At 49.7% G+C, this 243,789-nt stretch overlaps 1 protein-coding gene across 2 annotated transcripts; it reads right to left on the bottom strand.

Annotated features, from left to right (window-relative positions):
- Positions 1 to 16,824: 16,824 nt before the first annotated feature.
- Positions 16,825 to 153,349, bottom strand: TOX2 (TOX high mobility group box family member 2). 2 transcript variants are annotated; one of them, XM_020281841.2, is made up of 9 exons: positions 153,201 to 153,349; positions 100,263 to 100,328; positions 66,875 to 67,120; positions 28,281 to 28,520; positions 25,157 to 25,384; positions 21,240 to 21,320; positions 20,035 to 20,430; positions 19,228 to 19,355; positions 16,825 to 17,802 (listed from the first exon to the last, which is right to left on the bottom strand). In XM_020281841.2, the coding sequence occupies exons 1-9, from the start codon at positions 153,297 to 153,299 to the stop codon at positions 17,766 to 17,768; spliced, it is 1,521 nt and encodes a 506-aa protein (XP_020137430.2). In that variant the 5' UTR covers positions 153,300 to 153,349; the 3' UTR covers positions 16,825 to 17,765. The 2 variants fall into 2 exon arrangements, with proteins under 2 accessions (XP_020137430.2, XP_075867251.1); XM_076011136.1 differs by lacking the exon at positions 153,201 to 153,349 and adding an exon at positions 126,645 to 127,965.
- Between the last annotated feature and the right edge of the window lie 90,440 nt (positions 153,350 to 243,789).

The raw sequence follows: 243,789 nt of genomic DNA, 5'->3' as shown, positions 1-243,789 counted from the left end.
CATCAACTTAAGAAATACAGGAAAAGCAGTTTTCCAATTAATGATATATTTATTGTCATGTTTTAGCTATAGTGCTCAATTTTCTCTAGAAAAATTAACAAAACATTGATGTATAAATAATCATTCTGTAAGCAATATGAAGGTCTTTAGAAAAGCACAAATAGGACAAATAACCAAATAAAAATTATATTGAGTGTACACATGAGCAATGTCAGAGTTATGCAGGGACTATGTAAGTATTCTACATAACTGATTTTATATATCATATGTATATATGGCTTATGGGTTTCAAATACTTATGAGTAGGTAAGTATGTGCTAGAATTCTGAAAAAAGAACTACAAAGATTTCTCAACATGTATTAATAGTATATCTCTATATCTTAGTACAATATATTTCAAATAAAATATTTGACATATTTAACATATTATATTAATCACTTATCCATTCTTTTCTGGCATATAAATGTTTATGGTCCATTTGCTGAATTTTAATTTTTAAAAACTAATGTATTTTCTAGTATTAATAGTTCTGGGTCTATGAAAGTGTTTCTTTTTTTTTTTTGAGACAGAGTCTCACTCTGTTGCCCAGGCTAGAGTGCCATGGCATCAGCCTAGCTCACAGCAACCTCAGACTCCTGGACTCAAGCAATCCTCCTGCCTCAGCCTCCTGAGTTGCTGGGACTACAAGCATGTGCCACCATGCCCGGCTAATTTTTTCTATATATTTTTAGTTGTCTAACTAATTTCTTTGTATTTTTAGTAGACATAGGGTCTCGTTTCTGCTCAGGCTGGTCTCGAACTCCCGAGCTCAAACAATCCATCTGCCTCGGCCTCCCAGAGTGCTAGGATTTCAGGCATGAGCCACTGTTCACGGCCTCTATGAAAGTGTTTGAAAGCATTCTCACATATAATATGCAACAGTAAAATACAAATTGTTAACACAAATTAAATGTGAGAAAATTTAAGAAGCACTATAAGATAAAAATAGATGTATTAAAAACCTATATTTTCTGTCCTACTAGTTCCCAGAAGGTGCCTATAAAATACATTGGGACAAAGACCAAGTATTATGAAAGCCAGAAACCATATGTATGTTTATTGCAATTGATATAATGTTACAGGTTGAGTATCCTTTATCTGAAATGCTTTGGACCAGAAGTGTTTTGGATTTTGGATATTTTTGCATTTTGGAATATTTGCATTGATACTTGTTGAACATCCCTAATCAGAAAATCTGAAATCCAAAATAATCCAATGATCATTTTCTTTGAATCATGTCAGTGCTCAAAAAGTTTTGAGTTCTGTAGCAACTTGGATTTTGGATTTTTGGATTAGGGATACTCAACCTGTATTATATGGTATATTGTATAAATACCTGCCTTTTAAATTTTTATTTATAACCACTTATATAGCATGATTGATTTTCTAACCAATAGTCATTTCTCTAATATTCCACTTGTTGGCAGAGATTCTGTAATGGATCTTGATTATACTAAACATATCTTGCAAATTGTGCTGGCAGTGTTTGGTTTGGGATGGGTGTGTTGACCCAATTCTAGCAAATCCTCATGGAGATAGTGAAAACAACAATTACACAAAATCTAACAATCAGACACTAGGTATTTTAGTGGTAACATTGAATCCTAACAGCAGTATAATTAGATGGACACTACCATTACCCACAACATACACATCGGGACACTGATGGCCAGAAAAATGACATAATTTCCTCTGAGTGGTTCACCCTGACTCCAGGGCCCCCCATTCTGACCTCCACCCTCCCCCGTCTCTTGGTGGTAGAGTGAGTACTTGATCTCCCCTAGTAATTGTTTTTCTTTGCTTACTCTTGGCCATTGTTTCCCCTGAGTTCTCTTGGAGGTCAGGATATAAAAGTGTGGACCAGAGCACACCAGCAGGGAGTGGAATATCCTGTGAGCTCCTATTGAACAAGTGGGCCACTGCAAATATATCGTAGATTTAGGAAAACTTTGTAGCTGCATTTAAAAATATTCTCCCAGCTGCAGAATTTGAGTCATGCCTGCTTCAGGTCTATGGTATTCATCCAAATAAGGCCATGCCCAGCAGAGGGCGGCCCTTTGTGCATATTTCGGGGGTTGGCAAAATATGACTGGGGGGGGGGGTGGGGCACGGCTGGCCTGCTGTCTGTTTTTGTAAGCTGAGAATGATTTTTACATTTTTTAATGGTTATAGTGGCAAACGAAGAATATTTCATGATGTGAAAAGCAATGCGAAATTCACATTTCATAAAGTTCTACTGGAACACAAGCTTTGCTCATTTATTTATGTATTTTTAACCTTGATAATGGCAGAGTTGCCTGGCTGTGATAGATAACCATGTGGCCTGCAAAGCCTAAAATAGTTGCTTTCTGGCGCTTACACAAAAGGCTTGCCAGCCCCTGATCCGGGCAACTTAAAATCATCTACTGACTACACTCCTGCTGGGAGGCCTGGAAGTCCTGGGTCTCACTTAAGGCCTGGTGGAGACAAGAGCTTTTGCTGCCTCATGTTTTGTTTTATAGGAAATAAAGGATCATTTAGGCTCCAGGCCCCGGAGATTTGGGGGACAAGACAGGAGATGGATAGGGCTGATCTGACCAAAAAAAAAAAAAAATTAAAAAACATTAAACACTCCTTCTAAGCTTCACTATTCTGCTGGGTCTAGATTTTGGGTAACCCTGTGAAGACAGTGCCAAAAAGTATGGTAGGAAGAACAATGCCTCCCTTAAGAATGTCCATGTCCTAGAAGCTGTGGGTATGGCAGCTTACATGACAAAAAGGAATTAAGGTAGCAGGTGCAGTTAAGGTTGCTATCATCTGACCTTGAGTTGGGAAGGTTACCCTGGATTATCCAGGGGGGCCCACTCTAAGCACAGGATTCCTTAAAAGCAGACAGCCATTCCCAGCTGAGGCCAGAGGACATGTGATGAGGGAGGCAGAGTCACACAGGTGCTATGTCGCTGGCTTTGAGGATGGAGGAGGGGCCCTGTCTGAGGAATGTCGCCGGGCTCTGGACACTAGAAGGACAAAGATTTCCCCCTAAAGCCTCCAAAAGGGGACACAGCCCTGCTGACACCTTGATCTTATCCCAGTGAGCTCCTGCTGGCCCCTGACCCGCAGAACCACGAGATAATACGATAACAAATTTGTGTTGTTTAAATTCACCAAATTTCTGGTAAATTTTGAATGGCAGCCGTGGAAAACTAACACAGAGAGTGAGCTGGGGCTGCCTCTTAAATCACCATCGTCCCAGATTTTGTCACCTCTATAGGATAATTTTTGGCTGTCTAAATATGTTCAGAATCATGTTATGTTTTAGAGCTAGAACCTCAGAGCACGTCTTGTGAATGTCCTATTTTATCCCTGAAAATCAAATAGTATCTGAATCTTTTAAATTAACTTCCCTCTTCAGCAAGACTCTGGTCTTCACCTGCTTTATGTAGTTCCCTCCCCTGGGGTCTGCACGGGTCCTGTTACTTACTTTAACACGTTGGTTCTTAACCTGGGTGGTTTTGTCCTCTAGGGGACATTGGGCAGTCCCTGGGGACATTTTGGTTGCTACTCCTGGGGTCAGGGGGGTGCTACGGACATCTAGCAGGTGGAGATGAAGGACCTTGCTGAACGTCCTACAGCATAAACACCCCACTCCCCGCAATTCCTCCACCCCCACCAAGCGAAGAACGGGCCCATTCAAACGTCCCTGGTGCCTGGGTTGACAAAGTCTGCTCTGACCGGTGCGCCGTGGCCGAGTGACGCGGTGTCAGTTCTGGGCCCGGCCTTTAAGGTAACTGGTGGCTTCTGCTTCATCCTTGTTGCCCAGTCGCCCCGAGTGCTGGCTCGCTAGGGCTGCCATAACAAGCTAGCACAGACTGGGTGGCTCGGAACACGAGAAGCTTATCTTCTCACAGTTCCGAAGGCCAGAAGTTCAAAATCAAGGTGTCGGCAGGGTAGGTTCCTTCCGAGGGCTCCGAGGGAGAATCTGTTCCATGCCTCTCTCCTGGCTTCCGGTGGCTTCCGGCCACCCTGGCATTCCTTGGCTTGTGTCAGCGTAACTCCAGTCTCTGCCTCTGTCTTCACATGGCCTTCGTCCCTGTGTGCCCCCTACTCTTCTTACAAGGACACCTGGCACTGGATTTAGGGCCTACCCTAATCCAGCGTGACCGCATCTTGACTAGTTACATCTGCAGTGACCCTATTTTCAAGTGAGGCCATATTCTGAGGTTCTAGGTAGACGTGGATTTTGGGGGGCGGGACACTAATCAGCCCACTACTCCATGTAAGAAGTGCAGTGTGCCTAAGACCACCATGCTGTGAGGAAGCCCAAGCTAGCCTCGTGGACAGGCCCATGGATGGAGAAAGAGGGGTGCCCAGTCAACCCCAGATGTTCCAGCCAGCCCTGGGTACAGGAGGGAAGCCGTGTTGGATGCCCCAGCCCCAGCCAGCCCCGTGGGGCAGGAGAGCCATCTAGTCAACCCACAGAATCATGAGCTGGAAGTATCACTTAAAGCCGTAAGTTCTGGGGTACTTATTTATGCAGCCACTGATAACTGTCACCATGCCAGGGCGGGGCTGCTCCCAGCAGCGTTGTCCCCGTTCCTGGAGGCTGACAAACTCCCTCTCTCGGGACTGGAGGGGTCCCGCCTCCTCCCTCCCACCTCCCCTGGCCACCTGCAGCCTCAGGGCACCCTGGGTCACGTTGTTCCCACCTGGCGCTGATGTGAGGGACTGGAGGAGCATCTTGCCGAGCATGTCCTTAGCGGGGGCAGGGATGCCTGGCCCCCCACAAGTCCTTTGGCCCCAGAGCCTGTAGGAGGAGCCCGAGCGGCAGGCGGGTGGCTGGCCAGTCAGCCAGGCAACGTCCCCAGTTTATCCTGTGCTTCTGGTCGCCACCCAGCCTGTCTCTGGGAGCCATTCCAGTCCCCAGAAGCCCGGCTAATGAGTCACGTGGTGTTTGGAAAGGAGGTCAGCCGGGATGTAAATCTGGCTTATCACACGAGCCGTCAAAATTAGTCAGCCAGACCGTACGCCCACTTTGGAAGAGGGTTGGCAGGGTTTTTGTGAAGTTAAACATATACCTACCCTATGATCCAGCATTTCCACTCCCACGTATTTACCGAAAATAAACGAAAACATATGTCCACAAGATTTGCACAAGAATATTCATAGCAGCTTTAGACATAATTGCCAAAAACGAGAAACAACACACATGACTGTCAACAGGAGAACGGAAAACAAACTGCGCTCTGTCCCCCACGGTGAATTCTGTTCAGGAAACAGAAAGGAACAAACCACAGATATGCAGGCAATGACGTGGATGGGTTTAAACGCCAATATGTTAAGAGAAAGAAGCAGACACGTAAATAGTACGTACCGAATGCGTGTATTCATATGAAATTCTAGAAAATTCTCTCTATAGGGATAGGAATCAGGACGGTGATTGCCGAGGGCAGGGATTGGCTGGAAAGGGGAGAAGGGGATTTCTGGGGCGAGGAGAATGTTCTGTATCTTGGCGGGGCGATGGTGGTGACATTTTGCATCTGTCAAAACTCCTCAGTGTGGACACTTTAGAGGATGTAAATTATACCTCAATGTTTTTGAAAGTTTAAAATTTTAAAAATAAAAAAATTAAGGTCTTGCATCTTTATAATCTGGTCTAAAAAATAAGAAGATAACAATTAAATATTTATTATTAAATTTAATAATTAAAATGTAAAAAATTAAGATCTTTCATAAAGCAAAGATTAGTGTGTCGGGTCATAGCTTTTCCAAGCTAAATGTTTGTCCATCAGCTGGTGATGACCCGTCACACATTCGGTTACATTCACCAGGTGGTCGGAGTCAGCTCGATGATTTGCTTACGTCCGTTTACGGCCAGGCTGGCAACACATGATCTTGGTCAATGAGACGAACGGTCAGTTAGCAGCAGGCCCCTGGATCTGGGGGTGACGGCGTGGCTCACCCTGGGGCAAATGTCCCACCACGGTGAAGGGGCGGGTGTAAGACTGCCTGGTACCCACACAGGCTCCCCCACTTTCTAGCTCTGTGACCCTGGGCAAGCCACCCGCCCCTGTGAGCCTCAGTTTCCTCATCTGTGAAATGCAGATCATTATTTTGCCTCCCACGTGGGGCAGGCGAGGTGAGGGAGTGAGGTGATTGGTCTGCGACACCCAGCCCAGGCCCCGACACACAGCACTCTGGCCAGGTGGGAACTGGTGGGAACTCTGGCCAGGTGGGAACTGGTGGGAACTCTGGCCCAAGTGGGAACTCTGCTAAGAGTTCTCCATCTTAGCAGCAGGACAAGATAACAAGCTGTGGCCCTCTTCCTGGGTTTCCAGGCAGACAGTGCTGCAGTTTGCTGGGAAAAGAGCCGAGGACCTTGTAAAGAGGCGCTAGCAGGGTGTGGGGGGCCGTGCTGCTCCACGGGGCACAGGGGAGGGACCCCTGCGGTCTCTGCTTCCCCTCCTCCTGGGATGGCCCAGCTGGCTTGAAGGCAGAGTCCCCCCTCCTAGGCAGCCCTGGCCTCCGAGAAGCTAGGACGCCAGCTCAGCAGGACAGCAGTGGCACGTGGGCAGAGGGTGTGAGCGGGGGAGGCAGGGGGAATCCAAAAGGCAGCAATGACAACCCAAAGTGTCCTCTGTCTCCACATTCCCAGGCCCCTTCTATCAGGGAGGGAGGCAGCTGGTAAACACATCTTCACCTGGGTACTGGGGCTGACCCTCGTCCTTCCCGGGCAACTTGCAGTTTAAAAGAGAAGTCTGGGTAGAGCAATGCCCAGCGCCTAATCCAAGGGAGTACTTGGGTTCAGTATTCTGGTACCCACAGTGGATCTATTTTATTTTTATTTTTATTTTTTTGGTCAGGGGCTCCAGTCCAGAGTAACTCCTCCCCACTGCCTCCACCCAATGAAAGAAAAAGTAAATAATAACAACTAAGCACGTACCTTTTTCTCCTTCTCACGAGGCGGAAGGATGTTGGTGCAGTGGGGCCGGGATGCTCTGAGTTCTGTCGTCATGCTACAGTCACCCCAGGATCATTGCCAGCACTTATTATGGACTTACTGCATGCCAGGTGATCCTACCTAGTCTCATTAGACTGTCGGAGCCAGTCCACGGGTCATAATTGTCGGGAGGGGGGGTTGCATGTGGAGCCTAAGCGTGGAGGTGAATGACCCGTGTTACTTACTTGCATGTGGCAGAACTGGATTTAAACCCATTGTCTGTTTGACTCTAAAGAGCAACCTGGCTCCCAACCATTGTAAGGTCTGCTACACCACGCTGCAGTTCTCAATCACGACCACCAGGGGCCGCCATGACCCCACACAGGAGGGCTCTCACCATTAGTCTCGAGAAGGCTGCTTTTTTAAAAAAATCACCATTACTTCCTTCTGATTTACCTCAATAATAATAGCTACTATTCATTAAGCACTTACTATATGCCTCTGGCCCTGCGCTGAGCACTTTGCATGCTTTATTTCATGCATTCCTCACACAGCTCTGTGTTTCGTGGAGAAGCTAAGATTCAAAACCGGGTTTGTGCGTCTGTCTCCAAAGCCATGTTCTTAACCACATCCCAGGAAAGGTCACAGACGAGGTGCTCGGAGGCTGCATTTGGTTTGCAGACTCGGTCTTGCCTGTCTGTGTGTGCTCGCTGTTGGGGGCTAGCGCACATGCCATCTAAGTGCTTTCGGGCAGGCCTCACTCTCCACTTAACCGGAGTCCTCGGCCCTCCCCATTGCATGTCGCCCTGTCTCCTCCCTTGGCTCATATGACCTGCCCGGCCCTGATGTCAACTGAGCTGGCAGGCACACTGGTGCTAACAACAGGTTATTGACTCCGTTTACATCGATCGCACTTTGTGGACTGGACGCAAGACTAAAACCTGAGGGGAAGCTTGGGTGTAGGAAGGCACGCCGCAAGGTGACACATGGTGTGGCCCAGGGTCCTTCTGGAGATGTGGGGAGGCGGCCCTGTCCTGCGGCATGCACCCCAACATATCAGGAGGTGTCCTTTTCAACCTGCCAGCGTGCGGGCGCCTGGCAAGGCGTGGGGGTCTCCCGGCATGGACGAGGCTGAGCAGGAGGTGGAAGGCGGCACATGTTGACTCCATCCACCTAGAAGAGTGATCTGCCTGCTCTGCACTCAGCAGAATCCTTCCTGATCCGCCTCTGTTTTTAGTAGAGACGGGGGTCTCACTCTTGCTCAGGCTGGTCTCGAACTCCTGACCTTGAGCGATCCTCCTGCCTTGGCCTCTCAGAGTGCTAGGATTACAGGCGTGAGCCACCGTGCCCGGCCTGGAGATAGGGTCTTTAAGGAGGTGATTAAATTCAAACGAGGCCCTAATCCAACCCGCCTGGTGTCCGGGGCGCGTGTGTGCACAGAGGAGTGACCATGCAAGGACACGGCGAGAACGTGGCCGTCGGCAAGCCAAGGAGAGAGGCCCCAGAAGAAGCCAAGTCTGCTGGAACCTTGATCTTGGACTTCCTGTCTCCAGAACTGTGAGAAAATAAATTTTTCTTGTTTAAGCCATTTCTGATGTTATGGCAGCTGGATCTGACTCTCACTGTCTTCATCACAGGTGGGCTTGGCCGGGCCTTAGGCTGTGCTGAGGATGTGAGTGTGTGGCTAGAGCCCAAGAGGGGAGACGAAGGTGCTCGGAGACCGCCCTCCTCCTCCTCCCTCCTGCCCCGGGGGTAAGACGTGCAAGTGGGGGGATTAACGGGGCGCTGGGTTCCTCGCACCCTTGCTGTTAGCAAAGAGAACCACCATTTCTTCATGGACGAGAACACAAAGAAGCCCAATTCTTGGTTTCTAAGTTTAAAAATATAGTCTAGGAGTAAGATCAAAGAAGTCGGAAGGGGAGCTACAATCTAGCACTCTTCAGATTGGGAGGGTCCACCCGGCACCAGTATAAGGAGGAAACACCCACCTGAATGCATCCCGCGAGATGCAAAAAGTAAAGCAAAGTACAAAGAAATGGGAGGCAGAATGACATCCGACTCTTCGACAGCAAGGAGGCAATGCCTTTGACATTCAGAACGTTCCTTTTGGCCTAGAAGGCTCTGCCCAGTCAAACCATCAGTCCAGGGCGGGAAAGCAAACATGTGTGAACTGCGGATTTATTCCCCATATATCCTTTCTTAGAAAGCGCGTAGATGTGCTCTACCTCGGCAAAGAAGCAAAACAGTGAAGAGGAATGGATGGGACCCAGAAGGGAGAGGCCCCATCAGCAGAGAAAGGCGAGGAATTTGCTGTTAGTAACAGTGAAAGGAAGGCTCAGCTGACAGCTGGCATCTGCCCAGAGAAAGAGGGACCCGGCTGGAGCACACAGGGGTCTGACCGTGTTCAGAGGGAGTTCCCGGTTCCGTGAGATTTGGGGAAGAACTGGTGGCTGAGAGAGAAGAAAATCGAGCACATCAAAAACAGAAAATAAAAGCAAAAAAATTCTTCAAGGAAAAAATATGATGCAAGCACACAGCTTGGCCCACCAGCAAACATGAGTGACGGAAGAGGAATCATGTGAGCATGGAATTTCCAGGAACCACAGTTATGGTGTGGCTCCACTGGGAAGACTGGAGGGGGGGGTTGGGGGATGGGGGTGGAAAAAGTCCCCTTTTTCCGCAGAATACATAATATTTAAAGATATTAGAAATATGCTGACATAGCAATGTCTGCATATTTACTTGTTTAATAACAGAAAGAGTTGGGAATATTTAGCCCCAGGTGGTAGGAGTCGGGGGCTGGATGGGGCAAGAGCAGACGACAGGCTGGTTGCATTGTAAGCTTCCTGGGCAACTGGACTTTTTAAGCCACGGGTCTGCACGGTCAGTCCTCTGTATCTGCGGGGTCCGCACCCGCGGATTCAAGCAACCCCGGATGGAAAATATTCAGAAAAAATAAAAATAAGAAGTAACAATACAACCTGAAAAAGAATACAAATAAAAAACCAACACAGCATAACAATTATTTACATAGCGTGTACACTGGATTAAGTGTGAGTAATCTAGAGAGGGTGTGAGTAGGTTACACGCAAACACCACACCATTTTATATTAGGGGCTTGCACATTCCCGGATTTGGGTATCTGTGTGTGTAATGGGGTGGGGGTCCTGGAACCAATGCCCCGTAGGTAGGGATGGCTGCATTACTAAAGTTTTAAAGTGGAAGTCAAGGACCGCGACAATTAGCATTCTCACGCCCACGCAGATGCTACCTGCTGTCATAAAACGGCAGGAAAGGCCTGTGCAGAGCAGATTCCACCAGGTCCTCCCCGCCCCCACCCCAGCACCTCCGCCCCAGGTGGCTCCGGGACACTGTCCACATGGTCGTCCCACGCAAGGAAATGACTGCAGGTGGGGTGGGGGTGTGCCAGGGCACCCCCTCTCAACCTAAAACAGGACCCCTCTCATTCAGGCCCTTCTTAGCATCATGACAACCTCTAGTCTTCTCTGAATCTGTGTGTGTCCTTGCTTATTTCTCCTGCTAATCTTAAGTCCCAAAGGGTGGGGACCTGCCTGCGCCATCTCACTCATCACTTCCTCAGGGCACCAAGCGCAGCGCCTGGCTCTTCGCAGGAGTTCACCAGCACCTGCTGAATGCCCATGAACCTGGCTTTGTATTTAATAGGAACCTCTGGAGGGCAGCCTTCCTCCACTGGGAAGCGCAGCTGTAAGGCACAAGGTCAAACACAGGCAAAGCCAGGAGGGCAGAGAGAGAGGGGCAGGCGGGGTGGCAGGTGGCGGTGCCTTCCGGTAGCTGGGGCAGGAACAAAACAGGAGGGAAGGGGACAGGAGAGGTGCGGCTTGACCCCTGCATGCAGAGTGAGATGGAGGCCAGAGAGATTAAGGGTGACACTGGTCTTTTGACTCGCAGGTCCAGGTAAAAAAAAAATCCACATCATAATAAACGAGAATGTGACTTGTTAGGAGCCAGACATCTTCACACATGCCATTGCTTGTGATGCTAACAACCGTTTTGTGGGATGGGTAACAGTAGTCCCATTTCTCAGATGAGAAAAGTAAGGCCTAGAGAGACAAGCAAACAACATTTATTAAATTGTTTCAGGTGATCCACACAGATTATCTCATTTAATCATTAAGCAGAGCCATAGCTGCTACCATCATGGTTTTTCATATGAGGAAATCAAATCTCCCAAGTGTGAAGAGTTTCCCAAGTGTCACAGGCAGGAAGAGCAAGGTTGTCCTAGAGCCCCAAGGCTGTTGCCACCCACAGTTTCTGCTTCTTGCCAGATGCTGTGCAACCTCCATTGTGCCTGAAGCCTCTCTGGTCCTGCCCTGCTGGGGTTCACACTCTGAACCAGACCGTGCCCACACCCCTTCATCTGAAGGACAGTGACAGCTCATCCGGTCCACTTTGCCAGGATGGAAGCCATTTTGCAGAAATAAGTGGGTCCAATAATCCATACACGTCCCCCAGAAATGCTGAAACTTAAGAAAAAGTTATAAGCAGGCTAGATGGAATTCCTCCCCAAATGCTGTGGATCCAGCCATTATTTTAAAGCAGGGGTCCTCAAACTACGGCCTGTGGGCCACAGGCGGCCCGCCGAGGACATTTATCCGGCCCGCTGGGTGTTTTAGCCGCCGCTGCCTGTCCTGCTTAGCAGCCGACTCGTCCGGGCCCACAGTGCGCATGTGCGGAATGTGGGCCGCACTCTCCAACCGACAGTGAACGGGCCCCCTGTTTAAAACGTTTGAGGACCTCTGCTTTAAAGTACACCGGACCCGGGTGTTTGTGCCAACGCCCACAGGGCAGTGCGTGTGTGTAGGACAGCTTGATTCTGTGCTGAGTGTCCCCAGATTGCCACGTTTCTGGAGCTCTCATGTCTGCGTCATCATTTCCCTGTGTCGCCCCGCACTGCCCAGCGTCACTTCTCACCCGTGTGGTGTGCCAGCCTCTAGAAGACACGCTTTGCTGACCTCCTAAATATGCTAACAGCTGGAAGGTGGGGCTTGCTAGGGCTGTGTGCAAGGTGGCGCCTGGGGACTTCTGCGAGTCAAGGCCTGGCCCTCCTGCGGGGCTTGCTTCCTGCGTGCCAGGGTAAGACATTTGGAAAGAGGATAGATTTGGGGTCTGATGTCATTTTAATTCTCAGCTCCACATAAATTACGTGACCTCCAACAAGTACCTCGACCTCTCTGGGCAGCACGTCCTTCATCTGAAAACGTGTTACAGTATATGGCGAGAGCCACGAACTTGCGTTTTTCTCCAGGAAGATTCCACTTCCCGGCCCAGCTGGCCATCAGAAAATGGGAGGCAGTGACACGTGCCACCTCCAGGCCTTGTTCCCAGACCTTCTGCACAGTCCCCTGCTCACCTGTCACTGGCTGGCTGCAGCAGAGGATGCGGGGCAGGACTCCGAGGCCCAAGGGGGTGGCAGAGGCACCGCGGAGAGGAACCCTGGGCCCCGAGTGTGCCCGGAGGCTCGGAGGAGAGCCGTCCGAAAGCATCAGGACCAGAGCGAGCCAGAAATAAACTGTAGCGGGTTGAGCCGCTGAGATGTCGGGAGCTGCTACCCCCGCCTCGCCGAGCACACCCTGGCTGCTACGTAATGCGAGAACTTGACCTTCTGGTGTGGAGACTGAGTACTAGTACTAATGATGGTGACAATAGCATCCTAAGAAATGTGCGGATTCTAACTGACTGGTACAACTGCTCTCTGAAGAGGAGACCGCTAACCCCAAGTCGCAAATGAGGAAATGGAGACGATAAGACACTCGCCCACACGCATACGATTTGTGGGCAGTGGAGTCGGCGTTTTCCCAGGCAGGCTGTGTCCAAGGGCCTCACTCTCACCCATCGTAGCAGAGCGCCTCTCGCGCCCTCCGAATGCTTGCCCTCCGGCGTCTGGTGGATTCGGGGTTCTTAGTTTTGGGCAATCCGGGAAGCAGTGTTGAGTGGTAACTGATGTGTTGAGCAAGTTTTTAAAAACCTTGAATCTGTAATAGCACCCCAGATCTTTTTTACAAGCGAGTTCTTTCAAACTTTCAAGAACAGATAATTCCCACGCTAACTGATGCATGTATATGCACATGCTGTATACCAGTATGAACAGGTGTGTGGTTTGTGTGTGTGAATGCATGTGTGTGTGCACATGTGATGGGCAAGCGTGTGCAAGATGCACTTATGTGTCTAGTGGGTAGGGATGTGGGGGCATTTATGTGTATGTGGTGTGTGTATGTGTGTGTGGTGGCCTTGTATGTGTGAGTGCAGTATGCTTGTTTACATGTGTGTAGTGTGTCATTGCATGGTATGTGCACGTGGCATTTGTGTGCTATGTGGTAGTGTGTGTCCATATGCTATGCATATGTGGCTACGCATGTGCATGTGTATGTTTGTGTGGTGTGGGTGTGTGTATTATACCCATGTGTGAGTTTGATGTGTGTGGGTATGTTTGTGTGGTATATGCGTGCATGCATCTGTATGTGTTTTGGTGCTGTGCTTATGTGTGTGCTATCACAGGTGCACACCAGCTACACATATGCACACCACATACCATACATACAGACATATATCTTGGACTCACCAAACACACCATGCAGACATGCATAGAAATGCATATCACCACACACATATGTACAAGTATTAATACATGCATGCTACATACAAACGGGAAAGCGTGCCACACTGGAGCATGTGTCAGTCCTAACCCCACCCTAGTCATCGGTCTGGGCACAGCCCAGATGTCACCAGGGAAGCCTCCAAAACCCCGTCCTCTTCTGCATTCCTCCGGCTCTCCCTCCTTGCACTGGTCACATGGTAAGGTCAAGTTACTAATATTTAATTAATTATAAAATGACATTTTCCTTCCCTGCCTTCCCAACTGGACCTTAAGTGCCGGGGTTGGGGGCTGGATCTGTGTCTGATTCCACGTGCTCAGCCGAGGGCCTGGCAGAGAGTAACGGCTCAGTTGTTTGTATTCTTGCTGAATGAACAAATTGAATTTTAGCATCATGAATTTTAACATTCATCTGAAAATTAATTAAAAAAATTAACCCATGCCATGTTGCCCACATTGCAGTCTAGTAAGGAAATTCCTGTCTCTCTCCAGGGAGGCATCATCGCTGGGCGATCGGACCCGCCACGCCTTCCTCCTGGGGCCGAGTCTCAGCCTGGGCTCAGGGGTGGCCCTGCTAGGACGCCAGTGCGTGTGCAGGCAGCAGTGTGGGACGGAGGAGTCTGAAGCAGGCCAAGCGCTGGGAAGGGCGAGCGGTGCTGGTCCCTGGGGTGGCTCCCTGGAGGGTGAGGACAGGCTGCGGGCAGAGGAGGTAAAGGTTTTCGCAATGTCAGGGCCACTGAGCTAGGGGCCGGCAATAACATGTGGCCTCGAGCTGTGGCGGCCCAGACCACAGCCTGGCCCTGGCAGATGGCGGAGGCTGCCGCTGCGGGAGTGCCCGGCCTGCAACGAAGCGGTGGGATGCAGGGCTGGCAGCTTCGGGGACAAGGACACAGGGACCGCAGCGGAGGAGGGAGCATCCGGGGCAGGGACCTCAGGGCTGTTACAGTGGCTGTGGCATTGGGCTCTCAGTGGCTCCATGGCTTGTGGCCACCATCCCCGCAGGATGGACAGATAGAATGCAGCACACGCTGCTTCCCAGGAAAGAGGATGCCCCTGGGTGGGGCGTGGGTTGTGTTCAGACACTGAAGTCTTGCATTTGCACCTTTGCAGATAAAGCCAGAGCCGGTGAGATGTGGGGCCACTGTACTCAGCTGGTATCACGGGTCCCTTTCCACGGAAACATACAGGGCCTTAGGTGGCGATTCTGGCTCAAGTGGCTTGCTGAGTGGGTGCGCTCAGAAGGGGAGTAAGGTCCCCAGAGCAGGGCAGGGTGGCATTGCAGCCAGGGCTGTTCCGGCCTGATCCCACGGGCACTCTGAGTGCGGATGGTGCCGCCGAGCCGGCTTCTCCAGGATTTGGTCATTAGCTGCAGGCCGCTTGGGGCACGGCCTCGCGATCAGGCCGGGACAGGGCAGCTGTGAAGCACAGCAGCTGACACGCAGGAGCTGGGGTGGGCTCTGGCCAGCAGAGGGGACCTGGGTGGGACGCAAACAGCACCTGCTGCAGTCGGTGCTACGGACCGATGCCTGCGTCCTCCCAAAATTTGTATGTTGACCTCTTAACCCCTGCTATGATGGCACTGGGCGGGAGGGAGATGATCAGGTCCCGAGAGTAGACCCCTCCTGACAGGGACTCTGCTAAGGCTCCCTGCGCCCTCCTGCTCCGTGAGGACACAGCCAGCAGATGGATGTCCGTGAACCAGGAAGTGGCCGTCACCAGACGCCAGATCTACTGGAGCCTTGACCTTGGACTTTTGGACTCTAGCACTCCAAGAAATACATTTCTGTTGTCATACGCCACTCGGGCAACCTGCAGCCTCAAGGCCCTATATGGCCTTCTAGGTCCATAAGTGCAGCCTTCTCGCTGAATCCAAATTCTACAGAACAAATCTTTTATTAAAAGGGGTGCAGTAGAGAAAGATGAGGCTGTTCTGCTTCCTTTGGTGCTTAAAAAAGAACAGTCTTGATATCAGAAGGCTGCAGTTTCCCCGCCCGTGGCATTCTGTCATGGCAGCCCGCACGGACCGAGACCACCCACGCTCACTCCCTGGCCCCAAAAGCCACCTTTTGGCTGGGTCCATTGCACTACTGGCTCTGTGCCCACCCTCCGGGGCCCCAGGACACCCCCCACGACAGTCCCCGATGTGCTGAGCAGGGTGCTGAGACTGGGGTCTCCGAGTGGCCCGTGCAGCCGACATGCGCCCTGTGGTGTGGACGCTTCCCGAGGACGCCTGAGCCCCGGGCACCGGAGGCACGGATCGGACGGCCCCCACGCGTGTCGTCGAGGCTGTCTGCGGATCCCAGTGCTGCTGTTTTCTTACATACAAAAGCAAGAGTCAAATATTAAACCGTCTAAGCCATCATCGTGTCACTGACGAGCTGCACACGGAACGGAAGCCGTAACCACACGGAGTATTTACGCTCTGCGTCGTGCTGTACTGACGTGAGGCGGGTTGTTTTTGTTTGTTTGGGGTTTCTTTTTTCTTGTTCCAAAGTGGATGACAAAACGCCCTCCAGTGAAGAGACTGCTCGCGGAGAAAGGGCCCCGCCCTCCCGGAGGGGCTGCCCACGAGTGGGGACGAGAGGCCCCGAGAGCCGTCCTGAACGTGGGGCTCCGCCAGGGTCACGGGCCTGGCTGGGAGCAGGGGCACCTGCCCCCCACTTCAGAGCAGCTGTGTCACCAGCAGATGCCACCGCCTGCAGCCTCCCGCTGACGACTCCTTCACACCAGGCAATCGTTATTTTCCAGATGTAAAATAGTCCCATTACTATTATTACTTTTTATAAGTGCCACCACCTAACATCTGCTGGGAAACCTGGTTTAGAGGGTCCCCCGTCTAGAACACTGCCTACACGCAGTTGGGAGAAGCCCCCTGTCCCCCTCCCAGGGCTCCCTCATCTCCACCAGCCTGCGAGACCCCATCCTCCAGGGGCTTGGGGGGGGTCGCCACTGTCCCCTGCTGACGCCCGCTCTGGTGTGGTGGCTCTCTGCCCATCATCACCAGAACCCCATGGGTCTGCACCGTTTTTATCTCACTTCTTTACATGGCAAGACTGAGGTCAGGGTGGCCCTGTCACCCACATGCAGACCCGTGCGGGCTGGGGACTGGCAAGGGAGACTGCTCCCCAGGCCTGCCTGCCATGAGGGGCTCTGTCCCGGCCGAGCCACCACCAAATGCCACTTCAGGAGGCCCGGCCCCGGCTCACAAAAGCGCAAGAAGACGACACAGACTTGTTTTCAGCGTTTCAGAAGTTTTATTATAAAGAGAGTGGAGAGAAGCACTGGGCACCGAGACACACATTCGCCAGGGCCAGGAAACAGCTGCACACGACGTCAAGAACCAAAACCAAAACCAAACCCCAAAACCACACACACGTTATGATAAGCTGCAACTGTGTTGTTCTCAAGGTCTCTTCATAAATAGACAAAGGTCATGGTTGGCAATTTTAAATAGATGGACATATGGTTAAAGGAAAACAGCGACCCTGCAAGGGTGGCTGTCACTGTCCGGTGCTGGCTGTGCAGACAAGGAAACGGTTTGGCGGCCGCTTTTGTGCACGTCTCCCTTAACATAAAACTTAAAACAAAACAAAAAAAATGTGCTAAGGGTCATATAAAATGCTTTTTTACCTTAAAGGAAACTACTTTTTCCCCCACAAAATAATCTTACAGATGTCTTCAGCACAGTTCTAAAACACTTAGCCAACTACTTACACGGAGCCAACAGTTCATAGGTTTCATACTCTTTTGTTCACGCTGGAAAACCGTTATACGCGCACGTCCATGGCGGCCCGGCCCCGGCCGTGCATCTGGGGTGGGCGTCTGTTGCTAGGAGACCCCGCCGGGGGCCACCACGCGGGCTGGGCTGGGGCCAGGCATCCAGATGTAGGGTACCGTGTGCAGGGTGAGGAGCGGGGTCCACAGCTACCCTGGAGCAAGCAGGTCAGCGGGCAGAAGGTTCCTGCAGGTTCTTTGGGCTGGCGGCGGGCAGTGGGCCGCCTCTGCAGAGTCTGGTGGGAGGTCGAGGGAGAGACTCAGCCCCGGGGCACTGGTGTGCCACTGCTCTCTCTCGGATCAGTCACCCTGCCTCCTGCCAAGGCCTCTTTTCTGCTGTCAGCCCTTCAGGCCCGGAGCAGCGCCCTTCCAGTGAGCCTCAGGGAGGGGGGGAGGCGGGCTTAGGTGAGGTAGAGTGACTTGTCCCTGGGGAGCAGGCTGTGGGAGAGAGGAGGGGCTGTCAGAGCTGCTGAGCCCACCCCGGCCTGGGGGGCCCCGGGACCGCGGCAGTCTGGCCCGTCACTCTGCCTGATCCAGCAGCCCTCTGCAGAGGGACACACGGCCATGCCCCCCCGGACCACCCGCCACGCAGAGACAAGCCCCCCTGGAATCCCAGCAGGGACCACCGGGTCCTCAGCTCTGGGAGGAAGGGCGGCGGTGTGCCCGTCCTGCACGGAAGCCCACGCCAACGTCACCACGGCTCTCGGTGGGTTTTTAATTGCAGGACTTTCATTTGTAAATTTCAAACGGGCTTAAGGGAGGACAGGTGATCTTTATGTTTTTAAAATAGGGCACTGCTGTGGTCCGGCCTCCACGCCGGGCGTGAAGGGCCAGCCTCAGGAAGCTCTGACATTCTGGGATGTCCACTAAAGACACTGCCTCGGCTTCCCACGGTGAGGGGAGGGCTGGGGTGGGGTCTGCACCCGTAGGGAGTGGGGAGGGAATGCTTGCTTGCCCACGGAGAACGTCTCCCCAGGCGTGCTGGAAAGGGGCATGAGCCCCTTTGGCTTGTGCAGTGCCCAGAGCACTGGCGACCTTGGCAGGGGGCAGCCCTGGGCTGGAAGGCCCCCACCTCAGGCCAGGGCAGCCATGGTCACTAATAAACATGGTGCTGTGCCTTCCAGGCTGTGGCGCTGTCGCTGGGACAGCGTTTGAAAGACTAAGAGCGCAGGATGGGAGGGGAGGCCCGAGGCAGGAGGCCCACGAAGCACCGGGAAGGAGCCCCGTGAGGCCAGAGCCTGGGCAGTTGGTCCCCCGTCCTGCGTTCTCAGCTGCCCTCTTCCCCAGAGCACTGGCCATGGCTGAATGGGGACTGCCCTGCCCAGGGGCTACACTGTCCCGGGGAGCCCACGGCCGGGGCCACCTGACACAGGGTACACACAGCCCGGTCCCGACCCACGGGCGGGCCCCATTCTGCACACTCTGCGGTACCGTCACGCTCCCGGGCTCCCGTGGGGTCAGGCGGGAGCGGGGGTCCAGCTGAGGCCACATCCTGGCCAGCTCCTGTCCCCACCCTGTCCGCCTCCCTCACCCCCTTCTCCTGCAAACTCGAGGACCCTGAGCACCTATTCCCTGCGTCCTCAGGCTCTGCCTCTAGGGAACCCGGCCTGAGACACGGGACCCCTCTGTGAATGTCACGGGAAGGAAGAAAAAAGCAAGACTGAGACAGCCTCACTTCCCGAGCAGGCCTCCCCGTCGAGGGCCCACCCGGCCGGGCGTCCTCTCCTTTAGACTCCACCCGCCCCTGCAGGGCTGGCAGCGACCACAGGGCTGCGCCGAGGCCCCTTCCCCTGGGTGCCCCGTTCCCACTCTCCCATGCCAGCAGGACAGAGGCAGGGCCAGTGTCGCGCCAGGAGGACTGACCTGCAGGTGCTGATGCCGCACTCCCCGCTGGGGTAACTGCTGTCCCAGTCCCCGCTGCTCGTGGGGTTGGACGGGCCGGGAGAGCGGGGGCCTGAGCTGCCAGGGAACTCAGAGATGTGGGGGAAGTCCTGCAGAGGAAGGAGGACACGGTCAGCCGAGGAGAGATGGTGGGGGGGCGCTGTCTCAGGCAGCCCAGGGGGTGGGGAGGGGACCCCATGCGGAGGGCATCCTCGCTCTGCAGAGACACTTCCTCTGGGTCACACACAATGACCACTCTGCTTCTAATGCATCCTCCTTTCCCCCAGCACAGCATGTTTCCAAATATTCAACCCTTGTCTTAGCTGAATCGGGGTGACAGACTTTGCTTTCAGGGCATTGCTGCAGTTTCCCAATCTGTAAAATGGAGTCATTGGGCTGAACACCTTCCAGGGGCTGTGTGACCCTGCAACAGTCCCTGTGCACAGTCAGCAGGAGCCAGGCCTTGAAGGCTTTGGGGAGAGCCAGGGACTAGGGCTGATCCCGCAGAAGCCACGGTGGCCCAGGAGCTGGGATGGACAAGGCGTGTGGGAAGGAGGGCCTGGAGTAGCCTAAGAATCTGCCTGGCAACTCATCAACTGTTCCCGACAGCCAGGTACGTCTCGGGTACGGTGTACCAGACCCATGTCACAGCTGAGGCTTAGAGAGGTCAGGCGCCAAGGCTGAGGTCACATCGCTGGTGAGTGGCAGTGCCAGGATCTGAAATCCCAAGCCACTTCCCCTCCCCACCTGGGGTCGCAGAAGGGCTCGCCGCTGCCCCACCCTGCTTACCTGTGGCCCTGGAGGTGAGGGGCTCATCGCCAGCTGCACCTGGAGTGCCATGGGGGTGGGCAGGACAGGGGCCTGGGGGGCTGGGGACATGCTGACAGGGGGGCTGAGGAGGGCGCCCTGTGCGTGGGGGGGCAGTGGCAGCTGCTGGTGCAGCGGGGGGCTGAGCGGGAAGGAGGGTGGCGGCGGCGGGGACGCGCTGAGGCCAGGCAGCAGCGACTTGGAGCCCAGCGTCCGGGCGAGGCTGGCCGGAGAGGCCCCGCTGCGGAAGGCCTGCAGGTCCGACGGCGTCAGGAAGGAGGCCAGGCCCGGCATGGCATACATGGGCTGCTTGGGCGGCAGCATTTTGGCTGGCGGGTTCGCCTGAGTGCTCTTGGTCTCGCCTTGGTCCGGGGAGCTCTGGGAGGAGACAGAAACCAGTCACTGGGGAAGAGGGACAAGCCAGAACTTGGGCTGTGAGGCCAGGAGGCTCTGCCACCCTCTGCCCCGGCCCCCGCTGGCTCTGTAAGCAGAGCTAACACAGGGTCCCAGTACACTTGGCTCTGGCCATCCGACTAGCCCCTGCTTTTCTCCCTGGGGGGGGGGTCCTCTGCCCAGGGGAGTACCAGCTCCCCAGCCGGGCCGGTGGACCCAGCACCACCCAGGCGTGCCGTCCTCCCAGCCCTGCCTTCCCCCGTGTCATTCCCTCGGCCTCAAACACCCCCTTTCCTTGGCCTTTGCGGCCCCACACAGATGCCATCTCCCCTGTGACGGCTTCCAGGACAGCACCCGCCTCTACGTGGGCCACGCGTCCGCAGCCGCACCTCGCCCCTTGCGTGGCTGGTGTCGACAGAGGGGCAGAGAGCGTGGTGACGAGATGCTGTATTTTGGGGTCGCGAGTCCCGAACCCCACCAGTGGTCGGGAGTGAAGGCCAAAATTTGAAAACTGGCAAAATTGGGCTGAATCCTAGCACAGACACTTTGACAAACTGGATAGTTTCGGGCAAGCTGCTTAACGGGCGCGGGGTCTGGGGAGAGTTCGATGAGGTGGGATGCATGTGAAGTGCCTGAGTGAGCGTGCACCATGCACAAACTGCAGGCGTGACCACGTCGGTCTCACCCATCCTTTCCAAGACCTGCGGTGCTGACCACTCCCGTGGCCCCAGTCGTCACTCCCTCCCTCGGGTGCTCCCCCCATCAGGGCTGTGCCCGGGGACTCCAGGCGTTACCTTGGAGACGAGGCTAGCCCTGTAGGCGGCCAGAGCCTTCAGATACTCCTTTTTCGCTGCTTCGGTCTTCCTCTTGTAGGCCTGAAAGATCCAACACATGGGCAGCGCTGGGGAGAATGTTAGAGAGGAGACGCAGGGCAGGGGCCTGGGATGGGAAGGCGTGGATTCGAGGGCCATGCATGGATGGGGGTGCTGGGTTCAGAAACTGGGTCAGTCACCCACCAGCCCCCTTCTGGGAGAACTGCACAGGGATTTATGGAGGCCAGGGTATATCCCAGTTCCTCAGCCAAGTTACTCTGTGCTCTTGGGCAATATGCTTCACCTCTCTGGACCTCCAGGTCACACCAGCACACTGACTATAAAAAGACAGGGCCCCTTGAAGCCCCCTATTTTGATCCAGCACAGTGCAGATCTCTTCATGTTGCACCATCTTTGCATCCTAGAATGAACCCTACTCGTTCATAGTATGTGAATCTGGATTCAATTTGCTAATATGTTTATTAGGCATTTCAGACCTAGATTCATATGTTATTTTAGGAGAGGCCAGTGTGTTCACACCTCGTGTCCATACCTTTTGGTAGAACCCTCCCACAATGACATGGGGTTTGACCTTAAGATCTGCTTTGGCCAATAGGATGAGAGCAAATTTGATGCAAGCAGAGACTGGAAAAGTGCTTACACATTGGGGCTTGTCCTCTCACTGTTCTTGGAACTCTGAGTTGCTATGTGAACAAGCCTGAGCTAGACTGCTGGATGATGAGAGACACATGGCCCAGTTTGGCCCCACTGCTCTTTATTTTTTTATACAATTTTCATTTATACTCTTGTGGGATACGAACCCACAACCTTTGAGTTCCCACTGCTCTTAACTGATAGCCACCCAACTCCCCAAAGCAGAACTGCTTAATTTATTGGCAGTTGACTACAAACACATGAGTGAGCCCAGCTAAGGGTAGCAGAAGAACCACTCAGCTGAGCCCAGCACAGCTCATGGGCCCTCAGAATTGTGAGTTGAATAAATGGTTGTTGTTTGAAGCCATTAAGTTTTGGAAGTGTTTGTTACACATTCAAAACTGATACAGTTAGCTTCATTATTATGTCTGATTGTCAAGATTACATTGTGTATAAAGACTTGTGAAGGTTTTCATTTTTCTAAGCTCTAGAATTGTCTATTCTTTGATGCTTTGAAAGAGCTTTCTCATTAATCAGCCAGGCTTGGAACTTTTGGGGGAGAAGTGGGTTTTTTTTAAATTTTTTGTTTGTTTCCTATAATTTTCTCAATAACATTTCCCTTGGTTATTAGTATATTAATTATTAGTAAAATAGGACTATACATAAAATTTCTTAATGTGATTTTAAAAAATGGATACAAGCTCTCAGCCAGCCTTATTTAATAGTGAAACATGAGAAGTAATCCAAAGAAACTAAGAAGACCATTATCCCCATCATTATTGAACATATGTTTTTAGAATCCTAGTCAGAGTAGCTGGGAAAAGAAAACAAAATTAGAAATATAAATATGGGAAATGAGACAAAAATAAAGAAACAAAATTATCATCATCATCATTTGTAAGATAGATATATACACACATCTGTATATTTATAGACATATGCATATATATGTATATAGGGAGATGCGTGTGTGTGTGTGTGTGTGTGTGTGTGTGTGTGTGTGTATTAACCTGGAAGATCCAGGAATTAATTTAAAATGATCAGAAATAAAATAGTTTAGCCAGGCAGGTAGGTGCAAAATAAATTCTTAACTTCTTTATACATCAACAACAATCTGCCAGAAAAATGTGAAAAAAAAACTCAAAAACATGCCATTTATAATGTATTGAGTAAAAGGAGAGATCTAGCAATCATCGGATGGGAATAAATATGTAACAAGTTCTCAGATTGATAAAAAATACACCAGAAAGGTCAAGAAAAACGAATCAAAAGCTCAGAAACAGGACCAAGGCAGGAGGTAGGACCCTCAACCACCTTCGCCGGCCCCTGGGCTGCGTTGAACGGGGCCAGAGGCGGCCTCTGTGGGAAGGAGTGTCACCGTCCAGGGACAGAGCACCCGAGACCACTGTCCCCTCAGACCGTGTACAAAAGGGAGAGGAAATTCCCCCTGCCACCAAAGAAACCGAGGTCTTCTTAGGAAGGGGAATGGATGCCCACAAACCAGTGAAAATGACAAACGTCCCCATGGCAGAGGCTGGCAGTGCCTGTCCCTTATCCCCTAGGCCCTTACCACTGTGCTACACACAAGCTCAGCTTCCAGCCGACAGCAGCGGTGTCCCTTTGCCTGAGGGTGCATGCTGGCAGCAGCAGCCTGGTCTGCCACGTGCACAGCAGGCCAGGAGCGCTGGAGAATTAATGTCCCCCGGAGCAGCTCTCCGCCAGTGAGTGACAAAAGCCAGTGTCCCCCCCAGCACCCTTGCAGCACCTCAGATGGGGTCACTCTAAGGCATGGCGGGTTCTGCGCTGGCCCCTGAGTTCCCCAGCGGGGTCACCTTCCTGTCGCCCGCAGTGGTAGCTTCTTTGACAATCTGCCTTCCCTTCCCTGTCTCACTTCCCCACTCCCCTGCCAGCAGATTTTGGGGTGATCTCACAAATAAACCATTCACACTATAATGCATTCTAAAATAAGTGAAAATTTTAGAATGTGAAAAAGGAGATGTTTAAGATAATAATAATAATCTCTCTCCCTGGCTCTAAGCCTGCTGCTCTTCCTGTGTCTCCCGTCTCAGCAAAAGGCACCTCCATTGACCCAGAACACAACCCAGATCCAAGCAGGTGACTTCCACGGCACGCTCTGGGTCCCCTACGCCAAACACCCGGTCCAGGCCACTGTCCTCTCCCATGTGGGTGACTGTGGGACCGGCCACATCCACTCTCGCTCGCCTTATGCAGCCGCACGGGCCCCTCCTGTGCATAAAATTCTCGACTCCTTCCAAGGCCTGCAGGGCCCTGCCCTCCTCTCCAGCAATGCCTCTGCCACAGCGACACTGTCTCCTCTCCGGCCATCCTGGTCTCTGTTCATTCATGCATACCTGTCCTTCCCTGGCCAGGCCTCCCTACCTGGGGTGCTTCCCCTCTGGTGGCTCACCCTCAGGTCTCACCTGGAGACTGACCCCCAGGACTACGTCTGTTCCCTCTCTTTTCACTCTCATGTACCATGTCCCATCTTGGCACATGACACAATCACAACTGTAATTTTAAATTTACTTATCCGCTATTTCATTATCATCTCTTACGCTCATAGCTTCACTGAGCTTCCTGGTTCTACAGGTCTGAATGCAAATCCTGTCTGTCCCCTGATTCTCAATGGTGACCCTGGCCCAGTCACTTAGCCTCTTGGTGTCTCCATCTCCTCTTATCAAAATAGGAAAGCGGGAAGCAGTGGCTGCTCCACAGGGTGTTGTACAAATTCAGTGACATAGTGGAGGGGGAGCCCAGCATAGCACCAACACCCCTGTTTTACAGATAGGAAAACAGAGGCTCAGAGAGGTTACGTGGTCAGCCTGAAGTCACACAGCACACAACTGGTCATTGCATTTACCTATGCACTCTATTTCCCCTGGAGGCCTTCAGAGGAGGCCACAGGCACATGGTCAGTGGGGTAAGAGGCTCTGGCCGGGACTCCAGACTTTGAGGGCTGGAGGACAAGATGGATGAGGTGCCTATTCTCATTTCATAGATGGAGAAGCAGAGGGCCGGCATGGTTAAGGCACTAGTGAGCGCAGCCGGTCACAGTAGAACTGGAAGGAATCTAGCTTCCCAGTTTACAGATGAGCAAACTGAGCCCAGGAAGGACTCTGCGTGAGTCTCTCATCCCAGAGGCAGGGCTTGGTTTCAGCCCTCCAAAGTCTGTCCCTGGCTCTAGGACCACAAAGAGGATGGCCCAGAAAGGGACGGGGGCTCACCTGCTTCTGCTCCTCTCCCAAGCTGTCCCACATGGAGGCCACGATCTTGGACACGTCCCCGAAGGTGGCGCTGGGGTTCTGTCCCTTGATGGCGGCCTGAGTGTCTCTGAAGAAGAGCGCGTAGGCTGACACAGGCTTCTGTGGCTCGTTGGGGTCCTTCTTTTTCTTCTTCTTGGGGTTCTTGGCCTTTTTCCCTTGGTCAGACGAGGGTCTCTTTTCTCCCGAGATCTGCCCGAGGAGAGGAAATCAGAAAACCAAAGAAGCCTTTAAAGGCCTCCTGCGGAAGGTGATCCACGCAGCCCTGGGCCGGGCCGGACTTTCCTCGACAGCCCCGTGTGCCTGTCCGGTCCTGCTGACACAAGGCAGTGACAGGCGCTGCCCCCACAGGGCTCCAACACTGCCAGGAGGACCCCACGCTCGGTCGGGGAGGCAACAGACAGCCCCTCGCCCCCCACCCCGGATAAAATCCTTGGGTGCTTCTTTAACTCATGAAAGAGAATCAGATTGACTATAAAGTTGATTCAAAGACATGCAGGAGGAAGAGAAGTCTTTATAGTCACTGAAAGAATGCTGAAATCACATTAGTAAATTACATTGGTAAATTACATGTAAAATTGGTTAATGTCCTATAGAGCCATAAAACTATCACCTTTGGGACTTTTAATCTTTTCTGCTGGACAGAAATCACTTGCATCTCTACAGGGAAAAATTAATCTGCCTTGTAATCAGACAAAAATCATTTATATCCCTATCACTCCCCCCCTCCCGCCCCAAGGTAGCATCTACTTTTACAGAATTGCAAACTTCCCTAGTCAATAATGAATCTTGAGTCAAAGCAAAGGCCCATCCTCCTAGAGAACCAGATAATTCTTGAGTGAGCCTGCTAGACGACGCTTTGCTATGACCTGAAGCATGTGCAGTCATTGGGGGCCTGCACCGGAAGTCTGGGGTACATAACTCTTTCCTAACTGTTCTTCCTGTGGTGATCACAAATAATCCAAAGATTATCCTGGATTACAGAAAGTTGGTCTCCTCCACCACATTTCTGAGTTGCAACTTCGGACAGGTGGCTCCGTCCCCTGGATGCCTGTGATGGCTGGAAGCGATGAGGCCAATGTGACAGCCAGTGGGGTCAACCCTGGAGCCAGTTGGCCACACCCCGGAAAGACTCTAGGACCATAATCCTGTGGGCACCTGATTCCGGGCTTCCAGGATGGGGCGGGGGTTGGGGTGCCCACTACAGACCTCAGTGGGTCTCTGTTGGGACGCGGAGGCCACACAAAGACAGAGGACTTCGCTCAAAAGCTCTGGATCCTGCAGCGAAGACTGTGGCTCTGTGTGCCAGGAAGATGAAGGTGACACCTCCAACTGATAGGGGAACGGTGGCCAGTGGACACGACTCGGGCCTCCACGTCTGAGGGGCGGGGAGGGACAGGGTCTGCAGCACCCTGGCTCTGTTCCTGGCACTTTCTCTGCAGCCACCCCTCTGTCCAAGCCTCAGTTCTGTCGGCACCGTGGTGAGACGAGAGCAAGATGAAGGGACGAAGACGCATCTTGTACCGATGAAGCCTGAGCAGATGTGGCACTGCAGGGCCTTAAGGGAACACATGACAACTGCACCTGTAGCTGCCTGGGTTTGAGTTCTGGCTCTGCCACTTACTGGCTGTGTGACCCTGGGTAAGTTACTTAACCGGCCCGTGCCTCAGTTTCCCCACCTGCCCAGTGGAGATAATAATGGTACCTGCCACCCAGATTGTTACGAGGATTACATGGGCAAATACTTATGTGCTTAGAACAGTGTCTGGCCCACGGGGAGTGTTTTAGAAGTCTTTGTTGAATAAAAAGTAAAATAAAAGCCGTCCCTGCCTGCCCTACGATAAAAGCTGAGTCATCCTGAGGACCAAGCTGAACCAGGATTTGGAGCTAAGCGCCCTTCCCCCGGTCCAAGGGGGCAGGGTCTCGTGGCACGGGCACCATGGTTACTGCCCCGGCCTCTGCAGGGCCACCACGTGGAAAAGGGGGGGAGGCCCTTACGAAGAAGAAAGGGCTCCAGGATGACAGAGGCAGGAGTCCCAGGGTCAAGTCTTGATTCTGCAACCAGCTGGCTGGAGATTCCGGCAAATACTCCCATCCCCGGCCTCTCGGGGCCTCTGATTCCCTCCCCAGTAGAGCAAGATGCCCCCCATCAGGGAGGCAGGCTTGGAGTCAGTGCAAAGAAAGGCCCAGAGCCCGGACAGGTGGCGGCCCCCATCCCTGATGTGTTCTTGAAGAGGCTGGACCACTCTGGACTCCAGCGATGCTGGGGGAGGCAGGTCCCCAATGGGGGGCATTTTTAGCAGCCCCCCTAGGTCAGTATTGAATACCCTGGGCCCAGAGGGGCCCTCTGCTGGACCACACTTCTTTGTCACAATATTTTAAAAGGCCAAGATGGCCATGCAACATGACCCTGACAGCCTTGCTGAAGCCATGCGTACTGCAGATGACGCGCTGGCCACGCAGGAGAAAGACTTGGCCACGTTTTCAGGGCATGTTCTCACCCCACCCCCTCCACATTGGTTGGAGTTGCCTCTGCTTTATGCACAAGGCCATGGGGACACACAGGGGACCGAGGTGGTCAAGGACACTGGACAAATTCCGCAGGCAGAGCACGATCCCCCAGCCCCCATGGGTGCTGTCCCCAGGAGCCGGTGCTCCACCTGCTGACTTTCCTTTTCCTTGCTTTCCAGCAAGAGGCCCAGCGGCTGCAGCTCCCCTCGGGTCCCTGACAAGTGAATCTCCAGGTCAAGCTCCATGAGGCTTCGACCCCTGCGTGATTCAGAGCGCTTAGGGCAACCCCAGCTCCTACAGCTCCTTGACAGTTTGTCATTGTGTTGACATCACCCTGGACAGAAAGTTAGCGATTTATTAAAAGGATCTGTTCTGTAAAATGTGGATTCAGTCAAAGGGCCGCACTGGAGGATCCAGAAGGCCACGTGTGGCCCCAAGGCCGCAAGTCCCCACCCCTGGCCCGGCCACTTTTCTAGTCTCTTCTAGAGGGCGGCGATGCCCGTGTCCCAGGGGACCCGTCCCCGCCGACGGGAGGGCACCACATGGCTTGGCCCCTTCATCCCTCTGCCCCGCATACCTTGAAGTGGGCTTCCGAGTCCTCCTCCTGAGTCGAGCTGGAGGGAGAGGGCGTCGCCGACTTGCTCCCGGGGGGCGACGGCGAGCCGTGGGCCACGCAGCTCCTGACGCCCATCTGCGAGATGAGCTGCGACTGGCCCAGGGCGCTCATGCGGCTGGCCAGCATCGCCGGGCGGCCCAGCAGCGGCCCTGGCCGGCCCGAGTCGTAGGCGGCCACCTCCGAGTGGACCATCTCCTGGATCTAAGAGAGGAGGACAGGGCGCGGTGAGTCAGAAAGGATCCGCCCTGCCACGCCGTCGCATCTGTGTTGAGACTCAGCAGGCAGATGAGAAGTGTCGGGGGGACGGGTGGGCTGGCTCCATGCTGAGCCGCTGCCGGCTTTGGGTCCCTGGCAGGTGAACCTCAAGGTCGAGCTCCATGTGACTCTGACCTCTGCGTGATTCGGTGCAGCTAGGGGAGCTCCTAGAGCTCCGTGACACTTTGCCATTGTGTTGACAAGCCGGCCCTTGCCAGAGAGCTCAGTCTGGCTGTGAACGGAGCACTTCATGACAGCGAGTCTGCCCTCCCGGAACACCGTGCCCCTCTGCACTCATTCACCGCCCAGCACGATCAGAACCAGCACAGATGCCGGAAACTGACTCCGTTTTGAATCCTGGTCCTGCCACTTACCAGCTGCGTGGCTTTGGTCAAGCTACTTAACCTCTCTGGGCCTCAGTTTCTTCATCTGTAAAATGCGGATATAATCAAACCTACCTTCTAGGGTTGTTAAGGATCAAATGTACCCAGCAAACAGTAAGCCTTATATTGTCTAACGGCTTGTTAAATACATTGAATAAATACCTTGATAAAAGGTTAGTACTTTTCTTCCCATAGTTCAGTAACTTTCTTATTGACTCTATTCCCTGTGACATTTTCCAACTGGTTATTTTTGGAATATAAGAAAGCTGTTGATTTTTACATGCAAGCAGTTTTCATGCTAAACATATATTTAGAATAGCATATACTTTTTGACCTAAATATAATATATATACACCCCATTCAGCAAAGCATACCAATTTGCATGCTCTTATAATTATTTTTATTTCCTCTGCATCTGTGGTGACTTCCCCCTTCTAATTTCTAACGTCAGATATCTGCATTTTCCTCTCACTTTTTCTTCATTAGGCAAGCTAATGGGTTTCCAATTCTATGTGGGTTCTTTTCTCCTTAAAATAATCAAATCTCAAATTTATCACTTCTGTTTCTCAGTTTTCTAATTCTTTGCACTATTCTAATTCTCTGCACTATTCTTTAATAATGCATTTTATCTTTAGTAATCCCTTCCTCTGCATTTTAAAGATTTATAATTGTTGCTGTCCCCTCAATTTTGAGTTGTATTTTAATGTTTTAATGGGCAAATGACAAATTGTATATATTTATGGTATACAACGTGATGTTTTGGTGTATGTATACACTATAGAATGATTAGATCAAGCGAATTAATATATCCATCATTTCACATTTCACTTTTGGAAGGAGAATATTTAAAATCTACTCTTTTAGCAATTTTCACATGTACTATATATTATTATTAATTATAGTTACCAACGGATCTCCAGAATTTATTCCTCCTGTCTAAGAGAAACTTTGTATCCTTTGACCAACACTTCCCTACTCTCCACCCTCCCCAAACCCCCCAGTAACCACCCTAGTAACCCCCCAGCCCCTAGGAACCACCATCCTACTCTCTGCTTCTAGGAGTTTGAATTTATAAGATTCCACACATGTAAGTGAGATTGTGCAGTGTCTTTCGGTACCTGGCTTATTGAGTTGCATTTTTAATTTGTTGATTTCTTCATCATTTAAGAGATACCTGTGATTGTTCTTTTTTTTAAAGAGCCAAGGTCTTGCTGTGTTGCCCAGGCTGGAGTACAGTGGCTATTCACAGGTGACATCAGATGCCACTATAGCCTCAACCTCCTGGTTTCAAGTGATCCTCCCAGCTGAGCCTCAGTAGGGACTACAGGAACAGGCTGCTGCACCTGGCTGCTACTGTTCTTTCTTATGGACTTATTTTTTCATTTCACTCTTAATTTCTTCTTTGATCCAACAGTTGTCTGAGAAGAATTCTGAAATTTCTAAGTGGTTAATCTTCTTTCTTTCTTTTCCTTTGGTTACTATATATCTCTATATAATACAAATATATTTACAATTATCCATCTTATCCAGATAACTGGAATATCATATTTTTAATACATTCCATGCTTTTTATAGTTAAATTCCCATTTAACATTGTAATACTGTGAAATGCATGCTGCCTTTTAAAATGTTCCTTCTCAGGAGTTTATATATTTTAACTGTCTATCCAAAGGACGAGTTCTTATATTTAAAAAAAAATCAATTTGACAACTTTTATGAGCATTAATTAAATTCCACTTTCTTTTCTATTAATGTTGACCCTCAGGTATCGTATATTGCTTTTTATCTAGCTTTTACACTAAACTATTTATTTTCACATTTTCTTTTTTAGTAATAGAATCATCTAGGGCAGGTGTTCAAACAAGAGCCATTTTCCCACGCAGGGGTCATTTGTCTGAAGACATTCTGGGTTCTGACAACAGGGGGGAGGGTGCTACTGGCATCTAGTCAGTAGCAGCCAGGGATTCTCCCTCCCCACGACAAAGTATTATATATCCCAAAATGTCAACAGTGCTGAGGTTGAGAGAGCCTGCTCCCTATATAACTATGATTTTTCCCCTAAAGAGAATTTTAGCTGCATGATATAAATATGTTACAACTATTCTGCACTTAAGATTTGACTTTCTTTGTTACCCTAAAGTTATTTGGAAGAATGTGTTCATCTAATGTGTTCATTAATTGGCTATTGTGAGCAGAGAAGGTGACTCCTAGAATTTTATCCTTTTGGAATGTGTTGAGGTTTTCACTACAGCTTAGGATATGATCAGTTTTTGTAAAATTTTTATGTATACCCGAAATAATATTTACTCTGTACCATACAAATTTCTCTGTATGTCTGTTCAAGAAACAGTTTTGACAATTTTAGCTGTGAAATCTCAAGAAAAAATGGGTTCAAGCCTGCCATTCCTGTTGTGCTCCCCTACGTTTGGCTATAACATTTAAATGTAAGGTTTTCTTCCTTACATTCCTGACGTAAAGTTAAATGTCCCAGAATGTTATATCTTCATCATGGCTTTTCTTGTTCCTAAACACAAAAATAAGCATCTTTGCCTAAATTAATGTTTCTGTATTAAATCCTACTTAATCTTCTATCCTTATCACTCCAATTTTTCCACTGTTTTATTTTTGTCCTGCATCATTTTAAGTGTAAACAGCAGATAGGTAGATTTGGGTTTCTAACCCCATTCTTAATATGTGATGATATATATTTTTTATTTTTTTATTTTGTATTTATTTATTTATTTTGAGACAGAGTCTCGCTTTGTTGCCCAGGCTAGAGTGAGTGCTGTGGCGTCAGCCTAGCTCACAGCAACCTCAAACTCCTGGGCTCAAGCAATCCTCCTGCCTCAGCCTCCCGAGTAGCTGGGACTACAGGCATGCGCCACCATGCCTGGCTAATTTTTTTGTATATATATTTTTAGTTGATCAATTAATTTCTTTCTATTTTTAGTAGAGACAGCGTCTCGCTCAGGCTGGATTCGAACTCCTGACCTTGAGCAATCCGCCCGCCTCGGCCTCCCAGAGTGCTTGGACTACAGGCGTGAGCCACCACGCCCAGCGGCTATATATTTTTTATTTTTACATTAATCATAATGAGATCTAAGGAACAGACTTAAAGTGAACTCTTTTAAAGGATAGAAGATTTTAAAATCTATTTTCTAAACATCCCTCTCTTCCCTTCTTATTTTTATTTTTTATTTTTTTTATTTTTTTATTTTATTTTATTTTTTTTTTTTGCATGCAAATTTTTGTTAATCTTCCCTTCTTAATATGCACATATTCTTCCTTCCCTAAGTCTTAACAAAAATCTGACACCATTTCCTCAAGGGCAAATTGGCCTTACAGTTTTGTGATAGGGCTTGTTTTGTTTTATTTTTCTTCCTAGATGCCTGCTTTAGAATTCTGCCATCAGCTATTCCTGACTTAGTAATTTCATATCTTGCCAACACTTGATAATGATAGATTTTTGAATTTTTGCAAACGTGCTAAGTGTGAAATGCTCTCAAAGTTATTGTAATTCACACTGTTCTGATTCCTAGTGGGGTTAGACACCTTTTCACAAGTTGACTGGGCCGTTTGGGTTTCTGCTTAGACTGCTGTTGAGAATATAAACTAGTAAGTGGGGCCTGCACTCGAATGTTTATGGCAGCACAATTCATAATTGCAAGGCTGTGGAAACAGCCCAAGTGCTCATCAATCCAAGAATGGATTAATAAAATGTGGTATATGTATACCATGGAGTACTATTCAGCTCTAAGAAACAACGGTGATATAGCACATCTTATATTCTCCTGGTTAGAGCTGGAACCCATACTACTAAGTGAAGTATCCCAAGAATGGAAAAACTAGCACCACATATACTCACCAGCAAACTGGTATTAACTGAGCAGCACCTAAGTGGACACATAGGAACTACAGTAATAGGGTATTGGGCAGGTGGGAGGGGGGAGGGGGGCGGGTATATACATACATAATGAGTGAGATGTGCACCATCTGGGGGATGGTCATGATGGAAACTCAGACTTGTGGGGGGAGGGGGGGAAAGGGCATTTATTGAAACCTTAAAATCTGTACCCCCATAATATGCCGAAATAAGAAAAAAAACAAAAAACAAAACTAGTAAGTGGGACTCGCTAGGAAAAAAATCTGACAGTACCCAGTACATTGAAGATGCACACACCCTACCACCTAGCATGTCTACTCCACATGTTTACTGTAAAGAACTTGCCCATGTGCATGAGAAAGCACACATCCTGCAGGAAAAATTGTGAAAGACTTTGAAATGGACGAATGAGTGTCCTTTTAATGGACTGGTAGGCATTGTCTAGTGGGCCTCCGGGTTATCTGAGTTTATAGGAGTATGTGCCTTTGTCTTGGGGCTATTTTACAACTTTTTAAGCTGTAGAAACATGATATTAAGGCAACTGTATTTTTTTATCATTCAAAAATTTAAATTGGCTGGGCACAGTGGCTCATGCCAGCTATTCGGAAGGCTGAGGTGGGAGGATTGCTTGAGCCCAGGTGTTTGAGGTTGCAGTGAGCTATGATGACGCCACTGCACTCAGCTCAGACAACAGTGAGACCCTGTCTCAAAAAAATTTAAGTTGTGATAAAATATACATAACAAAATTTAGCATCTTAACCATTTTTAAGTGCATAGTTTGGTGGCATTAAGTACATTAACATTGTTGTGTTACTAACCATCAACAGAATTCCACAGAATTCTTTTTGTCTTATAAAACTGATGATCTGTACCTATTAAATGACTTCCCATGCCTCCCTTCCCTGAGTCCCTGGAAACCAGTATTCCACTTTCTGTCTCTATGGAAATTTGACTATTTAGATACCTCATGAAAGTGCAATCATATAGTATTTGTTCTTTTGTGATTGGTTTATTTCACTTAGCATAATGTCTTTTAGGTTCATCCACATTGTAGCATGGATCATAACTTCCTTCCCCTTTTAAAGCTGAACAATATGCCATCGCATGTAAAATGTCACATGTTGTTTCCCCATCTATCTGCTGATTGATAGACACTTAGGTTGCTTCCATCTTTGGGGTATAGTGAATAATGCTGCCATGAACATGGATGTACAAATAGCATCTCTTGGAGACCCTGCTTTTAGTTCTTTTGAGTATATACCCAAAATTGGAATTGCTGTGTCATATGGTCACTCTATTTTTAATTTTTGAGAAACCCCCATACTGTTTTCCATAGTGGCTGCGCCATTTTACATTTTCACCAACAGTGCATAAGGGTTCTATTAATAGATCCTGTTTTTCCGTATCCGTGCCACACTTCTCTCTCTCTCTCTCTGTCTCTCTCTCTCTCTCTGTCTCTCTCTCTCTCTCTCTTTCTGCCATCCCAATGAGCGTGAGGTGGTATGGAACTCACTCTTATCCATAAAAACGCAAAACACATTTTGTCTGGTAGGGATATAATTGTTCCCACCCTGTAGAAAAGATGATTCCAACCACCATATTCCCTTGCTCTACAGATATTAACCAGTTTTTCCTTTATTAGGAAATTCATTTCAGCATCCCGATTGCCTACGTATGTGTCTACTCTTCAGATTCTCCTTGGAACCTATTTACCATCTCCACGGCTTTCTTATTAATACTGAGTTAAGTCTTTGACACGTTTTCATTTTATATTTGCATGAGCGTTATGGTGTCACCTTCTGAAAATTACACATTACAAGAAAGATGGTGATCATTACAGCATTTGTTTTTAATTCCAGAAAAACTGGAAATAATCTAAGTATTCCTCAGTTCGGAAATGGCAAAAATCTGCGGTATGTTTACATAATGGAATTCCGCACAGTGCTAATGGGAACGACCTAGAGCCATGCCTACTATGAATGGATTCAAAAATAATGAGTGAAAAAAACCTCAGATGGACACACACAGTATAAAACCTTTACGGGCAGGTTTAAAACATAAAACATTACTATCAAGTGCTTAAGGACATTATAAAAATGTAATATTTATTTCTTCACAAGTGAATTCAAAGCAAACGGTAATAAGAACAACAACATGGGCTCTTCAAAGCATAGTGTCGGACTCCAATGTCATGGGCTCTAGGAGGTCTGGGATGAGGGGCAGTGGCTGGCACCCACGCCACTTGACTGGCCACATGAGGTACCATGAAGTGTCTGAAATAAGGTAACACAGAACTCCTCGTCTCCAACCCGGGCGCCAGATGCTTACGTTCAGTTGCCTGATTGACATCTTCACTTGGATGCCCTGCAAGCAAGTCAAACTTTCCGTGCTGCAAACGGAGCTCTTGGTGCTCCTTAACTTTGTTCCTTCCCCAGTTTTTAATTTAATTTATTTATTTATTTTTTTTACCAAAATAGTACACCGCACCATCTTTCTTGCAGTTGCCCAAACCACAAACCCGGGGCACCAGCCTTGACCTCTCCCTTTCCCTCACTACTCCAGGCCCTAGTGCAGACAACACCACTGTTGGCTCCACCTCCGAGAACATTCCTCTCCCTCCCACACCACTGACCTCGCTCTAAAACATGTAAATCAGGCCGTGCTACTCTGCTGCTTAAAATTCAGATCCTTTCAAAACAAAATCCAATCCAAATAATAACAATAATAATAATAATGGCTTTTTTAAACCTCTAAGTAAAAAATAATCACACTGTGCAATTTTTGCATGTGGGCAATAGATTTAACTTTGCTGATACGAGGTACATTCTTTTGAGCTGAACATTTGCCACTTTCTTCGGATAAGAGATAGTCTCTACAATTATTTATTTCATTATTGGCTTTTTTCTAAAATTCCTATTAAACACATATTGAATCATCAGGATCTTTTATATTTTCCAGGCATGATTTTGAGCTTTTAAACATTCTTGGAGTTTGGGGAGAAAACGTTGAGCTGATCGTTTTTGCTTATTTGGTTGTCGGCAGCAGCGTTGCTCGCTGCTTTCACTGAATTTTTAAATCCAGTGATCACGTATTTTATCTGAAAGCAATCTTTCCTGATTTCGAATTTTTCTCATCTCATGAATACACTATATAATTGAATTTTTTTTTAAGAATGAGCATTTCCTCCCCATTTTTAAGAGTAGGATGTACAGAATGCACCTTCTTCAGAACTACTGACTTTCTACAGTTTTCTGTACTTTCCTGATATCCAGATTAGGGCCTGCACACGGCAATAGCAAATGCTTGCTGGACCTATTGAAAAATTAAAGCCACAGCAGCAGAACTGGATGTGATCTGGGAAGGATGTCAAATTCTCCACGGAGGAGATTTTCTCCTGCTGTAGTTACGAATATATGCTCAGTGAACTAGGCTCAGGCCTTTCGTGAATGTCTACTTTGTGAGGGACGTGATGCTAAGCTCTGGGGACGAGAGAGCCCCCTCCCCAGCTGCCCATCAGTCCCACAGTCATTTAGGGAGACAGACCCCGCATAAAGACACTACATGACCGATGAGTAGCAGGTGCAAACCAACGAAACACGGTACAGCCACTAAGCACCCCGGATTTTCTAGGGCATCTAAAAAACTCTGTCCTGATGGCCCCAAAGTAAAAAACGTGCCCCCAGTTTGAGGCCTGCTATTGGAGGGTGCTCACCGTAGTGGACGCTGTCAGCGTCAGACCCGATGACAGCCACCCACGCCAATGCTCCGCCCCGCAGAAGGCCACCCCCCCCCGCCCCCCATCTCTGTGGGGCAGCTGTGCTCCTGCGAGTCTCCAGCTGCGGCCACATCCTTGCCCAGCCCCTGTGCGTCCCTTCTCCGGAGGGCCCTCCCTCCACAAACCACCTTCTCAAGAGCCCCCATCCCAGCCTCTGCTTCCAGGGGCCTCACCCTCTGTCCCTCTGTCGCTTCAGCTCTGGGCTCCTGCTCTGCCCGCTGCATCTCGTCAGCATCAAATCCTGCTCCCGGCTCTCCCGCCTTTAACTCAAAGCCTCTCTTAGCTCCAGGTCTCCTAGAAACTTCTGTCCCCACTCCTTCCTCCCCGTGCAGCCACCTGCGCACAGAACCGTCTCTCCTCGCTGTCACTAGGGACTCTCCTCCCATCAGGGACTCTCCTGGCATCTGTCCTTGTTACTGTCTATACTGCTAGAAGCCTCTTCTTCCTCGCCTTCACCACCGTCCTCATCACGGGGAGGAGAAAGTTTTATAAAGCACTTACTATGGGGCTACGCACGTCCACGTAGAGCTCATTTAATTCCCACGACGTGTCCAGGGACAGAATATAATCGCCCTGGGTGGAGGAAGCCAAGGCTCAGAGAGGTTCAGAGACTTGCCTGTGATCACACAGCTGCCGAAGGTGGAGCTGAGTTTCTCCAAAGGATCACGCTTTTCCTCTAAGTTTTGACGCCTTACCCAAGACACTCCTCGGTCCTGGACTCCTGGGACTGCGGCTTCTGCTCACGGCCCCTTCCCTCTGCCCAGGGCCCGGCGCTTGGCTGCCGGGCCACCTCTTGAGCCAGCCCCTCTTGGTCTTCAGCCCACTCCTTAAAGGCCGGCATTGCTCCGTCTGCCCGACCTTCACTCCTCGCTCACACTCCCCTGGGGGAGTCCGCGGCCCCTACACGGGTCCCTACAAACCGGGTGTCCCCTGGTGATGACTCCAAATTCCCACATCCCACCGGAGAAAGAGCTCTGCTTGAAGCCAACGTCAGCCTTTGGAAGAAAAAGGGTGAGCTCACAGGACAGGCACACAGAAGCGGTCAGACCATGTCCAACCCTCCGGGAATTCTAGAACACTCCATCAGCTCACAAGACGGCTACCGCAATCAGAATCCACACTCCTCTGCCCACCACGCTTGGCCACCATCACCTTTCGTCCTCCTCAGCTAAGCAGTGCTGCGGGGCCTCCCCTTCTGCCCTTGGCCTCCCTGGGGCTCCCTCCCTCCACAGGGTCACCGTGGGTGTGGACAGTTTCCTGGCTCGCTGCCCGAGGGCGTGCTCTGGCCCAAGGTGGCCTGGAAGTCCTGAGCCACTGAGGCCCTGGGAGTGAAGCTCGACCCCCAAGGCACAGGAGTTTGGCTTCCTGAGTCCAAGTGCCGTGCGGGCCACCGGAGGGACCCTTCTGGCCTATAGATGTCTCCTCCCTGCTGAGCACCTTTCAGCAGCTCCCCGGGCCACTGAGCAAAACCTTGCAAAACGCCCCCCAAAGTTCCACAATCTCTCTCCTCCTGACTTGTCCGGCCCCTACCCAGAGCTCTCTGGGATTCTCTCTAGATTGGGGACCTGCCCTCTGTGTCATCTTCCTCCGAGGCTTACCTGAAACGCCACCTCCTCAGAGAGGCCCTCCCTGCTCTCACTCTCCTGCTCCATCCTCCGGGCTCCCCCTCTCCCTGGCCTCTCCTGGGGCTCCCCGGGCGCGTGCAGCACCTGCTGGCGTGTGTGCGGAGACACCTGCCTCCCCGCGCCACCCGCAGAGGGCCTGGCCCGCAGCCAGCTCTCGGGAGGTGTCTGGGAGCACGTGGAGCGGGCCCCCTGCGCCCCTCCTGGAAACACATGGCCGCGCTCCAGAGCCCCGTCTGCCCCTCTCCAGGAAGGACGAGGCAGAGGAAGCAGTAAGGAGGCGGCCTTGCGAGCGTAATTAGGCTCGCAGGGCTTAATAGATTCTCAGGGCTGCGGGAACACAAAGGCGTTTTTCACAAATTCCCCATTTGCAGTCTCTGCGGAGAGCAGACTTGTGTGCCAGATCCCCAAGCGGCGGGGGGGGGGGGGGGGGGGGGGGGAGTCACACCTCCCCCTCCCACCTTCTGCCGCCGCGCAGAGCGGACACCCCGGCAGCCCGTCCTACTTCCTCGGGGACCAGCGCGAGGCGTCATTAAACACAGCCTCACGCCCTGCCCAGGGAATGGGGGCGGCTTTTTTTTTCTTTTTCTTTTTTTTGCACAGTGAAAAATTTTAATTGAATTTAGTTTTTTCTTGACAAATCACAGTTGCATACGTTGGTGGGGTCCAGGTGATGATTTGATATATGTATGCGATGGGGGACATTTTTCTTCTGGTGGCAACAGAGGCACTACCCAGTTCTGTCCTTTCATTTAAGCCCCTGCCTCAGTTCGAGAGGGTCCAGAAACTTCTCCTTAATTTCTGCACTCAGACCCCACAGGAAGATTAAGAAGCCACTGACCAGCATTTTACAATCTCTCCTACAGTCTCAGAGTAGCCCTTGCCAACAGCTACCAACATCTTGTTTTACAGAGGATGGTAACAAGAGTGATAATGTCAGTAATACTTAATATTAGATTTAGTGAGTGCTCACTATGTGCCAGGCACTGTGCTAGGACCCTCACAAACACATCTTTGATAAAAGCACTCTCATCACCCCCATTTTACGATGGACACTGAAACTCAGAGAGGTTAAGTGACTTTCCCAAAGTCACACAGCTGGGAGGGGGCGAAAGCCAGAATTCTGCCCGTCTGCTGAGTCTGAGATCTCTGCACTGCCCCATACAGATCTTCATGGCTCTAGCAGAGGAAGAGGGCTCTAACAATGGCTAATGACCCTGCCATCACCGGGCAGCTGTGAGGACCAAATGACAAGATGACTTTGTGCAGAGCCGGGCACGCAGTAGCTGTGCCACACGAGAACCTTTCCTTCCCCTCGTCCCCTCGCGAACTTGCTCAAGGTGTGGACTGGGCTAAGAACAGGTCAGAAACAACAGAAGGTTCTGAAATACGAGAGGAGAGGGACACCAGGAGGGAGGCACCCGTGACGCCAAAGATAACAGCACAGCTGGCACAGGGCGGCGCTTCACAAACACGTGTCACATCTGTCAGATCAGGACTTGGCAAACTTCGGTAAAGGGTCAGACCGTACATGTCTCAGGGTCTGCGGGCCAGACGGTCTCTGACGTGGCAGCGAGAAAGCAGCCACAGACGACAGTGCAAATGAATGGCTGTGGCAGTGTTCCAATAAAACTTTATTTACAAACCAAGGCGGAGGGCCTCGGCCCACGGCCACGGACTGCCACCCCTTGTGTTTGCCCAGCGGTGTTAAGTAGACAGGAATAATGGCAGAAGCCCTATCTATCCCTTATTTGGCAGTTGGCACTGCCAGGCACCGTCCTGACCGCATTTAATTCTTACCCCGTCTCGGGGAAAGGTGCGTTTGCCGTCGGCACTGGGGCTCAGAGTGGGAAGTCACGTCCCAAGCATCATGTGGCTCCAGGGGCAGAGCTGGGACTCCCATCAAGGTCTGTGTGTTTCCCTGGCCCGTGTCCTTAGCCCCACGCCATCGCCCCACCCTCCCGCCCGGCACGGTCTCGGCAGCTGAGCCCCGCCCCGGCCACCAGTGTGGCTGCACTGAGCTTCCGAGGTCGGCCGGGATGGACGGCGAGGGGCCTGACAGCCAGGCTGGGGAGCTTGGCCAGGCCAGGGGGAGCCACCAGAGGGATTTCAGCAGGGAGAGACGTGTCCAGGATGGCCCCGTGGAAAGACCATCGGGCTGCACGGTCCAGCCAGGACCGGAGGACACAGTAGCTGCCCAGGACAGGGGACTGTGGGGTGGGGGGGGGGGATTGGTAGCCCAGCCCAGCCCACTGGTTGGGTCTGAGAGGCACTGAGGAAGATCGACAGGTGACAGGGACGTGTGGGATGAGTAGTGGCCAAGGGTTAAGCAAGACTCTTGGGACGAAACGGTGACAAGGGGTGGGCATTGCAGTTCTCTGAGGTGGAGACATGGCAGGAGGAGCAGGACTGGGGAGAGGGAAGGTGATGAGCACAGGCGAGGTGTGCTAAGCTCGGGGGGACCCATGGAGTGTCTACGGAAGTCAACATATTCATAGGTTCTGGGGACTGGGGTGTGGACACCCTTGGGGGGGGGCATTTTTGAGCCTACCACACTTGGATCAGTGACGTGAGAAGTCAACACCAAAGTTCCCACGTGCCAGTCCTGAAGGAAGAAGAAAAGGTCACGGGTCTGGGGGCCAGCCTAGAAGTCTAGACTCCATGGAGAAGCCCGGACTAGTGACAGAGGCCTGAAAGTTGGCCACTGCTCTCTGACTGAGCTTCCATCGCTTCCGTGAGCCTCTTTCTCACGTCCTCTGTGGGCCTCTGCCTTGAGCTGCCCTCATCACCACTACTTCTGCAGCCATTTCACTTCTCTAGTCCTCCCGAGTCCCCAAGCCCACTCCTGGTACTCATTCAACAAACACTCCATGAGGGCTGCTACGTCCGAGACCCTGGGCTAGATGCAGGAGACAAAGAGCAAACCAGGCACACTCCCTTCTGGAGTGCCCGGTCTGGTGCAGGAGGCAGGGATGCACCCAAGACTTTAACCAGTGCAGCAGCCCAGGTGTGCTTGGGGGCCTGTGGGCTGCCAGAGAAGGAGCCCCTCCAATGCCCAGAGAGCCAGAAAGCCGTAGGAAACAACTCTGAGCTGACTCCTGAAGGGGACGTTTGCAGAAGACACGGAGGGTATGGAGGGTGTACCCAGGAGCAAGAACAGCATATGCAAAGGCACTGGGGCACCAAGTGTCGCCATGAGCTTGGCACGCTGCCCATAGCCTGGCAAAGCTGGAGTATTGGGAAGGGTGGGGATGAGGAGAAAGGGGTATCCAGAGGCTGGGACTTGGAGGAAGGGACCATGCCTGCAGATGCTAAGGGATGGCCACAGGCCACAACAGGTCTGTGCACTGACAGCCGACAGGAAGTCCGACAGTCTGCAGCAAATGCAGATTTCCCCAGGGACAGCTGGCACGCCTCCACGCTCCGAGAAGGTGGCCGAGACTCTGCGGATTAGTTTCCTGTTGCTGTCAGAACAAACTAGCATGAACTTAGTGCTTTCAAATAACACACATTCATTCTCTTACAATTTCAGAGGTCAGAAGTCCCAAATCAGTTTCACTGGGCTGTCGAGGCGTTGGCAGGGCTGCTTTGCCCTGGGGGCTCCAGGGGAGAATCTGTTCCCATGATTTCTTTTTTCAGGGTGCATGCTGTCCTCGCTCCTTGGCTCGTGGCCCCACATCCCTCTCTCTGCCTCCATGGTCTCATCAGCTGCTCTGTGTGCGGGGCCTTCCTACCTCCCTCTTCTAAAAACTATTCAAATTTCACCATTGGGCTCACCCAAATAATCCAGAATAATCTCTCCCTCTTCAGATCTTTAACTTAATCCCATCTGCAGAGTCTGCAAGGTAAGGCAACCACAGGTCCCGAGGATTAGGACGCGGACATCAGGGTGGGGGAGACATCATTCAGCTCCCTGCACCCAGAATCAATGATGTGGAAAGTCACCGCCAAAGTTCCCCTGTGCCACCCTTCCCAGGGGCACACTGCTCTCTGCGACGTCCTCCGGCTTGAAGAGTCGAATAAATAAAAATTATCTCCTTTTAGGAGAAAAATTCCAGCACAAAAGAGAAGAAAAGAAAGCCAATAGGAAGCCTTCCCCCGGGCCTGCCCCACCCGCCAAGGCCTCGCCAGCCAGTATTTCTAGTAAGCTTGCATGCTTGGCGGGAGATCCTTCGCACGCTGACAAATTCCTCCTGAAATGTAGATGTCTTGTTCAGAGTAATAGCTGTAGCACACAGGTGCCCAGCTGCTATTGTAAAATCAGTAAGCATTTAATTGAAACAAACGACTATAATAATAGGACATTATCCCCGCAGGCCGAGCGCCATCACAGTTTTAATTATTGAGTTAAGAGTCAGACTAATTTATCCTCTAAAGCAACGGCCCCGTTCCTGGTGATACTGATCATCCTGTTATGAATATGAAGGTGCCGGCAGGGAAGGGTATAAATGAAAGGCAATTTGTCCCCTTTGGGGTTGGTTTTGCCTCTGAAGAAAGGTTTGCAAACACAGGTCGCTGAGTCGCCGGGATTGCCCAGCTGGGGGTGCGGGAGTTCTGTTCAGGTTGGGGTGGGGGCCGTAGTCCCTGCGCTTCGTTCTGGGGTGCTCAGGGCCCGTGCTAGCTCCTTGCTTCATCCTTACTAAGCCACAAGTCCCAACACCAACCCGGACCACCGCCACCTGGGACCTCTCCAGCCCCTCCCCCACGGCTCCCCCCACGCACCCCTCTCCAGCACGCGCACCGCCCTGCTGCTCCTTCGACCCTCCCGCAGGCTCCCACTCTTCGAGTTCAGTGCGTGCTTGCCCCCGGACCACAGCTGACATTCTCTGGAGATGGACTTCGGTTGTTACGACTGGGAGGATGCTCTGGCAGGTCGTGGGCAGAGGCCAGGGAAGCTGCTAAACATCTTACGATGGCGGGACAGCCCCCATGATCAAGAACGATGCAGCCCAAACGTCAACAGGGCTGAGACTGGAAAACCCTAGCAGGCGAGCTACCGCCTCTGCAGAGAATGTTCTTCCCCCAACTGGGGGTGGGGACACTCGCCCGGCTTCCTCCCTCGCCTCCTGCAAGACTCTGCCCCAATCTCACCTTTCCCCAAAAGCCTTCCCTGAGCATGCTACCCAACGCTGCTCTCTCCCCCGCCCCGCACAGGCCAGCGCCCCCAGCCCCTCCCTGTCCCTGTTCTTCTTCTTTCTTCCAAAGCACTTAGCACCTGCTAACTTACTGTACGACCTACTTATTAGTTTGTTGTTTATTGTCTTGCTCTCCCTGCTAGACATAAGTTCCACACGGGCAAAGATCTTTGCTCTGTTCACGGATGTAATAATTCCAGCGCCTAGAACAGCACCTGGCACCTACTGGTGTTCAATGAATGTTTGTTGAATGAATTATCCGTTCGCCCTCCTCCTCCCTTCACCTCCGGGGTCCACTCGGCCTCCAAATCATGCGCACGCCACCCCCTCGTGATCGCCCCAGTCCACCCCTGCTTGCCAAGATACAGAGCCATTTCCTTTCCCTGGACAACGAAGTATCACCTGATGGGCTGCCCGGCCGTTTCCCCGGCAAGTGTTGTGGGTGACTCCCACGTGCCACATAGTCCATTTTCTGTTGGTTCCTTGCGGGCAAAAACCTATGGCCTGTGAATCGTCACAGCCCCAGGGCCCACAGGGTGACAGCCCATGAGCCACACGCCTTGGGGCACAAACAGGCAGGCACAGGCCTGGACCCTCAGGAAGGGCCAGTGGGACCCACAGACGAGTGAGCTGACCACGTCAGTACGGCACTCGCCCTCTCAGCAAATGCCACGTGTCCTTGTGATACAAAATACCTTGTCCCTTCCAGTGAAGAGGGGACGGTGGCATGGCATGGAAGCCCTGTTCAGGCATCTGTGTAGTATTAATACTATTTGTGCTACCAAGGAGCAGCCGCTGAGCACAGAGGTGGGACCACAGCGGGCTCAGCGGGCCCTGGAGGGGTCGCCCCACCTGGCCACTTGCTCTGGTCACAGGTCACAGGTCTGGGGGCCACAGACACAGGTCTGGGGTGAGGGCGCCGCTGACTGCAGGCCTTTCCCCAGTCTCGGTGCAATTTGCCCTTGTCCCCATCATTCAGCAGCAAAAAGGTGTCCTTACACCCCTTCTGTCAAGCAGCCTTCCCAGTTCTTACGCAGGGTTTTTTAGTAAGAATTCAACACAATTTTTTAACTGTGCAGATGTATGCACTGGGACCGCCACTGTTTTCTATTGCTGCCTTGGTTACAAAGTTTGCATAGACTTTGAGCGGTTTGCCCCAGCTCTGCTTTTTTCCCTGTAAACTCTTACTTTTAGGATTTTGCAAGAATGCATCTGTCCCATTATATCAGATGCATCTATGTTTATTAAGCACGTGCTACGTGCCAGCCCCTGTGCTGTGCATGGCCATTCATGGTGACTAACACAGGCGGTCCCTGCCACATGGAGCTATGTCTACACTGGAATCCAAACAGTCACAGTGGCAGTGAGAGCTGGAAGGAAGCCACAGGCCGGTGAGGCTGTGAGATGAGGGGTCCAGGGCGGACTGGGCATCTGGAAAGGCCCCTGTCTGGCTGGAGAGAAGGACAGTGGGAGGGGTGAGCAGGGCAGGGGAAGGAGGACAGGCAGGGGGCTTAGAATGCCAGGGAAGACATTGGGCTTTATCCCGAGGGTCACTGGGAACCCAGAAGGGTTTCAGGCAGAGCAGTGACTTGTATTTTAGAAAGGGCAGCTTGGCTGCTAAGAGCAGGTGGCAACTTCCAAGTGAAAAGTGATGCAGCCACCAAAACAAAGACTCAGACGGAAAGCAAGAGATGGAAGGAGAGAAGCAGGATTGGCGACTGGTCTTGGCAGGTGGTCAAGGGTGACACTGGATCATGGATCGGATCCACGGGCTGTTCACAAGGGAGAAGAGACATGTCCGGCCAGGTGGGGAGAAGTGGTCAGCTGTGGACAGGCTGAGCTCGGAGACAGCAACCTAGTGGCGGTCTCCAGGTGGGGACAGGGTGGTCAATTGCATGGTCTGGTGCTTAGGAGAGAGGATGGAGCACTGCAAGTGTCCTGGGTTCCCTGGTGGCACCCAGCCATGAAGATCGGGCACAGACAGAGAGACACAGGAGGGACCGTGAAGTGGTGGCCTGAGCTGGGGAGGACACCAGTTACATGTCCCATGGAGGGAGCAGAGCAGGGAGAGAGTTTCAGACACAAGGGAGTGGCCGGCTGGTCTCATACAATCAAAATTAAGTATGATAAAGACAGCACGTGCCCAGTGGGCTTGGCAATGTGGAGGCCACCAGTGCCCCTAACCAGAGACGTCTAGAGCCAGGGGGAGGCAGGGGCCAAGGCGAATGAATGGGGAGGGAGGAAACAGACAGCCAGAGTCAATGACCCTCTCCTGGAAGCTCTGCTGGGACCACGAGGGACAGACGGGACAGCAGGCAGGTGTCACAGGACGACTTCCTATTTAAAAGTGCAATTGTGGAGGGCAGATGTCCCCACCACAGCAATGCCCCTTGGGGACCCTACCAGCAGAACTGCTTGGCTCTGCCACCTTTGGCCGCAAGTGATCTGTTAGCCACCCTATGAGAAGATGCTGCCGGTTCCACTTTACAGACGAGCAAATGGAGTCTCAGCGGGGCGAGGTCAGTGGCTCCCCGTCTGCAGCTCGGACAAAGCAGGGCCAGGACCTGAACCCGGGTCTGTCTGACCCCAAAGTCTGGGCTCTTTCACTATTGAGGGCAGAGGGACACTGCACGGGCTGGGCTGGCCTCACCCCATCCTCTTGCCCCCAGGCGCAGGGTGCCCGAAAGGGGGCGGTCCCCGTTATCCCCACGCAGGGTCCGCCCAGCACCATCTGTCTGCTTTGACTGGTCTTCGCGGATAATCTTTTCGCATGTGTGAGGGCCCGGACGGGAAGTCCCGGGCAAAAGCAACAACAGAGCACCCCAGAACGGCTACGAGGAAAGCGGGCCTGGAGGGTGAGGCTGGGTATCCCCAGCCAGCTCGCTGGCCACCCGAGTGTTGGGGGCTGCCAGGACCTCGTGGGGACAAGGAAAGGGTGAAGCTGGGGGAGCCAGGAGGGGCGGGTCACAGGGATGAGGACTTGGTCCTGCAGGCACTGGGGAGCCAGGGTGGCCGGCAGCCTTCCCTGTGCTCGGGGTGGGAGGCGGAAGGTAGGTTCTGGAGGCGCCGGGGGCAGAATCGAGGGGCAGGGGAGAGCTCAGGAGGTGCAACCAGCCGCCCTCCGTCACGGGGCAGAGAACCAAAGACGATCCATCCACGCCGTCAATCCTGCGTCAATCCTCCGTCTTCCTGACTTTGATCTTCAGTTTCTACTTCGAAGGGGGCCTGATCCCCTGCCCACGGCACCGGCACCGGCACCGGCGCGGCGCGGGGCTGGAAGGGTGGGAGGATTCTGGCAGGAGGCGTCTGCGTATCCGGCAGGGAGCCGTTACTCCCCCATGTGAGTGACAGGGAGGGAGCATTTCACTCCTTTACCTCTTTGCCTGTCCGCCTAGCCCACTGGTACGTGAGCCCCATGAACTAGGGACCGTCATCAGCCTTGTTCACTGCTCAGGGCTTGGAAGAGTGCCTGGCACACAAGAGTAGCTGAAAGTTCGCAGGGTGAATGAGCGAGTGTGTGAGTGAATCCCGAGGAAAGGAAGCTGAGAACTCCCTTAAGTCTTGCTTGAGGTCTTGCAGCAGGAGCCAGGGTTTGGGACCAGAAAAAGAGGTTATTTCCTTTCCAGCAACAGGCTCCCCATGGACAGACACCCCTTTCCTGGCATCGGCCCAGCCCCCGCCCTTTTTACCAGCCCAGCCCCACCCTGGGCTGTTGTCGGGGGCTCTGCTAGACCCTCGGCACCTCCCTCTGGGAACGTCCCAGCTGACACCTGCTGGCCTACCTCCTTCCTCCTGCACCCCACTTTTCCCTGCCCCCAGTACACTTTTCAGGACTCTGTTCACAGGCCCCTGCCTCCAGGCAGCCCTCCTGGCTCTCCCACCTGAATCAGAGTCCCCGGTGATTCGCTCACATGACACCTGTTCTGTTTCTCCACTGAACTTGCCACAACTGTAATTATATCTTCAGCTGAGCGGGTACAGGATCCTGGTCGTGCGCTCCGATCATGAAGGCGGGGACCGCGGCTGGTGCTTTGCTCTGGGCCACTTCCCCAGTGCCCAGCCCCAGGCCTGGCACCCGACAGGCACTCAGAAAATGTTAAGCAACGAGTGAGCCAGGGAGGCCCGGGAGCTCCAGGCCTCCCTGGCAGCCTCCTCGAGCCCCTGTGTGGGACTTCCCTCCTGCATTCTCCCTCTCCAAGCCTTCGAGACACGCCATGGCCAGGCCCCTGCTTCCTCCACGCCTCTCTGCGTCCTGCCCTGCACTGGCAGCCCCCAAACTGGACATTCCTGCCTCCTTGCTGTTGCTCGTGCTGTTCCCTGCGCCAGCGACACCTTGCCCAGCCCCAGGCCCCTAAGGACTGGCTGAAGTCAGCTAGTCCTTGAGACCTACAGGAACTTGGCCAGCCACTTTAACTCTCTGGGGTCCCTTGGTTAGGGGTGTCTAAATGGAGCAGAGACGGAGGCAGATCCGCATTCAGAAAGCTGCCCCCGGCTGTCCCTGGGGCCATGACCTGGAGTGGGAGAGACAGCAGCACGGAGCCCACCCAGCTCTGAGGCTTCTGCACCTGCCCCGGCCGGGATGGAGGACGCCCGAGCTGGGGGGTCCGGGAAGGAGGGGGGTTAGGAGGCTCGCAGAGGGATTCCTGGCAGGTGGTGGGCCCCGCACGGCAGGGAAACATAAGGAGAGGGGAGGGTGATACACCCCTCCTCCTTCATGCTGAACATTCTACATTCTGAATTGGCACGTGTGCTAATTAAAACCATCTTTCCAAAGAATTTATTATAGGCTATTCCGAGCTAATTATAAATTCTCTGTAGCCGATCCCGAGCAGTTTGCTAATGCAGTGTTGAAATCTCTTTGGCCACCCTCGTTTAAATTATTCATCAGGCCCTGCAACAGTTGTGAACTGTAATTTAAACCGTCAGCTCATGAATATTCAATTAACACAACAAACACTGGCATGTTTTACTGCCTTGCCGCTCAATATTTTGTATCCTCACCCGTGTTTACATGTTTTTATGAACTCTCGAGAAAAGCACTGCCTACTGAAGGGCCTGGTTAAGCTGAGACTGAAATGCCAGGGAGGGGGAGAGGCAGTGGGCAAAGTCCCGATGTCCTTTCTGGGGAGTGTTGTGGGTGGTCGGGCAGGAGGGGCACAGGGCCAGCTTGGCGGCCTCACCCTGCAGAAGACGGAGGGAGCCCAGAGAGGCTCGGAACTGGCCCTGGGGTCACACAGCGGATCCAAAGCACAGACAGGACCTGGAGTTCTGGGGTGGTTCCCGCTGCCTAATTTGCCACGAAGTCGTGGGCAAAGGGGGTCTGGGGAGATGTGGCCTCTGAGACCGCGTGAGGAAGGCAGAGGAAGCCAGGCAGCTGCTGCTCCCCAGCTTCTTACAGGCAATGGCCAAGCACTGCAGGGCAGGTGCAGCTGTTCAAGGCAACAGATGTCTTAGAATGTGGGCTGGCTGAACAATCAGAGTTCCCACCCCTCCACCACCTGTGGGAATGCGAGTCCCCTCTCCCGCCGTGAGCTTTAGGGCCTCCCAGCCTGTAAACAGTGTCGCAGGCTCTGCAAATGGCTTCTCATTTATCCTCCCTCCTATGAGGCAGGCACTATAGTGATTCCCATTTTACAGATGAGAAAACTGAGGCTGAGAGGGCAAAGACGCTTGCCCAGGGTAGAGCTGGGGCTTGAGCTGGGGTCTTCTGTCCCCAGGGTCCCTTCCTGTCCTCACTGCACCATATGACTCCTCCTCTGAGGACGCGGGTTCCTTCTTGGGGTGGGGTGGGGTGGGGTTGTTACTCTTCCCTCCCAGGGAAGTTACAAATTATTTTTTAAATCTACAAAATTCAGTGCTGACACGGGTGGAAGAGCCCTGGAGTCTCTGGCACCGTGAGTGGGGGTGTCACTGATGTGCCCCTTTAGTGGCCAGGTTGCAGGATAAGCGCAGCGACGCCGGGCAGACACGCCTGGCCTGAGCGTGGCTGCAGCACTGACGGCTCGGCTCCTGCCCTTAGTTGCTTTATCCGTGCCATGGGGTCATATAGGCCTGACCCCAGGAGAGGGTTTAATGAGAATAATAATCAGAATTAAGTAACGCGAAAGGAGGCAGTATGCTTCAAAATGTGCATGTCTTCCAGTCCACTACTCATTCAAATTTTATTTAAAAAAAAACAAACACGCTAGAGTTCCTACTATATATCAGGCACTGATTTCGGTGCTGGGCATGCAGCAATGGCAGACCATGTCCCTGCTCTTGGGGCACCTGCTTTCCAATGAGGGAGACGGAAGCTACACCAGACATATAAATAATTGTGTCGTATTTTAGTTAGTGATAAGCGCTCTGGAGAAAAATAAAGCAGGGAAGATGAGTAGGAAGTGTTGGGTGGGGGGTGGGGTGCCATTTCAGAAAGGGTGGCCAGAAAAGGCTTCGTGGAGAAAGGGACACTTGAGTCACCTTCTAAGACACAACAGAGGAACATGCTCTGCAGGTATCTGGAGGAAGAGCATTCGAGGCAGAGGGAACAGAAGTGCAAAGAGACTGAGCATGAGGTCGGGCGTGCAACTGGCACGTTTAAGGACCAGCGTGGAGGCCGGCGGCGCTGGAGCCGGGGAAGCAGTGGGGAGGGGCGTGGAGGGCGGGTGCAGATTGTGCAGGGTCTGGTGGACAAGACGAGGACGCTGGCTTTTACTCTGAGGGAGACGTGAAGTCACTGGAAGGCTCTGAACCAGGTCGCCGCCTAGCGCTCTCTGGCCGAGAGAAGCAGGAGTGCGGGATGACCCCAGCTTTGCGCTCTGGGAAGTTGGGAGGAGGGAGCTGGCCGTGCTGCAGGGGAGGGGCTGGGGGAGCAGGAGGGCGGTGGGGGGGGGTCAGGACCTTGGATCTGGGGAGGGTAAGTTTCAGGCGCCTGTTAGACACCCACAGAGGTGTCTGGGGCTGAAGATAACAATTTGGACGTTCTCAGCACACCGAGGGTTTTTAAAACCGCAAAGCCGGATGGACCATGGAGTGCCTGGGTGTGGATAAGAAAGAGGAGAAGTCCAAGGTCAGAGCCTTGGGGCCCTTCAGTGCCTGGAGGTGAACCCAGGATACCGAGGCAGGAGGGAGCAGAGGGAACCAGGAGGGCATGCGTCCTGGAGGCCAAGCGCAGACAGTGCTGAGTAAGGATGAGAAAGTCACTGATAGTGTCAAAGGATGGTGACCAGGCAAGCGAGATGAACGCTGAGAACTGACCACAGGATTTAGCAACGTGGAGGTCGTTAGAAACCGCGACGAGGGCAGTTTCAGGAGGGTTTAGAAGGAAACCCGAGAGAGGCTGGGAGGACAGAATTTGGGGAAAGTGAAGACAGATGACTGTTTCAAAGAGTTCTGAAGTCCCAAAGGAGATAAATATACAGATATGAAATCCACCAGAATGTTTAAGATTGGTTTTGTAGCGCAGGGTTTCTTAGCCTTGGCATTAACAATATCTGGGGCCAGGTGATTTTGGCTGGGGAGGCTGTGCAGGGGATGGGAGGATGGCCACTAATAAACCAGCTGCAGTTTGGACAATCAAAAATGTCTTCAGACATTGCCAAATACCTCCTGGGGGTGGGGGTGCCGGGCGACGGCCCCAGTTAAAACCACTGATCAGGTAGAAGCTCTCGGGGCCCTGCCCAGGCCCCCTTCACTGGAGTGGCGCCCATCTCTCAGCTGCTGGGTGCTGGCTGGTAAAGGTGCCCAGCGGCCCCCTTCTCCAGAGAACACCCCTTGGCCAATAGGCACCACAGTCCCCAGGAGGTCACTCGATCCCCTAGTCTATGGCCAATGACCAATGGACATAGGGTACAAAAGGCCACCTCTTTGCTCTACAATGGGACCAACCGTGCGGTACAATCCATGCTCCAGAGCTCCCCACGGTGCAGGCTGAGGTTCCACTCCAGCTCGGGGAAACTTCCTCATCTCCCCCCACACTTCTCTCACTCCCCCTCCTGAGACCCCGCCCTCAAAAAATCATTTTCACAACTCCTAAGGAACCCACGCCAAGGGAGTCTATAATAGAGAAAAATCAGAAATAGCCTAAATGTCCTGTAAGTTCATGGTGAAACATCCACGCAATGGAATGCTATGCAGCCACTCGTAAGAAAAACACGACCTATAATTACGGACAGGGAAATAGACCCATCATACACTGCTGCAGAAAATCAGCAGGCCATAGAACAGCTCCAATAGAACACACTAGAAAGTGCAGGAAAAGGTACTACATTATGGCCCCGTATACGTAAATTGTATGCGTATGATGCACAAAAGATATGACTGAAAGGTTAATAACGATTATTTGTGGATGGTGCAGTTTTAATGATTTTCATTTCTTCTTTGTATTTGCATGTGTTTATTATTATTATTTTTATAGCAAATATGTGCCATTTTTATAAAATCCAGAACACTCATTTCAAAATTTATAGGACACAGCCAAAGCCATACTCAGAAAAAAAATGTATAGCCATGAACTTTTCATTATTAAATAATAAATAATAAATGTAAATTAACTAAAGAAATCAAAATAAAAAATTTAAACATCTACAGGAAGAGAGAGGAAGGGAATAATAAACATAAAAGAGGAAATGACTAAATTAAGGAGAAGAATTAAAGCAATTCTGACGGTTAGTTCTCTGAATAAAATGAATAAAGCAAAGCAGAGGAACCAGTAACATGGATGAACCTTTGGTCAAGATGAGCATGCAAAAAAGAGAGAGAAATCGCCAATACACAAATTTAGGAATATGAAAGGGGGTTAAAATATAGGTAACAAAGGTCATAAAAAGATAAGATAATACCATACGCAATTCAATGTTAATAACTGTATAGACCTCAGTGTAATGAACTGTTCCTCTTACGAAGATAGTAAAACTTCAATACAGAAGTATGAGAAGGCTATCTTATGAAAAGAAATCTATAGGACCACTTCACTACAAAAAAGTAATAGAAAAATCCTAAGAAAAACTAAATTAAATCCAGCCTTATATTAAAAAACAAATGTATGTGTGTACATATGTTCACATATGTACGTGTGCACACAGACCATAACTGAGTAAACTATACTAGTACTGGGGCATCTAGTAATAAAATTCATTGCCTCAACACACCAAGGAAGAAAAACTATATGATCACCTCAATACATACTCAACAGGCATTTGAAAAACTCAATAAAAACTATGAGTAAGCTGAAAAATTAAGGATTTTTTTAAAAATGTGCTAAATAAATTGATTTCATGCCAAGGGCGAATCCCATTCCCATTAAATCAGGGAGAAGATGAGGATCACTGTTTGTGAACTTGCCACGTGTAACCACGTGAACGTTCAACCCAATGCAATGAAACAAAAATAAATGGGTTGTAACCACTGGAAAGTATCTTCTTTGTAGATGTGAGTGCATTTCTAAGAACCCCCAAAATGGTAACTTCTAAAAAATTAGAATTTGAGATAGCCAGATAAAAATAAATACAGATGGACCACGTGAAGATTCGGGGCTCTGCAGTGGTCCAGGCTTCGGGGCAAGCAGACCGGCCACGCGGGTGTCAGTGACAGAGAAATGTCACTTGGAGCTTACAACAGAGCCACACGCAGGTCGCCGGGATTCCGGGTGGAGCCACGCCACACACAGCCGGTCAGAGCTGGGCTCTGCCGGATGAACCAAGTCCTCACCTCGGATGGGCCCGCAGCGGTCCATTGCAAGACGGCTATGGTACGTCCACGACTGAGCCCGGGCAGGGCCACAGGGCACGAGCACGTTGAGTGGGAAGGCAGCCCAGACCCTCAGGGCACAGGCGCCAATGCCCACCCCCGGCTCACACCCATGGCTGTACGGGGGAGGGGGGCTCGTGTATCCTTTTATCCTCAGCTGTCAGACCTGCACTGTGGCCCCAAATCTCCCCGCCTCCAGCCTTCTCCTTCCCCCCCTTCACAGACCCCCCCCCATGTCTTGTCCCACCTGCTGCCTGCTTCTTGGCAGGTTCGAGTTAATGTACAATGAGACTCTCTTTTTGCAAGAAAACTGTATTTCGTTTGCTAGAAATAGACTGATGACCCGCTGGGGGTGGAGGGGGGACCCCGGGGATGCCCCATGTGAACCAGAGGGTCACTGAGCCAACTTAAAGGAAGGCAGGTGCTGCCGATGGAGAGGCCTTTGTCCAGTGAGCACACAGTGAGTCTGGGGGCAGATGCCAGGGCTGGGGGACCCCAGGGCGGGGCAGGGCATAGAGGAGCCCCAGACACACGTGACACTGGGTAGGGGTAGGAGAGGGAATATCGCAGTGACAGCGTGGTCCCGAAGAGCCACCAGTGTCCCCAGCACTTGGGCAGGGGGACTTCTTGGGGGAGCCAGAAGGGACATAGAGTTCTCCACGTGGGTTGGCAGGACGGGCAAACAGAGACGGCTCACACCTAAAGGGCTTAGAGACGAATAATAGCATTGTGATGGCTACCATTGCTGAGTATTTTATAAGCACTATAGCATTTGATTTTTGAAACAACCCCAAAAGGTAAGGATTATGAACATAGCCAGTTTACATATAAGAAAACTAAAAGTTCAGAGCAGGGCTTGGGGGTAACTTGCTCAACACAGCATGTGGCTGGAGGGGCTCATTTAAATCCAGGCTCTCCGAGTCCAAAGCCAGCGATATAAATTCCAGCAATGGGGAGACCCCCTTTCAGCAGGACTGTGGGCGCAGAGACACGATCCGTGGGCCCAGGCTGGCCTCAAACTCCTGGCCTCAAGTGAGCCTCCCATCTCGGTCTCTCACAGTGTTCGGATTGCAGGCGTGGGCCACGGTACCTGGCCACATTTGCTTCTGACTCTTCTTAGGCCCTTGGGCAACTGTGCACCAAAGGCCTCCCCGAGATGAGGCACTCTACAACTGAAGAAAACCTGGAGTCTTTCTGATCACAGGCTGGGGACTGTCCTCATGCCACAGTGTCTATTTCAAGCCCCGAGCCGACGGGAGGCGTGAGGGGGTGGGAAGGACCAGGAACCACAGGCAGAGCTGTGGGTCCTCTGGTTTCTCTGGGGGGAAAACTCTGCAACCGTCACAGGTGTGATGAAGTCCTCAAGGCAAACAGAAACGCAAGCGACAGTCCGTGTGTCCTCAAACAACGGAAAACTCCGGACTCGGCTGAGCACGACGGGACCAGGGGTCCTGAGCAGGCATGAGGGTCCCCTGGAGGGCTGGCTACACACGGTGGCTGGGCCCCAGCTCAACGTCTCCGAGTCCCCGGGAGGGGCCCGAGAATCTGCATCTCTACCAAGTTCCCGGGGACTCCATCCTGCTGGCCTTGGGACCACATTTTAAGACCCGGCACAGTAGTCGAAGCTGTCGGAGCCTCGCCCAGATCCGCTGCTGGGAGTGTTGGCTGCCGAAGGCTCGAGGCTGAGAACCGCTCTTGGCCCAGGTGGGGGCGTCCTGCCTAGGAAGTTATGCACGAGCCCCACCCCCGCCCTCCCTGAGACCAGAGACACTCACACCTCACCTCACTTGGGGACAATGCCAGCAACTCTGTGGGCTAACTCATGCTCCAGAGCTCCCTGGGCTACCAGACAGACCTCCCTCTGGCACGGCTCTGGGTACTGTCTAGAATGTCTCATCTACTCCTCACAACAAAACTACGGCACAGAGAGGTTAAGCAGTCAGCTGAGGTCACACAGCCCTCCCTCCTAATCCACCAGCTCTGAATGCTTTAGACTCTCTCCCTTAATCCTTTCCACAACTCCCTGGGGTAGTCTGGGTTTCGCCCACGCAACATGGAGAAAGCAAGGCCGGGAGGAGAGTGACTGGCCTTCCACAATCCGCTAGTGGCGGCAGAGACCGGAAGTGACCCCAGGCTTCCTGACTCCTGGCCCTGTTATCAGATTCAGGGGTGACACGAAGAACCGACTATGCCTTGCTGCGAGACAGATTCCCAGGGCGCCGGCACTCCAGGCCCACAGCTCCGTCCAACACCCGAAAGCCAGTGCCAGCCGCTGACATGCGCCCCGAACATTCTTTTCCTTTCTCCCTGCTACCGGGAGTTTGGAGAAAGAGTCACTGGGCCAAGGTCTTTGCCCTTCCCAACCCGGTCCCAGCTGACAGCGTTGACCAACCCCACACTGGACGGGGAGGCGGGGCGCGAGTCCCACCCCAGCTCAGAGACCCGAGCCGAGGGCCGGGGCGATGAATGCACAAAACACTTGGGATCGAGGGAATAAGGGTCCCATCCTGCCCCCGCCACTGCCTAGCCGTGTGTCTGCGGACAAGCCACTTGTCCTTCTGAGTCTCAGGGACACATCCGTGACATGAGGATAATCCTGCCTCCCTCCAAAGTCTCCGGGACGGTGAGGTGAGGTGCGGCGGGCTGCGCTGTGAGGCAGAATCGGCCGGCCGGAGGGGCCCCACTGACTTACTCTCCAACGATGCTGGACGCAGCACTCTGGTCTGTGGGGCGCTTACCCAGGCATGCATTTTTCATCCATTCCTTCTACAGTCAGTTAGTCAGTCAACAAACCCCTTTCAGGCACTCGCTGCATCCCACGCGCAAAGCCACGCACCAGGAATATCCGTTAGCACGTTGGATTCTCGCAGCCACCCCAGTGGAGCAGACAGCATCGGCTCCACCTTCCCTGAGGCTCAGAGGGAGAGATGAACTTGCCCCAGGCCACCCACCGCGGCGGGACAGGGACTCCAGGACTCCGGACTCTGTTAGGCGCTAGCTATCGCCTGAGCTCCGGGCTGCCACCAGCGCAGCAGGGCCCCACCCGACCCTCCAGCCTTGGGCCTTGCCTGGCGCGCCGGCGACGCTCTCTCGCCGAGCTTCGGTGTGTAGGTGAGTGCTGCGCGTCTTGCTGCCCGTTGCAAAGGCTCCCAGCTCTGAATGGACAAAGCCACGGGACGAGGGAAAGAGAGCGCACGAGCCTGACTTCTTATCATCCAGCCAGAGCAGGAGGGAAATGACTCCAATAAATCTCAAGTTTTATGTGCTCCAGACATTCCGCGGAGCCAGAGATGGCTTCCCAGCGATGCCGGCGGTACATTAAAAGCTCATTTTCCCAAACATGGTACTGAATATGCACTCGGAGGAAAGAGCCATTGCACCGAGCGAGGTCGAGCTGCGGCTGACGGATGTCGCTGCGGTTCCTCCTGAATTCTCCCTCGTGGCGCGGGAGCCGGCCTCAGCGCTCAGCTCTGCTGCGTCTGGCAGCCTGCCCGGCATGGAGGCTGATCACCGGGCCTTTGCGCTCCTCCAGCTTGGGGGTCGCGACTCCGATCAGGGCCCTGGCAGGGGGTGGGGAAGGTGGGAGCAGAGGGCGGTGAGAGAGCATAAAACACCACAAACTGTTCTGTGAATTGCAGCAGAAGGCGTGGTGACCGGTCTGAACCGGGAGGTCCGTGCAGCTATGCCGTTTCCGCCTCGCAGGCTTTTGCCACTGTCCCCTGGCCCCCAAGGCTGCCACCTCCAGGAAGCCTTCCTGCCGCAGCCCACCTCCGAGCCCAGAATTTCTCCTGATCCACGCTCCGAGCTCTGAGCACCTCACACGTTGCTGTGTTGCGGTGCCGTAGGAGCGTGAATGGCCCATCTCAGAGCTGGACAGAGTGGGCCCCAGTCCCGGCTTGCTCCCTCCCCTCCTCAGTCATTTATTCATTCACTCACTCACACTGAAAAGCTCTGCGGGGCAGACACTGAGAGCCCAGGCTGGGGCGTCGCCTGCCTGGGTTCTAAGCCTGGCACCCCCATGTCGACAACTGCGTAGTCACGTCATTTATCTCTCTGGGCCTCTGTTTTCCTCATCTGTAAAATGGCAACAAGAATAGCACCTCCTCGGAGTCAAGGATTAAATGAGAGAGGGTTTAAGTGGGTGGCAGGCACATAGTAAGTGCTAAATAAATGTTAGCTCAGTTACAGCTCATTCGTTTAGGAAAAGTTCACTGAGAGGACGCAGGGTCAAACAAGGTATGGTCCTTGTCGTCCAAAGGCCAAGATGAGGCCTCTGACCACATGAGCATGAACAGTGCTACAGGGGCTGGCCATCGGGGCTCTACTCTGTGTGTCCCTGAGCTGCCTGTGCCAGCTCTTGCGTGGCACGGAGGTCGTGGGGCTGAAGTGAGACAGCCACGGGGAAAGCCAGTTGGCGCCAACCTGAAACGCTGGCTGCTGTTCTCTGCCCCTCCCCCAGATGGTGAGCGCCCCAGGGAGCCCTTAAATCTTCCCAGGCTTAGGTACCACTCTGTAGACCCATCCCATACTCGGCCTGAAGGGTACAGAGAGCACTGGGCTTAGAGTCAGAGGCCCGGGTTCAAGTTCTGACTTGACATGTTTTCCCAGCTACGTGACCTTGGACAAGTAATTCTCTTCTACCGTTTGTGCCATGATAAATGACATCGAGGGCCCCCTGCTAGCCAGGCCCTTTGCTAGACGCTGGGGCCATGGAAGGCACTAAACACAGGCCCAGCCTTCAAGCTGTCGCAGGCCGGCATCGAGAACAACCGTATAAAGGACAACCACGTATTTCCGTGAATTCACTGATCCCACCTTTATTCAAATTTTTGATATGCTGTTCATCACGGTTTTTTTGTGTGTTAATTTTCATTTTTCAAAATATCGAGTCAAAATATGACTTATCTTGAGTTCTTTGGCATGCTCTTAAATTTTAGGATCGAGGCAAGCAGTTCCCGTGCCGCACCCTACTCCCAGCCAGGAGGGCCCCGAGAGCCTCCGGGAGAAGCAGCCTTCTGAACCGGGTCCTGACACAGGGACAGGCGTCTGCCGGGTCGCCAAGGGGAAGACCCTGCTAAGCAGAGGAAGCAGCATTCAGTGGTTCTCGCCAGGGGCGATCTGTCCCCCACGGGTCATTTGGCGATGTCTAGGGACATTTTTTTTGTTTTGATTTTGACTAGGGGAGTGCTACTAGAAGCCAGGAGTAGTGAGTAGAGGCTGGGAATACTGCTAGATACCCTACAACGAACGGGACAGCCCCCAATAACAGAGAATTATCCAGCCCAACATGCCCGTGGTGGCGAGGCAGGGAAACCCCGTGCTAGAGGACAAAGGTGGGAAACAGCACGGCATATGACACCACCTCGGTCTGGGCTCCTGACCTCTCCAAGCCTCAGTTTCCACATCTGAAAAACAGGACTAATAATGGTACCTACCTGAAAGAGCTACCGGGAGGAAGCAATGGTGCTAAGTCTGTATACAGCAGGTGCTCAATAAACGTCTGTGCCCCTTTCGTTCCCACTTTGAACACATCCCGAACTTTAGAGCAAACAGTTCTCCAAGGAGACAGAGTCCCTGCGTTCCAAAGGAAACTGGGACGTGGCAAAGAACACGCTGTGTCCCTTCCCGACCTTTCTTGTAGAGAAAACCATAAATCTTATCTCCTCAACAAACGTGATCCTGTTCGCAGAGAACTGGCCTGTGTGTTGGCTTATCACTGCCCTGAGTTTTAACAGGGAGTGAATTTTTATGACCGAGTTGTAAACCTTCGCAAAAAACCATTTTGAAACTAAAGGACACTGACAGATTCTTAACTACGATAGCTGCTAAATTAAGCATGAGGGACGGGGTGGGCTGGGGAGTAAGAAAGAAAACAAAAGTGCCCTGAAAGAGTTAGTGGGGGTAAAATAATGTTCATTAAAAATAGAAAAACAAACACATACACACACAAAAAAAATCTTTTGTGTTCAACTTCACACTCGTACATCATAATGTTCCAGTAAAAGGCCATTTCCCCCTGAGATAATAAAAGAATTGAATTTTTCCTTATCGGTCATCTATTTTTCTAGCCGAAGCTATTACTCCCGCTCTGGGGTTGCTAGGCAACAAGAAATATTAATAGCAGCTTTTATTAGCTTAGCTTCTGCAGCCGAGTACCAGAATGAGAAAATGGGAAACATAAATGTGTTACATAAATCTTTCAACCTTTCAGAGCCGGTGTTAGTCTCTGTTTTCATAATGATTTATTGAAGTGATGGTTCATTTATGAGAAAAAGGAGTATAGGATAAGAAAATGGAGCAGTCCCCTGCAGGAGTGTTTGAAAATAAATAATTATAGCAGGGGAGCAAAACCTGTTTAAAGCCATTTTTCTGAGTTTTATAAAATGTAAAAAGACATATTTCTTTCGCTTACTGCCTCTGAAAAACAGGGGAGTCTCACCTGGCCCCCGAGGCACACAAAGAGAGCCCTGGGCCTCCTAGTTGCCCACGTTTAGGACGCTCAGAGGCCCATTTGGGAGATCAGCCCCCCACCGCCCAGAGGAAAATTAGACAAAACATGGCACGCGGGGAAGTCCACGTGGCAGGCACCCCTGCCGACCCCCTGCTTTGACTGAGATGGATCTTTCCCCTGGTCACGCAGCCAGGAAGAGCTGAGTCCTGGGCCTTCTTCACTTTCTTGGCAAGCAGTGGAGCTGTCACTTTGCTGTTGCTTTTAAGCTCTGAGCCCTGAGCGAGGTCCTTATGTAATTAACATGCCTGCCCGCACCCCAGCGGGGCCCGCAGCTGATGGCCTGGTTTCCCTGGTGCCTCTGTGAGCCAGGCTGGTCCCCTCCCGTAAAGCCCACATCCTGCAGGTCAGCCTGCACGAACTTAGAGAGGACACTGCAGCCACCCGAATCCTGTCAATAACGTGAATACGTTCATAGGCAGAGTAGCTTAATACCTGCTGAACACCTACTGTGTGTTGCTTTGCCTGCATCTGGTCTCTGAATCTTTGTAAGTTCCTCCGGGGCAAGTAACATGGCCTCCATTGTACAGATGAAGAAACTGAGGCTCAGGGAGGATTCACCCCTTGCTCTCGGTCACAGGGTTGGGAGTAACAAGTGAGGAAGTTGGGGTTTGAACTTAGGTTGGCCTGACCACAGAGCCTATGCTCCTAATTATTAGATCTACTCTATGCCAAGGAAACAAAAGCACACAGAAAACCTAAATATTATCACGGTGGACTACAAAAATGGCCACAATTCCTGCCTCCCTGCACCCTGCCCTTCTGCAGTGCAACCCTACCATCTCTCCCTTCAAGAGGTTGCATCTATTTCTCCACTCCTTGAGCTGGGCTTGGCCATGTGACCAGCTCCGGCCAATGGGACAGCAGCAAATGTGATGCCAGTAGAGGTTTGCAAACTGCTGCACGCTGGGGCCTCTCCGTTCCTGCTGCCCCTGTGACCATTGCCATGTGAACAAGCCCAGGCCACCAAACGATGAGAGACTCGTGGCCACGTCACCCCCATAAGTCCCAGCTGAGCGCTAACTGCTGAGATCTGAATAAGCCATCCTAGACCATGCAGCCCCAGGCATGCTGCAAGTGGACCCTAGAAATCACCCCAGCTAGTCCAGATCAAAAGAATCTCGCTGACACACAGAATCATGAGAAATAATAAAAATTCATGTGCAAGGCAATTCTTTGTCATTTTTTTAAAAAATACGTTTGATTTTTTTAAAAGTTTTGATTTTTTTTAGAACAGTTTTAGATTCACTGAAAAACTGAGTAAATAGCACAATTCCCATATACTCCCACACTGGGTCCCCCCTCTTATTATCTTACGGTGGTATGATGCATTTGTTACAATTAAAGAACTAACATTGATATGTTGTTATTAACTAAAAAAAAAAAGTCACTAGGTGTTAAGTCACTAAGTGTTGGGGAAGGGTTGTTACACAGCAAAAGCTAACTGATACAATCATAAAACAAAACAAAACCCAAACCATGCACTAAGAATAATAAAATGAATAGGTTGGACTAGGGGGGTCTCTACTGCCCCCCATGGCTCAGAATGCCCGAGGACCAAGGGTTGGAAGTCTTTAGTTCCTTCTCCTCAGGAAGAGATCTCCTGGGTCCCAACTTACAAGACTCAAACAGGGACAGACAAAGCCTCCCGGGGGAGGAGGGAGATGGCAGGGAAGGGAGGAGGAGAGGGAAGGGAGATGGGAGGGAAATAGCACAGAACGGGAAGGGAGGTGTTGGGAGGTAGATGAAGGACCTCCCAGAGGCAATACCCAGCCCTGCTAACCCTCAGCTCAAGGCCCTGTCCCCAGGATCCAGTCCCCACCCCAGGCTCTAAGCCCTGCCCTGGGCTCCAGGCACAGGACCGTCTCTATAGCAAGGTGTAACTTAGGTACAGCTCAGCCCCTTTCCCAATAGCCTGCCCCGAGATACCAGCCTAGAAAGGCCCTTCACGTGGGGTGGAGGTCCCTGGGCCATGGCCCCTAGCGCTCTGTGCAGCGGAAGGACCAGCCCTGGCAAGATGCTTTGGGACAGAGACCTAGAGCACAAAAGACTGAAAACTCAGCACTCAAGACTCTGGTCCAAGTTGATAGGATTCAAGCCTCCCCGGCCAGGGGTACACGTGGCAGTAGTAGGAGGTCAGCCACACCTCAAACCCACATACTTGTCCAGCTGACAAGTCACGGCTGACAAAGCAATTGTGCCCATTTTCCTATTTGTGAGGTCGCCAGAGCTGGAATCCTGATCCCCATTGCATAGATGGGAAAACTGAGGCCGGGCGAGAAGTAGCTTGTCCAAAGTCCCAGAGAAAGCAAATAAGAGTCACAGCTGGGAGGAGAATTTGTGAATGACATCTGTCTACCACCAGGTGCTGCATGAGTCCCCCAGCTGGACCACCCAGCTCCAAGGACTCTCAGGGCTCAGCTCAGGAGAGCCCCCTAACTCCCGAATCACTAGACTCCATGGCGGGTGGCGAGGGGCTTGGCCAGAACTCATTTCCCGCTGGGCCCGGCCTCCACCTGCCCGAGACGCCCCAGGAGTTTCTCTGGGCTCAGAAAGGGTGCTGGTTCCCCAGGAACTTGTCTACAAATGCCAGGCTCTGTCCCCTCCTGGGATAGATCATTCTTGTCCCGGGCAAGCCAGAAGCAGAAGTTCGAACATTTCCCAAGGACGACTCCAAAATAAATGATTTCAGACTTCACAGAAGCTGCTTAACAAATTCCACTCTTCGAGTTTCTTTGGGTATTTTAGAAACTGATTTATACATACAATATCTCTCTCAAAATGAGACAATCAACACAGGATAAAATTATTGAGTTATGAAAATAGGGGTCAGATGGAGGTGCAGCACTTTAAATTAAACCGGCACAATATATCTTTCATACTAAATTGACTCTTTTTGTCTTGGAAATGAATGTTTAATCAGTTAAGACGATGAAGTCGAGGGAGAAGCCTTAAGCATATTTAATTTGGTAAAAGGGGCCCTGATTCCAGGACTGTAGGCGATCCTGCGCCTTTACAGCAGGGGCTGACTCCCACGCCCGTCCCCAAGGCTGAGCAGGGGACCAGAAGGAACTGGCGGCCTCTGGGATCACAGCCAAGGGGGGGGCTTGGCATTTATGGGATGGCTGTCGAACACCCTGGCCTCACCCACCTGCCCAGGGTCGACATCCGCGTGCCTCTCTGTCTCTGCAGACAGCACTGAGGCACCCGGACCCTCAGGGCATCCTCTGTGCCACGTCCACGGCCCCTCGGCCCGGCTGCACCTGTCTCTCAGCCACCTGGCAAAGCTCAGAGGTGGGTGGTAGGGGACAGAGTTGGGTTTGACTTCTGGTTTTGCTGCTGAAGTGCTGTATGACATTAACGCATTCACGAAGTACTTAATGACTCTACCCTGGGTCAGGCCATCACCTCCTGTAGGAAGTGAGAAGCCCACGTCTGCGTCGGGGCCTCTTCCAGGCACACGCACTCACTGCGTGTCTAGAAACGGGCTCTCCACCTTCTTGCCACCTGCGCCAGGAGTCCGCAAGGGCGTCGTGTAGACTCCAAGCCCAGAGCAATGCCAGGCACCTCATAGGTGCTCAATAAAGGCTATTACTGCACAGCTGCAGATCACTGCGGCCGTGGAAAAATGCCCCCCCCCCCCAAGACATCAGGTCTTGATTCACGGAGCTTGCAGAGGGTACCGTATTTGGAAAAAGAGTCTCGCAGATGTGGTTAAGTTAAGAATCTTGAGATGGGGAGATTGCCCTGGAACATTCCCAAATGCCCTAAATGCTGTCACTAGTGTCCTTATAAGAGGGGCAAAGGGAGCTTTCATGACAGTAGAGAAGGCAACGTGAAGACGGAGGCATAAGTCAGAGTCAGGGAGGGCCAGAAACCCCCAGAAGCTAGAAGAAATGGGGTCCTCTTGGCACCCTGATTTTGGCCCGAGGATACAGATTTTGGACTTCCAGAGCTGTGCGAGAATAAATAGCTGGGTTTTTTTTTTTTAATTATTATTTCAAAGTATTACAGGGGTATAAATGTTTTTGGTTGCATGGATCACTCTTGTCATACTTGCGTCTGGGTTACAAGTGTGCCCGTCATCCAGTCAGTAGTCACTGCACCTGTTAGGTAGGTTTTCACCCCTCCCCCTGCTTGATTTCCATGGCGACTTACTTCCCTCTGTGCACATGTGTGCTCAGCAGTTAGTTCCAAAAATGCCTGCTGTTTTGAGCCACCAAGTTTGCGGTCTTTGTTACAGCAGCCACGGAGACTGATACGCTCACCTCCCTCCCCGGAGTCTCCGCCCCTCACTGCAGGAATACCTCCCTCCCTCGGTCAGGTTTGTGGGATCGATACGTGAGAAAACGTTTGCGAGGCCCTCTGCACAGTGCGGGACACCCGGCAGATACTGACACGCACTGCCGCGTCGTCACATCTGCGAGTGCAGGGCACGCACACGCACACGCACACGCAGACCCACGCCCTTCACCCTGCACTTCAGCCGCATTTAGAAACTTTGTCGTTAAGGACCCCGTGTCTCTCTGCACCAGAGGGTCCCAGTGTATGTACACAGCCTTATCTGGTTTTCCCAGTCGGTCTGGGCGCTCTCCCCCGGGTAATAGGGTTTGGCTTATCTGTCATGACATAAAGAGGGAATATAAAATTCAGCGAACCCTTGCAGAGTCTGACTAATGGAAGAATTAAGGCTATCTGAATTTGTGAAGCATCTTAAACACGAGCTAGTTTTAAAGAAACCTGGAAAACGCCTGCAAAGTGCCTATTTGGACGGAGCCCAACCAAAGCATTTCCTAGGCAGGGTGACGGGGGGGGGGGGGGTCACCTTTGATAAACAGGTAACACACTTCGTAATTATTAATATCAGAGCTGTTGCAACCAGGTGGGCCTGCAAGCATGCCTGCGGGTATCTGCAGTCTGCCCCTTTAGGTAAATGAGACTCAAGGGAAAACGCTGCCACTTCGTGACAGTGGGGATTCATTTTTATTACTAATAACAACAGCAAACATTCCCTGATTGTTTTCTCCCTGCCAGACATTTGCTAAGACTTTACATACATTATCTCAGATACACGTCACCGCCGTCCCGAGATGCGTCCTATTATCATTGCAAGACAAGGAAACCAAAGCCCCAAATGTGGAGCCACGATCCAACTCTGTTGGGTGGCGCTCCAGAGTCGCACGCTAACCACTACCCTACACTGCCTCCATCAACCCCGGCACCAAAGGCCAGCGACACTGTGGCCCAGAACTGTGGCCAGTCTCACCCCTGCACCATGGCTCTCGTAGCACATGTCCCGCCCAAACTGGGACAGCCCGGAGGTTTTTGTTAGGAAGTTATCTGGGCAGCTGAGCTATCGGCGTTCTAACAAAGTGACGTCACAGCCACAAGGCTGTGGAGCCCGAGTCACTGGTTCCCTTGGAGGGATGAGGAAGCTGAGAACCTGCACGGCTGATGGGCCCGAAAGGAAAAGATCCAGGAGCAATGGAGCGTCGGTTTCCACTGAGTGAGAGCCGAACACTGCAAAACGTGGATCCTGAGTTTGTTCTTCCTCTCCTTTTATTTCTCACCCGGCTTCAAAAACAAACAGAAAATGGGATGCGCCTTACAAAAAAAAAAAAATGCACAGAGTACAACAGATTTTTTAAGCAAGGAAATTTGGTGGCAATAAAGGAAGGTCGAACAATAAATAAAATACGGTGGAGATTATCTGAATATAAAATGCATGCCCTAAGGTCCCAGGCATCTGTTGGAATTGGGCCACAAATGTGACTGTGGCTTCTGACCGGTCATTGCAGAGGTGAACACAATCCACCCAGCACCATGTGATTCTGATAGGAATCCTCCTTCCCTGCTACAGGGGTGTTTGTGACTCAAGCTGACAAAATACAAGATATAAGACTGTTTCTAGAACCTGACTTTTCTGCAGAAAAAAAAAAAAAAAAAAAAAAAACTGTTTCGTCCTGGACACCGGGACTGGTTCTGTGATGTCCAGTCATGGAAGACCCAAACAGCTTCCTGCCAGAGATGTCAGGGAAGATGTTGGCTGCCAGCAGCCATCAGACCTGCTGTGGAAATGGGGATGGGATGGGGTCGTAACGCTGCTGGAGTTCCTGGATCAAACCATGCCTGAAACCCCATGTCCACTCCCTAGACATTTTAGTCTTTTTTTGCTTGAGTTAGTTTGGTTCCTGTCACTTACAAATGAATGTAAGAGATGTAACTAGTGTATAATACTGATATTAACTGTGAAGGAAGCAAAAAAGCAAAAATAAATACAAATCACACTTGTTCAGGAGAAGCACTAGAATTCTTTTAAGGAGATTTTTTTTTATTGTGTAATATAAAAATTGGTCTACTGATTTTCTATGGGTCTTGTGGTTCAAATCAACCATTCCTGCTTTAAAAAATACATCTCCTTAGCATGGCATTCCCAACCCTTATGCCCCCCCCCCCCCCAGGCTCTGCTGAGCTCGTTCACCTCCCCTCTGTCCCCTTGGCTCCAGGTTCTTCCTCTCCAGCCCAACAAAAAGAAAAACACCGATGCCAATCCCAAGCTTGGCATGAGCACCCTGCCCCCTCCTTTGTACATTCTATTCCCCCAGCTGGTCTGTCCCTTCTTGCCTTTGTCTGCCTGCTAAATTTTTACCTACCCCATGAACTTTTACTCAGTAATTACCCCTTCTCTGGAAGCTTAAGCAACATACAATTTTTTTTTTAAAAAAAATGATATGACCCCATTTCTATGAAACATCCACAAGAGGCAAATACATAAAGACAGAAAGTAGATTAGTGGTTGTCTAGGGCAGGGGACTTCAGGAGGCAGGTTGGGAGTGATGATGGCAAGGGTACGGTGTTTCTTATTGGGGTGATAATATATCCTGAAATTGATTGTGTTGATGATCACATAACTCTGTGAGTATGCTAAAAGCCATTCAACTGTATACTTTAAATGGGTGAATTATATGGCATGGTGAATTCTATCTCACTGAAGCTATTAAAAAATTAAAAGTAAAAATGAGAGTATACTATTAACAAAAACCAATACCAAGATATTAAGAACAGAGCTCCCTGCGTGAGCAGCGTGCTGTCATCAGGTGTCCCTCCGTGCCCGCCCCCGTCTTCTGCAGGCCCCACGCAGGCGACCCGGTGCAGCCAGACCCTGCACGTGAGCACAGGGTCTTCACCAAGGCACCCCATTCTGCTTCCCTCGCAACCCCCTTCCCTGCCATGACCGGCGGGAACCATGGCAGGTGACGGGGACTCACCGTGGGCAGCTGGCCCGACAGCAGGTGGCTGTCCTGTGCCAGCATGTTGGACACCATGATGGCAGGGAGGTCCATGGCCTGGTAGGAGTAGGCAGGGAGCAGCCCGTTGGGGGTGAGGCCGTGGCACAGCGAGTGGTAGCTGGCTTCGTGGTCCCCCAGGTGCAGGAGGGACGGCTCGGGGAGGTTGGGAGGTGTTATCGGGGGAATCTCATAGTCCTCGTTGCTCTCGCTCTGGCCGTTATAGGTCTAAAACATCAAAAGGGCACGTTGTTGGGGGTCAGAGTCTCACAACTGCAGAACACACTCATCAGCACCAATAAACAGCAACGACAGTAACGACAACAACCCCTTGGCGAAGGAGAACAGGGTGAGCCCTCTGAGTGACAGAGCGTCAAGACTCCAGCCCTGGCCCCCAACGGTCCCACTGGAGGCTCTCGGTCCCCAGCCTGCCTGTCTGCCTGCAGAGTGGGGGCCGCCTCCCGTCCACCCGTCCCTCTCTGTCGACCCGCCAGATCTGGCCCCCACAGCCCAGCTTGGATGCATCTTTCCACTTCCGCCCGTTTTACAGATGGGGACTTGGGCGGAAGGAGGAAAGCATCCCTCCAAGGTCAGTAGACGGGTTGGGAATGGAGCCGGATTACCCCGACTCCCCGCCTGGTGGTCTTTCCAGGGCGGCTGGATGATTTTCTCTGGTGTTCCCAACACTCAGCCCGACTGGGGCTTCTCGTAGTCTTCCCCATCTGGTCAATGGTACAGACATTCCCAAAGAGCACCAGCTAGAAACCAGGAGTCGCCCCGGACACCTGCCTTTCCAGTCTGCGCTTGTTTACGTTTCCCCACCTCCCTGAACGGTTCAGGAACCTCCAGGACAATGCTGAACAGAAATGGTGAAAGTGGACACCCTTGTCTTTTTCCTTGTCTTTATTTTATTTATTTATTTTTTTTCCAGCATATTGTGGGGGTACAAATGTTGAGGTTACGTATATTGCCCTTGCCCCCCTCTCCCCTTCCTTATCTTTAAATCAAATATTTTACCATAATGTATGATGCTTGTGGCAGGTGCTTTCAGTTGTCCTTTAGCAGGTTGAGGGAATTCTTCTCTTGTCAAGGTGGGTGTTTTTTTGAAATTGTGCATGGCTTTTTAATTTTGTCAAATTCTCTTTCCCTGCATCTACTGAAAAAGGCTCAAATGACTTTCCTCCTTTAATTCAGTTAATATAGTAAGTAACTCGTGGGGTTTTCTAATGTTAGAATAAACTTGCACTCCTGGAATAAACCCTGCTTGCTCACGATGGTCGCAATGTATTATTCTTTTTAAGGACTGTTGGGGGTTGCGTGCTGATCCTTTCTTTAGGGTTTTTACATCAGGTTCCCAAGTGGGACTGGCCTGTAATTTTCCTGTCTCTCACTGCCCTTGTTGGGTTTTAGTATCAACGCTACAGTGGCGGGAGGAGTCTTTCTTCCTTGCCTATACTCTAGAACACAGCAGAGCAGCAGAAGAGAGAGGTGCGAACTGGAAGACGGATCTGAAGAAATTATCCAGAATTCAGCAGACAGAGTCAAAGGGAAAACGTGGAAGAGAGGGTACCACTAAGGGTGCCTAATGGACGTCTGTCCAATCAGCATTCTGGAGGGAGAAGGGTGGGAGAATGGATCAGAGGGATAACTGGAGAGACCATCGTTGAGAATATTCCAGAACTGATGAAGGATACCAAAGGTATTGATGAATATGAGGGTAAATTTTAAATCAATCAAAATATGTATGTAGATAGGGAGGGAAAACCTAAACCACAATAGCATATAAGAAAATAGTAACTTCTAACATCTTTGCGTTGTTTGGTAAGTCTCGTATGTTGAAACAGCCAGGGTCGCTGAGCCCAGCACAGCGCCTGGTTCCTGGAGGGCCAGCGCTGACCGGCCGCTTGCTGGACGGCCACTGGGCAGTGGGGACGGGCCCTGTGCCTACAGCCCGGCGACAGCAGGGGGCACAGGGTCCCTAAACGCCTGCTCGGTGCCAAGGCCTTTCTCCCTGGGCGCTGTGTGCGAACCTCACAAGGGTTCCATGGGGAAGAGCCCCAGACTGCCCCTCATAGCCAAGAAACTGCCCCCTGCCCCCAGGGCCCGCCCCTTGGACCCCGAGCCACAGCGCCTCTGGCTCACTGGCTCCCTCTGCAGGGCTGTTGTGGGATCAACTCGCAGATGAGCCAGCAGCGACCAGGGAGGAGGTGACCACCGTGCCCACCTTCCTGCTCCACCTTCTCTCTCTCCGTTCTCCCGTGGGAGTTTCTCAGCCTCGCTCCTGAGCTCCCCGCTCGTCCTGCCCTACGCCCTCTCCCCGGGGGGGGGACCTCGCCGGTCTGGGTTTCAGCTCCCACCAAGGTGCCACATTTGCGCCTGCAGCCCTGGTCCCTCCTCTCCCGCTGAAGGTCACGACGCCCTTCCCCTACCATGTCCCCTGTCCTGTGTCCCCATCCACCGAATAAAACCACAAACCTGGGACTCATCTTCCATCACCCCCCAAATCCAATGAAACTCCCCCCAAATGTCTTTGAAATCTGCCTGTTTGTCTCCACGCCCACTGGCACTGTCCCAGTCCAGGCCACTGCCATCTCTTACCTGGACAACGACACAGGCCTTCACTGGCCTCCCCGGCCCTCTCCTCGGAGCTCTATCCCCTTCCTGTAGCCAGAATGGTCTTTGCAAAGATGCTCAGCGCACCGCGTCACTCCCGCATAAGTCACTCCGAGCTCCCCACTGCCTTCAGGAAAAAGTCCACGGTCCCAAGCCTGGCCCTGGGAGCCCTTGCATGACGTCTCCAGGCACAGTGACCTCTCTGCCTCCGGGCCTTCGCCTGTGCTGTTCCCTCTGCTGGGATGCTCTGCCCACCCAACGCTCCCCCTGCATCCAGCTCGTTCGCACCAATCCTTCGGCAGCAGGTTTGGTTTAAACGTCCTCCCAGGGGCCCTCTAGAGGAGGTCAGAGCCCCTCTTCGCCCGACAGAGCCCAGCCTGTCTCCTTGGAGGTGCTCAAGGAACTTGCAGTGAGCCCACTTCTCACGTGATCCTTTGTTCCGTGTTCAATGTGAATTTCGCTCATTGCTTCCCCAACAGTTAGATCAGAACCGGCACAGAATCGGGGTGCCAAGGAAGAGCTCAAAAACCATGAGCTGAACAGACACTGCAAATGTGCATCTCACCTCGTGACCGCCCCGGGGGTGGAAGGGATTGTCCCCGTGATGCAGGAGAAAGTGCGATGCAGTGAGCAAGAGTCAGACGGCTGGGGTTCGAATCCTAGCTCTGCCACTTCCTACCTGTGTGCACACTACCCTCTCTGTGCCTCGGTTTCCTCATCTGTGAGAAAGGGTGATGACGGGATGTATCAACAGGGCTGGCGTAAAGTTGCTCAGGACAGTGGCAGGCACACAGTCAGCACTCTCAGTGTGACCTGTAATTGCTGCTCTCGTCCTGCTGGGAGTGTCAGATGCTCAGGGAGTCCCCTGGGGACAGAGAGTGCATGCACAGCAGCTCACTGGCTCAGCACCCTCACTCGAGAATGTTCCTAACTCGCACATCGCAGTCTGTGCGCCGTGGGGTGATGTCCGACTTCGGCCTGACTGCCGAGGTGGGCTGCGGGCCCGCTGCCTTTAGGTGGGAATCAGCTGCAAATACATCCCCCTGCCAGAGTCACCTCCTCCAGGAAGCCTGCCCAACCCTCTGCCCGTTCTATGGCAAGACTCCGCCCTGCAACACCCCCTTCCCAGCCCCGTGTGTGCCCCACGCTGGTCAGCACCACCTGACGTTATTTCTGACTCCTTACTTGCCTTTCCCTCGTGTCCCCCTTCACCCAGAGCCCAGGCTCCGTGAGGGCAGGGGACAAGTCTGTCTTGTCACCAGTGCCTAGCACAGTGCCTGGCACACAGCAAGTGCTCAATCACTTAGAGTGTAACAAATGAGCGCCCGAGACTGGGAAATGCCCCAGGCTTTAGGTTCAAGCCTCACCTAGGTGCTTCCACATCTGTCCCTCCCGCCATACTGTAAGTCTCTCAGCCACCCATCGGTCATGTGTGCCCACTGCCACCTCCCTTCCTGTCCCCCAGCAGCCAGAACAGGTGCGGGAGCCTAGCAGGTGCCCAGTGAATGCTCAGGGACTGCACGAGTCCATTCCTTTCACTCAAAAACCAAAACCTCAATCCCTTGGAACCAGCCCAATCGACCAGAAGCCTTTTGAAAAAATAAGCATATGTTGTATCAAAATATTGGGATAACACAATCATGACAATGAAGAGGCAATTAGCACACTTAAAAATAACTATGCATGCAAACACGTACGTGCCTCTTCCGAATGTAATCAAATCCTAAATTCATGACATCTGAACACACACCAACCCATCCTGAGCACCTACTGTGTGCCAGCCCCTGGACCCGGCATTTTCACACACCTTCTTCAGTTAAGGCGTATACATTCTGCAAAGAAGTGACTGATCTTCATTTTGCAAATGAGGAGGCTAGAGCTTGGGGCATGGAAGTGTCACATACCGTGTTTCCCCGAAAATAAGACCTACCAATAAATTAAGCCCTAGCGGGATTTCTTAGCATTTGTGCAACAGAAGCCCTACCAAGAAAACAAGCCCTAGTGATGGAGGTGGCTACGCAGCGCATCTGCACAACCCATGCATTTCATCTCGGAGCGGAAAAGAAGACGAGCAGCCCTTCTCATCTGCCCCATCGTGACAGCTACTATCCCAGAGGTGACCGGAAAGGTGCGGGCAGCCCCACCAAGAAGGTCGGCTCCCCCTGTCAGGTCCCGGCCATCCTGTGCGTGCTGCAAGCTGAGGCTTTGAGGGGAAAACAACACATCCCTGAAAATAAGCCCCAAGGTGTCTTCTTGAGGAAAAACAAATATAAGACCCTGTCTTATTTTCGGGGAAATACGGTAGCTAGTAGGTCTAGGGTGAGATTCAGACCCAGGTCTTCCAAGCCCAGCTTTTGCCCACGGCAGGTCACATTCATACTGCAGACGTCCCCTGAGTGAGAGGCCGGCCACTCAGCGGGGCCTACTTTGCTCTCTGCCACTGGTAACCTCTTGAAAATAGGGAAGGAGATGCCAAGTTGTAAGAGTTCGGGAAGTTAAAAATAGTAGTAAAATCTTACAGGAAATCTGCAAAATGTTTCCTCTTCCTTTCCACCCATTCTTTCTCAGATCCACGCCAACCACGTTTTCATCCCACCTTCCAGCAAAACTGTTTGGGAAAGTCACCAATGACCTCCATGTTCCTAAATCCAGTGGTCATTCTCAGGCCTCCTCTGGCCATCTAACTCGATCCTGTCAGTGGAATTTGACATAACTGGCATGTCCCCCTCCCTGGGAACAAATTTCTTCACTTGGCCTCCGGGACACCAGAGGTGTCGGTCCTCCGACATCTCTGTGTCCTTCACTGGTCCCCGTTCTTCTCAGCCTAGTAGCACTGGCATGTCCCAGGGCCCGGATCTTACACTCTCCCCAAAGGACATTCACCCCCTGCTTCTCTCGCCCAGACTCGTGGCTTTAAACACCAGCTCTCTGCTGCTCACTCCCCGGTGCTCCTGGGCCGGACCCTCCCCTGAACTGCTGACTCACACGGCCCACTGTCATCTGTCACCTCCATTTGGATTTGGGGCAATATCTCAAACAGCTTAACACATTGAAAAGAGAGCCTGTCCCTGCCATGGTCTTCCCCCTTCAGCCGGTGGCAACTCCATCCTCCTCGTCATCTGGCCCAAACCCAAGGCATTAGCCTTGATTCCTCTCTTTTGCTCATATCTGATGCCAAATAGGTCAGGAAATGCCACCAGCTCCACCTTGAGAATAAATCCAACGTGTGACCACAGTGGTCCAAGGTATCATTCTCTTTCCCTTGGAAGACTCAGCCAGCGGTCTCCTACCTGGTTTCCCTGACTCTGCGCTTGCTGTGGGCTACTCTCACTTGGGACAGAATTATCCTGGGAAAACGCAAGCTCCACTGACAGCCCTCCAGTGGTCCCCTTCTCACTCAGAGTAGGAACAGGGTTCTCACCATGGCCCCCCACACCGTGCCACATGGTCTAGCTCCCCCCAATGCCACCTGCCTTTTTTACCTCTCTGACATCACTGTTTCCAATGCTCCCTGTTCAGACCACTTTACACATGCTTCTGCCCCAGGGCCTTTGCACTGGCTGTTCCCTCTCTTTAGAACACTCTTCTCTGAAATATCCACACACCCTGTTCCTTCACCCCTTTGGGGCTTTGCCCAAACACCTGATTCTCAAGGTTAGCCTCATTGCTCAACATCACAAACCAAAGGCCATGCTCTCTCTTTTTTAAATCACTTACCACTGTCTAACATCCCGTGTATTTTCTTAATGTATTATGCTTATGATTTAGCACCTGTCACCGCCGCACTGGGACATCAGCTCCAAGCTCTGTCCACACAGGAGATTTTCATCTGTTTTGCTCACTGTGGGATCCTCAGATCCTAGAACAGTGCCTGCTATGTAGCGTATTCTCAACAAGTATTTGCTAAATGAATGAATGAATAAAGGCATAAATGAACAGAATGCACTACTCACTAAATGCCATAAGAAATAGCAGTAAGAAAATAAATGGATTGGCAGATCGGGAAGAGCCTCCCGTGCCAGGAATTCCAGGCGAAGGCTCGCCCTTGGCTCCGCCCCGAGGGAAAGACACAGGTGGCTGGGATCAGTCCAGCAGTCAGTCCTCCCCAAAGCCCCAAACTGACTGTCCTTTGGGGGTGTGAGCTGGGGTCGGGGAAGAGACATTGAGGCAAACACCAGGGCCAGGAGGTGGGGATTTACCAACAAGCACAGAGATGTGTCAGGAGACTCCTGGTTCCTCAGCCCCTGCACTTGCACTTCTCCTCCCAAATCAACTAAGGAACGGCACTTGGGGACAAGGGATGCGGCGGGGGTGGAAAGAGCATCCCGCAGGTCGGACTGTCTGTTCCGTCTGCCATACCCCGATTCCAGGAAGGGAAGGATGCCAGACAGATTCAAAGGATGTGAGGCTTGCCCTTCCCTGGAATTCGGGGAGGAGGGCTCTTAAAGCGTTGAAGGCAGAGACTTCTTGAGACGGGGGAGGAAGCAGGCACCGGGCAGGCCTCTGGTCCCCGAGGACGCGGTGGGGAGGAAGGACTGTGACACGCATCCAGATATGAGCGTCACAGCCTATGACAGTGACAAGCTTGTGCCGCATCAAATCATCACAATGAACCCATTCACTCACCACAATAAAACGACAAATTCATCAAAAATTCAACCATAGAAAGGAAAAATAAAAATTCTTTTAACTAATCCTTTTTCTGGAAAAATACCTAAAGCTAAATACCTAGAGAATGAAAAGTAAACACGAGAGGGATTCTAGAAAGAGCGGTGAGCTGACACTTTATATGAATTCAAAATAGTTGCTGATAAAGTGAAATTTAAAATGTGGCTGCTGACTAAGGATTTCTAAAATAGAAGAGGTGTAGGATTATAAAATTATAAATACTGATCCCAAACTGAAAATCTAGAAGATTTCAGCTGCAAGCCGTTGTCTTTCCTTTTGCGGAGGAGATTGCACACACTGATTTGTTATTTACCTTGTAAGAAAACTGTAAGTTTAAATGTATTTGTTATAATGTTTAAAAATGTATTAAGGGGAAGTCACATAACAGAAAATTAGCCATTTTAAAGTGAACAATTCAGTGGCATTTAGTACATTCACAATGCTGCACAGGCACCACCTGTATCTAGTTCTAGAACATTTTCATCACCCCAAAAGGAAACACCGTACCCATTAAGCAATGTATCCCTGTCCCCTTGTCCCCTCAACCCCTGGTAATGACCAATCTTTGCTCTGCCTCTGTGAATGTACTTATTCTGAATATTTTCATATAAATGGAATCATACAATGTATGACCTTTTGTGCCTGGCTTCTTTCACTTAGCATAATGTTTTCAGGGTTCATAGCACATATCAGTGCTATGAACATATTCCTTTTTATGGTTAAATAATATTCCATTGTATGCATATTCAACAACTTGCTTATTCACCTGTAGATGGACGTTTGGGCTATTTCCACCTTTTGACTGTAATAGGGGATAGTGATGCTATGAACGAGCGTGCACAGATGTTTGTGTTCCTCTTTTCAATTCTTTTGGGTATATACCTAGGGGTGGAGTGCTGGGTCATCTGGTATTTGTATGTTTAACATTTTGGGGAATTGCCAAGTTGCACATCATATTATACATTTCCAACAGCTGTGTATGAGGATTCCAATTCCTCCACATCCTTCCCGCCAACATTTATTTTCCATTTTTCAAATTATAGCCATCCTAGTGGGTGTGAAGTGGTATTTTATTGTGTAGTTTTGATTTGTATTTTCCTAAAGATTAATGATGTTGAACACCTTTTCATGTGCTTCTTGGCCATTTGCATATCTTCTCTGGAGAAATGTCTATTGAAGTCTTTTTCCCACTTGAAAAACTGGGTTGTCTTTTTGTTGTTGTGTTGTAAGAGTTCTTTATATTATGGATTCTAGATACTAGGTCCTTCCGATATATGATTTCATAATATTTTCTCCCATTCTGTAGGCTGTCTTTTCACTTTCTTTATGATGTTCTTTGGTGCATAAAAATTTTTAATTTTAATGAAGTCCAATTTATCCATCTTTTTCTTTTGTTGCTCATGCTTTCCCTGTCATATTTAAGAATTCATTGCCAAATCCAAGGTCATGAAGAGTTACCCCCATGTTTTCTTGTTAGAGTTTTATGGGTTTTTCTCTGATATATAGATCATGAATCAATATTTTTGGTAATGCTATTAATTTGTTTTGCTTTTATTATTTTTAATTGATACATAACTGTACATTTTTATGGAGTACAGTGTGATATTACATGTATAAATGTACAATGATCAAATCAGGGTAACTGGCATATCCATCATCTCAATCATTTATCAGATGGGTCCACTTTGAATTAACTTTTGTATATGGCACGAGGTAGAGTCCAACTTCACTATTTTGCACGTGGCTATTCATTTATCCCAGTACCATCTGGGGAAAAGACTGTTCTGTCCCCATTGAATGGTCTTGGCACCCTTGTCAAAAATCAACTAGCCATAGATGTACGGGTTTATTTCTGGGCTCTCCATTCTATTCCATTGGTCTATATGTCTATCCTTATGCCAGTACCACATTGTTTCGATTATTGTGGCTTTGTAGAAATAGGGAAATGTGAGTCTTCCAACTTGTTATTCTCAAGATTATTCACGCTATTCAGGGCCCCTTGCAATCCCACATGAATCTGAAGATAAGCTTTTCCATTTCTGCAAAATAGACCAGTGGAAATTTGACAGGGATTGCATTGAATCTGTAGATCACTTGGGCAGTGTTGACGTCTTAACAACACGAAGTCTTCTAATCCACAGCACGGATGTCTTCCCACTTATTTAGATCTTCTTTAATTTCTTCTGGCCATGTTTTATAGTTTTCAGTTTATAAGTCTTGGCTAAATTTATTCCTACATATTTTATTCTCTTAGGTGTTATTGTATAGTTTCCTTTTTAGAGTGTTCATTGTTGGTCGATGGAAACACAACTGATTGGGCCATGTTGATCTTACACCCTGAAACTTTACTGAATTCATTTATTAACTATTTGTTATCATTTTTAAGTAAAAGCAGAAATTCTACACCATCAGAGGAAGAAAAAAAAGTGAAATAAAATAGAACCTGACCGACCTAAAAAAAATCTGATAGAAATGAACTATGAAACATGAAAATAAAGAGTGTCATAAAATGGCAGTATTAAGACTCAATATTAGCTATCAAAATAAATTATGAATGATTTCAATTGATTTATTAAAAGAAAAAATTAATATTTTCATTAAGATATATGAATCCAGCATATGACATTTATAATAGACATGCCTAAAATAAAATGATGTGGAAGATTAAAAATAAACAGATATATCAAGCACATAAAAAGCAGAGTGGAAAAATTAATGACAAATTAAGTACAATTCAGGGCAAAAAAACACCAAGAGGAATATTTAGGTCCATAAATGATACAATTCACTACGAAGAAATGACAGACATAAACTTTTATGTAGATTGATAAACCATAGACATATAAAATGTAAAAAAACTGTTAGAAGTACAAAACCATAAACAATGTGAGCCACTTTAACACATCTTTTCAAAAATGGACAAATCAATCAGATAGAAATGAGTAAGAACAGAAGACTTGAATAACCTAATTTACCCTCCTGATTTGTCATGATATTTAAAAAATATATTCCTTGCAAATATCTACTAGACACAAAGATAATCTCAAACTTTCTCCAAAAGGTAGAAATTATATAGACCACATTATAAGATCTAAATGCATAAACCTAGTTATTAACAAAACAAACCAGGGAAAGAAAGAAGGAGCAGAAAAATTGGAGGGAAGGAGATATTCCTAAATACTTAGACACTTCAAGAGCAATCTTCTAAATAACTTTGGAGTCAAAGAGGAAATCACAACTGAAATTACAAGAACACCATCTGAAAAAAAACCTATGAGAGATGAACAATGAAAAATTTATACTCTTTTGCCTAAATGAATTAATTGGAAGACAAGAAAGACAAAATAAATTAACTCAGCACTCAACTCAAGAAGGCAAAAATAGAGTAACAAAATAACCGAAAAGTCAGTAAGAGGAAAAATAATAAAACAGAAAACAAATTTTAGATAAGAAATACAAGGAAAAACTGAGTTTTTGAAAAGGCTAACAAAATAGGTAACCACTGGTAAGAAAAAAGAAGAGGATACTCAAAAATGAATGAAAAAATATATTGATTGTTTAAAATCCACTGAGAGTTCCTTTGTAACACAGTATCAGGCTAATTTTGGTCAAAGTTTATCATTTCTAGCTTGCTAATTCTGTTGTTTACATCTTCTATTTTTTTTTTTTTTTTTTTTTTTTGAGACAGAGTCTCACTAGAGTGAGTGCCGTGGTGTCAGCCTGGCTCACAGCAACCTCAAACTCCTGGGCTCAAGCGATCCTCCTGCCTCAGCCTCCTGAGTAGCTGGGACTACAGGCATGCGCCACCATGCCCGGCTAATTTTTTCTATATATATTAGTTGGCCAATTAATTTCTTTTTATTTATAATAGAGACAGGGTCTCACTCTTGCTCAGGCTGGTTTCGAACTCCTGACCTTGAGCAATCCACCCGCCTGGGCCTCCCAGAGTGCTAGAATTACGGGTGTGAGCCACCGCCGCCTGGCCTGCATCTTCTAAATAACTATTATTTTTCTTTTTCTGCTTGATCCTTCAGTTTCTGAGAGTAGTATGTTAAAAATTATCCACCATAATTGTGATTTTATCAAATCCTTGTATTTCTGTCCATTTTTGCTTCACATATTTCAGAGCTATGTTGTTAAATCTTTACCTATTAAGTATTACGGTATTTTCTTGGTGAAATGTTCCTTTCATTATCTGATGGCTTTCTACTTTATCCCAGTTAAAGCTTCCTACAAGGTTCCTGCACTGACACCCTGACCCCCCATCCCCACTGTGCACCCAGTGCTGTACGAGAGAGGTGTGGATTTGCTGAGGGCCACAAAAGGGGACATGGCACCTCACTCCCTGGTGAAGCCTGGTGAGAAAAGGCTGCTTAGGAGAACCCAACTTGTGTCTCCAGAGAAGCTCAGGACACCAATTTGTATTTGGTTGTCACAGGAAGATTCTGGAAGATGAGAGTATAGCTGGAGCTGCCTGAAATGGCAGGGCAAGGTGAGAGAGAGAGAGATTGTGAGCAATCTGCGCCTACCCAGTTTAGTAAGTTAAGGACATGTGACTTCTTGGGACAAGTGAATGCCAAGGAAGGCGGATGGCTGAAGGCATCTAAAGGGGCCCCACCCAAGACAGTAGCCCGACAGAGCAAGGAGACCTCAGCAGCAGGAGATATGTCAACAGGTGTACTACCTGCGGGGCAGGTCACAAGAGGTGAGCTGCATGTGAATCCCAAGCTCCATGTACCTCACGGGAAAGAGCCACGACAGCAGACACCCACAGTAAGACACCAACAGCACTTGTCAGCAAGATGTAATGACCCTACTCCTTCGGTCCCATCTCGCCCTGTCCTGTCCTGGAGTCTCCAGCGGCAGCAGCAGAGGAGCTGGCACTGAGGGGCGAGTGCTGGATCACCCCTGTCCCCACCGCAGGTTCCCAAAGCCATGAGCCGGGAAGAAAGACCACGGGCCATGAAACTGCAGTTTTGATTCTCACAGCTCAAAATGCCCCAAAGCTGCGGGATCTGCCAGAGGCGTCTTCTAAGCAGGCAAGGGAGATCCCACAGAGCAAGTCCGGGCCCAGTGCAGGGAGGAAAAGGAACCCACGTGTTCTTGTACCCAGGGGAGTGCAGCCTGCCGCATAAACCAGAGTCACAGTCACAGCAACGACACCTTATGTTGACACAGCGCTCTGGGGTTCCAAATGTTTTCACATATGTCAAATATTCCTCCCAACAAAGCTTGGAGATGCTTGGAATATATAATCGGTGAGCACTATTGTTTGATCTGCAGAAGGAACTCTGGCTTTGGGGTTAAAATGACCTGCAGAGTCCAGGGCTGCCACTTACTTGCTGAGGGACTTTTGACAACTTATCCAAACTGCCTACTCCTCGGCTTCCTTGTCTTCAAAAGCCCACCTAGCAGCTCAGAGAATTACACAAGGAAACACGTGAAAACATTAACAGAATGTCAACCCCCCTACAGATTCAAGGAAAAAAAAAAGAAAAGACCTTAGATGGCAAAAAAAGAGACAAGTTTAAATAGCATTTCCATTTTACAGACAAGGAAACTGAGGCTCAGAGGGGCAAAATGACTTCTCCAAAGACACACGGGCAGCAGTTATGGAATCGAGGAGTTTCCTGAAGCCAAAGCTTGCTCTATTAATGTCCACACCTCTCCCAACACACACATTAACCCGGGTTAGCCCAGGAAAGTTCTGCTTCATGCGTCTTGTCCTTGGGTAGTGGCCAAAAGCACTCTCTTGCTACAAGATATCCCAGTTTGGACGCTACATTAGACAGCCATCCTACCATTTAAACAAGTACAACCTACACCTATAAGAATGTCTCAGCCAAAAGACTGCGGAGCAATCCGGTGTTTCCCAACTGCGTTCTCGACAGCAAAGTGGTGTCTTCTCCAAGCCCCCAACCCCATCCACGGAGCGGGGATCCCAACACTGGAACTTCTTATCACGTGTAGAGCGGTTTTATGAATTCTGTGGGGAACGAAATGCAATTCTGTCGGGCTTGTCTGTGTCCATAATGACTGAGTCAAATTAATCATCTCGGATAATACCCCCGTGTCACCCGTCCCGGAGAGGTTTAATAGAATCTTTCCCGTCCGCGCCTTGCCGTACATCAGATCTGGAGTGTTGCAGCACTTCTGCAAACCGGTACAATGATGCCTTCCGCTCGGCCTGTCATTTTCCTGGACTAAAAAATGCTTTTTAAAAATAAATAAATAAATAAATAAAAGCCCCATACCGTGACAAGCCAAACAGGATTGGAAAGGCCACGCTGTTAAAATTAAACGTGGGTTCTGGAGGAGGTGGGGGAGGGGGGATGTAATATCCCATTAAGCCTTTATTTACGGGGAGAAGCTCCCAGCCGAGCCGTGGCTGCCACGGAGCAGTGTGGCCAACGCCGTCCCGCTGGTGGCCGGCCATGCCGTCAGCCACAGTGGCTTCATGGCTGTTCCCGACCCCAAAGTGCTTGGATCGGAGCAGACGGAGGCATCATGATGGGGCGGTGATGGGTGGGCACCTTAGACATATGTTTGTTTACTAAAACCGTGTTTTTATGATCATGATCATGCCTACGCGCTCTCGCCCGGGGAACTACCTGACTCGCCCAAGGCCGCCGCAGCTTTCTGGGTGAGTCACCTGCAGGGGGAGGAGGAGGTTCTGGAAGGATGGAGTGCTGGTGGCTGGGATTGGGGGTCTCCTTCTTTAGGAAGAGCCAGTCCCAGCAGAAGGTAAGCAGCGAAGCCGGGGTAACCTGGGGGCCACGGCATTTGAGTGGCAAGAGGCTGCACCAGGCATCGCCCCACTTTTCAAAATACACAGCAGCATTGTTTGTTTTTTTGATGACATTTCTAGAACCACACATCCAACTGTCTTTTTGACACTTTCCCTTGGATGTCCCAGAGGAGGGCTTGGCAAACTTTCTCTGCAAAGGTCCAGATAGACAGTATTTTTGGCTTTGTGGGACACACGGTCTCTGTGACAACTATTCAACTCTGCCGCTGTAGCACGGGAGGAGCCGCTGGCAGTGTCTGAAGCTCTGTAACCTTCATTTACAAAACGCGAGTGGAGGGCCACACTTGCCCTGCGGGCCATGGTTTGCTGACCCCTGTCCTGGCAAGTTAGGCCAGTTAACACGGCCAACACTGAGCTCGCGGTTCTGCTCACAGCCACCAAGCCTGTTCCCCCTCAGTGTCCCTGTGACACTGTGGCTCAAGCTGGAAACCTGGGTGGCATGTTCGATTCCTCCCCCTCTCTCACCCCCACCTCTAACCATCCCTGCCGGCCCTGTCTCCCAACGCGCCTCAAATCTGCAGGCAGACACCTTTGTCCAAACGATCACATCTGCCCCGGGGACAGCTTCAGTGGCCTTCTCAAAGGTCTCCCAGCTCGCACTCTCTCTCCCTGCAGTCCATTCTCTCCGTAGCAGCCGGGGCGACTGTTTCACACACATCTGACCCATCAGCCAACGTCCCCTTTGCACTCGGGATACAGAGCAAAACCCCCTCCGTAGCTGCGAGGCCCTGCGTGATCTGTCCCTGCGTGATCTGTCCCTGCCGCCCTCCAGCCCCGCCTGCTGTGACACCCCCCCACCGCTACAGGCCAGCCCCAGGTGCCTTCCCGTTGCAGGACTCAAATCTTACTGAGGTTTTAGAATTTAGCCCAACTGAGAAAAGAATATCTTGCTTGAATTTTCATTTCTTGAATTGTTCATTAAGTTGCACACCTTCTCGTCTTTTTATGGACAATTTGAATTTTGTGTTCTGGAACCAGCATTGCCTTTGCCATGTTTCTATCGTCCTGGTCTATGTATTTGAGAGAGCGCTTTGCATATTATATGCTACTTGTCATCGATCTTCATTTTTTTTTTTTTGCCATACCAAAGGTTTTATATTTAAGTTAATAAAATTGAATGTATTCATGTCGTATGATGCCTGGCTTTCATATCATGCTTAGAAAACAGCTTCCCTGAGGCTAGCATTGCTAAGATATTCAACCATGACTTTTTCCAGACATTGGTTTTGAACTGAGGACTGGTTGGGCATAAAGCCCACGGATCCTTTCCTGCATCACTCCGCTGTCCTACAGCGGCCTGAACATGGGCTCTCTTTTGGCTCCAAGACGTTCTGAGACGCTGAGTCCTTCCCTTTAAGTCCCTGCACGGGATGTCAGGCCATCCAGGCCAGGAGTCCCCACCTGCCCACATGTCAATGCTGGGGGCCTCACAAAGGAAATGGGTGTGTCCTGGCCCTTGCGTGATCAGTCCTGACCCAGCTCTGGGTCACTCACTGCTCTTGGCCATCCCAGCCATTGTTCAGACATTCCTCCACCCCAGCCACCTTCTTCACACGTGCCAGGCACGCTCCCGCCACAGGGCTTTTGCACGGGCTGTCCCCTCCATTGGAATACCTTTTCCCAGACCTCACTCACTCACCCTTTCAAGTCTCTGCTCAAATGTCCCCTCCTCAGTAGGGCCTTCCCTGACCACCTTGTTTGCAAGTGCAGCCCCTGCTGGGACACCCTCACCTGCTCTGTTGGTTCCCCACGGAACCCTGACCTGCCAACACGCGGTACACTTGACTTTTTAAAAATAATTATTTCCTGTCCCTTCACTATCCCAAAGGCCAAGGGCAGTATCTTGCACACAGCAGGCCCTCAATAAACATTTGCTGAATAAAAGAATACATGAATGAATAAGGACAGGAGTTTCTGACTGCTTTGTTCATGGTTCTATCTCGGCAGGGGGTGCTTGGTAAGTATGTTTTTGAATGAATGAATGGATGAACAAATGCACTGATGGCCTGCAGTGGTGGTGGGCACCGCTCTGTAGCACCTTCTCTGCAAGCTCTAAGAAGTCAGCAAAGGTCTGAAGTCGCCTTCCCTTCAGAGACGCTGCTCAGTGTGAAATAACCCAAACGTGGCCCGTGGCCCTATCTTGGAAAGCGTCTTCCCATGGAGGCTTGAGTCGCAGCCTTGCCCAACAGGCTGTGTGACCTTGCCAAGTCACTGCCCCTTCCTGGGCCTCAGTGACACCACCTGTAGAAAGGAGGTGGACCAAGGGACTTTTAAATCCCAACTTAATTCCTGCCTGGGTCACTGGTTTGCAGGTACACAGGCATTGCATGAGGCATTGCTGACCTTAAAAGCGTTTCAAGGCCGGGCGCTGTGGCTCACGCCTGTAATCCTAGCTCTTGGGAGGCCGAGGCGGGCGGATTGCTCAAGGTCAGGAGTTCGAAACCAGCCTGAGCAAGAGCGAGACCCCGTCTCTACTATAAAAATAGAAAGAAATTAATTGGCCAAGTGATATATATATAAAAAATTAGCCGGGCATGGTGGCACATGCCTGTAGTCCCAGCTACCCGGGAGGCTGAGGCAGAAGGATCACTTGAGCCCAGGAGTTTGAGGTTGCTGTGAGCTAGGCTGACGCCACGGCACTCACTCTAGCCTGGGCAACAAAGCGAGACTCTGTCTCAAAAAAAAAAAAAAAAAAGCGTTTCAAAATGATGAGCAGGCTCTCTGGTTGTTTCTGTGTTAAAATAGTTTCTGGAAAAGTATGTCTATCTACAGCTATTTTTTTCTTTTCCATTTCTACCTTTTGAAAATGACAGAAGTAGCATTGCCTAAAAATGCCCCTGTGGGTGTGATACGGAAAATGTCAGCCGCCGGGACGGGCCTCTTGCCGCCTCCCAGTCGCTCCGCATCTCCGCGGGCCGGCACTGCTGAGCATGGCCGGTTGGAGGATGCACTGCTGGGGCCGGGCCCCAGGGTAGAGCCGCGAGGGCCCCGCATGCTGGAATGCCCCCGGGCCCACGTGCTTCTGGGCTGCTGCGTCCTGATGTCCACTGTCCAGCCACTGCTTCGTGTTCCGTAGCCTCCTGTCATGCGGGCTGCTCGCATGATCCTGATTGGATAATTTTTGAATCCCACTGTTGCTGATTGGATATTAAAGCTTATTGCTGATTGGATGTTAATGCTTGATGCTGATTGGATGTTAAAGCTTGTAGTTGATTGGACACTTTTGGAGTCCTACCAAGGGTATAAAAGCAGGAAGAGAACAAGGAAGGGGTGGTCAGAAGATCAGAAGACAGGAAGAGAGCTGTAACACTTGCTGGGTTGAGCCTGCCGGAAGAATAAAGACTGTCGACTATTCGTGTGCCGCTTGGTTCTTTCCCTGGTCAAGAGCTGTAACACTAGCTGTACACCTTGCTGCAACACATGAAGACGCTCAAGATCTCTGAGAGTGGGCCCTGTGAGTGCCCAGAGATTCCGTGACACCAGGCTGCACAGGGAAGTCCCCCAGCACGTGCTGCTCCTTGGACAGTACCCTGTTTAGACCCTTCAAAGGCTGGCTAGCTTCAGAGAGGGCTCAAAGCCTCTGTCTGGCATCTGAGGCCTCCTGGAGCAGATCTTGCAACCTCACCTGATGCCAGCCAGAGTAGGCGCACTGCTGCTCCCAGACACCACATGCTCTGGTATCGCCATGGCCCTGGATGTGCTAGCTCCTCTGCTCAGGCCACTGTCCTCCCAGGTGATACTGGCAGGACCTCCGCAACGCCCCACTGCTTTCTCAGGTGGTAGCACCAAGGATGAGGCACAGCGCTATAGGCCTGTTCTGAGCAGAATGGAGCAAGGCCTGCTCCTCCTGCAGCCTGGACCGCATACTCCTATTAATTATGCCCCAAACATGCCATCAGGGCCCTGCCACCCAAAGCTCATCCACTCTCTTAAGGTCTATTGAGCACCCACTCCAAGCCAGGCTTGTGCTGCAACCTAAAGAGTTACTAGTGAAAAAGCAGGTCAGCCCCCATCCTCACATTGGTCTGACCTGCTTTTCTACAGCTTTGTTCAAAAAATAATAACAACAGAAACCATTTATAGAGCATGTACCATGTGTATGTATATCCCTGCTTTATGTACTTTTCATACATGAATTTATTAGTTTTCACAACTCTCTGAGGCAGGTGCTGTTATTAAATCCACTTCACAGAGGAAGAAACAGAGGCACTGAGACGTGAAGCTTGCACAAAGTCAAACAGCTAGGAAGGAAGAGACGCAGCCAGGATTCCAACTCAACAGTGTAGCCCAGGGGGGCTGAATCCTGCCAACGACCACCAGAGGGAGCGTGGACATGAGCCTGCGTTTAGTGGCGCCATCGGATGAGACCACAGCCCTGACCATCACCTTGAGTGCAGCCCTCAAGAGCTCTTAAGCCCAAGGCACCCAGCTGAACCACACCTGATTTCTGGCCTGCAGGGAACCATGAGATGATTAACATGTGTTGTTTTCAAAATTGAAAAGTCCAGCTCACGAATTGGTACTCTTGGCCGAGTGCCTCTGCTTCCTCATCCACAGGAGGGGCTGGGCTTCCTCGTGGAAGCAGCTCAGCTTCCACGTTGATTCCGTCGTCACAGGTAGCTCCCGGCTGCCTTCCCTCCCATTCTCTGGTTGCTCCTCGGGGTGGGCATGTGCCCGTGCCCACCGGCTTAGGAACCCTTTAGCATGGACTCTCCAATTCCTCCTCATGCTTGGAGAAGGCAGTGCACATTACGCCAGCGCTTCTCCATCTGTGCACACACGTCAACCAGGGACTCTATCAAAATGCGGACTTTGACTCCGGAGGTCCGGGTGGGGACTGAGATGCCGCAGGCCTGCCGAGCTCCAGGGCTGCCGCTGGTCCACCAGCGCACTTGCACAGCAAGGCCGTGGGCATGAAAAACATAGACTCTGACCCAGACTGACCACGGTTCAAATTCCAGTTCTGTTACATCCCAGCTGGGAGTCTTTGACCTCTGAGAAGAGGAGGGACTTACCCAAGGTCACATAATAAATTAGAGTTACCTGGAGCCACAAAACTCCAAGTCCAGAGGCCCCACACTGCAGCTACACCCACACTTCTGAGTTCTCTCTCTGGACGCGGCTTTTTGGGTGTGTGCGTGTATATATCCCTGTATGTGCGGATGTGTCTGTGGACGTGTACAAATGCCCGTGCAGATGCACTTGGGAATGTGTCCAAACACCAGCACAGATGCCAGTGGGTCTGTGAGAACCACTGATTCATTCACTCCCTCCCTCTCCAGATATTAACTCAGCTGCTACTATATGCCAGGTCCCTGCTCCCACGAAGCCCACCGTCTAGGAGAAAGGCAGCCACTAAACAAATAAACAGAGAAAAATCTCATCCGTGTGGTGCATGTGCACACATGTGAGTGTTGTTGCTCACAACAGCCCCGAGAGCCAAGTGTTTTATCATCTCCATTTCACTGAAGAAACTGAGGCACTGAGAGGTTAAGTAACTTGCCTAGAGCCACACAGCAATTCTCAATGTGTCTATAAATGCATATGCCTGCATATTGTATTTGTATTTGCTTGTATTTGTGCAGACATGTGTCTGCACACAAGCATGTGTGTGCTCGTGCATGTGCCCAGAGAAACTTTTCCATAGACACCTTCTACTATTCTGTTAACAAGATTTCCTGGCACCACAGCACAGCGCCACAAAACCACACACACACACACACACGTGCACGTGCTCCGAGATGTTGATATTTCACACGTTTCCTAAAACTCCGTCCAGAGAGAAGCATGAGTGAAGGCCGGAGCCCGCAGAGCTGAGCAGGTGTGGGGAAGCCCGCGCCACCTGCTTCCCCGGGGCAAGCCACCGCTGGAGCAATTTCACAGCTCATCGTCTATTATGAGGCTAAAATAATTCTTCCCCTCCCAGGAAGTTAAATAAATTGCTCAGACTGTAAAAGGCTAGTGCATCCGCACTCCCAATGGGAACGTGCCACCCTAGGGACCCTATTAACACAAGATACAAATGACCAAACCTGGCTCGGTTCCCTTCCCCCACTGCCGTCTTTAAAACTGGAGGCATCTAACCAAATACAACGTGCTGATCATTTTTTCTCTTTACCGAAGCATAGAATACTAACAGAAAGGCGCACAACTCACAAATGTACAGCCAACGAATTTTCACAAGGAGAACAGACTATGTCAACAGCGCCCAAAGAGAGAAAACCTTACCGGCACCTCGGAAGTCCCTTGCAGCCCCTACGGTCACTACCCAGCCTTTCTATTTAATGACAATTTCTATTGTCATTGATAAGTTTTGCCTGTTCACGTGCTCTGTGCGAACGGCATGCGATGGAATGTTCTGTTTCGTTGCCTGGCTTCTTTCACGGAACATAAATGACTGTTGAGATTCATCCACTGATCACACGTGGCTACAAATCGTTCGTCCTCGTGGTTGTATAGTATTCCACTGTGTCGGAACGTTCTGCGATCACTTATCCAGACTACCTTGGATAGACGTTTGGATTGTTTCCGGTTTTGTGCTTGGATGAACAGTGCTGCTACGAACGTTCTCATAGGTATCTTTTCGTAAACACACTGCGGCATTTATGGAGTTGAACTGCTGGGTCGCAGAGACATACGTGCAGCTTTGGATACTGCAAAGTGGGTTTTTTAAGTGGTTGTACCAATCGACACGGCAATGTATGAGGGCACCGGTTCCTCCAGAGCCTTGTCAGCTTGGTATTTTCTGTCTTATTGATCTTCTTCTGGGGGGGGGGTATTTCATAAATTTTAAAATGCTTCCTCATTCCTTCCCCTGCTGTGCTTTCCGCATTGCTGTCTCCCGAAGTGGTTTATGAAGGCCAGCGGCAAGGATAAAGCTACAACCGCTCCATGCTTCTACATCACCCAAGTGTAACCACCAGTCACAACCCACCCACCCCGAGGGCCACCCCAGCACAGAAGATGGCCAAAAGCCACACCGAGCCAACTTTAAAGTCCTTGGAGCTGTTACAAAGAACTTCACTTAAGGTTTTCTTGAGGGACTTTTAAGATCCCACCTCCCATGGTCGGGCGTGGTGGCTCACGCCTGTAATCCTAGCACTCTGGGAGGCCGAGGTGGGCGGATTGCTCAAGGTCACGAGTTCGAAACCAGCCTGAGCAAAAGCGAGACCCCGTCTCTACTATAAATAGAAAGAAATTAATTGGCCAACTAATATATATAGAAAAAATTAGCCGGGCATGGTGGCGCATGCCTGTAGTCCCAGCTACTCGGGAGGCTGAGGCAGGAGGATTGCTTGAGCCCAGGAGTCTGAGGTTGCTGTGAGCTAGACTGACGCCACGGCACTCACTGTAGCCTGGGCAACAAAGTGAGACTCTGTCTCAAAAAAAAAAAAAAAAATGATCCCACCTCCCAGTACACAACAAAACTTCCTGGAAGCCCCCCTTCCCTCCCCTTCTCCCTCTCCGAAGCCAGCAGCCCCCCGCACGGCCCCCCTGCTCGTCCTCTCCCAGCCTGGCCCACGCCCCCCCAAGGCCACGCACCCCAGCCCCCCACCTCCTAGGAGCCGTCCTCCCAACACCGAGCTCGCTGCCCCTGCGAGCCTGTCGGGACAGACTCCAACACCCCGCATCAGATGCGTCCTCTGGGGCCCGAGTCGCTGGTCTCCCCTGAGGGTTCCTGGGCCTGGACTCGGGGCTGGATTTCTGTCTGCCCTCACTGATTCCACCCCCGTCCTGGTGAAAAAACATTCACAGGAAACCGGAGCAAACATCGTCCTAGGGCCCTCACCATTTGGCTTCTCTTACTTAAGTTGCAAATTTTAACACTATGGGTCTCCTATCCCAACCAGCGCAGGCCAAGCTGGTTACCTCACACCCGCCCTGCCACTAGCCCTCCAGGTAGGTACGAACACTCCTGCTTTACAGAGGTGGAAACCGAGGCCAGGAGGGGTCGGGTGATTTGATCAAGGCCCTGCAGCGAGAACAAGGCAGAACTAGGGGCACCCAGACTCCCACCGAGTTGCTCGGGCTGCGCACTGTGCCAGGAGCTTGGCCGGAGGACGATGCCAGGCGGGCAGGGCACCACCCCAGGCCATCAGAGCCTCGGGCTTTGGGTTTGGGGGAAAGGGAGAAACTGGCTATCTGGACCACGTAAAGTCCTTTCAGTCTTAATGAGACGTGAGTCAGGGAGGCTTAGCGACCCCAGCTGTCCCCTGGAGCACTAAGCCAGATGGCCGGGGTGGGGCGTGGTGGAGCATCTTCAGTAGGCTAGAAATTGCCAGGAGGCATCTTCTACTAATTCTTTTTTTTATTTTAGGGGGGCATTTCTTGCCACATTTTTAAAGCAAGATAGTTCCAATAGCATCTTTTCAATTTCAACCCTTAAGATAACCTGGCGTTCATTAGATAAAATAGCTGACTGGCCTCCCGTTGCTCACATTTCTGATTCCGCATCTAACTCCTGAGCCTGCCATGTCCTGGGTGACCTTGGGCAAGTCATTTTGCCTTCCTGGTCTCGTGTTTTTTGTTTTGTTTTGTTTTGTTTTTTGAGAGAGAGAGTCTCACTGTGTTGCCCAGGCTACAGTACTAGCTCACAGCAACCTCAAACTTCTGGGCTCAAGTAATCCTCCTGCCTCAGCCTCCCGAGTAGCTGGGACTACAGGCATGTGCCACCATGCCCAGCCAATTTTTTCTATAAATTTTTAGTTGTTTGGCTAATTTCTTTCTATTTATAGTAGAGACAGGGTCTCGCTCTTGCTCAGGCTCATTTTGCCTTCCTGAAAGTCGGCTTTTTCACTTATAAAGTGGGTACTTTCGTGGCACCTCTTGCTAACTACCGCTGCTAGGAGCAATCATTAGAGCGAGCACTTCCAGTATAAATGCATCTCATTCACTTCTCTCCGTACCACTTCGGGAACTTCTAAAGACATAATTGAAGCTCGGAAAAGTCAGTTAACTTGTCCAAGCTCCCCCAGCCATGAAGTGCCAAGATGGTCATTTGAGCACAGGTCTGCCTGCCTTCTCATTCCCTCTGTAACCCAACCGGCCAAGAGCATGTCCTTACTGTCCTGCCCTATGGGCTGACCCTGGCCCAGAGAGCCACCGGCCTCATCTCAGGGCCCCGTCAGCATTGGCGTGACCCAGCCAGGTGGGAAGGTCAGCCTGGGGCCTTTCGGACAGACTGCTGTCCCTCCTAGGCACTCAGGCAGAGGGTGGAGGAGGCGGGTCCCTCGGCCATAAGATACAACCTGGAAGGTTCCTCAGACAACATACACGTCCAGTCCCCATCCATCCCCAGATGCAAAAACCAGGGCCCACAGAGGACAGGTGGCCCATCGAGGGCACACAGTGACAGAGACTGAAGAGGGGCCAGACCCGGGCTCCTAGCCCTCCCGAAGCTAAGACCTAGTGCCATCCTGGACAAGTCCCCACGTCTGGCCCATTTCTTCTTGGTCACGGGTGAGCTCACACGTTATCGATGAACAAACACGTAAGACCTTTGTTCTCCGACCCTCCCGGCAAAGACCTGGGCCCTACAGGGGATGCCCTGTTCAAGGCAGCTGGGAGTGGGGGAAGAAAACCCTTGAAATTGCGTTTCCACTCCACTGCTCTCCCCTCCCCCAAGCCCTTCCTACATCATCATCATTGTTTCCATCCCATTTAGAGAGAGTGAACGTTTCCTGGGATTCAATTTCTCTCATAATAGTTGGAAGGAAACAAAACTATAGGCTGTAAACATTCCCTGCATTGTATGACAAATATCTTCATTAACGAGGCAGGCGCAAATAAATGCAGACCAAGGCCTTCCCCCAAACCCGTCCCCTAATGCCTCCATGTCTGTGCCTGCAAATGCTTAAACATCTCACAGGCAGGAATCCAGAGCTTTAAAATAAGATTTGTAGCCACTGGGATGCAAAATGAAGATTGGTGAGGTCTAAGTACCGACTCCTCCGTGGCAGTTTTCTCTCAATGAAAACGAGGGAGGCTAGTCCATTTTTTCTGAGCGTGTGTTTAGGGCTCTAACGGAGAGCTCATTAGCACAGCCTGACATACACTCAATTCTCTCCATATATATAGGATGGGTTTTTTTTTTTCCTTCCTTGCATTTTATTCTCCAGCTGTGAAATGATATTAAATTTCATCAGATTTGAACAAAATCTATGGTCTTGAAACAGTTTCCTTGAAGGGCCCCGCTATATATATTCAGAATTCATGAATCATGTTCTGATAACACAGCCATAATTATTTTTAAAGTGTGATGTTTGTGGCTTTAATAGGAAATGCTCGCAAAAGGCCTTTTCTCTTTGATTGTTTGTAATCTTAGCAGTAATCATGCTGTTACCTTCTCTGCACCGCAGCGGGCGAAACACAATTTCATTTTAATATGAATCGCGAGCTCTTCACCCAGGTTTTAATTAAAGCAATAAAAGCCTTGTCATCTTTGCCCTTTACAAGGTACACAAACTCAGAGGCCTGAGTTACTAAGCTTAGAATCTTAGATCCCGACAATGGCAGGAGGGTCTCGCTTGCCTCCCAAATGCATTTACTGGGGAGCGTTTTTGTTGGTTGGTTTCAGAAAGCCTCAACCACTTCTGTCTCTCTGCGATGCAGTTTCCGCATCTGTAAAATGGGGACAACAACAGCACGTACCTGGTAGAATTAACGTGGGGATGAGATGAGACCAGCCACGGAAAACATTCAGCCCCAGCGCCTGAGCCGGAGCAAGTGCACAGTAACGTTAATTATCATCCGTATCATCATTATTGAGGGTTGGGAAAAACTTAACTTTATTCACATGAGGCAACTGAGGCTCAGAGAGACACCAATATAGGTGAAGGGGTGGGAGCAGGGCAGAACCTCGAACTCAGAGCTTGGGGCTCTTTTTCCCACTCTGGGCATTCTGCACTGCCCCCTGCTGGAAGGAGGCTGGGACTTCAAGGCCACAGGCCACCTGTGCTCAGAACTGCAGGTGCCAGCTGCGCTCCCCGGGCTGCCCAGGTGCCTGTCTTCCAGCCTCCTGGTTGTGCCCCCTCCCCACCCCAGGTCTACCCCTGAGCCACGTGGCAGGAAACAGACGAGGCACCCTTGGGGCTACGAAGGAAGGCTGCTCCGCAACCACGGCAGTGTCTGCTGAACCGAGAGGGAGAGCCACTGACTTCAAAGTTCTCGTGTGTCAGCTGCGTGCCAGGTGTGGACAGAGGCACTGCAGCATGGGGACGGAGGCTTTTTTAATGTGACAGCTGCACTCCAGCCACACGTTCTGCTAGAACATCGGGGCAGATGCTAAGGGGTGTGGGGGCAGGGGCCACAGCGGCTGCTCACGCTCCAGGAGGAGCATGTTTGGGGGTACGCACTACACTCCAGGGGCCCCAGGGCTCCCCAGTGAGCCCCCCGAGTGTAAGCCCCCCGAACCTTCACGCCCTACTGTGCAGAGTCTCTCCCTTTGCAAACAGCTCCTGGGCCGCTGGGGCTGGGGCTCTGGGAACAACAAAGTCCCCTATTTCCCAGCCTCATCTTAGAACACGCTGAACACTCACCCTCGGCCTCAGCCAGAATCTGCCTTCCCTGCCAATTCTGCCCATGAGCTGCCCATGGCCTCACGCCCCCTCCTCCCCAGCTCAGGTGGGAAGGTGGGCTTGGCACCTCCTCCCTCCCCATGCCCCATCCATCCAGTGCCTCATGCTGCGCCCACGCTCCCAGCCTGCAGCTCGGGCTCTGCTTCTCCCACCCCCCGCCCCGGCATCCCCCTGGGCCCCTCCGCTCCCAGCCCCTCACCTCCTGGGAGCGTCTCCCGCGGCATCCTTGGCTCCCCACCCCCCACGCACGCCAGGACCTGCAGATGCCAGCCACTTACCTTTGAAATCCCCGGCCCCCTGCCCACTCCGACCCAGGGGTCCTCTCTGCCCAGTGCTCCCCAGTGGCACTCCTCTTCCCTGGGCTCTAACCCCCGGCCCCGTCTTCTCTCCACACCCAGCTTAGAGTCCCCGGTCCTTCACGTCAGTCTTTCTGTTGAGAAGGAAGCTTTGAGTGTCCTTCTTGTCTAGCTGCCAGTAAACCTCTTGTCCTGACTACCCACCACCCGTCTGCCCCCGGCCCCTGCGCCGGAGCTCACTCTCCCGCGCTCCACGGCCAATGTCCCAAAGCTTCCCCCACTCCCGAGAAGCCCCATGCCCTGAGTCAGCCGCCAACGCCAACTCTCCGAGAAGACAGAGGCCAGCAGGGGCAGCCACGCTCTGCTCCCAGCCACGCCATCCCCAGCCAGGCTCTGCTCCCAGCCACACTCCCTTTCTCCCCTGTCCCCACTCGCTCCCAGCTAAGGCCAGAGCCGCCACCTCTGGGCAGAGCCCAACCCTTCCCACCTGCCCTGAAAACCCAAACCATCAACCAACCTGTCCCTTTCCTGAGCCCTGAACGTCACCCTGTCTCCTGGACGCCTCTGTCGTCGACACTTAATCATTCGAAAGGCTCTCGTCGTTTTCAGAAAGTCCCTTCTGTGCAGTCCTCCCCGCACTGAGCTGTGGCCCTGCCCCTGTCCTGCACGGCTAGACTGGGCTTCTCACAGTGTCGCCTGTAAGCACCGTTGGCGTGTCCTCCCCCCGCACTCCTCCTCGGTCCTCCCACGGGACCCGCACGCGCCCTACACGTGGGATACACCGGTGCCTTCCTGAGGTCCGGGGGAACCCACTTTCACCGGTTCAGCTCCCATCTCACCTAATTGACCCTCTGCTGCTTGTTTACATTTTATTCAACTTTTGGAAGCTATAATAAATCCCCAAAGGTTGAAAACTCCCGAAGTATAAAAAGATACGGTGAAAAGTCTCTTTTCTACTCCTGGCCACCACCTGCCCAGGTGTGATAGCACGCGTGGCAGCCGCACACCCATCGCACAAACGCCGCTGTTAGCGGTTTCCATACACCCTCCAGAGTTATTCCATTCAAATACAAGCACCTAGAAACACACATTCTTATTACCTTTTGTGTGTAAATGGTACCATACTATATACTATTTACTGTTTTACATTTTGCTTGCTTTCTTTAGTAAGTGATGTATCTAAAGAACTTCTATATCATTTCAGTTTCTTCTTTTTTTTTTTTTGGAATAGACTTTTGCTCTGCTGCCTGGACTGGAGTGTACCCTGCAGCCTCAAACTCCTGGGCTCAGTAGATCCTCCCACCTCAAATAGAGGCAAATGCCACCATGCCTGGTTAATTTTTTAAAATTTTTTGTAAAGATAGGGTGTCACTATGTTGCCCAGGCTGGTCTCGACTCATTCTTTCTTTAGAGCCACATGGTATTCCATTTGATAGATGCACATATTTTATTTAACTTGCCCCATATTGTTGGACATTTGGGTTGTTCCAGTCTTTTGCCGTTATAAACAATATCAAAATGAATAATCTTGAATATGTCATTTCTCATATGTGCCAATATATCTGTAAGAGATACTTCCAAAAGGAGAGTTGTTGGGTTAAAGGTAAATGCATTATAATTTTGATGGATGTTGACAATCTGCCCTCCAAAGGGGTTACACCAATTTACTCTCCCTACAGCAATGCATAACAGTGCCTGTTTCCCCACAAGAACTCCCACAGAGTGTGTCATCAGCCCTTCAGATTTTGGCCGGGAGCGGTGGCTCACGCCTGTAATCCTAGCACTCTGGGAGGCCGAGGCGGGAGGATCGCTCAAGGTCAGGAGTTCAAAACCAGCCTGAGTAAGAGCAAGACTCCGTCTCTACTAAAAATAGAAAGAAATTAATTGGCCAACTAAAAATATATAGAAAAAATTAGCTGGGCATGGTGGCGCATGCCTGTAGTCCCAGCTACTCGGGAGGCTGAGGCAGGAGGATTGCTTGAGCCGAGGAGTTTGAGGTTTCTGTGAGTTAGGTTGACGTCACGGGCAACAGAGTGAGACTCTGTCTCAAAACAAAACAAAACAAAACAAAACAAAACCAAAAAAAACCCCTTCAGATTCTTATCAATCTGAAAGGTGAAATACAGTAGTTTTAATTTGTTCCTCTTATGAACTATTCTTAGCATCTTTTCATGTATTTAAGATCCATTTACATTTCCTTTTCTATAAACTCTTGGTTCATATCTCCTTCCCCATTTTTCTACCAGGATTTTGAATTGATTTCTAGTAACTCTTTATATATTAAGGTAACTAGTCCTTCAACTATGGCATGAGTTGAAAATATTCTTGTCCAATTTCTCATTTGTCTTTGGACTTGACTCATGCTGGTTTGGCCATACAAAAATTGTATGTTCGTTTTATGTCAATTTTTATATTCGTGTTAATTTAGTTTTATGTCAATTTATGGCCCAATTTTTAGGTCTTTTCTCTTAATGCTTCGAATCCTAGAAATGCTTTCCCTGCTCCAAAGTTGTAAAGTATACCTTAAGGACTACTTCGCTGATGTCTTTATGGTTTTCTTGAGTACATTTAAATCTTTGATTTACTTAAAATTTATTCTCTGATACATTTTAAGGAGCTGTGGATCCAACATCATTTTCACCCAGACCCCCTCCCTCCTTCTTGAAACCCTCCACCCTTGGCTTCTAAGACTCCAGGTTCTCCTCCATCTCCCACCACTGCGGCTCTACTTCCCCTGCAAATGCTAGAGCGCAATATTTCAGAGTCACTTGTCCTCTGCTCTCCTCACTCTCCCCTCTCTCTGCTCCAACCTCCTTCACTCCCAGGGCTTTACTATCACATGGGAGAGGATTTCCAAATTTATTTCTTCCCATGAGCTCCAGACTTGTGCAACCACCTACCCACTTGGACATCTCCCCTCGGATGAGCATCTCAAATGCAACACACCCAGGTCAGACCTCATCATGCCTGCACCTCCCCGGGCCTTCCTCAACTCAGAAAAATGGTACCACTCCGTTGGAAAATGGGCTCATGCTAGAAGCCTGGGAGTCACCCCTCACTGATCTGTTTTTCTCTCTCTCTCTGTGCCCGTCATTGTCAAAACCCACTGACTTTATTTCCAGAACACATCTCAGACCCATCTACTTCTTTCCACATCTTCTGCCTCTACAGGACGACATGGTCCTGCACCTGGCCCATTGCCACACCCTCCGCCTTGGTCTCCCTGTACCCACCCTTGCCTTTGGAGGCTTTTAAAGCTGCAAATCTGATCACGTCATTTGATCTCAATCTCCCCCCACTCTGTCTGTCTCTCTCTTTCTCTCTCTCTCTCTCACTCACACACACACACACAAAGTTCTTTCAACAACTCCCAGGAAAAATTCTGAGATCTTTGGCAGAAACAGTATTTAGCACGATGCGAGTGGAAAGCACTGCCCGCAGCCAGGCGGTCTGTAACGAGGAGGTGACATTTGCAAGGCCCCAGGAAGAACAAACGTGCATTTGTTGGTGACAATGACTGGGGGGTTCCCACCAGGGAACAGTGCCTACCAAGGCGCAGCGCAGCTTGGAAATGGGCACCAGGGGTGACGGGAGACTCGTCTTGTGTGACCAAAGCATTATTCACGGTAATAAAAACAATGAAAAATAAGCCACAGCCGGTTTTCCCGGACACTGGTGCTTTACATACTCTTAGTTTAGATTTTCCCCGAAGCGGAGCCTGACATGGCGATGCCTGAGAGAGTGACGGGGAGAGGCCCCGGGGTGGGTGGGGGACAGGGCAGGGGCAGGGTGCGGCCGCAGCTGGAGCCTGGCTGGAGCCAGCTGGGACCCACGGGGGGCTGCAGAGTTGGCCACCCCTTGAGAGGAGGGGACAGGCTTCCAGACCGCCCCCACACCCCTGCCCGAGTTCACAGTTCCCATTTGTCAGAGGCTAATTTTGCAGAGAAGGGGCGGCTGTGAGGAGTTAGCAGCCAACAATGCCAGCAGCTAGACAGTGGGTGACACCCAGGCGAGACATCAGCAGAGTCCACAACACACGTCGCGTTTACTTCTCCCCACACCCCACGTGATGGGAAGCTGGCCCCTGCTGAGGCTTGGGAGAGCTGGAATTTGAACCCAGGTCTGCGAAGTCCCAAGCCCACTTCCTTTCCTCCTCACCTCATCCCAGGAAGAAGGAGACTTTTGCTGGGTCACATAACCAGGAAACATCAATTCCTGTAACTCCTGGACAGGGTCTGCTCGCAACAGGGGGAAGAGCCGGTCTGCTCCAGGCCCTCTACCCCTTGAAGCTGCCAATGGGGCTGCAGTCCTGCCGGAGACCCTGTCTCATTCTCAGGCCACCCATGCATGTCTGGCACAAAAGAAACACAGGTCAGGGAGGGAGAGGGAGTGATAATGTGTAGAAGCGAAGGCAGCTATGCAGGAATTCTGCGGAGACTTGCAAAAAAACAACGCAGCCTGCATTTGCAAAAGAAACTTCAAGCCTCAGATGAGCTGGTCTGAAAGTTTTTAAGAAGGGACTCAGTCAGCTGATCCACACCTGGTTGGAGCCTGTCTCAGCTGAGATTTGTAAGTAAAGAAGATGGTGTTTCAGGGGAAGTGTTACATTAAAGAATAGGTCTATATAATATGGTAAAACTGGACGTTCTAGAAGCGAATGCTCCCAGGAATGGCTTCCCATGCATATCCAGAGCCTTGCACGTAAGAGGTGCATGAACATTTGCTAAAGGAGCGAACTTTGTATTTGACCGTGTTTATAAAATACATTTTATGCCACTTGAAGTGTTTATCCTCTGATTCCTCCGTTGGCTATGAGACCTTTGTTTTGCTTACATGTATGTCAGCCCTTAATCCAGTAATTAGGACAATAGATCAGGCCACACACCACGAGAGGGTGTTCGTGTGTGTGTGTGTGTGTGTGTGTGTGTGTGTGTGAGTTCAAACAAGCAGTCCATGGAAAAGACTGGAAGGAAATACACAGAACTTTCGCCATGAAAGACTAGAGGCCAGTAGAGTCCCAACAAGCCACAGAGTCCCAGAAGATTCCAAGTTATTATTCAGCAAAATCAGCATGAACTACATCCCGTATGTTTCCTATGTGTGGTACTTTATAAAAAGACCACAATGCTTTGCAGCATCTCCCATCAAGAGATGGTATTTATTTCCCCATTCCTTGAATCTACAGTGGCCCTGTGACTGGCTTTGGCCAAGAGAACATGCTGGAAGTAGTCATGTTCCTGTTTCAAACCCAGCCCTCAAGAGGTCCTGCAACTACTGCTCTTGCTGCTCTGGGAAACTTTCTCCCACCATGTGACAACCTCAGGCTAGCATGAACTATATGCTAGCATGAACTAGCTACATGCTAGCATGAACTAGCTGGAAGACAAGAGACCATGTAGAACAGAAGCAAGTCCCCCACCCACGTCCACCAGCCCACAGCTGATCTGGCAACTTATCGCTGCCACTAACATGATCTTCACAAGACCAGAAGAGCCAACAGCTGAACCCAGCCAAAGTGCCAACCCATGGAATCAAGAAATAGATAAATATTTGTTGCTGTAAGCCACTGAGTTTTAAGGGGTTTGCTATGCAGCAAAAACTAACTGATACATTACAGTAAGTCTAGATTGCAACTGCAAAATTTGCTCATGTTAAGATTGGCTCATGCCACCAAGTAGACTTAGCTAATTAATCTCCAGAAATACTGCTGTCTTCATAAACTCCTGAGCTAGGAAGCCCCTCTGGGTGATACCACGAAAGATTCAGAAGGATCCTTGGGAAGTCCAACCACCTTGTTCCACTGTCAGGGAAACTAGAGTTCAAAGAAGAGAAGAGGCCACATTCACTCATTACACAAATATTTACTGAATATTTGTGCTTTCTGTGTGCCACACACTGTGCTCCATGGGGACACAGAGCAGTGAACAAGAGAGACCAGATCCTCCCTGCTTGGAGGTCACAGGCTAGGGTGGAAATAAGATGTTAACTAAGTCATCAGGCAGACAAGTAGATGACCACAAAGAGTGATAAGCACCATGAATTAAAATGAGCTGGTGCCATGACAGAGAATTGTGGGGAGGGGACCCCATTTGGATTTGTAGGTCAGACAGTGCCCACACTTTCCATCAAGTTTTGAGCCAGAAGTGACATCACCACAGTATGGCTCTGAAACCAGGGTTCAATACGTTAACAAATTGCAATTTAAACACTGTGAAAGGCTCAGACGAGACGGGCAGGGTTAAGCTCTGGTCTGCTGCAACGACCACATTTCAAGTGGATTATGTACAATTAATTCACATCAGTGGAGTCTTCCAAAATGACCACTTCCAGGACCTGGAGTCTAGCCCGCCAGTCCTTCGGGCTGGCACATGCCAAGCCATACAAAGGCAGCTGTGCAGCAGCAGCTGCATGGTGCTCACACGGGGCCGGGCCAGAGCAGGGGCGTGGCCTGGTGGCCCAGCACGAGCAGTCCTGCAGTGGCAGGGGAGGGGCTGCAGCACCCCCCAGTGAGCTTCCACGTCCCCCTGGAACTGCAGTATCTTCCTCACTGGTAGTGTCCCCTAGAGCCACAGGCCCCTGTCTTACTCATCTATGGCCCCCACGAGACCTGCCACAGAACGGGGCATGGACAGGTGTGTGAGTTAATAGGCTTCTGTTGCCCCAGCCCGACGGCCGAGGTCCCAGTCTGCAGTGAGGACCCCCCGCAGAGTCCCAGCCCACTGTGAGCACCCTCCCCGGCGTCACGTTCTGCAGGGAAGCCCCTTGCTGGCCGCTCAGCCTGCAGCGAGGGCCCTCCGTGGCATCACAGGCCATAGCGAGGATGCTCCCAGCCCAGAGAAACGTGAATTCGCAGAGACCAGACTCTCAGTGGAAAATCTGCTTCCTGCTGGCTTCCGTGCCCTCCCGAGGGCAGAACTGGGGTTGGGACAGCCTTGCCCAGGGTGACTCAGTCCCCTTCACCACCACCAAGGCCCCTGCAGGGAGCCTCTGCTCCTCTCTCTTTGTGCCCAGTCCACGACCCCTGCAGGGGCCTTAGCCAGCGCCGGGTGGGCGAGAGAACTCACCCACACCAAACACGCCCCTCCGCGCCGTGTGGCAGCAGGAGGCAGGCAGCGCCGGGGGCACGGGGCACCCGGCTCACTGCCACGGGAACTCCCTCCAAGCCTGGGAAAGGTTCCATCCAGTTCTCAGTGACATCCACGTCAGGCCAACAGTAGCCTGGGAGTTGACGGACAGAAAGCACTGTGGTCCCACATCGATTCTTCCTTTTAGGGGACTCAACTGATACCCTTGATCGTTCTGACAGAGGACAGTGGCGGGCCGGGCTCCCCCACTCTGCGCCCTCCCAGCTCCACCCAGGAGCAGCCCCAGGCTGAGGCCCCGCCGGCAGGGCAGGACAGCGCACCCACCTGGCTGGCTGGCAGGAGCTCTGGGTTTCCGTCACTCATCCCCACGTAGGCACTGTCGCCGTCAAACTGGAACAGAGAGAGAGGGAGAAGCAGCTCTGATTAAAACGTTCTCAGGAGGGCTCCAGGAGGGGCAGCCAGAGGAGGCCGTGGGACCGACTGTGTGGGCCTGTGGGGCTGCAGAAGCCAAGCCCAGGGCGCCAGAGGCCCCATTGCAGCAGGGCTCCCTCTCGGGTGGAAGGAGCAGCCCCTAATCTGTGGCCCTGAGGACACGTAGAATGAAGGCAGGAAAACCTGTCTGCTCTCTAGACTTTTCAAAGACACTGCAGACTGCCTGGTCAGGTACTGAGCTTCCCATCCCTGGAAGTATGCAAGCAAACACTTCCTTTGGCCAAACTGACATCAAGTGATCAGCTCACGCTAGAATCCCATGTGCCAGGAGAGGCCCAGATCTCCAGAGCCTTGGGGTCATGACAGCCTGCCCCAGACATACCCTCTGGGCTTTGTGGCTTTGCCCCTTCACGCACTGCGTCCTAGCCCCAAGGCCACCCCTGGCCACAGGCAGTGAAGGCTGCGGGAGAAACCGCGTGTGTGCAGAACTACAGTCCTGTGCTCGGAGGAGCTGCCAAGTCTGGGTGGGGACGATCTCCCTGCAACAGAGCAGGTGCAGAGGGTGAGATGTCGGCCCTGGGCCCCTGGCTCCCTCTTTGCCCTGTGTGTGATCTTCAGCTGGTGTCCGCACTCCTGAGGCCCCTCCTCTGTCAAACGGGGGTGATGCCTGTGCCCCCCATTCACAGGATGCCGCATGGTTGAGCGCTCCACTCCATTCCAGCTGGTTCCCTTCCCCTGAGCGAGGCGGCTTAGATTGGGTTCCCTGGAAGCAGAGCCTGAGGCAAGGGTTCAGACGCGCGTGATTTTTGAGGGACGGCTCCTTAAGCATAACCGGTACGTGTGGGAGGGACGGGGGACAGGGCAACGGATGCGGCTGGGATGTCGTGTCAGCTACAGACTCCATCAGCCTGATCCCGTGGGGAGCTCTGGGGCATGAACTGCGCTGCACAGTTAGTTCCGGAATGAAGCAAGGGGTGGCCCCTGTAGCCCATGTAACTCAGTCACTGGCTGCGAGCTGCCCTTAGGGGACATGGGAGGCATAACCTCTGAGCAAGATGGTCCCCATTTGGCCAAGGATAACTCTCCTGGGAACTGTACCAGCTGCCAGCCATGTGCCGCCAGTGCTCAGAGCAGATGGGAGACGTCTGCGCTGGTGGGAAGGGGGTCGGGTGGGGCACCAACAGCCACTCGCCATTTTATTGTCATCGAACCATTAATGCATGAAGATATATTCCCATGGTTCAAAATTCCAAAAGTACAAAAAGCAACACCACCCGCCTCCCAGCCACCCATTGTCCCTCCCCAGAGGCAACTGTTCTAGCACCTTCTTTATACCCTTTCACAGACTATCTACGTATACACATTTTATAGCCATTTCTTCCACACAAATGACAACATATGAGACACACTATTTTGCACCCTATTTTTCTCTTAGCAACACATCTTGGAAAATGTTCTACATCAGAATATAATTCTTTCTTCTGTACCCCACTTTGCAAGATATGGATGGAATTATGGACAGTTGCGTTGTTTCTGGCCTTTTGCTCTTCCAACGCTGGCCCCATAAATATTTGTGTTCATCTGTAATTTACCATGGGTGCGAGTTTATCTGTAGCATTAATTTGTGTCATTTGCTGAGCCCAGCTGTGTGCGCATTTGTGATTTGGACAGACATCACCGAGTGGCCCCTGTGGAGGCTGTAAAAAGTCCCACTTGCTCCTACGACCACGTGCAAGGTGTCAGTCCCCAGCCACCCCTGTGCTCAGCAACTGGCTCAGACGCCAGCCCCCTACCCCTGGGGGCCGAGACCCCACCACCACCCCGACCGCCCTTCCCTGTTTACCCTGTTCTTTGCTCCGAAGCCCCTCTGCTCCTTCGACCTTCTAGCATTCTCTATAATTTACTTATTTACCATGTTCATTGCTGATGGTAAAATGGAGGCTCCCAGGGTTTGGGGATCTTAGTCTATCTGCACACCGATGCCTCTGAAGCTCCTAGAGTCGTGCCTGGCACAGAGTAGATACTCAATACATGTTTGTTCAATGAATGAATGAATGAATGAATAAAACAGCACTGCAACATTCAGATTGTCTCCCAGCAGGCCAGTCTTCCCATGTAGGCAGTGGGGTTGGTGGTTACACCCTAGAGGCTCCCAGCACAGGGATGGGCAAGTTCCTTGGCAACTGTGGGGTTATCGAAAGAAAAGGCCGTGCCGTGCCTTGAGCTCGGGCACTGCCCCCAGTACAGAGCCCTGTGCACCGCACTGCACCCAGAGCTCATGCTTCAAGGCCTTGTCCAGAGGCCACCTCCTCCCGGCGGTCTGCCATGCTCTCATCTCCTCTGGCTGTCCCTCTTACAACACAGACTGTCTTCTGCACATTTGTCATCTGTCCCAGAGTGGGACCAACATAGAGGCTGGAACTGTGTCCCCATTGCCTCTGGATCCCCCCAGCACCTGGCACAGGCTGGCAGCGAACTGGGCAGGGTAGGGGAGCTTCCAGCAAAAGCTCCTGGATGCCACATGATGTGTCCCCATGGTCACTGATTACTTTGATGAGAACAAAACTTTTTAAAAATCATATATAATATATAAGTATATTCTATTAATAATAGAAAGAACAACTGGAAATAGAGGGGCCCATTAAGTTGAATGACGTGTTTGAAACACTTTATAAAGCAATATTAATCAAACAGTATGGTATAAGTTAAAAATGTAGAAATATACATGAAAGAGACAGAGGAAAAGATGTCCAACAAAACCTTTGTAACAGCCGCCCTGTATTAAATGCGGGCTGGAACAGAGCTGCCACAGAGGCAGGGCCACCATCTGCTTCGTGCCTAGCAGGCAATCTATAACTATTTGGCGAATGAATATATTGGCTCCGAGCACAATGCTTTCCATAAAAGATCTCATTTAATCCTCACAATGAACCAACGAAGAAAGTATTCTTTTCCCTGTTTAAAATCAAGGAAACAGAGAGACGGTAAGTAGTTGCCCGTGATCACACGGTTGGGGAGAAACTAGACTTTAAGAGTCATTTGTTTGATTTTCCCTGGTTTGGCCCTCCCACTGGGCTACAAATTCCTTGACAGCAGGGACCAAGGCTTTTCTAGATCCCACTCCATCAGCAATTAGCCCCGGGCCTGGCACGGAGCAGGTGCGTGGTGAGTGAGCGTGCAGGTTCAGGAGAGGGAGGCGTCAGCCGTGAGCAGAGGGGACGGCACTGGGGAAGGCGGGCAGAGACGCTGGATCTAGTGTGTGTGTCGGGGTAGGCAGGGCAGGGGCGGGGCAGTGGACTCCCAGGAGGTCACCGGAGCCTGTCTTATTCATCCACTCGTTTATTCAACCAGCATCTAAGAAAGAGCTGCCACATCCCACAGCAAAACTTGCTTCCGGCTTTCAAAGAGGGCTCGAGAAGGTTCCCAGGGCAGAGCCTGAGTCACCTCAGTTACCCCTGGACGCCTTGCAGGGTGCCCGGGAGAGTGCCGGCGTCGGGACCAGGGGCTAAGACAGCAGAGGCAGACGGGGGCCTGTTCTCTGCCCCCCGCCCCCGGCAGGGCTCCCCCAGGTCAGGGCCCTTGGAAGGGGAGAAAGAAGAGGGAAGGGGACCTTGAAGGCTCCCCACCTTCCCCTGGCTTGGCCTCCAGGGCAGCAAGGCCTGGGCTCACCCCCCAGCCCCTCCTCGTTTGGGACCCTTTCTGGGGGAACAAACCTGAGAGCCATGGGGAAAGGTCGTCACCTCTGCCCTCAGACACAGCAGGGCGACCTCCTCCCCCACGTGTGCACAGACGAGATCAAACACGCCACATCCTCCCCCACCGCGCTGTGGGCGCTGACGGTGAACACACAGGTATGTGACTCAAGCCGGGGACACGAGTGTGGGGACACACACGTACCACACACCCACATTTGTGTGCACTCATGTCACACACGACACGGCACTCAAGACGGCACTTAGTCGTACATGGACCACACCCATGGGTAACGCAAACCAACGTGCACACGGCACAAGCTCGAGTGTGCACACAGTGTAGACCTTTTACACGACCCACAGCACGATACCCACAGCATGCATGCGTGGGGAGGGAGGGTAGGCCTGGGTGTGCATAGCCATCCCCCGAATCTGCAACTGTGCAAATGCAACTCACATAAACATGAGCGCAAACACATACTGCATGTGCTTGTAGAGACACACACAGCAAAGACGCACGTGAACTTAAATTCTGTGCATCTTTCGCAATTTATCTGTCCCTAGATCAAAAATCTTTTTTTGTACCACACAACCTTCTGCATGCTTTAAAATGGGGGGGGGGAATGGAGGGAGAAACAACAGCCTAAGAATTTCCATGAAACGCCAGGAGAACATCCTCTTACCAGTGACTGGAATAGATTAATTTTCCCCATTTCATATTCTAATTATAATTCCTTTTCCCATTGCCATCTTCAGTCCTCACTACAGCTGGAAGATTGTTCTGCAAAAGCCAGGCCTTCATCTTCTCTTCCCAAGAGTTTTGTCATGGAAATGAGTTTTGGAATCTGAAAGAACCCACATTTTTGCAAATATCGGATGTGCAGGGATAACCCTTTCATGGCGGCCGCTGGGGACAAGGCTCACAGAAGCTTCTAAAGGGTCTGTGTGGGCGCCTCTGGGAGAGGGGCTCCCGGGTTCCTCTTCCAACAGCCACTCCCAACCTCAGCACACCATGTTCCCCAAAGGCTTTGTTTTTTTAATTTCAAGGAAACATAGCAAACAGGCAGCCAAAGGGAAAGGTAAAAGTCCTGATCTTAGGAGAGTCAGATCCCAGCTCCATGGGGCCACTAAATTAACTATTTGGGGGACAGACAGATGTGCAGAGCGGGTGGATGAACAGATAGAAGGGAGGGAGGGAGGAAAGGATGGGGTGGGTGAATGGACGGGTGACAGACGGATGGGTGAGGGATGAGTGGATGAGGGATTGTATAAATCAGCACTGCCCCACGGAAATACAATGCCAGTTACAAATGTGAGCCACATAGGTAGCTTTAAATGTTGTTATAGTAGCCACAGCTCAAAAAGTGAATATAAACAGATGAAATTAATGTTTGTGATATATTTTATTTAACCAACTATACATGTAATCAATATAAAATGATTCATTATTAGTGAGATTGCTTGCTAATGGGATGAAGGAATGTACGGATAGATGAGGAGATGGGAGGCTGGGGTATGGACTGGGTGGGTGGAATGAGAGGGAGGAATGGGTGAGCGAATGGATGAGGCAGGTGGCTAGGGGAGGGGGAGGTGTATGGGACGAGGCTGGGGGTGGCGGATGAGATAAACAGATAGACGGATAGATGCCTGGATGGGTGGGTGCCTGGGTGGGTGGGTCCTGGATGGGTGGGTGCCTGGGTGGGTGGGTGCCTGGATGGGTGGGTGGGTGCCTGGGTGGGTGGGTGCCTGGATGGGTGGGTGGGTCCTGGATGGGTGGGTCCCTGGGTGGGTGGCTGCCTGGGTGGGTGGGTGCCTGGGTGGGTGGGTGCCTGGATGGGTGGGTGGCTGCCTGGGTGGGTGGGTGCCTGGATGGGTGGGTGGCTGCCTGGGTGGGTGGGTGCCTGGGTGGGTGGGTGCCTGGATGGGTGGGTGGGTCCCTGGGTGGGTGGCTGCCTGGGTGGGTGGGTGCCTGGGTGGGTGGGTGCCTGGATGGGTGGGTGGGTGCCTGGATGGGTGGGTGCCCAGGTGGGCGGGACAGGTTGCATGGGTGGGTAGACAAGTGGGTCTGTTGTTTCCTCCTCACTCTCTTTACACCTTCCCTGGACAATGTCATGACTTCTTAGGGTAGCAATATGTCACTTAGTCTTAAATCCTTATCTATATAGCCCAGTTACCTCCAGATTCCAGTGCACGATTTCTCCCAGACATCTCCCCCATTTGGCCCACGAGCACCTCTAACTCAACACGACCAACACCGAACTCATGACATGTGCGCGGACTTGCTCTTTCTCCAGCACTTCCTCATCGTCGTGGAAGCTGTCACCTCCCACACCTCCACAGCCAGCGCCCCTGGGAGGACTTGGGACTCCTTCCCTCCCACGTCGTAGAGCTTCCACAGAGCTGATCCAGTCGCCTGCACCAGCTCCTGCTCGGCTTCCCACCAACCCATCTTCCACGCCGCCTACCGCTGGTGACCTCTGGCCAGCCACTTGCCTCCTCAGATCAAATCTGCAGCGACTCCAGATCACTTAGCCTGTATCCAGGGCGCGCCATGGCAATGGGCCCCACGCCTCAGCTCCCATGGGGTCCCCAGGGTGACGGGAAACTCCAGCACCCTTGCCTGTGCACACTGTCCCCTCCCCCACCAGCCTGGAACACTCCCCTCTCTCCACCCACCGAAATCCAACCCTTCCTAGGTTGTCCTGTTTTCTTGCTATAAACTCCAAACTTAGCAGTCTTGCTTGCTTTTATAAACCCAGATTCTTTGGACTTAATTCAACTTCTATGTGTGGTAAAATACACTGGGTAACAGCACTGATTCCTGAACCCAAGTACCGGTTCCACCACTTACTAGCGGAGTGACCTTGGATTTAACTTCACTCTGCCTTAGTTTCCTCACCTATAAGACAATAATCAGGGCAGCTACGCTCCTACCTCATGAGGTTCTTGGTATCTGTGACAAGCTATCAGACATGAGTTAATATCTGTAACATAACGCTTAACAATGTTAACTATTTTTGGCAAGTGCTTAATAAATGTTATCTATTATTATTGTTATTATATGCTAAACTCATATGCCCTTATCAGCCCCAATCTCCCTCAGTCTGGCAGATGACCTTGTTTCTTGGGTCACTGAAACATTGAGGCCATCAGATATACTCCCCCCCACTCTCCCAACCATCCCCACATTACGTAGGTCACACCCATCCCAACTTCCTTTCCTTTAGCCTGAAGAGGTGAAGTGTCCCCCTCCTGTTCAGGGTCAGCCCCTTCACCTCGACCCCGTCCCTCCCGTGCCTTCCTCCCATTCGCTCCCACTCTTGGTCCTGGGTGTAAGGTCTGATCTAAACGGGCTGAAGCCAAATGAGACCAGGCAGCGCCTTTGTCATACGTATCAGGGACGGAGCGCCTACAATGAGCCAAGGAACATGCTGCTCCCACCCCTGCAGACCGGTAATAACTGAATGTTGTCGCTGCCCCTTGGGAAATCACAGACATGCAAATAGATCAGCACAAGTGCTGACAAGAGGAAAATCAAAGCAGTTTGGAGGTTACAGAGGGGGCAACTGTTCACTGAACAGTATCTACCGTGTTTCCCCGAAAATAAGACAGGGTCTTATATTTATTTTTCCTCAAGAAGACACCCTAGGGCTTATTTTCAGGGGATGTGTTGTTTTCCCCTCAAAGCCTCAGCTTGCAGCACGCACAGGATGGCCGGGACCTGATGGGGGAGCCGACCTTGTTGGTGGGGCTGCCCGCGCCTTTCCGGTCACCTCTGGGATAGTAGCTGTCACGATGGGGCAGATGAGAAGGGCTGCTCATCTTCTTATCCGCTCTGGGATGAGATGCATGGGTTGTGCAGATGTCCTGCATGGCCACGCCCATCGCTAGGGCTTATTTTCGGGGTAGGGCTTCTATTGCGCAAATGCTTAGAAGTCCTGCTAGGGCTTATTTTATGGGTAGGTCTTATTTTCAGGGAAACACGATAGTGCCTACTGAGTGCCTACTGTGTGCCAGACATTGTGCTAGATGCCAGGCGTGCCCTGATGGTTATGACACAGCCCCTGCCTTCAGGGAGCCCCCGTCCTTTGGAGAAGCTAGCAGCCGTAGCGGGACAGTAAAACCTTCTCATTCACAAATCTCTAAAGGAAAAGACAGGTCATTGGCTGGCCGTAGTCCCAAGCCCCAGGTATTCGCAAAACCGGTTTTAAGGCCATCAGGATGGGTCAGTGCCAGCTTTGCAGTCCCCCCTTCTGAGAGCCAAGCAATCAATAGTCTGACTCGAACAGCCCCACATCCACGGCCGCAGCCCGAGGCAGAGCCTCCCGTGCCAAGAGTCCTCCTCCCACAGGGCTCCGTGCTCCCCAACACCCTGCAAAGCTAACTCCGGCTAGATTTGGGGAGACTAGTTCTGCAAAGTACAGCAACAGATTCAGCTTGTTGTTTCAGGTACTGAATGATGCCCTCTTCTGTGACACAAGTGACAAAGGCCCCGATGAGATTAGCGTGGGAGAGTAGAAGCAAGGCAGAGGGTCTTCCCTGAGTGGCATCCCAAAAAAACAGTGACTTGGGAGCTCTATGATGTAGGACACACAGGAGGTGACTGGGCAAAGAGGAGGGAACATGACATCCAAGACTGCTGTGAGCATAGGCCAGTGAGCACCTACTGTATACCAGCTCTTGTCCCAGAGCCGTGCCGAGTCATCTCACTGGAACCCCCTGGACCCCCCTCCCCCAGGCTGCTGGGACCAGCCCCGCTGTGGCCAGGGGCAAGGAGAAGCTCACAGCGGTGGAGGGCTTGTCCAAAGCCAACCAGCCATTCTAAATTTGGCCTTGACCCAAGGTACCAAAGCAACAGTCGTTCTGTAGAAGCCGCTGCTAACTCCCCTCCGCACAGAGACACAGATCAAAGACCAAGGATGCACAGCGAGTCACAGACATCGAGAGACGCGGCTGACAGAGATCTAAAGAGGAGACAATCAAAGCAGCATACCCTGCTCCCGCCTGCCCCCGCATCGGGCCTTGAGAACCCTCGTCTGCACCGATGAGACACAGCTCAGAAGACAGAGGCAGGGAACGTGGCAGCTGCAACCGAGGCCCTGCCGAGAGTGCGGTTTTACGGGGCCGTCTCCCGGGGCGACAGACATCAGGACCAGGGACGTGCCGGGGCAGGGGCGGGGGCCGAGAGGCCTGCACCGATGGAAGCCTCTGCTCAAACCGACCCAGGCCCTCGATGGCCACCTCCGTCCCATCAGCACTTGGAGAAACATCATGGCACAGAGGTTACAAGCATGGGCTCTGGGTTCAAATCCTGGGCTTGCTGCTTTCCAGCTGTGTGACTTTTTACACTAAGTTACTGTATCTCAGTTTCCTCATCTAAAAATGAGTATGACGACTCATTTTGGGTTAAATAATTTAATATACGGAAAGGGCTTACAGCGCCTAACAGAGAAAGCACTCCATAATTATTAGCTACGTCTCATTTTATTATTCAATCCTCACCCAACCCCGTCACGTGGCTCTTGCTGCCTCTCTGGTGCAGGTGACGAGGCCGAGTGGGGCTTTGCGGAAACCTCTGGAGTCTCACGCATGGGAGAGACCCTGCTGCCTCTGCCGCAGTGTGCGATTTAAAATACAATTTGTAAGCCAAAGGCTTTGCAGGAAAGTCCCACGGAGGGTGGATTTTGCCCCCATGATTGTGACTTTCGTGCTTTGTTCCTAAAATATCAAACATCAGTTTCTCTCCAAAAAATGTTTTTCTTCTGATTGGTGCTCCTGCTTCACCAGGCATAATGCGCTTTCTTACTCTGCCCACTGAGAAATAATCCAGCGCCACGAGTGAGGCCCAGAGAGGTTAGGGGATCTGCCTAAGGCCACACAGCCAGGATGTGCCCAAGCTAAGTCTGATGGCCAGGAGGCTGCCACCCCCCTAAAGCTTCCCACCCAAGCTGTGTCCAAGCTGTGTGGACCAGAGAAGGTGACCTCAAGAATCTGGGTCTGGGGACTTCTCCACTTGTAAGAAGGAACAAAGCCTTTTGGTATAGCCTCTGAGAGGAGCTGGGAACATGCTTCGTGAGCAAGCCCAGTGCTGCGGGCCACTGCAGGACCCTTGCCCCCACTAGAAACGAGAGTTGGCTCAGATGGTGCTACATGATTTAGTCAATAAAAACATACAGCTTGAGGCCAGGAGCTCGAGACCAGCCTGGGCAACACAGGGAGACCCCGTCTCTAAAAAAAAGTTTGCTGGCCGGGCGCGGTGGCTCACGCCTGTAATCCTAGCACTCTGGGAGGCCGAGGCGGGCGGATTGCTCAAGGTCAGGAGTTCAAAACCAGCCTGAGCAAGACCCCATCTCTACCAAAATATAGAAAGAAATTAATTGACTAACTAAAAATATATATACAAAAAAAATTAGCCGGGCATGATGGCGCATGCCTGTAGTCCCAGCTACTAGGGAGGCTGAGGCAGTAGGATCGCTGAGCCCAGGAGATTGAGGTTGCTGTGAGCCAGGCTGACGCCACGGCACTCACTCTAGCCTGGGCAAGAAAGTGAGACTCTGTCTCAAAAAAAAAAAAAAAGTTTGCTAACATTAGCTGGGTACAGTGGTGTGCACCTGTAGTCCCAGCTACCCGGGAGGCTGAGGTGGGAGGATCACTGGAGCCCAGGAGTTTGAGGCTGCAGTGAGCTATGATCACACTCTAGCCTGGGTGACAGAGTGAGACCCCGTCTCAAATGAAAATTAAAAACAAAACATCAAGAGGTGGCGTGCAAATAGCACAGGCCACTAACAGCTATCACGTGAGTGCTACCGGGCACCTGGCTCCTCGGGAAAGTGGGAATCACTGTCCCCATTTCACAGATGAGAAAGCAGAGCCCGCCCACCCGTCCCTGACTGTGCTCCTTTTGGATCTGTGCTGCCCAGAATGGCGGCCACTGGCCACATGTGTCTATCAAGCACTTGAAACATGGCTCGTCCAAACTGAGATGTGTTTAAGTCTAAAATACACACTGGATCTCAAAGACTTAGAGCAACAACAAAAAAAGAATGTAAAATATCTCAGCAGTGTTTTTATACTGATTACATGCTAAAATGATACTATTTGGGATATACTGGGTTAACTAAAAATATATTTTTTTAAAATTAATTTCCCCTGTTTCTTTTCACTTTTTTTTTAATGTGGCCATGAGAAAATTTAAAATCACGTGTGTGGTTTGGCATCGTATTTCTCCAGGACGGTGCTGGTGTAGACGCGGCCCGAGCCGTGTCCGCTCCTGGCCCAGAGCGCTGGACAGAGAAGAGTTGACATCAGCAATAGCTGAACTCGATTCTCCATGACAGATATGGGGAAACTGAGGCCCACAGAGTCTGGTAATGAGGCATTCACTTACTCAACAAAGGTTAATTACAGCCCTACTATGTGCTCTGGGTGCTGGGATCCAGCAGGGGGCAAAATATAGGGCCACATCCCAGTCCAGGGCTCTGCCCTGATGCCAGCTTGCAGGCTGGGGTGGGTGGGGGATGAGGCAGGACTCCTTGCCCAGCCGGGTCACCCTGGGGACCAGCAGCTGACTCCGCACCAGCCCTGGTCTCCCCGCAGCTGGCTGGACCACAGGCCTCTCAGACCGCAGGCGGGAACTCCAGCTCCAACCCAGCGTCCCTCTGCCTCCAAGGCCACTGGTGAGTCCCGTCACAGCACACCAACCGGCCGCAACTGCCAAGAGGGCCCGATGGGCAGGGCAGCGCAGTGGGCACAGCACAGGGGCCCGCAGGCCTGTGTTTCTACCCGGTGCAGCCACCGGTAGCTCCTACACTGTCTGCATTACTGCAGATTTATGGCAAAAATTATCCTCTCTCTCAGCTCCATTTAAAGCCATTTGGAGCTAGCTCCCATCCCCGATTATAAATCTAATTGCACATTCCAAACAGACAAGCGCTCATTAAGCTTTAATTATGCACATGTTGTTTTCAACAAACATTTTCATTTGGCCGCTATGAGGGGGAACGTTCCAAGGGGGCTGCAGACGCCGCCTGGGGCTGGAGGGAGCTGGGGCCGGGAAGTGGGTCAGGGCGTGGTCGGATGAGGCCGTTCAAGGGGCAGGGCGGGCCGGGGCCCCATGGGATCGGGCTCGTGACTCTGTGGCCCCCACCAGGCCTCTGCTGCAGGAGATGCGACGTGCGTGTCTCAGTGGTCTCACCTGCTCTCCCAGAGTCCCCGCTGCCACGTCTAAGCTGGCGCCGGCGCCCAAGGATGGGGGGGGGGAACATAGGGACCCGCTGCCCCAGCTCTGAAGGACGAGCCCCCCAACCCGGAGCCGGTTTGTCAGAGCTCCAGGTGTACCCCAGTCCCGCCGCCCCGCAGTGCCGTGCAGGCATGTGCTCCGTGCCCTCTTCCTGCCCTCGTTCGTTCACTCGTTTATTCCACAATTATCTCCCGAGCATCGACTGGGCCAGGCAGTGTGGGGCCAGTGGGGACCACGACGGAGAAGGCCCCTGTGTGTGTGGCTCTGCCCAGGTCACTCTCCATCCAGTGCCATCCCCCACGCACTGGGGAAAAGTCCAAATTCTTTTATTTATTTATTTTTTTGGCTGGTTTTTTTTTTTTTGAGACAGAGTCTCACTCTTTGCCCAGGCTAGAGTGCCATGGCATCAGCCTAGCTCACAGCAACCTCAAACTCCTGGGCTCAAGCGATCCTCCTGCCTCAGCCTCCCAAGTAGCTGGGACTATAGATAGGCATGTGCCACCACACCCAGCTAATTTTTTTTCTATGTGTTTTTAGTTGGCCAATTAATTTCTTTCTACTTTTAGGAGAGTCGGCGTCTCACTCATGCTCAGGCTGGTTTCGAACTCCTGACCTTGAGCAATCCTCTGGCCCCGGCCTCCCAGAGTGCTAGGATTACAGGCATGAGCCACCGTGCCCGGCCAAGTCCAAATTCTTGACCACAGCCCTCACCTGAGCATCTGCCCCTGCCAGCCCCCCCGGCAGCCCGGCCCACGACCCTTGAGGACGCGCATCCCCCATCCTGCCTTTCCAAGAGGTCTCGAGCTCCCTACGCGGACCACGCCCCCACCCACCCGCCCAGGCTGCTGCAGTGCGTGTACCCCCACCCGAAACGCCCTTCCTTTTCCTTTCCATGCAAGTAATGCCCACTCAGCTCCCGCGAGGCCCGCTCCAGGCGGCCACGGCTGATACCCACTCCCGGCTAGACCGCTGCCCCTCTGCCTCGGGCCCCTGTTAAAGCGGCTACTGCACCACAGCGCCATGACCTACCTGCCGCCACACGTGTGACCCCCAAGACCAGCCCGCCCCCCACATCCCAAGGTGCCACACCCCTGCTCACCCTCCAAGGGTTGGAAAGAGGGGCACCTGCCTCCTGCGCGGCCTCGAGCGAGGAGGCCTTCCCCTCTCTGGGCCTCAGTTTCCTCACTTGTACCTGGAGGGGTTGAGTGCATGAGGCTTTCTGGGCCCCTCCAGCTGTTCCGTCCGTTGTAAGTTTGTGGTTTGCCCGGGAGCCAGGCCTTCTTTCACCTGAAGGGTGGGAGGACCCTGCCGGGGCCGACCACGCTGGCCGAGGCGTGTCGATGGCGCACACACGGCGACACGCGGAGACTGGGGGAGGGGGGTGGCGGGAGACGCCGATGCCCCGCCTGGAAGAGCTGGGAGTACAAGCAAGTGAAACAGCACGTGCTTTAAAATGGAAATCGGGATCCATCCGGCATCGGGACGGCTACCGTCATTTCAGGCAGGTTGCCTGTGAGGTCCCCAGGTGGGAAGCCTGGTGGGGAGCGCTCTAGGGGAGTGAGGGTGCGGGAGAGCCCAGAGGGACAAGCTCGCCTGTCACAGCAGAGGCCTCCACCTGCCCCAGGGAGCTCTGGGGCTGGGGCGGCGCTGCAGAGATGCTCCAAATGGAGGCAGGGAGCCAAGCACCATGTTCCCAAGTGGGCCAGCCCTGGGCTCCACGACCTTGGCCGAGGCTTCCTCCTTCCACCAAAGGCAATGCCCAGAGAGAGGCCCCGAGGAGCAGCGGCAGCAGCCGACACGCCGAGCAGGTGGCAGACGAGTGCCTCAGTCCTGGGCAGGGGCCTGGGGGGGGGGGGCACACGACCGCATCCACCACAGCTACGATCGCTTATTCATTCTAAATAATTTGTGCAACGCTTTACACACTGCTGACTACACGCCAGGCACTCTTTAAATTGATTGACAAATATTAACTCATGCAATCCTCACAACCACCTCGTGAAGTAAGTTACTACGACTAAGGCTCCCATTTTACAGATGAGGAAACTGAGGTGCAGCAAGGTTAAGTAGCTTGCCTGAGGCCACACTGCCAGCACGGGGTTGGGAGAGGATTCACACCCAGGAAGTCCAACTCCGGAGCCCGCGCTCTAATGAGGAGGCTGTGCCACCTCTGGGCCTTGTGCTGCCACCTCCCAAAGCTGGAGCCGTCCCACTCCCGGCCTCTTCCCTAGAGGCTGGGCTGCGGTCAGCGGTCTGGGGCCTCGGGCTGCCCAGCGCTGCCAATATTTGTGCTTGACAATCATCTATCATCTGAGCGGTTGGGAACAAGTCCCAAAACTGATTCCTGCCAAAGACAATTAGCTAAAAGCCGCGTGTGTCGGGTGGCACTGTGGCATGGAAGGGGGCTCCTGAGACAATGAGCAGCAGATGATTGGGAAGATATTTTCTCCCCAGCGCTACAAAACAAGCCCTCAATCATGCCACAAAGGGCTCGTATTGTTGGAAGGGAAATATGTCAACGACAGCGTTCGATCGCGAGGCGGTTTTAAAAAAAAAAGAAGAAGAAAAGGAAAAAAAAAAATGTTTTGAAATTGTAATTTGACCTAGAAAGGTTTTTCTAGGTCACCTGAACTTGGCACTTAAGCATCTAACCCCGAAACCTAACACGGACCAAGTGCCAGGCTCACTTCCTTCTGTTGGTACCAGATAACACAGGAAATGGTATTTGTAAACACAGCCCATAGACCTTAAAGTGCCGCATTCTAATCAGCCTTGGGACTGGGAGCTGGGAAAACGCTGGTGCGGTACGGCTCTGGAAGCAGGCAGCCCCAGGTTCAAGTCCAGGCTCTGCACTTAGCTGCTGGGATCCCGGCTCTCTCGTCCTCCCAGTCCTGCCCTGTAAAATGCGAGTGACACTGGCAGCACCAAGCACGCGGCCCGGCAGGGTCACACCGCAGGGCCCTAGAAAGGCTGGCTCCCCCCTCCCAGCCCAGCCACCTTCTCGGGCTGAGGGCCAGCCCTCTGATCTTGACTAGTGAGCCCCCAGGCCCCAGATCCTGAGCACGGGAGACCCAGGAAGGCAGCAGGGGGCTCTGTCCTCGTAGGCCCGTTCTCCGGCAAACAGTGCAAACTACACGGCACGAGCCAATGGGTTAATCTAATTCATCTTCACCATAGAGCCACCAGTTTAAGATAAATCCCTGGGCCTCAGGGCTGGTAGGGCTTCAAACACCTTCTCAGTAACCCACTGGGGAAACTGAGGCCAGGGCTGGGAGGTGGCCCACAGTCAACGGCAACCACCACACTGGTGGGTGCCCTGAGCCTGCACCTCCGGGAGAAGCCAGATTTGGCCCAGTTACTGTCAAAGGCCAAAGGCGTGGTGAGCACCTCCCCCCACCGTCCCCAAGCCCGGACCTGGGCCCCTAACATGTGCCCAGCCTCGTGCAGGCTCAGGAGGCACCTGGGACCCAGAACTGACCCCCAGGGGAAGCTCCGGTGCAGAGCGGGTACAGGCGACAGCGTGATGCCACCCGGGGGGTGATAAGGAGGTAGGCCAGGTGACAGCAGTTGACAGACACCTGTCAGGCAGAGGGGCCAGAGTGAGCCAAGGCTGGGCACCTGGGAGGGTGCCAAAACCAGTGTGTGCTGGGGGCGGAGGGTGTCCCCAAGTCATGGAGGTGGGTTACAGTGCGGAACGGGACGGGGGAAATGACATTACTGAAGAAAACAGGTGAGAGTTTCATTAAAGCAAGATTCCTAAAATTAAGGGAAGGAAGGGTGCCCAGTTCCATCAGAGAGTAAAACATCCTGTGAGGCCACAGTTAAAGCCGTGCTGCAGTGACAGAAAATGACAGCTCCAAATCAATGCAACAGAAAAGGACAGAATTAGACTCAACCAGGTATGGATGTGTAGCATGATTAAGCCAGGTACCATGTGACGCACTTTACACATAATATTCCTCTCAATCTCTGCAGCAATCCTCGGAGGGAGGTATTATCACCCTGATTCCCAGAAGAGAAAACAGGCTCAATTTAAGCAACATGGTTCTGGGCCACGCAGCTAGAAAGTGGCAAAGCCCAAATCTTAACTCTGCCAAAGCTCATTCCCATAACGACTCTGTTTTGTCTCTTCCTCTGGACACAAAGAGACAAAGACAATTATTTCATAAACAGAATGGGGACAAGAGGCTCATCTTGTTCCTATTTAGGGACATCGAACTAGATTCCTGCTGCAAGACACCCACCATAATGCTCTCCAAACGGATTAAAGAGTTAAGCACAGAAAGTCGTGTTACAGGGAAACAATCAGAAAACAGAACAGAATGTTTATCAGATCGGCGGAGGCAGGATATCTTCCTCAGCCCTTGAAGCAATCGCGGAGGACGAGATTGACAGATTCAAATATATGTGCATTAATATCTCCTGTGGAAGGAAACATAATAAAACCAAAATGAAAAGGACATCAGACTAAGAAAATATCAGCACCAACTAGGAGACGGCTAATATATACGATGTGGAAACGGCTCAGTCAAATTAAACAGAAAGCAAGATGCCGACAGACAAAAAGACACAGGACTCAGACGGAAAAGTCACGCGAGAGGCAGTGTACCCAGAGACGAGCACGGAGGGGCACACAGACACTTGATTCAATGGCAGGCGGGAGATGCACATAAAACAAGCCCACTGTGATGGGAAGGGCATGTCCCGCCACGGCTGACACGGGAAACCGTTTTTAGATTACTGGGAAACGATGCAGTGGCCACCCCTGTGCAGACAGACGGCCAGAGGCAGGGGACGGGGACCAGGCGCCCCACCTGCTGTCTCAGCGGGCTCCCCTGCCCACACCACCCGTTCGTCCCAAGACCACCCAGTCTCGCTCCAAACACCCTTTTGCTCCGAGTGTCGGGGACGGTTCTAGTGACATACAGGACACACGGCGTTTGTTCTCCTGAGGCTTACGGCTTAGGGAGGGGGACAGGACCAGGACTTAGCACCTGGCTGAGTGGTAGGTACACTGGCAGCCACGTTCATGGGCACAGCCAAGGGCCACGTACGAAGCCTCACAGACCCACCTGCTGGATGAGCAGGACTAGCCAGGTGAGGGGACAGGAGAGGGGACAGACGGGAGAGCCCCGGGGAACAGCATTCGCCAGGCCTGAGGGCTGGGGAGAAGGGCCCATTCAGGAGACGAAATATCAAGAGGGGACTTCCAGGGCCACGCTGGGGAGTTGAGACGAAGCCCAGAACCAGAGCTGCATGTTAGAACCTGGCCTCTGGCTTCTGGGTGGAGAACGGGTTGGAGAAGCTAAGACTGGGGACAGGACCCGGGCAGGGCTTGGACAGGGAAGAAACACTGGGCAAAGCAACAATAAGTAAAACCGTAGAGCAGGGATTCAAATAGAAATTTATACTGATGGCTAGAATGGGAAGTAGCTTCGGAGCCAGAACAGAGCCATGGCAGCCCCAGAGTGTTTTGCAGAATACAGCTTCGAGAATCTCAGAGATGAATGAAAGTTGCCAAGAGCAAGGGATCACCCAGGAGTCAGAAAAGGGGTGACTCACGTAGTTCTCGAACCCTAATTTCCTCTCCTTGGTCACATACTTCCTTCTGATTCCTTTTTCTGATGATTCATTAAAAAAAAAAAAATTTCCCCTTTTAAATTTCATACCAGAAATGTTTGAGTACCTGGGCTCACCCTGCTGTAACCCGAGCTGTAACCTCTGCCCCTGAACCAGCAAAACCCAACTTAACCCCAGGTGACTAAGAAGATGCCACAGAGAGGAAGCCAGAGGTTTCGGGCTCTGTTACGGCTGTCAGAGACCCCCTGGGCCTGCCCGTGCCCCGGGAGGGGGCCCGGCAGTGGCTCACACACACACACAGATCCTCAGCCCCCAGCCAGAACCCGTGCGGTTTCAGAATTCAGAATTGGTTTGGATTTCAGAAAAGTAATGAAGTGCAAATTCTGCACATTCTGCAAATCCTGCCATAGCTTCAGTGGGGCCCGGGGCAACACCTGCATATTTCTGCAGTGGAACATATGAATATTCACACAAGTGGGGGTAAGTGAAGATTACAAAGAGCCTTGTGTCACTTCAGGTCATGTTTGGGGGCCAAATGAGTTTGCAGCATATTTACGAAACCACTTACGGTTGCAGAGCTTGTTGGATTTCTGATGAAGCAGTTTCGAGCTGAATCAAGCACTGGAACCCATGTGCTAGGCTCCTGTTGGGAGGCTGTCCCTCTGAATGCCCATTTTACAGATGAGGAAACTGAGGCTTGGAAAGGAAAAGGAAACTAACTGCTCAAGGTCTCACAGCTACTAAGTGGCTGAGCTGGGGTCCAAATTCAGGTCCGACGTCTTTCCACCCACCCTCATGGGTTCTCCAGGGGGTGAAATGGCAGACAGAGCAGTTAATGTCACAGGGAACGTGCGCAGCACAGGGGGTGGGCAAGGCCAGGTGCAGCAGGAATGAGGCTGCCCAGGCGCCTAGAGAAACCCCCCGTGCAGGGCGTCTGTCTTCCGAGGCAGGTCCAGTGGCATCCAGCCATCCTCCCCCAGATGTTTGCTGAGCGCCCACTTCACGCCAGGCCCAGTCCTGGGGGCTGGGACACAGTGCAGAGCAAGGCAGACGCCGCCCCGGCCCCGGCAGGCTCAGAGTCCACTGGGGAAGACAGGTGCCAAGCAAGCACACAAAAGTGGCTACAAATTGTGAACAAAAAGGCTGTGAAACAAACACAGAAAATGCAGAGATGGAGGGTAGAGGGGACTGTACTTCAGAAGGTCTCTTTCTAGAGGTGACATTTCAACTGAGGGAACCCTGAAGGAAGAGAAGGAGCCCATTAGGCAACAAGCAGGCTGGGAGCACTTCAGGCACAGGGGCAGCACATGCAAAGGCCCTGTGGTCAGCAAGTAGAGAGCCAGCGCATGGGGAAGGAATACAGACACGGGACATGGGAGACAGAGGAGTGGGAGGGGTCGCCACATGGGGGCCAGGGGCCACGGTAAGGCACTTGGATTTCATCCCAAATGGGAAGCCCTTGGACAGTTTTTGCAGGAGAGTTATGTGCTCTGATTTATATTTTAAAAGATGACTCAGGCAGCCATGTGGAGGATGGGTTCCGTGAGGCTGTTCTGTGAGTCTCAGTTTTCTCATCTGTAAAATGGGTTCATGAGAACACCTTGTGGAAAAGCACAGCCATGGGGTGTCTGGCCCAGAGCTGACTCCCAGAAGGTGGGAGAACAAAGACTGGGTTGTCTCACCTTGTTATACATCAAGGAGAACCTACTCATAGGTCACCCTTCGTCACTCCCCTGCTCAGAACTCTTCCCCAGCTCCCCACTGTCCTCAGGACATGCCCTCCTCTATCCCAAGGTCCCGAGGTCCTGCTTGGCCCAGTCCCCGCTGATCTCTCCAGCCCATCCCTCACCGCCTCACGGGCTCCCCCTGGGTCTCTACTCTCCTCCCAACTGAGCCACTCGTGGGCCGTGCAGGGCCCTCGGCCCAGAGCACAAGGTCTCCTTTACCCTGGTCTCCCTATCGGCCTCCCCTCCTTCCCACGGACCCTGATGAGCACCCACGCTGGGCCAGCCCTGTCCCGGGCACCCAGGTGAGGGGACGGTGTTAAGAGACGATGCCTCTACCTGTGCACGAACACAAGGTCAGAGGGCTGCAAGGGGCACAGCAAGAGCACAGGAGGAAGGGTCAGTGCTATCCGAGCCGAGAGGGGAGGCGTCTACGCAGTGGGCTGCAAATCCTTTCTGATTTAAGGTGATATATTAGTTTCCTATTGCTGCTGTTCTGGAGGCCAGAGGTCCCAAATCAGTCTCACTGGGCTAAAACTCAAGGTGTTCTCAGGGCCGGCTGCTCTGGAGGATCTAGGAGAAAATCTCCTCACTTTTCCCCTCTCTGGTGGCTGCCCGCGTCCCTTGGCTTGTGGCCCCTTCCTCCATCTTCAAAGCACATCACTCCAGTCCCCGCTTCCATCCTCACGTCGCTGCCTCCTCTGACTCTGACTCCCCCTGCCTCCCTCTCGTGCGGACCCCGTGATCACATCGGCCCACCCTGGTCACCCCAGATCATCTCAAGATCCTTAATCGCAGCTGCAAAGCCACTTTTGCCACCTAAGGCAACATTCACAGGTCTCAGAGGTTAGGACCTGGATCTATGCAGGGGCTGCTATTCAGCCTACCACAAGTCCCATGAACCATGGAACCATGAACCATGCCTCAGTTTCCCCATGTATCTGGAGTTCCATGAACCATGCCTCAGTTTCCCCATGTGTCTGGAGAGGGCAGGGAAGGAAGTGCCTGCTGTGTTAACTTTACTACTGTTCCCCTATACCTGGGTATCCTCCCCTACCTGGCAATGAGATGCTACACCTCTGGGACCCCTTGCCTTTTACGGGGGCCACGTGTCTAGCTTAGGCCGATGGGCTACGAGTGGGAATGACAGGGTTCTCTTCTGGGCAGACACACAGAAAAGCAAACGTGAGCCCTCCAGGCTCTCTCTGTAGGACCAGCAAGGTTCCACGTGGTCACGGCCCCACTGACCCACAGCCTTGTGTGTTGATCAGAGCCCAACCCCCTACTTCTCTGCTGATGGTCGTGGGACACATAGGAAGAGCAAAAATAAACCTTCCTTGTGATGCGCAACTGAGATTTGCGGGATTGTTAGCGCAGCACAGCCCAGCCTAACTTGACCACCATACTCAATGGCTGCCTAATAGAAACCACCATTTGCTGACCCCCTACTATGAGCCAGGCGCTTCACCCACGTGACCCGTAATCTTCATAATCCCCATCGCAGCAAGCTCAGAACTGCCTACCCCACTCACAGTCGAGGGGACTGAAACACAGAGAGGTGGAGGTGAAGGCCAGGCAGCCAGAAACTGGCGGAGCTGGGATTCAAACCCTGAAGAGCGTGGTTCCAAAGCCAAATTCTTAACTGCTGCAGGAGAGCCTCCTGCAAGGCACCAGGGGCTTCCAGAGCCTTCCCTGGCCCTAGATAGCTGCCAGCTCAAAGGTCAGCAGGGGCTTCTGGCCACGGCAGGTGGATCCTGGCCCTAGAATCCCCAGTGACAATGTGAGTCTGACCTTGGGTCCTGCAGCCCTGAAACAAAAATCCCCCCTACCCCAAATCCAGCCTGAGCCTCTGCAGATGGCTGGTTCTCGCTCACGCACTCATGCGTCCGGGTACTGAAAGAGTATTTACTGAGCGCCTGCTTGGCGGCAGGCACTGTTCTGGGCACGTGGGAGACGGCAGTGCACAGAGATCCCTGGAGCTTGCACTCTTGCATTGGAGACAGGAGACAAACAGTACGCAGAGTCAATAAGTTCCTTACACAGTACACTGGGAGGGTGCAAGTACTACGGAAAGAAGCAGCAGGTGAGGGAACTGGGAGGGTGGAGACGGAGGGCATGCAAGTTCAAACAGGGTGGCCAAGGTGGGCCTCGCTGGGGAAGCAGTAGTGGAGCAAAGACTGGAAGGAGGTGGGGGTGAGCGAGCGGGCACGCGGGGAGAGCATTTCAGGTGGCCGGACAGCCTGTGCAAAGACCCTGGGGTGGGAGTGCACTGCAAGGCGGGCAGAGCAAGCGCCGGGGAGATGGGGGAGAGGCGACAGAGGCAGCTGGGGCCTGAGTGCGCCCTGCAGATGGCACCGAGATTACCCCTCCCTGGAGAGAGGAAGCCAGCACTTTTTCCACCAGCCTTATCTGATGCTGCGGTCGAAGGAGCCGGTGAGGGCAGGCGCGAGGGGCTGCATCGCTCCGCACGACCGAGGAACCTCAGCGGGGCCCTCAGAGCAGCTGACATCCGCTCAGCCTGTGGCTTCTACCTGTGGCTTCTGCATCTCAGGTTGCCCCGACGGCTGCTATTTTTGCTCCTGTTTGGGGTTCCATGGAGGGCTCCTCTGTGCACAGTTGGGTTTGCTCTGCTCAGGGCAAATGGTGGTGGTGGTGGGGGGGGGTTGTTTAAACATCCCAAGTGTCCATCCCAAGTGGGAAAGAAGAGGAAACCTGTCATATGTATCTTTCTGTCAATCCTCATGACCCTCCGAGCCCAGAGAGGGTAAGTGGGTTGTCCAAGGTCACACAGCCAAATCGAACCACACACTGAGGATTCTACTGCAGTCTGTCTAGGTCTGAAGGCCCTTAATTTGCATGGAGGTCTTTGCGTTTACTGCCTACATTCATGTTTCCCAAGCAGACACTCTGCTTTCCGGCCTTCCAGCAGGTGTGAGAATAAAGGTCCACCCCCGTGGGTGATGTCCTCCCAGAGCATCACAGCACGTGGGGGGGGGGGAGGACCATGCTGGGTGGACATACAGAAGGGACCTCTGGCCCAGACTGCTGGGCGTGGGCCGAGGGGGCAATCACAGAAGACCTCTGGAAAGTCTCGATGTCACAACCACACCTGCAACACACACATTCTGGACAAAGGGGTGTGAATGTGCAAGATGGAGAGGCATGACAGCTTGGCCATAGGGGAGACGCTTTGGAAAGGAACAGGCCAGTGATTCTGCAGGAGGTGGAAGCTGTCATAGCCTGCGGGACGCAAACAGTGAGATGGGGCAGGTGCCCCAGCCCCCAGGTGGGCATACTGAGGGAATGGGATAGATGCAACAGGTTACAAGGGACATGCAGCAGAAGACTGCAAGCAGGGGTCGATGTGGCCATCGGGTGGCTCACAGAGATCCCACTGGCTGCTGCAAGGACAGACTCTGAGGGGAGGGTGGAGGCAGCGGCCTGGCAGGAGGCTCCTGAAGCCACCCAGGTGACGGAGCCGTGACTGCACCCAAGGCACAGCCGGCAGCACGTGGCGGGCGGTGAAGTTGGCGAGGAAGGCAGCCAGGTGGGTCAAGGAGGACTCCAGATCTGTGGCCTGAGCCAAGCGGGCAGGGGCGTTTACTGGAGTGGGCACAAAGGGGGAGGGGAGGGCTGGGAGGGAGGGGGTGCAAAGCAAGAGAAGGGCCACGTGGAGTCTCACCTCCTGCCAGACGAGCCCTCTGGGGGTGAGGACCTGCAAATCAGAGCTGCCCTCCTACACCGACTCCCCCATCCAAAGCCTCAACTGTCCCTCCCAGCAAGCGAGCCCCAGAGCGGCAAGTGCTCTGCCTCTAGTCTCCAGGCTGGACATCCAGGCCCACCTGACTCCCACTCCAGTGCTCATCGCCACAGACACCCAACAGCAGAAGGCCCCCGAGCCCTCCCTGGAAAATGGCTCCGAGGGCCTGGGAGAGGCGAGAGAACCCACTCCCCTCTGTGCCAGTCTGGGCCTGCTTCTCGACTGTGCACACGTGTTGCAAAGGCTGGGTGGAGACGGCGCCTCCTGGACCCCCCGGGGGGGGCACAGGGGCTGCCCCAGCTGGGCTCGCGCTGCCTCCCTGCCTCTGCTCCCAATTTCATTAATTACTGGTTTGTTAGCGCGCAAGGCGGAGGGGCAGAGTCATCTGGGATGCCGCCAGCCGCGGGAAGGAAATTAATTTCCAGCGTGAAGCTCTCGCGGCTCCCCACTCGCTCTGGTCTCCAGCACAGCAGCAGGGCTGGCGCGACCGGCCCGAGTCACTCTTAGGAGAGAATCAGAGGCCCAAAGTGGATGCCGAACTTGCCCAAGATCACCCGGCAATTATACAATGGCAGAAGAGCCCTGTGTGTGACCCGGGCTTCCCAACTCCCTGCACCTTGATCCATTCCTCCCACAAATATCCAGTGGTGCTGCTGCGTCTCAGCCCCCGTGTGCCAGCAGACACCCTGGTCCCAATCAAAGGCTCGCCAGGGTCGCTCCCTCCCCAGGAAGAGAGAGCATTTTTAGTCCCTGACCACCAACAGCATGCTTTATATATCTTATCCCATTTAATCCTCCTAACGGTCCGTCATTTTGTAAGTGAGGAAACTCTGGTTCAGAGGGGTGAGGTCACTCCCCGAGGTCACACAGCCGTCCAGGGACAGAGCAATGGTCTAGGTCTTAAAACCCGGGTTGAGCTTCTGTTCTCCGGGCAGGGAGTGGGGGCTGGGGGAGGCCACTCTCCAGCCACGCTCTCCTTCCAGGGCCCTCCTCCCCAGCCCGGCGCGCTCAGCAAACGGGGTATCGAGCAGCAGGCAGAACGCTGGTTTAATTGGCTGTTCTCCCGAGCCCCCACCAGCATAACGCTGGGGACTGGCCTTCAGCACGCTGTTCGGGAAGTGTTAAAACTAAAAGGATCAATTCTGTCTCAAGGTGGCCAGTCAGTCCCTGCGATGAACTCCTCCCCCAGTCAAGAACCCATGGAAGTGACCAGAGACACAAAGAAATGACTATCTGCCGGGGCTGGGGAACAGATGTGGCCCTGCATTCTAGCTCCCTAAACAGAACCCAGAGCACAAGCAGAGAGCTCCCCGGGTCACACACACACACACACACACACACACATATACACATGCACACGCATGCACACACACACACACACACACCCCTGTGTAAGCCACGTCCCCCTCCCAAGCCGAGCTGATGTTCCGGGCTACTTGTTCATTCAGTAATGCAATATTGGTGGAGGCCCCTCCACACGCTAGGCAAAGTGTTAGGCAGCGTGTGTGTGTGTGTGTGTGTGTGTGTGTGTGTGTGTGTGTGCACGTGCACAATCATCACAACACAGGGCAGTAGGTATCAGTGTCCCTATTTTATGAGTGAAGAGACGGAGACCTGGAAGGCTCGGGGAGCTTGCCCTACATCATGGATTGCACACAGAGCTGAGACTGGAAGGCGGTACCCACCCCAGGCCCTGGTACACAGCAGGCACTCAATAGCTATCTCCCCGGCAGCCGGCCGGCTCCAAAGCCTTCCCCAGCAGCCCGGGGCCCGCTGCCTCTCGCTGGCTTTCGGGCCCAGCGTGGACAAGGGGGGATCATCGCAGGGGGCTGGGGCGCTGCTGTTGCTCAGCCTCTCCGTTCGCCCGGATGCTCCAAACGAGGGACAACAGAGCAGAGCGGGAGACCTCTGTCTGGGGGACACACGTGCATGAAGCCAGACTGTCAACAACTGTGATAAATCAGAGCACCAGAAGAGGTCGGGCGTCCTGGTCTGCTGGGTACCACGGCGCTGTCAACAGCAGCGAGCCCCGCCCCCAGCCCAGCTAACTCCCTGCCGAGACAGCCTGGGGGGCACAGCTGGGACGGCCATTCATGTAAGGGCTGCTGCACTCACGATCTCTTCCACCTCTTCCACCCCTTACGTGCGTGTGTTTGCCCTGACAGCTGTACCGAGGTCCTTCCTTATTTGTGGCTGTCTTTTCTCCTACAAACGTACAGCAAGTGGAGATACCAACTGGTTATTTCTCGGGGTCCTTACTCGACAAAAGGGAAAGGTGCCATTCACTAAATCTGGGGAGAAATCTGTATTGACTCCCCAACCTTCAAATGCAATGGAAGGGGCAGCTCAGACTGTGTCCCTGCTGACGCCCCTGGCTTCTCCTCACCCTCCTGCCTTCGAGGAAGGCCACTCCCACTCCTCAGCCTGGGTATCTTCTGGGATCCCAGGCCACAGGCTGTCTCCATCACTGCTGTCATTGTTTCTAGTCTGAGTCAGCCACCCCGCCTCACCTGGCCAGGCCCACTGCAGAGTGTGCTGAATGAATGAATAAATGAATGACCTGGCCAGGCCCACTGCAGGGTGTGCTGAATGAATGAATGAATGACCTGGCCAGGCCCACTGTAGGGTGTGCTGAATGAATGAATGAATGACCTGGCCACACCCACTGCAAGGTGTGCTGAATGAATGAATGAATGAATGACCTGGCCAGGCCCACTACAGGGTGTGCTGAATGAATGAATGAATGACCTGGCCAGGCCCACTGCAGGGTGTGCTGAATGAATGAATGAATGAATGACCTGGCCAGGCCCACTGCAGAGTGTGCTGAATGAATGAATGAATGAATGACCTGGCCAGGCCCACTGTAGGGTGTGCTGAATGAATGAATGAATGAATGACCTGGCCAGGCCCACTGCAGAGTGTGCTGAATGAATGAATGAATGAATGACCTGGCCAGGCCCACTGCAGGGTGCGCTGAATGAACGAATGAGTGAATGAATGAATGGCCACTTCCTGAGCACCCTGGGCAGCTACAATGCTCTGGGCACCGAGACCACAACCCTGTTCTCCAGAGGCCGGTCCCAGCCACCTCCAGAATGCCTTTCCAAGAAGGAGCTGCCAAGTGCAAGCTCCTTGGACCTTCCAAAGCATCTTCGCTCCAGAGCACGACAGGCAGCAGCCCACGCCCCTGCCTGCCCCCACCCAGGCATCGCCTGTCCTCAGCCCACGGCGACGGCCTGACCCCCTCCACCCGGGGGGCGGCGGGCACCCACTGCTTACCTTCTGCGGAGACACGCCTGCAATGCACCAGCGTCTCGCAAGTAGAAGGAGCCCGAGTCTCATTCCACAGAAGCCCAGGCAGCGAGAGAACGCGCCCGCGACAGCCTCTGTACGATTCTGCTGCATAATCAGCAGAGAAAGAGAGAAAATGCCAGAAATAGCAAGCTTTATAAGCCCTCCTGACAACTCTTGGTCCTCTATTGGCTGGAGGCCCGGCGCCCCCACCCCCCATCCCGTTCCTATAAGGTGAAATGGAAAAACCTGTTATTTAACCTCTTTTTATCAAAATCCGTCTTCCATCCCAATTTGGGCCCGCCTGCTCTGAGCTCCTGGTGGCGGTCTCCACGCCAGGTCTCAGGGAGTGGAAGGGGAGGCAGCCCCCGTCTCGGCCCAGCTCCACGTCATTTGAGGCTTAAGAGCCTTCCCCGCTCACGCTCGCTGCCTTGGGAGCCGCCTCTCGCTGGAAGGGCCTTCGGAAGGCAATCTGGCCGCACCTGTCACCCTGTGACACCCGCACGCCTCTCACTCGGCAATCAGACTTCTGCGCATCCATCCCGAAGAAATACTGCCCGCGATGCAAGGATGCATGCCCAAGGATGTTGCTTGTTCCAGAGAGAACTGGAGACAGATAGATAAATGTCTGAAGCCGGGGCCTGCCTGCGTAAACCGACATACATCCATCCATTCTGGAATGTGATGGAATGAGCAAGGCCTGTAGGTGCCAACTTGGAGCTGATTGGGAGAAAAAGTCAAGGACATGGTCCCATTTTTATAAAAACAACAACTCTGTGTGTGTGTGGATATGCACTATAAAAGATGCCAAGCTGGTAACAGTGGTTACACCAGGGAAAATGAGGCATTTTCAGTTGCTTTTTTTCGTTCTTATTTTTTTTTTTTCTTTACCACAAGCATGTATTACATTTGTAATTTAAAACAAAAACACAGGTGCCTCCCCTGGTTCCTTCCCACTGCTCTGAAGCCAGCAGGCCGAGGGCCAAGGTCACCCGCTACAAGCCTTGATTGGGCTTGGGACAGTGCTGGCCTGTCCCCAGCTGTCTTATCAGCTCTCACCCAGGCAGCTAAATCTCTGCGAAGAACACGGACTCTGGAATAAGACAGAGCTGTGTTCAGATCTTAGCTCTGCCTGCTGAACTTCCCCGAGCCTCAGTTTCTCCACCTGTAAAATGGGGATACTAGTACCTATTAACCGTCATGTACTGCGTTGGGTGCTATATTAAGCCAATTTTAATTTTTTGGACATTTCAGAAGCAACAAAGGCTTCTGAACAAAAGAAGCAACAAAAGCAACAAATGTCTCCTAGCGTCACAAAGCTAAGAGAGTAAGTATTCCAGGGCTGAGTGAGAAGAGTTCTGGGGAATTGTCTCATTACTGAACACTGGAACAATAAACTAAGAGACAGAGAAAGGGCCTAGGAAATAGCAAAGTCCACGTGATAAAGGGGGCTGATGCCCAGCGTGTCCAGAGGAGGAGGGAGCCCGGTGGAAGGGGTGAAGGATTGGAAAAGGATGCAGGAGCAGGAAGCCTTGCTTCCTGGCCTCTGCACCTAGCTCATGCTGTTCCCTCTGTCTGCAACGCTCTTCCCCAGACCTTCTCACAACTGATTTCTCATCCTCCCAGCTCTGCTTAGAGATCTCCTTCCTCCCCAGAGAGGGCTCCCCTGATCTCACCTGCACCCAAAGTATTACTATTTCCTCCATAGCACACTCATCCAGCCGGTGGCTTCTGCTTGCTTGTTTTGATGGTTTCTGTTCCTGCGTTTATTGCTCACCTTCTCCACCAGGCTCTGAGCTCCCTGATGGCTGGGACCATTGGCCTTGCTCATCTCCGGGTCCCCCACTCCTAGCACAGAGCCTGATGCACAGTCAGCGCTCAATGAACAGGAGGTACACAAACCCTGCAGATCTAGGGCCAAGATCCAGGCTCACAGAGCTCATCTGAAGGAAAAAGAGATGCAGATTTTGCACCATGATACAAAGATGGATCTTCAGACATACTGAAGATTTAGAGACACACACACACAGAGCTGTAAAGGTGCTAGAAGAAACTACATATGAATATTTATATACACTTAGGATGGAAAACAACTCTCTAGGCCCAAATATGTGCGGACAAGGATGTTTACTGCATCATTATTTATAAGAAAATGGAAATGACAATTAAGTCCTTCGACAGGGGATTGGTGAAATGAATCATGCTCTCTGTACAAAGGAATACTATGCAGCCATGAAAAACGATGGGCATTTGTTGATGTGGAAAGAAGCCCATATGGCTTGTTGAATGGTAAACTTGCTCACCAGGAACCAGAGATTCTAATAAGTTAAAAGGATAACTGATTGTCACAGAAGGTAAAAATCTTTCAGTTATCATTTACTCATTCATTCATTCATTCATTCACTCAGCAAGTATTTTCTGTTCCCTGTGCCTACTCCCTGCCTCACGCAGGTCACAGTTCCAGATGCTGTGGCAACATGTGAATAGGACACTGTCCCCGCCCTCAGAGGCGTCCTGGCTTACGCCTGTAGGTGAGCAATTACGACCCATGGGAGACAGCGCTCACAGCTAAGGGCCTCAGGTGGTCGGCTAAGTAAGAACTTCATGAAAAAGCTGCCATTTAAGCTGGGATTTGAAGGAGGGGAAGAACTGGGATATAAGAGAGGGAAGGAGGCATTTCAAGAGGAAGAGGTATGACACTACGGGACAAGGACAAAAAGCCTCTGCATTCTTCCCCACGCGCTGAACTCCACCCTGTGTCTGCAGGAAAGGGAGTCCGCAGGAGCTAAGCCTGGGGCAGAAGATTCTGGACTCGATCCTGCCACACGTGCTGGGAGGGCGCATTCTGGGGTCGGGACCATGCTGTCCACAGGGGTGCAGGCGAGCAAGCAGCCCCGAGACCCTGACGCCACACACCCTGGGAGCGCCAGCCCCACGGGGCGGGCAGGGCTGGGGCAGGTGCAGCCGTCCGGCAGGTCGGATGACTGAGGCTCAGCGAGGTGACGCGGGGCTCCTGGCTCTGCAGCAAATACTCAGGCCAAGGTGGCCAGAGTGGCGGGAGGGGGTCCCACCTGTGTGGACCCTCTGCTCAGCTCCTGCTGGGGGGGAGCCAGGGAGGGGCCCCTGCACCCCAAAGGAACTCAGCACTTTTTTAGTTTTATTTTTATTTTTCAGATTCTGAGGCAACTAACTCGATGGTTATGGTTCAAAACAAAGAGAGATGACTCAGCTTCCTGTGGAGGAGCTGCAGCCTTTTTGGAAAAGATATTTCTGTTTTCATGTTCCTCTCTTCTCAGCCCCAGAGGCAGCTCGTCCAGGGTGCTTGTTGTCCTGTTGTTCAACTGTTCCCAGGGTGGGAGGCGGGGACGAGGGCCTGGCTCTGGGGCCAGGCTGCCTGGGTTTGAATCCCGGCCCCACCCCTTACTTGTCCAGAGAACCTGCACAAAGCTATGCATCCTCTATGAGCCTCTGCGTACCAATCTTAAGATGGGAATAATAGTTCCTTCCTGGAGTGCATATTTGACAAAACAGCTGTCACCTATGGAAAGAGTCTGGCCTTCCCGTAAATATCATTGTTAATATTAACAGCCACCGCCACGCTGAGCTTCTGTGGTGCCGAGATGATCTTATTTGGTCCTGCACAGCACGCGTCCCCATTTTACAGATGAGGAAGCTGAGGCTCAAAGCAATGAGTTGACTTGCGTTTCCACCTTCCCACTCACGAGGGTCGGTGCACACGGCCCAGGGCAACCCGCAACCGAATCTGCACAGGCTTTTGCCTTGCGCCGTCTGCACTAGCTGCAAGTGCACGCCGGGCCCTCACTGTCTGTCTGCAAAATGGGCGCAAAATATTCTGCGATTGTCAAGATATTGCAGCCCAGGCCTAATAAAAACAATTCCACGGAGGGCTCAGGAGCCTTCGGTCACTGAGGAACCAACAAAGGGCTGAGCCCATAACGATGACCCATCATCCCAATGGCCCCTGCACCATGACATCAACACTGGGGCTCTCAAACCTCTATCCTAGAACTCATTTAAAAAAAAAAAAAAAAAAACACGGTGCAGGTGGACACGAGGTGACCCAAGACAGCCAAGACCCAAGTCCCCACCCCCCTCCCTTCTCCCTGCAGCGCTCGCTGACAGAGCAACCTTAATAGTAACTGCCTAATTTTAAACCCTGTGATTACCAGGGTTGATTTCCATGGAACCTTCCTTTCACAGCACCGAGAACCTCTCACGAGCGGTAATTGCCAAGTTCAATTTTAGCTCTGTCATGCCCAACCGTCAGCCTCAGCTAAGGCGGCTGCCTCCTCGCCAGGTAAGCTGGTGATGAAGGCGGCTTCACGGCTTCCTTTCACAATATTGTGATGCCCCGTCAGCACCTGGAAGCGCGGAGAAGCTTCCAGCTCCTGTTACACAAGCCCCACCCAAGGCAGGCGACCAAAGCCGCCTTGCGCTTCTGAGCTGCCCTGTCCAGATGCTCACGCCCACCCACGGGCTGCGGGGGGTGCTGGTCCCACGCGCCTCCTCCACGCAAAGCACGGTCACCTGAGGGTGCCTCGCCGCACACCTGAGGGTGCCCTGAACCCCGCTTCCCTCCTCTCTGCGGTCACCTCTCGTTCCCCCTCCATCCCTGCGACCTTGGCCCTCACCCCTCTTGGCCTGGGTTGCCCTGGTCAACAAGCCTCTCCAACTTCATCTTCCCTAAAGAAAAATGTTCAGGCTTGACGCCCTGCCCCTTAAATGCAGAAGGAAACCTCCGCGGAGGCAGAACGTGTGGGCATCACCCCTGCAGTCTCTCAGTGGCAGCCCTGGCTGAATCTTTGAACCACATAAATGCCCCTTAAGCCACTCTTTGTCGGCACTTAGTAAGCACCTGCTGTGTCCCGGGCACTGGCCCTCTCTCTGATTCCCCTTCAATCCTCAAACAACCTAGCAAAATGAATTAGGTGCTTCACCTTTCGGGTGTGCCCACAGGCTCAGAGAGGTGAAGTAAGCTCCTGAGGCCACACAGCTTCCAAGCTGCAGGGGCAGAACTCCAGCTCACATCTGATGGTACAGGTGGCCTCACCAAATCAGCCTGCACCTGTCCTCCAGCCCCACTGCGTGGACTCATTTGTGGGGCTTATGCACAAGGCCACGTTCCAGCCTCGTTTTGTTAAAATGCCCCCTTGCCCTTGGCTTGGTCCTATTACTAATCAGCCCCACCCTCCACACACACACCCTCCCCCTGGCTGGGATCCGACAGCAGAGTTGTACTCTGGGCACGGCTGAGTAAGTTTGGGCTGACTCTGTGCTGACTTCAGCTTTTGCCCAGAAATTGACGGAAGCTAGAACTGGGTCTCGACCTTTCTTCTCACCCAGCTCCTCCAGTCCTACAGCGATGAAACCCCTGTGCGAACCTTACCGCAAATTAAGTAGGCGTGATTATTAGCCCCATTTTACAGAGGAGGAAACTGAGGCCCAGGGAGGTTAAGCAACTTACTAGACGTGCACAGCTGATGACCGCCAGAGACAGGATTGGAGTCAAGGTGCTGGGCCCTTCCACGGACACCCACTACCACGACGCCGCACCATCCACCAGGCCACTGAGTCCCTCATTTTACAGATAAGGACACCGAGGTTCCTAGAGACAAGGGGTCCGCCCGAGCCGGGGCTTCGGCGTCCAGTCTGGAGGGCTGCAGGCGCAGCAGGAGAAGCCAGGGGCTACAGGAAGCCCCGCCTTCACCCTCCAGCTCAGGCAAGACCACACTTCCAGAAGCAAGAGCACGAGTCCATTCCCGCCAGAGGTGCACGAGGAGGCCGTGAGGCAGAAACACGAGGGCTGCAAAGCCTCCCTGGTCTTCGGAGCCACCTCACCTGCCCCTGCACCCCACCCGGCCCCGCCATGCTGGGGGCAGGCCTCACAGGCCAGCCGCCCCCACGCAGGGAGCTGACAAACGCTCTTTTCCCTGCCATGCTGGCGGCTGAGCCCCCAGGTCAGCTAAAGACGGTGTGGAAATAAGCTCTGGAGCGTGGAGTCACGGGTTCGAATCCCAGCTCTGCCAGTTACTAGGTGAACCCTGGGTAAGGGGCTGAGGCTCTCTGCAAAGTAGGGTGTTATCGCCAGCGCCTCGCCGGATGTCTGAAGACCGAAAGAGCCCGAGGGCCCGGTGCCCCCTCCCAGAGCAGATCGCCACTGTCTCAGCGCCACCTCCGGCAGCGCCCTGCCAACTCCTTCTACCGCGCCCACCGGGAGACGGCAGGAGGGTTTGCTTCAACTTCCAGGACAAGACTTGGAATCGAGTAATAATAAAACGTGAGGCTGCACAGAAACCCAAAGTCGGGAATGGCTTTTCTAGAACTTCTCAGTCCCATCTCAGGCAGGAAGGGAGGGCTACGGGGGCCCTGTGGGTCGCCCCACAGCAGGTGGAGTCACGAGTGGGGCCTGCGTCTGTGACAGGCCCTGCTCCAGGCCATCACTGGGCTGGGCTGCGGCCCACGTGACGCTTCCTGGTTGCCATGGTTTCTGTTTATTCCGGGGAAGACGGCTGCATTGACGTGGGAGCCTGGCCAGAGGAGCGCTCACTTCACTCCCCGTGTGGCGCGGTCCCCAGTGTCCCTGCACTGTCCTCAGCCGCACACGGGCAAGCGCCTGGGCACACACGAGCGAAGGCGCCGCCGTGAGCCAGCGCCCCACGCATCCCTCCTTTACTTGACCCAGGGAGGATGGAGCTGGCCCATTTTCCATTTTCGGATGAGAAAACCGAGGCCCAGGGCTGGGCAGCAACTTGCACGGAGTTTCGAGGCGGCGTAAGCGAGGAGCAGCGATTCACACCCGGATCTGTCTGACTTGTCCCGCTTTCCAATCTGTGCTGCTGGCTCGTTCATGGTTGTTTCTCTGGCTCCCAGCACCGCCGGGCCTTTTCCAAGCCCACAGCCCCCGATGTGCCCTGGGAGACCTGTTGAAGGCTCTGGAGACAAGCAAGGCAGCTCCCAGGGGAACTGGACACAAAGGTCTCCACCCAGGACAGCCCCAGCCCCCAGGCCTGGCACATGAATTGCAGAGGCTGGTTTAAGGTTCTAGGCCCGGAAGGTGGCTGGGGTGGGTCCCCAGGCATCCTTTGTGCACCTTTCCCAGATCCAAGCACCTCACCTAGCACACCAGTGCTCACGAAGCCCCGCACCGCACCCCGCCCTTGCCACCCCCTCCCCGTTCCTCGAGCCAGACCCTGTGCCTGTGACACTGTTTGCAGCACTCAAGTCTCTCTTCTTCCACATGGATTTCCTGGGTCCCCACGTGGGTACTAACCTTCCCTCCCTCCACTGTGCACAAAGCCCACCACCCCAGGTACAGCTGCCCATGGGAAAGGATTGCCCCCCTTCCCTCCCAAGGCTGCACCATGCAGGGGTGGGCAGGGGACATCTGTGAACCAAAAGTTCATTTCTCAGCCCTAAGTTGCCAACACTTAAACGGAACCGGCTCTTCATTGGGTGCTTAAGGGTGCCGGGTCCCTCCTTCCACAGGGCCTTTGCACATGCTGTTCTCTCCATCTGGGCTGCTTCCCTTGTCCCCACCACATAGCAACTCATAGTCTTCCTACTGCACCCCCGACAGTCCCTGTGACCTGGGCTCCCTGCCCCGTGTGGCCTCCTTCAACACTTGTCATGCTTTCATTGCGTTCCATCACATGATTATTCTCTGGACGGACTTCAGGCCACGTAAGTACAGCACTAGGCCTGTCTTGTTCACCCTGGTGTCCCTGCCAGTGCTTGGAACGCCGCAGGGACTCAGTCACTGTTTGCAGCAACCTACTGCCACAGCGGCTACAGGAGGTTACAAAGACACGAATCTTCTCGTCCCTGTGGGCACACCCTCTGCACTGGGTGCTGCCGCCCCTCTCATCAAGAGATGTGATTTTAGTTGGCCAAGGCACAGCAGCAGATGTGACACAAGCAGAGGCTAGAAAGGCACCGGGCGTCAGTCTTGTACCCCCTCGCTGTGCTGGGAGGCCTGGCAGCCCCGGTGGCCGGCCGAGCCCGAGCCCGAGCCAGCCTGCTGCAGGGGAGGCCGGGGGAGAGCTGGACCCGCAGCCTGCCAACTGCCAGATGTGTGCGGGAGGCCATCCCAGACCGCCCAGCACCCAGGCCACCGGCCAGCTGAGCACAGACGCTGCAGAGAGCCTGCAGAGACCAGCAGGCACAGCCGGAAGCCCCCAGCCACCCCACGGAATCACCAGCTAAATGAGATGGTGGCTGGTTTAAGCCACCAATGTTGGTGGCTCGTTCCCCTGGCAGAGGAGCTGATGGAAGAGCATTTGCCGTGATACGCTCACAGCCAAAGAACGTGTGTCTGGTCTATTCAACATCAGGTTGAAAACAACAAAAGCCTCTTGGGAGCTGGAAAGCAGCTGGGGGCAGGGATGGTCGTGCCCCTGGCTTTGAGCCCTGCTGGCCTACGACACTGGCTTCAACCCGGACAAGGTGGGCACTCACCTCTGTGCCCAGGTCTGCCTGTCTCTGAGGTGGGAACACTGCATCCCGCGCCAAGCCTCAGGGGGGACGGTCTGAGTGTAAGTGGGGGTCGCACGGGAAAGAGTCTCCCAAAGGAAGCTAACGCCCCCAGCACACGCAAGGACACTGGTGCGGAATAAAGATCAGACAGAGTCAGGTTCATGATCTACTCTGCTGTGTGACCTTGAGCAAGTTTCTCAGCCTCTCTGAGTTCAGGTATCCCGTCTGAACTGGTAGTAATGGCGATGTGGTAATAATAATATGTAACTTGCAGGGCTGTCTGGGGGTTCAATAGGATAGTATACAAAAGACACCGAGCACAGTGCCTGGCACATAGTAGGTATCCAATAAATAGCAGTTCCTCCTCCCGCACACCCCCGCTCCGCCGGTACCTTTCACGCCACCATCTCAGCCCCGCGGCCCACTTGGCGCCGGGAGTTTCCGTGTTTGGTATCAGCGTCTCGCGCCAGGTGCCAAGCTGCGACTGCAGCTTACACAACGTCCTGCGCGGGAGAGGTCTGCGCGGGGGATGGAGGGGAAGAGCTGGCTGGTGGCAGCTCTGCCTGCGGGAGAAGACCCAGGCCACACAGCCGGGGACAGAGTGGAGAAGAGCTGAATCCTCCCCTCAAGGCCCTGACGCACCCCAAGCCCGCATGAGTCTTCCCCTGGGACAATCATCTGTGGTCCTTGCTCCATTCACCTCCAAGGCACCAGCGCAAGGCAGAGGGCGACCACCCGGGAAGGAGGGAGGCGGGACGGTGGGCTCTGCACAGGGGCAGGGCACCCTGCTGTCACCCAGCCCCAGCAGTATGTCACAGCGGTATGATCACAGGGCCACTGTCGACAGCTTAGCGACAGAGCGCCTAGAGCAGAAACAGACGGCCTCCACCCCGGAGAGCCCAACGGCCAGAAAACAGTTTGCAGGAAGGGTCCAGGATGGAGTCCACCCACCCCCAACACACACACACACACACACACACACACGCACACGCACACACGCGCGCACACGCACACACACGCACACGAAAAAGCCTGAGTCCAGGGAAGGCTGAGACAATGTGGAGAAGATGGCTCAGAGCGGGGGTGGCAAGAGGCCCCCACAGCACAGGGCATGACACTGCAGACATCGCACCTGCCCCAGAGCCCTCCGTGGCTCCCCAGTACAGATCCAAACTCCGGAGCCCAGCGCTCCATCTTCCTCCCAGACCTGTGAACACCCACACAGGTCTGCAGTGGTCCCCCGAGCTGCCAGTGCCCTCCCCACACCCCTCCCTAAACAGTGTGGTCCTACAGGAAGAAAAAGCACGTTCCTGGCAAACGGACTTGGGTGCCAATCCCACTGTGACCACGGCCTGGTCCGCTCACCTCTCCAGCCCCGCCCCTCGTCTGCACAGTGGGATGGCCTGCTATGGCAAGGGCTGTTGTGAAATTAAATAAATGCCATAAATGAAATTCCCATCCTGTGATGGACACTAACTAAATGCCTGTTCCCTTTCCCCCTCCTCTGTATGTCTCCATCCCACCCTTCTTGGAGGTCCTGCCCAAATGGCTCCCTCTGCCAGGTCGCCCTCCCTGAACACTGTAGGTGTCAGGGATAAACTCTCTCTCTCTCTCTCTCTCTCTCTCTCTCTCTCTCTCTCTCCCCTCCCTCCCTTGGGCTCTGACATAAGAGCTGCCTCATCCTGTGCAGACCCCACCCATCCCCGCCTGGGGACAAGGACCAAGGACCAAGCACAAGCAAAACCTCCTGATGTTGCAGCACAAGCAGCCCCCAGGGAGGGGAGTGGCTCACCCCAGGGGATGGCAGAGCCCCAGTGAGAGCTCAAGAGTCCCACTTCCCTGTCCACATTCCTTCCTCAAGGCCATTCTCAGACAAAGCTCCTGTGTGTGGATGATAATGGGGTCCCAGCCAGACTCCCTTTTCTGGGTTCTGCACGGCTCCCCAGTGGCTCCATGCTGCTGCCCACAGCTGCCCCTCCTCTGGAGAAATGCCCTTGGCCGGTAGGAAAAGCACAGGAGGTACGACCTCCCACACTTCCCCAGCAGCCCATGGCCAATGACATGGCCAACATCAGGGTGCAAAAGACCCCAGCTCCAGCCTCCAGGTGGGACGCCCTCTCTGGCAGCACCCACCCTCTCTGGCAGCACCCGTGCCCTAGGGCTCCACTCCCCTTCTCTGAGAGTGCTCCCCACTGCTCCTGCAAGAGCCCCCATCTCAGGCTCGGCCCCTAGGGACCTCAGCCTCACCCAGACGCCTTGATTCTCAAAGTGTGGGCTCCTAACCAGCATCGCCTAGACCTTGTCAGAAATGCAAGATCTCTGGCCCCACTCGAGCCCTGCTGAACCAGAATCTGCACTTTCACAAGGCCCCGTGTGACCGGCAGGCACATTCGGGTTTGAGATGCGCTGGCACAGTGCAGACGGTTACCAGCCCACTGCGGAGCTCAGCCGATAACACGGGCACCCACCCCTGAGTCGCGGCAATCACGTCGCTAACACGGATATTATCTGCTACGGTCTGGAGGTTGTCACATGTTGAAATCCTGATGGTTTTAGGACGTGGGGCCTTTGGGAGGTGCTTGGGTCATCAGGCAGAGCTCTCATGATTGGAATTAATGCCCTTATCAAAGAGACCCCAGAGAGCTAGCTGGCCCCTTCCACCATATGAGGTTACAGTAAGAAGACTATCTGGGAAGCAGTCACCAGACACCAAATCTGGCAGCACCTTGATCTTGGACTTCCCAACCTCTAGGACTATGAGAAATAAATATTAATAAATGCCACCCAGTCCTTGGTGTTTTGTTATATCAGCCTGAATAAACTAAGACGTTATCCAAGCCTGACCACCAGCTGTGGAGGGGAGCCAGCAAACAGGGACATGGACCACCAGCTGTGGGATCTACAGGGTCCCTTTTGCCCCAGGTGAGTGGGAATCCACCATCACCCAGGTAGAAGTTTTGCATTCTTCTGATTTGAGCTCTAACCCCACACACCTCACTCTGTCACCAGAATTCTGTTTCTCTCCGTTCCCCGTGGGGGAACGAGTCCCAGTGTTTGCATGAGTCAATTAAAGTCTCTGGCTCTACTTCCTTCTTGAAGGGAGCTCACTCCCACCACCAGACAGCTAGGAAAGGTTCCCCAAAAGCATCATCCTGGGGAAGGTGCCAGAAAGAGGAGTGGGTGAGATTCTCCAGGGCCCCGGGGGGTGTGCAGAGGCGGACCACAGCCCTCTGATGTCTCTTTTTCAGAGGAAGATGCCCCTGGCCCACCCTGAGCCAGAAATGGGGTTGGGGGGCAGCAACCCCTCTACAGAGGCACCCCCCAGCCCACTCCAGGGTGTGAGCCCCCATCCTGGTGCGAGCCCCTCAACGCCCCTCCGAGGGGATGTCCGTGACCTTTGCAAAACTAAATGCAATAACCAAGTCCTGTGCACCAAGCGGACCCCTGGGCCAGCCCAGGAGGCTGCAGTAATCCCGACGTGTGTTTGGACAGGAGGCACCCGGCAAAGCTCGGTCAACTCCGCCTGTCGCCCGAGGAGGGAAGCGGCTCACCTTTTGCTAATCGTCCTAATTCATTTTTTATTACTAACTTTCCTGTTTTCTATTTGCTGTCTGATTGAAGATATTACCAAAGGCATTTAAACAGCATCAGGCCGTACCCCAATGGCAAACATAACTCTTTTTATTGAAATCTGCATTAATATACATATAATTCCCTGATCACAAAGACCTCACGGTCCACGTGTCAGATCCTAAATGAAGGCAAATTTGGCAAGAGGTTTGTACACAACGCAAGGGTTTTCAAAAGACAACGAGCCGTGCCAGGAGAGTGCGATAAAATGGGCACCTTCTCGTGCTGTTGGGGAGCATGAGGAAGCTTCTGGAAAACGACATGTCAACATGAATCAGAACCCATAAAAATGCTCACTCCCTCTGATCTGGGAATTCTAATTCCTGGCTCGTATTTGCGACACCCCCTCCCTGCCACACGTCACCATCCAACCCATCCCCAAATCTCACGCACTCTACCTGCTGAGACCTCCCCTCCCTCCACTTCCTGCATTCTCTCCCCGGCACCCCAGTCCAAGCCAGAGTGGACACAACAGAGGCTGCTGCAATGACAGAAATGTTCTTCGTCTGCCCTTCTCAGGACAGGCATCCCCGTATGTGGCTGTCGAGCACTCGAAACTCGGCTGGTGTGATTAAAGAGCTCCATTTTGTTTTCTTTCACTTTAAGTGTAAACAGCCACACACGTGGGTGGCTGCCTTACTGGACAGCATGGCCACAAGCCACCATCCACGCCCTCCCAAGCCAGAAGCATCACCTCCCAGCTTTTCTCCTGCAAGCACCCTTGCCGGGCCGTGTCTTTCCCCACAAGCCAGCTACAGAGATTCTCCTACAATGCAGCTCTCCTCCACGACTGCCCTTGAGTCAGAGTCCAAGCTCAGAGCCACGGCCTTTGAGGTCCCCGTCCCCTAAGGACACTGGGCAGGCAGCTCCAGGAGCCCACAGTGTTACAGACACCAGATGGGGAAGGACAGCCAGGAAGGCCTCCCGGAGGGGGTGGCACTTGAGCCAAAACTTAGGAAAGACATGTATGTATGTAGGAGGGTGCCGGGTGGGTGAGGAATGCCCAAACAGAGCCCTGGCAGTCAGTGTGGCTCTGACGGATACATCCATGAGCGAACAGGTAAATTATGCATCATTAGAAGGAAAAAGAAAAGGATGAGCGAAGGGTTTTCTGGTGGACCAGGGAAGGGACGTGCAGTTTGCAGGCATGAAAAGGAAAGTGTCAAGATAAACACTCTTCTTGAATCTGCACAGTGGGATCAGAGCAGGCAGGTGATTCCCCCATTTCCTAAACTTTTTGGCAGGTAGCATAGTATTCATAATTTACAGTTTCATAAAAAAAAGAGAGAGAGAGAGAGAGGTGATAACTTCAGGAGAGAGGCTACCAAGAAGTCCTGCTTGCTAAACAGAAACATTCCCATGGGCTGGAGGGAGATTTGTTATCTCCGAAGGCCAGGCTGACTGTGCCCCAGACACCCCGGCCAAGCAACCTGGAGGACACCTCCCTCCCAACAAAGGCAAGGTCACATCACCCACAGGGAGACGCAAAGTGGCCCAAACAGGGGCTGGGCCTGCCAGCCCTTGCCCCAGAGAGTCGAGCGCTGATTAGAACCATGAGGGCAATGGTTTCAAGCATCCACCCCCTTGACTCCCATGTCAACTTTCTTCCTCGGCCTCCACTGGAGACGAGCCCGGTATGTTGCTACAGTGAGAATTTGAGAATTCTCCCGTATTAACATTCGCAGGCCCCAGACATTGTGTCCCTCACATTTATGTGTTTAATCCTCCTGGTAACAATGTTCCAAGCAGATAAGTGAGGCCCAGAGAGGGTGAGTGGATTATTCTTGGAAGCACAGCCTGGGATATGGTACGGTGGCCATCTCTAGGAAATAACATCCACCGCGTTCCCTGGTTCATTCTTTTCAACAACTTTGTATTGAGCAGACACCACGCTGGGTGCTAGGGACCCAGTGGTGAACAGGACAAACACAATCCCAGTGGATTTGAAAGTTTGCTGTCCTGAAGTGGGAACAGTCAAGTAATTGCACAACGACATCCTGCCATGAGGAAGAACCAGCCAGAGGCTACACCAGGGGAAAATGGGGGTAACGTTAGATCAGCAGGTCAGCGTGTGAGAAGGTGGGAGGCAGCTGAGGCCTGCGGGCTAAGCAAGAGCCGGCACAGGAGGAACGAGGGCAAGAACATTCCAGGCCTGTGCAAAGCCCCTCAGGCAAGACAGCACACAGCCGGGGTGGGAAAAACAGCAAGAAGGCAAGGGTGGCAGGATGGAGTCACCGCAGGCCAGGTGATGGGGCTGACTTTGCTCCCCACCACGTCCCAGCACAAAGCCTGGTGTCTGGTTCAGAGATGCTGGGAGTGGGGCTGGAAAAGCAGGCAGGGGCTAGATCGCACGAGGACTCAGGGGCCAAGGAGGAGTCTGATGTTATCCACCTGCCAGGGGAAGACACTGGAAGGTTGTAAGCTGCGATCAGGGAAGACACGGTTTAGGCGTGTTAGGATTCTCCAGGCTCGCATGGAGAGCCCCTGAGCAGCTCTGCACAGAGAAGAGACAGGATCCAGTTTATGCATCACAAAGATCTTGGTCATGGCCACCAAGGCTCCTCCGCTCATCCTGAGAGGTGACATTCGTTCACTGGCTGGTCCATGTCTCCGAACTCCACTGCGAGCTAAGCTTCCCCGGCTGGGATGCGGGAGCCGGCCACCTTCCAGGGACGCAAGATGGAGCCGCATAAGCAAGGCAGGACGCGCTGCCAGAGCATCGGATGGAAGCAAGGCTGTCGGCAGACAGAAAATCGTCCCAGCGAACACCTCGACGGGGTCAGGGCTTATTGCTAATGTCGGGCCACTAAGGAAACACAATTATGTGCTTCATTGATACTGTGGGACATAATCCGGGATTGTGTGAAGCTATTTAGCACTCCATCCCAGAGAGAGTAAAGTGACCGACAGAAGAGCAGCTGGAGGAACCTTCATCGCGCGAGTGGGTGGCCGGGCCCCTCGGTATTTTCTAATCCTTGTAACATTTGGAATCAAAGCCTGGCTCTTAGGCATCCGTAGACAGATTTGGAACGGGAATTATGGCGAGCTATACCAAGTGCTTAAACATGCATTATTACCTCATTAATTTCAGAGCCAAGTAAGCACTTCTAAACCCATTTTGTAGATGAGGAAACTGAGGCCAAAGAGAATAAATAGCTTTCCAAATGCCCCTGGCTCCCTTCTCCAGCCTCATGTCTTGACACCCCCATCCCTTTCTATGCCGCTGCACATGCTGTTCCTTCTACCTGGAATGCTTTTCCCTACATTCTTCACCTGGCCAAGTCGCACCCACCTTCAAGCACAGGCAGGTGTCCCGTCCTCTGAGAATCCTTCCCCATCCCCAGCCTGGCCTGCTGGTCCCACAGTCTCCTGCGCGACTTCTACGTACAGCTCACCACACACATTTGACATAGTTTATTTTTGTCTGTCTCTCTAATAAGACTGTGGCCCCTCCAAGGACAAGGACCACGTCTTAATCACCTGTCCATGCCTGGCACCTACCACAGAGACTTGCACACAATAAGCAAGAACAGCCTTTGGGTGGCTGCATGAATGAAGGAAGGAAGGATGGAAGGAATTAGTAAGTGCATTAACTCTTAATAAACAGCAAGGCCAGGATTTGATCGCAGACCAGGGTGACTCCAAAGCATGTCTCCTGGTCACAGCGTGCGCGTGTGTGTGTGTCTGTGTGTCTTATACAGATCTATCAGAAAATGTACCCAGCATGGAACACATGACAAAACACACTGAGGACTTCACTCATCTTTCTAGAGATGCCAAAAAGCACCAGCCCTCAACAGGGGGAAAAAGGGTTGGTAAAGGGTTAATCAAACCTTTTCCCTTGTTGCAAGAGAATTTCACCTTTGTTAATTGTCTAGCCTGAGTCCCCTGGAAACCTGAGGAAGGCAGGATGTTAACTATGTTACTAGGCAACTCTACCTATGGTAAAAATGACCCCTGATTGGTAAGTCACATCTGGACTAGGAGGAACTACCTATAAATTATGAATATCTGATAAAGCAGCCAGTGTGCAGTGACATTTGTAACTGACATGTCCCTTGCAAGGGCCCGGGAAGCTGAGCCTAAGGAATTGTTACGAGGAAAGCAGCTGTTGTGGGGACTGAGACTCCTAAGCCAAGGTGGCTTCCAAATTCACCCACGGAGGGTCCATTCACTCCTCTGCACTTGAACTAAAACCGGGGAGGGAGGGGGGCAGCCAAGAGAATAGCTCCGGCCACCTCCGCAGACCGCTGCAGAGACGGCTGCAAGAACCACTCCTGCAGAAGAGGAACAATTCACGTGCCTTGCTGGCAGGCTGTGGCGGGCTGTGTCCCAAATCCTTTGAGGAGACTGGTGCCAAGTGTCGCCTGCGTCAGGCTTGTGAGTGTGAATGTTTAATTGATCATTAAAGACTCCCTGCAGAAGCTGCAATGAGAAAGAACGGGACTGAAAGGAGAGAAAAGAGACCATCCCAAGGGAAGCAAGCTCTGCACCGATCCTAAACTGAAAAGCTCCTTAGACTCTCGAATTTATCAAAGCCATTAAAACCTCGAGCAGAGCCTACAGTTGCTATCCTGCAAGGGGCCCAGATGACCTGAACGGTGGCTGGCAGCAGGACTGAGGGAAAGGATGACTTCTCCCAGAGGCCTGACCGCCAGCCTGAGATGCAAATGTAGTTACGTGAGGAAACTGGGACTCAGAGAGGCTAAGTGACAGGTCCAAAGTCACACAGCTTGTAAGTGCCAGGATATGAACCCAGGCACTTCCATTTAACCCAAAGTCACATTTAAATCCACCATCTGGTTTTGCATAAAAATTAATTTATATCTCAGGTGGAAGCAGAGAACACAGAAAGCGTGGGGATGGGATGGGAAACCTCTTTAAATAATTTAAGTAGCACCCAGTAGGCACTCAGTAAATATTTGCAGAATAAATGAGCGAAACCAAAGGCCCAGGGTCCTTCTTCCACATTATAAAGTTCAGTTCAAGTCAAAACACAGCACAATGAAACAATAAAATTTATGCATGAGATTGACCCTCGGTTATACTACTGAGTCGGATTCGTTTCCAACAAGTTTCTAAATCATTCCTGCAAATTAGGCCCAACTTCGAGATAAGCACGTTTTAATTAGCTGTAATGTGAAGACATTCTAATGGCAAATGATGCCTGAAGTTGAAAACTAAAGCAGGAAGCTCAGCTGGGAGCCCACCCTTTTCCACCAAAAAAAAAAAAAAACCAAACCCACAAGAGGCAAGCCCACGGCTCTGACAGTCTTCCACCCCTGCAGCAGAAGGGAGGGGCTCCACCGGCGCTGGAGGGGGCTGCAGAGAGAGAGAGCACGGGCCAAATCCCAGCTCCACCTACCAAGCTCTTTTGCCACCTTTTGTCGCTTGATGGATCTGGATCTCAGTTTTCTCACCTAAAAAATGGGGACACACGTACCTAGCATGGTTCTTATGAAGACTTAAGGAGAGGATGCGAGTGAATGAGCCTAAGACATGACAAATACTTAGTGAATAATTCGTGCTTATTTCTACCCTGGAACGTGTAAGAGCATCTCTTTGGGGCCATGAAAACTCCATTATCGTTTTTCTTCCCTCGGACCTAAGAAGCCACTACCCTGCATTCCCCACCCAGGGCAGGGGGCACATCTCGTTCACACTGCGAGACAAAGAGGCATCTTCAGCGAGCGACTCAAAGGCACTAAAAATCGTCAACATGCTGAAATGAACCTTGATTTCGTGGGAACCAAGAGGAAGATGAGTTCTCTCCCCAGGATGCATCTTCCCGAAATGGACACAGTGATGTGTCCATACACTCTCTTCCATATGCTCCCCCCCCCCCCCAGCCACAGGAATGTCAGCTGCTGGCCTCCCAGCTCTGCCCAAACCGGGACCTCCCTCGCCCAAGGCCACTGCCTGCAGCCGACGGCTGGATGACACAGGCATCAAAAGTTGGGGGCCATCCCCTTGCTTCAGTCTGCGACAACTCTGGAGAGCCACCCCAGCCCCAGCGCTCCCTGCAGGATGGCCTCCGTCAGAACCATGTGACGGGCCAGCTTCTCCCTCTGCCCGAGCTTCCTTTCCCTCCTGCCCCACTGAGAACCTCCCCACAAATAAACCTTCCATCTCAGGATTGTTCCCAGGGAACCCAGTGTGAGGCTCTCCCGACAGTGAAGGAGACTCACCCCATGGCTCATCAGAAGCTGATGAAGAAACCCTAACAGTGTCCCAGCCAGTGCTAATGTCCCCGGCCAGCAATCTATCCCTGGTGTCCCAAGTCAAGGCAGGAAAATCCTCCCATGTTCTAGTCTAGACCAGCGGCTCTCTAAGTGCAGTCCCCAGACTGGCAACACCTGCACCATCAACTTGTTCGCAGTGCCAGTCTTCAGCCCCCACCCCCACCCCAGACCTACCGCGTCAGAACTTTCGGGAGTGGAGCCCAGGACTCTGTGTTTTGACTGCCTTCCAGGTGATTCTGTTGGGCTCAAGTTTGGGAAGTAGGGTCCCCCTGGCTACTGGGGGAAATGAAATACAAGTCATTAGACTTTCCCATGGTGTGGATGGTCTGAATCCAGTGACATGAGGCATTCCATACTTGTACACGACACCTCCGGTTCCAGGCATTCCTCCACTTAAAACCCAACTGGCTGGGATGCCAGGCTCTGCTGGGATCAAGGCTCATGGCCGTCTCCGCTGGTGTCTCAATGCCCACGCAGGCAGGTCCCCCCTCCTTAGGCTGACAGTACCCGCAAACCACCTTTGCAATGGCTTCCGCTCTGCCTGGAACGTCCCCACCACTCTACACGCCCCCAGGTAGCCCACCTGCCATTCCTGTGCGACTGCCTTGTGAAACCTTCCCATACCCCTGGCACTGCCCCCGATAATTTTATATTTCATTATTATTCTGCATCTTGAGCCAACAGGTTACAGATGCACATAGCCATACATATGATAAATAAAACTTTCCCCTTGGGTCACTGAGCCTTCAAGACAGGGCTGAGTCCCCAGGACCTAGCACGCAGCAGGTACTCAATAAAAACCTGCCGAGCATCTCAGAAACCCAGCCGTAAACAGGCCATTACACACTGAAAAACCACAATCTTCTTGCTCATTTTAGCGGACACCAGAAATAGCAATTGTACAGTAGCAAGTTTTAAACATCAGGGTAATTGATAGAGATTTATTATCCTGTGTCATACAACGTCTTTTCACCATGATATAAAATCACAATTTACCACGACTCATTAGGTTAATAATTACTTACCATATGTTTTTACTGTTGCTCCCAAACCACGCTGAAAAATCACCCTGTGGGTTTGGGTCCATGTAAATAAGATGACTGTCGGTGGGCGGATTGCTCGAGGTCAGGAGTTCGAAACCAGCCTGAGCAAGAGCGAGACCCTGTCTCTATTATAAATAGAAAGAAATTAATTGGCCAACTAAGATATATAGAAAAAATTAGCCAGGCATGGTGGCGCATGCCTGTAGTCCCAGCTACTTGGGAGGCTGAGGCAGAAGGATTGCTTGAGCCCAGGAGTTTGAGGTTGCTGTGAGCTAGGCTGATGCCATGGCACTCACTCTAGCCTGGGCAACAAAGTGAGACTCTGTCTCAAAAAAAAAATAAATAAATAAGATGACTGTCAACGCTGTGGACACAGGGTTTACTGAAGGGAGACGCAGGGCTGAAATACCGGCCAGGAAGCACGAGCCCTGCAGCTCAGCCACGTTTGTCACCAGCATCTTCTAGTCTCCCTGCAACACGCTGCCCACATCAGCGGTTCTTGACCACAGGCAAAGTCTGAGGCATGTGTGGTTGTCACAGTGGGGCTGGGGGAATGCTCCTGGCATCCAGTGGAGAGGGGCCAGGGATTCCACTAAACATTCTACACAACACACAATTATTCAGCCCGAAATGTCAGTAGCCAAGGCTGGGAAACAGTGTTCTGGATTAGAGAGAACTTCCGTATCTGTTACTGTAATCTGCAACACTATGAGGAAGGCACTTCTGTCCCCTAGTGCAGACAAGAAGACTGAGACCTGGAGCAGTGAAGATGTGCACGAGGTCACCAGCCCAAGCCAGCAATGGGAGCAGCTGCAATGTGAACTGATTTTCTCTACCTGCAAAATCCACTTTCTCTCCTGCCCAGATTCAAGAGGGTAACAGAAAGACGGGGAAGGAATGAGCAGCTCTCTCCCAATTCTCAGTCCTGAACGGTCTAACAACAGACTTCTCAAAGCAGAGGCCCAGGAAAATCAGATCCAGAGACCAAGACAAAGACATGCCTGATGTTAGGAAGGCCAGGCCCCTCCTCTCACAAGAACCTGCTGTGGTATATGGTCAGGCCCCCAGCAGCCGGTGTGAAAAAATAGCTTCCTCTCACATTTTAACTTTCAGTTGGGCTGCTCTTTGTGAATGGAAATAAAAGCATTTCCTGCTGAGGCCAAGTGCTACCTATGCATAATCTCCAACCAGCAAGCCAACTCCACCAGGGAGGTGTCAATGTACCCACTTTGCAGATGAGGAGACTGAGCACAGGAAGGTTAAATAACTTGCCTGCACTGATGACGGTGAAGGCAGCGTTCAAACCCAGCTCTGCCAGGTTCCAGAATCCACACTCCCTCCCTATCCTGAGACCAGCTCTGGGAAATCAGAGAAGTAAAACAGATTGCCCTACAGACTCAGGTGGGGCAGGTGGCCACACAGCAGGGGGATTCGTGCACCAAGAGGCTCCGTCCTGCAGGCCTATACAGGTAAGGTCCACTGGGAACGGCAGGTCAGCCACAGGACACTGCCCTGCCCTGGACTCCGTGTGTCACCACAAAGTCTTCAGATTCTAAGAGCCAAATGGATGCTCAGATCCTCAAGCCACAGGTTACAACTGGCCAGCGCCAAATTCATTCTTTCATGAATTCAGCAAATATTTATTGAGCACCTACGTGCCAGGCCAGCTCTGGGAATACGAAAGTAAAGACAGACACAGTGGTTCCGACCCTCTGAAGCACAGGCCAGCCCGTCTCCTCAAAAAGCATCCTCCTCGCCCCTCCCAGGGTTCGCACTCCACAGTTACAGAGGCTGTTCTCGGCCTGTATTTCATCGCATTTCCACACACACCACCCCCCTCGGCGGAGGGTCCCGGATTCGCTTTCCCTTTGCACAGAGGGAATCAGAGGCCCAGAGAAGGGCACTGACATGCTCAAGGTCACCCAGAAGACTGGGGGCAGCAGGGTCAGGCCTGGCTGCTGCTCCACACATGCCCAAGCCCCGCGGTCCTGGAGGAGCCTCCGGCACAGGTTGGGGAAAGAGCCACAGGGAACCGCTTTAGCTGGAAAGTAAAGAAGAGCTCCCTAACGGAGATGCGTGCATCCTTCTAGCACTCCCCGGGCCCAGCCATGTCGGCCCTCGGTTCACCTGGCCCAGGGCTCCTTCCACAGGCCCCACCTGCAGCCACCTGTGCCCCTGCTGTGCGGATCTCACCCGCCAGGGATGCTGAGCAGACCCCGAATAAGTCAAGTCCAGTCAAGTCCATATTTCAATCCCACTTCGTGGTTTTTTGCCAAAAAGAGACGCCAAACACTCATTATCCAAGCTTGTCGAGGTCCCAGTCCCTACACAACGCTATGCCCAGAGCTGTGTGGGTGCAGAGTTGAATCACTCACTTACGGAGCAATTATGGGTCAGGCGCTGTGCCAGGAGCTGGGCATGGTTCCTGCCTGCCAGGAGCCCACAAAAACCCGTACACAAACAACCAAACCACTGCTACACAGAGTGCGGTTCTTGAGCCAGCAGTAGCATCCCCTGGGGGCTCACCAGACATGCAAATTCTCAGGGCCCACCCCAGACCAACTGAATCAGAATCTCTGGGGGTGGAGCCCAGGTATCTGCTTTAAAAATCTTACCAGATGGTTCTTACTGTGTACACAGATTTGAGAAACACTGGTCTAGACCACAAGGTTTTCCCCAACCTCCCTGTTTAACATTGAAAACCGGCCCCAGGCCTTGGTACCCTCCAACCCTCTTCCCTGCTTCATTTTTCTCCAAAGTTGTATTGCCATCAATCATAATACCATATATTTCACCCATATATTTACGATTTCCCATGCTGATATATAAGCTCCAGAGGGCAGCAATCTGAGTCACCTTTGTTCACTATTGGTTGTCTAGCACAGTGCCTGGCACAAAGAAGTGATCAATAAATGTTTGTCAATTGAATGATGGATAGCAGAACATGCTACATCCCACGCAGTTTCATTTCTTTGGGGAAACTGATAGAAAAGAGAGTTTGCTGGCCATGGAGCACTACATGGGGAAAGTGGTACCCAAGTTAGCCTCGAAGGATGTTTACAACAGAGATGAAGGATGCTTGGAAAAGAGATGCTAAGCCTCTCGCTGGAATAGGTCCCAGATGGTTGATACCATCGTTACCTAATTAATAGCTGATAAGAGCCAAGAACTGTCCCAGCCTACATCACCTCACTTAATCCTCCTGAAACTCAGAGGTAGGCAATGTTCTCCTCAAGGGGACATCAAAGCTCAGAGATATTAAATAATTTGCCCACCCACAAAAAGACTTGTAATAAGAATGTTCACAACAGCTTTATTTGTAACAGCCTCGACCTGGAAACACACCCAAATGTCCCTCAGCAGATGCTTGGATAAACCAATTGTGCTATATTCATACACCGTGATATCACTTGGCAAAAAAATGAAACAGTCTACAGATGCACATGACAACATGGACGAATCCTGAAGCCATTACGTGGAGCAAAAAGAAGCCAGACACACAAATGTTTATGCTGCATGTGAAGTTCTGGAACTTAAATATAGTTAATATACTTAAATCGAATTTAAAGCATTGGTAATAGAAATCCGATAACTAGTTGCCTCTGGAGGTGGGGACAGGGGGTGCTGACCAGAAAGGGGCAGGAACTTTCTGGGGTGATGGAAATGTTCTTCATCTGAATTGGGATGGTGGTTACATGGGTGTTTATATTCGTCAAAACTCATGGAACTGTACATTTACAATCTGCATGCTATTGTGTATAAATCATATCTCAGTAAAAAATGAGCTAAAAATCATTTGCCCTAGGTCACAAAGCCACACATGGAGATGGGAACCCAGGTCTGCCCAGTTCCAGTGGCCAGTTTACACTGGTCTGCCACAGCTGAGCAGGGAGCTGCCAGCAATCGCCTGCCTGGTAAAGTGCCTCGCCAAACCCTGAGTAAAGGGAGTTCAAAGCCACCCCAGGAAGGACATCACAGGCTCCCAACCCTGACCATGACAGAGACTTGTTGGGAGGCCAAATGAGTGTCCAGCTGGGAGTCAAGAAACCTGGGCTCAGGCCTCAGCCTTGCTTTTAATTGCTACATAACCCGTGAGTTCGCTCCTCCCTGACTCAGTTTCCCCTTCTGTGACGCAAAGAAGAAGGAACCATGGTTTCCAGCATGGCCACTGATCCTGGGATCCACAGGGCCACAAGCCCATATGCTCAAAAAGCACCTTTATTACATTGAATAAATAATGCAACTGCTTTGAATCTGGTAAGCTATTTTTCTAATGCATGAGAAAATTTTGTGACTAATAAAATGCATGTCTATTTCAGAGCAAAAATGAAACCATAGCAGCTTTTTGTCATCGTGTATTTTCTCAAACAAAAGATACCAAAAGAACAACCACTGCTCGTGACTTTGGTTTAAAGAGGCTGGGAATCTCTGTGTAGAGGATCGCTAAGGGGACAGTCGCCAAGGGGATGGTCGCCAAGGGGACGGTCGCCAAGGGCCCTTCCAGGTCAACTGCCCTATAGTTGCATGGCATCACTTGAGCAAATTCTTGCCCTTGTGTTTCCAAGGCCTGGTCCCTGTGGGACAAGTCTCTTGCCTGGGCTCCAGAGACAGAGCCCCCAATGTGTGGGCTGTGTCCTGACTCTGCAGCCCAGTCTACAAGCCCCAAGTGTGGTGACTGTTGCACCGTGGGCCTCAGTTTCCCCTCCACCTTTGTTAGTGAACAGTTGTAAGGGTGGAGCGTGGGCATTTCCTTCCCCAACCCTTCACCATTAGCTTCAGGGGCCCCAAAAGGGGAGTTCCTGGTCACAGCAAGGCCCCACCCCACCACCGAAGACCACGCCCACTTGGGAATCAGCTCTCAAAAGACCTCTGGCCTCTAGGTGAGCCTAGTCCACCTCTCTCCAGCCTCATCCTGCTCTAGCCTGAAAGGATGACTAGCAGGTTTCACATCCAAGTGCAAGGTCAGACTTTGCTTTCACCTATCCGGGTGCCCCAGCTGGACCCCAGACTCTGGAGGCATCCTCAGCTACAGGCCAGAGGGCCTGGATCGCAGAGAGAAGCCAGAATCCCCCGCTTCTCTTCCCTCCCTGCCTGGGCCCTCCCCGCCGACGTTCACACGGGTTCTGGTGCTGAGTCAGAGGTTTGTGGAGCATCAGAAAAAAGCAGGGGCCTGGGCTGCGTCCTGCCTCCCAAAGGGCCCGATTTGGGACGGCCTCGCTTACAGAAACACCACCCCCAAAGGGAACACTACCGGCTAAGCGCCCCCATGCCCCAGACTCTGAAGCACAAATCCCCAACCTCCACCTGTGCCCCCAAACTACAGACTGAAACCAACCTTGCCAACTTCGTATTTTAAAAAATATTAATAACAAAGCCAAGGGCAGGAGACACGCCAGCTGCCCCCACACTCACCCTCCTCCTCCCTAAAAACTTCACTTGCTACTTTTAATCTATTTTCCCTCCATCAGGCTGGAAGCGGCTGGAGAACCGGCCTTCTCCTGAGGCTACCATCCCCCTCTTCGGCTTCTAACTTTGCCGGTCACTGGACAAAAGATAATCACCCCCACCCTCCGCGAGACCTCACTCGCCGCCCGCCCCCGCCCCACGTCGCCCCAGACCCTGGTGGCCCCACTGTCCCCGCCCCGAGCAAACCGCGGAGGGCTTTGCCCGGGCCGCTCCCCAGGGCCTGAGGGCGCGCTCCGCGAGGCCCAGCCCGGGAGGCCCGCGCCCCGCGCCGGGACGGCCCCTCCTGCCGCGTCCCCAGGACAAGAGGCCCGGCAAAAATCCCGCAGGGGGTGGGGAGAGCCGGGCAGGGCCCAGATCCAGCCACCGGACGCGCACTCACCGCGCATTGCCACGGAGCCCGCGCGACTGCGCCGGGGCCGCGGGGAAACCCACGCGCGCGGTTCAATCCGGGCTCCGAGTGACGAAAAGCCGCGCCCGGCTCCAGCCCGCCCGGACCGGCGCACCGGCCGGCGGACGCGCGGGCCGTCTGGCCTCCGAACTAAGTTTGAAAGTTCCCTCCCCCGGCGAGGGCAGGGGACGCGGACGGCGCGGCCGCACCTCACCGTCCCGCCCGGGCCCAGCCGGGCAGCGGGGCTCGGACGCCCCCAGCCCCGGGTCCCAGGCGCGCGAGCCCCCTTCGCGGGGGACGCGCCGGGCGCAGCGCAGCCGGGACCTGCCTGGTTGGGTGGGGGCGCTGATCGCGGAAAAAATGGGGGACACCGGGGGTCCCGCACGGCAGCGCCGGCCTGGCGGGACGCCAGCTCACCGTGCCCGGGAGGAGACAGGCCTCGATTGGCCGCAGCCAGCTGGGAATCCGAGGCCCCCGCCGGGCCGGGCAGTGACGGCCAATTAGCAAACAGCCCAATTAGCGCGCGGCAGCGCCCGCAAGTTAAACCCCGACGCGAGCGCGGATGGCCGAGGTATGGCTGTCCCTGCGTGTGATCGCCTGTGACCGTGCGGCCGTCAGAGCCATCCGGGCCTGGGGTTCACCGTCCAGGGGTGGATGTGTGTTGTGTGACAGTGTGCGCCTGTGTGAGTCACTGTGAGTGCGGGCGTATGACTGTCGGAGCGACTTCTTTGTGTGCCTAGCCCCAGTTGTGACTGCGTGTGACAGCGGATGGGGACATGTAACGGTGTGTGTGGCATCGTAGTGTGTACATGGCTGACTTGTATGTGGCGGTGTCACAGTGTACGTGGTGAGTGGCTGCGTGTCGTTGTGTATAGATGACTGTCAGGGTGGCGTGTGGGACAGCAAGACTGTAAGTAGTGCACGGCTGCCTGTGTGTGGCCGCGGGACGCTGTGTGTCAGCTTGTGAATAACGTGAGGCTGTCCGGAGGACGTGGGTGAGTGTGTCACTGTGTCGTCGTGCGGGTGGCGGTCGGGATGACTTCTGCCTGTGATCCGGACAACTCAGGGCGGGAGTGGAACCGCCAGGGTATCGGCGTCAGTGGCATGTGCCCGTCGGCGGGACTGCGGTGTGCGTGTCGCCCGTGCGCCCCCGAGAGTGCCGCTTCCCGAGCCGCCAGGTGACTCCGGCCCCGCGCTCCAGCCCGGGACGCTGGGGCCCTGGCCGGAGACCCGAGGGCGCGGGCAGGCCCCGCCCGCCTCGCCCCCGCCCGCCCCCGCCTACCTTGCCGCAGTGGTAATAGTCCAGGTGCGCCAGGCCGGCCGGCTCGGCCCCGGGCCGCGCGCCCACCGCGGGCGCCGAGGGGTACAGGCGGACGTCCATGGCGGGCGGGCGCGGCGGCGGCGGCGGCTCCCGCGGGCAGCGCCTGGGCGGGTGGCGGGTGGGAGCCAGTGTGCGAGCCGGTGTGCGAGCGCGGGGGGCGGGCCGGGGGCGGTGCCCGGGGAAGCGCCCCGCCCCGCCCCCGCCCCGCCCGCGCGCGCTATTGTTCCGGCCTCCGGCGCCGCCGAGGGCCGGGGGCCCGGGCCGGGGCGGGAGGTCCCTCCCCCGGGCAGAGCCGCAGCCCGGTCCCCCGCCCCGCCCTCCGCCCCTGACGGTCTGAGAGTGTTGTGCGCCTGTCCAGACGGCCCTTCGCGTCCCGCCTTTCGCCACCAAGGGTGAGAGGAGCGAGAAGCCCTTAAGACACCCATCCCCGAAAGTGGGATACCCCCCGCCCTAAATACCTGGGGCGGCGCTGAGCCCCCAGGCGGCGTGGGGAGGCGAGGAGGAAGGTGGTGACAGGAACTCTTTCGCAGATGGGTGCTGCCTTACCTGGGGACACGGCCCAGCGCCGAGGCTGCTCTCAGGATGCCCTTCCTCCGCGTCTCGCTGATCTCACTCACCGTGAGAGGGGCCCAGGGGGAATCGCTGCGCTTAAGCTCTCACTTTACACATGGGGAAACTGAGGCAAGGACTTTCAGCATCAGTAATGGAGCTCCAGGCGCGTGGGCTCCACTGCTCCCCCAAGGATCCGGCGCTGAAACTACTTGGAGAAGGCAGAAGGACCCCGCCCCCTTTGAATGACAGTGGTGGGGGAGGACAGCGCATAGGAAAGGCCCAGAGCCTGAAACTCCGAAGAAGGGTCTAGAATCTGCCCGCGCTCAGGGTCTCCTGAAGTGAGAAAGAGAAGGAAATGGGATGGCTCCGATGGTGAGTCAGAAAGGTGACTATGAAATGGGCTTTCCTCACACCCAACACCCCCCCCCAAAAAAAAATGAAAGGCCTCTAATTCCTCGCATCACTTGCTGGTTGCTAGACTGTTGCTCCTCCCCTTTTCCTGCAAGAATTATCTACACTAGCTTTCTCCACTGCCTCACCTCCCCCTGACTGCTCCACCCACTTCCCTCTGGTTAGGCCCTGGCACACGGGGGATGCCTGCCTGGGAAAGGCCAGGAGGCAGAAGTCAGCCAGAAGTCGTGTGTGGCAGCAGGGCATAGGATGCTATTAGGGGAGAAGGGCTTGAGCCCCTTGCTCACTCAGGAGCCAGCTTGCAACTTAGCTCCCAACTGCTGCGTGGGCTCTGCGGTTCTGGCCTAGAGCGAGGACCACTGTACAGACCCACGAACACAATGCAACTTAGCTCCCAACTGCTGCGTGGGCTCTGCGGTTCTGGCCTAGAGCGAGGACCACTGTACAGACCCACGAACACAAGATGGTGTGGGAAACAGACTTCCACTGAAGGCCTGTGAACAACAGAGGGAAATTACGGCTCAGAAAGGAAAGAACTTTTAAATAAATGTTAGCGGTCATTGTTTCTAGAAATACAGTGCCACACCCCATCAGAAGGAATTTTCCACTGTCCTCTCTCCTTTTTCTCCCTGTGGTTATCCAGCTGACCCAGCACTACTTATTGAAAAGATCACCCCCGCCTCTACACACACACACATCCCTCCACTTCTCTGCGGTGCTAACTTTGTCATAAATCAAGTAGTCCATACGTATATGCGACTATTCCTAAATTCTCTGTTCTCTTTTTCTAGCCTCTTTTTCTCTCCTTGTGTCATTATCACACTGTCTGAATTACTGTAGCTTTATAAGTCTTAACATCTCATAAAATAAGTCTACTTGCCTTGTTCTTTAAGACTGCCTTGGCTATTCTTGACCTTTGCACTTCCATAGAACTCTTAGAATCAGCACACACACACACACACACACACAGTCTTGCTGGGATTTCAATTGATATAGCTTTGAATCTTTAGATTGATTTGAATACAATTGACATTTTCAATATTAAGTCTTCTTATCCATGAACATGGTATGTTCTTCCATTTATTTGGGTTTTTTAAAAAGTTTTCTCAGTGATTTTATGATTTTCTATGTAGAGATCTTTCACATCTTTCATTAGATTTAGCCCAGGGTATTTTATGTTTTTGATGCTATTATAAATGGCTTCTTTATTTTATTTTCTGTTTGTTGTCAATACAATGTGGTGGTTTCACAAGTCCACAAATTCTTTGACACTCCTTCTAAGAAGTGGAGTCTAATAATGTTCCTTTTAAAAATAACCAATCTTAGCGAATGTTTTTTTAACAAACAGAATGTAGCAGAAGTGAATCTTCATGACTTTTGAGGTCATCTAGGCTATAAAAGTTAATACAGCTTGTGCTTGGCTCCCTGTCTTGGAGCCTTGTCTTTGCAGTCCTAAGCCACCTTAAAAGAAGTCTTAGGATACCATGCTTTGAAGAAGGAACCCATATGCAAAGACTCTGAGACTAAGTAAAGAGATGAAGAAGACACCTAGCCAGTCCCCAGCTGGGCCAGCCTTTGCTGTTCTAGTTCCATCTGCTGTCTGATCATGCTCATATGAAAAAGCCTGAAACATCTAGCTGAGCCCTTCCTGAATACAAAATGCACAGAAACTATGAGAGATAATAAATAATTATTGTTCTTTGAAATCACAAAGTTTTGGGATGATTTGTTACTTAGCAATACAGATCTGAAACATAACAGAAATAGATTTTTATATAATGCCCTTGTATCCAGCAACATTGCCAAACTCACCTGTTAATTCTAACAATTTATCTGTAAATTCTTTGCTTTTAAAAACACAGATGCCATTTTTTATCTCAGCTGTAAAAATGAGAGTTTGTTTTTCCTTTTCAATCCTTATACATTTTATTTATTTTTCTTGCCTTGTTGGATTGGCTAGTATTACTAGTTTGATGTTGGAAAGAAGTAATAATAGCAGGCACCTTATCTCATTCCTGATCTCAGAAGGAAAGTTACCAATATTTCTTCATTAATCATGATGCTTGTTGTAGTTTTATTTTTGTTTGTTTCATTTTATTTTGTTTTGGTTTTTTGTAGCTATCTCTGTTGCCAGTTGGGGAAATCAATCTTCACAGCAACACTCTGGGTCAGGAAATAAGACTATCATGGCCATTTTACAGATGAAGAGTGAGGCCCAGAGAGCAATGCTCAACATCAGTTAATAGCAGACCTAGGTGTATACACAAGCCTGGAAATCCCACCTGGACCACTTCCCATTGCCTGTATTTCCACAGTGTCGATCTCATACTAATTCTGTCCAGAGCTGTAGGACAGTGCCCACCAGAGTTTGGAGACCTATGTGCAATATGTCAGCTGCAGGCAGCCATTTGTCTTCTCTGGAGCCTGCCAGCAGCGACCATCGACCCTGCAGTCACCTACATCCACTTCCTTCCCTAAGGAGGGAGCCCACACCAAGGAGATATCTGGGAATCCCAGTAACAAAGTCCAGCAAGGACACCCCAAAGCCCCAAAGCCCAGTCTTGCCTTTTCATATTGGCAGTTGAACAGATAATGAAGTTGATGACTCAGTTCCCACAAAAAAACACCACAGCCACATTTGTTGCCTTCAGGATAGAGAGAGACTGGAGCCCTCCCCTCTTCCCTTTTACCCCAGGGGGAATCTGTGAGGGGGAGTCTCAGGTCTCAGCCAGGGGACCATCTGGCCCAGTTTGGGGACCCAGAGTATCTGCCAGTGCATCTTGCAGCTCTCTGCTTCTGATATCATAAACAGCTGAAATATCAGAACATAGATGGGTTTTAATATGTTTTATTATTGTTGAGGTACGGTAAGGCTAACAGATCAGGAGATGACTGCCATTGAGAGGTAGTTTCGTGCTCACAGTTCCCAACAGGAGGGGGTATGCTGCCCCATGGGAAGCTCCAGGTCAGTTGGGGGGCAGAGGGAGAGGGGAGAACTGTGGGCAAGAGCCTTACTGTGATTTGCAAGGAAGGCACAGGTGAGGCAGGGTAAGCAGGTTTAGGATTGGCTAGTTTGAATAGTTTCAGTGGCTCTGGGCTTGGGCACTGTCTCTAGTTGTCCGGTACCTGGCCCCAGAGTGATTAGGGCAGGTGGATAGTGACCTGGACTGTAGTTGGAGGGTTCGGGATGGCTTTACATTTGAAAAGCATTTTCACAGGCTCACAGGTGAGTTGCTTACTATTTCTGGGAATTGGCTAACCCGAGCAGGGACAGTCCCTCCAGACTCTGCAAGACTCAAGATGTCAAAGCAGCAGAATACAGAAATAAAAGACACGGTTAATACAAGATGTGGCCACTTACCCATGGGATCCCAGAGGGAAATGAGTCCTACTCAATCTATGGCTCCTCCACCTAGGGAATGTCTTGACTTTAAACCAAAATGACCAACCCCAAAAAACCACTGTGGCAGAGGAGCTAAATACCCACCTGTGGGAGACCTTAGGTCTGATCATGAATCTTCTATGTTCTCCTTATAGGCATGGGTAGAATTGTACTTCCCCTCCCACTTGAACTTAGGTGTGACCTTGTGACTTGCTTTAGCTAATGGGACATGAATGGAAGTGGTGTGTGTCACTTCCAGGTGGGGGCTTCAAGGACCTGGGCATATTTAATCATATTCCTTACCATTCAACCATGAAAATCCTAACACATCCCAGCATAATTTTTAAGACTCAAATCAATTAACACTTGTTTGTTGAAGCCTTCTCCAAGACTCCAAGTCAGTGCTCCAATTTGCTGCTCCGACAACTGCCTGCACACAGGACTATTAGTGTTGACTTCAGGGAATGGCCCTATGGGTTTCTCCAGGACAGGGACAATGGCCTGCTCATCTTGGTGCCCCCAGTGAGCTAGTACAGCATGGATGCTTTGTGCCCACCTCTAGGGTGGGCAGACCCTAGGGTAAGAGACCTTTCTATCTCTCTGTCTCTCTCTAGAAGAAGAAGGAGAAGAAGAAGAAGGAGGAGGAGGAGGAGAGGGAGGAGGAGAAGAAGGAGAAGAAAGAAGAAGGAGGAGGAGGAGAAGAAGGAGAAGGATGAGAAGAAGGAGAAGGAGAAGAAAGAGAAGGAGAAGAAGAAGAAGCCACCTCTGTGTTGTTCAGCTTCTAGGGCACATACAGGCCACATTTGCCAGTAATAGAAGTCACAATTCAGCACTATGGGTGAGGCTCCAGCCACATCTGTCTCTCTGTCTCTTCCTCCCCAGTAGCCAGTGTGGGCTTACGTGGGGTGGGAGGTAAGCTTACGTGTTAAGCTGGATTGAAGTGAGAAAACGGAGACACACAGGGAAAATCTCACCTCTCTTCACTGAGGTCTTCCAAAAGCCAGTCCTAAGCCATGGATTCTAGTGCAAGTGGATTATTGGAGAGTGATCCCAAGACACACAGCCAGGGGAGTGAAGACATGAGATAAGGAAAGGAAGACAGTCAAGAAAGGACATGTTATTCAACAAATTACCACTGTGGGCAACTGGCCCCTAACTCCACTGGGAAAGTCTGGGAACAGTGTAGAAAACGTGCCTCTGAGTTACCCTATTTGAAAGGCAAGGAATTGGGGTCTTTACCCACCAACTCCTAACAGTTAAGCCTATTCCTATGGACATTGATTCCCAGCACTTCATCCTGGCAGGCAGAACGGGGCTGCGGTTACCGGAAAGCCCTTAAACAGAGACACAGGCGCCAGGTGCACTCCACACACGCGTCTCCTTCAGGGACTTGGTCAAGGTGGGTAGCTATTGTCTAGGGCAGCAGTCGGCATTCCTGAGGCCCTGGCCATTGTACTTTTGGAAAGTATCGCTCCAACCTGTCCATTATTTTTGAAAACTGGCCAAGGCAGCCCAAAACTTCCACTCAAAATGTCTGCCAGGCAAAATACCCAATAGACCAATGCATGTGTGGCAGAGACGTTGACACAAGGTGACGCACTCAGGCCGCTGCGCAGAAGAAGAGCACCAGATGGGATGTTAAAGGCTCTGCATTCATGTCCTAAGCTCTTCTTATTCCCTGTTTGACCTTAGCCACGTCGCTGCACCTCTTTGAGCCTCAGTGCCACCTCTGCAAAATCAGGTGGCAATGCCTACTCCATGGACTTATGAGAAGCAGCAGGAAAATGGATGGCAAAATGCTTCTAAAACTCCAAAGTACCATTAAATTGTGAGTCATTGGTATTAAAAAATGCTTTCCTACTCGATGGTTCTAAAGTCCCCTCACAAAAGGAATGGGCTTCTCCCTTATGTTTCACCCCGGAACCATGACCCCTCTCCAACTTTCTAGAGGGATAGTGCCAAGGTCCATCTGTGAGACTTCACACTCCTGGGAGTGTCATGGCAAGGGGAGGTGGTTTGGGGCCGGGAAGGAAGAAGGGTGGAGAGTCCCTGGGAGAGGACTGAGGTGCATGGACAACCTGCTGCCAACCCACACCTTGTGCAGGTTTGAAAGGCACGGGTCCTCTCGCCAGCTTCCAAGGTGAGTGTTATTATCAAAGCACTTTTTACAAATGAGAAAACTAGGGTTTAGAAAGGTGATGTCTCTAAACCTCAGTCTTATAACCAGGGATTCATACCTGAAATCTATGCCCCTTCTACCACAACACACTATAGTCAGGTTAAATTACATAGTGCAGATTGTCCTACAAACAGCTTGTAGTGGGTGAGCTGTCTGAAACACATTCCCCGAGAACTCCCAAAGTCTTCTTACATTTGTCTGCCATGAGCATATCTGTATATTAATAGTGTGCTACATAGGGGGAGAAATCAGAAAAGTTAAATGTAAGTGAACACAACTCAAAAAAAGAAATAATAAAAGAAAAAAATCACCATGTGTGGCTATCTAGAGAGAAATAAAAGCACTAATAACAGCTAAGCATCGCTGAGCGCCAGATGCATGCCAGGCACTGTAAAAGTACTGTACATCTATTACCTCTATTAACCTTGACAACAACCCCATGATGTAGGTACTACTATTATCTCTATTTTACAAATGAGGAAACTGACGCACAGAGAGACTAAGTAACTTACCTGCCAGGTGCCTGTCATAGCCAGGATTTGCAACTAAACTCACACTCATAACCACCAGACCTCACTGCATCTCTGTGTAAAATCTGTTAGTGTTTTGATTGAAATTACATTTAATTATCGAATTAACTTTGGGAGAATTGAATTTTTTGATAAAAAGTTCTTTCAGTTCATATATATATTTACACACACACATATATATATTATTTATATATATATGTATATCAATGTATAGGAATACTATTAAAGTTCTGAATGTTGACTTTATATACAGGAAATTTTTTAACTCTCTTATTTTTTTCTAATAGTTTTTCTACAGATTCTCTTCAAGTTTGTGTGTAGATGATCATGCTATCTGAAAGGGGGGATTGATTCTACTCTTCCTTTCCAATCATCTTACTACTTCTATCTTTGTCTTTTCTTATTGCATCGTCCAGCATCCCTAGAATCAATGTTAAATAGAAGTGGAGATATCAGACATCTTATTGTGCTCCTTACCTCCAATATAACATATTCTATATTTCACAATGAAGCCATTAAGTAAGATACTTATTATAAGCTTTTGGTAATACTCTTTATCAGTTAACAAAGTTTCTTCTTATTTTTAGTCTTCTAAGAGATTCTTTTTCTGACATGAATTATAATTTACAATGCCTTTTTGGCATCTATTGAAATAGTCATCTGTGTTTTACCTTCTAACCTATTAATATTGTGTATTATATTTATAGATATTATTCATGTTGAACCATCCTTGAATTCCTAGGATAGTTGGTGGGACTTCTACCTGGTCATATTTTTTTTAATATACTGCTAAAGTCTATGTTCAGTTATTTCACTTAGGATTTTTTTGCATCTATCTTAATAAGTGAAATTGGTCTGAAATTCTTTTATGCTGTTGTTGCCAAGTTTTATGTATCCAGGGTACACTGCTTTTGCCTAAATGAGTAGGGAAGAAGACTTTTTATAACTTATTCAACTTCATAAATTAAAATTGGATCATTATATCATATTTTTCTTCAGTAAATGGTAAGTTATACTTTTCTAGAAAGTTGTTTATTTCTCCTAACTTTTCAAATATATTGGTGTAAATGTATTTTTAGTATTATCTTACAATGTTTAAAACCCTACTGCATCTATATTATCTATGCTTTTTCTCTTATTTTCCTAATCAATCATACTTAAAGTTTATCTGTGTCATTAGACTATTTTTATTCTATATTTCCATTCTCTATATCCTCTTCTCTCCAAATTTTATATAGCAAAAGGATTAACATTTTTATAAACATAGATAATATGTGTTAAGTATCTGGCACTTAGAAAGTGTTTTGCAAAATGTTGGTTAAATTAATATATGAAAAATATTTTTGAGCACATGCCAGGGACTGAAAATTCAACTATGATTGAGATAAAATTCGTGCTTACAGCTTAACTGGGGAGACAGCTAGATAAATAGTCAATTAAATACAGTATGATAAACATAATAGAGGTGAGTGGAAAGTGGAATGGGAATATGAAGGAGTATTTCTCAATAAGGAAGGTGATGCTGAGCTGGGCACCGTAGGGTGAGTAGGAGTTAGGCAGGTGAATGAAATGAGTGTCTCTTGGCCCTGCCCTTGGTCCCATCTTCAGTTGGCTCAGCTCTGAGCAGGAGTGGGCTTCCTAGACTCAGGAATCTGTGATCTTAAGTCTCCTTCATTTCCACAAGAGAATGTCTATAAATGTTTCCCCCTTCTAAGGATAACGATACTCTACTTTGGTCCCAGACTCCCCTTGGCTCCATGTTCTCTATCACCTGCAGTGGCTTCAATGATGTACAGGCTTGGGAAAAGGAGACTAAAGATAGGAGATGGCTGCTACTTCTATCTTGCAGAAGACATTTGTCAAAGCCCCAATGGTAACAACCACTCTCCAATTGCTGGTGGTTTTGTAAACAGGCCCACTTTAGGGGTCATATCAGGACAAGAACCTAAAAATAAAGAATGTACAACTCTCTGGTCACTCCCTTCCAAGGTGACCTCTGGCCTTTGGGCAATCATTCTATAGAAGCCTAAGTTTCCTAGTCCAAAAACCGTCAGAGAAGTGGGGCTATCAATGGCCCAAATTGCTCAGAGACAGTAGTTTAGTTCATGGCCATGAGAAAGAAAAAGGGTTACAAAGTCCTGGAGTGTTGACAGCAACCATTCGGCTGTGGCCTCCCTCAAGACAATATATTTATTGAGCACTTACTATGTACTAAGTGTTTGGAATATATCGTCTCATGTGATCCCCACCAACAAACCTGTGAGGCTGTTGCTAATGTCACCATCCCAGCTTACAGGTCAGGAAAGTGAGGCTCAGAGAGGTTAGGTAACTTGCCCTAGAAAACACTGGGCCTACAATGTTGAGAGGGGGAATTCACTGGCAAGAGCATGAGAAAACTTTCTGGGGTGACACTCATGTTCTATATGTTGATGAATGTTTGGGTTGCACAGGCAGACACATTTGTCAAAACTCAGCAAATGTACATTTAAGATTTGTACATCTCGTTGTGTATAAATTTCACATTTAAAAAAATGCAAACAAATATTAGACTCTAACTGATGATATGCATGCTGATGTGTTTGAGGGGAAATGAAAGGATATTTGCAATTTGAAATGTGCCCCAAAAAGAAGATGGCTTGATGGAAGAGAACTTGCTAGATGGATAAATACGTGATAAAGCCAGGAGAGTAAAATGCTAATGGCAGAATCCAGGTGGTGGGTATCCAGGTGTTGACTGTAATATGCTTTCGACATTGTTCATGAAACTGTCATAACAAAGTGTGGAGGAGAAATATCGTGTATGTCACGGTGGCAATTGTGTAAACATATTTGTGCCTGCACCTGCTATTTACCATGCTTTCCCTCTGAAAGAATGCAGAAATAGTCCTTCCTCCCTGTCTTCCTTCCATTCCTCCCTTTCTCCCTCCTTTCCTCCAGCAAATAGCAACAAAGTGCCAAAGCTGGCTTGGCAACAAGTCCAGGTTCCACTATCCTCTGCTCACTTCCTTTGCCCAGGAGGCATTTGTTGCTCCCGCTGATGGGCGTCCGCCTGGAGCTCAGCTAAAGGCTATGCAGAGAGTCGCACGCAAGCAACATTCACCCGGGACCCCACTCTGCCATGCACCTTGGACAGCGAGAACCAGCTCTCGACTCAGCACGCAGTGGATCATCCAGTAGTGTTGGTGAACGCAGAGACAGGGACGAGGAAAAAGTGTCCTGTGTCCAGTGACTGGAATTCTAGATGACTTTTCCCCCCAACTTTCTTTAATGATGTCTGATTGCCTTTCAGATAAGAACCCCACACCCAGCCCACCCAGGAGCCCCGGGGATGCCCTCAACACGGCTTTGCACCCAACTTTTCCATCAAGAGAGGAGTAACCAGCATGCGGAATGGCAGTGAGCTCTTTGTTGGCTTGCCTGTGTTTTTATTGTTGGCTTATTTATTTTTTCTTTTGTTTTGCTGTATAGTTCCTTTAAAATACCCAGAGAAGGAAACCACTCTACATAAAGAAATTTGAGTTTTTGAATGCTTGCTTACCATCTGAAATGTCACTTGCACGTTAAGTCTGTGTCCCCGAGTTGCTGTGGCAACCTCGGCAGCACTCTTTGCCCAGGGTGACAAAGGGGCCCTTTGTTAGCCGGGAGGCCAGGTCTGGGTGCAGGGACATCCCATTCAGCCCATCCTAACAAAGGAGCACACGTCCCCCTCTCTGAGCAGGCCAGCCGCCGGCCTGATTATGCCTGTGCTGTTGACAACCTTCCGTGGGGAGACCAGGAAAGAAATCTCCTATTATTGGCATCTTTGCACCAAAGTGTTTTTTTCTTTTCTTTTTCTCTCTGTGCTGCTTGCTGTACAAAAACCCCTGCAAAGGGCCCCACTCATGCTCTTGCAAAGAAAAACACCAATTGTGAGTCCTCCCTGGAAGAGGGATGAGGCTACCAATCTTAATTGAATCTCCTAAACTTGGTATTAAAATGGCAACTCTACCAGCGGTAGGTGAACAGAGGGGTTTTCAAATTTTAGCAAGCACCCTGGCCTGGGAAGAGGTCTTGGAGGCCCCTGGTTCTGCAGTGGCCTCTGCACCCAAGAGCAAGGGTCTTGTGCTAAGGACATGCTCCCCCCCCACCCATGTACTGAGATCAGATCTGGGGGCTCAAGTTTCATTCAGCCTTGGACGTGTCTCTTCCCTCAAAGTTGAAGCCCAGAGAGGGCCAGTGCCTTGCCCAGGCTCTCTGAGCTCGACCCTTGAGAGCAAGGCCAAGAAGTCCAGGCCTGGGCTCTTTAAGGTCACAGGCGGGTGAGGAACAGCCCCAGGCCTTAGCTGCAGCGAGGGTGGGGGACCAAGTTCAAAGGCAAGCCAGGCAAAAGAATAAGGATACATGAGCAGGGCTTAGAGAACCATTAGGAGCCCCTTAGGCTGAACACACACCCTGCAGTCCACCAGTTCTCCAGCTCTGTACTGGGGGGTGAAGGCATTCGCATAGGAGCAGTGGAAACCCTCAGCCTCAGTCAATTCTAGACTAAGAGAGAAAGGAAAGGAGGAGGGAGACAGATTGTGAAACAGGGAGGAGATTCCAGTTTGGGAGGTCTCCATGGGATGACAGCTGGAGGGGAGGTGGGAGGGCTCAGGATGGTATGGCCAGGTCTGCAAGTTGGATTTGTTAATTAAAGATGGGGGAGTGGCAATCTCTACAGTATGTCCTTTGCAGTGAGGGTGGGCTGGTGTCTGGAGAAAGGACAGTCCAGGGCAGGAGACTAGAGGGGGGGCTAGGTCCCCAGGAGAATGAGGATCTCATGCCTCAGGCCAGCAGCTGGACCTGAGGGCACAACCTGACCATGATGTCCTCCAGGAAGGGTAGGGGTGGGGTCTGCACTGTGTCTGGACTGCCTAGCCTTGTTCCTTGCACATAGTGAGCTAGAAATATTTGTGCAATCAATGACTGAATTGATAACGTCAGTGATCCAGTTCCCCTGGATCTGTGTGGATGCCATCTGTGAACATCTGAGAGGTTTGAAAGGGAAGAAAGCAGGGGAGCTTGTATGGGGGTGGGGGCAGTGAGCATGTGGACAGCATGAATCTGTTAGGGTGACATGAGCTGCTGTAACAAATAAACCCTGAATTTTAGTGGCTTAACATCAAAATAGAAGTCTATTTCCTGCCCACTGAAGAGTACAATCTAGTAGTTCCTCCAGATTGTTGTCGGCCATTGGCTGACAGCTTTCCTCCATGTGGTGACTCATGGATCCAGGAGTCCTCTATCATGGGCTCCACCATTCCCCATGACAGGGAAAAACCTTCCAGCACTGGGACTCAGCCGCTCACCCCCTCCCCACTGCTCAGCATCCCTGAGGGCCGGCACTGCCCTGGCTGGGAAGCCCCAGCAGGTGCCCACTGCTGGGGCAGGGCCTCATGTGTGGACAACTGCTGTCTGAGCCCCTGGTGCTCTGCCACCTGCTCCCATCCTCTGTTGGAGCTGGCTGCACCATCTTGATTGGATACTTTTTGAATCCCACTGTTGCTGATTGGATGTTAGAGCTTGTTGCTGATTGGATGTTAAAGCTTGTTGCTGATTAGATGTTAAAGCTTGTTGCTGATTGGACGCTTTTTGAGTCCTGCCAAGGGTATAAAAACAGGAGGAGAACAAGGGTGGCGAGGGTCAGAAGTCGGCTGAGCCTGCTGGAAGAATAAAGACTTTTCTACTCTTCGTGTGCCACTCAGTTCTTTCCCTCTTTCCCTGCTGCAACTAGAACTGTAACACTAGCTGTACACCTTGCCACAACACCCAGAGCTCAGCTGCTTCATATAAGCCCCAGCCCAGAAATGACACATCATTTCTGCTCACCTTCCCTTGATGAGAATTAGTCACGTGGCTAACCCTAGATGCAAGGCAGGCTGGGAAAGGTAGTCCTAGACTGGAAAGATGCCTCCTCAAAACAATTTGACACCATAGAAGGGGTAGCATGGATTTGTGGTGCACTGACATAGGAAGTGACAGAAATATAAGGAGGGTGGGGCCTCAGTGGCCCAGGACGTGAGCTGCTACAACTTGACCCCGAATTCAGTTCTTAGTCTTGAGATTCTAACTGGAACATGAAGGCGAGCCATGTGCCAGGAGAGAGAGGTGCAAGGCATGAGTGACCGTCTCATCCCAATTGCTCCATTTGATCCTCGCTCAGTTTTGGAGAAGTGCTCCCTTAGCTCATTATTTCTCTTTTGCAGCCAAGCAAGCAGGTTCAGAGAGAGCACCCTGGGCAAGGCCACTCCGGTGAAGTCAGGACTGGAACTCAGTGCATCGGTTTCCTACTCTTGTGCCGGTTCATCTAATCCCTTGAATCTAAATTGATTTCTCAGAACAGCCCCGAGATTTTTGTGTTATTCCAGTAGAACAGTGTATAGCATGTCACATCACAATTTTGTTCCCAAGCACTGAGAGAGTGGTCTGTGGCCATCAGTCTGGGCAATTTTTTTCAATGATGACTTGGAGGGGGGACCTTTTATTCTCCAGCCCCCAGGTGGCCAGGCTTGGCCAGGCTCACCCTGCTGTGTCAGAATTCTTGCATTATAGCTCAGCAGCTCTGTTACAAAGTGTAAGATCTTTTAACATATTTTTAAACACTGTCACTCTGCTCTGTGTTTGTTACATTTCCCTTTGTCCTGAAGCTGGGCTCAGGCAAAAACATTTTTCCCATCAAACATTCAATAGGGCTCTTACAAAGTACCATGGATTAAATAGCAGCATTTATGACCTCACTGCCACACCACGCCCCCTCCCCCCCCCTTTTTTGTCCCAGCACCAAAAATCAAATGCCAAAAAGGCAACAGATTTCCAGCTGCTTTGAAACAGGCTGTGTGGGTCCAAAGGTTGTTTCATCTTGGACACTGTGTGACCCTGCGTTTGGGCCTTGTTTTAAATTAATAAATGCAGGGGACAGCCGGCACTGTATCCACACGCACCTTGCGCGGCGGGTGCCTGGCCCACAGCAGGCTCAGTAAATTTAGGAGGAAATCCACACCCTGGGTGTCTCTGACCTTCCTGAAAGGCAGTGGAGTGAAGTTGTCAGAGAAACCTGTCATCTGTGGTTTTCCACTTTAAATCCAAGCGTTCTCACTTTGCCTTAAAACCCAAATGCCTGGCCGGGCGTGGTGGCTCACGTCTGTAATCCTAGCACTCTGGGAGGCAGAGGCAGGAGGATTGCTTGAGCTCAGGAGTTCGTGATCAGCCTGAGCAAGAGTGAGACCCCATCTCTATTAAAAATAGAAAGAAATTAGCTGGCCAACTAAAAAATATAGAAATATTAGCTGGGCACAGTGGTGCATGCCTGTAGTCCCAGCTACTTGGGAGGCTGAGGCAGGAGGATCGCTTGAGCCCAGGAGTTTGAAGTTGCTGTGAGCTAGGCTGATGCCACAGCACTGTAGCCTGGGCAACAGAGCAAGACTCTGTCTCCAAAAAAAAAAAAAAAGAAAGAAAGAAAGAGAACACAAACGCCTAGGGATGGCGACTGTTTCCAGTATATCTGTGCCTAGCACAGTGCAGCTCACAGCAAATAATCAATACATCATTGATTGGTTGAATTAATGAACCAAATAAGTAATAATGTCGAGATGGGCTTTCAAGGCATCAGGTTATTTCCGGCAAGCAAGGACATGAGGGTACCTTCCCTGTAGCAAAGGGAGCTCATCACAAACTGGAGGACTGGGAGGGGTAAAGTGACAGCTCTGGGGCTAGAGGGACACGCCCACCTCTGCTCTGCCCATCTTTGCTCTGCCCCCCACCCCATTCTAGCGGCTCCCACCTGGGGGTCTTTGGCTCTTCCCCTCCCCTCCCTGCTCCAACTCACAACTCTCAGATTTACCCCCGACCACCCTCTGACCTGGCTCCCACCTCATTCCCTTAGCACCTGCCTAGCCCCACCTCCAGCTCAGATGCCAGCCTGGCCCTGCCCTCCGAGGGAAGGGGTCTCACGTGACTGCTCCTGGCCCCAGCAGCATGCCTCGCCCAGAGGAGGAGCACAAGGCCCAGTGGGCAGCTCTCAGCTTCTCGTACTTAGGAACCTTCTAAGGAGCCTGCCTGCCCCCCTGGAAGCCAGCCTGGCCTGGGGCTCCGGAAGGCTGAGCCTGCAAGAAGGCAGGGGTTCAGCTGACAGAGTCTCAGGCTCTTCCTCTCCCCGCCAATGGATTTATTTAGTCCCCAGTTTTACACCAAGCCCAAAATTAATATTAATGGTATTAACCCCTTCTTTCATATATATTAAAAACTTTTTTTTCTGCCACACTGGTGTTTATCTTTTAACTTTATGGTTTCTTTTGCTCTATAGAAGTTTTTTATTTTTGTGCAATTAAATCTGTCAATCTTTTCCTTTCATTTTTCTAAAGATTACTAAAATGTTCTCTCTCTCTTTTTTTTTTTTTTTTTTAGACAAAGTCTTACTCTGTTGCCGGGGCTAGAGTGCTGTGGCATCAGCCTAGCTCACAGCAACCTCAAACTCCTAGGCTCAAGCAATCCTCCTGCCTCCCGAGTAGCTGGGACTACAGGCATGCGCCACCATGCCTGGCTAATTTTTTCTATATATTTTTAGTTGGCCAGTTAATTTCTTTCTACTTTTAGTAGAGATGGAGTCTTGCTCTTGCTCAGGCTGGTTTCAAACTCCTGACCTTGAATGATCCACCTGCCTTGGCCTCCCAGAGTGCTAGGATTACAGAAGTGAGCCACCTTGCCCAGCCTAAAATGTTCTCTTGTGTCTTGTGTGCTTTTGTATACTATGTGGATTGCTTTTTTTTTTTTTTTTCATTATATGCCAAACAGCCACAGATTCTTCAGCCAGTGTCTATACTCTGTGGCCCCTTATTTTGTCACCCCTACACCCCTGTGGCCTGGTTGTCATTACTCTACCTTGACATTATGTTTTGGTAAATGGGTAGGGCAAGTCCTATTCATTACACTTCTTTTCCAGGAAATTCAATTCTATTCTTTTCTACCAGATTTTATATCTCATATTATATATATAAATTATTATATATCATAATTATAATTATATAAAATTTTCTTGTGTTGTGTTCCTGGGGAAAACATCTTCTAAACCTCCATTCTCTTGTCTGTAAAATAAAGAAAATAATACCTAGATGTTGTGAGGATTCGTTCACTGTGTGTGTGTGTGTGTGTGTGTGTGTGTGTGTGTGTGTGTGTATAGTGAGTGCCTGTTGTATTCTTGACACTGTTTTAAACACTGGGGACCCAGTACTGATAAAATAGACAAAACTCTGTGCCCGCATGAACTTACATTCTAGGAAAAGACAGATGACCACAAAACAAGTGAAACTATAAGAACTAGTAGCACCAAAACAAAACATGGAATTGGAACCAGCTAGGAGGGCTGCATTTGAGGGAGAGCATTCAGGGAAGGACTCTTGCCACGGTGGTGTTTGACTGTAGCAGCCCCAGGGTGAAAGCAGAGACAAGACCTCTATGCTATGGCAATTATTCAAGACAGGGTAGATGGTGGTTTAGGATAGAGGCGTAGCCATGAGTAGGGTAAGAACTTGCTGGATTTGGATATTTCACAATATTAGAGTCAATGGAATTTGCTCATGAATAGGAGTAGGGTGTGAGAGAAAGGGAAAAGTTGAGAATATCTTCAAAATACCTAAGAGACTATAAGAATTGAATTGCCATTAAGTACATTGCCATGAAGATTGAGGATGGAGCAGTTTTAGGTAGACAGAAGTTCAACTGGGACAGCCAACATTGCAGATGTCCGTTCCCATCCACGTGGAGAGGTCAGACGGGCAGCTGGATATATGGGTCTGGAGGTCAGGGGAGTGGCCCAAATCAGCAATTCAAATTTAAGATTAAATAAGATAATGCATGTAAAGTGTTTAGCCCTTTGGGAACCTTAGAAAGGAAACAGACACATCTGTGCTGGGTACTTGTCTAAGCTCACTCGCTGCTAACAAATTTGTTCCAGGGTATCAGTGTGCGCAATTTAAACCAATGCCTCTGGCCGGGTACGAAGGCTCACACCTGTAATCCCAGCACTTTTGGGAGGCTGAGGCGGGAGCATTATCTGAGGCCAGGAGTTTGAGGCCAGCCTGGGCAACATAGTGAGACTCTGTCTCTACAAAAATTAAAAAAATAAAACAAGTCAATACCTCTGCAAAATCACTCATTTTTTTAGAACAAGTCAAAGTCCTTCCAGGCCTCTCTCAGACGGGTTTGAACTGATAGTGCACATCAGGAAGACCTGAGGAACTTTCTCCACATATCCGATTCCCGAGCCATGCGCTCCTGGATTCCAGCTCAACGGACTCGGGCCATTATTTTGTGAAAGCTCCTCACAGGTGTTTTCATGGACACTCTGGGACCACCCATTGGTCAGAACCTTGAATGCTAAACTCATAATGCCAAGAATATTGTAAAAGAAGAAAAAAAATGGAAACAATCTAAATATCCACATCATAGAGATGGGTGTTCTTATCCTCGTTTTGCAGATGAGGAATCTGCAGCTCGGAGATGAATCAACTTTCCTGAAATCTCATAGCTCGTGACGGGCAGCCAGGATCCGACTCGGGTTTTAGGGCCAAGTGCGTGTTCTTGGCACCACACCTCGCTGCCTCTTGCTGCTGGGTCACCAATGATCCCAGCGAGAAGGCAGAAGGCTATTGTGATTGTTCCAGTGACAGATACATACGTGTCAGGAGTAAGTGACCCTGCCCTTTCAGCCCACTCTTAAAAAGACGTAAGGATATGGTCAGTGCATCCCAAATCCTCGTACAATCAGAACCCCCCAGGAGGACCCCTGCGCCTCAGCCCCATAAGTTATGCTTCATTAGGTCTGAGAGAGAAATGCAGGCTTAGATGCAAAGTGTTAGCTGCCCCAAATACTCAGTCAGCCCACGATTCTTGGATTCTTGCTCGGCTTCCCCCTGCTTGCCCAGCATCAGCTCCTGAACCGCCCCCACCTCAGCGCCAGTCCTTGGGGTCCTGGCAGGAGAGGGTTAAAGTCCTGAGAACCCGGGTGCTCTTCTCTCATGAGATTGGAATGTGGTGGGGAGTGAGCTGAGCTCTGCCATTGTTGCAGAACAATTGACCCCCAGGAACAGAACAGCAGACGCTAATTATGGGACACTTGTGTCCTCCGTGTAATTATGAGACCTTAGTGACCATTAGCATAAGGAACTGAGCTCACTGGCTTGTCTGGGTCATAACTGTCCCCAGAATGCTCTGCTCAGGAGTCTGAAGAAGTAAAACTATAAACTCAGAGCATCATAGGAGACTCAGGCTGGTGAGTCTCTAGCTTGGGTCACGTTCAAATCACCCAGATACTTCAAAAACATGCAGAGTCTCAGGCCCCAAATCCAGAAACTCAGATTTGGTGGGTCTGAGAGGAAGCCGGATTAGCCACTGAGAGTCACAGAGCTCCAAGCTGAGCTCTCCTTTGGAAGCAGGGGAGAGTCCCAGCAACCATCGTGAAGTTCGCTAGGTACCTTTGCTCCCCGAGCAAGGGCTCTGAATGCCCCGTGGGTGTTGCCGGAGCCTTGTGAGTCAATCAACGCATCCTCAGACATTGGCTGAACCCCAGGCTAGCTCGCCAGGAAGACCAAGTCCAGCGATTATTTCTCTGCCTACATACTTGCCATGGAATCCTGGCTGGGAACTGGGAATATATAAAGTTCCCAAAGAGGACAAGAGGTGGCAGGTGGGGTCTAGGGTTGTCTCCCTGTGCCTGCATATCTGCATATGTCTATATCAATACGGATATTGATGCTGACAGCAATAGCAATAGCAATATCCTAATGGCTCTGTTTCTCTGCAGAACCCTGACGAATACTGGGACCGAGGGGGGTCCAGGTGACGACAGGAGGCCAGGTGACAGATGTGGGACATGGGAGGAGGTACCTTAGCATTCTAATCAGGCCTCCATCCCATTTTTAAAAATTGAAATATAATTCATACACCATAATATTCATCCTTTTAAATTGTGCAATTCAGTGGTTTTTTTGTACATTTACAGAGTGATTCAACCATTATTACCATTATCAAATTCCAGAACATTTTCATAATGCTAAGAAGAAACGCTGTAACCATTAACAACCACTCTGCCTCTCCCCCTTCCCCAATCCCTGGCAACCACTAATCTTTTTTCCGTCTCTATAGATAAATGCCTATTCTAGGCGTTTCATATAAATGGAAACATACGATACGTGGCTTTTTGTGTCTGGCTTCTTTCATTTAGCATAATGTTTTCAATGTTCACCCATGTTTTAATATGCATCAGTAGTTCATTCCTTTTTAAGGCTGAATAATATTTCATTTTATGGATATACCACATTTTGCTTATTCATTCATCAGTCAATGGACATTAGGTGCTTTCTACTTTTTGGCTACTATGAATAAAGCTGCTATAAACATTCGCATACAAATTTTTGTGTGAACATAGGTTTTCAAGTTTTAAGGATATATCCCTATAAGGGGTATATACTTACGGTAATTCTGCGTTTAACCTTATGAGGAACTGCCAGACTTTCAAAGTAGCTTCACCATTTTACATTTTACCAACAGGGTATGAGGGTTCCAATTTCTCTACATCCTCACCAATCCTTATTATCGTCCACCATTTTTGTTATAACCATACTAGTGGGTTTGAAGTATTATCTCGTTGTTGTTTTAATTCGTCTTTCCTTGATGGCTAATGATGTTGAACATCTTTTTATGTGCTTACTGCCATTTAAATATCTACTTTTGAGAAATGTATATTCAGGCTGGGTGCGGTGGCTCACACCTGTAATCCTAGCACTCTGGGAGGCCAAGGTGGGCGCATTGCTCAAGGTCAGGAGTTTGAAACCAGCCTGAGCAAGACCCTGTCTCTACTAAAAATAGAAAGAAATTAATTGGCCAACTAATATATATATAAAAAAAATTAGCCGGGCATGGTGGCACATGCCTGTAGTCCCAGCTACTCAGGAGGCTAAGGCAGCAGGATTGCTTGACCCCAAGAGTTTGAGGTTGCTGTGAGCTAGGCTGATGCCACGGCACTCACTCTAGCCTGGGCAACAAAGTGAGACCCTGTCTCAGAAAAAAAAAAAAAGAAGAAGAAATGTATATTCAGATTCTTTGCACAGCTTTTAAATTGGGTTATGTGTTTTGTTATTGTTGAATTGTCAGGGCTCTTTATATATTCTAGACACAAGTCCCTCATGAGATATATGATTTGCAAAACTTTATTCCATTCTGTATTCTGTGTTTGGACATTTTAAGTGTAAGATGCCTATTAAGCATCAATTTAGGTTTAGGTAGAGAGTGTTGAGTTGCCAGATGAATATATAAATTGAAGATGAAGGAAGAAGGTGTCAGGACTGAAGGTACAAAGCTGAGAGTCATCAGTGTGTGCATGATGTTTAAAACCAAGGTATTGCCGGACGCGGTGGCGCGCGCCTGTAGTCCCAGCTACTCGGGAGGCTGAGATGGGAGGATCGCTTGAGCCCAGGAGTTCTGGGCTGTAGTGCGCTATGCCGATCGGGTGTCCGCACTAAGTTCGGCATCAATATGGTGACCTCCCGGGAGCGGGGGACCACCAGGTTGCCTAAGGAGGGGTGAACCGGCCCAGGTCGGAAACGGAGCAGGTCAAAACTCCCGTGCTGATCAGTAGTGGGATCGCGCCTGTGAATAGCCACTGCACTCCAGCCTGGGCAACATAGCGAGACCCCGTCTCTTAAAAAAAAAAAAAAAAAAAAAAAAAAAAAAAAAAACCAAGGTACTTAAAGCCCACTGGATGTTGGATCAAAGTGTTGGACCCAGAAAATGAGAAAATCATGATGGGATCAGCAATGAGCAGTAAAACAAATTCCGTGTAAAATTTACTCCAAATATATATCTCTAAAAATTAATTCTCAGAAAAGAATTACCCGGAATTTGAATCCTTTAAAAAATACCTTATACTATGGAAATGCACTCTCAATTTCTTTATTTTGAACAAAATTCTTGCCTGGGGAAGAAATAGCAGCCTGAATTGACCTCAATCAGTGCTGGTTTGTGATGATTAGAGATGTCACCTGACAGTATCGGTAAATAAGGAAGCCAAAGAAATTTGACACAGATTTAGTAATTATTGCTAAAGGTATCGCCTCACAATTGCAAGTGTCAGATGTCTTTGTAAACAAGCCTTTTAGAGCTCACTTGAAAATCAATCCTGGAAATGCTTGTCTGTGGAAATCATGCACATTCACCACCAGGACGAATATAAACAACCCAAACCCTGTCCTGACATACCGGGCTATTGTGGCTCAGGATAAAAATTTCCGTGAAGACAAAAATATAGACCCAAACATTGATGTATCTCGGTGCCTCAAATGGAAATGAAGATAACTATGAAGAGAACTGTGCTGGACTATTGGGGAAAAAATGGTTCTACCGGTGACAAAGACTCCGATGGCCAAGATGCCGATGAATAGTTTGAATAAAATTGTTTCTTCCAAAAGGAGTGGAAAAGCGTAGTGAGTTACATTAATTTGGTAATATGTAATTTAAAATTATGTGTAGATGTATATTATATGTAATTATATGTATATGTAAACTATTCTAATAAAATTTATAAGTAAATATCTATTTCACTTAGGCCCTAAAGGTTAGTTACTTATGTTTAAATTGACCCACATTCTGGAGGGTGTTCTCAACTGGCAAAGGAACAGGTTGCTTTATGTTGAGTTGCCCTGTATTTAAGCATATATGGTGTAGGATATTCCTGTGGCTATAAAACTAAATACAAGGTCGTGGCACTATCTCCAATTTGGATACATGAGGAGAAAGACACGGATGGGCCATGAAAATATCAGGGACCCATTTCCCTGCGTGGTGGAGGGGCTGAATAAGAAGACCAAAGCCCTCCCCATTGTGTCTCTCTGACTCCGATTCCTAATACGGGTGAGGGTGCACTCCAGAGAAACAGGAAGGTGCGTGTGTGTGCATACGGGTACGCACGCAGGTGTCATGAAGGCAAAGACACAATCAGGGAGGCTGGGGGAAATCATTTTGGAGCTATTTTCACAGGTGTGGACCAACATCATCAACAAATGCCTGTTGGGGTTGGGGTGGGAATGCTAACTGGCCTTCAACACAGAAAGCCTGGCTCTGAGCTTTTCCTTTAGCTTGACATTGCTTTGATACGGTCGGTCTCCCCAGAAAGGGAGAAAAATACGAACAAGATGAGGCGCCCACAGTGGGACAGGGCACTTCCCCAGCTCCATAGTGCACAGTGGGTTCCGCAAATATAAAAACATGTTCCAACTTCCCGCTACCGTGTTTCCCCGAAAATAAGACCTACCCATAAAATAAGCCCTAGCAGGATTTCTAAGCATTTGCACAATAGAAGCCCTACCCCGAAAATAAGACCTAGCGATGGGCGTGGCCACGCAGCACATCTGCACAACCCATGCATTTCGTCCCAGAGCAGTAAAGAAGAAAAGCAGCCCTTCTCATCTGCCCCCTCGTGACAGCTACTGTCCCAGAGGTGACCGGAAAGGTGCGGGCAGCCCCACCAACAAGGTCGGCTCCCCCTGTCAGGTCCCGGCCATCCTGTGCGTGCTGCAAGCTGAGGCTTTGAGGGGAAAAGAACACATCCCCTGAAAATAATCCCTAGGGTGTCTTCTTAAGGAAAAATAAATATAAGACCCTGTCATATTTGTGGGGAAACACGGTACAAATGATGACTTGTACCCAAGCTTTGAGCTCTACTGCCTCTAGAAACTCCATTAAAGCAACAATAAAGGGATTTAACAACAACCAATAGACATCTGTTAACAGGGATCAATGGGAAAAAAATAGCAACAAAATTTTGGAAGCTGGAAAGCAGACAGACAAGTGAAACTTAGCGGAAGACTGAGGAAGTTGAGTTCTAAGCCAACGGAGGGTGAATCCAAGAACCAACCCAGTTTACACTAAAGAACCCGAAATGACTAAAGAACCCGAAATGACTCAGCAATTGTTTCTGGTGTCTCTGGAAGCAGAGGTGAGGATTTGACTAAAAACTTAAGGATTGGTGGAAAGTCTGTTGAAGAGACAGCTGGATGGACACACCTGCCCATTTCCCCCGAATGTCCAGTCTCTTCAAAAGGGACACCAGGCACGGTTGACGGATGCGACAGAATCAAGTATAAACATGCACATCCTGGACGTTGAAATCCCAAACCTCTTCCCCCACTCCTCTTGCACAGCTCTGGTGTCTTGAGGGGAGACTGTTACATTCTTCCCTGGGGCATTGACCAGCTCGACAAGAAAGGCCCTAAGATACTGATATGGGGGTCGCTCAAAGAAATGGCCAGTCAAATCCCCCACCGTACACACTCAATAAGCTCCACTTACGTTTTCAGAGCTTCCAATGAATGTTTTAGTTCCCCATTCCTACATATGTGCAGATAGCTAAAGATTTCCAGATAATCTGAGGAAAAGCTCTAAAGTGATAATCAGAGAACAAACCCAAACCCCCCCCCCCAAAAAAAAGACCGAGTATGGTGGAGTAGGATAACGGCCCCCAAAATGTACGTATTTGAATCCCCAGAACCGCAGAATTTGTTATTTTGCTTGGCACTTTTGCAGGTTGAAGGCTGCAAATGCAATTAAAGTTGCTAATGAGCTGATCGTGAGATGAGGAGATTATCCTGCCTTATCTGGGTGAGCCTAATCTAATCACACAAGTCCCTAAAAGCTGAGAGATTTGCTTTGCCATGGTCACAGGGAGATGGGACAACTGGAGAAGAGTCAGGAAGATGGGATGCTCCCTTGGCTTGGAAGAGGAGGAGAGGAAGGAGCTCTGCGACAAGGAGGGTGGGTGGCCTCTAAAAGCTGGGGAGGGCAGGGAGACAGATGATCCCTAGAGCTTCCAGAAAGAAACACGCTCCTTCCAACACTGTGATTTCAGTTCAATGAAACCCATATTGAACTTCCAACCTACAGAACCGTAAGATAATACATTCGTATCGTGTCCATCTATGACAGCAGCAATAAAAACAAATACAGGGGTATTTAGAGAAACAGATATGATTCAGGAAGAAGCAAATCTCTTTTTAAAAAGTATTAGTTTGCTCAAAGGGATAAAGTATTACAGACATGAAATAGGAACAGAATTCTATTTTAAGAAAAGCAGCATTCTGAGACCGAAAAAAAGAAAGTGCTCTTAAAGTTAAAAATACGATAGGAGAAAAATTTAAAAGTCAGCAGCAGGCTTGGAAGATATAGATGAGGAAATCTCCCGGAAAGTAGATCAAAAAGACAAAGTTATAGAAAACAGGCAAGAAAAGATAAGGAAACTAGAGAAACCACGCTGAAGATGCCATCCAAACAGAAGCGGTTCCAGAGAGAACAGAGAAACACAGGGGAGTATGGCAGCAACAAAACAATAATAAAAAATGTCCCTAAAGGAAGAACATGATTTGCCAGATTGAACAGGGCTATGAGTACCAAGTAAGGTGGACAAAAATAGACCCACGCTAAAGCAAATTATCATGAAATTTCAGAACACTGGGAGCAAAGAGAAGATTTAAAAACATGTATTTCTGATTATTTTTAGGCTACCTAATCTGTCCATTCCTGAGAGAAATATGATAAAAGGTCCAACTTCAAATAATGAATGATCAACATCTCCCTGTGGTTCTGCCTATTGTTGCTTGATATGTTTTAGTGTATATTTTTAGGTGCCTATGTTTGTGTGGGTTATAGTTTTCTGTTATATATTTCCTTTTATTAGTATACAATCTCTTGCTTTGTTCATTATCATATTTTTACATTAAATGTTATTTTGTCACATGTTGAAATTGCCAGCCTACCAACATTTAGATATTTACCAGGAAGCCAGTCTTTGATTTTCCAATGTTCTTTGCCTTTGATGTATTGCTTATTTCTTATTTTAAAAAAACATGGCCAGGCACAGTTCACGCCTGAGATCCTAGCACTTTGGGAGGCTTAGGAGGAAGGATCACTTGAGGCCAGGAGTTTGAGACCAGCCTGAGCAACATAACGAGACCCTGTCTCTACAATAAAAATAATAATTAAAAAAAATAGCCAGGCTCGGTGGTGAATGCTTATAGTCCCAGCTACTTGAGAGGCTAAGGAGGGAGAATCACTTGAGCACAGGAGTTAGTGGCTGCAATGAGCTATGATCAGGCCACTGCACTCTAGCCTGGGTGACAGAGCAAGACCCCACCTCTAAAAATAAATAAATAAATAGATAGATAAAATAAAAACACATAATACTGTCTTTTTAAAAATTCTGATCTGAAAAATGTGGTATATGTATACCATGGAGTACTACTCAGCTTTAAGAAGCAATGGTGATAAAGCACCTCTTTTATATTCCTGGATAGAGCTGAAACCCATTCTACTAAGTGAAGTATCTCAAGAATGGAAAAACAAGCACCACATGTACTCACCAGAAAATTGGCATTAACGGATCAACACCTAAGTGGACATATAGGAATAACATTTATCAGGTGTCGGGAGGAGGGGGAGGAGGGGATGGGTATATACAACCACAACGAGTAAGATGCGCAACATTTGGGGGATGGACACGCTTGAAGCTCTTACTCGAGGGGGGGGGCATGGGCAATATATGTAACCTTAACACTTGTACCCCCATAATATGCTAAAATAAAAAAATTAAAATTAAATTAAAAAGAACTGGAATTATCTGAGCATGTATCAAAAGAAAAGGAAAAAAGCTGAAATTAAATTAAATACAAGTGAAGTAGAAGAAAGAAAACAACAACAAAAAATAAAATAAAATTCTAATCTGAGATGTCTTTTAATTAGTGAGTTTATAATTAGTGAGTTTAATTCATTTTAATTTATTGTTATATTAGAACATATTTCACAATTTATATTTATAAGAATTTCTTTTTGTTTCTTTTTTTCTTTTCTTCTTCCCTACTTTATTTTGGATCAGGAGAATTTCCTTTTGCTGGTTCAAAAATTATATATTTTACTTTGAGTATTGTGCTGGTTGCCCTAAAGACCTATACTTGTTTATTTATCCTTATTTATTTATTGAACTTGACAATAATTGATCTAGTCCCCCTTGTTTTCCATATTCCTTGTAGTATTCACTTGATGTTGGTGTGATTCTTGTTTTTTGACAACCTGCTTCTCCTCCAAAAACATTGAGAGCTTGTCTTTGATGTTCTTATGTTTCACTGTAATGTAGCTATAGGTTCTTCCTTATCTCTTTTCTTTCATGTTCTAAAATCCTTTTCAAGCCAGGGATTCTTGTCTTCAATTTTAGAAAGTTGAATCTTCACTGTTTAAATACTTCTCCATTTTTTTTTCTCCTGGAGGTTTGTTTTTTTTTATTAGCGCTTGTACTTCTCCATATTTCAAAGCATTTAATATATATATATACATATATTTTTTTTCTCTCTCTCTCTTCATCACTTACTACTCCCTCTTAGGAGAGTTCCTCAACCTGATCCTCCATTTCATTAATTTGTTCTCCAGCTGTTTCCATCACGCTATTAATCCCATCTCTTGTATTCTTACTCCAACTATTACACTTTTCATGTAATAGTTGGAGTAAAGAACTATTTTCCACTTGATATTTCCACTTGGTTCTTTTTCAATGATTTCTTACTTTTTTCATAGGCTTAAAATCATCTCTTATTTCCTTAATTATTTTTATAATGTTTATTTTAAATTCTGAACCTGTCTCAATAATTCAGCTTCAGGTGGGATGCATTAAGTTTACGCTTTTCTTTTGTAAGAGAGGTACTTCTCGGGTATCTAAGTACCCTGGCCTGAGTTCATGTTCCCACAATAAAACCAGACCTGATAGAATACAGCAAAATGTGTGGGTGAAACGCCAAGGGCCAGGTGCTCATCTGTGTCCCTCCGGATGAATGTCAGTTAAGTAGAGGGACCGGCCTCTGGGTAGAGAATTTCAACCACCAGGGCGCAACAGTTGGTCCCTGCTCTCTGCCGCCTTTGTTACTGACAACTGCCCTGGTTGGGATTTGATTTTGCATTAATTCCTCACTCAGCAGAGCACCCAGCTGTCCTGTGTTTACTCCACTGACCCTGGAGGTTTGGACTGTTGTTTCCAATTCCCATGAAGTGGAAGTCAAAGAAAGTATCAAGGCATTTCAGGAGGACTGGCAAGAGCAGAACTTACAAAAAAAAAAGTGGTCTGGCAAACCACTGGTTGGTAATACTGGTTCTGCACTAGAATCACATGCAGAGCATTTTTAAAATGCCACCCCATGGCAGACCAATAAAATCAGCATACCTGTGATGAAACCTGGAGGTATTTTCTCAACATTGTCTCTTTAAAACAAAAAAATCAAACCTATAAAATAGTTGAAAAAATATAGTACAATGAACACCACCATAGTCTTCATCAGGATTCACCAAAAGTTGCCCCATTTTTGCATGCGCCCACTCTCTCTGTCTCTCTGTCTCGTGTGTGTGTGTGTGTGTGTGTGTGTGTGTGTGTGTGTGTGTATTGGGGGCTGTTTTGTTTTGCTAACACATTTGAAAGTACGTTGCAGATGTCTAGTACTTCCATATGAATCACCTAAGAACAAGGACATTTGCCTGCATTTCATTGTTACTTAGTATGAATATTTTTAAAAGCTTTCTCAAATGATACTTAATGTCCACCAGGATTGAGAATCACTGCTCTAACCTGCCTTCCCACCATTGCCTTAGGTTGCCCGGTCCCTCGCCCCTTATATCCACACGAGTGTGCACGTCCCAGCTCGGATGGGTGTGCACGCTCCAGCTCAAGGCAGCTGTCAGACTCGCAGGGGTTTGCAACACTTCTTTGTTAGTTTCTCAAATCCCCGTCTCCTCCCATTGCTGTGGTTTCTCCAGGGTAGAGTTCAAGGGCAAGATCTATCCATGTGGGCTATAAGGTCACCTTGACAGGAACTTGAAGCCCTCAAGCTCTGCATATTTATTTTGTTAATATAATATTGATGTATTTGGTCAGGTCCAACTCTTGATAAAGCAGTGGAGAAAACAGCACTTTAGGCAAAACATAATAATACAGAAAAACTGAAGGTGATCCTAAAGTCAGCTAAAGTCGGCTCTTGAATTTGTTCATAAGGTTTCTTAAAAGCATGTGAAATATTTCATTAGTGAAAACAAAATACACAAAGACTAAATTAACTCACTTTGTTCATAGGCCCATTTCAATCTGAGTTTTAAATGCCTAAAATGGTATTCTAAATTATATAATATAGTTTTCAAGTTCCCTTTTAAAATTTTTTCTTGAAATAGTGCATTTCCCCCTACATCTTTACCATATTGGATATCATATAATAAAATTGTAATTTTTTTTTTCCAATCTGATGTGCAAGAGCTATCTCAGAGTTGTTCTGATTTGCATTCTACTGGATATCAGCAAGGTAAAGCATTTTTTACATGGTAATTTAGTCACTTGTACATTTTATATTTAAACATTCATAATGTTTGCCCATTTTTTAAAAAAGAGGTTTTTAAATAAAAAGTTCATAATCTTTCTCTCCCTCCAACCCTACCTTGACGTAACTAATATTTTCTGTTCATTTTGTGTCCTTCTAAATCTTTCTCTACGTGCATCCAAATATATACACGCTTGCAGCATTCTGAAGCTACCCAGATACATAAAGGTAGAATTTGAAACGTGGGGAGTCATTGAGGAAAATCTACCCATGCTAGCCTGGGGCAAATCCCAACCCTAAAAAGAATCCTATTCAAAGGTGAAAAGGAGACATCAGCAAAACCTTTGAACCAAATGAGAAGGAAATGAACACAGCGACACAGACAGATGAAGAATATGTTTCTGAAATTTGAACCCACAAAACAGTTGAAAATTTTGGGCAAATGTACTTTCTACTCTCAGTGGAATGGGCAAAAGGACAAGGATTCCAAAGAAAAAAGGATAGAAAATGAGTTCTGTTGTCCTGCAACAACAGATTGTGTTAACAAAAGAATGGGCAGTACTAAGAAAAAAACACTAAGGAAACAAACAATGCTACTGCAACGTTTGCAAAACGGGGTAAGGAACATTGAAGAGCTGATTCGTCATTGAAGAAACCCAAATCAGCCAGGTAGATGGTCCTTGAGGAAGAATAATGGAGAATTTGGAGGCAAAGGACACAGGAAGGAGGAAAACCATCAGAAAAGATAACAGAGAGTTCGTGTAGGATAATGAGTGTTCCTACAGAAGAGACCAGAACAAAGTAGACAGAAACAACATTCAAAATATGAAAGGAGAGATCTTTCCCAATATAAAGGAGCCCACCAAGAAGAGGAAAAAAATAAAAGAAGACAAAACCATGGCAAATTCTGATAAAATGATTTCATTTTAGGTATAAATGAAAATGTCTGTAAATACACATGTTGAAAAAGAAGGGCTCTGACTTTTCTGCCACACGATTCACGAGACAGGGCAGGTTTTAAAGGAATAAGAAGCAAATGGTCCCAAATGTCAAGCCCCCAAGTTCCAAGCCCTGTTAAGGTGGCCATCACCTGTTAAAGAAACAGACAAGGTGTGATTAAACATCAGACAACTTGAGGAGGAGATCACTTAAACGCTCTTTCTCCAGAACTAGGTGAAAAAGTAAATATTTCTGAACATGAAAAAGTTGTGTTGACGAAGACTGAAGGGAGAGCCGAATCCACCCAAATTCTAAATATGGAACGAAGACTAAATAACCATGAGAAATGCAGCTACAACACAGAATGAAAATATTAAATTCCTTGACAAAGAAAGGCACCTAATACCAATGTTAATAATGTCATTATAATACACCAGGATGAAAACTCAGGATGCACAAGTCTGGTGCAGTGGATTTGGAATTGAGACTGACAGAGCAGAGAATGGGAGAAGTAGAGATGTGCAATTTTCCTTCTCATACATAGAGACAAAGGACAAGGCCTTACTTCTAATATTGATGATTTGGGCAACCCAGGATTAATCAGGTTATTCAATTTCTAATAGATCTAACAGCAGAATCTATATAGTCATTAAATTACTTTAAAAATTATAAACTGTACAGCAAAGGATAAGAAGCAAATAATAATGCCATGAATCACAACAAAACCCAAAATAGCCTAACAAAATCTTTAAGCAACAGAAATTGTTATGACAATAAATGAAAATGAGATAAACACATATATTTTTAAAAATTTAACTTGAATTAAAACATAAACTATAGCTCCACAATGCCTACAAAACACTTAAGTAAAATATAATAAAATAATTTGGAAGTATTATGAGTAAGAAGACCAGCAAAGATGTTCTAGGGCATACGATCAAGAAGACAGCAGAGCCACAATCTAACATGAGACAAAGCACATAGAATTCAAACAACATCATAGAAGTCTCTTGCCATTTAAATAGCTCCAATGCATCATGAAAGAAAATTTTGAATTCTTTTTACAAAATCATGCAGAATTCAATAGAAAAAAAACAGACAAAGCACAAAATGGAAGACTACGAGCCAATTAGGAATACATATCCAAAATACCAAATAAAATATTAGCAAATAAACTAAATAGTACATTAAAAGAAAAAAAATTGTGAGATGAAGCAAGGATTATTCAAAATTTGATAGGCTGTTAATATAAAAAAGAAAAGTCCCAATAAATGCCTAAGAAGTAATTTTTAAAAGCAACATCTATTCCTGACAGCAACGTTTCCTAAAACAAGAATAGAAGGATATTTCCACAGCCTAACAAAGACTTCCACGTGCCCCTCAAGTGACTATTGGTATCATGCTCAATCCCGTTAAATCAGAGAAAAGTCCAAGGGGATTGATTTTACCACGGCTTTTGCACTCTCTTCTGGAAGTGCAACCAAAGTCACTAAGCAAGAGAATGAAACAAGACATATAAATATAAGGAAAAGAAGAAAAATGATCAATATTTTAACATTTTGTAATTTTCTACCTAGAAAAGAAAGACCCAGGAAAACGAATTAAAGGTCTGCTAGAAATAATAATAGACTCAGTAAGGCTTAAAAATAAATATGCTAAAATCAATGGTTTTCTTAGATTTCCTACAATGACCAACTAGAACACAGAACAGATTTTTTAAATGTCATTCATACCAGTAATAAAAAAGTAAAAGATACCTAAGAATAAACTTTAAAAATGTGTATGACCTATACAGAAAAAGAACAACTATTTAACTCTCCTGAAGTATTTAACAGGAAAAAAAAAAAGAGAGAAAAATAGTATGTTTTTAGATAAGAGCATTCAATTGAGGTGAATATTTTTAGAAGATAATTTGGCAGTGTCTACCAAAGTGGCAAAGGAGCACACTCTTCCATTCAGCAAATCCATTTCCAAGGATGGAAATCCTACTGCAAAGTACAAAATCACTATAGGTAAAATGACCCAAGAATTTTGGCCTCAGCCACTGGATAAATAGTCATGCAGTTTCCAAAGTTGGCAAAGTTTATCAAATTGGCAGATTGTCAAATAAATGCCTTAAAAAGTGCTTACCCTTTGAGTTGGCAATTTCATTCCCAGGAATTTATTCTTAGGAAATAACTGTGGCCATGTTGAGAGTGAGTTTCTGGGAAATTAATTGCAGTGGTGTTCATGATAATTGAAAAATGCAAACAAAACAATGTAAACGTTTAACAATAAAATGTCACGGAGCACTTGACATTTATACAGAAGAATATTCGATGATATGTATGGAAAGATATAATTATACTGTAGCATGAAAAAATCATGTTATAGGACAATATGTTCTGTTATGTATAATGTAACTGAAATTTCGTTGAAAAACACTGTGCGGATACCCATAAACTTAGGAAATAGCCTAGAAAGATACATATCAGTTATAGACAGTGGTTGTCTCTGAGTTGCAAGCTTCTGGGTGATTTTAAATTTTCTTTCTGTCTATATTTTCTGGATTTTCTCCAATAATCATGTTTTACTTTTGTATAATAACTGCTTTAAAATGTTTTTTTTTTTTTCCTTCTGTGCAAGGCTCCAAAGGAATGCAACCTGCCATCCTGAGTGTGCTTAGGGTGCTTTGTGATTTTGGAAAAGACCATTTTCCTCTGGGGCCTCACATTTCTGTGGTCTGTAAGTCGGGGGGCACTTGCCACGCTCTCTGGCTCACTTAAACAGACGACCATGAGATCTGAGGGGCCTTTCGCTCTACCCTCCACCAAAGCAGGTGCTGGTAGGGTCCCACCCAGGACCTGGCCCCTGGAGAAGGGCCTAAGGCACAGACACTGGATGATGGCAATTAGAAATTGAGCACCACTGAAGCGGTGAGGGCCCTCAGCTGCCAGGCCACCCCTTCCCACTCCCCAGCCCATCTAAGAGCTTGGGGACCTAATGACTCCCCAGCCAGGAGCAAGCTTCCAGAAAAACCAGCCCCAGCTGGTGTCCAGACCAGCTCCCTCCCCTCTGGGGTACTCCTGGAACCCCCCCCCAGGGAGACGGACCATAGGACCATGAGGATGAACCACAGAGAGGGGACAAGCTCTTCCCAGCCCCCGCCCACAGCAGGGCAAGAGGACCCCAGACTCTGCCTGTCTGAATCCCACATCCGGCTCTCAAAGTCTGGGCTCCAAGTAAAGGAAAGAGCACTGGATTTAGAGTCAGCACACAGCAGGCCAGTCCTGGATCTGCCACCTAACACCTGTGGACTTTGGGCAAATAACTTTAAGTCTCTGATCCTCAGTTTCTTTATCCATAAAATAGGAAGAATCACCATTATCTCTTTTAGAAGAAAATAGAGAAAATACTGCTGGAGTAGAGAAGAATTTCTTAAACAACATATGCAAAGCATAAACCACAGAGGAAAATCTGATTGCATTAAAACTTAAAATGTCTGAGACCGAAAAGTGCCAACACCAAAATTAAGAGACAGGCTATAGGCGGGGAGAAAATATTTGCGATGCATATGACTGACAATGGATTAATATCTATAATATATAAAGAATTCCTATAATCCAGTTTTAAAAAAAGAGAAAACAAGACTAAAACATCAACAGGCATTCACAGAAGAAATTCTAAAGCCCAATATTTTAAAAATACGCTCAGTTTCACTGGTGACCAGGGAAATGCAAGTTAAAGCACCTAAGAGACTATTTCATAAATGTCAGATTGGGGAAAAAATCTAACAGTACCAAGTGCTACGGAGGAGGTGGGGAAACCGGATACTCTTACCTTGGAGAGCAATTTGGCAGTATCTAAAGAAGCAGGAGATGGCCACACCCTGTGGCTTTATGACCGGCAACTCCACTTTCAGGTAAATACCCCAGAGTCATTGCCATACATGGGTTTAGGATATTCACTGCAGCACTGATATTATTAGAAGAAAAAGGGGAAACAGCCTAAATGTCTATTGCTAGGGGATTGGATAAGCAAGTTTTAAAATGTTCTTACACTAGATTATTATATTAAGGCAAACAAACTAGATCTGCCTGTGAAAAGGGTAAAAACAAAAATCTTAGAAGTGTATGTGAAATAAAAGTAAGTTTTCAAAGGACACATACACTATGTGTCATTGCAAAATTCTACCTAAGAGCACTGAATACTATCTGTGCTCGCACACAATGCAGGAAAAGTTTTAAAACATGAGTAGTGCGATAGTGGTTAGCTTTGAGGATTGGGATGAGGAAGGCTCCAACTGTACCTGGAATGCTTCGTTTCTTTAAAAGAATTTTATTTTATTTTATTTCGCTGTCAGAGAGGGTGTATGCAGGGGGAGAGAATAAGAAACGAGGACAAACCAAAACAAATAAGGCAAAACAGTAACACTTGCTAAACCTCAGTGGGAGACTTGTAAGCGTTGTTGTGTGATATTCATATTAATCTCTGTTCTTTTCCGGATGGTTGTTGTGTTTCTGAATTTTAAAAAATTAGTGGGATGATGGGAATGTTCTATGTCTTGACTGTAGTGGTAGTTGCCATTGTATGAATGTGGACACCTGTCAAAGCTTACTGAATCGGACACTTTAAGTGGGTGCATTTTATCATAGGTAAATTACAGCCCAATGAAGCCGATTCTAAATGAGAGAATAATTAAGTGAGATGTTGACTGGTGGACAGGCGTGGAAGGTGGGAGAGATGCCACAGACTCTGGGTCGGTCTTGAGGGACTGTCCCCAAACCAGGGCCTTCAGGCTGCCCCGGACGTCTTGGCAAAGGGGACACCCTTCGCTTTGGGGGTCAGAGTGGGCTGGACTCAGGGTTTGCTGAGCCTAATTTTAGAGCTTTGGAGGGTGAGGGAAGAGCTGACTCTGCTTCTGCAATGAGTTCGTTGTGTTCTTGGCACCTCAATGTTCTCTCCATTTAATTTTTCAGAAGCACCAACAAATCGGAAAAGAAGTCTGCCCTGAAATTGCTGTTTGAATGAACGTGACATTTGTAGGCCAACGACGGAAACTGGAGGGGCCGACGTGTTTGCAGCTCACAACCACATCTCACAGCCTAGACTCCCAAACCATGCTCTGGCTTGCGGGGGGAGGCCAGCAGCCTGGATGGAAAAATACAGTTGAGCAGAGGCTAGGAAGGCAGGAAGAAGGAAGGGGGGCCAGGCAGGCTGGCTAAAAGCTACCCAACACTTACTGCATGCTAGGCCCACGGTCTCATTCCATCCTCAAAACACAGATTATCACCCGCATTCTAGAGACGAGGAACAAGCTCAGAAGCGGGCGTGTTATTTTGCCAAGAACACACGCTGAGCGTGGCGAGGCTGGGTTTGTCCTGTCTGTGGACCTCGGGTTCCTCACCCGACGCCTGCAGCGCAGAGAGGGAGCCCAGGGAAACTGAGGCCCAGAGAGATGAGGAGATGTGCTTAAAGTTATCAAGCTGTTTGGGGGACAGAGCCAGGACGAGCCAGGGTGACCGACTGGATGGTGAAGTAGAAGAAGATAGAAGGATCCAGAATGAGTCTCTGGTTTCTGCCTTGGGTGTCGGGCACAGAGAGGAGGAGCCTCCGCAGGAAAGGGGCTGCCAGGGGGACTGGGGGGAAGGTGTGAGATCCGAGGTACCTTTAGACCGACCAGTAAAGGAGTCTCGAGACAGCCAGGTTTCTAGTCCTAGACTCCAGGAGAGAGGGGTAGGCTAGAAAGTTGAGGATCCCCCCCAAAATGATCCTCATTGTGGTTAGACTTTCCTCTCAGAGTCCGGGATGTCCCCTCAGTGCAAAAAGGATTAAGGCCATCAGACAGCCTGGCAGCCATGGGGGAGAGGAAATCATAGAAAGCAAGATAAAAACCAAAGGGCCGCCGGGCGCTGTGGCTCACGCCTGTAATCCTAGCACTCTGGGAGGCCGAGGCGGGCGGATTGCTCAAGGTCAGGAGTTCAAAACCAGCCTGAGCGAGACCCCGTCTCTACCATAAAAATAGAAAGAAATTAATTGGCCAACTAATATATATAATATAAAAATCAGCCGGGCATGGTGGCGCGTGCCTGTAGTCCCAGCTACTCGGGAGGCTGAGGCAGGAGGATCGCTTGAGCCCAGGAGTTTGAGGTTGCTGTGAGCTAGGCTGACGCCACGGCACTCACTCTAGCCTAGGCAAGAAAGTGAGACTCTGTCTCAAAAAAAAAAACAAAAACAAAAAAAAACCAAAGGGCCACTCACATGAGGACAGTCATTAAAGGGGCCGACGGCCATTCCCACCTGCCCATGTGCTCAAGACATCACTGGGTCACATGACTCAAAACTGTGATCTTAACATCAATGTTCAGTGCCTTACATTAAATAAGGCAAGATGACTTGTTTATACCAATTTCCATTCAATATCAAACCAAAATGGTGTTTAAGGGAGGAAGTTTTCATTTCTAATAATGTTCACCTGGGTGAGCCTCCTTCAGGGAGAGTCTGTATGGGAAGGAATATCTCAGAGCAATTTTTTTATTTGTTAAAAATAGAACACTTTTTGCAAGTGTAACCTTACCCAGAGGTCAACCCTATAAACCAGGAGCTTGGTTTCTCTGTTTCCTCTTCCACAGTTCCTGGTGTTCCTTGGAACACAGTTTGAAAACCACTGAGCTTACCTAACAAGGTCATTTTACAGATGGGTAAACTGAGGCCCAAAGAAAGGAAGGAACTTGCCCAGGGCTGCACAGCAATATGGCAAAGCCCAGGCTGGAGCTATGTGGTCTGGGGCCGATTCCTAGATTTGGATTTAATGAAATCTGAAAACTTAAAGGCAAGCGGAATAATATGACCCCATGCTTCCATCCCAGCAGAGAGAGATGAAACCCAGAGGTGTTGAGTAACTGGTTCTGGTCACATGGCTGAGACAAGGATCAGCACAACCTCTGCGTAACCTGAATGAAGCGGTCCAACCCAGAGTGGAACGGAAAAAAGGTATAGGCTAAAAACTTCCGGTCCATGCTGAGCCAATACTTTTGTTAGATTTCTCCCATTTTCAACAGGCGGAGAAGAAAAACCACATTCATATATAATTGCACTTACACCTGCTTTTTAATGATGGTGAGTTTTTGCAGTTGCTTAAGAGCGAGATAGAGAAAATAATAGTAAAATTTTAAAACGTTGGGTAGTTGTTCCAATTAAGTTCAATTAAATGTGCCCTTTGGTGGAGTAGATATGGTGAACAATGTCTTGCAAAATCCAATTTCTCTGACAAACACACTCGCCAGCATGCAACAAGAAGGCTATTATTTCATTTGCTGAAAGGGAGTGCAGTGTAGTGGAAAAGACACAGAATTTAGAGCCGAATAGATCTCATCCACATCAACTCACCAGCCGCGGATGGCTGAAAGCCACTGTAAAGTGGGCATAATAATACCTATTTCAATAGGCTGCCGGGGGATTAAATGAGATAATGCACAGGAAAGAGTGATTTGAAAATGTGCCCCAAATAGTAATTACAGCCACTTTTGAAATATGAAATTGAATGACTAGATTTTATTTTGTGAGGTTTTCTTTAAAATTATCTGAAACAGCCAAGGAAAGATGGTCAAGTCAGTCCAGGCTTACTAAACGTCCCTCTTCCCAAATTGAATAGAATGGCAACAATAAATAAAAATAAAATGTAAATGACCAAGAATAGCAGCTGGGAAGCTAGGAGTGGGGCCTGCTATGGTTTGCATGTGTGTGTCCCAGAAGTCACATGTTGGAACTGAACCCCCAAGGTGATGGTATTAAGAGGTGAGGTCTTCAGGAGTTGATTAGGTCATGGGGGCCCCGTCACCAACCAGCAAGATTAGTGCTCTTGTAAGGGCTTGAGGGCACTAACTATGCCTTTTTTTATTTATTTATTTTTTTTTGCCCTGCGTATTCACAGCTTTCATCTCCTTTGTCTTTTTTTTTTTTTTTTTTTTTGAGACAGAGTCTCACTTTGTTGTCCAGGCTAGAGTGAGTGCCGTGGCGTCAGCCTAGCTCACAGCAACCTCAAACTCCTGGGCTCAAGCAATCCTGCTGCCTCAGCCTCCCGGGTAGCTGGGACTACAGGCATGTGCCACCATGCCCGGCTAATTTTTTTTTATATATATATATATATCAGTGGGCCAATTAATTTCTTTCTATTTATAGTAGAGACGGGGTCTCGCTCTTGCTCAGGCTGGTTTTGAACTCCTGACCTTGAGCAATCCGCCCGCCTCGGCCTCCCAAGAGCTAGGATTACAGGCGTGAGCCACCGCGCCCGGCCTCCTTTGTCTTTTCCATCTCTTTCGCCGTGTGAGAATGCAGCAAGTAAACCTCACCAGCTACAGAATACCCACGCCTTGATCTTGGACTTCCCAGCCTCCAGAACTGGTAAGAAATAAATTTTTGTTCTTTATAAACTACCCCACCTCAAGTATTTTGTTATAGCAGCACAGACAAAGACAGGGCCCAACGACATGGGTCAAATTTTGAAAAGTGTCTTCCTGAAAAAGTAAAAAGTTTAGACCCAGTTGGAAGGAGACTCTGAGAATGGATATGCAGGTCCTCTCTGCCATGGTGAAACGTCGAGTGAAGTTCAGAAGAACCTCATGAAATCGCCCCGTCTGGTGTGATGGAGACTGGGAGCATGCACAGCCCAAGAGAAAGGCCCAGGAAAATGTCAGTGTGGAATGGTTTCTCCACCTTGCACTATGACACTTGGGACCAAATAATTCCGTGTTGTCAGGGGCTCTCGTGTGCACTGTGGGATATTTAGCAGCACCTCTGGCCCCTACCTGTCAGATGCTGGCAGCACCCCCCTTCTAAGTTGTACCAACCAACGATGCCTCCAGACTTTGTCAAATGTCCCCTGGGGGCAGAGGGACAAAATTGCCCCTAGATGAGAATCATGGGTCTAGAAGACCCTCCCTCACCCCAGAAAGTAGCAAGTTGGATGAACCCAGACAAACCCATGACACCTGCCTCTAGCTGAGAGGGATGCAGAACCTTTCCAAGGAGATAAACACCAGAACAACACTGACAACGAACCAAATCTTTACAGAATGGAGAGCAGAAACAGTCTCCCATGGGAGAGGGAGCCCAGAGGAGAGATGTGGAGTGGGAAGAATGACCCACTAGGCCTATCCCCCTCACCCGTGAAGACACAGAGGAGACGGAATCCCTAGAATTCAATTGCACAAAAAGGCAGAGGAGCTTGGCTGCACGGATAGCCTGAAACTGATCCTTCTTATGGCAAAGACATGTCCTCAAAGGATGGTCTCTCTCTGGAGCTGGGGACCACCTGAAACTAAAAGTGTCCCTCCACCCCCGATTGGATGAGCCCCAGCCAGGCAGAGTGACTCCCCTGCAGGGCTGGAAGCCATGTGCTACATAGAGAAAGTCATAACAGTGTCTCTTATTACCATTTTCCCCGGCCCCAGCACCTCCTCCCCTGCCTTCCGGGCCACAGAAGAGCAGACTTTAAACCGAGGATCAGAGGGGATACAGAGTAAGCAGGGGAGGAGGTTGATGCATGATGCAATGTATGGTCTTGGAGAAGATTCTGACAGAGGGAAAAGACACATTGTTGGGACAGTGGAATGGGGTCCATGGATTGGAGGGTGGTGTTTGTACTCATGTTGATGTCTGGATTTGGAAGACTGCATGAGGGTTATGTAACGGACTTGGTTTGGTGAGATGCACACAACCGTGTTTAGAGATGATGGGATATTATGTCTGTAGCTTGCCCCCCAAAGATTTAGAAAAGGAATACTGCGGGGAGAGAGAGAGAGAGACAATATTTGGGAATCTGAGTAAGGGGTATATGGTAGTTTTCTGTAGTGTTCTAGCAACTTTTCTGTAAGCTTAAAATTATTTCAAAATATATTATTATCTTTTAAAATATTCAAAAAACAAAAATCTTAACAGAAATGTTAGTAGAAAGAATTGTGGAAGCACCTCTCGTGTGTTTAAGACAGATTTTATTTTTGTTGAAGTAAAGTCTAGTCAAATCTGCTAAATAAAAAAATAAAATAATGTTAATGAAGGAACAGAGAGATTCTGTGACGATAGGTTGTATTAATAATTTGGTACAATCTATTGAAAGGGCAACTTGGCAATGTTTATCAGATAAGCCTTTCTTTGAGTCTAAAAAATACATAAAGAAGTATGCAAAGATATATATGTTAGAAGAATGTTTGGTGCGGAATGGGTATAAGTTTGAAAAATTGAAAACTACCCAAGTACCCATTAGCAGTGATCGAAAAATTAATCATGTCCCTACAACTTAGTTCTCAGCTACCCTGAAACAATAAAGTATTGTTCAATGGCCATACAAATTTGTTTTTGAAAAATAAATTCATGTATTCATTCATTTGATCCTTAGCTCAGCGAATATTTATTGAATCCTATTATGTATAAATTATTGGGCAAGATGTATTAAATTTATAAAGATTAATAAAGCACGGTATTTTCCCTTCCGAAACTCAAATTCTAGTTGAGGAGACGGACACATAGGCAAATAATATTTATGACGTATTAGGTGAAAAGTACAAGTTGTAAGACAATTTTCATAGAATGCCATTTGGAAAAAAAGAATCATATGAATGGTAATGTGCGTGACTACATGCATGGGACACAGAGCACAGCATGATGCATTCTAATCCATTTTGAGTGGTTTTCTCTGGGAATGAGTTAAAATGGGGGAAATTTCACTTTCCGTAGTGCTTGAAATTTTTACAATGAGCATGCACTGCTTGACTAATCCGGGAGAGATAAAAGCAATAAAATCGATCTATGATTAAGAAGAAATAAACAACGCAGCATTACCTCTACGCAAAACAAGGACAAGATAGGTCTTTGTCCCTAACTCGGAGATAGATGCAGCTTTGCCCCGGGAGAGATGGACCTAAATGATTATTAATTGCCATCAAAGGCCTCAGCGCTTGCCATGTCTGCAATTTAAAAAAGTAAACAAACATCTTGTTCTCAAGATAATCCCGAACTGTTTATATTTGGTCTTCCCGAGAAAGGACGTTTTGTGACTCACCAGGGCTGCAGGGAGGAGGGGGCAGGCCCTTCTCTGTTCTCAGGTTGGCCTGCTGCTGCCGAGGCCCCTGCTGGGCATCGGTGGGGGGCCCCTTCCTCCCCGCCCCCATTTTAGCTGGGATAGGGACACTGGCCACCAGCACCTCACTACGGTGAGAAGCCCTGGGGTCCAAGCCTTTCCCTGCTCACCCCTCACCCCATCAACGACAAGGACCTTAACGGAGGGGGTTGGTAGACTTAGATACGGAAAAAAAAATGACATCTGTCTCTTCGCTAACGTCTAACTGAAATTTAGCATTTCCTTCCCTCGCGAATGTCAACAACAAACCACAGTCATATTGGCAGTGTCCTTGACTCTGTCACCAAGAGAAATCACAGATATTTTCCTATCACATGGCATTCATTGCTACTCTCTCGAAAGATCCTTTCCACTCATCTCCACTTGCAAAATGATGATCCTAATTAGACCTGTTCCTAGCTCTTGTTATTTAGTGCATTAATAAAGAAGTACATTTATTACTATATCAAAAGTATGGTGCTTAAACGATGTTTTGATAACCCGTGTTTCAATATAATTGGAATCCTCTGGAATCTAATACATTTTATTTAATGCACTTAAAAGATTTGTTCAGAGGAGAGGTTTGTGGCTCAGAAAGGCTAGGGATCTTTGATCTGGAGGATGGCAAAGGGTTGAGAGGGACAGGAGGCCTTACAGATGTCGCCCAAACCCCACTGACAGGCAGCCTTTTACAGCCAGAGGCCATTGACATGAAAACCTGAATTTTCACTTTCTCCTAAGAAATGTTGACAATCCCAGACCTGCTTTCCTCTCCCCGCCTCCCCCGGGCTCCAGCCCCTGGCAGGAGTAGAGGCTGCTCTTCCAACCCGGGCTCCTCTCTCTAGTGCCCGGCCCTGGCATGCCCCACCATTCACACCGTGCCACAGGCCCTGCCGGCCACCAAATGTCAGACCCACCCGTGTGGCCAGATCTACTTGTTTGTCTCCTGGGTTCCCTGTAGGCATTTGCTTTTGTAAGTCCTGATCTAAGCCCGCCCACCCATTTCCCAGGTGCCATAGCTGTGGCCTGAGAGGCTGGGAGCCAGGGTCAGAGAGCGAAGTTAGTGGCCCCCGCAGAACCGCCCTTCACCCCGGGCCCCTTCTGCTCACTGGCCAGGCTGCTCTGCCCGGGGCCTCCCAGGCTGCCTCAGCCTCCCAGGGTGCTGGGATCGCTGGCCGAGCCACTGCGCGCGGCCACCCCGTGGAGTTCCACTGAGCACCGCTCAGAACAGGGCGGCTCTGTGCATTTCCACGTGGAAAACGCTCCAAGACCGGCTGATGAATGAGGGAAGGCAGGCGAGGCCAGTATTCAAGCCCAGTGCCGCCGCCTGCTAAAAACAAAGAATCGCGTGTGTGTTGCAAGAGAGGACTATCAACACCCTGTCCCCAGCTCCCCCCAGCTCCGCCCGCCCCTCTTGGGTAGAAAGGACTCCTTTTCCCCACCACAACCTCCACGGAGACCCCGGACCTGCTCTTGGGCTTCTGCAGAGGAGGCTGCCGCCCTGTGACAAGGCGTCTGTCTCTCCCCCTGCCCGGCCCACGCCCTGTGTACATATCTGTATGTATGTCTACAGACACGCCGGCGGGACGGGCATCAGACAAGTCAGCAAGGTGCCGATGGACTGGTCTCCATGGCTACCCCAGGGAAGAATGAGATGGTCTCTCCTTCCTCACTTTGTATTTTCCTTAATTGATGGGGGAATGACACACATCCTTAATAGTGGCATGGAAAGGTGTCCACGGATCACTGGGGGAACCGTTGCAGAGCAATAGGATTAGTGCAATACCGCTTTTAAAATGGCATGGCCCCCTGTCTCCTTAGGTGGATGTACTGGGCACACACCAAGCCTTTCGTTCTGCTAACAGCTGCTTCCTGGGAACGGATGGGGAAGGCGAGGGCCTGCGCCCTGGACCTGCCTCCTCTCTGGGGAAACGTTGGTGCGAAGTCACAGCACAAAGCGTCGAGCACAGGGCTTGGCACCTATGGAGTCCAGCCCAAAACGTTAGCGTTTGGTGGAGCTAGCAGAGTGGCGTACCTCGTTAAATAAATGTGCTGGTTCGCAGAGAGCCTGTACCAGTGATCAATTCTTAGAAGTTTTGTACAATAAAATTACATTGTTGCCGGGCACGGTGGCTCACGCCTGTAATCCTAGCACTTTGGGAGGCCGAGGCAGGCGGATTGCTCAAGGTCAGGAGTTCGAAACCAGCCTGAGCAAGACCCCGTCTCAAAAATAGAAAGAAATTAATTGGCCAACTAAAAATATATATACAAAAAATTAGCCGGGCATGGTGGCGCATGCCTGTAGTCCCAGCTACTTGGGAGGCTGAGGCAGGAGGATTGCTTGAGCCCAGGAGTTTGAGGTTGCTGTGAGCTAGGCTGACGCCACGGCACTCACTCTAGCCTGGACAACAAAGTGAGACTCTGTCTCAAAAAAAAAAAAATACATTGTCATTAACATCAGACTTAACTCATTTATACAGTGGGTGACTTGGAAGATTATTGTTAAGAAACAGGCCTCTTGGACTCAGAGGTATCGTGTGCCCCTGGTTTTCCTCCTGTATCAGTGGCCTCTCTCTTTCTGAGTCTCCTGTTCTCATTCTTTCACACGCTCACTCATTCATTCCTTCAGCACGGATCGATAGCATCCTTATTGCATGTCAGGCACACTGCTGGGTGGTAGAGCTACAACTGCAAACGAAGCAGACTGCAGTCCCCGTCCCCTGTGGAATTGAATTCTGACTGGGGACAACAGACAGGGAACAAATGCGTTAAACACATCAGCAGTGATAAGTACTGTGGGGAAAAACGAGGAAGGGAGGAGGAATCAGAAATGTGGGGGTGCAGAGGCAGTTGCACTTTTAAACTGGTCATCAGGGGAGGTCTTGGGGCAAAGATCTGAAGTTGAAGAGGAAACAAGCCGTGTTGACGTCAGGGGTGGGGAAGGGTGTTCCAGCCAGAGGGAACAGTGAGTGCGAGCATGAAGGCTTGGAGGCCTGAGAGAACGCGTAGCAATTGGAAACTGCGTGGAGGTTAATGTGCCTAATGCCAGAGACGGCGTGTTAGTTTCCTGTGGCCGCCAACATTCCGTAACTTGCAGCAGGACCATTCCAGTGTCTACCCCCGGGTCACACTGCCACCTCTCTGTGTCAAGATTTCTTGTCCTGCCTCTCTCTTATAAGGGCAGCTGTGATCGTATTTAGGGCTCATAAATTCCCAGATAATTTTCCCACCTCAAAGTCCTTAAGCACATCTGCAAAGACCATTTCTGCACATAGGTAATGTTTGGAGGTTCCGGGGATTAGGATCTGATAGTTTGGGGGCTGTTACTCAGCCTCCCACGGGGGAGAAAGGTAGATTGCCCAGACCCAGGAATGAGCCCAGCCAGGCCCCCACACGGCTGCGATGGCCGCCACGTTGCTCAGTCCCCGTCTGAGCCCCCCGTCCTGTCTCACGCGGCCTGCACCAGCACGGCGCTCCCGGTTCTCCTCCAACCGCCGCTCCTCCTTCTCGGGGCCCTGGGGTTCGGCCCCGGGGACCATCCAGGCTGGGACTCTGCATCCGCCTACATGCCAGCAACGCCAGCCCAGACCTCTGCCCCCAGCATGAAGCCCAGACCCCCAACTCTTTCTCCACATCTCCCCTCGATGTCTAGGAGCCCTTTCAACCCCACGGGTCCAAAGCTGGACCCCCTATCTCCCCCAGGCCTGCTCCGCCTACAGCCTCACTCGTCCCAGCGGTGGCAACTCAAGCCAACAACCACTCAGTGAGTGACTCAGGCTGAGGACCTGGGAGTCACCTCGAGCCCTCCTGGCCTGTCACAGCCCGTGTTCTCCCCTCAGGGAGTCTCGTTGGCTCGGCCTTCACCACACACCCAGGTCCCTCCTCTCGGCTCACGCCCCCGCCCTGGTCCCAGCGCCCTCCTCTCACCTGGATTTTGCAGCAGCCTCCTCACGGGTCTCCCCGCTGCCCCGCTTTGAGTGAGCCTTTTAGAAGGTAAACCAGGAGACGCCACTGTAAAAGAGTAAAAGCCAGAGTAAAAGCCAGGCCTTGCAATGGCCTGCAAGGCCTGCATGTTCCCCTGCTTCCATTTTTCCCTCTGGCCACATCTGCTAATGTCTCTTTCCTCTTCTCCCCGCTCTCTGCTCACACGCTCTTCCTCAGGGCCTTTGCACTGGCTGTTCCCCTTCCTTGGAATACTCCTCCCTCCAATATCCCTCGACTGGCCCTCTGGACCCTTTAGATCCTCGTTCAAGTGGCAGCTTCTCGGCAAGCCTTACTTTGACCCCATTAAAATTCGCACCCCGCCCCACCAAGATTCCCGACTCCTCTCGCCCCACCCTGTTCCCCCAGGCGGTTATCACCCTGCGACAGGTGTCACTGGCTCGTTCTTGCTTCCTGTTAGTCTGACACCCCAAGGTGGAATGCGGAAATGTTTGTCGATTCTGTTCACTGGCTTCTCTTTTGAGCCTAGAACAGTGCCTGGCGCATAGTAGGTGCTCAATAAATGGTGAACGAATCACTGGGTGTGGGGACAAGGGAGCGGCAGGAGATCAGGATGACTTTGGGAGTCTAATTCCTCTGTCCAAGGAGGGAACAGAGCAGGGACAGGTCAGGGGAGCTCGGGTTTGAGACAAGTCAGGACCCGCCTCTCGGGGCAGCCGGCTGTCTGGGGCAAGAGCTCAGAGAGAGACCTGGCCGTGCAAAGGAGCCTGGCCTGAATGACAGACTAAAGCAGAAAGCGCACCCCTCCAGCCCTCCCCCGGACTCAGGCACACTTGGGTTTGAATCCCAGCTCTTCCATTACTGACTGTGAGACTTTGGGTTCCCTGGCTGTGCCTCAGTTTCCTCATCTATAAAATGGGCACAGTCAGCGTACAGCAACCCACAGCATGTTGCTGAGAGGAATAGATGAGAGAATACTCAGAGCACCGGGTGTGTGGAGGATGCTCCTGTCTCCCTTCCAAGGGCAGGCGGAGGACCCGGAAGCCAGCCCCGGACCGTAGTTCCCCTGCAAGCCCGGGACCCCTCCGGCTTGGGCGGCTAAGTCTTCCGACCCCCTTCTCAAAGGGTCCGATGCGCCAGCTCTGCCTCGTCCTGGAGCCCCTTCTGTAGGGACAGCAGGCTTTCAGCCGCGTTGAGCCTGAGTTAATGGGCCTCTGACCCATTTTTCTAGCGGACTCATTACCTCTTATTTAGCCTGGGAGACGCCGGCAGCTGATTGGCAGAGAAGCTGTCACGGCTGGGAGGGGACGTGGGATCTGGGGCAGCCGTCTGCGGTCGGTGAACTGTGGCCTCAGCAGCTAATGGCAGGACCAGGGCAGGCAGAATGAAGTCCCCGACCCCGGGACAGGGCCCCCCAGGGAGACAGAGTCACCATGGAACCCTTGACTCAGTCTTGCCTGGCTTCCACGTGGCCCCATCCCAGCCGCCCTGCGAGGGGTTGTAAGAGAAAGGGGCAGACCCCAAGCATTTCCTCCCTGAGGTGACACCGAGGCTTCCCGCTCATGCGCCCTCAGGAGAGAATCTCGGGCCAGTAGGTTAAATACCGGGCTGTGCAGGCCACCCCGAGCCCGACCCGTGTGTGGGCAGCCCCTCTCCTGGGAGGCCGGGTTTGGAGCTGTGCTGGGGCCACTCAGCAGACAGTGGGGCAGATGGGAGCCTTGGATACCTTACACAAGCAGGGTGACAGGGGATAAAGCTAACAAGATGCATTCCCCGGAGCCAGCCACTGCCCCACCCTCAGCCTCAATTTCCCCACCTGTTGAATGGGGATTCGAAGCAGCTAATCCCTGGCTATGCTGTCCAATATGGTGGCCATAGCCTGCATGTGGTGATTAAGCACTTGACATGTGGCTACTTGTTTTAATTTAATTTTTTTTTTTTTTGAGACAGAGTCTCACTCTGTTGCCCATGCTAGAGTGCTATGGCGTCAGTCTAGCTCACAGCAACCTCAGACTCCTGGGCTCAAGCAATTCTCCCGCCTCAGCCTCCTGAGTAGCTGGGACTACAGGCATGTGCCACCATGGCCGGCTATTTTTTTTCTATGTATATTTTTTAGTTGTCCAAATAATTTCTTTCTATTTTTAGTAGAGACAGGGTCTCGCTCTTGCTCAGGCTGGTCTCGAACTCCTGAGCTCAAATAATCCACCCACCTCGGCCTCCCAGAGTGCTAGGATTACAGGCATGAGCCACCGTGCCCAGCCACGTGGCTACTCTTTTAAATGTAAAATACACACCAGAGTTTTGCGAGTCAGTTCAAAAAAAAAACCCAAGAACATAAAAAATCTCATTAACTAGTTTTTATTTTGATTACATGTTGAAATGATAATATTTTGGAAATATTGGGTTAGATAAAATACAGTATTAAAATTAATTTCATGTGTTTCTTGGTACTCTGAATGTGGCTACAAGAAATCTTAAAAGCATGCGTATGGTACGTGTTCTATGTCAATGGGTAGTGAGTGCTGCTCTAGCGACCTGCCAGGTGTGAATTATTCACGGGGTGTGTGCACGTGTGTTCTGTGTGTGTCTGGGCATGCACGTGGCCGTGTGTGTTGAGGTGTGGCGGTGTCGGGAGGAACGTATGAGCATCGTGCGCACGCGTGTGTTGCATGCACATAAATGCGCGTGTTAGGGCGCGCTGCGGAAGGAGGCTGTGGGCAGAGGAAGCGTCTCGCAGACCCTGTTTGCCTGCCCAGCCACAGCCCACAGCCCTCCACGGGCATGGCAGCTCACTCTGTCGTCCTGCTGGGATCTCATGGAAACCTGTGGGTTGAGGGTCCTGGTCCCCATTTTATAGATGAGGGAAATGACACCGAGATTTAAGCGTGGGCGACGGTTACCGTCCACGCCACCGACACCCACAACAGCCAAGAGGCAGGTCTCAAGGAACGAGTCTAGAGGAGGAAGACACAGTTTGGGAGCTGCGCTGACTGCTCTTCCATGTGTTCTCCCACTTAGTCCGCACAACAGGCTGGAGGGTTCAAATGAGGAAACTGAGGCTCAGATAGGTGAAGTAATTTCACCCCCCACGACCATCCTTCTCAGCCACCACTGTCCACCCACTGTCTACGCAGACTGAGAAAGAGGGGCGTCATCCTTGCCTCCCTCCTCTGCCACACCCCTGCATCACCAAGTCCTGGGGGGGACCCCGCCCTCAAATCCACCCTGCAATCCTCTCTCCACCCCTCCCATCCTCACCCCGACAGAGCCCTCATCCCTCCATCGGCTCTCCCCAAAGCCACTAGAGGGAGCTTTGCAAATCACCAACCAATTTTGACATTCCCCTGTTTAAAACCCTTTGTTGGCACTCACCGCTGTCAGGAAAAAGACCAAAAGCCCTTTCACGAAGCCCCCAGGCCCTACCCCCTCTGGCCCCGGCCTATCTCCCCAGCCCCATCTCTCATCCCACCCCTCCTTGGTCCCTCTGCCCCGGCAACCCCCACCAGCCTGGTTCAGCTTCGCAAATGTGCCACGATCCGTCCATCCCACCACAGGGCTTTTGTCCCTGCCCTTCCTCCAGCCTGGATGCCTGTCCCTTCACTGTTGCCTGGTTACCGCCAACTCCTCTGTCATAGCTCAGGCCCAAGTCACATCCTCTGGGAAGCCTCCCTGGACTAATCACGAGGTGGCAATGATATTGATAATAATGATAAAATGATGATGATAAAAAAAATAATAGGTAGCATTTCTGAGCATGTACCACGTGCCCGGAACACTCTAAGCACTTTGCGTGGTGTTCATTCATTTAAACCTCACCGCAAACCTACGAGGCAGGGGCCCTAACTGTCTCCGTGTTACTGAAGCACAGAACGACCAGGTGACTTGCCCAGGGTCACACACAAGTTTGGCTCCAGGACCCCCGCCCCTCTGAGCCAGATCTCAGACCTTCATCGGCCACTCCCTGTCGGCCACTTGCTATACCCCAGGCGCAGTTAGAAGCATCTTTTGAGCCTTATCGCGGTTATACTTTTACATTTGCTTGTAGGATATGGGCTGTTTGACAGTTCACGTTGTTCACGTTCTTACTCATACCCTGTTTCACATATATCCACAACAGAATATTGGTTAAGAACAGGAAGCCCGAGGACAACGAAGTTGAAGTACAAGTTCATGAGCATCGCTGAAACGGTGATAATTCCCTGCCTGCACCTCCGGGTCCCTTTCCCTGGTGCCATCTGATCACAGTCCTTATAAAACGCATCATATGCTCCCAGCACCTCAAAAACCAATTACACAGGGAGAAAATACAGAGACGAGAACAACCAATTTGACTTTTCATTTAGCGGAGGGGAAAAAAGGCTATTCACACCATAATGTGCTCCTTCCTGGAGGAGGTCTTGCCAACACCAGCCCCCAGCCTTCTGTCCTATTTATAGCCAATTTGAAACAAAACCGCAAAATTCACCACTCATCCAATGGCTTTTATTTTGGGCACAAAACACAAAACTCCCTAACGTCGGGCTGTGAAAGCAGTATTTTGAAGACATACACGATTACATGCTAATCTACATTTTCATAGGCGTTTGTTCCCCCAAATCAAACACGACACGTCATTCAGAGATGTATTTGTCCACAAACTGTGCAGTTTATTACATAATTAATTCAAAATAAGTTAATTGTGTGTATCTCTTTTTCAAGGGGCAGGATAAAAAATGCCTTTTGCTGCATTAAACATGAACTTTGTAATACAATCTTGAGCAGTATGCCGACCTAAATAATTAACTACTTTTTAACATACACCATATGAAGGATATGAAATAAATTACGGATTGTCTAAGAGGGTTGGGAAGATTGTTTTTATCACGAATGGGGAGTGCCTGTTTTACCATAAATGGGCACGTCCTCCAGGCTCAGTTGGGGGAAGGTCCCTACGGAGGGAATGTGACGCCCACTTTATGTAGCTGGTCACTCAGAAAAGAATTGGGTCTCCGGCTTCCCCACCTGTGTGGGGCTTCATCCTTAATCCTCACACACTGTACCCCAACCCCTCACCTGGAGGGTCAACCCGCCCACCCCCACCCTCCACTCTCCCTGGCATCTCTCACACCATCTTTGGTCCTACGGGAGCTCCAGGAAGGCCTCTCTGGCCACCGCATACCGCCCCCACCCCCGCCCCATTCCCACCCACCCTCCGAGCTGTCCGTCTGTCTGCAGCGCTGGCTGAATGCAGTTATGCAACTGGGCCTGGGCCTGGGCGTCTCCCCCACCTCCATCGCAAGCCTCTCTGAGTCCCCCTGTGCAGCCCAGTGCAGGGGTCCGCTGTAGCCGAGGCCGTGTCAGCCTCAGCACCTGCAGGGCTGGCGTCTCTCCTGAGCTGGCCGTGCCTGTTCCTGAGGAGCAGGGTCCCTGCGTCCACATGGGCCACAGGGTGGCAGAGGCTGGCGTGGAGCTGCGTGTACGCAGAGAACTCGGGCAAGTCGCTTCACCCTGGAGGCCTCGGAGCTCCCAACGGTCACCTGGGGGAAAGTCCCCCCCCCTGGCAGTCTCCACGACCCGGAAGTGCTCACCTGCACTTAGTGCCTCTAGGTCTGACCTCGGCTCAGGCTTCCTCCCTCCCCACCCAGCTCCCTGCAGCCACCTGCCCCCACCTGCAGTCTGCCCTGGGGACAGAAGGAGCTTGATAACCCAAGCCAGTCCATGCCACTCCTTGCTCCCACCCCTCTAGGACCCCCCATTTCCTAACCCAGAGCTGAAGTGCCTTGCAGGCTCCGGCTGCTCCTGACCTGGCTGGGACCCCCTCACCCCGCTCTCCCGCAATGCTCTGGCGGGAATGTGAGTCTTCTTTTATTTCCACAAGTCCATCAAGCTGTTCCTCACCTCTGAGCCTCAGCACACCTGGTCCCCACCTTCAAACAGCCGCCTCTTCCCATCCTTCAGCTGTCGGCCGAAAACCTCAGGTCCTCTGGGGGGCCTTCCCCAGCGGCCACCCCCAGCACCCTAGACTTCCATTGCACGGGTCGCAGTGGGTAATTAATTAATCAGCTTGCTGATTCAGTGTCTGTGTCATCCCCAAGTCCCTGCTGTTTGCCCAGTGCCTGAGGCAGTGCCTGGCACATAGTAGATGCTCAATAAGTATCTGTTGAATAAATGAATGAATGAATAGCTAGGAGTGGTTGTGTGGCACCCGCATGAAGGCCTGGATGGAGTGAAGTAGGTTATTCATAAACAGCACAAAACAGACTCACAGATACTCATTCACTTGAGGAAGGTTCTCCTGGTGTGGCCTTGGTGGAACCCAGACCTCAGCTCTGCAGACCCCTCCTTGTCACCCTCCTGGGTCACCCCGGGCAGGCTCACTTCACTCACCTCAGCCACGCCAGCCGAGGGCCGGGTGAGCCACGAGCAAAGCATGTTTTTATACAAGCCTTTGGAACAAACCACTACCCTGACCTCAATTTGTGGGAGTGTGATGGGTCTGTGACACTGATTCGCCACCTCTTCATATGTCACCGTGCTGAATGAAGAGACCTCCGGGGGTCAGAGCCTCCTTTGCCTCGATTTGCAAAATGGGGAGAATCCCACCCACCCCACGAGGATGAGAGAATGTACCAAAAGAAACCTGCTCCTTGCCTAGCGTGTGGCTGACCCTGGGAGCCACCTCAGTCTCACTCCCGTCCCGTCCCCTCCCCAAATTGGGGAAGTTCTGGAATGCGGACTAGGTCTCTCGGTATTCGGAATCAATTACCAAGTTTCTGGGGCTGTCTGGCTACCTCTCGGGGACATCAGGAGTCTTAATTAATTACGATCTGAAAGGGTTTGATGTTCCCGGAATAAAAAGGCATGAGGGAGCCCAGACTATTTTCAGGAACATTAATTATTTAATGGACATTATTCGTAGAAAATTGGGACTGTTAAATATAAGTTTAAGATTGGGAGCTCTATGATTATTTTAACCCTAAACTCCATTCTCTGTCACCAGCGGTCAAGAAGAGGCTCTTGGTCCAGCAGAAGAAAGAGAAGGTTCTAGTCTGCATTGAGCCAGGGATTTGCTGTGTGAGTTTCGGTAGGTCACTGCCCCTCTCTGGCCTCAACCGCATCATCTGTTAGGGTCTGTACGAGGTGGCTTCCCGGATGCCTAGGCTCTGACCAGAGGAATTCACAACTGTCCCGTCCTGGGCCCCATGTCTGAGGTTCTCATTTAGTGGGTCTGGGGTGGGCCCCATAATCTACATTTTAACAAAGCTCATGAACCTCTCTCCAGAGGTCTTTGGGCCAAACTCCAGAGAGATCTGGCTTTGACCCTGGGACATCCACCGAGGACACTTCAGAGGGGATTTGCACATGAAAGAAACCCAGTTTTATTAGCTGCTTCCATGCTGAAAGGGCATATTAAACTATATTTAAATGAATTTGCCCAGTCCTTGATTTTGCTCCTCATCAAAGTTCATGTGGTTAATTCTGGGGTCAAAAACATAAAAATGTCCTCTTGTAATTAGCTGCTAATCAGTTCACTACAGTGACTCCCCAAGGAGGAATCGTAATTCTTATCCGTGGAAACTGAAGATGAAACACACTCATAGCTCAGCTCTCTGCAGAAGAATGCATGCAGAGAGGTTGTTCTAAACACACAGAGAAGCTTGCATCTGAAAACCTGGGAGCTAGAAGTCATCCATCCATCTGTCCGTCCCTACATCCATATATTCCTTTATCCATCCATGTACCCATCCACCCATCCATCCATCGTTCATCTATCTACCCATCAATTCACCTCTCCATCCATGCATCTATCCACCTATTCATCCATCCATTCATCCATCCAAGAAATGTTTGTCAAGACCCTCTCCCAGTGGAGTCACACGGGATGCACTTAATTGCCCCAGCAACAGACTGTGACGTGTGTGAGATGTCGTCTACCAGGGAAGCTCACTACAGAGTCACTACCCAAAGTTTTTACTGGGGGCACCCTCTGCCTAGCACATCCCAAACTTCCAGACTCCCAGAAGGAAAGCATGTGCTCAGCACATTGTCTGCACGCACGGTTCAGGCACAGTGAGCCGCTCATATCAGCTGGGGGACCGGTGGGGACCCTCCTGAAGCCCAAGTTCCCAGACAGCAGCCAAGGGCAAACCTTGCAAGCAGGACTTTCTGAGGATCCCATCTCAGGCCTGCTGCGTTGACCCTTTTCTGCACATGATCCCTGACAGCCAGCTCCTTCCTTTCTCTTTCCTCATGACCCCACTATGCCTCGTGCATGCCACGCTGTTAGGAAGGTACCCGTCAGGCCATCTGTGCTGGGACCTTCCCTACTGCAGCAGTAGCTCCACGGTGGTGGAGTAACTGCTGGGTTGGCCGGCCCGCTGCCCTGAGCTCCCTATTCTAGAAATGTCCACCAGCTCAGATGCTTAATGAATGTATGAAATAAACTGACTTAAAGGGCCGGGCGCAGTGGCTCATGCCTATAATCCTAGCACTCTGGGAGGCCGAGGAGGGAGGATCATTTGAGCTCAGGAGTTGGAAACCAGCCTGAGCATGAGCGAGACCCTGTCTCTACTCAAAATAAAAAGAAATTAATTGGCCAACTAAAAAATATATAGAAAAAATTAGCTGGGCATGATGGCACATGCCTGTAGTCCCAGCTACTCGGGAGGCTGAGGCAGCAGGATTGCTTGAACCCAGGAGATTGAGGTTGCTGTGAGCTAGGCTGACGCCACGGCACTCTAGCCTGGGCAACAGAGAGAGACTCTGTCTCAAAAATAAATAAACTAACTTAAAGATGAAGCATGTCCTGAAAAAACTAAAAATAGAATTACTCTGTGATCCGGCAATTCCACTTCTAGGGACATACCCGAAAGAATTGAAAGCAGGGTCTCCAAGACATATTTGTACATCCATGTTCATAGCAGCATTATTTACAATGGCCAAAAGGTAGAAGCAATGCGGTATCCATTAACATAAGAATGGATGAACAAAATGTGGGGTGCACATACAATGGAATATTATTCAGCCTTTAAAAAAGGAGGAAATTCTGACACATGCTACAACATGGATGAACCTTGAAGACATTATGCTAAGAGAAATAAGCCTGTCATGAAAAGACCAATGTTAAATATTAATAATTCTACTTATAAGAGGCACCTAGAGTAGTCAGACTCACAGAGACAGACAGTAGAATGGTGGTTGCCTGTGGCTGGGGGGAAGGAGATTGAAGAATCATTGTTTAATGGTGCAGAGTTTCAGTTTTGCAAGATAAAAAGAGATGTGGAAGACAGGTTGCATAGCCTCGTGAATGTACTTAACTCTGATGAACTATATATTTTTACAAGGTTAAGATGGTCTATTTTATGTTTTGCATTTTACCACGATTTTTTTAAAATGTGAAACATAACTCTACCTGGAGGCAGGGGCTGGACTGCTTGACCTGGAGTTTGTACAGTCATATGAAAATATAATAAACCACAGTTCAAGAGCTGAACGTGTCTTTTATTCCTAATCAGCAGTGAGAATAAGGTTCATTAGATATCCAAAGATTGATTTTAAAATTCCTATTGAAAGACCTGATATGTATATGCAGAATCAGCTTGCACTGCAATCCACTAAAAACGACTTATGACAGGAATTCACACATAATTGCTATCAGTGGAGTCAGCTTGTAAGAATATTCCAAGCATTTAATTGACTTTTAAAAGAATAGCTACAGCAAGCTAATTAAATATCAAGTTAGGGAATGTGTTAATTGATATTTAATAAGGATGTCAATTGATGTCTAACTAGCCAATATGTCTTTTAAAATATGTCAATTAGATACCCAAAGATCCTTTTCAAGGGGATTAGAAGTTAAATACATTGAGGATGTAATTTGTTAATTTTTTTAAGTTACAAATTGCAGCCCTCCCTGCTGACTTTCTCTGGATCGTAGAGCCATTTGTAAGCCTCCATGCCTGGTCTCCAGGCTGGCTTCACATACAGGTCCACAGAGTGGGAGCAGATTTTGTTGGGCACTTTCCAACATCTGTATGAAAATAGGCCCCAGAGAGGGTGAACAAACCCTACCCAAGTTCTCCAACAAGTCAGATATGGCCTTGGCCTCCTTGCACCGTGGCTGATTTTGGATGGTTACAGACAAAGGCCCATGTACAGAGCCCATGCATGGAATATTCACCCTGCCTGGCCCCCCCACCCCTCCTCTGCCTTGGGACGAAAAGAGGGTCTTCAAAGGCACAATTCTCCACTCCTTCTCCAACCAGATTCTTCTCGAACCTGGACACCACCACACCTGCAACCCACACAGGCCAGGACCTTTCCTACCTGTCTGATCCCTGTCCCAGTAAGGAGAGTTGGATCAGGAGAGCCCTGTGCAATTGGAACCAATGGCAGATCTCACCTGTCTCCCAAATGTGCTCACCAAACACTGTCAATGACAACAGTGCCTTTATCCACCGTTCCATTCATCCCACATTTACCGTGTGCCAGTGTATCCCAGGCGTCTGCCAGGAGCTGAGGAAGCAGCTGTGGACCCTGCCTCGTGGCGCTCACTGTCTGGAGGGGAGAATCAAGACAAGTGACTCCAAGGTCACCGGGGTCACCTTCATGAGACGTTTGGCAAGCGACCGGAAGCCCATGATGGGGCCTGATCTGGAGAGGTGCCCAGAGGAAGAGATGCTTGCGTCGAGATTGAAGGATGCATCTGTGGTGCCAGCCCAGGGGGTGGGAGAAGGAGGAAAGAACATTCCAGGTTGAGTGGAAAGAGTGTTCCGCCCTGAGATGAGAAGACAAGCGGAGTGTCAGTTTGAGTTGAAGACAGCTGAAGGCCAGCCGCAAGATTTGAATCTTGGGCCGGTTTTCTATGGCTGCTGACTAAGCTGCCCGAAGCAACTGCCCGTTTTATGACACGATGGTTCTTTCTCATTTGCCTGTGCAGGGCCTGCAGGAACCACAAGCTCAGTACCGCTCCACTCAACATTTCTGCAACAATAGTCCTGAATGCTGGCAAAAGTGATTCTAAGGTTTCACCCAGGAAAATCAACCAGTGGAAATAGGCCCAAAATGTTTTGCAAAATAAGAGTATTGAGAGAGTGAGAGTGAGAGAGAGAGAGACTTAATGCAATGGTCAAAGGTCCTCCAACAAAAGCGGTCTGGATCTCTCCCCTGCAGGCCCCTGTGCTTCGCTCCATCCCAGCCACCAAGATGGAGTGAGTGCAGAGGGGAGAGCAGGAGGTTTGAGGCGATGGTCGGGTGAGCAAGTCTCCGAGGCCTCGCTTCACCCCTCTGAGCCTCTACTTCCCTAATAATTCTAGGGCTACAGCATCCTGAGGTCCCACTGAGCCCATTGCAGGATGAGGAGTAAGACAGCTTCTAGAAGAGCTTTGTGTGGATCGTGAAACACTGTGAGATGCTACCTGTCCCCACAAATAATTGGGCAGACTGATGGTGTCACGAGGGAGGGCTGATAAGGTTTTGGTGTGATCTCAGAGGACTAGGACAGAGGCAGAGCAGCCTTGTGGTTGGTCATAAGCACAGGTTTCAGAATCGGACGGGTCAGGGTTCACATTCTGGCTCTTGCTAACTGGAGGCCCCTGAGCACTTTTCTCAGCCTCTCAGAGGAAGCTGGAAAATAGACACTAAGCCAGTTTGTCCCACCCCAGAGGTGTAATTGCCGGGTGGTTCAGCTTACCCAATATCAAGTGAAAATCCCAAAACTGGGGCAAAGCGCCCAGCACTTAGGATCAATCAACACAGAGCCTGGCTCCTCCTACTCCCAACTAGAAGGGAAAAGCATCAGCAGTTCCAGCCGCTGTTCTAGGAGATGCTTATTCAGTTGCCAATAACAACGGTTGCCATGGAGATGGGCGGTCCAGCCTGCCAGCCCGGAATTACTCTCAGGCCAGGGCCAGATCAGCTACCACCACACTGTTCCCAAACCAAGGAGGCAGCGTGAGCCCCAGCCCTCCCTCCAAAGCCTGTCAGGGTGTTTTTCCACTTTATTTGTTCTTCTTCTTCCTGCAGCATCTCACTATTTGAAAGTTAATTGAGATACAGGGCAGAGACACAGAAAGTCTTGTGGGCTGCTCAATCCCGAAGCCGCTGCAAAGGCAGAGGACAGCTCATGTTGGGGTGGGGTGGGGGTCACAGAAGGTGGGTGCTCAGGGTGGCAGAGGGGCCTGTGCACCCAGGTCTGCTTCAGAGGTCTGTGCTGGGGTCAGGCAGGCGGGATGCGTCCAGAAGTCGCCGGCTGGATGTGCAGCTGGAGACAGTGCACCAACGGGGACAGTGAGGGCCACACTCGAAGAGGACTCAGCTTCTCCAAGCCCTTGAAGGCTACACATACAGAAAAGGAGGCCAAATTAGAAAATAAAGCAGAATGTTAAAGGTACAAGGAACCACAGGTAAGCTCTTTTCACTGGGAAGAAATTGAAACCCTCAAAGGGGATGGAGCTTACCCACAGCTCCCCCTAATAACACACCCAGGAATCGCAACTCCCAGTCTTCCCCTCACAGCATAAATCTGGGCATTGCTGGAAGGTTACTCAGGATGAGCAGAGCTCCCGAACAATGAGAGCACCAACCATGGACTGGCTGTCTGCTGAGGTAGGTAGTGAGCTCCCTGTCACTGGAGGTGCACAAGCAGAGGACAGGCGAGCTGTGGGCAGGGCGTTTCAGGGAGGGTTTCAGCCTTGGTTTCAGCAGTCAGGACTAGATGACCTTGGAGCCACGTCTTCTCTGGACCCCACGATTCTACGGTGAGTGGTGGTGTGTCCAGCTCATCTCAGAGCAGAACATGCAAAACCCCAGCAGCCTGGGCCTTCAGCTGTTTTCCTCCACTCGGGCTGGGTGTCAAAATGGGAAGTGAAAATGCTTTCTCAGCTCATGCACAAAGATATGATCCAGAATTCCTTCAAACGGCAGCATCCGGTTGAACTATCTGCCCAAAGGGCTCCTCAAAGATCTCCTGAAAGAGCACCCACGTGTGCGAGACGGAGGCAGGGAGGAAAACAAGAGCCTTTCCCAGAGTCTTAATGGGAAAAAGACGCAGATGGCAGACCCGAGAGCTCTCGTGGCCTGAAGTCCACTTTAGAAGACTGGATAGTATAGATCTGACCCAGGCCCCATCCTGTGCGCCCTCCGCTTCCAGCGGTGTGAACTTGGGGAAATCTAACATCCCCAAGGCCTGGTTTCCTCGAGTGGACAAATAGATACTCATACCTGCCAATAAGGCAGATTTGGGGTGACAATTAAGAGAAAGCAGGAAAGCACCCAATGCAATGCTGGCGATAGTCGATGGTTACAGGTTTGCTTCAAAATAAGGAAGAAGGGAGGTATTGCAGGGAGTTGTGATGGAACAAGATTGGCTCTGAGTTGATCATTAAAGCTGAGATCCACAAAGTCTACACTATTTTCCTGATAATACTAAGATGTCATTTGCCTTTCTCCCTCTCTTTCTCTCGGGAAGGTACTGTGGAGTTTTCTAGAAACCCCATGGCGTGTGATATCACAACAGATTAAATGCAGAAGCAGATCTGAGAATCCAGCTGCCTGTTAAGCCAGACATTAGAGATTTGCAAAATGTCAAACAGTGCCTCTTTTCTCACTCGTTTTTTTGTTTGAGAAATACTGTTTATTTTTCATTAAAAATGTATTTAGCACCCATTTGAATGGTTATTACAGAAAAACAGAAAACAACAGTGTTGGCATAGATGTGGAGACATGAGAGCCCTTGTACACTGTGGGTAGGGGTGCAAAATGGCGCAGGAGCTGTGGGAAACAGAAGGGCGGTTCCTCGAAAACTTAAACATAGAATGACCACATGATCCAGCAATTCCACTTCTGGGTATATGCACAAAGGAATTAGAACAAGGCTCTCAAACACGTATTTGTATATCAATGTTCACAGGAGCATTCACAAGAACCGAAAGGTGGAAACAACCCAAATATCTGTCAATGGACGAATGGATGAACACTAAGTAGTATACACGTGTGATGGATTATTACTCAGCCTCAGAAAGGAAGGAAATTCTGAAACATGCTACAACATGTGGATAAATCTTGAGGATATTATGATAAGTGAAATAAGCCAATGAGAAAAGGATGAATATTATATGATTCCATTTATATGAGCTACCCAGAGTAGTGAAGATGATACAGACAGAGTGCAGAGCGGTACTTACCAGGGGCTGTGGGGAGGGGAGAGTGGAGACTTATTGTTCAAGAGTTTCAGTATGAGACGATGAAAAACCCTGGAAATGCACAGTAGTGATCGTTGCATAACAATGTGAATATACTTAATTCCACTGAATTGTGCCCTTAAAAATGGTTAAAATGGTCAACTTTACATTATGTACCTTTTACTACAATAAAAATAAAATAAAATCTAATCGATAATGTATAACCATCATCTAAAAGCTTACAGTAGAAACAAAGGTCAAAGATAAAAAAGTTATTTATGTTGACATGGAATGGGATTATTGTTATTTTTTAAACGAGTCAATAAATATTTGCATTGTCTGAGTTTTGATGTCTAGTATGCTAAATACCAACAAAAGCTGCTTGAGGCCCTTGATAATTTTTTTGAAAGTGTAAAACATTCCTGAGAGAGACCAAAAACTCTGAGAATGGCTACATTATATCACACTCTCTACTTTTTCAACTTTTTAATTTTCCATATTAAAAAAAAAAAAAACTTTTAAATTTTACAAATACTAACAACTGGCTATTCACTTTCCTTCTCCCTGTTTGAGCAAATTGCTTAACCTTGATGAGCCTCAGCTTCCTCACCTGCCAAGGGGCAGAAAATCCCAGAGCACGATCCTGGGAATCAAACCTGACACCACGCAGACAGGGGGCTGCGGCCCCACCCTGAGCTTCCGCGGAGATCTGAGCCTCTCTGGGCCGGGGAAGAGAGGGAGTGTGCTCCCGTATTAATCAGAACTCATTAATTTTTCAAACTAGACAACAGCCCACTTACTCATCTGCCGTAGAACCTCATCCATAATTGATCCCGGACTGCACTTACCCAGATAGACGGAGATGATGCCCGTTGTGTGTGGGCTCTGGGAGGGTTGTTTGCCCGTGAGCCCGCTGTGAGCAGTGAGGAGCTCACAGCCGTGACATGTCATGACTTAAGGGGGCCTGGCACTTTCCCTTCCATCAAAAACAACAAGGAAGAGAGAAAGGAATTACTCCCTAAATGCTCCAAATGGTTGTTCTGAGGTTATTTCTATGTACAAATCAGAGTGATTAAGGGGAATTAAAAGTGATTGGTCGGCCGAGCGCAGTGGCTCATGCCTGTAATTCTAGCACTCTGGGAGGCCGAGGCGGGCGGATTGCTTGAGGTCAGGAGTTCGAAACCAGCCTGAGCAAGAGCAAGACCCTGTCTCTACTATAAATAGAAAGAAATTAATTGGCCAACTAATATATATATATACAAAAAATTAGCCGGGTATGGTGGCACATGCCTGTAGTCCCAGCTACTTGGTAGGCTGAGGCAGAAGGATTGCTTGAGCCCAGGAGTTTGAGGTTGCTGTGAGCTAGGCTGACACTCACTCTAGCCTGGGCAACAAAGTGAGACTCTGTCTCAAAAAAAGAAAAAAAAAGTGATTGGTCTAAGCCAGCCTTATACCTGTGTCTCAGTCCATTTGTCTCAGCTCCTATAACAAAATGCCATAAATCTGCTGGCTTATGACAACAGAAATTTATTTCTTAAAGTTCCAGAGTCTGGGAAGTCCAAGGGCAAGGCACCAGGTCTGGTGTCTGGTAAAGCCTCACTTCCTACTTCACAAATGGCGCCTTCTCTCCCTGTCTCCACGTGGTGGAAGAGGTGAGGTTTCTCTCAGGCCTCTTTTCTTTTTTATTTATTTTTTTCAGCATATTATGGGGGGTACAAATGTCAAGGTTACATATATTGCCCTTGCCCTCCTCTCCCCTCGAGTCAGAGCTTCAAGCTTGCCCATCCCCCAGTTGGTGTGCATCACACTCATTATGTATGTATACACTCATCCCCTCCCCCTCCCACCTGGCGACACCCGATAAATGTTATTCCTGTACGTCCACTTAGGTGTTGATCAGTTAATACCAGTTTGCTGGTGATCTCAGGCCTCTTTTATAAAGGCACTGATTCCATTCATAAGGGTGGAGCCCCCTTGACCTAATCACCTTCCAGAGGTCCCACCTCCTAATAGCATCAACGTTCAAATTTTAGCGGGACATAGGCATTCAGACCGTAGGATCCTGCCAGGCCAACAACCCAGGTCCATGACCACCTCGGCGACTTCAACCGCTCAGTCACCTCTGACCTCGTGCCCTCTGCGTGTGAGGCCACACACTCCTCACCCCACCCCCTACTCCCAAAGAAACGCCAGCTGGCTTGAACATTTAACTGTTTAAAAAAAGAATTAGTTAGAACCCTTAAAGCCCACATAAGGGGAGGGTTTATCAGATGAGGAAAGACTTTGTAGTGAGAAAGACAAAAGCAGCCCCTGACACTGGGGAGCTTGCCTGGCACACGTGGCCTGGCCCGGGTGTTTTCCCGTTGAATATAAACAATTTCACAGAACACCAACATCAGACAAGGCCACTACGTGACTGCGTTTGAGCAAGACAAAAGCTAGACCACTCTGCAGTCATATGTGAAATGCATTAGTTTGCTAGGAATGCCGTGACAATGTACTACAAACTGGGTGGCTTAAATTTAATCTACTGTTTCACAGTTCTGGAGGCCAGAGGTCTGAGATCAAGGTTACCTGCAGGTCCACACTTCCTCTGAAAGACCTAGGAAAGGCTCTGCCCCAGGCCTCTCTCCCACTTTCTTGTACTTCCTTGGCTTGTGGCGGCATAACTCCAATCATTGCATGGTGTTCTCCTGTGTGCATGTCTCTACGCCCAAATGTCCCCCTTTCTATAAGGACACCAGTCATATTGGAGCAGGGGCCCACTCTACACCCTCATCTCAACCAGTTCCATCTGCCACAACTCCATTTCCAAATAAGGCCACATTCTGAAGTGCGGGGCGGTTAGGACTCAACATATGAATGGGGGAGACACAATTCAACTTATAACCCAGGAACTTATGCAAAAATAAGGACATTGTCCAGACACAAATACTAACAAACATCCCCTGTTTTAGTTATCTAGGGCTGCTATACCAAATTACTAGAAGCTTGGTGACTTAAAACAACAGGAATTTATTTCCTCACAGTTCTGAATACCAGAGTCTGAAATCGGTATCACTAGCTGCCAGCATTCCTTGGCTTGTGGGCACGACACTCCAGTGCTCAACGCCAGCATCTTAAAGTCTCTCTTGGCTCTATTTGCATATTGCCTTCTGCTTAGAGAAATACACAGACAGAGACAGGGAGAGACAGAGAGAGAGAGATTGATTGTGTGCGTGAAGTTTCCTTCTGTCTCCCTCTTATAAAGACACTTGTAATTATATTTAGGGCCCACCCAGATAATCTCCCCAATCTCAAAATCCTTAATTTAATCACACCTTCAAAGACTATTTTTCCATATATGATAGCATTCACAGATCCAGGGATTAGGGTCTGCCATCTCCCACAGCCATTATTTAGCCTACTACACCCCTTATCCTAGCTGATGAGGGTGGCTGCTACTTCTTTACCAATTACACCGTTAACCTCACTTCATTGCCCCCACTTCCTAATAAGATCTATTGAAGTATCCAATCACAGAATTGCCTCCACTGCCAGAAAGCTTCTAATTCAGAAAAAAAAAAAAAGTCTTGCTTCCTTGAAACCTCCTCAAAATCACTTGACACATGTCCCAAACCTGTAATGAGTCCTTTATAACACCTCCCATGAGGGACCTCATCATTCCCCAGCACGTGCGGTCTCTCATTGCAAGAAGTCAATGAACCCACCTTTGTTAATTATCAGTATATGTGTGGTGATATTTGGCTGGAGAATATTAGCAGTAGCATAAAAAAAACCATGAGATGTCACAAAGAAGAAAGTGCTTGTGTACAAAAGAGTGACATTGTCAATAAACGGTAGAGTTAGGGCCTCCTAAAATCCTCCACTCCATAAAAGCACCAAGAACACTGGCGAAATTGTCAGAATCAACTACTTCAGAGCACTAGAAATTAGCCAAAAGCTTACAGCAATCTGGTGGAAGGGTATCATTCAAGAAAAACACTGATTCCTGATAATAACAGTGAATTTTGTAGAATTTTGACTTGCCCTACTTCTAGCCCGTAGTAAGCTTGAAAACCCACAGGCTGAGATCACAGGGGTAACCAACATCATAGCAGCCACGGAGAAACCAGAAGAGGGTTGAAGGGCTCTCAAAGTTTCATTCTCAGAGAATTATCATTATTGGACCAATCTGGAAGCCCCTGGAAAGCCTTAGTCCCAAGGCATGTCTTTATTAGACCAGACTCAGAGTTCGTCCATTGTGAACACTCTTCTTTTTTCCCTTGGAGACCTTTTGTCAAAAACAATAAGCAGAATTTTTTAACATTGTAGCTGCCCAAGGGGGGAGACAACAGTTTGACCAAACAATTAGCTAACCAAAAAAAAAAAAAAAAAAAAAACTTAAAGGAAAACCTGGAGAGTGAAATTCCAGAGAGGGTTTTGAAAAGAAGGCCACACACGGTAGGGCTGTGTGCACGATTAGGAAAGACACAGAAAGCCCTAAGCACTCACCTCTGGCTGACCTGAGGCTCTCTGCAAGCAGACAGTGAAGGCTAAGCCAGAGTTATACATTGTTCAGCTGCATTTTTGAAGACAGTCCCCAATGTGCATACAGAGCCCTTTGGTGAAGACTGGAAGACTTACAGGTTTCAGGCATTTAAGGAGATTTCTGCCCAATCAATAGCTGATCACCAAGCTAACCTGAGTAGAAATTTCAGTGGCCACATACAACAAAAAATATAGACTTTACAGAATTATAGCATAACAATAATAACAAAAAGCAGCCGGGCGCGGTGGCTCACGCCTGTAATCCTAGCACTCTGGGAGGCTGAGGCCGGAGGATCGTTTGAGCTCAGGAGTTTGAGACCAGCCTGAGCAAGAGCGAGACCCCGTCTCTACTTAAAAAATAGAAAGAAATTAGGTAGACAATTAGAAATATATAGAAAAATTAGCCAGGCACAGTGGCGTGTGCCTGTAGTCCCAGCTACCCGGGAGGCTGAGGCAGGAGAATTACTAGAGTCCAGGAGTTTGAGGTTGCTGTGGGCTAGGCTGATGCCACTGCACTCTAGCCCAGGCAACAGGTGAGATTCTGTCTAAAAAAAAAAGCCTTAACATAAAATATCCTTTAAAAATTAATATGTGCCTTCAACAGAAAGACAACTAAAAATATATAGAAAAATTAGCCAGGCACAGTGGCACATGCCTATAGTCCTAGCTACCTGGGAGGCTGAGGCAGGAGGATTGCTTGAGCCCAGGAGTTAGAGGTTGCTGTGAGCTAGGCTGATGCCACGGCACTCTAACTGGGGCAACAGAGTGAGACTCTGTCTAAACAACAACAAAATAATAATAATAATAACAAAAAGCAAAGACAACAAACTCTAGGAAAAAAGGGAGAATCTGACTCCATAAGTTCTCATGGTACTTAGAATGCCCAGTTTTCAACCAAAAAAAATGTAAGACATGCGAAGAAACAAGAAAGTATGGCTCATACACAGGATAACAGCAGCCGAGAGAAACTGTCCCTGAGAAAGCACAAACATTGGACTTACTAGACAAAGCCTTTAAATCAGCTCTTTTGAATATATTTTAAAAACCAAAAGAAACCATGTCTAAACAACTAAAGGACAGTATAAAAATGATGTCTTGTCTAAGATAAAATATCAATATAGAGGTAGCTATTATATAAAGGAACCCACTGGAAATTCTAAAAATGAAAAACACAATAACTGAAATGAAAATTTCACTAAAGAGTTTTAAAAGCAGATTTGAGCAGGCAGAATTAAAAAATAAAGCAAATTTTAAGATAGGTCAATTGAGATTATTCAGACTGAGAAAAGAAGAATAATTAAGAAAAATGAACAGAACCTCAGAGACCTGTAAGACACCATCAAGTGTACCAACATATACACAATGGGAGTCTCAGAAGGAGAGGAGAGAGAGAAGGTGACAGAAAGAGTATTTGAAGAAATAATGGACAAAAATTTCCAAAATTTGATGAAAAACATTAATCTACACATCTAAGAAGCTCAATGAACTTCAAATAATATAAACTCAAATATCTATGACACATCATAATTAAATGGTTCAAAGCCAAAGATAAAATCTTTTTTAAAATTTTTTCCCCACTTATTTTTTATTTGTATATATCCATGGCAAAGAGAGAATCTTGAGAGCATCAAGAGAGAAGTTACTCATCCCATATGAGGGATCCTCAGTAAGATTAACAGTGACTGCTTATCAGAAACTATGGAAGCCAAAGTCAGTGGGATGACATATTCAAAACACTAAAAGACAAAGATTATCAAGTAAAAAAAAAAAAATCTATACTCAGAAAAACTATCATTCAGAAATGAAGGAAAAATTAAAGACTTTCCATATAAACAAAAACTGAGAGAATTTGTTGCTAACAGACCTGCTCTACAAAAAATACTAGAAGAATCAATCCTTCAGGCTAATATAAAAGAACACTAGGCAACAACCTGAATTAACATGAAGAAGTAAAAAGTACCAATAAAGGCAGCTACACAGGTAAATATCAGAAGCAATGTACAAGTATTTTTTGTTTGTAACTTTTTCTCCTATTTGTTTTAAAAGACAACTTCATGAAGCAATAATTATAAAATTATATTGATTGGCATACAATAAGATTGTATTGATGGGCATTCGATACAGAGAGATCTAATCTGTACAGCAAAAACAGAACAAAGTAGGAGGAAGGAAATAGAGTTATATTTTTAAAAAGTTTTTGTATACTACTGAAATTAAGTGACTATTAATCTAAACCATGTTGTTATAAACTAAGTTGTTCATTATAATCCCTAGGGCGATCACTAAGAAAATAATTTCAAAAATACAATAAATGAGATATAAAGGGAGTTAAAAAATAAATACCTACTTAAAAAAATAAGGCAATGGTGGAGGAATAGAGGAACACAAAAGACCTGAGATATATATTAATAGAAAACAAATGGCAAATGACAAATATAAATTCTACTTTTTCAGTAATTAGAGTAAATATAAATGGATTAAACATTCCAAGCAAGGGGCAGATGTACTGGCAGAATGGATTTTAAGATGTTATCCAACTATGTGCTGTCTACAGAAACACACTTTAGATTCGAAGGCACAAATATGTTGAAAGTAAAATGATGAGGGAAAATACCGTGAAAATAGTAACCAAAAGAAAGCTGCTTCTCCGCTCCCACTGCTCCACTTGACCAGCCTAAATAAATAAATAAATAATAATAATAAAAAAGAAAGCTGAAGTGGCTATACTATGATCAGATGAAATAGACTATAAGACAAAAATATTTTACTACAGGACAAAAAAGGACATTTTATAATGATAAGAGGATAAATCTATATAATAATTATAGGCTGAGTATCCCTTATCTGAAATGCTTGGGACTAGAAGTATTTCAGATTTTGGAATTTGGGGGATTTTTGCAAATACATAATGAAATATTTTGGGGATGAGACCCAAGTCAAAACACAAAATTCATTTATGTTTCATAAAACCTTATACACATAGCCTGAAGGTAATTTTATACAATACTTTTAATAATATTGTGCATGCACCAAAGTTTGTGTGCAGGTACACTGAGCCATCAGAAAGCACATGACGTCAGGTATAAAATTTTCAACTTGTGGCATCTTCTTAGCACTCAAAAAGTTTTAGATTTGGAAAATATATATACAAAAAATTAGCCGGGCATGGTGGCGCATGCCTGTAGTCCCAGCTACTCGGGAGGCTGAGGCAGTTGGATCGCTGAGCCCCGGAGATTGAGGTTGCTGTGAGCCAGGCTAATGCCATGGCACTCACTATAGCCTGGGCAACAAAGTGAGACTCTGTCTCAAAAAAAAAAAAAAGTTTTAGATTTTGGAGCATTTCAGATTTTGGATTTTTGGATTATGTATGCTTAACCTGTATAAACATATATGAACCTAACAACACAGTCCCAACATACATGAAACAAAAACTGATAGAACTGAAGGAGGAAATATACAATTCAATAAAATAGTTGGAGACTTCACTAACTCACTTTCAATAATGGATGGAATAACTAGATAGAAAATCAACAAGAAAATAGAAGATTTGAACAACACTATAAATAAACAACTAGACCTAACATTTATAGAACAGCATAATACATGTTCTTTTTAGGTGCACACAAAACATTCTCAAGGATAAACCATATGTTTGGCCATATTGACAAATATGTTATCCAACATGTTTGCACGTTGACAAAGTATCACATACACCCTATAAATATGTACAAATATTATGTATCAATTAAAAAATTAAAAAGGAGTCATCAAAAGGATATTAGAAAATACTTTCAAATGAACAAAAATGAAAACACAACATATTAAACTTATGTGATGCAGCTAAAGCAGTGCTTAGAGGGCAATTTATAGCTGTAAACACCTATATTAACACGTATATTAACAAACTAAGAAAGATTTCAAATCAATAACCTAAACTTTTCCTTAAGAAACTAGAAAAATAAGAGCAAACTAAACCCAAAGCAAGAAAAAGAAAGGAAACAGTAAACATTAGAACAGAAATAAATGAAATAGAGAATAGAAAATAAAAGAGAAAAATCAATAAAACCAAAAATTGGTTCTTTATAAAGATCAACAAAATTGACAAACCTTTAGCTAAGTTTACCAAGGGAAAAAAAAAAGAGAGAGAAGATTCAAATTATTAAAATCAGGAATAAAAGGAGTAACATTACTATCAACCACAGAAACAAGGTCTATCATGGATTACTATGAACAATTATATGCCAACAAATTGGTTAACATAGATAAAAATGGAAAAATTCCTAGGAAGATATAAGCTAGCAAAAGTAATTCAAGAAGAAATTAAAAATCTGAATATCCCTATAACAAGTAAAGCAATTGAGTCGACAGTCAAAAAACTTCTCACAAAGCAAAGCCCCGGACCAGGTATCTTGGAGCGAGAGCTGATGAGATTTGCTGATGCAAAGAGTGTTTGTCTCCTAGCAAGAGCTTTTCCCTCTGTGCCTTTTAGAGGCTTTCATTCTTTCCTCATCCATTTGTAGAGAGAGCAAATAAGAGTATTTTTAGAAAGTCTTTAAGAATAAAAGCTGAAGAGAAGAGATGAGAGTTCCCCCATCACTCGGACTTTCAAAACTCAAGCACAGCACATCCTTAGAAACAACTGCACAGAAATGTACATGGTAGCTTTATATGATACATAATAACCCCAAACTGGAAACAGCCCAACTATCCATCAGCAGTGAATGGATAAATAAATCGTGTGTATTCCTACAGTGGAATACTAGGCAACAATGAACAAAACACAATCTATTGCTACTGTCAACAATATGGATGCACCTCTAAAACATTATGTCGTGCAAATAAAGCCAGACACAATAAGAGTATATAGTCATGATTCCTCTTAGAAGTTCAAGCACAGGCACAATTAATTAATTTATAGTGGTAGAAATCCAAACAGTGGTTACCTAGGGGTGGGAGGCAGAGATTGGCTACAAAGGGGCACAAGGGAACTTTCTGGGAATCTGGAGATGTTCAATATCTCGATCTGGGTGGCAAACAAATGTATGCAGTTTTCAAAATGCCATTGATCACAAGTGATGAGTCATGGGGCCCTTGCGTGCCTCAGACATGATGCAGTGAGAAGGACACTCACCTATGTGAGGATCATTCCCCCAATCCCATGAGCCAGGTCTAATCATGAGCAAAACAACACTGGAAATCAAATTGAAGCACCTTCTGCAAAATATTTGACCAATACTCCTCAAAACTGTCAAGGTCATGAAAAACAAGGAAAGACTGTGAAACTGTCACAGACAGAGGAGACCAGGAAGACCTGACAACCAAACGCAACGTGGGATCCAGAAGGAGGATATGAACAGAAAAGCTGGGGGAAGTCTGGAGTTTTGTTCACAGTCAGGTACCAATGTCAGTTTCTTAGTTTTGACAGCTGTCTTCTGACAATGCAAGGTATAGGGTATATGGAAATTCTATACCACTTCTGCAATCTTTTTGTAAATATAAAGCTATCCCTGAATTTAAAAATCTTTTTTTTTTTAAAAAAGTCATCAAGCTGAATTCTTAGACCTGTGCATTGTATTCTATGCAAATGATCTCGCAGTAAAATATCGGCGAGGGCAGTGGCCAGAGCACAGGAAGTGCTCCCCGGCATCTGGGAGCCCAGCCAGCAACCAGGAGACACAGCTCTGTGCTCTCCCAGGCCTGGCTCTCACTTCCCTTGCCTTTCCCCGCCATGGGGCAGTCACGCAACAGCTGCCACCAATCCCATGTCAATCTCTCAAAGGGATCTGAACTCCCTTTTCAAACATCCTATTTCTCTCTTGAATGGTAGCATTGGAAATTCCAATGTCCCGCAGTCTACGCAGGACCCCAGTTTCCGGGCAGCCCCAGGAGTCAGCCCTGAGCCAGGTGTGGGCTGGAAAGAAGGCGGCCAGCTCGGGCGAGAAGGCAGGTGAGCCCAAGGCTGCGTGGCACAGCCCGGGTTAAAGGCGTGGGCTCCAGAATCACCTCGCCTGGTTCGAATCCCAGCTCTGCATGACCATGGGCATATTAATTAACTAGAACCTCAAATGCTACATCTGTGAAATGGGAATACTGATACCTGCCTCAGGGGCCATAAACTGCAAGGGCACACCTCATCACCTACATCCTGGAGGTCACATCCCCTCCCCTCTCTGGCACCGGCTCTCAGCTCAGCACCCTCCACTGCCCCACCACTGCCTGCAGCCTGGCCTCCTGCTTCCCCGGAAAACACCTGCTAAGCATCCGCACCACACACCCCGAACCACGACTCAGTGATGTGGCGGAATCTGGCCTCTGCTTACCCCTTGGGTCTCACCCCTGCCTGTCCTCGAACACTCTCCCCCATCCAAGGCCTTTCCCTTCCCACCCTCACTCCTTCGGTGGCTAACTCCCACACCCCCTTCGGATCACCCAGGAGTGTCACTTCCTCTAGGAAGCCTTCCCTGACTGCCCACTCTGCTCCCGGCTCCCCCGTCTTCCCCAGCAGCAGGGAGCTCTGTCTCTCCCTCGTGTTCAGGTCCCAGCACGGGACTGGCGCCTGCAAGCACTTAGTGAGTGTTTGCTGAATGAATGAATGAATGAATGAATGGATGAGTGAGCAAATGAGTGAATGACTGTAATCCTGCCTGGAGGAGTTAGGGAAGTGACATTTCATCAGGTCTTAAAGGAGGAGTGGAACTTGACCAGGGGAAGAGTTGGGGGCGGTTTGCACTGTTGAGGGTCTAGGGTTGTGGCTGAGCCTGACGTCTCCTGTGGCCCAAAGGGGAGGTTCAGCAGATGAGGCTAAGCTTTTAGGGCTTGATCCTATAAGCCTTGGGCTGCCACCCAAACTGCCCAGGCACCCACCTTGTGGACTCTGCCCCAGCCAATCTGGGCCCCCAAGATTCTGATAAGCAGCCAAGGTTAGGGGTCCTGCCTGTGTCCCAAGAAGAAAGCCAACACCAAGGAGCCTTGAAGCAGGGCAGGAGCACGATCTTCAGCTCCAAGCCTGTGCAGGGGGCAGGCCAGGTCAGCGAGGAGGGCCATCGGGCCACCTTGTGGAGGATGGCAGAAAGGGGGCAATCACGGGGGATTCGGGCTCGCGTTGGATGTGGGGCGCCAGGGAAACGGTGCCGAGGCTGCGGGACGAGGATGGTGAGCTGGGGTGGTACCACGGCTGGAGTAGGCAGAAAACCGAAGAGAAGCAGGTGTGCGTGAGCTGCGTGTGCGCACTGCACCACCCCTGCCAGCGCACGAGAGCGCGCGCAGCCCTTCCTCTCTGAAGCCGGCTGACACTCCCTGGGGACCGCGGGCACACGCCCAGCACTCGGAGTCTGGCGGACATCTCCGGGCTTAGAAAGCAGCGCGTGCACACAGGCTGGCAAGGCGAGGCCGGCACAGCTCCAATTTCCACCCTATCAGCTTCCTCGGAACAACAAGACAAGCAGTGGCTTCTAGAAAAAGCTTCAGGCTCCAACGGTTTTGCCTTTTCTCAGAAGCAATTGCTACTTTCACAAACACTGGGGGTGGGGGGCGGGGGCAAGACAGCACAGACAGACAGTGGCCAAGCTGTTGCTTGTCACAGGCAAGTCCTGATGCAGACAGGAGGGAAAAAGCCAGTTTGTACCATCTTCAAATATCACAGTGTTGTGACTTCTAACAGAATCCACTGTATCTTGTTTCATTACAGCTGCCAAAAGGGGGGGAAAAATTTGAATTACCATGCTAATGTCTTCTCTTTTGGTGAAATCTGTGATTCAGGTACGTGGATATAAAATACATCGTTAGTTGCTTTTAAACTTGTCTCTAATGATGAAAAAACATTGCGGGGCATGAGGGGGAGACATAACTAAACCCAGCTGGCTGGCAGCTTTGGGGAGCCTCCCGTAAACCGTGATGTGACAGTGCAGTTTCTTTTCCCCTCTGAAATGACAGTTAATTCCAGACCAGGAAGGCTGTCAAAAATGCTTAGTTCTGCTCCACTTGAGTTAATTACCGGCCCCGGGGCAGGCTGCCCTCCTCTCCTCCGCTAATGGGGCTGGACTCCAGGTAAAAAATCCATTTGCAAGAATGTTTTCCTTGCTCCAGATCTAATTTATTGAATATCAAATATTTATGCCAATGCAATTAAAGTGACAACATTGCTCTCCCTTCTCCCTGCCCCCCCGCCCCCAGGTCCTAGACAAGCCCAGGCTGGCTGGCAGGATGCTTTATCCAGTCAACACGAGGGGAAAGTTTTACTTGAGCTTCTAAAGCAAGAGCTTTGAAACCTCTTTAACCCACAGAGTCACCTGGGATTCTTTTATCTTCTTCTCCTCTGTAGGCAGCCACGTGACTGCTTATGGAGCCCCAGGAAGACGCTGCAGCGGGAGGCTCCTCCGTGGTTTCAATCAAACCAATCCTCTCTGCAGCCCCCTGGGTGCCCGGCACCAGACTAGGCCCCGTGGGTGAGCCAGGCCAGTAGGTTAAGTCCGTACCCCCGATTATCTCCCAGTCTGGCAGCAGAGACAACTTGGGGGCATGCATTGACAGTGCAGATAAGCTGGGAAGGTTCCAGAAATAGGTCCTTGTGGATCTTGGATTTGGGATCTCCGAAGCTTGAAAGCCACTCAAGGTGCCCTCCCACCCAACCAAACCTAACGACAGAAAGTTCCAGATTCAGCCAAGTGTATTCTGTTTTTCCTAAAACCCTAATCATATCTAGCCAGAGGCCCTCAGAGACCCTGGAGCTCTGGGCCATTCCACCTTGAACAGTGCCCAGCACCCACGAGGCTCTTGTACCACGAGACACAGGATTTGACATCTGTCTCAGGGGGGTGACCATGAGCCAATGAACAATCTAACATGCACCCTCCCCTGGCAGACCCTGGAAATGTGAAAAGGAAATGCAGCGGCCTGGAGGGGACTTTGGTTTGGGTTTTTTTGGGTTTTTTTTTTGTTTTTTCCCTTTTCTTCCCTAAAGCCGGGGAGCTCAGCAAAGCCGAGGCCAGGAGGAGCAGAGTGTCAAATGCAGTGGCATCGTGAGCTGCGTGTGACTGCGCTCAGCTTTCCCTTCCTGCAACGCAACAGAGGCCTTGCCTGGGGTCCGAACTGGGTCGTGAAGAGGAAACAGGCATCACAAGGCGGGTCACGTGGACAAAGACTTAGCGGAAGGAACTCAAGACACTGTGTTCACAGAACTTAAAGTAGACAGATTTTTATTGGGGCTTAAATTGCAAAGAAGTGAGCCCTGGGAATACAAGCATCAAATGAGGTAATCTAAGCATGTTAGAAAATGTCAAGTCCCAGGTAAATGTGAATTACTGCCCCTAGCACGGAGGCGTTGGGAAGCTGAATGACACGTTACACGCACATGTGTGTTACCTACATTGTAATTGTTACAAGATATTTTGGAATAAGAGGGATTAAGCTTCAACCATGAGATAGACCAAAATATATATACCTATCTGTCGACTTCTTTTGACACTACCATTTTAGAACTGTTTATAAATTGAGAATTTTGAAAAATTCCCTCTGTGTTCTCTTTTTCTGATGAATACACTGTACCCAACTTTAACATTGACTGTTTAGACATTCTTGGTTTCCTGTCAATTTGACTACCGTGCTTCAATACAGCTAACTTGCAGTATTTAAATAGTAAATATATGCACTACAGTTGACCCTTGAACACGGGTTTGAACTGTTAATACATGGGTCCACTTATATGCAGATTTTCTTTGCCACCCCTAAGACAGCAAGACCAACCCCTCCTCTTCCTCCACAGCACTGGGGACTGAAACCTTTATAAAGATCCACTTGCCCTTAAAGAACAGTAAATACATTTCTCTTCCTTACAATTTTCTTTTTTTTTTTAAGAGATAGAGTCTCACTCTGTTGCCCAGGCTGGGGTAATACAGTGGCGTGATCATAGCTCACCGCAACCTCCAATCCTGGGTTCAGGCAATCCTTCCACCTCAGCCTCCTGAGTGGCGAAAATTACAGCTGCATGCCTCCATGCCCAGCTAATTTTTTGAATTTTTGTAGAGATGAGGTCTCACTATGTTGTCCAGGCTGGTCTCAAACTCCTGGTCTCGATTGATCCTCCCGCCTCAGCCTCCCAAAGTGCTGGGATTACAGGAGAGAGCCACCGTGCTTGCTGGCCTCTTCCTTATATTATTAATTTTACCGATAACATTTTCTTTTCTCTAGCTGACTTCATTGCAAGAGTATAGTATACATAATACATATAACATACAAAATATGTGTTAATTGAAAAAAACAAAAAAAATACAAAATATGTGTTAATTGACTGTTTATGTTATTGGTAAGGCCTCTAACCAATTAGTAAAGTTTTGGGAGAGTCACAAGTTGTACTTGGATTTTTGATTGTTGGGGGTCAGCTCCCCTAATCACCCCTCATCATTCAAGGGTCAACTGTAAAATTTGTTTCCATTCCGTGAAAATAATGCAAATCATCTAAAGTAAGGAAAAAAGAAAAGAAAAAAATTTCATTCATCCATGTGAACAGTTTCCAGTTAGCCAAAGAAAGGGACCCATCAGTCACTTTTGTGCCTGACTTCCACAGAGACCCCTTGTCGCCTGCTCAAATCTTTCTTCCTAACAGGACCGTGGTTTCAGTCGGGGGAGCAAAGTGCCCAATTGAAATGCTGTATTTCCCAGTTCCTGGTCTAGAGGGGTGGCCACATGGCACATCCTGGCGAATATGTAGGAAACGACCGGGTAGACTTGAGAGAAATGTCATTAAGGGCAGGGCTGGCCCGTGTTCTTTCCTGCTCTTTGTTTTTCACGCTCTCCTCACCTTCCTCCTTCAACCATCCTGTGACCTTGAGGTGACCATAAGGAACAGGCCAAGAGAATCAGAGACCTCCATTTAAATCCCAGCTCTGCCACCTGGAAACTCTATCAACCTGGGCAGTTCATTTAGCCTCTCTAAGCCTCACTCTCGTCTACAGAATGGGAGGCCTGATGTCACACCCGTGCTAAGAGTAATTGAAATGCTTCGTCACACATAGGTTACAGGGGTTTGTAAATTGCATAGCTCCAAAAACAAATGCCAGATTGTTTGTTTGTTGGCCCCTCCTCCTTATTTTGTAAGTGACAAGTTTTCTTCCCCATCCAACTCTAACTACTTTAAAAATTAGAATGCCGTGTCTCTACATGACATTCTTTCATTATAGAAATGCCTGTTTGACAGGACACCAATCCACTCTGTTGTCAGAGGCAGCCAGAGGTCCTTTTGTATGCAGTCTGGCCACATGCAAGTCACAAGTCAACTTGTATCCTCCAACTGTGGCAACAATTATCTTCTAAGTAAATCAGAAATTTCAGATGCATACTCCATAAAAAGAAAATCTCTTTTCAAAGGTATGGGTCTATTTTATTGAACATTTGATGAGTACCATCAATCTAGAAGTCTGTATCTTTCAATTCTAGGAATTTTTTCTTAAATTGTTTCTTTGATGATGTTTTCTCTTGCATTTTCAGTGTACTCTCATTCTTAAACTCAAATTATTGTATTTATTTATTTAGACAGGGTCTTATTCTGTTGCCCAGGCTAGATAGAGTACAGTGGTGTCATCATAGCTCACTGCAGCCTCAAACTCCTAGGTTCAAGTGATCCTCCTGCCTCAGCCTCCCAAGTAGTTGGGACTACAGGCATGCGCCACCACACCTGGCTAATTTTTTCTATCTTTGGTAGAGACAGGGTCTCGCTCTTGCTCAGGCTGGTTCTGAACTCCTGACCTCAAGCGATCCTTCCACCTCGGCCTCGCAGAGTGCTAGGATTATAGGCGTGAGCCACTGTGCCCAGCCCCAAACTCCTATTATTTAGATGTTGGACCTCTCAGTCTGTTTCTCTAATTTTCTTATCTTTTAGTCTACAATTTTTCATCTCTTTGTATATCTCACTCTGTCTCTGAGACATTGTCTCAACTTTATCATCCATCTTTCTGTTGAAGTTTTTATTTTTAAGCATTTTTGTTTTTAATTTCCTTTGAGTTTCTTCTTTTTATTATTCTCCGAATTCTGTGCATTCTTTTCCTTAGCATTCCATATGTGTTTCATGAATGCCATATCTTTCTATCTTGTATTGTTTCTCTGAGAACGTTAGTGATTTTAAGATTTCCTCTCCCTGCATAGCTGCTTTTGTTTCTTTACTTGTCTGTTTGGATTTCTGTCCTTCATGGTAGAGGCTTTTCTTGAATGTCAAGTGACCCCTGGTTTTCTGCTCATATTTGACACTGAGGCACTAAAAAACTGATTGGGGGCCGGGCAAGGTGGCTCACGCCTGTAATCCTAGCACTCTGGGATGCCAAGGTGGGAGGATCGCTCAAGGTCAGGAGTTCAAAACCAGCCTGAGCAAGAGTGAGACTCAGTCTCTACTAAAAATAGAAAGAAATTAATTGACCAACTAAAAATACATAGAAAAAATTAGCCAGGCATGGTGGTGCATGCCTGTAGTCCCAGCTACTAGGGAGGCTGAGGCAGAAGGATCGCTTGAGCCCAGGAGTTTGAGGTTGCTGTGAGCTAGGCTTATACCACGGCACTCTAGCCCGGGTAACAGAGCGAGACTCTATCTCAAAACAAAAAAAAAGATTGGGAACTTCTGAACTTGAGAAACTGTGTGACGCATAATACAAGGAGATCTGTGCGGCTGTTTTGTTGGGAAGACTCCAATGCCACTATCTTTAGGGCTCTACTCTTGGGCTGTTCACATGCTCCAGGGAATCTTCCCAGCTCTTGCCTGCTTACCAGCACCCTAGGAGGTGAGTGGGATCTTAACACTGAGGATAAATAAATCTCAATCATGTCACTTGTGTGCCAAAATTCCTAAATGATTCCTCACTGTCTCCAACTTGGAGTCTACACAAGCAGAGCGGTGAGGTTTTGCTCAGTCCAGGTGGTTTTTCCCAAACTCTCCACTAGCTCCCTTCCTGCACACATTCCAGCTGGGCCCATTTGCTCATGAGGTCCGTGACGGTCCTCTGTCTCAGCCACACATCATCATCATCATCATCGTCATGATCATGGGTACTCTTCCCCTCATGGGTCTTCCTGATGTCTCTCAGCAGTATCAATCTTCCTGCCTCTCTCATGCAGGGTGGCCGAGCTCCCCTAAGCTTTTATGCCTACACCTGTCACTACTGTGTACCAGGCAAAGGATGCTAAAGGTACAGGAACCGTCCTGCCTACAAGGCAATGAGGAATTATAAATGGCAAATACTTCTTTCCTATCACACAAACCAAACAACCCAATCACTTAGATATTTTTAAGCGCTCTCCTGGACAACATTCAAGCTAAAGAGCAAAACTCAAAATTGTAAAGAGACTATTTAAAAACAACAAAAAATAGAAAATAATACAGGAAGTCTTATGGGATAAGGCAAAGCTGCTTCATAGGCAAATTCATAACCTTAAGGGCCTTAATCAGAAAAGAATTAAAATAAGCAAATTAAACTTTCATTTAAATAATTTAGTTTTTCTAAAAGATCAAAATAACCAAGAAAATAAGCTGGAAAATGTAGTTAAAAGCAAACATTATTGATGAATAATCTTAATAGTCAGAAAAAGAGTAGAATGAATAAATAGATTTTAGAATTGGTTCATTAAATAGCTTTGCTTCCACCATTAGAGGAAACATAAATAAATGTTTTAAATGCAAAAAGGGAAACTACTGATTTTAAAACTTTAAGAGGACTCTACATATAATCATATGCTTATAATTTCTGGGAAAATACAACACACAAAAATTGCCTCAAGAAAAATTAAACTACCTCAAAGACCAATAATAAAGGGAAAAATTTTTATTTATATGCTTGTCCTGTCCTGATAAAATAAAGGAAAAATTTAAAGAAAGTTGTTAACATATTGTCTCCTAAAAAGGCTTGTAGCCTCTGGTGATTTCACAGGTGAGTTATTTCAACCTTTCACAGAACAAATAATTTTCATTTAACATAAACCCTTTTAGTGCAGGGGAAAAAAAAAGATTTAAATCTTATCAGTTCATTTTACAAAGCTAGCAAAAGTTTTGACATAATGTTTCAAATTAATCTCAAAAACATTATGTTGCTGGGCATGGTGGCGCATGCCTGTAGTCCCAGCTACTCCGGAGGCTGAGGCAGGAGGATCGCTTGAGCCCAGGAGTTTGAGGCTGCAGTGAGCTATGATTGTGCCTGTGAATAGCTACTGCACCCCAACCTGGGGAACATAGTGAGAGACCCTATCTCTTAAATGTAAAAATAAATAAAAATATGTTGAATGAAAGAAGCCAGACACAGAGAAGTATAAATTATATGATCTCATTTATATTAAGTGCAAGAATAGACAAACTAGTCTTTTTGTCATAGAAATCAGAGAAGTGGTTGCTGGGGTTGGGTGGGGCATTGGCCATTAATAGAAGGGCCACAGGGAATTGTCTGGAGCCATGAAAATGTGCCATATCTTGATCTGGATGATGGTTACTGGGGTGTGTGTATTTGTCAAAATTCATTAAGCTGTAGACTTGTGCATTTTACTGTATGTAAATTGTATCTCAATAATTTTCTGCTAGGAAAGAGAAGACCTTGTAATTGTGACTTAAAAGACAGCCAATAAAAAAAAAAAAAACAGGCCAATCACACTTAATATGCAAAAATACTTTAAAACAATGCAGGCAAATGTAATCTCGCAACAGATTAGGAGAACAATACATCAAAAAAACGGCAAGGTTGTTTCAATATTAGAAGTCTATTACTACAGTCATTTGAAGAAGAAAAAACATATCATAATAACATTGAAATTAGTCTATAAAATGCATTCAAATAAACTCGAATACAAAAGTAATGCCTCAACATGATAAATAACATCTATCTCAAACCGAAAGCCCAAATCATCCTTAACAGTGCAGCTCATGCGGATACCTCGTTAAGGTCAGTAATGAACAAGGAGAGCCATTGCTATTTGCTATTGTTTTGAAATTTCTAAGCAATGTGAAAAGACCAGGTATAGATATGAATCATAACCGGAGAAGAGAAAGCAGCAAAAGAATTATTTTAAGTCCGTGTTAATATTGTCTTTCTAGGGAACACGGAGGGCCAACTGAAAAACAATATTATGACTGGCTAAACAATAAATACACAGAAACAAGTGGGGACGGTCACCGAAGCATCGTCATACTGAAGACCTGGAAATCACCTAAATGTCCAACAACGGGACAGCGAAGAAATAGAAGTATGCACATGCGGTAAAATACTATACGGCAGTTAAAATAAAGTGGCCTGTAGATTAAAAGATATGAAGCGAAAAATAAAATGCTGAATGATATCACAGCGTGGTACTTTCAATGTAATGTTTAGAAACACACTTCTCGGTCACAACAAAGAAACAAAACAACTTGAAATGGACAAAGGACTTGAATAGACATTTCTCCAAAGAAAATATACAAACGGCCAATAAGCACATGAAAAGATGCTGGACATCGTTAATCATTAGGGAAATGCAAATCAAAACACAGTGAGAAGCCGGGCGCGGTGGCGCACGCCTGTAATCCTAGCTCTCTGGGAGGCCGAGGCAGGCAGATCGTTTGAGTTCAGGAGTTCAAAACCAACCTGAGCAAGAGCGAGACCCCGTCTCTACTATAAATAGAAAGAAATTAATTGGCCAACTAATATATATACAAAAAAATTAGCCGGGCATGGTGGCACATGCCTGTAGTCCCAGCTACTTGGGAGGCTGAGGCAGGAAGATCGCTTGAGCCCAGGAGTTTGAGGTTGCTGTGAGCTAGGCTGACGCCATGGCACTCACTCTAGCCTGGACAACAAAAGTGAGACTCTGTCTCCAAAAAAAAAAAAAAACAGAAACAAAAAAACACAGTGAGATACTCCCTCACACCCATTAGCATGGTTATTATAAAAAAACAAAAAGATAAAGAAAAAACAAGTGTTGTTGAGGACGTAGGGAAATCAAGGCTTTCATGCACTGGGGGTAGGAATGTAGAATGTCGCAGCCACTGTGAACAGTATGTGGTTCCTCAAAAACTTAAACATATGGCCGGGCGCGGTGGCTCACGCCTGTAATCCTAGCTCTCTGGGAGGCCGAGGCGGGCGGATTGCTCGAGGTCAGGAGTTCGAAACCAGCCTGAGCAAGAGCGAGACCCCGTCTCTACTATAAAATAGAAAGAAATTAATTGGCCAACTAATATATATACAAAAAATTAGCCGGGCATGGTGGCGAATGCCTGTAGTCCCAGCTACTCGGGAGGCTGAGGCAGGAGGATTGCTTGAGCCAGGAGTTTGAGGTTGCTATGAGCTAGGCTGATGCCATGGCACTCACTCTAGCCTGGGCAACAAAGCGAGACTCTGTCTCAAAAAAAAAAAAAAAACAAAAAAAAAACTTAAACATAGGGGGGAGGAGGGCGTGGGCAATATACATAACCTTAACACTTGTACCCCCATAATAAAAAAAAAACAAACTTAAACATAAAATTATGTGATCCAGCAATTCCACTGCTGGGTATATACCTGAAAGAATTAAAAGCAGTATCTCACAGAGATACTTGCACACTGGATAAACAAAATATAGTACAATATATGTGTATACACACACATATACACACATACACACACACACACATACACACGCGCATAATCGAATATTAGTCAGCCTTAAAAAGAAATGAAATTCTGACATACGCTACCACGTAAATGGGCCTGGAGGGTATCCTGCTAAGTAAAACAAACCAGACGCAAAAACAAATCCTTACATGCGATCTCTAGCGTGTGAAGATGGTAGAAAGAAGCTGGGTGTGGTGGCACGCACCTGTAGTCCCAGCTACTCAGGAGGCTGAGGTGGGAGGATGGCTTGAGCCCAGGAGTTTAAGACAACCCTACGCAACATAGGGAGACCCTTTCTGTTAAAAAAAACATCATAGAAACAAACAAACAAACAAAACCATAAAAACAGAACGTAGAATGGTGGTGTCCAGGGGCTGGGGGACTGGGAGTTAGTGTTTGGTGGGTATTGAGTTTCGGGTTTGCAAGATGAAAAGAGTTCTGGAGATAGATGGTGGTGACGATCACACAATAAAATGAATGTACAGGATCCCACTGAATTATATACTTAAAATGGAGAAGATAGTAAGTTTTATGCTACGTGTATTTTACCACAATGAAAGGAACAAGGTTGGGAAGGACACAAAGGGGCGTTAGCTATGGTTGTGCCTTTTATTTTAAGGAATAAAAAGTCCTGGGGAGAAACACTCCCCACCTGACACCCGGGCCTGCTATTCCAGAAATAATCCCCCAATTTCCTCTGCGGCCCTTGCACTCAATCCTCCACCCCCCGCCATCAACCATGCCTCTGATTCCTGTCACCGGGAGTGGATCTTGCCAGTTCTTGACCTCTATCTAAGTGGAACCGTGCATTTCCTTTCAGGCCGTCCTTGGTCTCTGCCCAGAAGACCAGCCTCTGATAAGACACCACGTGTCTCCAAGAGCCCTGGAGCAGCCACGGCCATGGGAGGACCCCACACCGCCGTGCCCTCGGGCTCCGTGCAAGTCAGCAAGGCAGCCTTTTAGGGGAGGCTGCTCTTCCCAGAGCTCAGCGCAGACACCCAGGGGACAGGGGACCAGACCCTCGCACACTTAACTCGTCTCCTCTGCTGCTGATCACAATCCTGCCACGCCAGTAGGACAACCCCACGAAGAAAGAACGATTCACAATAGAGCCAGTCAGGGTTTCTTAACCGCAGCACCACTGATATTTGGGGCTTGATCATTGTTTTGTGCAAGAGCTATCCCGGGCATCCTGGAAGGTTTAGCAGCATCCCTGGCCTCGACCCACTAGATGCCAGGAGCTGGTTTCCAGCTGTGACGACTAGTAATAAAAATACCTCCAGACACTGCCAAATGTCCCCTGAGAGACAAAATTGCTCCCGTTGAAAACTGCTGGGATAGGCCTAGCGTGGTGGTGGCTCACGCCTGTAATCCTAGCTCTCTGGGAGGCTGAGGCGGGAGGATTGCTCGAGGTCAGGAGTTTAAAACCAGCCTGAGCGAGACCCCGTCTCTACTAAAAATAGAAAGAAATTAATTGGCCAACTAATATATACAGAGAGAGAAAAAAAATTAGCCGGGCATGGTGGCACATGCATGTAGTCCCAGCTACTAGGGAAGCTGAGGCAGGAGGATCGCTTGAGCCCAGGAGTCTGAGGTTGCTGTGAGTTAGGCTGACGCCACGGCACTCACTCTAGCCCGGGCAACAGAGTGAGACTCTGTCTCAAAAAAAAGAAAAGAAAAGAAAAGAAAACTGCGGGCATAGATGACAGATAGATAAATAGATAATAGATAATTTTTCACTTAGGAATATAATCTTTAAGATATATGCAGAAGTATTTGAAGTAGCAATGAAACTTTGTAGAGGGCATAAAAGAAGATTTGCATTGTTAGAGAACACACCATCTTCCAGGGTGGGAAAACAATATTACAAATCTATTAATTCTGCTTAAAGTCAAGTAAAAGCTTAATAGAATTGCAATTAAAACTTGGCTTGAAACTCTCTGGAATTTAAACATGTTAGTCTACAGTTTTAATGGAAAAATAAAGAAGGTGAATAATAAAGAAAAATTTCAAAAACATAAATAATGGATTTTATCTACCAGATATGAAATGGGTTGTAAAATTATAATAATTAAAACAGTGTAGAAGAATAGACACAGCTATGAAAGAATTAAAAAGCCTGGAAACAGGCCCAAGTCTACATAAGAATTTTGTATTGATTAAAGTAGCATTTAAATTAATGGGAAATTTGTGGGATGCTCAATAAATGATGCAGGAACAATTCATTAACAATCTGAGGCTGGAAACAAATTCTGGGTTTCTCACCATACATCAAAATAAATTTTAAATGAGTCAAAGAGTTATTATTTTAATTAAACCATTAAAAAGTAGAATAAAATATAGAGTAATCATTTTCTGATGTCAGAAGAATGGCTTTCCAAGCAAGAGAAGAAAAAACAAAAGGAAGGACTCAAAAAGGGAAAAACTGGCCAGGCGTGGTGGCTCACGCCTAAAATCCCAGCACTTTGGGACGCCAAGACAGGAGGATCACTCGAGGTCAGGAATTTGAGACCAGCCTGGGCAACATAGCAAGACCCCATCTCTACCAAATTTTTTTCTTTTAAAAAGCCAGGTGTGGCAGTGCACACCTGCAGTCCCGGCTACTCAGGAGGCAAGGCAGGAGGCTCGCTTGAGCCTAGGAGTTTGAGGCTGCAGTGAGCTAAGATTGCCCCACTGTACTCTAGCCAGGGCAACAGAGTCAGACCCCATATTATATTTCTCTAAAAATATTTCTTAAGGGAAAAACTGATACACTTGACTATATCAATATGCCAGCCTTCTATACAACAAGAAGTACCACAAACAAAATTAAAATTCAGAAAAACTATTTGTCATAAAACAAAAAACATAAGATCTAAAATTTCTTCTCCATCAAAATGAAGATAACAACACCCAGTTCCATTTTTTTTCAATTTATAATATTCCTTTGTATTAGAAATTATTTAATGTTCAGTAATGTGTGAGCATTGGTTAAAGCCTTTCCCCCATTTCCATGTTTTAAATGGACAAAGGACATGATCGTGCAATCCACTGGAACTGATATAGAAATTGCCAAAAAACATTAAGAGGTTAATTGCATTGGAAATCTACATTATGCAAAGGAAAATATTGAAACGCCATTTTCCACCTATCGAGTTGGCATGGATTTTTTTTTTAAGTTAATACCTAGCATTTGGGAATTTCCATACCCTCTAGAGAGCTTGTTCATTCGAGAACTTTCCTGAAAAGGAATTTGACAATTATTTTCAAAAATCCCTAAAAAGTTTCACATGTATATCCCCAGCCCAGAACTCTTTCTTGAATTCCACAGTTGGGTAGCTACTATTCCTGCCCAGCACCCCTATGTGGATGCCTAATGAGCACCTCAAACGTACCAAGTCCAAAACCGAGCTCCTGGCTCCTCCTTCCCCAGGCACCCAAAGCTGTTCCTCCCACTGTCGCCTCCATCACAGGGGGGACAACTGACTCCCTACCGTTCACGTAGCTTAGACCCAATGCCCTGCTGCCACCGCTGCCTTTTTCCTTTTATTGACACCAAACCAGGGTGCGGCTGCGGTGCGGATTCCTGCACAGGGGGTGCTGAGTTGATTGCAGGTCCTTGTCCCTGAGCCCCATCTGGCCTGGCCCTGGCCTTCCCAAGGCAAAGCCCAGTCCTTGGCGCCACGGTGGCCATGCGGGAAAACAGAAATGCAGCGGGAACTGGGAGGGCAAGAATCACCGTCTTCAAGAGATCCCAGCACCTCTTCTTTTGACCCATCAAGCAAGCCACACCCTCTCCCAGAGCCTCCCGGCTGGGGGAGACCCAGGGCTGGAGGCAGCGAGGGGGGGGAAGGTGCCCACGGCCGGGCAGTGGAGGGGGCGGGGGGCGAGGACCCTGCGAGGAGAGGGTTAAGGAGCCGCAGCCCACGCAAACACCGTCCGCACCGCACTCCTTGCCATTTCTTTCCCGTGAATTTAAATGCATTCTGTCACACTGAGTTATGTCACCCGGAGGAAATGCCCAACTCGGCGACGTTTTTAAAGATTATTTTTTAGATCACCTATCACTATCCATTTGAGGAACGATTGTTCAATCTGAAAAAATAAATTCAAAACTGTCCCCATCTAAGCAAGATGGAAAAATAACTTTCCCTATTCTTTTCTTTTTATTTTTTTAAGGAGGCTTATTTCTGAAGGACAGGTTTGAAAATCTGTTTTCACCTTGACATTCCGGCTGGATTTGAGCACCTCTGTAAGCCGAGTATTATGCCTTGTCACCCGAGCAAACAAATGAATGCACAGCCAGCTGTGTCGCCTCGGGCAATTCATTTAACCTCTCTGGGACTTAATCTCCTCAATGGTTACCCTGAGATCAGGATACTGACTGTGATCAGCAAATGAGATGATGAGATGATGTCCGGCACAGTCCCTGGACGTGTAAGGTGTCTGTTCCACTAACCTGTCAATTCCTCAAGGGCAGGGAGCAGGCTCCGGCCAATTCTGCCCTCCCGGCGGGTCTTGTACGGGGCCTGGCACACGAGACGCGTGTAAGAAACGTTGGCCGGCTGGCTGGCTCAACGGGTGACGGTTTGGTGGATGGACGTCCGGACATACAGACAGATGGAAGCAGATGAAGGCAAGGATGGATGCGATAGTGGGCATCCATCCGAAAACCAAACAAATAACCAAGAAAGCTCGTATTTTTAGTGACCTCCAATGGCCATGGTGCGGTACCCCAACCACGGCTGATTTCAGGCCACCTGTGCGACATCACCCAAGGCAGGCAGAAAGAGACGTGCACAGTCACCTCTCACAAGACTGTGGAAGTCAGTCCTGCACCAACGGATGGAAGGAAGGAAGGAAGGAAGGAAGGAAGGAAGGAAGGAAGGAAGGAAGGGAGGGAGGGAGGGAGGGAGGGAGGGAGGGAGGGAGGGAGGGAGGGAGGGAGGGAGGAAGGAAGGAAGGAAGAAAGAAAGGGAGGAAGGAAGGGAGGGAGGGAGGAAAGGAGGGAGGGAGGGAGGAAGGAAGGAAGGAAGGAAGGAAGGAAGGAAGGAAGGAAGGAAGGAAGGGAGGGAGGGAGGAAAGGAGGGAGGGAGGGAGGAAGGAAGGAAGGGAGGAAGGAAGGAAGGAAGGAAGGGAGGGAGGGAGAGAGGAAAGGAGGGAGGGAGGAAGGGAGGAAGGGAGGAAGGAAGGAAGGAAGGGAGAGAGAAATAAAAGAGGGAAAAGGAAAAAAAGGAAAGTGAAGGAAAGGAGAGCCATGAGTAAACATTTACCGTAGAAAAGAAAATAGGCCAGGCGCAGTGGCTCATGCCTATCATCCCAGCACTCTGGGAGACTGAGGTGGAAGGATTGCTGGAGGTCAGGAGTTCGAGACCAGCTTGAGTAAGAGCAAGACCCCGACTCTACTAAAAATAGAAAAATTAGCTGGGTATGGTGGCACATGCCTGTAGCCCCAGCTACTGGGGAGGCTGAGGCAGGAGGATCACTTGAGCCCAGGAGTTTGAGGTTGCTGTGAGCCAGGCTGACCCCACAGCACTCTAGCCCAGGTGACAGAGAGAGACTGTCTCAAGAAGAAAAGAAAAGAATAACTCAAATAAGTCACACTATATATTTTTTATTTACCTCTGGGGCGTCAGGACCGATTTGATTTAGAAAGCATCCATTTTTTGAGTTTATCTGACATTCTCAGAAAACCCTGATACTAATCATTTCTCTAATTAAATTAAATCTTGTAGGGATTATTTTATTCTCAAAGGTACTTATTTTGAAGGTCATTTTTGTTAATGCACAGTAATATTAACGTGGTTTCTAGCTCTGCCTTCGCGTCTAATTTTACAAACGTACACACAATTAAAACCTGTTTTTATGGGAAAGAAAGACAGCACCAATGAAGAACAAAACAAGGTGCTCAGCCTCGCTGAGTGTTACTTTCTTCAGAACTCATACCCCTTTGAAAATCCAAAAAACATACACAGGCTTTTCTGCCCAGAGAGATGCCACGCTTACCAAACTTTGGAGATAAGTTGGGGACTAGAGGGACGAGGATCGCTCGGCCCCAGGAGCCAGGGGGGTAAAGCAGGATCTCTGCCCAGAAAAGACTGTCTCCGAGGTCCCAGGCAATTCTTCAGGTCCACGCTTCAACATCTCCAATCAATGCAGAAAGATCGCCTCGAGCCACTCAGAAACCGCCCGAGATTTTAAAATGAAAAATGCTCCTGATAAATAAATCTCTTAATGAAATACAAGCAATTAAGCTAAAAGTCCTATCAAATGCGGCCTGTCACTCAGCAGCCTGACACTTAATTGAATTTCCCTTTCCATCCCCTGGCTCCTTTTCCCTGATAAACAAATTCATTCGCTGCAGATCAAGTTTCCCTACCCCAGAAACCAATGATAGTCAATCAACTAATTGACATAACAAAGACTTTTATTTTTTTTTTTAAAGTTCTTCTAATTAAACTGGAAATGAAATTTTATGATACACTGGTGCCTGATATTATTAATCATTACTGTGGTTCACCTCCTCCCTCCTTCTCAGGGACCTGGCGGCAGGTAGTGGGAGACGGTCGGGGAGCCCTTCGGAGGGGATATGAGTGCAAGTCGCAGCTTTATCCGGAGTTTGCTGTGTGACCCGGGGAAGGCTGCTTCCCCTCTCTGTTTTTCATCAGCGGTAGCATAAGGGATAGAACCAGGTGACTTCAAGGCTGTTTGGGGCTCTTGCTCTTATATTTTATGATCATGAGGACAGCCTGATGGCAAAGAGCTGTCTCTGTGACCCACGGGTCAGCCAGCACCGCTGCCAGGAGCTCTCGCGCAAGGCGACACTGAAAACACAACCCATCGTCTTCAATGACTCCCTCCACCTGGCAAGGGTGGCAGCTGGGACCCATCCCCCGCCTGCCCGGGAAGCCAACCCCACGTCCCCAGGTACGGCCTTACGCACAGTCACGGAAACCTCTCCTCGCGACACGCTCCCTCGCTAGCCCCTCTCTGTCTCTCACATGCACACACACTCTGCATCGAGGCCCGGCACGCACACACCTTGACGCACACCGCACGCTTGCACGAGAAACACACACGCTACATTCTCCTGACACGCACGTGCATGTACTCAGCCGCGTGCCCCTTGAGAGCCAGGTCTCCAAAACTCCCTGCGCTCCTCTGTCTCCCTCTCGCCAAGCGCACACGCATGGAGACCCCCTTTTAGAGCAAACCCCCTCCGGTGAGGCCATGCACATGCGTGTGGACACACTCACGTGCTCCTCCCCTCGCCGTCACTGTCAGATGTGAGCTGAGTTCAAGCACGTTGCTCAGTGGCAGCGAAGCTCTGGCTGGGGCAGCCCCGAGGGTCTCAGAAGCATGGCCACCGACCCAGCAGGATCTTCCAGAACTCTGGTTCCAAAATGTCCTTCACTCTGCCAAGGGATCCCAATCGCCTCCTCTGTGCCAGGTGAACAAGACAGACACGGTCCTTCTGGAGGTGACTCTGTTCCTGGTCACTCCCGGCCCAGGGCCCTGAGTCTGCCCAGCCCGGACTCCCTAGCAGGTAGTGAGGGCCCCGTCCCTGGACTCTGACATACCCAGGGGTCTCATTTAGAATTAGCATTTTTATGACATCATGGTCAAGGAGTGGCCTTTAGGCCAGGCTTACAAGACAGGAGAGGGTGTACCAGCAGAGACAAAGACAGGGAGGCTGGGATGGGGGGGGGTACAGGGAGGCAGCGCCATGCAGGGGTGTGGGCAGCGCAGCTGCAGGGCTGGAGCAAGTCACCTAACATCTCTGAGCCTCAGCTGCCTCACCTGTAAAATGGGGACGATAGTAGTAGCTACCAGAAAAGGATCACCCATTCACTCAACAGATGGAAACTGAACAGCTGCCATTTGCCAGGCACAGTTCCAGGCACTTGGGTTTGTTGTGCAGAGAAAAGTGGGTAACGAATGGCTCTTGGTGCCGTGCCTGGCTTGGCAGGACCCCCAGGCACATGAGAGGGTAGAGTAAATAAACCGGGCTACAGAATGAAAGGGGGTAGGATGAGAGTGGCAAAGGCTAAGGCTGGATGCCACCAGGAGGAGGGGGCCGTAGAGAGGGACCTCAGACAGAGCCCCCAGGCTCGGGCACTGACTCCTTCCACAATCTGCCTCTCCTGGTGAGAGACCCTGTCTCAGCCCGACCCCTGCTGCTGCCCCCTCCCCATTCCTCACGGGGCCCCTCCAAGGCCGGGCCTGGCTCCCCCTGCAGCTTTGCAAAGCCAGGCCGGGGTGACGGGGGCAGGGGGCACATTTCTTCCCCCTCGCACCCAGAGCGGGCTCCTGGCATCTAATGCCTTCTGTTTAGCTCATCTCCCTGTCTCTGTTTTCGTGTTTTCCTCTCTCACGCTGGCTGTGTGGAGCACATCTCTCAGAAAATACTTGCTTTTGAAAGTTGTTGCCATAACAACCACTTCATTACACGCCAGGCCCAGTATCTCAGAAATGCAGAATCTTTCCTTAAAAGCGTGCGCTGCACATCAAAGGGGAATAGGAGCTCATTATTTTTACATTATTTTGCAGGCAAATAGATATTTTCCAATACACATTTCTTTTCTAAGTTGATTTTCTTGTTCAGTGGAAATGCACATTTCTTTCTTAACACTTTCCTGCCTGCAGGGTGCAGGGCCTAGAAATGCAAGTTGCTCAAAGCAGGAGGGAGAAAGCATTTCTCTGCTGGGCTATCCATCCCTCCGCCCCCAGCACTGCAGCTCAGGAAGGGTGCTTGGCTCTAATTCACAATTCGACTGCACCTGGAAATTCTAGAGAAAACAGACATTCTTCATGTAGCATACACAAGCCTTCCCTGCTCTGACTTTGTTCTAACCAAGATTTCATAAAAAGGGACACTAATTATTTAAGAAGCCAAATCAAAACCAAACCAACTAAACAAACTTAACCATTTGGGATGGAGAAATGTTTCAGGATTTTTTTTTTTTTTTTTGAGACAGAGTCTCACTCTGTTGCCCAGGCTAGAGTGCCATGGCATCAGCCTAGCTTACAGCAACCTCAACCTTCTGGGCTCAAGCAATCCTTCTGCCTCAGCCTCCTGAGTAGCTGGGACTACAGGCATGTGCCACCATGTCCGGCTAATTTTTTTCCTATGTATATATTAGTTGGCCAATTAATTTCTTTCTATTTATAGTAGAGACAGGGTCTCGCTCTTGCTCAGGCTGGTTTCGAACTCCTGACCTCGAGCAATCCGCCCACCTTGGCCTCCCAGAGTGCTAGGATTACAGGCGTGAGCCTCCGCGCCAGCCCCAGGATTTTGTTTTCTGAACTGGAAGGTGCTGTCAGAATTTCATGGTTCCCTGTTTAAGTGAATGCCTAACCCAGGTGTGGGGAATCTGAGGCCTTAAAGTTACATGTGGCCTTCTAAGTCCTTTAGTGCGGCCTTTGACTGAATTCAAATTTTACAGAACAAATGCTTTTATTTTTATTAATACATTTTGTTTGTCTTTACATTTTTATTTTAAAAATGAACATATTTAAAATACCAACAAATAAAATACATTTCAACGAAATAGTCCTCCCAGATTGATTGGCACAATTAGAACATTAGTAAGCCATAAGGGGTAAATTGGCGGCTGCTATAACCATGATTAAGTTCTAATGTCCCCTGTCTGACTGGCGCCACTACCGCATGGGACTGGTTGGCGAGAGTTTATGGGGGTTGAGTACACCAGTCTGTTATCAGCTTTTGACAGCATGTGCTGTGTTTCTGTTTGAAATAGAATTTGTAAATGGTTGCACACCTTGACAATATTTTTTAATTCTGTCTGCTTGACATTCCATGATGTCAAAGAAGTCTAAGAGAATGCTGAAGGAAGAAAAGAGATTTTTTTTTAATGAGGATTGAGAATTGCAATATTATCTAGTTTCTGCTAAAGATTGCTTGCTTTATGATACTGCAATTCATTCTGGTCATAATAGAAGACTTTCTTTGCTACGAAGAGTTACTCACTTTGGGCACTCTTGGGAACAGAACATGGGGAATGCATATCTTCAACAACTTTCAAGATAAATGTCGTGAAGTTGGACACTGAATTTGGTAAATTTAGTGAGTGTATGTATAGATGGTGCACCTTCCATGACAGGAAAACATGAAGGGCTTTTGCACAGATAGAAAAGGTACTAACAGATCCAGATGCTGTCATTTCTTTTCACTGTATCTTGCATCAGCAAAATCTCTGTGCTAAAACTACTATTTTAAGTGACACTTGGCAACAAGTTGTAAGTATTGTCAATTATATTCCCGCATACGCAACACAGCATCCTCAGTTTCTAATATGCTGAAGTTGAACAATGAGATATTCAGTGTGGATTCGCCATATCATTCTAAAGTGCATTGGTTAGTGCAGGGGCAGGTGTTAGCCAAAATTTTATCTCTGCGAGAACAGAGAGTTAAATTTTAGAAAGAACAGAATCAGCAATGTGAATTATTGAAAGATTTTTATAGGAATGCAGCATTTCCATGTGATATCAAGTCGAATCAAAACAATTTACATATTTCTTTGCAAGGTAAAACTAAGTCTATATATGATATGTGGCAAAAAAATCCAATCATTTCAACAAAAGCTATCTTTTTTCAAAACACTACTTCTTCAAAAGGAAATTTCAATGAACATTTTCCCCAGTTGGCAAAGGTCACTGATGAGCAGGATGCGAATCGTTTGATGAATACGCAGCTGTCACAGACCTATTAATTAGAGAATACAATGAAAGGTTCATTGGATTTGAGAATCATGAAATCACACTCACATTAGCATTTTAGCCCCACCCAGTTGATATCACCAAGGCACCTAAAGAACTATAGATGGGATTGACCAAGCTCTCAGTAG

Source organism: Microcebus murinus, chromosome 16 (assembly GCF_040939455.1).
Source record: "Microcebus murinus isolate Inina chromosome 16, M.murinus_Inina_mat1.0, whole genome shotgun sequence".
NCBI lineage: Eukaryota > Metazoa > Chordata > Mammalia > Primates > Cheirogaleidae > Microcebus > Microcebus murinus.
Note: the sequence above shows the minus strand (reverse complement) of the source record. Positions and strands in the feature narration are given on the sequence as shown.

Excerpts from the sequence above, each read along its gene's own strand:
- TOX2 (XM_076011136.1), bottom strand. The coding sequence starts at position 126,770 with ATGCAGCAGAATCGTACAGAGGCTGTCGCGGGCGCGTTCTCTCGCTGC. Across the intron at positions 100,329-126,644 it reads CAGGCGTGTCTCCGCAGAAG|TTTGACGGCGACAGTGCCTA; the intron begins GTAAGCAGTGGG and ends TCTCTGTTCCAG. Across the intron at positions 21,321-25,156 it reads TGGGAGAGGAGCAGAAGCAG|GCCTACAAGAGGAAGACCGA; the intron begins GTGAGCCCCCGT and ends TGGATCTTTCAG.